The sequence below is a fragment of the Sarcophilus harrisii genome, chromosome 4, assembly GCF_902635505.1.
Source record: "Sarcophilus harrisii chromosome 4, mSarHar1.11, whole genome shotgun sequence".
Taxonomy (NCBI): domain Eukaryota; kingdom Metazoa; phylum Chordata; class Mammalia; order Dasyuromorphia; family Dasyuridae; genus Sarcophilus; species Sarcophilus harrisii.
This window is the reverse complement of record NC_045429.1, coordinates 333,697,105-333,982,859: the sequence shown is the minus strand read 5'-3', so window position 1 is coordinate 333,982,859 and position 285,755 is coordinate 333,697,105. Positions and strand designations below refer to the sequence as shown.

General features: G+C 42.4%; 10 protein-coding genes and 7 non-coding genes across 26 annotated transcripts; 12 read left to right on the top strand and 5 right to left on the bottom strand.

Annotated features, from left to right (window-relative positions):
- Positions 1-738: 738 nt before the first annotated feature.
- Positions 739-20,178, top strand: FBXO47 (F-box protein 47). Its single transcript, XM_031966168.1, has 10 exons — positions 739-1,930; positions 3,368-3,538; positions 6,498-6,574; positions 8,701-8,778; positions 9,502-9,610; positions 12,397-12,573; positions 15,233-15,379; positions 16,038-16,180; positions 19,518-19,677; positions 19,929-20,178. The coding sequence occupies exons 1-10, from the start codon at positions 1,750-1,752 to the stop codon at positions 20,039-20,041; spliced, it is 1,356 nt and encodes a 451-aa protein (XP_031822028.1). The 5' UTR covers positions 739-1,749; the 3' UTR covers positions 20,042-20,178.
- Positions 20,179-48,039: 27,861 nt separating this feature from the next.
- LASP1 (LIM and SH3 protein 1) lies at positions 48,040-107,563 on the bottom strand. The gene is made up of 7 exons (XM_031966167.1): positions 107,281-107,563; positions 97,304-97,398; positions 83,059-83,143; positions 72,882-72,989; positions 54,563-54,716; positions 53,747-53,871; positions 48,040-51,756 (listed from the first exon to the last, which is right to left on the bottom strand). The coding sequence occupies exons 1-7, from the start codon at positions 107,347-107,349 to the stop codon at positions 51,583-51,585; spliced, it is 810 nt and encodes a 269-aa protein (XP_031822027.1). The 5' UTR covers positions 107,350-107,563; the 3' UTR covers positions 48,040-51,582.
- A 429-nt stretch (positions 107,564-107,992) lies between these two features.
- Positions 107,993-108,064, top strand: TRNAC-GCA. Its single transcript has one exon. It is a non-coding gene; the product is annotated as a tRNA-Cys (tRNA).
- Positions 108,065-112,198: 4,134 nt separating this feature from the next.
- On the bottom strand, positions 112,199-112,270 carry TRNAC-GCA. Its single transcript has one exon. It is a non-coding gene; the product is annotated as a tRNA-Cys (tRNA).
- Positions 112,271-115,048: 2,778 nt separating this feature from the next.
- TRNAC-GCA lies at positions 115,049-115,120 on the top strand. The gene has a single exon. It is a non-coding gene; the product is annotated as a tRNA-Cys (tRNA).
- A 1,610-nt stretch (positions 115,121-116,730) lies between these two features.
- On the top strand, positions 116,731-120,484 carry RPL23 (ribosomal protein L23). The gene is made up of 5 exons (XM_003768275.3): positions 116,731-116,836; positions 118,098-118,181; positions 118,544-118,672; positions 120,135-120,248; positions 120,339-120,484. The coding sequence occupies exons 1-5, from the start codon at positions 116,824-116,826 to the stop codon at positions 120,419-120,421; spliced, it is 423 nt and encodes a 140-aa protein (XP_003768323.1). The 5' UTR covers positions 116,731-116,823; the 3' UTR covers positions 120,422-120,484.
- LOC111720515 lies at positions 118,284-118,417 on the top strand. The gene has a single exon (XR_002770172.1). It is a non-coding gene; the product is annotated as a small nucleolar RNA SNORA21 (small nucleolar RNA).
- On the top strand, positions 119,300-119,435 carry LOC111720516. Its single transcript, XR_002770173.1, has one exon. It is a non-coding gene; the product is annotated as a small nucleolar RNA SNORA21 (small nucleolar RNA).
- A 3,185-nt stretch (positions 120,485-123,669) lies between the features above and the next one.
- On the top strand, positions 123,670-126,466 carry C4H17orf98 (chromosome 4 C17orf98 homolog). Its single transcript, XM_003768276.4, has 3 exons — positions 123,670-123,935; positions 125,401-125,500; positions 126,223-126,466. The coding sequence occupies exons 1-3, from the start codon at positions 123,729-123,731 to the stop codon at positions 126,378-126,380; spliced, it is 465 nt and encodes a 154-aa protein (XP_003768324.1). The 5' UTR covers positions 123,670-123,728; the 3' UTR covers positions 126,381-126,466.
- A 921-nt stretch (positions 126,467-127,387) lies between these two features.
- TRNAC-GCA lies at positions 127,388-127,459 on the top strand. Its single transcript has one exon. It is a non-coding gene; the product is annotated as a tRNA-Cys (tRNA).
- A 33,169-nt stretch (positions 127,460-160,628) lies between these two features.
- CWC25 (CWC25 spliceosome associated protein homolog) lies at positions 160,629-183,777 on the top strand. Of its 5 annotated transcripts, none has more exons than XM_031966162.1 (11): positions 160,629-161,047; positions 165,882-166,054; positions 170,543-170,779; positions 171,769-171,838; positions 174,908-175,035; positions 175,795-175,858; positions 176,375-176,562; positions 177,020-177,118; positions 180,923-181,084; positions 182,880-182,990; positions 183,564-183,777. In XM_031966162.1, exons 1-10 carry the CDS (start codon positions 161,030-161,032, stop codon positions 182,974-182,976), a joined length of 1,236 nt encoding a protein of 411 aa, XP_031822022.1. In that variant the 5' UTR covers positions 160,629-161,029; the 3' UTR covers positions 182,977-182,990; positions 183,564-183,777. The 5 variants fall into 5 exon arrangements, with proteins under 5 accessions (XP_031822022.1, XP_031822021.1, XP_003768325.1 ...); XM_031966164.1 differs by lacking the exons at positions 160,629-161,047; positions 182,880-182,990; positions 183,564-183,777 and adding exons at positions 161,399-161,526; positions 168,492-168,568; positions 181,624-182,320; XM_031966161.1 differs by lacking the exon at positions 183,564-183,777 and having other exon boundaries at positions 182,880-183,504.
- A 711-nt stretch (positions 183,778-184,488) lies between these two features.
- PIP4K2B (phosphatidylinositol-5-phosphate 4-kinase type 2 beta) lies at positions 184,489-214,145 on the top strand. 2 transcript variants are annotated; one of them, XM_031966165.1, is made up of 10 exons: positions 184,489-184,797; positions 195,905-196,002; positions 197,480-197,576; positions 202,587-202,739; positions 203,407-203,553; positions 205,507-205,545; positions 206,001-206,114; positions 208,088-208,346; positions 209,092-209,195; positions 210,098-214,145. In XM_031966165.1, exons 1-10 carry the CDS (start codon positions 184,639-184,641, stop codon positions 210,176-210,178), a joined length of 1,251 nt encoding a protein of 416 aa, XP_031822025.1. In that variant the 5' UTR covers positions 184,489-184,638; the 3' UTR covers positions 210,179-214,145. The 2 variants fall into 2 exon arrangements, with proteins under 2 accessions (XP_031822025.1, XP_031822026.1); XM_031966166.1 differs by lacking the exon at positions 184,489-184,797 and adding an exon at positions 184,899-185,065.
- Positions 214,146-214,584: 439 nt separating this feature from the next.
- Positions 214,585-220,001, bottom strand: PSMB3 (proteasome 20S subunit beta 3). The gene is made up of 6 exons (XM_003768278.4): positions 219,875-220,001; positions 219,470-219,654; positions 217,758-217,865; positions 216,134-216,311; positions 215,623-215,717; positions 214,585-214,712 (listed from the first exon to the last, which is right to left on the bottom strand). The coding sequence occupies exons 1-6, from the start codon at positions 219,875-219,877 to the stop codon at positions 214,664-214,666; spliced, it is 618 nt and encodes a 205-aa protein (XP_003768326.1). The 5' UTR covers positions 219,878-220,001; the 3' UTR covers positions 214,585-214,663.
- A 9,073-nt stretch (positions 220,002-229,074) lies between these two features.
- PCGF2 (polycomb group ring finger 2) lies at positions 229,075-247,487 on the top strand. 5 transcript variants are annotated; one of them, XM_031966156.1, is made up of 10 exons: positions 229,075-229,519; positions 240,202-240,344; positions 240,973-241,069; positions 241,294-241,349; positions 241,440-241,490; positions 241,947-242,055; positions 242,313-242,367; positions 242,533-242,631; positions 245,274-245,354; positions 245,608-247,487. In XM_031966156.1, the coding sequence occupies exons 2-10, from the start codon at positions 240,233-240,235 to the stop codon at positions 245,974-245,976; spliced, it is 1,029 nt and encodes a 342-aa protein (XP_031822016.1). In that variant the 5' UTR covers positions 229,075-229,519; positions 240,202-240,232; the 3' UTR covers positions 245,977-247,487. The 5 variants fall into 5 exon arrangements, with proteins under 5 accessions (XP_031822016.1, XP_031822018.1, XP_031822017.1 ...); XM_031966158.1 differs by lacking the exon at positions 229,075-229,519 and adding an exon at positions 233,128-233,270; XM_031966157.1 differs by lacking the exon at positions 229,075-229,519 and adding an exon at positions 233,229-233,270 and having other exon boundaries at positions 242,536-242,631.
- On the top strand, positions 229,349-229,422 carry TRNAN-GUU. The gene has a single exon. It is a non-coding gene; the product is annotated as a tRNA-Asn (tRNA).
- Positions 247,488-248,392: 905 nt separating the features above from the next.
- CISD3 (CDGSH iron sulfur domain 3) lies at positions 248,393-252,889 on the bottom strand. The gene is made up of 4 exons (XM_031966160.1): positions 252,722-252,889; positions 251,390-251,437; positions 249,287-249,400; positions 248,393-248,887 (listed from the first exon to the last, which is right to left on the bottom strand). Exons 1-4 carry the CDS (start codon positions 252,767-252,769, stop codon positions 248,708-248,710), a joined length of 390 nt encoding a protein of 129 aa, XP_031822020.1. The 5' UTR covers positions 252,770-252,889; the 3' UTR covers positions 248,393-248,707.
- A 9,139-nt stretch (positions 252,890-262,028) lies between these two features.
- On the bottom strand, positions 262,029-281,480 carry MLLT6 (MLLT6, PHD finger containing). Its single transcript, XM_031966154.1, is given in 21 exon segments — positions 262,029-266,107; positions 266,517-266,843; positions 267,604-267,694; positions 268,080-268,432; positions 268,783-268,871; positions 268,983-269,183; positions 269,312-269,460; positions 269,547-269,613; positions 270,226-270,287; positions 270,289-270,332; positions 270,526-270,786; positions 271,003-271,523; positions 272,269-272,479; positions 274,755-274,853; positions 275,464-275,595; positions 276,009-276,102; positions 276,860-276,963; positions 278,079-278,188; positions 278,525-278,579; positions 279,755-279,834; positions 281,323-281,480. Coding segments are annotated over 21 exon segments (3,201 nt in total). The 5' UTR covers positions 281,432-281,480; the 3' UTR covers positions 262,029-266,065.
- Positions 281,481-285,755: the final 4,275 nt, after the last annotated feature.

The following is a 285,755-nucleotide window of genomic DNA, read 5'->3' as shown; positions in this document are numbered from 1 at the left end:
TGGTTTTTTTCCCCCTTTGATCTGATTTTTCTTGCACAACACCATGAATATGGAAATGTGTGCATGCCACTAGCATTCACTACTTTTGTGAATAGCCTTGCTATAATGCCCACTCTGCATTCTCTATTGCCAGTCTCTCCTAATTCTCATGCCCTCGGAGAAATCTTCCATCACTGTCTTTTGCAGTGCTTAAACCAATTTTACCAAGTTTACCTCTGTTGGAAGTCTTCAGAGATCTCTTGCCATTATTTCATAATGGTTTAAATACACGATGATAGAGCAGCCATGTGCAAGCTCAATGTCTTTTATTCACGTGTTCACATCCTGCCTAGCTGACCTCCTACTGACTCCCAGTGAACTCCAGGTCAAAGAGGACCTGCTTCCTCCTTCCACAGTTTAAAAAGGGTCTATGAAGTCACAATCGCAGCCAATCAGAGAAAGAAACGCCTCCTGTTAATGATGCAGATCTCAATGCGACCAGAGTTCCCACCCACAAGGCGGTCCCTACTAGTACACAGAAGCCAACTTCCAGAGGTCTCAAACTTTATTGCCTGTTTACTTTCTATTGCATTCTACGTGACTCCTTCTCCTCTGACCCTTACAGAAATATATTTAGAAGAATTGCATATGTTTAACTTATATTAGATTGTTTGCTATCAAAAACTTGGAACATACAGTTTTGCAAAATTGAATGTTGAAAATAATTTTTGCATATATTTTTTGAAAAATAAAATATTATTGAGGAAAAAATCCTATGATTTTTTCATAGATCTAAAACTGGAAGTCACCTCCCAGACCATCCAGTACAATCTCCTCATATTACAAATGAGGTATGGAGAAGTTAGGTAATTTGTTTAAGTGCATTCTTAATTAGTAAGTAGGTAGTGTAGTTAAGTTTAAAAAAACCAAAGCAACTCTTTCTAGATTAAGAAGAAATGAGTTCCAGTCCTGCCTCTGATGCTTGCTACCTGTGTAATATCGGGCAAGTCATCTTTCCTCTTGTGCTACCTGTGTAACCTTCGTGGGCCTCGGTTTCCTTATTTGCACTAGATGGTCCTCGAGATCCCTTCCATCTCTAGGTCTGTGATTGTAAGAGCTGGGATCCGATTAATATCTATGAGCATTAATCGAGACCTTGCCCTATGGGCAAGGCAATATGTAGCTTTGGGGGATATAAAGACAAAATGAAAAATCTTTATGTTTGAGAATCTTATATGGGGGGACAGAGAGGAACAATATGCACATAAATACACAAATACAAAATATATGCAAAGTAAATAGAAATGAGAAAATGTCTGTAAAAACATTTTATGAACCTTAAAAGAAATGCCAGCTACTGTTATTCTTTCTAGCCAGAGAGTTAAAGGAAATTATAATGGAAGAGAGAACCTTGGGCAAGTCACATCCCCACTCTAGGCCTCATTTTCCTCATCTGTGAAATGAGATAGAAGTCCATTCCAGCTTAAATCTTATAATGCTAAGCAAGCCCAACCAAGGAGAATGGATAGAATGTCAATTAATGTAGATTGGAAAGAAGAAGGAAGGCATTCCAGAGTTAGGGAAGGCCATATGAGCAAAGAAATAACCAGTCAGTGGAATGAAGTGGTAAAACTACTACAGTAAGGTGGTGTAGTATTCATTAATATCTTCATTTTCTTTGGATCTATTCATTGTTTCAATTTTCTTCTCTCTTTGTCCACCCCCCCCCCCTTTTTTTAAGTAGGAGAAATTTACTAGATAAGGAAAAGGATGACATCCGTTGTAAGTACCAGCTTCACCTTGATTCCCAACCAGAAATACAGACGTAGCAACCGACGATCCAACCATTCTTGCAACATTCTTGGCTCAGATTCTCAAAACTTATCAACACTTGGAGATTTTAAAGCATTACCATTAGAGCTTTTCCAAATAATTTTGGAATATCTGTCAGGTGAGGTTTTAGGAGAGGAAATATTGCTGTAAGTACAACTACAGAATTTACCATATCCATTTTCCCTAAAAAACTATGCTTTTCAATAGGTCCTGCAGCATTTTAAACATATTTTGATCTAGCTTAAATTAGTTTCTATACTTAATTTTCTGAAATTTGATAATAATAGATGCCTGTGACTGTGGTACCCAATCTTTTTTTGGTTCCTGTATCCCTTGGTTTTAGGTAATCTTCTTGTAACCCCATTTCTGGTTCAATATGAAAGGAAATGCATTCTATTGTATACCAAGCATATGCACGTGAAAATTAAAGAGATTATTTTTTCAGAAAATGATTTGAGTGGAAACAACATTTTAGTATCATAAAGTTGTTAAATGTCAGAAAATTAAATTTGTGAGATCCTTGAACCTTTTTCTTGTCAGCAAACAATTATATTCATGGTAGGTATTTTTAGCCTGGGATCAATGAACTTGTTTTTAAAAATATTTTAATGTCTAAATTTCAGTACAGTTGTTTTCCTATGTGATCTTATGTATTTTTTTAATTCATTAAAAAAATTATTCTGAGAAGAGACACTGTAGGTTTCACTTGACTGCCAGAGTGTCCATGACACAAAAAAGTTAAGATCTAATTTCTGAAAGAGATATATACATATTACATTCAACTTCCAGTTTGTTTCTTGCTTTGGATTTTAATTAAAAAAAAATACTTTTTCAAAGAGATGAATTTTTATAAACTATATATGGACCTAAACATATTTAGTAGGGTCCATCAAAAATTTTGTAGCTTTATTGATTGGAAATAAATTATTTCAGATATCAATTAACTATCTTTAATGTGATCATTGGCGCTGATTTCTTCTAGATCAGTAGAAAAAGAATTTTGTAACAAATCTCAATTAATTTTGTTTTAATCAGTAGGAATTATCATTTCACTTGTCTCAATTTTTTTTCAGATGTATTATAATGCTTTCTTCTTTTTCCACTTCAACCTTTTCTTTTCCCACCACTCTGTTCTCTTTCCAATCCATAAATTAATTGACACTACTACTTTGGTAAAATTTCAATAGGATAATATAGTTATTTATCAAATATTCCTCACAAACCCTTGAAAAACTTTTCATATCCATGGTGGATACTTTTAAGGGCTGTTAAGGGGTACCCTTAATTTGTCACATACCCCAGATTGAGAACCTTTAGCTAAGGATGTACCAGTAGCTGTACTGTAACTTCTTAAGGGAGGGCCCTAATTTTATTGAAGTAATCTTATTGTTATATGTTCCTAATATATTAAGAAAAGATAGAAAGGAATGTATACTTTTCTATTTTTTCAAGTCTGCTAATATGTTAACTTGTATGATTGATTATATAATTAAATTATAGCAATTATAGCAAGTTCTTATAGTTAAGCTAGTTGTATTGGGTTTTGTTGTTTTAGTGAAGGATATCAGCATGCTAAGCATGGTGTCGAAAACCATCAGCCACCGCCTTATTAATTACATCTCAACATCATCAGGAAGCAGAAGGCTTTTACAGCAAGATTTTCATAATTTGGAGCTGTCTGGCAGAAGACAAGGCTCCTATATGCTGGAGCACTACAGATCTCTAGGTGACCTATAAAATGAGAATTGTGACAAATAAAAAGATATATTTAATTAAGGGGATTCTGTTATTTAACTCTTTTTGCCAGTGGGAAATAGGAATATTTCCCAAATATTGCCTGGTATATGAATGATTTCATTATTTTCAATATGATAATTTCCCATTAATTATATATTCCTTCTAACTGTAATTCCAACAGTTTTTTATGTTTATCTTTAAAATTAAGTATAAATGAAAGTATATTTGAAAGAAACAAGCAAATGTGATCTCTTTTTCTCTTTCTGTTATGCGGCTTGAGTTGGAACATAAGAGTTTAGGGAACTGATATTTCTGTGCAGTAGCTTCCTGTGAAACATAATGAGCTTTATCTCTGAATCTCTTATTCCTTTCAACCATATTCTAATCTTGTAAAAAAAAGAGTCAAGATTTAAAAATAATACATTGAATAAAATCACTTATACTCTAATAGAAATCATGGTTTCCTTTTTTAAAAAAAATACTATCCACATTTACTAATAAATCATATATTCTACATTGCCCTTATCAAAGGGAGTTCTATATAATCTTTCTTCCTTTGGCCTGTAATCATTTTTTTCCTTTTTTTCGTTCCTGGCTTATTGTTTCCATTCTCTCTAAAAGGAATAATGAAATAAAAATCTAATTGGACCTCACTGATGAACATCAATTTAAACTGCTGCATATAATTAACCTTAGCATGGTAATAAAACCAGACTACATCAGGGTGAAATTCAGAGCTAAATAAAGGCAAAAGAGCAAGCTAAGCAAATGTTGCATTGTTGTAGTTCAAGGATGCCTAATTTTAAGATAATTATCAGGAAGACTCTAATCATAAAATAAGAATATTTAAATATATAAATAGATTTAACTATGACAAAATAACTATAAATTTATTGTATAATCTTACCCTATTTTTCAGTGTTAATAAGCCCAATGAATAAAAATTAACTGAATTTAGTCATTATTCTTAGTATTGTTTAAAATTATATTTTTTTTCGAGGTTGTTAAAGGTGTTAAAATGCTTATTTAAATATTTGGTTTTGGTCAAAAAAAAGAACAAATTAGTCCAGTTTTTTCCACTATGATCAAGTCTCCGCTACTTAAAACAAAACTGTCTGAATAGTAAGTGAAAATCCTTCATTAGTCTGGATTTCCTGATTTTTTTTTGAATAAATTAGTTGTATAATAATAATTTTAGATTCTATAGTACTTTTTATATTTCATCTCATTTGATAGTATACTTACATTTGATTCATATTCAAGCTTCCACTTTGTTTTGATTGTAGATACATAGTTCTTCAGATTTCTTAACGTTTAAGTGCATGGGCCATTTCTTGTTACTGCTATTCTTTCCTAATCTTTTATGGATTTCAAGTAGTAAGATAACATTTTCAGAATCTTTCTGAAGATTGTGAATTTTAATTTTCTGCCTTCACACAAGAAACAGAGCAGATGGCTAATACGGAGAAAAGCATTGCATCTAAGTCTATTTTTGTAGGAGGAAAAAGGAATTTAAAATTTGGTCTGTAACTGCTCTGAGCACCTGTGTCTAAAAAAAAGAAAGCAATGAAAAATTAGTCAGTATTGTTAACAGTCTGTGGATTTAATTAATATGCCTTGAAAGGAAGGTTTTTATATTACAAGGAAATAACTAATGTTCAATTACAGCTTCTTCACCAGAGACCAAGTGCCAAAATAGGAAGGGAAAACACTCATCACTGAAAGAGTCTATTACATGTAAAACTAAGCAAAGCCAGTTTTTAAAACTTCAGATATGATCCTAAGTTGATCAAATAATGTTCAAAAATTATATCAGTAAAATTTACAAGTCTACATGTGATTATGAATCTTTTATTTTTTATAATTACATATAAAAAGCTATTTTTAACATGTTTCTTAAAATTTTGAGTTCCAAGTTCTCTCCTACCCTCTTTCTCATCCCCCTTCATTAAGAATGCAATTTGATACATGCCCAGTCATGCAAAAAGTATTTCTATATTAGTCCTGTACAATATTTTCATTTATGAAAGAATTATTACCTCTGTTGCTGCTGCAAATTGTGTTTTCCCCTCTGAAATAATTTTTTTTTTTTAGAACAAGAATAAGTAGATGACATCTGCTATAGGACTATTAATATTTCTATTTTAGAAGTACAATCCATGGAAAGCCATGGAAAGCCCATAGCCCATTTACTAAAACTGTAGCAATAACTATTAAGGTGCAACATTCTGTGGGGAATGAAAGATTTTTAAAAATTATCCAAAAAAATACTATAAAACCTTTATATGCTCCCCCCAAAAGGATATTTTTGAAGGAAAAATTTTTAACACAATATTATCTCAAAACAGATACTTTGTGCTAACAAAGCTACTTCCAACTTCTGAAATTTTAATAGCTATAATTTTAAATTTCTACTTATTTGGGGGAAAGGTTAAAATTACTTTTGCCATTTTAGCCAGGTTCTTCATTGACAACAGTGCTTCTTGTGCTTCCCTGTACAGATATGATGTTAAAGTAAGACATATAAGTTTCCCTGATGTATCTTCAAATTTTACTCATTTTGCCTTTTTTAATCTAAATATTTTCCCAGATTTGCAACTTGAGATCCAATACTATGATTTTTACTATACTAAAATTTTTATTTTTTTTATTTATAGAACAAAACAAGCAATTCTGTAACAAAGTATAATAAAAAAAGATGATTGCATACGAAGCTGCAGGATCACATTTTTTTTTTTTTTACAGAATATGGTCCTGGGTGTCAAAAATGGACATTAAAACAACTTAGTAAACAGCATATGCTTTGTACCTTCTTGCCAAACTTTGTCTTACCAGCTCATAGTTGATTTGATATAGTATTACTTTGATACATTCAAGAGATATGTGCCTACTTGATCTGTTCAAACTATTTGTTATTTTCTTATATGTGTATCTGTTTGCTTTCTCAGGTTTATTGTTTAAAAGGTGTACCTTGCTGCTACCCACGAAAGAAAGGTTAAAGTATATTCACAAGATACTCTCAGAAGTAAGAATAAATTTATACTTCTGAATACTTATATAAATTTATTTTATAGTAAATATATTTTATAATCACCTTGCAATAATTTCTAATCTATTTCTTATAATTTTCAATTCTTGTCTTAGGATAATTAAGAATACTCAATAATTATTCATAATGATCAAGTGTTTCATGTGCTCAGATATTATAAAATATAGACATGTTTATCTTGTTTTTTAATCACCTTTTAAGTGTAATTAAGGACTTTATTCAAATTTATGGGATTTCTATGGGAGAATATAAAAAGTACTGTGCTTGGAGTAGCCTTAATCATTGAATGGTTATAGCCTCAGTTAAACTGAGATCTGTTGAAGAATTTTGCTTAAAAAGGCCAAGGTCTCCCACTGCATCCAGGGCCACCTCCAGGTATCCTGATCTAGCAGGCCACTAGACCCAGATGACTCTGGAGGAGAAAGGGAGGAAGATAGTATTGCACAGTTCTCTCTCATTTAAATCTAATTCACTTGCATGTCATGGCATCCCTCTCTGATGTCATGGTATTCTTCAACAACTAAGGACAAAACAACAACAATAACCACATCAACCCAGCTACATACTGTGCGAAAATCACTTAACCCTTAAGATTATAGTTTCCTCATCTATAAAATATGGACAACAGTACTTGTACCATCTACCTCATAAGGTTGCTACATGGACAGCACTATAAAGTGCTCCATAAATTTGAACTATTATGATTCACTCCCTTTTTTTTAGACTTATGTTGGAATTAGAATGGTTTTTTTTTTAAAGATTTTTTTTTATTTTCAAAGGAATATTCACTTTCTTTCTTTCCCCATTCCCCTTTCCCATCCGAGAGAGCAAGAAAAACAAAACCCCTGTTACAAATCAGTATAGTCAATCAAAACAAATTCTAGAATTGATTAGTTATGTCTAGAAAAAAATATGTCTTAATCTGCACTCTGAATATAATGCTTCATTATCAGGAGGTGAGTGGCTTTCCTTCTATTTAGTGTAGAACTTTCCTTCTATTTACTATATTGTAATAATCATTTTTTGGTGAAAAAACTTATTTTTTAGGCATTCAGAAAAAGAGTAAAGTTGATTTTAATCATAACAAAAACATCAACTTTAGAAGATATCAGTACTTTAAATTAATGACAACACTGTTAAAAACAGTGCTTAAAAAATTTCACTATATAGAAACAATCATCTAAATCAAACAATTTTGTCTAAGATTGTTAAGGGCAACTTATAAGGTTTCTATCTGCATTGATAGTATCTTCATGTAGAAATTCAGTATATTAATACAATCACAAATCTGATCACAGTTCCCAATTAATGAGGTATAAAATAGTTTCATATATTATTAATTGTATTAGGATGGTATTCATTTGGAATGGAGTTCTAGCCTAAATTTTAAGATCTCCAAAACTGATCTTTCTGCTTTCTGTGATTGCCTTCTCCAATATATGCTATATAGTGCCCCAAGATTTTTCTTCCTTGAATAAAATTTAAAATTCCTAAAATATTACCATTTTCTTGTTATATTCTCACATAAAACTTTCAAGAGTCTTCTATTTTTGTGATTCAATCTAATTGTTTAACTCTATCTCCTATCTAATTTGCCCCATCTAACCAATTCAACATGAATCTTCTCCAGGCATACAATTCTCCTTAGTGTTCCCTGAATATACTATATTAATTTCTGTCTCTTTACCTTTGACTATACTAATTTGCCACTTAAAATTCCTTCCCTCTGCTCCCTGTCTTTCTAAATTATATAAATCTTTCAAGGTTAAATCAAGTCCCGCCTCCTTCATAAAGGCTTTCTCATTGTTCTACCCCAAATGTATTTCTTACTTCACTGAACTCTTATAACGTTTATTGTTCTTCCAACCAATTTAGCATTTATACATAAACTTTCTTATATTATTTAACTGTGTAAAAATTATATCCCCTAAAGAAATTGTAAGTTTATTGAGAGCATAAATTCTATTTAATAGGGATTTTTTGTATCTATCATGCATAGATATGGCACATAGCCAGGCACTCAATAAATGTTATGAAAGTAAATTTGAAAATCGAACTGTTCAGTTCAGTTGATGAGGAAATAATAGCTTTTCTCTTTACAGGTTTCATGTTTTAAATTCAGTGGTTGTGGAATTCCCATGCAGTGTTTAGGATTGCCGTGTTATGGAATGTTTTTACAGGTACTGTACCTTTTTAAGCAAAGGAGAAAAGGCGGGGTTTTTTATTAGTAGTAAGTAGAACATATAAGTGTATTCTATGGCCAAGTAATGGAGATTGAAATGATTTTAAGAGAACAACATTGTGTTAAAAAAAAAAAAAAGAAGAAGAAGAAGAAAAAGAAGAAGAAGAAGAAATAATCATTGTATTAAAAAACAGTAATTAATTGAACTTTTGACAATATTATTGTTATAGATATATAGCTCACATATGCCCTAACTACATTATTCTGACCAACATTATTTTGTAATCATTTAAGTATTTTACTAAATATCTTCCTTAAAGCTGTGAAATTCTAATATCTTTGACCAATTGCCCATTTATAATATTATTCCTACAGAACACTATCTACCCTTGATAAGGTTGTTTCATCAAAAAAATTGTGATTTCCCTAAACCATAGGTGGGATTTCCCTGTATTCTAATTACCTTGAATTTTTATTGTGAATTTCTTATTATTAAAATTTGAAATGAATGGCTCAGATTTATGGAGTTGTCTCAGTGATCTCTGGATCTAGAACCTCCAGGTTCTATTATTTATAAAAACTTTTTCTGTATATGTGGAAAATCCATAATGGATAATAACAAAATATGCTGCAAATCATCTTTATAAAAAGCAAAAGTGACCTGAACTTCAACTTCATGGTCTGCATACTTACAGTGTTTCCTTTATTTTGTTATCTTTAGACCTTAACAGCAGGTTGGGATGAGTTGGAGTGCCATCGTGTTTACAATTTCCTGTGTGAGTTGACTAATCTACCCCGCAAGGTGCAGACAGTTGTTTGTAGTAAACCAGGTAAAGATGTGATATTCAAAAAGAGCATTTTAAAAGGGGGAGACAAGAAGAAATAGAGACCAAGATTCAAAAGCAGGTTCAGTAGCTTTTGATCGCTACTGAACACAACACTTTAAAAAAATTAATTCTAAATACCACTGTCATCTGCTCCAGTCAGATAGATCCTTGTTATTGTCTCCTGAACATTATTTTACATTATTACTCATTGTATTCTGCCTTGTCTTGCTAGAAATTATATACATGAGCGGAAATATAGTCAATTTAGACAATAATTTGATCACAATCTTTTTTATTTAGTTCAGTTTAACAAATACTGTTTGCTTTATGCAGGGTGCTGGATAGTATGGGGACTACAAAGACAAAAAAGAAACAATTACTATTCTCAAGTTTACATTCTGCTGAGGAACACAACATGTACACAGATTAGTGAATAAAATTTAAAGAGAGAGAGAGCACTAACAGTGGAAATATTGGGAAGGCTTTGAGTATAACTTTGAAGGAACATAATAATTAGGAAAGATAAAAATGTGATACTGCCTTTCAAGACTAGAGGAAAGGCTATATGAATGGGAAGAGATAGAAGTGTTGACTATAACAAACACCTGGTAGACCAATTTGACTGGAACATAGAGTATATAAAGTTGAAGGAGTAATAATAAAATCAGGCTAATTGTGGAGAAATTTTAATAATAAATTTAGGAGCTTATATTTAATTCTAAAGGCAAAGGAAGGATTTTCTACAGGGAAATGAGATTACAACCCAAGATTATTTTGGTAATTGGGTGGAGAATTATTAGAAAGGGGAAAGACTGGAAAAGGAGAAATTAGGAGGCTACTACATTAATCCAGGTAAGAGGTGATGGGGGTCTGAAATAATGTAGTGGATGAATAAGTGGGGTTAAAAAGTAGGGCAGGTGCAAGATATGTTGTGGAGGTAGAATTGACAAGATTTGGTAACTGAGTGAGAAAGGAAGAACCATGATTAACTCCAAAATTATGAATCTGAGTGCCTCAGAGAATGTGGTAGCATCATCAAAAATAAAGTTGAAAGTAGAAAATAGTTATCGGTGGGGAGGAAGAGATCCGTTTTCTTCATTTTGAGTTTAAGATGCCAATGAAGCACCCCGGTAGAGATATCCATCAGGTAGTAGAAACTAGAGAACTGAGATCCAAGAGAGATATTGGGATTAAGATGTTATAATTTGGGAAATATCTACATAGAGATGACAATTGAATGCATGAAAGTAGGTGAATTCTCCTAAGGGAGAATGAGAGAAAATATAGTCAAGGACTAAACTTTGAGTTATACCCATGCTTAGAGGGTAGGGAAGAGATGTGGAATCAGCAAGGAAATTGGAGTAAGAACGGTCAGACAGGAAAAGCAAGAGAGAACTATGTCATAGAATCAAACAAAGAAAGGGGAGGAAAAAGTGAACAGTGTTAAAAAGCTGCACAGAAGTCCAAGAGGGTAAAGGGCTGTGAGGTCACCAGTAATTAGAAAGAACTGTTCCAGTAGAATGATGGGAAGGGCTGGAAGTTAAATTGCCAAGGGCTGAGAAGTAAGTCGGAGTTGAGGAAGAGGAGATAATAAGTCTAGACAAGTCTAGGAATTTGGCAGGAAAAAGGAAAAAGCTAGGATGATATCTTAAGATCTAACTATAGGTCTGAGGAAAGGTTTTTGAGAATAGAGGAGACTTTGGCAAGTTTGAAGGCAATGAAAAAAAGCCAATAGATAGGAGGAGATTGAAGATAAGCGAATTATGGATGGAACAAGCCTCTAGAGGAGACAGCAGGATATGGCATTTAGGATACAAGTCACAGAGTCAGGTTTGGGGGGTTAACTTTGACAAGGAGAATGGTCTTCTGTGATAAAGAAAAGTAAGGATTTTGAAGAGTTCTGAGATGTGCATTGGGGAAGATGGAATACAAAATAGATGATTTTAATTTTCTTAGCAAAATAGGCAAGGTTATTTACTGGGGGATGGAAGAGGAGGTAAGAAATTACAGGAAATTTAAAGAAAGAATAAGGTTTGAAGCAGTCACTGAGGGAAGTAGAATAGAGGAAAAATTTTAAAAAAAGAATAAAAGATTACAATGCAGCAATGAAGGCATAATTGGGTTCAAATAACATCAGTTTACATAGTGACTGTAGTATTCACAATTATGTTACTTCCTTCTACAATGTTCAATAAAGTTAGGTATTGAGAGCGTAGAAGTAACTTCTTGCTTGATGATATAGAAAATCATTGTTATGAGATTGGTAGCATACCATTTTACTCTATATTGACTAATGATATGATATATGTCTTCCATGTTTCTCATTTTTAAAAAATTGGGAATCCCTTGAGGTTCTGACCAAATTGTTCTTTTTTTCTTTAACCATGCTCCTAATTTTAAAATATAGAATGGGGCAAAATATTTAAAAGATTAGCAAAGCTAGAAAATTAGGGCAGTTTAAGAGAAGATACCTTGATTACTTCTTATCTAGAGATTTCAACTCTTTAAAAATCTGTTATTTTATTGATAAGTTGTAGACAATTTTAGCCTAGTCTTTGTACATCTGATACACAGTCCATCATCAGGCTCATATTTGAAGCCTTTGTAATTTTGTAAAATCTGCCAAAATTTATAGCACCTCCACAATACAATGGAGTATCAAAATTGAACTTTACTGAAGATTCTGACTTGGTAGCCCATTAGAATGATTCTGTAATCACTGTGGGTATTGCCTTGCTCCTGATTTTCCAGAATTTTTTTTGAAGGTAGATTTCTCACTTCTTTCTTAGGAAGTGCCCGAAAATTGGAGTTAAGGATTAGATTATTCTGTCGGAGTGTTCTACTAGATCACTGGATGCAGCGAAGTGACTCTGCCTTTTGGTTGACTCGAATACTAAAACCATGGCCAATGGTGAATCAGGCACGGCTGCTTTATATAATCTTTGGACCTATATCATCTCAGGATGGTAAGCACATATTTTACAGTAAAACCATATTTTTGTTTAACTTAAGAGGAAAATATAGTTTTATAATACTTTTTGGTTTCCTCATTCCTAATAATCATGCGATATTTCAAAATTATACGTGTATATTTCTGGACCCTTAGTGAAGGGGAACATAGTATTCCTTGAGGAAGCCCATTTATTTTGTGTAAACCTAATTCTTAGGAAGCATTTCCTTATTTTTAAGTCTAAATCTACCTTTCTGCAGTTTTTTAATGCTTTATTTATCTTTAATTTTTTTATTTACAAGCATTTCCTTTCCATCATATTGATTTCCCCATTCCCCCAAAAACATTCAGCAGCAAAAAGAAAAGCTTTCATAATAAATATATACAGTCCAGAAAAACAAAGTCCCATATTGGCATTGTCCAAAAATGCATTTCAAGTCTATCACCTTTATGCCAGAAAGTGATTAGTGTATGTTTCATCTTTGGTCTCCTGGAATAATGGTATGTTATTGTATTGATCAGAGTTCTAGTCTTTCAAAGTTGCTTTTCTTTCTTGCCATTGCCAGCTTTATTTGCTTACTTCATTTTGTATCATTGATCGAGATCTTCCTAATTTCCTTCAGAAATTTCCATTTCATAATTTCTAATGGCATAGTAATATTCTTTTACATTCATATGCTATAATTCATTTAGATATTTCCCAATGGATAGGGACCCCTTTAGTTTCTAATTTTTTCTACCAAGTCATGTCACATATTTTGTACATATGCATCTTTTTCTTTTTCTTTTTTTTTTTTTTTGATCTCTTTGAGGTATAGACCTACTAGTTGTATTGCTAGGTTAAAGTGCGATGACTTTGGGGGCATAGTGCCAAACTGCTATCTCTACAACAATGTGTTAGGATGCCTGTTTCCCACAGGTCCTCTAACATTTTGTTATTTTCCATTTTTTGTCATTCTTGGTAATTTGATGGATGTGAAATAGAACTCAGAGTTACTTTAATTGCATTTCTTTAATTATTGATTTGGAATAATGTTCATATGATTGTTGATAGCATGGATTTTATCCTTTGAAAACTGCCAATGTGTATCTTTTGATACTTTATTTATTGGGGAATAGCTCTTATTCTTATAACATTCCTTATGTATTTTGGATATAAAACCTTTATTAGAGAAAGTTGCTGAAGATTTTTCCCTTGTTATGTTTCCTCTTTAATTTAACTAATTTTTGGTACAAAAGCATTTAATTTTATATAACAAAAAATACCTATTTTATCTTTTGTGATTCTTTTTATCCTTTGTTTGGTCATGAACTCTTCTCTTATTTACAAATCTGAAAGGTAGTTTTTTCTTAGCTTTCCTAATTTTTTATGATGTCATTATGTCTAAAGTTACATATCCATTTGAAATTTATCTTAGTATTTAATACAAGAGGTTGTCCTATATATGTATGGGTGTGGGTGTATATAAAATTTCTGTTTTCATATTTACCAAAAATTTTTACATAGGCATATTCTTGTATTAATTGGTATAAATCTTAAGTTTCAAAGATGGAAACTGTTCTGCTACAGTTAATTATCAAATATATTTTCATTATTTTCAGTGTTTAAATTAAAAAGATGCTTTACATTTTAAAATATTCAATCAATTTTTTAGATAATTAGAAGAAAATAATATAACTAGTAATCCAAAAGAACAGCCAAAATACATATTTGTTTTTTATAATGTATTGTGATATGTGTGCCCATATGTGTTCTTTCTTTCCCAGAAGCAGATATTTTTATTTTATTTTTATCCTGAGGCAATTAGGATTAAGTTACTTGCCCAGGGTCATACATCTAGGAAGTGTTAAGTGTCTGAGGTCATATTTGAACTCAGGTCCTCCTAACTTCAGGGCTGATGCTCTATCCACTGTACCACATAGCTGCCCCCAGAAGCAGATAATTTTAAAATTGACATGATTTGTATGTTCTGATTTAAAATATTTGCATAGGTGACAAGGATAAGCATATCCTAAGTATAAATCAGTGTTTAATATTTATTTGATTAAAAAATTCAACAAAGTCATGAAGTGGCACAAAAGAACTATTATAATCAAGGGGAAAGAAGGAAGGGAGATGAGTATTTTCTAAAGCTTGACCTCATCAGTTTTGGCTGTAAGAGGGAATAACTTAATCATTCAGTTGGGTATAGAAATTTATTTAACCCTATAAAGAAGTAGGAGGAGAAAGAAGAAAGAAAAGGGAGGGTCAGGATAGAAGAGAGGGCAGAAAAACTAGGGGAAAAGATAAGAAAAGGGGGAAGGAGTGATAAAAGATAAGGTAGTAAATGAGGTGTGTTAAATAATTCAATAAAATTACGAAATTCTATTTTTCTTCATCCCTGTTTGTGGTATGTCAATAGTATTATCTTTGTGCTGAAAGCATTACTTGGCTTATTGAAACAACCTTTCTTTTGGCTACTTTAAATTTTAATGTTTCCTCATTCCAATAAAGAACATTTTAAAGTTATATTGTAATCTAAATAGACCTTCCATTATGTAAGTTCAAATAAATATCATAATGTGCTTATTAAATAATGAGATTTCATTTTTTAATAATATTTATTTTTTAAACTACTGAAACCATCTGCCTCTCAAAGAAATTTTGTCACATTTCATTTGTTCCATTTATTCAGGACAGGTGGTTTGGCAAAAAATGACAGAAGGACCTACAGATGAAACCAGTCTAAAAGGCTTAGCTGATGCCATTAAATTACTGTATGACACTGACACTAAAGAATGGACAGCAGATGATGTAATCAGTCTTGTAGATGAACTATCAGGTAAAACTATATTTTTACCAATGTTGATTACTGAGAATTCTGCTTTCAGAGCATAATTATTAAATAGAAGATAGTTTCTATGCAGAATGAATTTGCTATTTTAAATAATAATTTTTTTCAAATATGTCAAATATTTTGCTGGTAATGAATTTAGGGAATGTAATTTTAAGGTTGAAGAGAATGAATATAACTAAATGCAAATACCAGCTATACAGTTATATATATGCATATGTAATTTATAGATTCTCATAGTAAATAATCAGCCCAGATCTCAAATTCCATCCCTGCAGATTTTAACAAAATAGATACATAAGGGATACATAGAGGAGAAAATTCTCCACTTTTTACTACTGTAAGGGAGTTAAGACTAGTTTCTGATCTCTGTATAATCCTAAAGGTACTGTATACAGATTCATACCATCCTACCTTTTAATATATAAATCAGAGACTTGGAATAAACATTACTAGTGTATCTGGACTACATGACATTAAAATTTTTATTCTGGTTGGATATTATAATTGAAAAACTAACATATTTTTCTGAGTTAGTGGTATTCATTTTCTCTTTTATAAAAGTATGAAACATATGTGTCTAATGGTGATTACTGCCGTCAATGAACAACTTCTCATTAAGAAATTTTTTTTTTTCCAACAAAAGTGGTTCCCCGAGAATGGCTTCTGGAGAATAATGCACGTCTCCTTATCCTAAGCGGGAACAACATTTGTTTCACCTTCATGGCTAGCAAAGCTGTGAATGGACGGGCCAATGAACTAGCACGGATGATAGTCTTTTTGGCTTTGGTAAGAACAAAACAAAGTCTCTTTTAGTATCCAGACTAATATTGTATTTACTACCACTTAAAAACTTATTGGATCACTCTTCCCATTCAACTGAAATATACTTAAAATATTGATTATTTTGAGATATTAAGAATGCAAGTATATCTTAAAATAGGTTTTTAAAATATATACAATAAACCAACATCTTTTGAAAATCCTTCATATCTCTCCCTTCTTCCTTTATCCCCTTCCCTCTTCCAATTTATATCTCTCATCACCTTAGTGGGATAGAATTAATGCTAGATCTTAGTATCATCAATCCTTTTACTTATCAGAAGAGAAAATTTAGGTGCAGAATGATTATTCACCAAAGGTCAATCAGATAATTAATAGCACAACAGAATTCAGATTCAGTTCCTCTGACTCCAAATCTAATTTTAAAAAACACCTTTTGAGGAATATTTTCCTATTTAACTTCTCTTAAATCTAAACACTCCTTTTCTCTAAAACTTCTATGTTGAGTTTGTATTCTATCTCAAATCTATGATTCTAGGAGTTTAGCTTTCTTTACAATCTTTGCTAATATTCTTGTCATTTGTGTATGTGTGTCTCATCACCACCCAAAGGACTATAAAATTTCAGAGGGAAAGGATTGTCTTTTTATTCTTTAGGACCCTAGTGTGATGTTTGTATGTAGGAGATATTCAGGAAGTACTTGCTATCTGACTGATAATAATTAGTTATCCATATTCTGATCCAGTTTTTCATGATGTATATCTGCTACACATGATGAGCTGGTCATCTGAAAGGTTAGTGAATAAAACTTTCCCCTTTCATGAGCAAATTTAGATACAAATATGCAACCAATATTTAGAAATATTATACTTAAGTTAGTATAAATAATCTTGAAAATGTAAATATTATTAGATTTTTTAAAAAGGTAATCAATAACTTTTCCTATAATGGTTCTTATGTTAAATAATAATATTTGTTAACAGCCACGGATCTGATTAACTCTTTAGCAGTGTTTCTCAAAATTAATTGAGCTGTGAAACACTTTTAGACTTACAATAAAATTAATAAAAGCCATATATGCTGGTAGGAGTTAGAGGAAGAAAGATGGGAGGATCTACTATTATGGCTATCATTGGAATAAAAAAAAGGCTTGGAGAATTTGGAGCTAATATAGAAAAGTAACTCTATTGTCATGCCAAAAATGCCAAACAGAATTTTTGATAATGCACAATTCTATAATTAACATTTCAGATGGAAAAATATCCCTAGCATCAAAATGTTCTTATATATGTAAGACATTGGGGTTCCCCAGTATACAACTTATGAAGGAGAGATTTAAAATATTTTTTTTAATTTGCACTTTTGAATGAGTTTTAGTCTTGAGAGCATTTTCCATTCTAGTGTTACATAGCTAAAACTGAACACTGAATATTTTTCAACACACATCATGATCCAACATAGTTATACAGTTTAATTTAAAAATCAACAATATTTCTTTCTTGTAAAAGATATTTGTAAAAGTCAAAGAGTAGCAATATGGAAAGTAATTGTTTACATCTAGTTTAGCATTCCCTTTACTGTTATCCCTTCTTCATTGAGATTTTTCCTATCACCTTTTTGATATACCTCAGATCAGCATAAGAAATTAAATGGGAATTTTGAGAGAGTTTTGCAGAAGCCACAGATGAGACATGAAAGCCAGCAGATAACACAGAGCCCATGACCAAATACTTAACCCATATTTTACAATAAAGTGCTGTAAACATTCCATAAATGAAAAAGAAAAAAAGTCATATTTCTTCTTTGGTATGAAGGGAGAGCCAAAAAAATTTACATCATTTTTCTAAAACACAGTGGCACCTAACCTCTACAATGTGGAAGGGATAACTGTAATTATTATTAGCAGTAATCATCCTGATAATAGCTGCTATTTAAATGGCACTTTACATATTGCTTTATATGTTACTATCTCTTTTGATTCCTCCAACAACCCTGTGAAGTGGTTCTCGTTCAGTAGTTCCAGACCTGTCTGGTTCGTTGTGATCCATTTGGATTTTCTTGGCAATGGTATTAGAATTTTTCCATTTCCTTCTCTAGCTCATTTTACCTTTGAGGAAACTGAAGCCAACAGGGTTAAATGGTTTGCTTAGGGTCACACAGCTAGTGAGTGTCTGAGGCCACATTTGAATTCAGGTCTTTCTGAGTCCAGGCCCAGAACTATATATATATATATATATATATATATATATATATATATATATATATATGGAGTTAGTACAAGTATAATGTCATCCATTTTATGATGAGGGAAGAAACTAAGGTTCAAGAATGTGATAGATGCTAGAAATGAGACCTTTGCTGGGTATGCTGTGGAGAGCCTCTATCTGGAGAGGTCCCTTTCTCAGTCCACCCTGGGTCTATGACCTGAAAGTGAATGATGGGAAATAAAGTTGTCTTTTGGCTGTAGTGCCCTAGTGCACAGGCTTGCTCTGGGCACTGGAGTGCTCCACGCGATAGGCTTCTGTCCTGACCCCAGTCCTCAGCGCCCATGGCCTCCTGGTTGTTGTCTTATGGGAAATAAAGTTGTCTTTTGGCTGTAGTGCCCTAGTGCACAGGCTTGCTCTGGGCACTGGAGTGCTCCACGCGATAGGCTTCTGTCCTGACCCCAGTCCTCAGCGCCCATGGCCTCCTGGTTGTTGTCTTACGCTGAACTTCGCCAAATAAATGAGTCACTGTGATTTTCTCATCAGGATTTGGTTGCTCCACCATACTGGTTTCTATTACTACACCATCTTAGCTCTACTTCCACATATTATTTTCCAACTTATCAAAGGCCATCTAGTTAGTAATAGCAAAGTCAAGTCCCCTGACAGCTGATCCAGGTCTCTTACCTCTGTACCAAAGCTATTATTGCTATGCCAGGCCAAGTTAGTGAGCATTTATTAAAGTGCCTACAATGTGCTAAGTAGGCACTGTGCTAAGTGTTGGGAATACAAAAGAAAATCACAGTTCCTGTTCTCCAAGAGCTCACCATCTAGTAGAGGAGACAACGTGCAAACGGCTATGTACAGACAAAATATATGCAGTAAATTTGGAAATAATGAACAGAAGGAAAATACTAACTAGCATTAAGGGGGTTTGGGAAAGGCTTCTTGAAAAAAGGTGGGATTTTAGCTGGTTCTCGAAGAAAGCCAGGAGATTGTGAAGATGAAGAGAAATCCAGGCATGGGGAAGAGCCAGTGAAAATGTATAGTATTGGGAGATAGTGTCATATTCAAGGAAAAGACAAATTCCAACTTCAGGAGCTCTCACATTTATAAAAATTTTTGTATGTTTAAATCAGGTCTGCGAGAAGGACCTGTACTGCATGGACTGGGCAGTAAAAATGATGCAAAAAGTCTGCAAAGTCTTTAGCAATCAGGTGGAAAGAAATAACTTCCTGCAGAATGTGGAAAATTCATTTGCACGTGTTATAATGGACATGCTGCAGTCAGTTATGTCTGGTGAGTACTTATATAGGCATTACGCAAGTGTGCAATAAGAATGTACAAGTCACATTACTAGGAAAGGGGAAAGTTTAGAAGTAGCACCCACATTTTTTTTACTCCTAGTCCGGTATATTTTGTTAAAAGTTTGCTGATTAAATTCTGTTAAATTATTCAGGGTTAGGATAACATTGTGTTTCAAATAAATCATATTTTTAAATTAATTCTCTTCCTCTCTCTACTCTCTCTATCCTGTTTCTGGTGTTTAGGAGACCGAGATGAAGAGGATAGCAGCTTTTTGAATTTGTTTCATCTTGTGAATGCACAGGCTAATTTCCATAAGGAAGTTTTATATATAACCATGAACAGTACCTCCACCTAAATATTTAGACGTGATTTCAAGAGTGCCTCATTGAGCCAACCGTTAGACAGCTGCTTTTTCTCCATGTTCATCTTTTCACACATGAAGGATAATGTGTGTGTGACTTTTTTTTTAATCACTTAGTTACTGTGTCCTAAGAGGAAAAAAAAAAAAAAAAAAAAAAAAAAAAAAAAAAAAAAGATGTTCTAGTTTTAGCAACAACTGATTATACCATTGAACCTAGAATATTTGGTAAAGATTTGTAAAGGAGTTTTGGATTGCTTAAAATATAAATTCACATTCTCTTCCATCTCTCTGAACATATAACCAACAATAAGAATATTATTCACATCACTGTTCACTTTTGTAAAAAGTAGCAGATCATCTAGATATAAAGAAAACATTTCACTCCCTTTCTTTACAGTGAATCATATACTTTGCTAGGAATTGAGATAAATGTTGCAAATAGAGAAAAAGTGTAAAAGGTAGGAAATTGCCTACCTTGCTGCCTGATCAGCTGCAGAAGTAATTTTGACTTTTTCTAATGTGATGTTTCTTTTATAAAGTTTCAGAAAGTGAATTACTTCAAGGGGGTCTAAAAAAGGAAACTGAAAATATCAAAGCTTAGAACAGATGAATTAGCCTCTGAGAGGTCTAGTTCAAAAGACTGTGGCTATATCTGCAACCAAATTAATTAAATCCCAGCAAGAGGAATTTGGGAAGAGCTGAGGTCTAGGATAATTTCAACATAACCAACTGTTTCTGACACATCACAGTTATAGTAAAAGTCATAGTCTTCAGCGGGGCTAAAATTGTGTTAGAATCCATCTCTCTATAGCTCTGCCATCTCTTAACTAAAGTGTTGGTGCCCTGTTGTGATCCTTTCAAGGTCTGGCACACTGGACTTGGCTTCTTTCACCAGACCTCCTGCTTCCTTCACCAAACTACTTGAAATGACTTATCTGAGAATGCAAAAAGGACCTTGAAGATAGGATAGCTCTAATAAGAGGAGCTAATACTTGGGGAAATGAAAATTGTGGGAAATTCTGCCATGTTTGCTTATGTTTGGTAAATGAATAAGACAGGAAATTGGACAAAACTGAAGAAAAGCATAAATTGTGGAAATAATATAAGAGCAAAGTTTCACTGAAGTTTCTGTTCCAACAGAATTTATCTTAGAAAATTTATGCTGTTAGAGGATCAGAAATGAACATTTCTTTACCATGATTTTTTTTGCATGGAACTTTTTAAAGAATTTAAGGGGAAAAAAAGAGTCCAGCTTTAATTCCTTTGATAGTGGGAGTTTTTGTTCCACATTTTGGTTTAGTTTTTCCACAAAAGACAAAGGTTCTTGCTTTGTTTTTTTCCTTTGGTTTCATTTTTATTCTTTTTTTCTGATAAGAATTCTCCCACAGTTGAGGTCTAAAAATTAAAAGTTGGAAGATACCAGAATATGTAATATAATTTTCATTTCAACATGATAGTGTTGTATCCATAAAAAGTCTTGTACATACTAGCATTTATTTAGTACAAATATTGTTGAATCTAAGTTGAAAATATGCCCTACTGAATAATTTTGGGGTAAAAGGGGGAAATTATTTTTTAAACAGTGATCATAATAGCTTGAAAGGTAATTATTTGCATATAAGTAGTAATGATTTTTCATATTGTTTCACTGTAAAAAGCTAAGCATCATGCATCTTAGTGCTAGAAATATGGCATATCAGGGTTTCTCTTATGTTATTATTGAAGCTATTTATTATTATCAAAGCTATTTAGTTTTTTTTTTTTTTTAGCAAGATTACAAAATTAGTATAGTAAGGTTTCTCCAACCTGGATTTTAGATCTTATATTGTTTTGATTTGTATAAACAAGTTGGCTGCTTTGAAGAAAAAAGAATATATTTTGTTATACTTTTTCACAGTGAAATGTTATATCACCCTCCAATCAGAATTAGGGAAAAACCAAAAACTACATTTATTCTTTGTTGATAGTGGCTAATTTGCCTTATTTTACTACCAACAAAAAATAAACTGACAGATTTTATAAGGCTAGTCTTTAACGACTTCAATTTTGAAACAAAATTTGCAATTTTCTCAAGCTAACTAGTCCAGTTTTTCATGAAGTGATACTTATGTATTTGTCATCAGGAATAAATTGTGGAATCAAACTTTTAAAGAAAGTTTTCTATTATTGTTTTTAAAATTACCCCTGCTAAATTAAAGGAAGGAACATATAAGTTGCTACAAACCAGAGGCATTTAGGGGAGATAAGTTGCATTAATACCCTTCTTGTAAGAAGGCTATTAATCAATTTTCACTAATTACAATAACAAAAAAATCACAACAATAATATTGAAAATACTAAAAATTACATGCATTTTCCCCACAAATTAGATTGACAGACTTTTCTATTGGTCTTTTCTTCCATTGGTTTCCTTAGTCACCTATAACTTATTGATAAGATACAGGTCACTTCCACAAGAAATTGATTTCCAAAATGTCATTAATCATCATAATAACACTTATTAAAAATGAATTCAGAGTTTTTACCTAGTGCCAAGTGCTTTGTATCTCATGAAACTATAGACCATCTCTTGTAAAAGTTGGGTTTTTTGGTACAGTTTTTATTCCCAAGTTTCATCTTACTCAGTTGGCAAGTACAAAGAGGCTAAATTGTTACCTAAAAATTGATCTAGTCAAGTTGCTGATCATCAAGGTATACTTGATGGCATGGATATTAAGTATCCATTTTTTTGCATTTTGGTTCTTATGATAATGTAGTTTGTATTCTCAGTTCCTCAATTAATAATAAAGGAGTTAATGCCAGAATTCTCATCTCCTTTTGAGGACTATAACAATCATAAGATATATACATACATGTATATGTGTGTATGTATAGTTATATATATATATGTGTGTATATATACATATATATATATATATAGTTGGAAACCATATTTGATACCAGTAAAAGTATAGGGAATAGTTTATTCTCACACAAGTGGTATACAGGTATCTCCTTTGAGATTTCTGTATTAAAAAAAGTTGTGTGAGGATAAAAAAGGAAGCATTTAGTGGGTGTCCACCTGCTTAGTTATTATATACCTTAATAACAATATGACTTCATTACCAATTCTACAAATCAGTTAGCTGTGAAGCCAAGAAGAAATCAAGATATATTCACATGCTACCTACTTATACTTAGCTGAAACAAGATTGAGAATAAAGAGATAAGAGTAAAAGATACTGCTTTATACAAGTTTCTCCAGACAGAGAAATAACTAGAAATACTGAGCACTTTTCATTTAAAAAGTAGGAAAAAAACAACTCCAGAGCATATCTCTGAAACCAAAAATAGTAATTGGAATTTTTTCTTAAAGCAAACTGTTTGTATCTTGCAAGAGTCTGGACTTTAAAAAAAGATATTTAATATAGGTAGAATTCCAAGATCACTGCTTTCTTAAATGTGTATTACACTAAAAAAATTGTACATTGTTATAAAAAGTTTTATATTTATAATAAAATGTATTTAAGTAACTAATATTTAATATTTTCTAAAATATATTTTAATTTTTTCATATTAATAAAGTGAATTTGTAAATTTGGAAGTATCGCCAACTTATTTAAAGTTTGACTTTGCCATTGGAGTTTAATTTATGTTTCTGTGGAAACTAATCTTTTCATCAGTTTTAATTACGAGATCCTATCATGGTCAAAAAGTGATATTTTGCATTTAAATAACACTTAATCATATAAACAAAAGCAGGTAACTATCAATAATTTACCATTGTTAAATCAACATTTAACTTCAATATTCCAGTGGATCTATGAGCTAATCTGTGTGATTATGTCCTCTAGTAATACAAATTGCACCCTGTCCTGCATATTTAACAAAAGTAAAGAAACATGTAATATGAGTTAAATATTACTTTAATCCATACTATTCTATTTTCACTGCAAACAAAGTTTACATTCTAGTGGTTGCCCAATTAGATATGCTACAAGTATCTGTTATTGTTTGCCAATGTGAAGGGTTTCTTTTGTTGTTGTTGTTTTGTTTTAAAATAATGTAAATAATTAAGTATTTTGGATTACTTGCAATTTCCCATTTTTCTATTTTCTTCAATCATCACTCCTTATAGAATTTCTCTAAAGAACAAAAAAGCCTTTTCTGCTCTACTATTTGAAGTGAGGGTACAGAAGGTTTTCTGTCATGAAGGTCAACTTTTCCCCAAAAAATATAAAAATTGGGTGGTGTTTATATTTAAATTAGAGGAAAGTAGAAACTTTTGAGAGGCTATTCCAGGGTTAGCAAATGTTTAAGATTTGATAAATCCACTGTTTATACTTTCCCAAGATATTTTTTCACTTCTCTTTTTAACCTAAGAGAAATGTAATCCCATTTTTCCTGAGCCATCTTACATTTCAATTACATTTGGAAAGTTTTAGAAGCCTAAGATTCTGTGAACTTTTTAAAAACGTACAATGTTCCTAATAATCAAGAAATTATCATGTCAATAGGATTCCATTGAAAACTTTTAGTCCTAGAATTCTTGGTTGGTTTGAACTTAGCAACAGGCCACTTACACATTGTAGTGTTGCTTCTCAGATTGTCCCCCACTTTGCAATCCTTCCTTATCACAAACAAATACCTTTTTTAAACAAATTTGTTATTTTAATACAATACTATATTCATTTTTATCTCATTTTTTCAGAATTATTACAATTTGAGAAAGTGTTTTCTTATCCTAATCAGCCCATCTCTGTTGAAGGGTGAATTTATCAAAAAAAAATATATATATATTACAGAATTTCTTGCTTTTCCTATTATATGTGCATTTTATATATATTGATAAAAGTCAATCAATCTGTTTTTGGTCTACATTGTAGACCATGTTATTGTAACCATATTATAATACTACATATTGCTACATTAATTCAAATATACAAGTAGCCAAATTAAATCCCTGAAATACAAATAAAATAAAAACAGTATAATAATCAGTTTGTGGAATAGGTATTAGTCCTCCCTCTAATAACACTTGTATAAATTCCACTGTGCCTAATTTTACTGATTTTTTTCTTTCACTGAATATACTAGTTGTAGTATTGCCAAGTAGTTGTTATAGTATCACTGGGGATCCTTAGCCTCAACATTTGAAAGAACGATAAGATTTATGGCTAAGATGTGACATGAAAAGTTTTAGAAGAGCTCAACTCTTCTACATATATTCCAGACAAGAGCTAAAAAAGAATACCAGAATGAAGAATGATTAAGATAACCAAAGAGAAATAATAGTATACTCCTTTTAACTCAGGACTTCAGAGAAGAAAGCTGTGTGTTTAGGGAGACATGAAACCTGTAAAAGCTTAGGTAAATAAGAATGCAAATCTCTGATTCCCAGGGATATCACTTAATGCTCTCAGCATACATGCAAGGTGGGGGAATGGGATTCCAAAAGCATATAGAGCTCAGCTGGGATGCTCCAGTGAGATCAATGGAGCCTGAAACTAGACCTGAAAGCAGATCTACTGAGGAAAAGGGAAACAAGAAGAGGGACCCAAGAAATTGGACACAGAACCAAATGGGGCCTAGCTACTCCAGCCGAGAGAGTTAAGAAGTAGCAGCCTTTGGATCTGGCACAAAATCCCAAACCAAGACTGAGATTGTAGAAATAAATAGAAAACATCAAGCACAATGAAGAAACATAATGAATCTAGAAATGCCAAAAGAAGATGATTACTACACAGCACAAAAAAAAATCTCAAGGAAGAGAAATAGTTTGATTAGATTCAAAAGAATGACTGAAAAAAGAATAAATTTTATTTCAATTTCAAAAATTAAATGATAAATGAAGTAGGAACTATAGAAGAAAAAAATGAGAAAGAACATTAATAGCTTGGATCAGAGGTAGTATTCCTTCAGTATTAAACTACCTGAAATAGTGAAGTGAGATGTGTGTAGTACCAGGCTTAGTGTCAGGATAACTCATATATTAAACTTGACCTCAGACACAAGGTGTGTTTGAATCACTTAATCCTGTTAGCCTCAGTTTCCTCATCTGTAAAATAAGCTGGAGAAGAAAATGGCAAGCCACTCTGTCAAGAAAATCTTAAATGGGGTCATAAAAATGAGGGACACAACCGAAACTACTGAATAACAACAGACCACTGAAAATTAGAATGGAGTATGCAAAATTCAGTGATTTCAGGATAAAAGAAATACTAGGACAAATTGAAAAGATGGGGGGGGGGGGAAGGGAAGAAATGGGAGAAAATGTAAGGTTTCTTCTATCAAAAGCAACAGACCTGCATCAAAACTATTTGGTCCTGGCTAAGAAATAGAGAAATTGATCAGTAGAACAAGTTAGGTTCACAGAACAAAATAATCAGTGACTATAGCAATCTGGTATTTGACAAACCTAAAGGCCTCAGCCTTAGGATAAGAATTCACTATTTGACAAAAACTGCTGCAAAAATTGGAAACTAGTAAGGCAGAAACTAGACATAGATCCATACCTAATGCCATATAACAAGATAAGGTTGAAATGAGTTCATGATCTAGACGTAAAGAATGAGATTATAAATAAATTAGAAGAACACAGGATAGTTTACCTTTCAGACCTGTGGAGGAGGAAGGAATTTATGACCAAAGAAGAACTAGAGATCATTATTGATCACAAAATAGATAATTTTGATTATACTAAGTTAAAATATTTTTGTACAAACAAAACTAATGCAGACAAGATTAGAAGGGAAACAATAAACTGGGAAAACACTTTTACATCCAAGGGATCTGATAAAGGCCTCATTTCTAAAATATATAGAGAATTGACTCAGTTTTATAATAATAGTTCAAGCCATTCTCCAATTGATAAATGGTCAGGATATGAACAGACAATTTTCAGATGAAGAAATTGAAACTATATGTAGTCACATGAAAAGGTGCTCCAAATCACTATTGATCAGAGAAATGCAAATTAAGACAACTCTGAAACACTACTACACACATCTCAGTTTGGCTAAGATGACAAGAAAATGATGAATGTTGATGGGGATGTAGGAAAACTGGGACACTAATATATTGTTAGTGGAGTTGTGAACAAACCCAACCATTCTGGAGAGCAGTTTGGAACTATACTCAAAGAGTGTGCATACCCTTTGATCCAGCAGTGTCTCTACTGGGCTTATATCCCAAAGAGATCATAAAGAAGGGAAAGGGACCTGTATGTGCAAGAATGTTTGTAGCAGCCCTTTTTGCAGTGGCCAGAAACTGGAAACTGAGTGGATGCCCATCAATTGGAGAATGGCTGAATAAATTGTGGTATATGAATGTTATGGAATATTATTGTTCTCTAAGAAACAACCAGCAGGATGATTTAAGAGAGGACTGATGCTGAGTGAAATGAGCAGAACCAGGAGATCATTATATACGACAACAAGACTATATGATCAATTCTGGACGAGACTTTTCTCAGCAATGAGATGATTCGGACCAGTTCCACCTCTGCAGTGATAAAGAGAGCCATCTGCACCCAGAGAGAGGACTGAGGCAACTGAGTGTGGACCACAACATAGCATTCTCACTCTCTCTGTTATTATTTGCTTGCATTTTGTTTTCTTTCTCAGTTTTTTCCTTCCTTCTCGATATGATTTTTCTTGTGCAGCAAAATAACTGAATAAATATGTATACATATATTGGATTTAACATATATTTCAACATATTTAAGATGTATTGGACTACTTGCCAGCTAGGAGAGGGGTTGGAAGGAGGGGAAATTTTGGAACAAAAGGTTTTGCAAGGGTCAATGTTGGAGAAATTACCCATGCATATGTTTTACAAACATATAAATAAATAAATAAATAGATAGATAAATAAATGAATGAATAAGTAAATAAATAAATAGATAAATGAATGAATGAAGAAATAAATAAATGAAGGCAATAGACCTAAAAAATAGATTCAGGTGAAATAATTCATTTTGGGGCACTCTGAAAACTATGACAAAAACTTGAATGCCATATTTCAAGAAATCATAAAACTACCCATATCTATTAAAACTATAAGGTAAAGTGAAAATAGAAATAATTTGAAATACCAAACTGAAAACATCCAGGAAGGTATCCAAAATCCAGAGCTTCCAAACTAAGGAGGAAAAATTCTGTAAGTAGGCAAAAATAAGAGTTTGAGTATCAAGAAACCATCTAAAGAAATCAAAACCCTGGATTTTTATATTCTAAAAGGTAAGAAAAAAAAGATAAAGGCTTACAATTACAAATAATTTACTCTTCAAGACAATATAATCCTATGAGGATGAGGGGATTGGGGTGGGGGGGAGGGAGAAGAGTGGATCTTTAACAGGTCTTTTAAAGCAATCCTGATGAAAAGGCCTAAAGTGGAAACTCCTATGCAAGCATAGGAGTTGAGAGGAATCTGGAGAAATAAATATATTTGAGGAACTAGAAGAGACTAACTGAGGATGATCTACTTACATTTTAATGGGGAAAGAGACAAGCACCCCTTCAGAATCACATTTTCTTCAAAGGTAACAGGAACTTATTAATAAAAGCAAATTCAAGGTCTGGCTGTGGTTTTATTCCAAATTACTAAATTTAAAAATGAAAAAGAACAATTAACAGCAATTAAAGAGGAAATAAAGAAAGTTATTAGAAATTATTTTGCTTAATTATATGCCCAAAAAGAATCTGATAACAAAAGAAATGGCTGAATATTTACAAAAATCTAAAATCCCCCTTCTGTTAATAGAAGAGAAACTAGAGAATTTAAATAACCCAATCTGAGATAGAGAAATTGAACAAATCATAAATGAAAGAAAAAAATCCTGGACTGGAGGAATTTACAATTCTTTCAAAAACTTAACAATTAATTCCAACATAATATAAAATATTTTCAAAAACAGGAAAAGAAAGAATGCTTCAAATTCCTTCTATGTAACAAATAGATCTTGCTGTCTAAAAGTAAGGCAGAGAGAAGAAAAATTATTGATTAATATCACTAATAAGTACTGCTGTAAAAAAATTTGAAATATTAACAAAGAAGCTACATAATAATCAGGTTACGATTAACAATAAGGTTTGTTCAATATTAGGGAAACCATAGACCACATTTGTAATGAAAACAATAAAAATCATGATGATATCAAGATTTATTTTTTAAAAAGCTTTTCACAAAAAATATCCATTTATGTTTTTTCCCCTTTTGGTTGGTTTTGATTTTCTCCTTTTGAGTTTGGATCTACCCAAATTATTCAATGAATTGCACTTACAGTGCCACTGCAGGGATCACTCCAGGGTTCAAATCCAATACTGATTAGCACAGAAAATTTAAACATGTTTCAATTTTTCAACTCGGGCCAATTCACCCCTCTTTAAGCAGCCTAGTGAACTCACAAAGGCTCATTATATTGGTGTCATACTTAAACCTAGTTGGAAGTAGCCTCACTGAATTTCAGAATTCCTGCCAGCCACCCACTAGCTTCAGCCTCTTCAGCAGAAGTGAATCATCATGTCCACTTTATTTATTTAAAAAATGTTTAAAGCATAAGAATAAATGGATCTTTCCTTAACATAATAAACATTCTCTCTCTAAAACGAAGAGCCCTCATTCTCTGTAAGAAAGAAACACAAGTGTTTTTTTTTTTGTTTTGTTTTTTCAATAAGATCAGAGATAAAGTGAGGAATGTCCTCATGACCATTGTTATCTGATACAGTCCTAGAAATGCTAGGTACAGCAAAAGACATGAGAAAAATATGAGGAAATAAACACAGGCAAAGAAAAAATAAAATTATTTCTTTTTGCAAATGATGATTTACCAAGAGAACTCTAAAACTTCAGCTAAAACATTAACTGAAACAATCATTTTAGTAAAGCAAGGGGCCATAAAATAAATACATATAAAAAATCAGTCTTTCTGTTTATTACCAACAAAGCCCAGTAACAAAAAATAGAAATTCCATTCAGAATAACTACAAAAATATGTATGATTTTTGGAAGTCCATATTCTAAAATGTGAATTATATGACTATAACTACAAAACACTTTACAGAAAAAAAAAACACTTAAATAATTGGAGATACATTAATTGCTTATGGGTTGAGATGTGTCAACATAATAAAAATTTTAATAGAATGTAAAGTAATTTACAGGCTCAGCATGATACCCAACTACTAAATAGTTACTTTGTAAAACTAGAAAAAAAATTGCCACATAATTCATTTCTAGAAGTAAAACATGAATAATCTCAAGGTAAGTAATTGAGAAGAGGGCCTAACAATACTAAATAACAAATTATCCTACAAAGCAGTAACCATTAAAACTATTTGGTACTGGTTTTTAAAAAGAAAAAAAATGAACAGGTTCACTGGAGAGAAAACTGAAAAGCAATCTGGCAGAAATTAAGTTTATACCTGTATCTCATATCTTATACTTGAATAAATTCCAAATAGATACATGACCTAAAAATAAAAGACTGTGTCAGAAACAAAATGGAGGCACATGAACCAAGATGCCTTTCACAATTATAAGAAGAGCTCTTGAACAAAGTACAGAAAGAATCACAAATTAAAATAGTCAATTTTTATGATATAAAATTGAAAAGTTTTTACACAAAATCAAAATCAATGACATGAGAAAGGGATGAGTTAACTGGGGAACAAATCTTTACAGCAATCTTCTCAGAAAAAGGTCTGATATTCAAGACATAAGGGGAATTAAATCAAATAAATAAGAACAAGAGCTATTCCCCAATAAATAAGTCATCTAAAGATCCGAATAGGCAAGGGAAAAAATCCAAGCTATCAATAACGATATGAAAAAATGTCCCAAATCACTAAAAACAAGAAATGCAAATCAAAAGAGCTCTGAGGTTTCACCTCACTCCCATCATATCAGCAAAGATAACAAAGAGGGAAATGATAATTATAGGAAGATAGGCACACTAATGTACTGTTATTGGTACTATAAATTGTTCAGGTCCTGTCTGGAAAACAGTCTGGAGCCATTCCCAGAAAGTCACTAAGCAGTGCTGACACACTTCAAATGCATTGATTTAACTACTAAGCCTTGGTCCCAAAGAGATCAAAGAGAGAGAAATAAGACCTATATGTATGAAAAAAAAAAAATGTATAGCACTTCTTTTTGTTATAGCAAAGAACTAGAAACAGAGGAGAAGGAAGGAAGGGAGGAAGAAAAGAAAAAAGAAAGAAGGAGAAGAGAGTGAGAGAGGAAGAGAGGGAAGGAAAAAAGGAAGGAAGCATGCATTTATCAAGCACCTACTATGTGCCAGTTACTATGCTAAGTGCTTTACAAATACCATTTCACTTCATTCTCAAAACAATCCTAGGAGGTGGGTGCTGTTATGATCTCTTTTTTACTATAGAGAAAACTGAGTCAAGAGGTTTAAGAGGTTTAAGTCAGACAGCTACTAAATATCTAAGTCACATCTGAATCCAGGTCTTCCTGACTCCACACCTGGCACTTTATCCCCTATAGGAAGTATCCATCAACTGTGAAAGGGTTGAACAAAAGAATGTAGATGAATGGAATGGAATATTATTGCACTATCAGAACAATGAAAGAAATGGATTCAGTAGTAACAGATCAAAGTGAGAAAAAGCACAACAATTTATACAATAAAATAAAGAAAACCAAGTGTAGAAGACATAAGAAATCTGATCAATACAACAATTTACCATAACTCCAGAAGATGATAAAGAATCATATTTCCTACCTACTGGTAAAGAGATGATAGATTAACGGTACAAAGTGAGACTTAACATTTTTCAAACATGGCCAATGTGTGTGTTTCTTTTATTTGTACTTATTTGTCTCAAAGGCAGGATTTTTCCTTCTCTTTCTCCCTTCACTCCCCTCTGCCAGGAAAGTTATGAAGGGAAAGGAAAGCTGGTAATAGTAATGCCCAGGGTGGGGGAAAAGGAAAGAAATGGAAATAAAGTGTGTTAATGAAACATTTTTAACATGTGCAGAAGAGAACAAAACTAAGTTCAGAGAAACACAGAAACAGGATAGTTTTAGAACAACAGTATTAAATTTATTATATACTTTAAAAAGAAACAAGCTATATATAATAGATTTGTAGTTTCTTATAGAATATTCTTTTTCTCTTCTTTGTATGTGGAAATGATCATATTTCTTCATGTTTGTCAAATTTGTAAAAATAAAAGGTTTTTTTGTTTTTTTTAAAGAAGGGTGTATGACCTGTGAATGAACTTTTTCAGTGAAGAAGAATATTAATGACATAGATAGATTTCCCCCTAAATTGCCAATTTTGTCTGCGTTATCTATAACAGCATAGACACTCTGGCCTAAAATGGAAAATTTCAGGATAGAATTTATACATGTGCATAGAGACATATGCCATAGATCTTTATTATAGAAGAATAACAAATAGGAAACAATGCACTAAAAATTACGCTGATATCCTCAAATATTCCAGAATTTAAAGAAATTGTCACTGCCAAATATCATCATACAATAAAACTTTAAAAGCCACAAGTGGTAAAATATAACGCCATCTTTTTTTCTTTATTTGACTAGTTATGCTACAATCGTTTATATTGCATCAGGGTTTTTATTACAAAACTTGATTTCTGGGAAAAGAAGAGATTATTGCTTAATTCTTAAGAGTTTGCTCCAAAGACCTAGTCTTTATACATATCACCTATTTTGTGTGTGAAGTCCAAGTCATAGAATTTTAAAACTGGAAGGCATTTTGGGGACAACTTATTTCACCTCCTTCATTTGACAAATGAGAAAACTGAGGGCTGGAGAAGAGACTTGACATGCTCAAGGTCATATAGCTAATTAGTGGACAAATTGGGTCTGGGACACAGCTCTATGTATAGAATCCTGACCTGATTTTCCTTCCTACATCAGCTTATAGAACATAAGCTTTTCCTTTTCAAAATAACTAAAAAAAAATTTGGAAACACAGCACAAGTATTTTAATTTGTGTTGAGTCCATAATAAAAGTTGTTAATTTTTTGTTGATTTCTTTTTTAAATAGATTATAGGACATGTAAAGGGTGTTCCCAAAGCTAAACCAACCAATGCTGTGGCCTTTTCAGTCACCCCAGCGTCATCTTTTAAATTCTGAGGCTAACCTGCCCCCTAGAGAAGGTGAAAGCTTTCTTCAACCCTGTTTGGATGGAACTGATGGGAGTTGATCATACAAAGACAAAGAAAATGCCTTTTTGTAGAAGGGTGCGACTATCTCTACAATATTCAAATTTGGGGTACAAATATACAGAGATTTCACAACAAACCCCCTTTTCTAGACTGAAGGTGCAGATGGTGGCCATCTTATTTGTGATTTACAATTCCATTTCCTCAATTCATCTGGCACAGAGAATGAGGATTTACATATCACAATTTTTCCATATATAATGAGGAGCTGGGGCTGGAGGAAGGGATGATAAAGCAGCATTAATAGCTGAAAGGACAAATTTCTGTGGCCTAACGAGAGCAGACTAATTCGAAAAATGAGTTCGCCAAGTTTCAAAGATGGAGTGAAAAATTCCTATTCCCTTGCAATAACATTTAGTCCATATATGGAGACATACCAATTGTCCTTGAATTTATATGGCAAAGCTTTGCATGTAGGAAATCTTAAGGAGGAACGGACACATGAGAAACTGTATAGTAAGATTCACTTGCACACAGAACCAGCAAAAGGCTGTCTCGTATCTTAACTTTTAGCAGCCCTTCATGGGGACTTGGATGATTTCACATTCCAACTCTCTTCTCCCGGCTTTTCTTCTGCCACCTGAACTCACTGTGGCCTGCAGAGCCTGCCAGCACCATCCATGAATTGTGCTGGACATGCTGAGATGCAGCTGCTTCTCAGCCTGCCTCTGGCTTCCATTTCAAAATGCCATTTGCTTGCCAAGGGTTAACAGTCTCCAGAAGGCCCAGGGAAAGATCCTGCGAGAGCAGAAATCTGTGGCTGCTGGGGAAGATAAGAAGTCTCTTGTTGAACTGGGGGACCAGGAGCTGTGGAAAATCCAGAGGGGAAGGACAGCACACATGTGAACACAAGCAGCCACCTCTGCTCAGAATCTACCTTTTCCCTCCTCACTCCACCCCATCCCCTCTTCCTGTAGCAAGGAGAAAATCAAACCCGGCTCAACCCATATGCAAGGATATATCCCTAGAGTGCCCCAGATGAGGAGAAACACAAGCCCTCCCCTCCCCCAAATAAATCTCATTTGCAGTCTCATCTCCAAGCCAGAATGAGTCACTGACAAATGCATTTATAATTGTACTGTTTCTATAAACCTGTCTGCAGAAGAGTACAAACACCCTATCTACAGCTTGTGGGAAAGGAGATTTGCCGACTGCAAACCTGACTCGAACAAGAAATGAAGAACAATAATTCCTCCAGCCCCTCCCTTCTTCCTCCCTTAAATCTTTTTTATTATGAAGAGAATGGTTATATAAAAACAAGATCCCATAATAGTTTAAATTAGGCCCAAAATATATTTTTGAACCAGAAAACATCTGCTATTTTTAAATGACTATTTACAGGATACTTAAAGAAGCATTAGAGAAATGCAGCGAGGGAAAATGAAAAGAAATGCTTTTTAGGGGAGGAAGGGATTTCTGGGCCCGTTAATACCCGAAGTGATGATCTGATGATCAGAAGCACAAGTCCACTTGGAAGTGGGCAGGCAGGTTGCTCGGCCTCTGGGTTCCATCCTTCTCCTTCACAAAGCCCTTCTCCCCACCAACAGGGCTCCTAGGATGCTAGAGCAGATAGATGATATAGGACAGGATGACCAGGCCTATAATAGCGAAGAACATCAGAATGAAAATATCCAGCATGGTGGATGCTCAGGCTTCTGGGAAGCCCGGGAGCTGGAGGCACTGATGCTGCAGCAAGGGAGGGAGGGAGAGAGGGAGGGAGGTGAGACAATGAGCAGGAAGAGCGGAAATCTCCCTCCTCCTTCCCACCCCCTCCCTGGCTGGGGAGGGGGAGGAATGGAAATGTGGCGGCTACTCCATCATCATCCTTTTCTTTTCCTATCCCGCTCCATGTCAGCCAATCAAAAAATCGAGTGTCTAATAGCCTGGGAAATGCTAGGTTTAGACAAGGTATCACAGAGGAGACATAATTCCTCTGCAAGAATGGAGTCATTCATTTGTATCCATATGTGAAACGGGCATAGCACTGAAAAGCATTAATCGCCAGGGAACTCACCCCTCACTGCATCTCCCTTTCTCTCTCCTCCCTAATCCACTGTCGTTACAATTCTGGTCCTAGAAAAATATCAGCAGGATATGACTCAATGACCAATCCTAAAGATGGTTAGTTTGATTATTTACATATATATATATATATGTATATATATATACACACACACATATATGTATATATAATATAATGTATGTATTTACACATATATATGTATATACATATATTCACATATATACATACACACACATATATATGAAATATATATATATATATATATATATAAAGGCAAATAACATATTGTGTGGGCCATCTCTGGATTAGTGATAGTTAACCCACTTTCTCCAAAAAGCCTTCCCTCCTTTGTCTTTCCCGTATTGACAGCTGTTTCCTTGGATCTCAGCATCTATGGACATTAAATGCTCAGTTTAGCAACATTTATATGCTCTCTATAGCCATTCTTCTTTCATCAGTGTGTTCTGTGTCTCCCCCTTCTTGGAGCTAGGATCACATGCCAGATTCCCAAGTGGAGATCCTAACACTAGGTAAAAGAAAGATGAGAAGCATACAGACTTCAGCCCTGGAAGAGGTACACAACTGTCCTCCACCCAGAGCATCCCCCTCCTATCCCTTCTCACCAATGGCCACTCTCCAACTGAAGCTCCCTGAAGGCACTAACCCAGCTTTGATCTGTTTTTGGTGGTACCCACATCAATTTTAGGATAATGTATGTATACACCATGATTCCTGGTTATACATTTTGGCTTCCAAAGTCCCTGAACACTTAGTTTCTCAGTCCTCTTCTTGATACCCATGTTGGTTTGAGAAAACATGATATTTCTAGCTAGAGCTAGAGTGGAATACTTTCCCCATAGCCTGCTGAGCAGCTTTCCACCATCCTGTCATTTCTTTATACCTGGCCAGGTCACTAAGGAGTGTCCAGTTTTCAGATCACTGCAGTTCACTCCCCATTTAGGAGAAAATAAAATCCTTTGTTCTGCTCTCCATCCCTAAGAAGCAGAAGCCACCAGTATCAAAGCAAAAGAGGAAAATATTCGCAGGTCAGAACACCAAGGTTTTTCACTTCCCCGCAATGATATGAAGGCAGCAATTTGGTATGAAAACTGTAAGACTTAAATGTGCATCACAGCATTTCCAAGTCAGAGAGGGCCGACAAGTGATCAACTACTGGACGTACAATTTGCCAACTGAATTTCATTCTGTTGGAAAATATGTGGAAGTAGAGCTAAGATGGTGTAGTAATAGAAACCAGTATGGTGGAGCTCCCAAATCCTGATGGAGAAATCCGAGAAAAGTCACAGTGACTCATTTATGTGGCGCAGTTTAGTGTAAGACAACAGCCAGGAGGCCATGGGTGCTGAGGCCTGGGGTCAGGACAGAAGCCTACTCCGTGGAGCACCCCAGTGCCCAGAGCAAACTGTGCACCAGGGCACTGCAGCCAAAAGACAACTTTATTTCCCATCCTTCACTTTCAGGTCATAGACCCAGGGTGGACTGAGAAAGGGACCTCTCTGGATGGGGAGGCTCTCGACAGCATAACCAGAAAAGATGAAGTTCAGAAGCTATCAAGAGCAGCAGTGTGGCTCTGGGTCTCATTTCTAGCATCTATCCCAACCTACAGAGGGATAACCAGGGAGTCCCAACTAAAGAGGAGCCCGTAATTCCACCACTATGAATCAACAGAGCAGTTCAGTTATATGATAAAGGCTGGATCTAATAGCAGTATATTTTCTTTTTTATCTTTTTTTATTAAAGCTTTTTCTTTTCAAAACATATGCATAGATAATTTTCAACATTTGCCCTTGCAAACCCTTGTGTTGCAAATGTTTTCCCTCCTTTCCCCCAAATCCCTCCCCTCAAAAGTAAGTAATCTGATATATATCAAACATAAGCAATTCTCCTATACTTATTTCCACAATTGTGCTACACAAGAAAAATCAGATCAAAAGAGAAAGAAAACAAAATGCAAACAAATAATAAAAAGAATGAAAATGCTATGTTGCGATCCACACTCAGTCCTCACAGCCCTCTCTCTGGGTGCAGATGGCTCTCTCCATCACAAAACTTTGGAATTGGCCTGAATCACCTCATGATTGACAAGAACCACGACCATCAGAATTGATCATTGTATAATCTTGCTGTTGCTGTGTATAATGATCTCCTGGTTCTACTCACTTCACTCAGCATCAGTTCATGTAAGTCTTTCCAGGCCTCTGAAATCATCCTGCTGATCGTTTCTTACAGAACAATAATATTCCATAATATTCATATAACACAGCCATTCTCCAACTGATGGGCATCCACTCAGTTCCCAGTTTCTAGCCACTACAAAAAGCGCTGCCACAAACATTTTTGCACATGTGGATCCCTTTCCCTCCTTTATGATCTTTTTGGGAGATAAACCTCAGTAGAGACACTGCTGGATCAGAGGGTATGCAGTTTTATAACCCTTTGGACAGTTCCAAATTGCTCTCCAGAATGGCTGGATCCATTCACAATTCCATCAACAATGTATCAGTGTCCCAGTTTTCCTGCATCCCCTCCAACATTCATCATTATCTTTTCCTGTCATCTTAGCCAATCTGAGAGGTAGGAAGTGGTACCTCAGAGTTGTCTTAATTTTCATTTCTCTGATCAAAAGTGATATTGAGCACCTTTTCATATGACTACAAATGGTTTCAATTTCTTCATTTGAAAATTGTCTGTTCATATCCTTTGATCATTTATCAGTTGGAAAATGACTTGAATTCTTATAAATTAGAGTCAATTCTCTATATATTTTAGATATGAGGCCTTTATCAGAACCCTTGAATGTAAAAATTTTCCCTAATTTATTGTTTCGCTTTTAATCTTGTCTGCATTGGTTTTGTTTGTACAAAAACTTTTTAGCTTAATATAATCAAAATTATCCATTTTGCATTCATAATATACTCCCGTTCTTTAACCACAAATTCCTTCCTTCTCCTCAGATCTGAGACATAGTCTATCCTTTGTTCTTCTAATTTGCTTATAGTATCACTCTTTATGTATAAATCATGAATACATTTTGACCTTATCTTGATATAAGGTGTTAGGTATGGGTCAATGCCTAGTTTCTGCCCATTCAAATGCCAAATTTTTCCTGCAATTTTTTGTCAGATAGTGAATTCTGAGGTCTTTGGGTTTGTCAAAAACTATATTGCTCTAGATATTAACTATTTTGTCCTGTGTACCTAACCTATTGCACTGATCAACTACTATATTTCTTAAGCAATACCAAATGATTTTGATGACCCCTAGCAGTATATTCTTGACCCACATTCACTCCAAAAATTTGCAGGGCTCACACCAGGTGAGCAGCAAATAGACTTTGCTTTAGACCATGCTGGGATCATTAAACTGTCACTGGAATCCTAGCATACATAACCCAATATTCAAAAGTGTAACTGAGTGGATGCCCATCAGTTGGAGAATGGCTGGATAAACTGTGGTATATGAATGTTATGGAATATTATTGTTCTGTAAGAAATGACCAGCAGGATGATTTTAGAGAGGCCTGGAGGGACTTACATGAACTGATGCTGAGTAAAATGAACAGAACTAGGAGATCGTTGTACACGGCAACAACAAGACTATATGATGATCAATTCTGATGGATTTGGCTCTCTTCAACAATGAGATGATTCAAGCCTGTTCCAATAGACTTGTGGTGGAGCAAGCCATCTGCACCCAGAGAGTGGACTGTGGGCACTGAGTGTGGATCACAACAGAGTATTTTCACCTTTGTTGTTGTTACTATTCGCTTGCTTGTTTTTTCTTGCTTATTTTTTCCCTTTTGATCTGATTTTTTTTTTTTTTTACAGCATGATAAATGTGGAAATATAGTTAGAAGAACTGCACATAATTAACTTATTTTGGATTACTTACTGTCTGGGGGAAGGGGGTGGTGAGGAGGAAGGTAGAAAAACTTGGAACACAAGGTTTACAAGAGTAAATGTTGAAAACTATCTTTGAAGGTATTTTGAAAAATAAAAAAACTGCCATAAAAAAAAAAAAAAGAAGAAGTCAAGTAATGAAGAGTCACAGCCAGGATCACACAAATATTTAGCAGATATATATACTATAACGAAGAAGAGAACTTAGCATGGAATAATCCAGAAGGCCAAAGAAATAAGCTTATTGTTAAAAAAAAAATAATTTACCCAGGAAAACTATGATGATACAGAGGGAAAAAAATGGAATAGAGGACTTCCAAGCATTTCTGATGAAAAAACAAAAGCATACAATAATGGAGAGAAATATAAAAAGATAAGCATAAATGAACAATAATAATGGACTAAATCAAAAAGGTTAAATTTATATTCGAATATGTGGAGATGATATAGAGGGAATAAATTAACAAATTAAGGCACATAAATGTTACGGAATACTATTGTGCTGATCCCTTATCAATTTAGTGACTAATCATAACTTCAAAAGATTAATGATGAAATATGTTGCCTACCTCTTGATAGAGAGGTGAAGAACTCAGAATACAGAAAAAAGACAAGATGGGGAGGAAGGGAACTAATATGGAAATTTATTCTGATTGACTATGTTTGGTTTTGTTTTTCTCACATTCTCAGTTGGGAGGGGGGAATGAGAGATTAAGAAAGTGGATTTTGGCTGATTAAAACACATAAAATATCTAAAATTAAAGGAAGAAAATATGTGTGAAAATTAGAATGTAGCCTTCACTATTTTTGAGCTGTTGGGAAAAGCAGATAAAAAGTGACAATAATCATCCTTAATTTCTACATTTTTCTATGACATTTAGTTCTGTGAAAGAACTTTGAAGAAAAAGAAGGAAGATTAAAGATAAAGTAGTTAGCAAAGAAAAAGGTAGGAAAAGATAAAGAAGAATAAATGGAATGGCTAAAGCAAAATAAAAGAATATTGGTGGGTAGGGCAAACTGGTGCAGTACCTATATAAGAGATCAGGGTAAGGGGGAGAGGCGGTGGGATTTAGCTACAGAGCTGCTGAAATTAAGGAAAGGAAGTTAGGTGCAGCTGTCAAGATCCTAAGAAGGTTGTAAAGTGCTCTGTAAAGCTTATAAAATTGTGTTTTTTCTTTTTCTATGGAATTGGGGGAGGAATGGGAAGGAAAAAAAGAACAGTTTATTAGTTGAATTTAAATTAAATTAAAGAAAAAGCAATAAAGAATGATGTGTAAATACCCATAAGAAGTGTGGAGGGGGCGGAGAGCAAAAAATCTCAGTACAAAGTCCATGTGGAATTTTGCAGTGACTTGCAGTGACTATATCTCTGCCACAGCAAGGGTCTGCTATACAGAGATAAGCAGACCTACCTCCTAGAAAAGTAGGTAAAGGGATTTTAGTAATGTCACATTCCACACTCCAGATTATTGGAGAGAATGAAGTGTCTCCCCACTTACCCACCCCGCAAAAAGGAAGCAAGATTCAATGAAGCAAAAAAAAAAAAAAAATCTGAATCGTAAGAGAAAAAACTTCCTTTAAAGGAAAAAAGAATGTTACCTAGAAGGGGAAGACAAGGAGAAAGACAATTACACATGGGGTTAAAAGAACAAATTTAAAGTTTTTCCTAAAGAGTATCAATCAATTGTTGGTCCTCCAAGGAATGAAATAACAAAGTCACCAAAGTGTCAGGTAAGACTCATCCAAGAATGTCCAGAACAATAAATGAGAATAAAGGGGTTTTGGAATACAGAAGAAGCTATTTGTCACTTGTCAACTTGATGACACTAGAGAAGTCTATTGTCCTCTCCCACACATGTATTCAACACATTACAGAGAATCTCCTATGATTTATCAAAACAGATAATGACCATGGCTTCTAGTGAATCTCCAATACAAATGAGACTGACAGAAGGAACTTAAGTATTATCTAAGATTACAAACTCTTGGGCAAGAAACTGAAAACCATAGATACAGGTTTTTTCCTCACTGCTGTCAATGGAAGACAAGATGTACAGAAGAAAAAAATAGATTTTGTCAGGCTAAGAAGGTGGTACCCGTGAATGGATTATAAAATATAGAGATCCCAGTCTCCTGACCAAGGACACATCCTGACAAAGATTGAGAATGTATTTGTCTAAAAGTGCAGTGATCAACCATGATTCCAGAAGACTGATAATGAGTCATGCTAGCTGCCTTGTGGCAGAGGTAAGGAATTCAAGATGCATTCATACATTTTTGGATATGGACAATAAGGGAATTTGTTATGCTTGATTGTGCAAAAGTTGTATTTTTCTTTTTCTTTGGAATTGGGGAAAGACTTAGAAGGAGAAAAATAAAGGATTATTAATTGAATTTAAATTAAATTAAACAAAAATAGTTGTATATTTTTGTATATGTGTATACATATACACACATATAAACATACAACTCCATACACAAAAAGAAGAAAAGTCTTATATATGCCATAATAGTCATAGTAGCATTTTTTTTCTGTCAGAAAATAACTAGAAACAAAATAGATGCCCATAGATTGAATCAATCATGGCAGATAAATGTACTAGAATATAATATACTAGAATATTACTGTACTATAAAAAATAAAAATGGTGAATACAGAGACACAAGGAGAAATACGTACAAACTGATGCAAAATGAAGTAAGCACAGCTAGGACAAGATGCAAAATGTCTACTATAATATAAATGGAAAGAACAAGAACAAAATAACCATAACTGAATGCTGTGAAATTATAATAACCAAGCTTGGCTACAAAGGAACCTCTTCTTACTTCTTTGCACAGTTGGGTATCATGGGTATGAAACACCACATATGATGTCAATGTGTTGACAATATGTTTTTCAATGTGTTGGTTAGTTTTGTTGAAGTAATTTTTTTAGAGGGCTTTCTCCCTCTTTTATAAGAGATGGCTCTCAGGTGGCAGTAGAGAAAAATACCCTTGGAAATACAAGTGGTATAAAAACTACTGATTTCAGTAAAGTTTATTTTTGAAAAAAAAAAAGTTGAGGGGAGGACAATATGTGTGGATATTCATATTATAAAAACTTTCTAGAAAAAAGGAATGAAAATAGCTGTTGAGCATTTGAAAATCCATAGAAAACAAAATCTAAGCAAGAAGTTATTGGCAAAAATCTATGACCTCCATTACCCAACAGTTAAGCGGTGAAAGGAAATAAACAAACAGTTCTCAAAAGAAGAATTTCAAACTATCAACAAGCATATAAAAGAATGTTCCAATCATTAATAAAAGCAATGTTCAAAACAACTCTAAAGTTTCACTTCACACTGCAAAATTAGCAAAGCACAAAATATGGCAATAATCAATGTTGCAAGGGTTGTGTTAATATAGACACACTGGTGCATAGTTGATGGAGCTGTGAATCTATACAACCATTTGGAAAGAAAGAAATTTGGAATTATACAAAGAAAGTAACAAAAACTTTCATATCTTTTGTGCCAGAAATCCATCGGTGGGCTTGTAATCCAAGAAGGGCACTGATAATAAGACCCCACATAAACCAAAATACAGCAACACCTTTTGTGAGAACAAAGAATTAGAAAGTAGATGCCCCTCAGTCAAACTGTGGCACATTATTAGAATGGAATATTAAGTGCTATGAGAAATGAGAAATGTAATGAATATAGAAAAGCATGGAAAAATCAATGTGAAATGATGCAGAACGAAGTAAGCAGTCAAAAAACAATTAAATGCACAAAAATATGCTGAATACGCTGAATTCTGCTACAACCTGACACATGTTCCCAAAAAGCATTCAACTATACAAAAATGAGCAATAGAAACCAAATTTTTTTTTTTTTTTTTTTTTTTTTTTTTTTTTTAAAGACTTGTCCATGGTCACACAGCTAGGAAATGTTAAGTGTCTGAGGCTGGATTTAAACTGAAGTCCTCCTGACTCCACTGTGCCATCTAGCTGCCCCCCAAATTACACATTTTATGGGAAAAATGGATTAAGGCTACAACCCTCAAAAACTTATCAGTGACACATGAAAGAAAGAGAGGAAGTTAATAAAAATAGCACATTTCTATACAAGTTAAATGGTTGTTATTCAGCTGTGTCTGACTTTATATGACTAAACATTTTTGTTCATGGGATTTGGGGGGGAGGCAAAGATACTAGTGTGGTTTCCCATTTCCTTTCCAGTGTAGTCCCATCTTCCAGATGAGGAATTGAGGCAAATAGGGATTAAGTGACTTGCTTTGGGGTCACACACTAGTGTCTGAATATACATTTGAACATGGATCTTCTTAACTCCAAGCCAGGTACTCTAGCCATTGCAGCATTTGGCTGCCTAAAAATACATAGATACTATTATAAATAGAAGTACAGTCCTTAGCCTGAGCATGCTGCAATTCTGGGCAAGAGATCATGGTGAAATTGAGTTGGGAGGGAGGGTATGAAAACCAGCCCTCCCCCGCCCCCAATTCCAATTGCACCAGAAGATACAGAATTAAGTATGACTTTTTACCGTGACAAAAACCTAAAGTGTCCTTGTAAATGGTGTCATTGGAAGGGTTACAGCTCGTGAGCTATTGTGAAGAGATACACTTTTCTGTATAATTTCTCAAATTGTGCCCAAGTAAACGGAAATTCTTTTTTATGGTCAAAAAGTGCCCTGATATATGAATTGCATTGAAACAAATTCTTGATTTTGAAATAAGCATTATTGACTATATATACAATAACTACAATAATGTAAATGGAAAGAACAACCACACATACCCAAAAGAGTAAATGTGAGTACTGTAAAATTATATTTCCAAAAGAAAAAAAAACATAGAAAATTCTTACAAATTTAATTCTGAAGACATAAAGGGAAACAATTCCAATTAAGAGAGAAAATGGGATTTGTCTGATGAAACCAATAATGGGGAACTTGTCAACCAACTTATATTTTTGAAAGCTGAATAGATTGGTGGATTGTGGTCTGTTCTTGAAGAAGACCAAAATGACATTACAGTCAGAGTCCAGGTACAGTGTGTCCGGCTGATCAGACCAATACCAGCTGGGAGGCTCTACCACAGGTGAGCCACAAATAGTCCAGATGGCTATTGGGAGTCTCTAAACCTATCACTTCATGTTTCTTTTGAAGTACAGAAAACTGAAGCAAGGAGTAAAGGGAAAGGCTTTAGGATTTCTAACACTAAGAATGAGTTGAGCTGTTCTAAGGTCATTAAAAAGATTTTTAGAAGGAGGAGGATCAAAGAAAGATTAGGACTAATGCTTGGGATGGATGAGATGATGTTAAGTGAAAACAGAGGCATCAGAAATATTCCATTTTTCGTTCCCAAAAGAATAACCTTTGCAGCGAGTGACCTTTAAAAAATAAAACAAAACGGTTAACAGAATGATGGGGGAAATAGAGAGCAGTAAAGTGTCCTGGATAACTTTCCCTAACCCAGATGGACTACATTTTCCTAAAGGAATTGCAGATGTGTTAGCTGAACTACTCTCTTAGATATCCAAAACATTGTGGAAACTGAGAGAAGTAGTCTAAAACTAGAGGACAACGGGCCCTTCCCTCCAGAAAACAAAAGAACACAGTTCACAAACCATTGACTTTGACTAGAAAATATCATTAATAATTTGAATATTTGGAAAAGGAAGCAGTGATTACCAAGAGTCCAACACAGTTTATCAAAAATAAGCAATATTGGATCAACCTTATTTTCTTTTGGTTTTTGACACAGTCACTAAATAGTAGATAAGGAGGCTATTGTGCACCTAGATTTGAACCAAGTATTTGATAAGGTACATTTTTCTTGTAGAAAAGCTGGTGAAGGGGATAATCATCCTTAGCTACTGTATCTGGCCCGTGGCCATAGTTTGAGGACTCCTGCCTTAAAGGTTCAGCATCAGTTTGACAGGAGATGTCTAGTGGAGTGTCCTGGGTGTCCGTGCTTAGAATTTTGTAACTTAACAATTTTTAAAATTGTTTGTATTATTTGTAGCTTAACATTTTATTATTTTTAACACTATTTTTATGCTTTGAATAAAAACATATAAAGGAAATGCTTATTATGTTGCAAAGAATGTGCTTAACCACTTTAAAATATTATCTCATTTGATTCTCACAATCTTGGAAGAAAGGTGTTATTATGATCCCCTATTTTACAATTAAAGAAACTGAGGGAGGCAGAAGTTATGACTTACCAAGGATCACACAATTAATAAGTGATTGAGACCAGTTCTAGTTTAGGTCTTTTTGACTTCCGGTCTGGCATTCCCTCCATTTTGCCCCCTATTTACCTCTGCTATTTACCTCTGAACTAGACGGCCTGCTCATTAACTGTACAGGTAAAGGAAAGCTGAGGATTATGATCTCTCAAAAAGAAAGAGAGGAAGAGAAACAGAAACAGAGACAGAGAGAAATCTCATCAGGCTGAAATACTGGGTGAATCTAAGAAAGTAAAACATTTAATAGGAATAACATAAATGTTTCAAAATTCAGCTTCACAGGTACAAGAGCAGGGACAGTTTGTCTGAAAAAGAGCAAACTCTGAATCAGAATGTGATAGATTAGTCTAAGTTAGGATGCTACTGAGCTGTACCGAGAACCACAACTTACAGGAACGAGGGGAAGAGGTTTTCTCTTTGACTGGAACATTATCTTTAACATGAAGCACTATGTTTTAAGGGTGTGAATAAGCTAGAGCTTCCAGAAGAGGACAATCAGGGTGGCAGGGACCTTCACCTCATGGTCTATAATAAATTAAAGAAGCTGGGCGAAGGGAAGTATCAGTGGATAGGGCACAGATCCTGAAGGAGGGAATACCTGACTGCAAATCTGGCCCCAGACACTCAACACTTGCTGTGATTCACAAAACAAGAAAATAAAAAGAACAATAAACTGACAATATTTAGCACAGAAAACACTTGGAGGAAGCTGAAAGCTGTGCAGGTTGTCAAAGGGGGATTATGTTTCCCACTTAACTCCAACAGGCAGAAACAAAAGTTTCTGCCTTGGGTGGAAGTTACAGGGATAAATTTAATATTTATATCAGGAAGTCTTAACGATTAGAGTCTCCAAAGTGAAAAGTACTGTCTTGATGAAGTGATAGGTTTCAGTTCTGGATGACATCTCCCTACTCCCCATGCTCAGAAACAGTGAGTGGGAAGCACTGTAATAGGTTTGGAGGCAGGAAGACTGGAGTTCAAAATTAGATTTTGGAAAAGTCACAACCTATTTTCCTCAGTTTCCCCAACTGTAAAATTAGGATAATAGCACTTCCCTCACAGGATTGTTGTGAGAATCAAATATTTGCACATAGTAAGCGTTCTATATAAGTGCTTGCTCCCTTCCCCCTTTATTTATTTATTTTATTATTGAGGCAATTGGGGTTAAGTGACTTGCCCAGGGTCACACAGCCAGGAAATGTTAAGTGTCTGAGGTTGGATTTCAACTCAGGTCCTTCTGACTTCAGGGATGGTGCTCTATTCACTGCCCCTTCTTTCCCCTTTATTGGTATTCTATTATTTCTACTACAATCCTTTCACCCATGATGTCACGTTAGAAAAAGCATCTTAAGCAAACAGATCTTTTCATCTCCACTGAATCTCCTTCCCACTCCAACTCCCCCTCCCAAAGCTCAGATTTTCTTGGTGAGATCTTGTTTGTGCTCAGAGTGGAGGATGAATCCAAAATCAAAGTCTTTCTAGGTACTGGAAGCCTTCTTCTTTGCTTGGGTGTTGTCCCAGAGCTCAGGCTAAGGCATAAAACAGGGAAGGCTCGCCCAGCTCTCCATCACCCCAGCCTCCATGCACCTGACTCGCTGGACAGGGCTCAGGGGAAGGGAAGCCCAGCCCAGCAGGCAGGCCATCAATGAGGGGACAATCCTGTACCTGGTGCTTTCTCCCTTTTGTGGGATGCACGGTCCCAGCCTGCCAGGTGCTGCCCCGGACTGCAAGCGCACAATTGGGTCTGTCTTTCCTGTAACCTCTGTGATATCTCCAAGTTCGTCTCATACCTTTAAGCCTTCAGCAAGGGACCATAGAGATCGCTTAGTCCAATCCCCCTTCTTAGTGACCCCAAGTGACTCGTGTAGTCACACGGAGGAGCCAGGGTCCGACCACAAATGCCTTTTTCTTTCCAGTATACCACTGCTTGTACTTGCATCCCCAGGGAAGCTTAGGCCATAATTCATCTACTTGCCTCAGGACTCTACCAGGAGTCAATGAAACTTGTGTGTGAATGAAGGGAAAAAATCAAGTCTCACCTTCTCTTGGGGTGAGGGCAGCGGTGGCAGGAGACTCTGGATACTGGCCAAGGCTACCTGGAGTAGCCGATGGGGGGGAGGGACTCGGTCAGGTCTGACTGTAACTCAATGTCCATCAAGATCATTTTAAGCAGTCATAACTAGCACATTTTGCACCTAGGGCAAATAGGCGTCAACATACCCACAATTCAGCTTGAGGGGGGGACGGACAGTAATGGAAATCCTAAGTGATTTCCCGTGATAAGGCAACTGGAGCAGACTAGTAGTTTACTATTTCAACCAATTATAATTGTTAATTAAGTACTAACATTTATTGTTTCCGTTCTGTCCTGTCTTGTTGAAGGACTGTAAGTTTTTCTAAATTTCTAAAGTTTTCTTAATTTTCCAAATTTATACTCTGGGATGAAGCCCTAGTCAACTTCCCTTAGTTTAGGGGCACTAAGTCTAAGGGAGTGTCCTTTACCCATAACCCTCTATCCCAAATACACCCCCCCCCCACACACACACACACACAGCCCACACCAAAATCTCAGAGCCAATGAATCCAAACCATGTCAGCAGGTAAAAATTATATTTTTATTTTGATTTGAGTCGCCAAGAGGATTCCCTTATGGGTCTATCAACCATTCTGAATTTAAAAGGCCAGAAAAATTTGATCCTGGGCACATGCCCACAGGGAGGGAACCAAAACAGACTACCACCACTCCTCTTAAAAAAGAGGGAATGGTGGGAGAAAAAAAGACAACCCTAAATAAAAAAGATTAATTTCCAAAGCCCAGCACTAAAAACACAACTTGAAGCTTCAAATGAACACGCCACACACATATGGAAAAAGTGTTTACACAGAGGCAAATCTAACAGGGTCATTTCTGTTTACTTTTTTTTTTTTTTAAATACAGGTTTAGGTGTTTTTCAGCTATAAACAAAGGCCCAAAAGTGCGTATGTGAGAGAAAAGGCAGAAATCAAGCAGAGAGGAAATTCTCTTCCCTGCCCCCTAGGAACACCTCTCTCCGGAGGGAAGAGGAAAGGGGTGAGGGAGAAAAGGAAAAAGAGGGAATGAGATAAGAGAACAAGTAAACCAGTGTCACAAAGAATTTACAATTCTTCACCATCTTCCTTTCTTGCAAATATTTCTGGTTTTGGTCCCATTTGAGTAGATTCACATTACAGTTACGTTGTGGTTTTGTTTTGTTTTTCCTGGATCAGAATTGGCTTTGGAAATGAGGACTTGAAGAAAAGGAGACCCCCAGGCCGTCACCCTACTGCAACAGTGCTTAACTGAGGAAGAAACTAGGCCAGAAAGCCCTTCGTTAAGCCAGGCTCAGGTATGACAGACATTTAATAAGAAACCCTCCCCCTTCCCTCTTGTCCCACCCCCCATCCCTGTATCTTGCCCCCCCCTCCCCACTATACTCCTTGGGGAGTAACTGATGGTGAGAAATCCACTACAACCCTGTATCCCACTGTATCTTAATCCCAAGATTGGGGGAAAGACTATGTAAAAGAGATTGGAGGGGTCTAGAGGCTCAAACTGGCTCTTTACAAGAGGTAAACTGAGATGTGTGAAAACGGGATATTCCTTCCTGAAAGCCTTCCCTTCTCTCTGTTCCTTCCCACCCACCAGACCCAACCCTTCAAGCACGGTCAATCGGTCTTTGGTCCCAGAGTCAACACTGTGCTTTGAGATTTTCAGGTAATAGGACAGTTCCCCGCTTAGCTTCTTGGACTACCTCTGCAGAAAAAGTCCACCAGGCGCTGACATTTCCTCTTCCTCAGGCATCTCGAGCCCCTCAGCTTGCCCACCTGAAGCTCTCCTCCCATCCCGTGACGTCTCCTCCTCTATGAAGCGGGGACAACGTCAGGGAAAGGGCCAATGCAGGAAATGCTGCTCCCCACCCAAGCTCCCTAAACACAACCATTTTAACAGAAAAATCCCTGACGATTTGGTGCTGGCCAAGTGAGCTTCTTCCTTCAGTCAGACCCTTTCCAAGACAGCTTCCACTCTTGTCCCGTGCACAAAAATATCGCTGTCCCTTGGACCACTGGTGAAGAGGCTGGGTGAGCGAGTCTGGGACCGAGTGAGAGAAAGGGCTGATGGAAGAAGATCCAATCCTAGAGAGCCGGAAGAAGCTTGACTCTCCCAAGCCAGTGATGGGAAGAAGGGAAGTTCGATATAGCACCATCTTCCCATTCCTCCCCTAGCAGCTGGAGCTCCAGCTCTGGGGGAACAGTTTCCAGTTATCAGGTTTGTCCTGGGACCTACCCCCAAGTGGAGGTGGGTGTTTGGTGTAAGAAAATGGGATTTTAGGGCAGGAGAGGCTGATAGGCCATTGCAAAGTCCTCCATACCCCTACACAGAGCGCTGAACAGCCAGTAAGGGTCAGAGGGGGCAAGAGTACTCAGTTGTACAATGATCTGTTCAGGATAAAGAACTCATCCCCATTTTCCCTCCTTTGCTCCCATTCCAAGGATGGGAGGTGGGAATAGGCCAGTTCTACAAAGCCAATAAGATGGCCCTTTTTTTGATTTGTAAAGTCATACACCAAAGGAAGGGGACCTTCCCAGTTTCTCCACCATTATGTACATTTAGGTATTTTTACCCAAAAAAACAGAGGGGCAGAGGTATGAACATGCTTCCTTGATCTGGGGGAGGAGAGGAGGAAGAACAGCCAGAAAGGGGAGGAATCCAAAGGTCTTGAACAGTCATAACTCTCAGATTTGTTTTTCCCTGCTTCCCAATCTCCACATTAGACATATATTAGAAGGCAGATAGGTACACAGAAAAAGCCACAGATCCACAGGTGCCCTTTTCTCCTTGTATGAAGAGCCATAAACACGGAGGCTCCTGCCCAGGAGTCAGCAAAGCTCAGAGCTCATTTATCAGCCGGTCTGGGGCAAAGCCACAGAATCCCAATTTACCATGTTCTCCTCTATGATGGACTAAGATGACAGCAAAAAAGCAATGAGAGGTGGGAATAGGCACTAATCAGGTCCCTGGAAAGCCCTTGGAGGAAGCTGGGCCTGGACTTGCCATAGACTTGCCCTAGAAGGTGTTCCCTTTGTTCCCCCCTGCTCCCCTGATGATGGTCACGAGGGGCTGGGACAGAGACAAGGTCCAGCCCCTGGAAGCAGATGTTCTGGAGAAGGCATCCTTGAGCCCCTGCCTTGTCCTAGCTTGGGGCACTGAAGGTGAGAGATGGACTTCTCTGAGATCTGTAGCTTCTTGTGAAGAATTAATTAAAAGACATGTTTAAACAAGGACTGTGGTCAGCTCCACTCTTTAAGCTACACGGTTTGAATCAGGATGGGCTGGTTAAATCACAGTGTGAAGAGGGAAAAAACGGGCGGGGTGGGAGAAAGAACAGGTAAACCCTGAAACTGAAGGAATGTTTGGGGACTGCTTCCCCCCCAACCTGGCCCCGGCTTTTTGCTTTTAGATAATGAAGATCACAGATCTATCCAAACATGGAAGCTAATGGAGATGAATGAGACCAAGAGGGGACTACCCCGCATGGAAAAGCCTGGGACAAACCCAAGCATTGCCTTGGAGAAACAGACAAACCTCTTCCTGGTCCCTAAGACCCTGTTAGTCCTTCTTTCCCTGCCCCAGCTCTGGAGGAAGCCGAGGGGGGAATGGGAACTTGCAGGAGCCCTGGAATGTTTATTTTGCTTGGTGGAAAGGGTGGCGAGAACAGATCCAGTGGAGACAAGGAAAAGGAAAGAGGGAGAGAAACGAGGAGCAATGAGTCACTGACCTGTTCTTCTCTCCATCCATCCCCACAAGCCCACGTTCCCCTCCTGGATAAGATTTCCCATTTGCTAAACCCAGAGAGAAGACAAAAGAAAGGAGAAAAGGAGAAATCCCTATGGGAGAGAGAGCAGGCCAACAGAAGAAGGTGGAAGGGCTCAGCGAGAGGAAAACGGTTGAAATTGGCCAAAGAAACTGAGAGTGGGAAAAATCCAACAACCTGTCTCAGATTCTAAAAAACAGAAATTACTGACGGGAGACATGTTCACGTCTCACAGGAGCGCAATGGAGGAATGCATCAAAGATGAGTGGGCGGGTGGGCAAGATGGGAGCTGGGGCGGCGCAGGCTCAGATGATCTCCACGTAGTTGGCAGGAAGCATGCCCGTTTCACCAGTGCGCTCCACGGTGCCGTACATCCAGCCGTCGTCAATCTGCTGCACGTTCACAATGGTGTCCCCATCCTGGAACGACACTTCGTCCTCATCAGCTGCGCTGTAGTCATACACAGCTCGGTACCGCTTCTGGAAGAGGAGGAAAGGGATAAATAAGAAGAAAAGGACAGATGCATATGGAAGAGGAAGAGGAAAAGGAAAGATGCATGTGGAAGAAGAGGAAGAAAAGGACAGATGCATGTGGAAGAAGAGGAAAAGGAAAAGGACAGATGCATGTGGAAGAAGAGGAAAAGGAAAAGAGCAGATGCATGTGGAAGAAGAAGGACAGATGCATGTGGAAGAAGAGGAAAAGGAAAAGGAAGGTGCATGTAGAAGAAGAAAAAAAGGAAAAGAGCAGATGCATGTGGAAGAAGAGGAAAAAGAAAAGGACAGATGCATGTGGAAGAAGAGGAAGAAAAGGACAAGTGTATGTGGAAGAGGAAGAGGAAAAGGACAGATGCATGTGGAAGAAGCGGAAAAGGAAAATGACAGATGCATGTCCACAGCAGCCAAAAGGCTGATGGTTTTCTGCTCCCTGCCCATTTCTATGGCCCCAATGGACCAAAAGACAAATTACTGTCTAAAAGCCTCATAATGGAAAGGAAAAAGCCTCAGTTTCCTAATCAATAAAACAGGAATAAAAATAGTACCTAAAATCCAGTGAATTGTAATGAGGAACAAATAAGATAACTTATAGAAGTACTTACAGTATTTTTCATACATTAAAGTTCAGAGTCATTGTAGGGGTACTTACTGATCAGAGGAGAGATTTGAAATCAGTGTTCTGTCTATTATGTCTTGCTGCCTTTCTATATACAAAGCTATATAAAGTTTGAATATCATCATCATAATGGAAAGAGTGCTAGATTTGGAGTCACAAAGGCCTGAGACTTGGGGTTTTTTTGCATTTTGCAAATTTTAAAATATGAAATTGATGTCAGTCATTATTATAATTATAATCATCATTATTATAGAGAGTTATGCAGGTCTGTTTTTGGCAGATCCTAGCAGCCTGAGAAGGCTTCGAAAAAGGGTTGGGGAACTGCTGATTTTGCTTCCAGCACACAGGAATTAATTCTAACACCCAATGGTCTGTAAGTTCCCTGAAGACAAGTAAAGTCCAAGTAATTTTTCATCTCTGCATTCCCAGCATTTATCACAGTTAAACAAGCATTTATTAATCTCCTACAACATGCCAGAGACAAGGCTAAGCACCTTACAAATATACTATTATCTCATTTGGTCCTCACAATCACTCTAGAAAGTAGGTGTTATTATTATTCCCATTTTATAGTTTGAAAACAAAGGTTAAGTAAGTGACTTGCCCTGCTAGTAAATGTCTGGGGTCAGGTATTCCAGGTTAGGTACTCTTTCCACCATAGTGTCCCCTAGTTGCCTCCATAGGTACTTTATAAATAATATACTTTATAAATATACTAATTCTATGACATAAGTAGGGCAATTTATCATTATACACATTTTACAGATGTAGGAACTAAGACTTTGAGGGATTAAATCTAGGGGTCATGGTACTGCCTGAGAATGCAAGCATTGGAATTAAAAGAAAGGTGTCTGGTGTCCCACATAAGAGTGCAGAGTATCTGGAATAATAATCTTGGTCCTAGGAAGGGACTTCAGAGGTCATAGGGAAGTGTTAGAAGGCCAGATTCATCTGAGTCACCAAAAAATAGCCTGGTCCTAGTTAACTGCTCCCATTTTCTATATTGCTCTGTGGTTATAACCCATGTTTACCTCTGTCCTTCCTATAAGACAGACAGGACAGGTATGATCAGTCCATCCCTATATTACAGATGAGGGTCACTGCAGTGTGTGAAGGGCAGACCAGGCAGGACTCAAATTCAGCTCCCATGTCTCCTAAATCTAACACTCTCCATGGTACCATACTAATCTCCGGAAGAGTATCCCCAGTGTTTAGGGCTTAATAAATACTCTTGATGGATGAACCATCCCTTTTAAATAGGTGGATGGGACAGCAATAACGATTGGGTCAGTCTAAAAATAATATGCTCCAGTTAATCTTTGCCTAGTATACTGTAATTCTGGGGGGCACCATACTTACCCCGCCTGCTCCTGGGGCATTGCGCTGTATTGAGACCGGGGCAGCTGGCTCCTTGTAGCCATAGGATTGTGATGGCTGCTGCTGTTGCTGCTGCTGCTGCTGGTGTTGCTGAGACTGCTGGTAAACTAAAAGATACCACCAATTCAGGCCACAAAACCTAATGCCCCTACCCTATATCTACCCACCACACATACGCCATAATCTTACTCATAGTACTCCATTCCTTATGCTGTCCTGTGGACTGGCTGAGGGCCTTCATTCCCCAGCCTGGGGATTCCATCTGATTTCTCCCAAGTCATGTTCTTCTTCTTCCTAATTCTAAACTCACCTCCTTCAGGAAGTCTTTCCAGACTACTGTCCAAATACCTTCTATTCCCAGGTAAGGAGACAAGCCAGAATTCATTCATCTGGCCTTGTTTCATGTTTGGGAATCCCTCAAAAAAGGGGGCAAAGGGTATTTTGTAGGATGGGGACAGTACTGATTTCCTTTTTATTTCTTTCCCTCACTGATCCAATATTGTTCCCTGCTTCTGGGTTGTAGTTAGGACCAGAAAGGATGGAGAAGAAAGGCAGATTAGTTGATTATAGTAACAGAGATAACCAATATATCTCTGCTCAAAAGGACCCTGTGGGGATGAAATCAGAAGGAAGAGAAGTTTTAATAGTCACAAGGTAGTTGGTATATATCCACTACCATGCATTAAGAGGCTCACAGACTGACTCCCTAACTGGGATTTATCTAATTTCTTCCAAAATTCTACAAGTCTCTCTTGACATCCATATTCACCACAGTCCCTTCTCCCTATCCATTCCTACCAGGGGCGCTGGCTGGGATATGATGTGGCAGCTGCTGCTGTTCTTGGGGTCGACGGTAGTTGCTACTGTCTTGGGAATTTCGGCGTTCAGGATCAGAGCACTCGCCCCCACTGGGACCCATCCGGCTCTTCTCAAACTCTTCATGATACTTTATCTGGGGGAGAAAGGAAAATAAAAGAAGCACAGGTGGGTCAGAGAAAAGAGATCAACAGGTAAAACAAGGCTGGGAGGCTATACTTCCCTCACCTCCTTGACAGTTAAAAAGAAGTGACAAGAGGGCTAGGGTATGTATCCCACACTACCCCTGTCTCTTTTTTTTCCAGTCCAGAAGGGATAGACAGAAAAGTAAAATCCTTAAACTCTTTTGTCCTAATCAAACAAGGGTTTCCAATAAGTTATGGAAAGGGTACTATCCTGGACCTAGGAAGTTAAAAGTCATCCATCCCTACCTATTTATTTTATCTTCTACCCTTCCTGGTAACAAAAATACAGTCTAGCATAAGTAACTTCTGTCTGACCTCCTCTGATCAAGAATACAACATTCTGCCTCTGTCGTCTCCCACCTCTTAGACAAGAGAGAGAAGAAATGCTCCCTTATCAGTGTGTAAGTACCCACAACTGTTATTACTGTAAGTTTGGTTTCCTTTCACCAAGTGTATGGTTCTCTTTATTGCAGATGAATCTTTTCCCATTTCTTAGACTTCCTCATATTCATCATTCCCAGCTGCAAAAGCCCATTACATTCATATAACAAAACCGTTTCAGACACCCCCCCCCCCACACCCAAAGCTTCCACTTTGCCTCTAAATCTTTCCTATCACAAAAAGGGATATGAATATTTGGGAAGGTGCTAGACTTCTCTCGTCTCTGACCCCCAGGAAATACATATTTATTTTATCCACAATGGAGAGGGCACTCTATCCTCAGGAGTAAAAAAAGATCTCCAGTAGCTTAAATCTAGCAGGAGAGACAAAGGAAACAAAATAAATATCCCAATTAAATATATGTGTACTGGATGACTGAATGAAGGGCTGATTCTCCCTGGAAGAATATACAGAAAGTTCAATTTATGTGGAATTCTGGTCCAGTTAAATCTAAAGGAGCTGAGTTCTTCCACAGCAGTACCTATCACTCCCCTAGGGTTTCAGGGACATTTTAAGAAGTTCAGAATCAGCTGAGGGTAGATTTTGCTGCTGCCTTAGTCTTGTCCAGCAGATGGCACTAGAAGATTAAGACAATAGGAAGGTGGACACAATGAACAGAGGAAAAAACCCAATGGCCAGGCCCAACTTTGGGGGAGGGAGAGGTGAGAAAAGATGGCATGGAAAAAAAAAAAGAGCATCAATGAAACAGAAGTACAATGTATAGTATATAGTAGGTGCTTCATAAATGTTTAACAACAGTTGCATGGAGGTACAGCAGGGTAGCCATGCAACCAATGTGCAGAATTTGTTATAAAAATCCAAAATTTATTGTTTCCATAAAATCCTCTTTTTTTCTTGTTCTTCCTTGTTTATTGAAATTATGTTTTATTGACATTTGTGACCTTCATAATAAAAAGGACAAACTTGGGGAACAAGGGTAGCATTTTTAGAGAAACATGGAGAACCTGCATTAGTGGAAATATAATAAGAACAAAGTCAGAGGTCCCTTAACTCTATCTCCAATATGGACATAAGCAGAACAGACAAGTCTTACTTATCTAGGAGACTTAGAAGTCATCTGAGCTAACCCTCTGCCTTTAGATCAAATAGCAACTCAATCATCCCAAGGCAGCTGAAAATCTCATTTGAGTAGGGAAGGTGGAAATTGCTAGATTTTTTTTTTTTTTGTAAATAGTTAAAAAAAAAAAGAAAAGAGAAGGAAAGAGGGTAGCCATCAACTGGGGAATAGCTGAACAAATGACAGTAATGGAGTTATCATTAGCCTATAAGAAATGACAAAAAGGCCTTTTAAACCTGGGAAGACTTGGATGAACTGATTCAGAAGGAAATGAGCAAATCAGAACAATTTACACAATAACATCGATATAATAAAGGTAAAAAAACCATAAAAGACCTAAATGGAGCATAAACAACCACAATTCCAGAGGATTCATGAAGTATGCTATCTGCCTTCTGACTAGAGAGGTAATAAACTCATCGTAGAGCCATTAGGAGCAGATGGGAGGGAGAGACATGGGCACTGTAATAATTTGTTTAGTTCAGCTATATTTCCTATAAGTTTTTTCTGCACAGGAGGAAAGGCAGAGAAGAGAAATTTTTCACTTAAAAAAAAAAAAAAAATGAAATGAAATTTTCAAAAAGAGATCACTTGACAGACCAAACTCCCTGGGTTTTAACCAAGCATTAATTAGGTAGCTTTGGTCAAGTCATCAGTCAGTTATGTTATAGTGTAGATTCCTTCAATAAATGGTTTGGATTAAATGACTTCTGAAGTCGGTTCCAACTCAACTTTTATGATTCTATATTATTGTTATTTTTCAAACGATAGCTAGGTGACACAGTAGCTAAACTAAGGAGCTTGGAAGTCACCAAGAGTTGAATTTAAATCCTGCCTCAGATGTTGACTAGCTGTGTGATCCTGGGCAAACCACTTAAACTTCCCTGTGCCTCAGTTTCCCCATTTATAACATGGGGTTGATAAATAATATTTACCTCCCAGGGTTGTATGAGTCAAAAGTAATAAATAACACATATTTTGAAATATATATATGTAAGTTTCTTAATCTGTAAGAGGCAGGGGGAGTGAATCTCAGTCCTAGTGAATAGACAATGAAAAATATTTACATTAAATGTTTGAAAAGATTGCATATTGAACCTATATCAGATTGTTTGTTGTCTTAGATAAGATGAGCAGGGAGAAAAATTTGGAACACAGTCTTACAAAAATGAATGTCGAAAACTATCTTTACATTTATTTGGAAAAATAAAAATGGGAGGAAAAAAATACCTCCATTGTGACAGGGGCTGGGGGAGTGGATAGTTTCTTGCACTGGTTTGGTTTGGTTTGGTTTGGTTTGGTTTGGTTTGCTTAACTGCTTTTCTTTGTTATATAAGAGGGCTCGCTAGAGGAGCAGGAAAGAGGAAAAAAGGATAATCTGAACTCATTCTTCTCCCCCCCAAGCCCTTTCCTGTCTTCTGCACTTCTCCATTATGGTCCAGGACACCAACTCCCCCCTTTCCGCTCACCCAGGCTCACAACTTCAGCATCTCTTCCAAACCTGTCCCTCCTCTTTCTCTCTCCCCCTTTTTCCCTCCGATCCTTTTTCTCCTTCTGTTTCTTCCTCCCTCCCCATTCATCCCATATAGTCAATCTCAACTCTCTCTCATCCATCCCACAATCCACTCCAACAGCTTTCTCAGCATCTCTTATACACAGCTCCTCCTCAGACACAGACCCTCATCACTCCAAGCCTGGACTTTTCCCCCAGCCTGGTGCTTTCCCGTGTCCCTTTTCCTCTCAGTGAACTCCAAAGACTTCCTGTTACTGCTACAATCAAATATAAACTCCTTTCCTTGGCATTTAAAGCATTTAATAGCAGGTCCCTCCCTGTCTTCCGGGCTCTTTAAAAAACAAAACAAAACACATTAATCCCCTCCCAAAGTCCTTCCTAGACCTGCCCTTCTAAAGCTTCCTCCCATCTCTTCTGCATTATCTTGTAGGAACACTTTATGTACAGTAGGAACTGATTGTTTCTGCTGGGTATCTCTAGCACTTAGTAGCCCGGAACATAGCAAGGGTTGAATAAACACCTATTGATTACTTGACTAATCTAATTAAAATGCCCCAAGCCAATGAGCCACTTGAGGAGTAGACAATGGTGGATCTAGATTCTGGAGAACCAGGTTCTGACCCTGGTTGGGCTGCTCACTGGTTAGAGGTCTGGAGGGATGATTTATATTATAGGAGGATTTCTTTTGTGTACTGACTGGGGAGAACTTGTGGCTGCTTCCTATCTGCAAACCTCTCTTGTAGCTACTGGTTCTGCTCCCATGTGGTTAACTCCCTTCGTGACCTCAATGAATCCAGGGGCCAAAACCACAAGGAAGGCACCCCGTTTTCTGCCAACATAGGCAGGTTTTTATCAAAGGGAAAGGAACAACCAATCCATCCCCCAACTCCTGGTGCAGCTGTACAGGGGAAAGGGAATATAGGAAAATTTAACCTTTTTTTTTTTAAATCAACTTGGATCAACTCTAAGTTTCAGGAGCCTTAAGAGAATTTGTTCTGGATTTTTCCCTCTACTTGCCCTCTAGGGGAGGGGGTGGGAGAAGAGGAGGGAAAATTGGAACACAAGGTTTAGCAAGGGTTAATGCTGAAAAATTATCTATGCATATGTTTTGAAAATAAAAAGCTTTAATAAAAATTTTTTTTGAAAAAAGAAAGTTCTCCTTCCCTGGTAAGAGAACTCAAGCAGGAGAAACCCAGGATTCCATGTGTGACTGTGTGCTGGTGTCAGTTTCCCCAGGATCTCTGCCTGCTCTAAATCTATTATCTATGACTTCAGAGGTTCCCCCAGCCAGGGATACCAATCCTGCTGGCAATGTGGCCCCGGTGTCAGAGTAGCCCCGAGAGGGGGCCCCGGCACCCCAACCCAGACACTTACCTGAGGGGTAGCCCTGAGGGAAGCGGTAAGCCCTGCCTGGCTGGGCTGGGTCTGAGCTCTGGACCCCCCCCCCCAGGACAGGCTGAGCAGGGCTCTACTCAAGGACCAGGTCCCTGTGAGCCAGGTATCAAGGCTAGCTAGGGCAGAGACATTCACACCTGGGAGATAACTATCACTAGCAACTTTGCTGACATTAACTGACCCGAGAACTAGAATGAGTTCTTTAGAACCAGGAAGTTTTATGAGGTGAGCAGGACAAACTCCAAATCCAGGACTAGAGGCACATTCAGCACCTGGCCCATTATAACCCACATGATCTGCTTAATAACAAACAAAGATAATAATCGGTGTCCTTCAGCTTCTCCTCCTGGGCAGTACAATGACAATACATTTCCACAATATTTCTTTTTTTGGCTGAGGCAATTGGGGGTAAGACTTGCCCAGGGTCACACAGCCAGGAAGTGTTAAGTGTCTGAGATCAGATTTGAACTCAGGTCCTCCTGACTTCAGGGCTGGGACTCTAGCCACTGCGCCACCTCGCTGGCCCTCCACAATATTTTTAGGCTCAAAAAGCACGTCACTCAAAACTGCCGTGCAAGTGTTTCTATCCCCATTTTATTGAGAAGAAACTGAGATATCCGTGAATTAAGTGCATGTAGTCACATGACCAGTAAGCGGCATGCAGATTGCCTAACCAGTGACTAAAGATCATAAATTTAGAGCTAGGAGAAGACACTAAAGGGGCACAGTGGATAGAGTGCTGGCCCTTTAGTCAGGAGGACCTGAGTTCAAATCCTGCCTCAAAAACTTAATTCTTCCTGGCTGTGTAACCCTGGGCAAGTCACTTAACCCCAATTGCCTCATCCAAAAAAAACCCAAAACCTACTAAGTTCAATTCCCTCCTTTAACAAAGAAAAAACTGAGAAAAACTGAGGCTGACTCATTCAGGACTTGCCAAGAGTCACACAGCTCTAGTGTGTCTGACTCGGATCTTCCTGCCTGGTGCTCTATTTCCTAATTCACCAAGCTGCCTCCAGGGAGTCCCAAGAAGACAACTGTTGTTAATAGAGTACCTCTCACTTTAAATCCAACATTCTTCCCATAGTTCCTCAAAGCAATAGATATATGAACCATTTTTTCATTTTCCCCCCCCATTTTTTCATAACAGAACAAACCCCTCAGAGCATGAACAATGATTTTTGTCTTTTGTCTCCCCTAGCACCTAGTGTAGTGCCTACTACATAATGGGGGGGAAGAGAGAAGAAGGAGGTCCAGACCTGTAATTTCATCAATGCAGAGTACTTCCAGTGTGGAAATTCCTCCCACATTCCAAAGCCCAAGAAGATTAATATATGCTATGTGTTATATATCTTATTATTATATTAATATATTAATTATATATTATATTAACATCATAATATTATATATATATATATATATATATATATATATATATATATCTATCTTGCTATGGTTGCTTTTCTGGATTATCTGGGACTTTGTATCTCTCTCCATTAGTCCAGAGGATCAGAGGGTGATCAGCATTGATCAAGAGACTAGAAATAACAGCCTTCCTATCTTAAGAAAGGACAGCCCTGTTTACATGAACTGATGCTGAGTGAAACAAGCAGAACCAGGAACACATTGTAAACAGGCTATGGTCACTTCTTTTTTCTGTTTTTTTTTTTTTTTTAATCTCTCCCATGGTTTTTCCCGTTTGCTCTGATTTTTCTTTCCCAACATAATTCATAAAACAATGTGTATTAAAAATAAAAGAAAAAAAATTTTTTTAAGTGATAGCCCTCCTACCTTCCCAGACAATCCCCTGCTTCCCCGAGGCATATAGGGAAGGGAAGACAGGGTTAACATTATCTCTCCAAAATTGTACTCCTACACTCACAGGGAGATAAGATCAGGGAAGAAGGAAAAGTCTTCACAGATGAAATAGAAGAATATCTGCAAAGGGTGGGGCTAGAGAGGCCCTTACAAATCATTTGATATTGCAACCCGACCCCCGATCCCCCCCTTCCCCCCGCAAATATCACCTTTTCTAGGAAGTCTCCCCTACTCCTTCCTAGTAGCAGCAATCTCCATCTCTAATCTCATCTAACGTTTTTAGTATGTTGATGTTTATTTGGAATCATAGGGTTAGAGTTGAAAACACTCCAGGCTCTTTATGGTGTGATCTGCTCAGATTGTTACTCATACTGTATATCCATTCTCATCTTGGAGTCTGGAAAACTTGAATACAAATACTGTCCTGACAAGGAATAGCTGTGTGATCCTGGATAAGTCATTTAACCCCACTCAGCCTTAGTGTCCTCAACTGTAAAATGGGAATAATAATAGTATCCACCTCAAAGGGTTGTTGTGAGGGCCAAACAAGCTAAAATAGATGTGATGTTTTACAAACTTTAAATGCTACATAAACATTAGCTATTGTTGCTATTATTAGCCTGTCTCCTTTCTTTTCTCAGCCTCCAAACTCCATAAGGAACATGTTTAATACAAATTCTCTGTCTTACCCCAGTGCTCGGCACAGTACTTGGCCAGAGCAAGCAACTTCATAAAATATAGGTAAATAAATAAATTAATGGCTCCTGGCTCCAGCCTCCTTTTCCAGACATATTACATATTATTCTCCACCATCCACACAACCTTTCTTGCTATCTATAACAGCATTCCATTTCCAGGCTCCCGAACATTTGCATAGGCTATCTCGGCCTCCTGGAATATACTTGCTCCTCTCCCCTGTGCCCGCTTTGAAATGTGTAGCTTCCTTCAAAAATCAATTTAAATATCACCCCCTGCTCCCCCCCTGCAGCTAGTTCCTCTTCATTCGCCCACCCATGAAAAAACAACCTTGTAATTTACTTTGGATAAATTTATACTTGTACGTATTATTTCCCCTGATTAATTAAAAAATACCTTGTTGATTGATTAATCAACCAATTCATAAGTACTTATTAAGAGCCTCCTATATACTGGGTTTTGGAACACAAATTCAATGAATGAAATAAACCCTATTCACAAAAGACCTTACATTCTAAAAAGCAAGTCCCTCAATAACATATCTGAGCATACAAAATAAATAAATAAAGTACCAGTAAATTAGTTATTGTTCAGTCCTATCCAACTCTTTGTGACCCCTATTTAGTAAGATTTTTTTGGCAAACATACTGGAGTGTTCTGCCAGTTCCTTCTGTAGCTCATTTTACAGATGAGAAAACCGAGGCAAATAGGATTAATTGATTTGTTCAGCATCACACAGCTGGGATGTGAAACAGGAAAATGAGTCTCTAGAGCTAGCATTCTATCCTCTACATATCCTAGCTGCCCCAGTAAGGAAAAGCCAGTTTGAGAGGGAAGGGAAGGTATTTGCAGTTGATTCCTCAACCAGGGAAAGCATAATCTAGAAGTAATTCCTGTGCTATGTTTCTTTTTATTTTAATAGTATTTTATTTTTCTAAATACTTGCAAAGATAGTTATCAATATTCACCTCTGTAAAACTTTGTATTCTAAATTTTTTTCCCTCCTTCTCCCCTCCCCAAGACAGCAAGCAATCCCACATAGGTTAAATATGTGCAATTCTTCTAAACCTATTTCCATATTTGTCATGTTGCACAAGAAAAATGAAATCAAAAGGGGTAAAAACCACAAAAAAAGAAAAAAAGGGGGGCATCTAGGTGGCACAATGGATAGAACCCCACTCCTGAAGTCAGAAGGACCTGAATTCAAATCTGCCCTCAGACACTTAACACTGCCTGGATGTGTGACCCTGGGCAAGTCACTTAACCCCAATTGCCCCAGGAAAAAAACTAAAAAAGAAACAAAAAAAGAAAAAAAGAAAACAAATAAACAACAACGACAAAAAGAGAAAATACTATGCTTCGATCCATTCAGTCTCCATAGATCTCTCTCTCTCTGGGTGTGGGATGACATTTTCCATCACAAGTCTATTGGAAATGCTTTGAATCATCTCATTGTTGGAAGAGAGTCACATTCATCAGAATTGATCATTGTATAGTATTGTTGTTGCCATGTACAATGATCTCCTGGTTCTGCTTATTTCACTCAGCATCAGTTCACATCAGCCTCTCCAGACCTCTGAAATCACCTTACTCATCATTTCTTATAGAATAATATTCCATCACATTCATTTACCATAACTTATTGAACTATGGATGGGCATCCACTCAATTTCCAGTTCCTTGCCGCTACAAAAAAGTTGTGCTATGTTTCAAAAGAACAGAGGATGTTATAGGGTGGCGTTATGGAGGGAGTGCATTCTGGGCATCAGGGACAGTCAGTGCAAAGGTCTGGCAATCGGAGATGGAAATGAAGTATATAAGGTGCCTGAGGGCAAGAAATGATTCTTTTTTTTGTCACTGTAGTCTCATCCCCTAGTATATAAGCTACTATATACTTATATAAATTTAGAGAGAGAGAGAGAGAGAGAGAGAGAGAGAGATTGATTTAAGAAAAATATGATTGGGAAAAAAAAGTTTGATTGAATCTTTATTTTTAATTTATGGTTGTTTTTGGAATTTGGGTTTTTTTTGTTTGTTTGTTTGATTGAATCTTAATCCTTACTTAACAAACCACAAACTCCTTGAGAACAGGAACTAGAGTTCTTCCTGCCAAGACCAGCCAAGGAGGACGCCCAAGCCAGCCATCTCTTCATTTCAGTTATAGTTGTCTGGGCTTTTCCAGCCTGCCCTAAGCTGGGTATCTTCCCTCTCTAGCCCCTCCTGCTTTTCAGTCTCCTTTTATATAATCTTTTCTCATTAGTAAGCTTCTTCAGAGCTGGGGCCACCTGCCATTCTGCACTGTAGTCCCAACACTTAGCCTAGTACATACAGAATGGATAGAGCACCTGGCTTGGAGTCAGGAAGACCCGAGTTGAAATCTGGCCTCAGATATTCATTAGCCATGTAAGCCTGGGCTAGTTGCCCTCAGTTTCCTCATCTGTAAAATGAACCACAGAAGGAAATGACAAGCCAGTCTAGTAATTTTGCTAAGAAAACCCCAAATGGGTTTGAAATGAAGAGTTAAACTGAACCTGCTGAACCTGAACAACAAAAGCACATAGTAGGGGCTTATTAAATGCTAATTTACTAAGTGATGTACATCTCTCCTTACACTTAGCCCAGTTTTCTGCACAAAGTAAGCACTGGCTCCTAGGATCACTGATCATGAGGATACTGAGACTCAGAAGAGGAAGGGTCTCACCATGGTCTTCACTTAATCCAAAAAAAAACATATTTGGATGATCCAGATCAACTTTTGGACAGTACTGTGAAGGAAGGTGGGCAGATTGCAAAGTCTGATCCTCTTCCTTACCCAAGAGAGATCCAGACAAGCAGAAAAATAAAGATATAGGAAAAGACCATGAACAAAGAGACCGCCAGATAACCAGCTCAGGTATACTGAGCCGAATAATAAGGGGACCACTAGCTTTTCTCTACTTACCTCCCTAAGCAATCAGCTGCCTATATACCCTTGCACTCACTGCCCGTAGCACAGACCCCCTTCTCCTGCCTTTCAGAGTCCCAAGTGACCATCAGTGGACAAGTGACCGTTCTAAGTCATTCATCATCAGTGGCTAAAGCGCTCCTTAAACTCAGTAAGGGGACAAAACAAAGAGAGGGAAGGCGGTGAGGGATATTGTGACAGAGCAAAGAAAGAGCTGTACAATGACCACAATGAAGAAGAAAAGTCGGAATTCAATCAATGCAAAAACCAATCTCGACTCCAGGGGAGTTAAGAATGAATACAGCATACTGATCTCCTTTGGATGGAGAGAGGGCGAACTACAGATGGGGAAGCAATAGGAAATAAAAATTATCGATAAAACAAGTTTGTTTGTATGTTAGCCTGGTACTTGGTATATACTCAATAGATGCTTTTATCTCAGTCTAAAAGTCTGAGAGAATATGGATATGGAAAATTGCACGGTCTGTCAATATGTTGGTAGGTTTCACTTAACTGGGCTTTCCCTCCTTCCTTCTTTAATATTTGTTTCCAGAAAAGGCTAGCTGCCCAAGGGGAAGATGTGTTCAGAAGTAGGTGATGCAATAACAAAAGACATTTTTAAAGGATTTTTTTTTAAAAGGGGAAGATGGGTAAGAAGAAGGCCTGGTTTTGCCCCTTCCCCCTTATGTGACCCACTGGACTGAGTAGAAGTCTTAAGAAGCATTGGGTTTTGATTTTGATTTGTAAATCAGTAGGAGGAAGGGATGGAAGGGGGGAGGAAATCCCCTCCCCTTTCCCCAGGGGCACTCGATTCTGTATTTGGGAAATTTGAGAGAGAAGCCTGTTAAGTTTGGGGATGGAGGCAAGAAAAGGAGCCTTCAGCCCTGCTCATGGGGATGTGCCCAGCCATTGCTACAAGCCGCCTCAGGCAGGTCTGTTTCTCTTTCTATCTATCTACCAGCAGCCTGCTGAGGAAGGAAAGGGTTAACGTCTAGCCAGCTGGGACTTAAAAATTAATAGCTAGGCTAGAGTTAATGAAGCTGCAGCCAATCGGATAACAACTGGATCTCTATGTCTCCTGGCTAAACAACAGTTATTGACCACAGTCAGGGCTAAGGAACACTGTCAGAGAGGGGGGTGGGAGAGGAGGTATGCAGTGACAAAGCCTGGGATGGAACACAGAGGGACACTTGGTCCCCCATGAGGGGCAGGAGGAGCAGGGGACCAGGAAGATGATGCTATGGTCTCTTCCTTCTCCTGGATTCCTCCTGGAGATTCAAAGCAAAAAGAGATCTTGGAGATCCCTGCACAAGGGGACCAGAGAGGAGGTTCATGTCTACAACTGATAAATCAGGAGCAATGGTTCTTCTCCTGCTCTGGATCAAGCTGGGAGTGGAGGGGCAGGCAGTTGTAGACACACTATTGTCCAGAAGCCTTCAGGAAACAGGAATTTTCTGTCTCAGTCAAAACAGAGCATCTGAGAGACCAGTTTTGCCACAAACACTATTCTTTTCTCCATGGTTTCAATAATAGAATGGAATGGATGGGGGAGGGAAGAATGAGGAGATGAATGGAATTGATACCTTGCCGTCTTCTCCTCAGATCTCTGTGACAAAAGGGTCTCTCACCTTCACTCACCTTTCCCCAGAGCTGGCTGCCTATCTGCCCTTCCGCTTTCTGGTCTGGGGGATAGGGAGACCTAGGGTGTTTCTTTTCCAAGGAAGAAAGGAGATCTGATCTCAGGGGAGATTCTGGGTTGGAAGGGGGTAAGTAGGTAGTATGAGGGCAGATGGATGCAGGGCCCTCACCTCAGGGAGGAGCCCACCTCCACAGGTAGGGCAGGAGGAGCAAGAAATGCCTGAATTACTTTCTTCTCTCTCCTACACCTCCACTGCCTGAACTGAATGAGTTTGCTCACAGCTTGTGAGAGGGGTACAGAGAGAACAAAATCTCACTGAACAGAACGAGTACATTAAGAGGCTGATAAAGAGACAAGGAGATATGAGGATCACTCCCTGTTTAAGGCTGATCTCCAAAACACAAGATGGACAACCTGTAAGTGCAGCTCCCTGGTCACTTCCAGCCCCTACTGACCCCTGCTGGGTGAGCCCATCTCATCATCAGGCTTCCTCCCCAAAGGGCCCAGGAGCTGGCCGTCCCCATACAGAAGGACTGCAGGCAGGAAGGGTCTGACTGACTCCGTGCATGGCAACGGTCCATCAGTCCATGGAAATGGCTCATTTCATGTGTAAGCACAGCTGACAGGTGTGTGTGTGTGTCTATGGGGAGCATGGAGGGGAAGAAGAGAAGAAGGAAAACAGGGAAGGGGGAGGGGGGGGGGGGCTGAAGCCCATTTCAGCCAGGGGAGATGATGTGTATAAAATGCTTTGCATTCATAATGATCAGAGGGAAGAACCAGAAAGCATCTCAGAGGCTACTGAGTCGAGCCCTCTCTTAATCCAGAAGGCAAAATATTAGCACTATTACCTCCCCAGCCCATCTCAAAGATCTATTCTTTGGAAAGTGCTAAAGTTTCCATAAAGATGAAATTGGTAATAATATATTCCATGGCAAAACCACAAAAATAATAAGTGTTCCAAAGCTACAAAGAGCTTAAACCCATATTGAGATTTTTTAATACATTTAACATAGCTTGTAGGTCAAACATACACATAGAGAAAGGGTGTATATACATGTGAGATATATAGATATAGGGAGAGGGGGAGAGACAGAACATGTTATATGCATGTATCTCCTCCCTTCTGGTGACTAAGGTTCCTCTAAGTATATCATACATACATATCTGTGTGTGTGTGAATTTACATATATGATATATATATATATATATGTGTGTGCATATGTGACTTATAGTGTGTATATATGGTACGTGTGTGTGTGTATACTGTGGATATATAAGATGTATGTGTGTGTATTGTACACATACACATGTATAAAGATATCTATGTATTTTATATAACAATAAAAATAATTTCAATGTAATAATTTTGGAAGAATAGCACAATGGATAGTGCACCAGGCCTATAGTCATAAAGCATGTTACCCAGCTTCTGAACAGAGAAAGCAATGGATTCAAGATATAGAATGAAACTTATAATTAATACACAGCCAATGTGATAATTTGTTTTATTTGACAATACACATCTGTTGCAAGACTTGATTTTTCTTCTTCTTTTTCCCAGTGGAGGAGAGGAAGTGGGTAGGAAAGAAAAATACTTTTACTTTTGAAAATGAAATTAATTTTTTTTTTAAAAAGAAAGCAAATGCTAGCCTTTTTTTGTAGTGTCAAAGAACTTGATATTGAATAGATGCCCATAAGTTGGGGGAATGGCTAAATAACTTACGATATATGTGATGATCAACTGTGATGGACTTTTTAGGTCTTTTCAACAATGAGGCAATTCAAGGAAATTCCAATAGACTTGGGATGGAAAATGCCATCACATCCAGAGAGAGAACTATGGAGACTGAATCTAGATCAAAGCACAGTATTTTCATCTATTTTGTGTTAGTCTCATTTTTTTTCCTCATGGGTTTAACCTTTTTGGTCTGATTTTTCTTGACTATAAGAAATATGGAAATAAGTTTTAAAGAATTGCACATGTTTAACCTATTATTAGATTGCTTGCTATCTTGAGGAGGGGAGAGGTGAAGAAGGGAGGGAGAAAAAATTCAAAATACAATGTCTTACAAAAATGAATGCTGAAAAATATCTTTACATGTATTTGGAAAAATAAAATACTCCTGAGAAGGAAAAAAAAATTGCTAAAAGATCAAACTTAAGATACAATGTAGAACAATTAACTAACCACAAGGTTTTGTTATTGAAACAAATTATCTATTTTAATTAAAATGTTCTGCCTTCATTTAAAGGCATTTCTATGCATGCTAAAAGATAATTATGTTAGAATTTCTATATGTAAATGGACAAATCTAGGATTCTCAAGAATTTACCAGAACAGGTTACAAAAGGATTGCAATTGGAAAGCTGGAAGAAAGGTGGGCTGCTATCTTAAGAGGCAGGTGCTTTCCACTGACATAGGTATGTAGTGGAGTAGACAGAGGGTACAGAATATAGGTCATGGGAGTAAGAAAGAAGTGAATTCAAATCCTGCCCAAAATATTTAGTAGCAGTGTCTGAATAATTCACAATCTCTCTAAGCCTCAGTTTTCTCATCTGGAAATGAGGGTGGGAGTTGGAGTGTATGGCCTTTAGGGTCCCTTACATTTCTAAATCTAGAGTCCTATAACCTATGGCCAAAATGCTTCTTTAAGCAACATTCTGCCCTTTACACTAGGAAGGCACTGGACTTGGAATCAATTAGACCTGGGTTGGATCCCACCCTCACTTACTATCTGTGTGACCCATGTTATTTTTCTTTTTTGTGGCTCAGTTTCTTCCACTGTAAAATGAAAAGACAGAACTCCATGTTCTTCCAGGTTCCTTTCAGCTCTCAACCTTTAATCCCATAACTACAGGAATGAACCAACAGAATTTGTATACCCAATAGTTCCTAATTTGGACTTCTCAGAGGATCCTTTTAAGACTACTTTTAGAACTTAGCATAAATTCTTCTGAATGGTAAATCCCAAATTTTTCAGGATTTATCTGTTTAAGAAAGTACACAGAAAAGACCTGTAAGCCTGGGAGGCTGAAGACCCAGATGCTAATCCTGGCTTTGTCATGGTACCAGCTTCATGACACAGAACAAGTTAACTGACATCAGTTTTCTCAGCTTGAAAATGAAAGGACTGGTGGCTGTCTTCAAATATTTGGAAGAATGCCATTCAGAAGAGGAATTATTGTCAGACTGGGAGGACTCAGTATGGTAGAACTAGGAGCTCTCATAAGAGGAAATGGCAGAAAATAAGATTTGGGCTTGATGTCCTAAGAGAAAATGCCTTTTAAAGCTATCCCAAGTTAGAATGACCTATCTTGGGAGGGTAGATCACCTTTCTGGATGGTCACAGGTCATGGATGTTCCTCCATAGAGGGACTTTCCAGAATGGTTTGGATCTTGCTCATACCAGTCCAAGCCATCCTGGAAAATCCCTCCCAACTTGGAAAGTCTATGACTAAGTGATTTTTTGATGTCCTTTTCAATTTTGAAATTTTGTGATTTTTTTTTTTCTTACACTTAAAAAAAAAGACATTAGAAAATGAAATCAGGTGGAAAAGGTGGGTGAATCAAGGTAGTAAAACAATTTTAATTTTTTTAAAAAAAGGTATGATAAAGAAATAAAACAGATCTTTATGTGGCCCTTTGCTGAAAAAGTTCTCAAAATCTGTGGTGGATCTTCATTTGGCTGAAGAGGTTTTATTAAAAACTTCACTTCCTAACTTCCTTATTTGTAGTCCAGCTAAATAACTTATTATCATTTAACAAGTCTAGTTAAGTCAATATCTCTCAGAGAAGGGAAACAACAAAAGAGTTTTAATACTACTTAACCGGTCCAGTTAATGGTCAATACCTCCTCAAAAAGACTTAATCAGTAAATGGCAATAGGAGTTGCAACTGATTATTATCTCTCCAAGTGTGAATGTCTCTGCTATAGTTAGCTTTGATACCTAGACTCCAAGGCTCTAGCTCCCAGGTAGGTTTTCCTTAAACATTAATATCTCTTACTATTTAGGAAGAGAGTAAGACAATTATATGGAGAAAAGAGCCAAGAGGAAGTGGGTCAGAAGACCATAGAGAATAATATAACCATTATACTTTACAAATGGGGAAACTGAGGCCCAGAGAAGTTAATAGATTTGCCCAAGATTATACATTTAACAAATAGCAGGAGGATTCAAACACAGTCATTAAATCAATAATTCAATGCCCTTCTGGTTTTTCTTCCCCCTGGGACTACAGAAAGCTTTAGGAATTTAGGGTCACCCTAACAGCTCAATATAGTAGCAATGCCAAAAAGTCAAGAGTACATAAGCATAGGCCAAATAATGAAAAGTTTTCATGATAAAAAAATATTATCTGAAAGGAAAGAGGGATATATTGGGAAACAGGAGTGATATGAAAACAAAAAATAATACTTAAAAAAAAAAAAAGAAATCTACAGGAATGCCTGTTGTGGCAGCCCTAAACTTTCTGGGCAATCCTCAACATCTATCTATCTTTCCCTTATCTCCTTTCCCCATATTAGAGGCTCTAAAAAAATATATATAATTTGAAAATCAACATAACCTTAGCCATTTAGGCTCTAGAAGCAGGTTAAAAGGCTAATTTATTGTGTAATGCAGAAATATACCATGACACTGTGAGAAAAGTCAACTTTAGAATCAGGAAGTCCTGTCTCTTATAAAAACTGGAAAAATCTCCAGCATGCCATAATAGTGAAAATTATGGGTCCAGTTCTTATCCCTAAGGCTAGATCTAAGTCACAGAGCCACAGAGGAATGTGTGGATTGTGTGGGTGTGGTGAAGGATATTAGGGGGACTGGATGGTGACCCCTCAGGGTAACCCCAGCAGAGGGAAAGGATTTAAGCACCTCCTCCCCTAGCAAACCACCCTCTTACCTAATAATGACACACCAATGCTTTGCGGGGTGAAAAGACTAATGGGTACTGTTCCAATTCCGTTTCTGTCCTTCCCACCTCCTCCTACAGGAAGGTGGATAGAAGGCTGGAGGCTGCAGCAACAGAGAGCCCACAGGCTCAGGCCCAGGACTGCAGCAGACTCGCAGTTCAGCCCCGGCCCCAGCACTAGCTCTTTTGATGACTCTAAGAAAGCAATGAAATTCTCTGGGCTTCCAGCTCCCTCCAAATAGAGAAAATAATTGTAGAAATGAGGCTTTCTTCTCAGTCACTCTCCATGCCCTCCAGGTACAGGGAGGAAATGCAAATACATAGAGTGATGAAATATAGAATTGAGGCGGCTCGGTGACAAAGTGAACAGAACAGAGCCTGGAGACAAAAACGTCTGTGTTCAAAACTGACCTCAATGTTTTACCAGCTGTGTGACCTCTTAACTCCTACCTCAGTTTCCTCATACATAAAATGGGGATAATAACAGCATCTACCAGTTCAGGGAAATTCTTGTGAGGATCAAATGAGATGGAAAGTATTTATTTAGCACAACACCTGGCACACAGGCATATATACATATATGCCTACATATAAATGAGGCAAAAATTAGTCTGTCTTCAAGGAGCTCATAATCGAATGGCATGGATAACAAGCAAACAAATAAGAGGAAATGTAGAAATAAGTGTAGAGAACTTTTCCCCTAGATGTTTAGCTGAGAAGGAAGAAAGATATAGAATGAAATGCTACATAAATGTTTTCTGTTATCATTAGTGTTGACGCTGGCAGAATACCTATCCACACTGTCTTCCAACTGAGGTCATGAAACAGGAGGTCCCAAAGACCCTTTTACACTCCTTTCCATCGCCCCATCTTCTGCCTTCTTTCTCTCTCTCTCCCCCTCGAGCCCTCCCCCCCCCCGTTTCTTTCTCTCTCTCTCTCTCTCTCTCTCTCTCTCTCTCTCGCAGTGTCAGGCAGGAAACACCAAGCCCGTTTCCTTTGCTAACAAGAATGGTCAGCATGAAACCACAGTCCAACCTGTAGCCCAGGAAGGTACCCAACCGCTCACTGCATGCTCAGAGGTACCCAAGGCTCAGGAGAGAGCTGATGGCACCCCTTTCTCTCAGCACTGCTCCCGTTCCGCCTCTCTAAAAAGGACTTGGGGAAGGTGAATTTGTCTTTGTGGGGCTGCTAGAATCTGGGGGAGGGGTGGTAGGGTGTCAGGAGGTGTTGAGGTAAGGATGTGTTGGCCAGGTTCTTTACACAGGAAGGAAGTAAGAACCCAGCATGAGGGAGGAAATGATGGCCTCCCTAGTTCCTGCTTCCTTAGCAAGCTGGAGACCAAACAGATAGAGAGACAGAGAGTCTTGCCTTCTTCACCCCCGTCCCCAAATGCAAAATGAGCCTATTAATCAAGCTGACCATCCCTCATCTCATAATCCAACCTTGGAAAATAAAAATTAAAAAACACCAAATATCAAAAATCCCTGGTTCTTGAGAAAGGAGGGAAGGGCTCAGTGTGAAGGACCCCCCACATATACACACACAGCCCCTCCCTCCGTTGCCAGGGGCTGATCAGGGACTGAGAAGGAGGTAAGAGGTCTCAGGAAGCACTGAGCCCTTAGCTTCTCCCCTATGTGCCAGGCAATGAGAGGTGGGTGAGAAGGAGGGAGGCTGGGGCAAACCTACATTACTGATTTGGTCCTGAGTCTTCTTAATCCTCTGAAGCTCAGGTGTGTCGGCCACCACGCTGAAGCCCTTGCCCTTGTTCTTTTCAAATTCTTCCTTGTAACGCACCTAGAGGAGAGAGTAAAGAAAGTGAGCTCCAAGGTGGAACTATGGGGGAGGAATGGAAGGGATCCCAAAGAAGGGCCCTTAGGAGATGAAAGAGGGAGGGGAGCAGAGATCAAAGGACATAAGGAAGATGCTCCACTATCTCAAACACCTGGGCTGATGCCAAAGTCAGAAAATGATGTCTGCAAGGTACTCACAAATCTTATTAAGTGACCACCACAACACCAAGGGTTGGGCCAATAGATAGGAAGCAGCTAGAGCCACCAGCTTCTGACTGGTACTGCCAACACTTTGGGGCTTACTTCAGAAAGGGTTATTAGAATGGGAAAAAAGAAGCGAGAAAACAGACCGTAATTCAACAGAGGTTCTTAACTGGGACCCATGGATAAATTACAGAGTCTCTGTAAACTCAGATAGAGGGGGGAAAAAAAATCTTTATTTTCAATAATCTCTAGGTAAAATCTAGCAATTCACGTGCTTTACTTTATGACTTTAAAAACATCACTGAGAAGGAGTCCCCAAATTTAACCAGACTGCCAAAGAAGTCCACAGAACCAAAGGAATGAAGAATCCCTGCCTTGGAATGATCCTTAAGTGTTTACATGGCAATCCTAAAGAAGCCAATAGTGACCATCTAGTCCTGGAGATTTAGCAGAAATCTGGGTAGTTCTACAATAAGAAAAACTGAGATTAGAAAAAAATGAAAAGAATTTCCAGATGCAGAAGGCAATTGAGGGACCAAGATTTGAGAATTCCCTGGGAATATACAGAAATAGGGCTAAACTGAGCTTAAAATGGAGGCAACTTTGTGATAGTGTTATTTACACTTGGAATTAGAAGGAGCTGAATCTGAATCCTACTTCAGTCACTTGTTAAGCTCTTTCTGCCTCATTTTCCCCATATGTAAAGCAGAATGATAAATACCATCTACCCGTCAGGGATAGTGTAAAGATCAAATATGATAATATTTGTAAAATACCATGTAAACACTTTAAAAAAACTATGTAATTTATATATATATGTATATATGCATATATATGATCATATGTGTAGTCTACATAAATCTCACCAGAAGAATAGTGAGAATTTTATCTTTTATTGGGAATCTGTCTTTGACTTGGACTCTGTGCTGGTTATCATTACAATAATGGTAAACCTGTTTGATAGACATACATCTTCCTAATTTTATTTCTCACTTGATAGTAATGATTAGTCTCAATAAAATAACTTAAAAAAACTCATTTTAAAATTTTATTATCTATTATTATTTCATTTTTATCATCATAATTAGATAACTTTATTATTTTATTTTTATCATCATCATAATCATTAGGGAAAGAAAAAAAAGGACTCTGAAAGTTCTTCCTCTTTTCTCCCACATGCATTGGGAATCAGTGGGGGTACAGGTCCCTGGGCCTTCAGCCTCCCTCTAAGCAGCTGTTCCTTTCCTGTTAGTTCCTCTCTCCTCCCACCTCCAGCCCATATTTCCTCCATGGGGGGATGGCCCAGTCCCTGAAAGGCAGGTCAGCCCAGGACATGGACCACATGACCAAGCCTCCTGAGAGTTTCCGGGATGAGATCCGGGTTGTTCCCAGGCACAGGGAGGGAGGCCAGAGGTCAGGCTGAGCCAGATGATTCCGGTCCCCCCCAATCCCCCACCCCTCACCACCTGTCGTTGGCTCCCAATCTCCAGTACTCTGAAGGCTTCCAAAGCCTGGGTCAGGACCCTGTGAATATGCCATCACAACAACACACACACAGAACGCTTTCCTCAGGACATCCCATGAGGCAGCGAGTCCAAGGACTGCATCTCTGACTCAGCCTTACTAAATGTTTGCCCAAAGGGCCAGGAAACAAGGCCTTTGGAGTGTCCCTGGTCACCAGAACTCAGGCCTAACTCCGGACCCAGCCTCCCCTGTCTGTCTTTATTGAGAAGTCATTCTCAGTCATGTAAAAATGTCAATGCTCTGCTCGCATGGAGGGTACCAAGACCCTTCCCAGTGGACAGGGGAATCCCTCTAGCTTCTGGGGTAGGACTACAGGGCCAGGTCATGGGATCCTGGGACCAGCTTGAGAGTAAGAGGCAGGATGTCATGATGGAGCAGAGAGGAAGCCTCCAGAACCCAAAAAGCCCAAATGCAAGTCTTCCCTCCGACATCCGCTGTTTTTGCACTAAAGTTGGGGGGCTAAACCCCAGTAAGACCACAAGTCTGAGCTACAGGCTATTTGGGGCTCAGCAGAAGCTAACAAATGTTAGCTCCAGGAGTGTGGCCTGGCTGCAGAATATTTAAAGGGGAGGGGAAGGCTAAGGGAGGAAGAAGGGGGGAAGGACTGTGGGCTCTTGGGATGACAAGAGCAGCTAGAGATCAGACACTGCTTACAGCAAAGCTAACATGGCAGGGCTCTGCTGTGCTGCTACATCCAAAAGGTGACAGATTTAGGACAGGAAGGGACCTGAAAGCTCATTATCTCAGGCTGACCTCACTTTACAGAGTTAAAAATGGAGATCTAGAGACTCCAGTTGACTTGCCAAACCCTCAAAAAAGAGCCATCTCTCAAGTAGGGTGTCTCTTACTACCCTACATTCAAGTGAAGGCAGTATGAATGCCAACTTGAGTCAAAGACTCCAGGTTCAAAGCTCTGACTTTGAACATACTGCTTAATTTCCCTAGATCTGTTTCCTTATCTGTAAGAAAAAAAAAAGGGGGAGGGCGGAGGGGTAACTGAAGGTTACTGGCTTTTCAGGTCCTTTCTAGCTCTAGAGATCTGATGATTCCAGAAACTACTCAATCTCCCTCCAAGCAAAGCTTTGATTCCATTTCCCACCTACTCAAAAAACCTTCACCAGCTACCCATTAAGCAATGGGTAAAATGGAAACTCTGGGGATGGGCAATGTACTAAATATAGAGTCAAAGGGACTTGGGTAAAAATCCTTCTTACCCTTCACTTTCTCATCTTTTAAATAGGAAATATGGACAAGTCCCTTGCAGCTATGGAGATCTCCATGTGGCCCAAGGATACTTCTCTGGTCCCACAGTTTCTTTACCCATTGAATTAGGTGATCTCTGAAATCCTTTCTAACTCTCCATCTATGATCTTAGGATGACCATTCTTCATTCAAGTTATATATATATATATATATTGTTTGTTTGTTTGTTTTGTTTTGGAGCAATCAGGGTTAAGTGACTGCTAAATGTTTGAGGCTGTTTGTCCATCTCCTCATCGCTCTTAACATCTCCTACCAAGTCAGTTTGGTTAAGTTCTAACCTCTTTGGGGGCAGGATTGCTGCCCCAATTGACCTGGGGCTTAGGGACAACTCATTGATGGAACCTCATTCTTCTCCCAACTCTCACTCATCTGGGTTGAATCTTTCTGCCCTTATAAGGTTTGTGGCCCTTTATACAGGGTAATGTCCACTATGGTGACATCAGCTAATTCTTAGCCTTCCTCCCCACCCCTAATCCCAACACAGCTGTGCAAAGGGGTGATTCACTTTTATGCTTGGAACAGTAGGCCAGGGAGGGTCAGGAAAAGGGCAGAAAACAGGGCTCTAAGCAAAGCCATTGCAGACATTCTTCATCCCAGTACCTGGGAAGGGACAATCACTAAAAACCAACATTTAGATAAAAACTACATATGTTACCTCATGTGATCCTCACCAGCTTGTTAGACAGATGCTATTTTTATCCCTGTTTTAGAAATAAAGAAACCAATGAGCCTTAACCCAAGTGCATAGGTGACCTGAGTCACACGGCTAGTGCCTTTCTAAGTGCAGCTCTCTACTATACCACCCAGCTAAATAAAGCCTAAGTTTCCTCTGTCTACACCTTTGCAATGCTCTCAGACCTATCCATGGGTCTTAAGGTATCAGGCAGAGGTTCTCCTCCTCAAGGAAGAGAAAGACCACACCCACCTCAGACCTGTAATCTATACCCTCCCCCGCAGACCTGGTCTCCAAGAAGGAGGAAGTGGACATCTGAGTCCGCCACAAGGAGCTAGGGATTGGAGTATGGTTATTTGCCTGTCTAAAAAAGGAAAATTCTCACTCTTGACATCCTCTAACCTTTCCCTATTTCAGGATCTAAGAGCAAAATGGAAAGGGGTACAACACTGTAAAGCACAGTCAGGAAAATAATGAACACAATGAGTTCAAGATTAAAATGGAAAAGACCTACAAAACAACCAAAAATAAATGTTGTGAAATTATAAAGAACATGCATTCCAAGAAGAGAAAGGAAGAGATACCCTCACCCCATTCTTTTGCAAGGTTGGAGGAATGTGGATATGCAACATTATACATATTTAGGGTTGCTTCTTTTTAATGTAATGGTTAGTTTTGCTGATTTTTTTCTTTTAAAATATTTTTTGTTGGATGGTTCTCTGTGAGCAAGAGAAGGGATACTAGGAGATATCTGGATGGTACAAAAAGACAAAAGTCAAATTTTATTTAAAAAGGGAAGGAAGAGAGGGAAGGGGGCGGGAAGGAAGAAAGGAAGGAAGGGAGATTGAAATTTAATATATGTTCACTTTTTCTTCTAATTTTTTTTCTTTTGTGATTTTTAATTTTTGTTCTGATTTTTCTCTCCTGATTCATAAAGAAATATGTATTTAAAAAATTAATAGGGCCAGCTAAATGGTACAGTGGATAGAGCACCAACCCTGAAGTCAAAAGGACCTAAGTTCAAATCTGGACTCAGACACTTCACACTACCTGGCTGTATGACCCTGGACAAGTCACTTAATCCCAAAGGGAAGGCAGCAGGGGAAGGGGGGTAGAAAGGCAAAAAGTAAAGGAAAGGGGAAGGGGAAGGGGAAAGAGAAGGGGAAGGAGAAGGGAAAAAAGAAAGATAAAAAATGAGACGGGATTAAAAGAAAGGGAACTTAGATTCCATTCTTCAGTCCATCCATGCCTGGTCAGTGTAGGTGTGATTAATGAGAGGAGGAGGAAGAGTTACCCCTCCTTTGCCAAGGCTCAGGGTGGAGTCCCTAAAATGGTCATTTCTGGATGGACACCCAGGCAGAGGAGTAAGCCAACCCTGTGGTTGCCAGCCCCAGTGGGGGTAGCCCAAGGTGTCCCAGACACCAAAGGTACTACTTTGAGGGAACCAGTTTAGACACAGGAAAAACAAACCAACCAAAATAGATTGGTCGATTTCCAAAATAGAACAGGTTGGGTTTCCAAAGTGATGGAGACACAGAGTTGAGAAACAGACAGATCCAGAAAAAGGAAGCACTTGCCTGAACTGCTTCTTCCTCCTCTTAGCAGCAGAGGACATGATGGGAGAAGGCTGAGGACCTCTTTATTATGCTCTAGCCTTAGCAGCCCTGTCTCCAGTCCTCAGGCACCTCAGGAAGCACAGGCTAATGTAGTCTACCTCCCCAGCACCATCCTCCCCAGCCTGAGTCAGGCAGCCTGATCTGGGGACAGCCAGACCCATTTCTCTGTTTTTAACTGGTCACCAAATATAGTTGTTGCCAGAAAGATGTCCCAACTTAAGAACAGAAACTTGACAAAGAGCTTGAGAAACTAGCTTCCAGAATAAACCAACAGCAGAGTCAGAGAAGCTGGGTTCAAATGCTCCCTGTAATGTATGCCCATGAATTTATTTAACCTTCCTAGGGGAGGGGGGAGGAAAAGAAAGGATGTAGGAAAAAAGGAAGGGAAGGAGAGAAAGGGAAAAGGAAGGAAGGAAGAAAGATAAGGAGGGAGGGAGAAAAAAAGGGAAGGAAGGAAGAGACAGAGAGAAGAAAGGAAGGAGGGAGGAAGAAGAAAGAAAAAAAGGAAGGAAGGAAAGAAAGAAGAGAGGGAAGGAGGGAGGAAGGGAAGGAAGAAGGAAGGAAAGAGGGAAGGGAAGGAGAGAGAGAGGGAAAGAGACTAACATTCCATGACTATCAGACCACTTACCACACCTCTCAAGAAAAAATATGAAATTATCTAGTTTCTTTATAAGATCTGGTTTTATCCACAACCTTCACCAAGTGCACACACTCTCTAATTACTGGCTATCACCTATACCTGGTTCCCCAATGTCCAGTATGAATCTTTTCCCTCATCCCTAAACCATACACACTTTCCCTCTCTCACACTTTCTGTCTGTCTGTCTCTCTTTCTCTATCTGACCCTGTTTCTTTCTCAGGTATTTGATGCTGTGGGGAGAAAAGAGCTACAGCTGCCTCCTTTGTGACTCAGACAAAAGAAAGGGGAATTAAGATCTCTATCATGAGGAGGTCTAGAATTTCTCTCCCCTTGAAAGGGTGTGTATAAAAGTGTGTGTACCAAGTATGTATGTCTGCGTGTGTGTGTTCTGCTTTTCTGACTGGGTTTGTCTGGGAGGGTCTCGTTAGGATCTCAGTCTGGAGACCTTTCCCAGAGTGCCCACACACCCAGCCTAAAACCCTGACCCTGACAAGAGAATCTACAGTTATAAATCAGCTCCATAAAAGTTTCCTATTTGTCTCAAGGGTGAGAATGTTAGGAGCTGGAGGAGAAGGGGCACTTAAAGCTGGGACTTTGGCCAAAATTCACATATCCCTTCAGCTGTTTGGGGGATTTAGCTGAGGGGGCAGATGTTACAGGACAGCTCTGGGAAGACCCAGCGTCCCGCCTCTCCAAGCTGACATTTGGTGAAACCTTATCCCAGTCATTGAGGCCAGCTGGTCTCCAATTTTACCCCAAAATGGGGGGGTCTGGCAGGAATCCTTACCAAAGTGGGCACTGCTGGGCCCCCATCCCCACCCCAGGAAGCCTGCCAAAGACTCCTTGTTTGGCCTGAGCCTCCCTGCTGATATGCCCCCCAGCAGCAGCCTGGCGCCACCCCTCTTGTACCAACGTGCCTGGCAAGCTCACCCACTGCCGAATAATTGCAGCTTCTCCCCTACAGCAGAGGCGGGGGTCTCTGAAGAGACAGATGTGAACTGCGGCCATGTGTAAAAATGAACTTCCTTTCTTCCCTCCTCCAGAATTTAGAAATACACACAATGTTCTAATGTGGGAGACTAAGAAAGGGTCAATGCCAGGTACAAAAACAAACAAATTCTTCTATAGGGAACTTCTCACTTAGGAAAACTGAATCTCAAAGAAAGAAGCATTTTCTCTAAGGTCATGCTAAAGCAAAAAATTTGAACTCAGGTACCTTAAATTAGTAAAAAGGTTTTGATTTTTGGGGCTGTTTCCACATTGCTAGTGTCTAGCATGAAACAGATTACATTAATTAATTAATATTTACGAAATTTAATTAACTCCCAGCTTCTTAACAGCCCTGTCCTGCAGAAGTTTCTCATAGCCCAGCTCTTAAGGTGCTCCTCATGCTATATATGAGCTCTCTGCTTTACAGAGTATTTTGAAAACGACCATTACTCAAAATACCCAGGGGTTGCCTCTATAAAATAAAGGGGACTATGTCTTGTCTAAGGTCTCTCTAGCTCTGGAGCTATGATCCCCTTGCTTTCCTCACCTATGTGCTCAGCAAAAGTCTATTTGTTTTATTATCAGCCTGGGCCAAAGAGAATGAGGAAGGAAATTTTTCCGGGGGGGGGTTGGCGAACCCATATCATGCATTCCAAAGTCAGGTATATATATATATATATATTTTATTACTAATGTTTATTGTTGTGCATTTCTTTCACTCCAGTGAAAGTAGCCCAGTGCCAGTAGCCCAGAGGGAATTGGAGGTAGCCCAAGAGCAATCACAAATGATCAGTTAGTTATAAGTCTCCCTTCCTCTTCTTGGTCAAGTTCTCTGGATGAGGTAAGGGAATTTGGGAGCCACCTCAGAAAAAGGCTCCTTGGAGGAGGCAGCCCCTCAGGAAGTCCACCAGACTTCTCCCTGGCTAGGAACTAAGACTAGAAGTTATCTGTGGTACAGAAGAAGGAATAACAGAATTAGACCGGAAACTCCAGACCGAGCTGGAACTTGTTCACTAAGCTGACATGTGCCATAGGACAAATTACTGAGGCCTTTTCCCCAGGTCTCAGTTTCTCCCAATATAAAAAAGAAAAATAAGGGGGATGAACTAAAGTAAGGGAGGTCCTGTTCCAGCTCTGACATTCCATGACCACCGTCTGGTCATTTGCTACTCTCTGAAGAGAAAACATGAGTTATGTCTGGCTTTCTCCAATTTAGGCCTGGCTTTTTATCTCGCTGCCCTAAGTCTGTATAATGGATAGCTACCGACCACCACCTGGGCCAGTTTCTGGCAAATTTTTCCCCTATCCTGAACATAATACAGCCCCAATGTGAATGATTCAAGGAGAGAAGGCAGCTATGATGGGTAGTTGAGAATTCACTCTCAATAATAAAACTTCTGAAGGAAAGAGGGAAGGAAAGAAGGGAGAGGAAGAGAGGGTAAAAGGGAAGAAATGAGGAAGGGAGGGAAGAAGGGAGGGAGGAAGGGAGGGAGGGAGGGAGGGAGGAAGGGAGGGAGGGAAAGAAGGAAAGGAAGGAAAGAAGGAAAGGAGGGAGGGAGGGAGTGAAGGAAGGAAGGGAGGAAGGAGGGAAGGGAAGAAAGAAAGAAAGGGAGGGAGAAGAGTGAGAGAGGGAGGGAGGGGAGGGAAGAAAGGAAGGGAAGGAAGGGAAGGAGTAAGCATTTATTAAGTATCTACTAAAGGGCTAAACATGTGACAAATATCTCATTTGAGCCTCACAACAAAAGCTCCAATCTCCCTTACAACATACAAAGGCTAAATGCCTGGGGGTCACACAGCTAGTTAAGTGCCTGAATCTGCATTTGAACTCAGGTTTCTCAGACCCTAAACCTTTCTACCCAGAGCCACACAACCCAAGGGCCTCCTAAGGTCATTTGGCCAAGCGTGGGGGGTGCTGGTTTAAATTGAAGCCAGTCTCCTCACTTCACAGCCCTGTCTCTCGGGTCCTGCCTGAAGAACTCTCTCATGGTCAGACCACCGTTGGAGCCCGACTACTTCCTCCGCAAGCGCTGCACTTCCCCCCTACCCCCACCTCTCCAGCAACGGAAGAAGCAGAAGAGCCCAGGCTGCCAAAGCCCATAGCACCAGCCACAGATCAGACTTTTATTCAAGAAAATAGCCCGATGAACAAGATGTCACCGGTTCTGCTGTTCCCCTAGGGCCAAGGGGCCTTTCTGATTAACTTACAGCCAGTGCTCAGTGTCATGCTTAGTGCATAGCACCAAACTGAATTAAATGGTTTCCCCCCATTCATGCCTTCCTATAGTTATTATTCTATCAGCAACAAACTACATTTCTCTAGCTTTCCTGAAGCTCTTCCTGAAGATACCCCAAGTAGGGCTTGAGTTTTATTAAGCCATCTTACAGATAATGAAACTGAGGTTGAAAAAAGCAAAAAGACTTAGATACAATCATGTGGCCAGAGAGTATCAGAACTGAGATTTAAAACACAGACCTTCACATTGAGATAAAAGGCTCAAAGAAGATGAGGCAATGGATGGCAAACGCTACATAAATATTCACTTAAAGGCCAGGAACACACCTAATGGGGGCCTTAGACCAGACCCAGACCAGGTTCCTCCCAACTGAGCCCATGACCACTCCCAGGAAATACAAAGGAACCGTGTCAGGGGCTAGTGGGGGGAAGGAGAGAGAACCGGAGACACTTCAAATTTACTCGACTTCAGGCAAGTCACAACCTCCCTCAGCTCCAGCTTCCTCAAATAAAACACAAAGATGAAAATACAGTATGTGGGCAAATAACAGGGATGACAATTACTCTATGTGGGCAAATACTTTAACTGCTTAAAGCTTCGATTGCCTCGTCTGTAAAATGGGGACGCACACTTACCCAATCTCCCTTACAAGGTATTATGAGAAAAACGCTTGTGAATCTTTTTTAAGAGCCCCACAGAAACATGAGTCACTATCAGAGTTTCAAGAACATGGAGAGCTCTCAAAGGTCACCCCATCTCCTACTGCATGGTACGAGTTTGTGGATAGAAGGCAAGGGCGGGGGAGGGGTGGAGAAAAGGGGTAGCTGCCCCAAAGCCTGTTGTGTAACTGGAAGGGGAAGGAACCCTTGCCAAAGGCCAAGGTTACACCACCAAGCAGCACCCAGGTCCCAACCCCGGCTCTTCCTTACCTGGCTCTGGAGCTCACTCTGCTGCTTAAGACGCAGGTTCTCAGGGGTGTCAGCCACCATTGTGAACGACTGCTTGGGGTAGTGTCTGGAAAACAGAAGTGGGGGGAGGCGATCATCCTCAGAGGCAGAGGAAATGGGGGCTTCCTACCCCACCCCACCTCCATCGTATTCTCCCGGCATACTCTTCTGACACTGTCACCAGCCCGGTATAATCTCAATTTGTTATTGTTCAATCCTATAGACTCTCCATGACTCCATCTGGGGTTTTCTTGGCATAGAGTGGTTTGCCATTTTCTTCTCCAGCTCTTTTCTTAGACGAGGAAACTGAGGCAAACAGGGTTAAATGACTCGCTTAGAGACCCCCAGCTAGGTAGATGAGTCTTCCCAACTCCATCCACTAACTGCCCATCACCTGCATTATTGCAATAGTCTGGAGTCTCTCTGCCTCAAGCCCTTTCTCCATCCTACTCAGCTGTCTAATTCAGTGGTCCTCAAACTTTTGTTCTCACTATCTTTATCCTATTAAAAATGATTGAGGATCTGTCCAAAGAGTTTTTGTTTATGTGGTTTATAGTTATAGATATTGATCACATTAAAAATAAAAACTAATTATGAATTTGTAGACTCTCTGAAAGGATTTCAGAGATTCCTAGAATGCTCTGGACCAGACTTTGAGAACCACTGATCTAACTGATCTTCAGCACAGTCCCGGAGCATGAAACCCCACTATATTCAATCACCATAACCTGGCCCAGCCCCCTGCTAATTCCAGATTTCTTTCTTGTATGATACTTCTGTAAACACTCCTTTCACTGCCGATTCCTTTCCCAATTTCCCCTCCAATAGTAGAGTCTTTTCCCCTTTCAAAAAGCTCCTATTGGTCCTGTGTATACTTGTTTGTACCTGGTTGGTACTTACCAGTGCCTGGTACATAGAAAGTTTTAATAAATGTTTGGTCTTCATTCCCAAGATCAACCAAAAAGCATTATTAAACTAGAGGCAGCTAAATGTCATGGTGGGGAAAAAGCTGGGCTTAGATTCAGGAAGTTCAAATTCAAATTCAAATCTGGCCTCAGACACTGGGCAAGTTATTTAAGCTGTTTGCCTCAGTTGCCTCATCTGTAAAATGAAGTGCTATTTTTTAATAGCATCCACTTCCCAAAACTGTTGCAATGAGATAATGATGATAAAGCTCTTCACACAGTACCTGGCACAGAATAGGCCACATATAAATGTTAACGACATATTGGAGGGAAGGGAGAATGGTTTCCTTCTCTCTTTATTTTTAAAACTAAATGCCAGGTACCATGATTGCTGATGGGGATGAAAAGGAAACTGTGCATGTTTATACTCTATAAAGCAGGAGCTCTGAACTTTTGTGTTGTGAACAACTTTGATAAAGTTGTCTTTTCTGAGAATTATAGTTTTCTAAATTCATAATTGAAGGAAATACTAAATTTCAATTGCATATTAGTGGAAAAAAGATATTTTCCCCATCTAAGTTTACACATACTCCTGAAATTTACTCACATAAGACCTCATTGATCCCATGTTAAATACCCCAGCAACAGGAAACTATATAGCATGCACTTATCTAAGCAAAGAATAAACACACAAAAAAAATACAAGGTAGTCTGGGGGAGAAAAGAAGGAGATCAGAAGAGGCTTCTGCAAGAGATTGTAGGTTGGAGGTCAGTCAGGAAAGAAGTAAATGATTCTCAGAGATGGTGATGAGAAAGCACATTATGTAACAACAATAAACACTAGATAGATAGCACTTTAAGGTTCACAAAGAGCTGAAACTCATTTGCTTCCAGGCACAGGATGGCCTGTGCTGAGGCACAGGGAGGAAAGATGAAAATAATATGTTCAGAGAGTAACAACGTCAGTGGGACTGGACCACAGAACTTAGAAAGAGTTGTATACAACAAAGCTGATAAAGTAGGGGGGAGAGTGATCTGGGCTTTAAAGCCAAACAGAGGCGTTTATAGAGGAGAGAATTTACTGAGGGGGAAGGGATGAACTGTAGTTAAGCAAAATCATTTCGATTAAATGTAATTAGGTGGCCATTGTAATAGTCTAGGCGAGAGGAGCTGAATGCTGGATGTGTGGCTACATAAATAGTGGGAAGGATTCAGGTGAGGGAGGTGTTATACAGCTAGAAATTCAGCAAATGCTTAGAGATTCAGGGTGGGAAAAGAGGGAGGCACCAAGAATATCTATGTATGGGGTCACAAAGAGCAGGACTCAACTGAAAATCGACTGAACCACAACTAATATTCCAGCCAGCCCTTATTCACCAAGGCCTCCGTCATGCTCACTTGTTGATCCATCAGAAAAGCTGGCCTTCCCTCATTCCTGAATCTCCTGAGGATCACCTCAATGCCCACTATGTCCCCCAAATGGGACTGGAAAAATCTAACTACCTTCACAACTAAGTCAACAATGTGTTCCTGAGCCAGAGTTTCTTTGGGGTTATGGAGAAAGGGAGACACAGAGACAAATATATGTGTATACATGAATATATGTATGTGGGTGTATATGTGTGTGTGTAGGTACACGTATTATATATCTGTATAAGAAGAATTGTGGGAGGACTGATGTTGATGCTTCCTAGGCAAACTTGGCCCCCAAACCTCTCCAAATCTGATTTTTTTATCTGTTAAATATGAATGATAAAACTGGTATCACTGACCTCACAGACAACTGTGAGGAAAGTAACAGGTAAACCCAATGTGATCCACGTAAATGTGATCTGTCACCAACATCATTCCCCAAACAGGAATTCCCCAAAGACAGTCTGACTCTCCATGCTGACCCCAGATGAAGTAGTCCTCTATTGCTGAAACCAGTGAATGACCAAACCCACCATTCTCCAGTTATTCCCATGTCACCCCATGCACACACACCTAGGACAGCCAGTTCCTAAAGCGGAGTGAGAAAAGGACAAGCAGAGAGTGCATGTAGAGGAGGCTGGCAAGAAAGTCTTAAGAGAGTTGGTAAGTTAACATGAGAGTCATTCTCTTTGCACCAGACAGCATGGTCCCTGACAACATAGTAGCTTTCTTCGATGCATTCCCTCTTTGCATCCACTGGACCACGAAAGGCAAACAAGACTATTTGAGGGGGAACTCTTAGGAAGAATTTCCTTGCATTGAGAGCCTGGAACATGATAAACTGCAATGTCTTTCTTTTCTTGGGATGGGATTATGATGGGGTCAAAATGGGGCATACTTAAATATAAAAGAGCCTCATTTGGCTGGATAGGGTCAGATTGAGAAGCAGAAGCGACCTCTTGATGACTGATTCATCTCACCTTGAAGCCTTTGTGTCCAAGACATCTGTGTATATTCAGAGAGAGAGAAGGGGGATTGGTAGCTATGGAGAGAAAACCTGTACTGCGTGTTAAATGGTGGGGGTAGTAGTGTATGTGCATGTTTGTTTGTGTGTGTAAGTATGTGTTTAAGGTTGCTAGGCTGAAAGTAGGATGGGGGGGGAAAGGGGTTAAGCAATGTTCAGTGCAGCTGACACCCATAGCTGAGAGAAGAACGAGGAGCTTTAAGCATTTCCTGTGATCCTGCCTATACATGGTTAAAACTGAGTAGCGGCTTTTTATAAGGAGAAAAATATATATTCACATACATGTAGTACACATTCATACACCTCTCCTACACCAACACACACACCCCATTCTCTTTCCATTAGCATTCTGTTCTTTCTCACTGGGGTTCTGGGGGGACCCTAGCTCCCCCGCTTGACTCACTACCATCACCCCAAAAGATTCCCAGTGAGCTATTCTCCTAGAACAACCTCTCCCTGATAGACTCTAGCTTTAGTGACAGCTGGAAAACCCAACCCACCCTGACAACTGGAGGAAGTGGGGAGTAGAGAAGGGGAGAACCAGCTTGGATTCCAACAGAGGTTAATCTAGGAGTAGGAATTTTAATCCCACATCAGATTAACTTGGTTCAACAGGAGAGAAAGCCAGAGATACCAGTCTAGCTCACTCACCATCAACACTGCTGTCTTTATCCTGCACCCCACCCTTTTAAGGGATCAGGGACAGGAAGGTGGAAGGTGGAAGAAAAGACACTCAGGACTGTTTCGAGGCAACCTGCTTTCCTCCAACACCACCAGAACCACCACTGGCGAGACATAGAGGGCTTTCCCATCTTTTCCCCTCCCCCCTCCCAGTTCTCTGCTCCTTAGGTTCCCATGGCAACCTCATCCCCAGCTCCAGGCAGAATTGAGCACCAGCAAGCATGCACAGGCAGCAAAGGAGAGTTTTCGGGTGGGGGAGGCCATTCAGGAGACAACAGAAGGGAAAAGGAAAACAGGCAGAGACAGGAAAGACATGAAGCTACAAAGCTGGAGTTCAGGGAGAGGGAGAACCCTAGAATGGAAGATGAGACAACCTAGTTCCATGTCAGCATCTGGCCCGGGCTCATATGTGTCTCTTCTGATTCCTTGCAGATACCTATTGCCTTGGTGTTAAAGCTCATACTACCTTGGGATAGAAAGCATGGGTTAGCTAAGGGAATATGTCATGGGGCAAGGAAGGAGTAGGGTTACAATTAGGGTCATGGATCCTTTTAGGAGGTGAAAGGTGAGGAGTAATGAACCTTAAGACTTTCCAGTTCCCACCCTCATTTTGCTTCTATTCAGAAGTAGGAGCTAGGAAATCCTTAGTTTCCTCCTCCCTCCTAAAGCTGCCCTTTCTCCCATATCCATCTTCTTGTGTCCTTCAGTTCTTCAGGAGACGCTTTCCTTCTGGTCACCAAACAAAAGCACCCAGATCTCCTAACTTTCAGTTTTAGGCTTGCTTGGGTGATAAGTAGGGGCAGAAATACCAGAAAAGATACTCAGAAATAGAAGCCCTAAGTAGAGTATGAGGGACCTTCTCTCTGGATTTTAGTTTTCTCATCTACAAAGACTGGGATGGATAGTTTCCAAAGTCCCTTCTAGTTCCTATAAACTTTTTCTGTTCTTATCTAAAAACCCCTGTAGAGGGGAGTTTTGACTCTCTTCTCCTAAATCTAAATCAGTTTCCAAGTATTCAGCACTTCATCATGAACTATCTCTCCAATCATACAATCATCATCAACCTCTGGTTATCCCTGGGGAAGAAGACAGACCCAGGAGGAGAGGAAAAAGCTGAGATCTTAAGGAGAGGAAAACTGGCTGAAGCTCCAATGGGAGGAAAAATCCAGCATTTATAAGGCTAAGACCAAGACAAAGTTATTCCCTGCCTGTCTGGATGAGACGAAGACACAGACAGGCAACTGGGGCCCTGTGGTGTGACAGCTGTTGCTATTAGCAACGCTAACATCCCAGGCATGGATTAAGGTGACAGAGGCAAGGACAACATTGGCATGCCAGCATTCATCAAGTGTCCCCACTTCCTACTCCTACAATTTTGTCTTACCACCATCTACCATCTTTGCCATCTAGGTCAGGATAAGGGGAAGAGGGGGTAGGGGGGGACATCCAAGGGTACTGGCCTCTGCAACCATCTCCCAGAAATGGGGGAAGGATCAATAGCACAGGCTTCCCCTAACCCAATCCACTGTCACCCGTGGCACAGCTCCAACTGCCTTGTAAAGAGGGAATAGTGCCAGCCAATCAGTCTGGAGGAAGACCTCCTTTCTCATTTTATAATCTGCCTATAGTAACAAAGGTGCTAACCTGGAAAGCTCTACTGAAAGGACTCAGAAGGACAAAAACCAGTCCACTCTCTCACCCACAGATGGGAGATGGTACAGGGAAGAGTGGATGGGAAAATTATTCTCTCTCCATTGGAGCCTGGAGCTCTCAAGGTCGTGGACTATGGGAACAACCTCCTAAAGAGTATAGCAGTTTCATTTTTCTTGCTTTCCAAAACCTAGCTTCTAAGATGGGAAAAGCAACAAGGCCAAGGGAAATTAGTGGGGATATAAGTGTAGCTCTCTCTTCCCCAATCTGCCACCCATTGTGAACTTCCCACTAAGTCTACCCCCTTCAAAAACTATAAGCTTGTTTATTTAGACCCCCCAAAAGTGGTACTGGTAACCACTTAGAATAAACAAAGGAAATAATCTGGATCTCTCAAATAATCCAAAGCCTCAACATCCTGACTCCAGAAGAAGTTGCTCATTCCTAGAAACACTCCCTGAGAAAACAGGAACTCTATTCCTGGAAGCAGTTCCTCACTTTCTGCCCCACTGGGGTAGGAGGTAGAAGAAGCGTAATGAAGCAGCAGCATGGATAATGGAGTAATGGCAAGTCCTTCCCAGACCTCAACAATGAGAAGACATAAGAAAGTGAATCAGCTATGGCAATGAAGGCAAAAAGAAGTCTAGTTAGACCTTCAGTTGGCTGGAAGAAAAATGGTTCTGATACACTTGGTTTCAATCATTTCTGTGTCACAAATTCTAGGTTTGGTAGTCTGGTGAAACCTATGAACTTCCTTTTCAGAATGTTTTTAAATACATAAAATAACATGAGAAACATAGAATTACAAAAGAAAACAATTATCATAATATTAAAAAAAAATTCACAGATGCCAGGTGAGGAACTAGTCTTCCACATCAAGACTTTCACCATTACAGTTTTGATATACATATATATATATATATATACATATACATATATATTTGCTATACATCATGGGTAATAAGAAATTAAATAGAAATTTGGGCGGAATTTTGAAGAAGCCACAGATAACATATGCAAAGGCCAGCAGATGACACAGAAGGTTTAGAAATTCAGAAATGTATACAATATGTATAGTAATATATAATATAAACAATGTCTTCTTCTCTGGGGCAAACCAAGGGTCAAAAAACCATGCATAGATTTTCCATGTCTTGGGAGTGCTAAATCCCAAACCGCCATGATGTTTAAAGGATGACTATAAGAATTGGCTGAACAAACTCTCAAAATCACTTCTAATTGGAAAAACCTGATTCTTTGGATGTGAGAAGGGGCATTTCATAAGCTATTCTACTTATTTGGGAAGTTATGCTGGTTTTTATGAGCTTGCTATCCCATGACATAAATCTCTCACTAACGCCCTCAGCTCCAAAAAGGTTAGCAGCCGAGTTATAGCTTCCATTCAAGGTCAGACAATTTCCCAGTCAAAGCTTCACCTTCTTGAACTTCCTCAGTTATATTCCCTAAAAACAGAGAAGTTTGAGGAGGGGAGAGGGAAGAACTAAGCCAAGATTTCCCACCCAAAGCCCCCAGGGAAAATATCTGAGTAAAGGGGAAGAGAGTGTCAAAGAGGGAAGGGCAAATCAGGAAGCAGCATGGGACTGCTTGTTAACTTCCAAAATCAAAGGACACAAACATGATTCTGATGCTTTCTACCTCTGTGACTTCAGACAGGTGATGACTTCCCCAGAGAGCCTCTAACTTTCATCTCTCAGTCTACATTCAGTGAGTTTCTCCCCCCCTTTCACTAATACCTTGCTCCTCTCTTCCTGGCCCCATAACAGATTCTCCCAGAACACACCATGAATTTCTTAGAAATCAGAACAAGGTGACAAAGGGGCAGGCAAGCCAGAGGATGCTCCTCCAACAGACTGGCTGCTCCAGCTAATCCTAAATGGAGCTTATCCCCCTGAACTAACATCTCTTTTCTCCCTCAGCTCTCCCTTTGGTCTGCCTTTCTCTCATGTGGGTTTCTTGGGGCCATTAAGCATCAGGTCTGGCTGGGTTGGGTTCAGGTCATTTTATAAGTGAGAAAACTGGGGTCACAGGACTAGTCAGTGGCTATGTCACAACTAGAATTAAGGCTCCTTCCTCCAATTCTCTCCCCCTGCATCTGTCCCTAGAGTTGCTTCCCCTTTTCCTAATAACATTATCAACAATTTAAAACTCAGGAGTCATAGAATCCAACCCTCCCCTCTCATTTTAGATGACAAAAATGATATGACTTGCCCAAGATGATAGAACTATTATTAGTAGCAGAATCAGAACTAATAAAAATAATGAATAGCTCACATTTATATAGTCTTAAAATGTCTGCAAAGCACTTCCCCTCATGGTCTCATTTGAGCTTCCCAACAACCTGGCAGGTGGATATTATTATTCCCATTTTACAGAGGAAGAAGCTGAAGGCCATGTGACTCTTAATCTAGCCCCTCTTCTTCTGTTCCACATTCTCCAAGTTCCTCTTGTCCCACCCACCAAGTTTTCTTGACTGAGCTATGTCCTCCAACGCAGCAAACCATCTCCTTTCCCAATTATTTATGGATCAAACAGGGGAGGGAAGCACAAGCTCATTCTATGGCTTCCCCACCCCACCATGACAGCTTGTTTCTGGGCTTGTGGCAAAGAAGAGTAAACTGATACACCATTTGCAAAGAGACTCAGAGAGGGCCTGTGTGTGTGCCTCCCTTTAAGAAAACTCAGTACACAGAATTCCTGCCAGATGAATGACTTGAGAAAAGGGAGGATTATAAAAGAGTCTCTGCTCTAGACCCATCTTCCCCCACCCTGACACCTTTAAAATACAAGCCTTCTTACCAACAATTTACATTCACACAAACTTTTCAGGGCCCTCTCTCTATAAACCTATGTATAGCCAGCCAGCTCCCTCCCCGTGTGTACAAGGATGTGTGTCTTACACCTCTGGAAGTGATAAAATCCGATGTGAGAACAAGCAGGAGGCTTCTCTTCCAATATATATACATATAGGTACGTACGGGGAAAACTTGGCGTAGGCCACACACACACACACACACACACACACACACGTATATATGTATGTAAATATACATATGGAGGAAAACTTGACATAGGCCATATTGGAATACATATATGTGTGTGTGACTGTATAATATGACCCTCATATGTATATATATGAGGGAAAACTTGGCGTAGATTATATTGGACTACATATATAAATATATATATATATATATATATACACATACATACACACACTATATATACACACACACATCTGTGTATATGTGTGTGTGCATATATATATATATATTTATTCATATTCCAACAGAGCCTCCGTCAAGTTTCCCCATACACCTCCCATCCCCCAGCTTCTCTGGGAACACACTGGGATGTGCCATCACAGACGGGAAGTCTCAGGACCCAGGGACGCTTGCTGTTGGCAGGGAGCCAATGCCGCCAGTTTGGTTTCTTCCCCCCACCCCCCAAATTTGAAGAAACTGAAGAGGCCTTTTTGTCGATTGAGACATTTTCCAGAAGCCACATCCCAAGCCTGTGAAGTCAACAGGAGGAGGAAGAAAAAGCGCCTCTCTTGCAGCTCCTTCCCACCAACCCCCACCTCCAAGGCTCCCCTCAAAGATTTGGGCTCCTCTGGGGCCTGGGAGTCTGGCCAGGGAATCCTTCTATCCATTCATCTCTCCTCCCAACACAGGAGGGTGGGACACATCCCACTCCTACCGACGGGCTGCACTAAGGAACTATGTCTGCTTGCCCTTGCTCTGGCGTAAGGCTGATTGGACGTAAGCTGTCAAGCTCGGCCCAGAATGGGAAAATCGGGTCATGGGGCTGGACCCAAAGCCTCCCAAGATGCTGAAGGTCTATGGGCTGAGCAAAGGGAAACAAAGAAGTCACTGCTATTTCTTCCCCCCAGGGAGAGGGGGTAGTAGGAAAGCAGGGGGAGAGATGACAGCCTGTACTTAGACCAAATGAACCAAAGACAGAGGCTTTCTGGAGTTAGCATCCTGGCAATTGGGCAACAGAACCCACAGGCTTCCTCCCAAAGCAGTGGCTCTGAAGCTGGAAGATCTGCCAAGGAATCCATACTCCATGTGCTACCTGTGTGACTTTAAGCAAGTAATTCACCCTATCTGCTCTCATTGCCTACTCTGTAAATGAAGGGATTGGACTCAGTCGTCCTGAAGTTCTTTCCCAGCTTTTAAATTCACAATCCCATGAAAGTGTGCAGCTCCAATTCTTGGGGAGCTCCTCCCCAAGGGCAGAAGCAAGGACAGTAGAAAAATACTCTAACAGACAACAGAGCCCAGTGAAGAACATTTCCCTGTTTGAACTTTCCTGGAAACGAGGGAACAGCATCTGGGAGACCAGCTTAGAGTTGAGGAGCCTCAGAATTAGCTAGTACTCCAACCCTATCAGAAAACAAAGCTAGATGCTAGAATCCTCTGCATCCTGGGAGAAGGGCTGATGGGGCAGGGAAAGATGGTTCATATATATATATCTCCAACCCTTGAAGAAAAAGAGTGGAGGTAAAGTATGGAAATTTTACTTTTGCCTAAAACTTACACAATGCCTCAGACATTCTGAATAAACCTAAGTCCAGAGGCTCCTGAAACAGTCAAAGAGGAGTAGTTCTTCTACTCTATTAAGTTCTGGGGAAGGTTTTTGAGGGGAATGATGGTTGAAACTCCTGGAGATATGTAGAATCAGAACTAAGAATTAGGATAATAGGACCTCCTTTCTGTGAGGGGCAGAATCAGCTGATAGGATTAAGGCTGGCAAGGTGGTTCCCTTCCTCCAGCTCAGGGCCTGGGCAAAAGGAAGAAGAAAAGAGGGAAAAAAGCTTGCTGTCTGGCCCGGAGCCAGGGGTGAGACAAGAGACCTCTGTGCTCTGTCGGGTTATAGGATTCAGCTAAGGAAATGGAATAGCTTCTTGTCCTCCTCCTCCTCCCCCTAACCAGCCAGTTGGGCCCCCATTAACATTTCAGCATCCTTCAGGTCCTGATGCTACTGTCCTAGCCCAGGGAGGAGAACGAACCACAGTATCCGCTGAGAATGAGAAATGAACAAAGCCTAAGTCACCCACCATCAATACTCATGGAGTTCTTAACTAGGGGACACTTCTCAGAAGACTGCATCAGTACAAAATAAGACATTGTCTTAGGAGAGGAGCTCAGAGGCTGTTTCAGCCAGGACCTCCATCAGACAAAAACACCCAGTCACCGAGGAGTTAACTGCTCTTTCTCCCCCCACTCCCCCACCCCCCATGCTGGGAGGAAGCTGCTGAAAACCAGAGCCTCTACTAGACTTGTGTGAGCCCTGAAGAATGTGAAGAATGTCCCATTTCCCTTTTGGGGGGTGGGGGGGTGTTGAAGAGGAGAGGCTTATTAGGAAAGAAGAGGAAGCTGGAGGGGGGAGAATAAAGGCAGTTGAGAGGGGGTGGGGGGAGACCACCCCTCTCCCTTCTAGCCTCCAATCATCAGAAAAGAATTTTTATCCCCAAAAATTAAATGGGGAAACAACTTAGAACTATGGACTTCTTATAATGCAGAAAGGGGTGCTCTCCACCCAAACAAATTTCCCAAGTCCCCACCACTTCTCCCAAGCACATTTTACCTACAATAAGCCTCTCTATTTACATCCTGTGATAGGAAAAGGTGCCCAACCCAAGCCAAGAATTAAGACTGAATGACTGGTCCTCTGCCTCAAATAACCCCATCCCCACCCCATTTCACCTCATCCCAAGAAGGGTACCATCCAAGAGAAGTAAACACCCTAGCCTAATGCCAGAGGGATCACAGCAGTTTGCTTTTAATCAGGAAAACCTAGGTATGGGTCATATCTACTATATACTAGTTATGTGACCACAGGTAAGTCAGTTAACTCTAATATAGCAATACTGGGAGGAAAAAGACGCTATTTCTTCTCCCTCCCCCCCAAATCCTAGGTAAACACAATCTCCAGACTTTAAGTGATGCTGAAAGAATATATTATACAAGAGTTAACAACCTATACTGATTGTAAAGACTTTCTCCACATCCATGAAAATACAAATCTGGTCTTCCTTCCCACCCATTATAGTGCCTTGCTGGATAAGTTCATTAAGCTGAACTGAAACTGGACTTCCTTCCCCCAAATTGGGGTGGGACAATTTCAAGTCAAGAAAAAAGGGCCAACTGTATAGCTCTCTCCTGGTGTTAATTATCCTAGGAGACCCTGAACCTCCCCTCTTTCCCCAAGCCTCTTTCTTTCTTTTTAGGGCTCTCAGCAAAGGGGAACCCTAGAATCCTAAACTACCCACTACAGAACTGGGAGTAACAGAGCTGTGGAGGGTTTTCTTAAGAATTAACTATTGATGCTCGCCATCTAGGAGAGAGGTAGGGGGAAAGAGGGAAAATCTAAAACACAAGGCTATGAAAGGGTCAATGTTGAAAAATCATCCACGCATACGTTTTAAAAATAAATTTTAAAAAATTTAAAAAGAGTTAACTATTAAGAGGCAAGCTCTACCCAACCCACTGGCCCATTAAAAAAAAGATCCACAGGCCTCTAGAGAGAAGGCTGCTAGTGCTAGCTGTGGAAATGAGAAAAAAAAAAATCTAATAGATAATAACAATTCAGATTCTATAACATGCCCCTCACCCTAGATTTACAAAGTACTTCTCTCACATTAAGTTTTTCATTATAGTGAAAAAAAATTTCACTATAATGTCCCCATTTTACAGATGAAGAAAGAGCATGAAATATGATTTGTCCAGATCACAGGGCTGGTAAATAGTGGAGCAACCATTTAAATCCAGTACCATATTTTCTCCTAAGTCATGCCCTAGATCAGTGGTGTCAAACAGAAATGAGGGCCACCAACTTGCAGGATCTCAGCAGGGCACATATTGACTGAGAAAACCACCTATTAATATTATCTATGTTTTATTGTATCTTCATTGATTTTTGCAACATATTTCCCAATTACATTTTAATCTAGTTTCTGTGGCACAGGAATGTTGCAGACTACATGCAGCTGGTACATTTGATACCTCTGCCCTAGATAACTGCTTTGTTAATAATGGGGATGGTGTGCACAGGCAGAGCAGGGCACCCCTTCATCCCCAACTAAGGGGAAAAAAGCCCAACTTTTTTTTTTTTATTCCATATTTATGTTGAGCCTGTTTTCTTCAATCTCCTCTAGGCAAGAAATACATCTGGCTACTAAGATTTAGGAAGATGGAAGCTTTAACTTGCTCCATTTTTCTGAGCTGGGCTAGTTCTCCCTCCAAAGTCTAGTGGCCTTCCATCCCTTGGGACTCACCTTACAGGTGCTGAACTTAGTGAGGACATGGAACTGGCTTTCTCCCAACTGAATTCAAAAGATCCAGTAGCCTCCGCCTCCCCAGCCGCAAAGATCATAGGGATTTACCTCCATATCTAGTTACTGTGTGTGCATATGCATGTTTGTGTACACACACCCACACACCTGTCTCTACCCATGTGTACAAATACATGCGTGTATATGTGTATAAATGCATGTGTGTATTGGGGTTTGCTGAATGAGCAGCCCTCGTCATGGAAGGAAGAATGATCACATCAGAAAGTCTGAGCTGGAAATACACTTGGAGATCATCTCCTCCTAAATCCCTGTTTTTCCAAAAAGCTGGTAAATGGGAAGTGACATGATGGAGAGGCAGATTCAGAGATGACAGACACTTCTGGTCCTCAGCCTCCAAACCCAAGCTTCTCTCTACTGCACTGCAATGATAACAGGTCAGCTAAAAGCGAAGGAAGAAGGGAGAGGATAGAAAAGGGCTCTTCCTCCACACAAGACTTGAATAGCAACAGCCAAGGAAAAACACCCACAGGAAAAACATTCTCTGTCTCTATCTCTCTCTGTCTGTCTGTCTTGTCAGCCCTCCCCAAACACAGACTTCTCTCCTGAGACATAATAGTCACTGGTTCCAGGGAGAGGGAGGGGGTCCAGTTCACCAGCACCCCACTGAAATGAGGGGCTAAGTGGGAGAAATGGTGATGGGCAGAAACACAGACTACCAGGAAGACAGGAGATTGGGGATAAGGGGTTGTTGTTAATATGGAGGATAAAGGGGCAGCAATAGAGAAGGGAGTTTTCTGAAATAGAGGAGGTTTGCATATGATGTTCCAGGCCACAGGGAATCTGTGTATCAGAGGGAAGAAAGGGGAGATAAGAAGAAACTAAGGAACAAGCCAAAGGGAAAGGGTAAATGTCCCTTGCAAACACTCAACCTGACTGCACTCAAACACATATTCCAATAAAATAGCCCAAATGTCATTTCTGTCTCTCTCATTCTTCCCTCCCTCTTTCACTTATTTTCTTCTCTCCCCTCTTCTTTTCCTTCCTCCCTCTTTCCTTTTCCTGTTTTTTCTTTCTTTTCTTTCCCCTTTTCCCCCTCCCTCTTTTCCTCCTTTTCTTCCTTCTTGTCTCTCCCCCTCTTTTCTTTCTCTCCTTTCCTTCTCCTTTTCTCTCCCTCTCCCCTCTTTTCTGCCCTTTTCCTTCCCTCTCCCTCCCCACTTCCTGGAGCCCTGTACTCACGCATTGCAATAGGGTTTCTTCTCATAGCCCTTGTAGTTCTTCATATTCAGTGTCATCTTGCAGGTCTCACAGTGGAAGCATGCTTTGTGCCAGTACTGTGGGCAAGGAGAAAGAAGACGGGCTGAAACAAAGTTCAGAATATCTCCCTAGGAGAAGGTACTCTTCTCCCTTCTCCAAAAATTACAACTAATGTCAGGGGCACAAAGACCTTGCTTCTCATTCACTGGGTGGGAACAAGTACAATGAACAGATGAGCCACTGGCATAGGTTTTTGTTGCTTTCTGGGGAAAAGAGTAACAGGTAAAAGCCTGAGGATATTTCATTTCACAGGGTCTCCTCTCAGCAGAGTAGCATACAGCATTGGGTTTATAGCCAGAGGGACCTGGGTTCAAGTTCAGTCTCTGCTGTGAAACCACAGGCAAGCTGCTTCATTTCCTCCTCTGCCAACATGAAAAGCAATGAATTAAATCTAAGAGAACTTAAGGTTTTTTTGTGCCATGGGACTTTTGGCAATCTGGTGAAGCCTTAGAGAATAACTTTCAGAATAAATTTTTGAAGTGCATAAAATAAAACATATAGGACTACAAAGAAATTATATTGCAACACAAACATCACGGTATTTAAAAAAACACGTTCCCAGACCACTGGACTAGATGGCTTTTCAATGGTTTCTCCCGGTCCTAAATCAGTCCTTCAGACAGGAAACAAGCAGCTGGCAGTAGTGATCTTCCCAGTCTCCCACACCTGAGCAGGCGGGGAGGCACAGCAGGGAATTCTACATTAGGGAGAAGATCACTGCCAAGTACATTCACACTCCCATTTATATAGCCAAAGCAATTTATACATTTACCAGTAAGAGCCAAAACGCCTTCACAAAAACTGACCCAGTGGAGCTAACAGGAGGCAGAAGAAGGGTAAAACAGACTTAGGTGATCAGCCCCCAAGGAAAGGGGAAGCTCTCTAAGAGGGTCTCAAGTACCCTTCTACTCAGAATCTTTAAGGAAAGTTGGAGCTGGAAGGGACCTACTGGTCTAATGTTTCAGAGAAGGAAGTCTAGAGTGCAAATTCAGCCTTGGATACTTATTAGCAGTGTGACAAGTCGCTTAACCCTGCCTGCCTCAGTTTCTTCATTTCTAAAATGACCTGGAGAAGGAAATGGCAAATCTCTGGAGTATCTTTGCCAAGAAAACCCCAAACGGGATCACAGAATCAGCCATGACAGAAATGACTGAACAACAACCTTGAAGAGGTTCAGTGAGATCTAACAGCAGGACCAAGGCTCACTTAATTAGGGAATGGCACTGCTTGGTCTCCTGCCTCCTACAAGTCAGAGCACAAAATAAGTGCCTGAGTATCAAGGGGACAGTGTGGGGAGAAGGGAGGACAAAGTACCATTTTCAAATGGTTGTCTAAGGCTAGATACTTCCCAGCAAGACTGGCCCCCTGTAGGAGAGAGCAATGCCCCATCAGTAGCTCCCCACCCCCAGCCTGTCCAAGTGCCACCAGCCCTTCCAGTACTAATTGTTTATGCAAAGCTAAAGGCTCAGTTGCTAAGAAGCAACTGCTAGGGAGGAAGGGGCAGCTTCTTTCTCTTGGATCAGACTCAAAAAGGGAAAGCAGTGAACAGCCCTGTCAAGAGAGCCCTATCTTCTGGTCCAGGTCACAAAGTCCAAGTTCCTGGCAGGAAAAAGTCCTCAGTGCCAGTCAGTTTTACTAAGGGGATTCTCTCTCGGGAGAGCATATAGGTGAGGGCAGGCAGGGTGGGAGCTCAGGAGCAGGACTTCAGTAGGATATGGACAAAACAACCCTGGATCCCAGCAAAGTCTACAAACACTTATTAAACACCTTTGTTTAGTTATATCCTGCTCTTCCTGCTGCCATCAGGGATTTTCTTAACAAAGTCACTGGAGTCGTTTGCCATTTCCTTTTTCATCTCATTTCACAGATGACAACACTAAGGCAAAATTAAGTGACATACCCAGCCTAGTAAATGTCTAAGGTCACATTTGAATTTAGGAAGATGGGTGTTCTTGACTCTAGTCTTGGCACTCTATATACTATGCTCCCTGCTTTTATTAAGCACCTACTATGTTCCAAGTAGGCCCAGAAGAGGGCCTGGCACTCTATACAGTATACCCTCTAACTGCCCTCATTGAGTACCAATGATGAGGGATAGATATGGGGTACCTAAATGAAATTAGGGTTGAGGTCTAGGGGCAGGTTTGGGGTACAGGGAGTCAAATAGAGTTCCCCTGCAACCCTTTTGGATTCAGCGCAAGGATATGGAGTTAAATGAGGTCTAGTAGCAGCGCGAATCCCCAATAAAAGCATTTATTGGGCCGAAAAGCTAGATTGATAAAAGAGGTTTAGTATGGGGTTTGGAAGTAAGATTAAAGTATAGTTAAAGAAATAGGCGAAGGTAGCACCGGAAATAGGCGAAGGTAGCAACGGAAACAGGGTTCCCCGAGTGGACAGAGGGGGTCCCAGCTTGGCCCCTTTTATAATGAAGATTCAGCTGGAGGGGCCTGTGGGTGTAACCCCAAGTTGGCTCAGATCCCGGTGGAGCTGGGACAGGCCGGGATCTTCTATTGGAATTCAAAGGGACCAGGATTTGTGAATCAAAAGGTCCTAGACAGATAATTACTTAACTAGGAGGGCTTGGGAATCAGAAAGAAAGGAATCTTAAAGGGACCATACCCACATCACCTACTATGTGCCAAACAGGGGCCCCGTAGATAAAGAGGACCATGCCTGAAGTCTGGAAGGCTCATCTCCCCCAAGTTCAAATCTGGCCTCAGACACTAGGTTAAGTTAGCAACTCACTTAACCTATTTGCTTTAAAGCACTGAAGAAAGAAATGGCAAACCACTCTGGTATCTTTGGCAAGAAAGCCCTATGGGCTTCTCTGATCACAAAAATGGGCCAAGAGCTAGAGATACAAAAAAAGGGCTCTCAAGAAAGTCATAATCTGATGGGGGTGGGGAAGTGGATATAACCATAAGGTAGTACATCCAAGATATAGGACGAACTGGAAATAATCTCAGGAGAAGGCACACTGAAGATAGCAAGCCTCAGCAGCTCATTTTTCTGGAGTCTCAGTGCTTCATCCGAACATAAGAGTTGGACTGAGGGGATCTCAGACCCACTTTGTCTGCTGACATACTACAGGAGTAGCAAACGTCCTCCCACTTACAGCCCTATCTCGTTCCCTCCTCCCTCTCATCTCTTTTCAATCAGTCTACTGCGTCCATCTCACCCAGCCCTGGTTCCCACATCTATTGTGGGGATCTGGATCAGGGACAGCAAGGACAAGAGTGAGAGATGGAAAAACCGGGGAAGGACTGTTGGGGAGACAGTCCAGAAATGCAGAGGCTGGAACAATGTAACTGAGTTGAAATTCCTGGCTGGGGAGAGAGTCAAACCAGATACAAAAGAGATGTAAATCCCAGCAATAGCTTTCCCTAGTTTACTGCCAACAGAGGGGCCTCCACAGGGACTGACCTTTGGGCTCCTGGCCCTCAGGCAAGTAAGGTCTTTCCCCTTCCCCCCCCTTCCATTGGGATTCAGGAGAGCTAGGCCTTTTAAATGCCTTGCTTTGAGTTTCAGTTTCTTCCTAAATAAAATTAAAAGGTTGAACTAAATTAGGAGGTTGGACTAAAACAGCATCCTCACATTTATTTTGTGGCCCTTCTTCCCTGGGACTCGGATGGGGGAGAATTCTAGCTAAAGAGGGGCTGCTACCAGAAGCCAAAGTGGGCCTAAAGCCAAATCTTCAGTTTGCCAGCTCTGGATCTGACAGCTCCCCTTCTTCCAGAACTATTCTCAAGAGAGCAATCAACTAATACCCTGAAAGTAAATGGAAACGCCCCTCAGTACCCAGAGGTATTTGTATTTTAATAGGGAGACTCCCAAAGAAGACTCTGAGATCTAAAGGAATCTCTCCAGATGCCCCTAGTCTCCTAAAAGCCCAGAGGGATAAGGGAGCACTGAAGATGCTGGCTCTAGCTGGAGTCACCACCATAACCACAAGTCATCTTTGTCAAGCCAAGGAAATTAGGATGGATTCCCAAAGCCAGGAAAGCAGCTAGTAGATAAAGCTTCATTCTTGAAGTCAAGAGGACCCAGATTTTAACAGCTGTGACCCCAACAATCCCCCCCCCAAAACTACTATGTCCTGGCTTTGACATTTAATACTTACAAGCTGTGTGACACTGCTTCCCTCCCCCTCCCCCCAAAAAGAAAAAGATTTAACCTAAGTCCTACCACCTTCTACAAGAAACTTTTCCTGATCTCCCCCCTCCCCCACCTGACTGGTAGCTAGAGCCTTCCTCTCTCTACAGAGATTAACTCCCAACCACAAAAGTTCACTCATTTATCTAGTTATTTCTATGTTATCTCCCTCATTAGAATGGGAGAGCTAGCTTTTATCTTTATCTCCTGGCACAGAGTATAGTGAAAATTTAAGGACTGAATGACTTGATTACCTTAGAGTCTCATCTCTATCTACTTCAATTCAATTTCTGCATCACTAAAACCAAGCAGAAAATACTTTGTAAGCCATAAATTCTACAAGTGTCTGGAAGTCAGGGAATGGTTTCATTCTTTTTTTTGTCTCCCCCAGGGACTAGCACAAAGCCAGTTTTATGCTAGGTGCTTAATAAATGCTAGAATTGAAATTATTCTCTATCATCTTTACCTTCTCAAGAAAAAGAAAGGAAAAAAAATAAGAAAGAAAGAAAGAGAGGAAGGAAGAAAGAAAAAAGAGAGAGGGAAAGGAGGGAGAAAGGAAGAAAAAGAGAAAATCGGGCAGGTTATAACTTGGCCCCCTGGAAAAGGGATCACCCTCTTCCTTCACAATATCCCCCACACACCCTCTAGCCCCCTTAGAGGGAGGTATTGGCCCAGTGCCCCGATTCCGACACCACCCAGTCAGAAGGTCTTTGCCAATGCCCCTGCTTGGGGCCCCTCCTCCTCTCCAAAGACAAGCCTGCCAGGAAAAACATTCTCCAAAATCCAGACCATGACCCACTTTCTCACACACATACACACAGAAACACCCAGTGACCTAGGACTTTTGGACCAGGACTCCCCCCTCCCCCCCATCCCAGGTGTTCTTTCTACCTTAGCCCTCCCTCCCCCTCAGGATGTCCAGCCACTAATTGGAGTACCCGGGAGTTGAGAAAAGCATGTTTCTAAGGAAAATAATGGGTAAGACATAAGGGAAGAAAAAACCAGATTGGGGATAGAATCACTGACATCCCATCTTTGTGACAAGGAAGACAGGGTCTCCCACAGCCAGGATGTTACTATTCAGCCCTTTCCAGGTTTAAGAACAATTTTTAACAAAATGATGATGAGCAAGGGGCTGAAATCAAAAAGATGTTGCTGAAGTTTCTGGTCTAATTCTTCCCCCTCCCATATGGGAATGTGAAAAATGTAAAGAGTCCTCAGTTCTAGTTGGCTAAAGGGGTTTCTTAGAATAGGGCTAAAAGCAGACTGAGATGCAGATCCAGGTCTCAAAACCTCCAAAAAGAACCCCAAAAAGGAAGACATGGAACGAAGAAAAATCAGCATCACCTGGATGTTGGCGTGTTTTAGATTTTTGGAGAGGAGTGTGAGTGGAGTAGAGAGTGTGCTCCCAGGGTATGTTCAAAGAATGACCCTAAGGCAGGGAACTAGAGGGGAGCCCACAAAAAGCTCCATCTCCCCTGGCCTCCAGGCACTACACTACCCAAGTGCCTTCTACAGAAAGCAGTTTCCCTCTTTAAGGGTATCAGACTTTCATGAACTTAGTCGTGTGACTCTTAGGGGGCAAAGTCCATCTAAGAATACAACAAATCCCTCCTTACTTTAAATTGAATCCATTGTTTCCTTCTGGTTCTCATGGGTAGGAACTCAGACTAAAATGAATGGTCAAGCAGGGCCCTTCATTCCACAACCTCTTCCCTTCTCAGGGCCTCACTCATGGAGGCTTCAAGGCTTCTCAAAGACTTTCTGTGTAGCTCGTTTTGGCGTTACCAAATGAGATATTTCTAAGTGCCTAGTACCGTGCCTGCCACTGAGCAATCAATTTATAAATGCCTCTTTCCCCTTCTGACAATGGCTCCACAACTCTTCTGAGTCCCATTAACATCAGCACCTCCAGAATGAACACCGTTCGTATCAAAAAAGAACTAAATTAAAGAACTAAAGAGGGAGAAAGGCTTCCTCCAGAAGACTTCTGTGGTCTTCAGTTTCCAGATGGAGGAATCCCCTTTCCACATACCTAGTACCTATTGGCTAGGCAATGACTCACAACTAGGGCATGAAGCCTGACTCTCCCCTTCCCATGCCCCTGGGAAACAAATTTTCCTTCCCCTTCCAGAGTCTAGAGTATGCATTCAATCTCAGAAGTCACCAATTTAGCTTAGTTTTCAAGGAAAACCTAGGTAAAAGAGCCTACCCAAATGGACCTTGTTAACCAACCAGTACAATGATTATTATAATGAATGATTAATGTCTCAGTCTCCCAGATCTCAGTACTTTTTCCCAGTCTAGGCTCAGGAAACAATAAGGTCTACTCAACTCAGTTTACACTAAAGAAAATGGGAAGGGACTTGGGGAGTGGGGGGAGGGGGAGGAAAGAGACTGATATTTAAAGTGACTCTAGGTCTTAGAAAAGTCAGACTTCAGCCTTGAGGCATCCCGAAAACAACTTTTGCTCTTTCTATTGAGCCACTCCCTCCCAACTATGGTCTCAAAGATAAAGAGTCCCAAACTCTAGTGGAAAAATTGAGGAGGGAGAGGGAAATCTTCCCTTTACTTTTTCATATTCTTCTTGCTTTTAAGAAACTATGCCTTTCTCTTTTAAGTTTTTCACAGTATTTGAGCCCAAAGTCAAGTAGAGAATCTGAGAAAGAACCAGCTGGGAATGGAAGAGAAAAAAGGAATGAACATTGGAGGTTCAAAGTCCCTTCCACACCAGGTATTAAAACTCTGCCACACTCGTGGTTATAATCTGAGGACTAGGCCAGAGCTTTGAAGTTCTCTTAAATATATTAAGGAAACAGGGCAGAGGAAGGCAAACCTCCTTCCTTATATCCTAAATAAGAGAGGGAGTATTATTCCTCTCTAGAGATCATCTTGTTCCTTCCTCTGCTCCTAGACTAAATTACTTTCCTCATATCTAAGGGAAAAAAATTTTCACTCCCTTTTAAAGGTGCAAGGCAAACTCCTAGGGGTTACCCTTCACCATACGGGAGGGTAGAACCAAAAATGAGCTCTCATGCCCCAAATGGGAACCTACAAAGTTTTAGACCACTCCTGCCATCCCATCCTCTCTCTACAAACAGGAGACATGGAAAGTTAGAGCCTATGTTGCAGGAACTAAAACATACACCGTGTCACAGCTTGAAGGGAGGCATTTATTTATTCCATGCCAGTTTTCAAGTCCAGCTGTTTTCAAGGACCCACTCTGGAGCAGGGAGGGGGAAATAGCTTGACCACTAGGGAAGCCAGGATCCTCTAAACTATTCATTCAACTTCTGGCTTTCTTCAAAGTCCACCTTGGTCAGAGAGGCAAAGGGATATAGTCTTTTTGCCAGCTTTGATCCGGAAGAGACAGTAATAGAGGTTGTGTGCTTTCACGTAGGGGAAAGGGAGAGGAGGAGGTATAAGGAAGAGATACAGGGTCTTCCCAAAGACAAGACTAAAGTTCACTACACTTCCTCTTCCAGCCCAGGAAAAGGAGCATCAGGAGAGGGCAAATCTATGAGCCAGGAGGAACACAGGGCACCTTCTGGAACTCTCTATTCCTGACCTTACTTTTCCTTCCTCCCACTCACTAAGCAAAAAGGGCTCTCTCAGTTCCTCCAAACTGGCCGAGTTGGGCTCGGGGAACCAAGAGCACCTTGCGACTCAGCGCTGGATTAAGTGGGCACATCTTCTCAAGAGACATGACCCGGCACTGCCTTGCTGCCTTCCCTCCCCAAAACACTCTCTAACTCCAACACACAAGGAGCAAGCTTATAGAGGCCTACTGGCCAGCTAGTTCAACTCCCTCATTTAACAGATTAAAAAAAATTGAGGCCCCAGGAAGGTTCCAGTTCTTTGTCCGAGGTCCAGTAGCATTAGAATCCAGCTCACCTGATGTAGAAGTAGGGTTCTTTTCCCTACATTCCTTTCTGCCGCCCCTTCTCAGAAGGAAGGGGCCAGAGAGAAACCCCTATAAAGTCTACTGGACACACACCCCAGATGTCAGGTGAGGAGGGTACAGTGGATCTCAATTCCCATTAGGTTTCTCCCCTCAGGGGTCCGAGCTAACCGTGAGACAGCCCCTCACCAGGGTACAGAAGCAGACCTCTCCCTTAACCCCACTTTCCCCCGGCAGCTTCCCACAGCCCCTGGCAGGGACGCCAGCCCCCAGAGCTCCAAGGGCAAGTTCTGGCGGAATGGAGAACTTCACCCCCTCACCCTCTGACTCAGGGACCAAAGGGACAGCAAGGAAGTCGGAGCAGGAAGGGGGCGGAGGGAAAGGGGAAGAAACAAAGTGTCCAACGAGCTCTCCCTGCCCTTCCAAAAGAGAAATCTGCCAAAGTCCCGGAACAAACTTGGCCTGGAAATCCCAGCCCAACCCGGCCGCCCCTCCCCTCCCCCAGTCCCCCAAAGAACAGTTCTGGGGCGAAAACGAGAAGCACGGAGCAGCGAGGCCGGAAAAAGGGAGAGGAGGGGAGGAGGAAGAGATAGGAACCCGAGGTAAGAGACTAGGACAAAGGCACATGCCCAAGGTCGTCAGGTGGACGTGGCTCCGGGGGAACTACCTGGAGGGAGGAAAGGGAAGTGTGGGGACGTGCAGCATTTCCTAAACACAACTCGCAGAAGAGCGAGGAGGACCCAGACCTGGGAACAGCCATTCCCGCTCCCCACCCGAGCCCCCAAAGAGACTGATGGGAATCAGATGAGCAAGTTAAGGTGTTGGGGGAGGGGAGATTTCCTGAAGGCCACCCCCTGGGAAGGAATTTCCAAAAGGCCCCCTCCTCTCCCAGCACCGTTCTCCCCGATTTCTCGGGTTTCCCTCGGACTCCCTCCGCGCCCGCCGCCTCCCGAACCATCAGTTCACTCTTTGTTCTACAGCCGAGCTCCCTGACCCCACCTGAGGACAGCCGCCCCCCACCCCGTTCTCGTCCCCATCTACTCCAACTGGGCATCCAAAAGGCCTCGCGCCAGTCCCTGGCTGCGGGCTGCACCTAGTTGGAGGGCTTCAGCCCTCGGGGGGCGAGAGGGAGTCGAGGGGAGCGAGTTCCGAACCCGGGGGGGGGGGCGCGGGGGGCTTCAGTCCGCCTCTCCTGAGAGGGGGCTCTTAGCTAGGGACCCCCTCTTATGCCCACAAACACACACTGGGGGAAGCCATCCCTGTGCTCTCAGTCCCCGTCGCTGGCCCCAGTTACAGCCTGGAAATTGGGGAGAGGGTCGGACACCCAGAAGGGGCAGTGTCACGGAGCCCCCCGGTCTCTGCCCCGCCCCCCTCCCCCCAGTCCGGCGCTTCCGCCTACTTGGCGCTCAGCGCGGTAGAGGGAGCGGCTCCTTCCCGGGGCCCGGGGGGGGGGCCCGGGGATGAGGGGTTCAAGCCTGACCCCCCGAAAGTCCTGCAGCCTGCTTCCCCCACCCCTCCCTTCAGCAGCTGGAGCCTCTCCTCCGCCCCAAGCCCGCGCGCCTCCCGGAGCGGCCCCCGGACAGGCACGAACGCCCCCCAAAGAGACCCCACGAACAGAAGTGTCCGGCCCCAGCCCCGGATCCCCACCCCTGGAGCACGGGGCGCCCCCGGGCAGCCCGGGGCCCTTCCCCACGGAGATCCCGCTCCCCACAACTGTCCGGGCCGGCCCAGGACCGCAGAGGAGGCTGCGCGCGGCGGCCGGGCTCGGGCAGTCCTGCCCTCGGAGCCCCGCCCGGCCGGCCGGGATGCAGCCCGGGGGGCGGCCCGGCGGCGGCGGCTAGCTCACCTTGTCCAAACAGTTCACCTTCTCCGTGGGGTACACGATCTTGCCGCACCGGGCGCAATTGGGGTTCATGGCGGCGTGCGGGGCGGGCCGGGGGCGCCCGAGCTCGCGAGTCCGGGGCTCTCCTTCCTTCCCTTCCCTCCCTCCCCGGGCGAGCTGGGTGTCGCGGCGGCGGCGGCGGCTGGAGCTGGGGAACTGGCCTCCGCCTCCGCCCTGCTTCCCCTAATAAACACGGCCGGGAGGAGGGGCTGCACCGGGGCGGGGAGCGCGCGGCCGCCGCCGCCGACCCGGGGACGCGCTCCGAGAGGGGCCCGGGAGCGAGCGAGGCGCGCCCGCGAGGCGCGCTTACGGGGAGCGCGGGGGCGAGCCCAGGAGGAGGGGGGAGACGGGCCGAAGGGGGCGGGGCGGCGACCCCAGGGACTCCGCCCCCCATAAACTGGGGTGTGCTTCGGGGGAGGGGGCCTCTCCCTGTCACGCCCCTCCGGCAGCTGCTCTACCCAACGGCAGCTGCACCTTGCGCCTTCTGAGGCCCAGACCTCTGCCGGGTCAGGAACTTGACCCCAACCTCCAAGAACTCTCCGAAAAGCCTCTTCTGCAGGGTTCAAGCGAACTTCTGGTTTTCCCCTCCCGCCCACCCCACGGGGTCTGTAGCGGGAGCAGCAACGACCGTCTCTCACGGCTGAAAGGGGTTACTTCCAAAGTGCTGAGCAGCGTTGGGGGTATAGCTCAGTGGTAGAGCATTTGACTGCAGATCAAGAGGTCCCTGGTTCAAATCCGGGTGCCCCCTTCGGTAATTTTCTTTTCCTATAGAATTTATTATACGTGGGACCCGGCCTCAAGAACCCGGTCTTAAAATGACGCCATCAGGTTCGAAGGAAAAGGGAAAGAACGCTGGACGCTTTTATTGCTTCCATAATTGTGGATGAGTGAATCTTCCTGAAAAAATTATTCTCTTTGGCTTTCTTCCTGGAGAGGGCGGTTATCAAGCATGGACCTGCCCTCCCTCCAGTTCAAAGGCTTGGGAACTACAGAGCTACCTTGCACATCTGCCGCAAGCCCTCCGTTCCGAGGGCCGGGTGGGAGACGGAGAGGTCAGGCGTGGGTGGACGAGCGGACCCAACATGTTTTTCCCGATTATCCATGGCCTGGAGACCAGGTCGCGCTTCTCCACGAAATCCCCCGAAAGAACAAACCTCTGTTCCCCTTCCACTTCTTCCCATTCTCTCTACCCGTCTCTCTCTCCCTAGTCCCTCCCTTAGAAGAGGAGACAGTGGCGGTTTGAAGTTTCACTCGCTCCCAGTTAGTCAGTCAACCTTCATTAAATGCCTACTGTGTGCTAGTCACAATGCTAAACACTGAAGGAAAGAAGGGAGGGAGAGAGGGAAGAAAGAAAGAACGAAAGGAAGAAAAAGAAAGAGAGAAAGAAGGAAAGAGAAAGAGAGAAAGAAAGAAAGAGAGAGAAAGAAAGAAAGAAAGAAGGAAAGAGAAAGAGAGAAAGAAAGAAAGAAAGAAAGAAAGAAAGAAAGAAAGAAAGAAAGAAAGAAAGAAAGAAAGAAAGAAAGAAAGAAAGAAAGAAAGAAAGAAAGAAGGAAAGAGAAAGAGAGAAAGAAAGAAAGAGAAAAAGAGAGAAAGAAAGAAAGAAAGAAGGAGAGAGAAAGAAAGAAAGAAAGGGAAAGAAAGGGAGGAAGGAAGGAAGGAAGGAAGGAAGGAAGGAAGGAAGGAAGAAAGAAAGAAAGAAAGAAAGAAGGAAAGAGAAAGAGAGAAAGAAAGAAAGAGAGAGAGAAAAAGAAAGAAAGAAAGAAAAAGAGAGAAAGAAAGAAAGAAAGAAAGAAAGAAAGAAAGAAAGAAAGAAAGAAAGAAAGAAAGAAAGAAAGAAAGAAAGAAAGAAAGAAAGAAAAGAGGAAGGGAGGGAGGGAAGGAGGAAGAGAGGGAGGGAGAGAAAAAGCCTTCACCCATAAGGAGCTTATATTCTAATTGTGAGACAATCTGAAAACCTGCAAAACGATATAAATGGTATAGATTGGAAATCACCTCAGGAGAAAGGCTACATTTGTCCTCCATTCTTGAAGAGGACCATGTCTATCTACCATTAAGAAAAACTGGGAAAGGTAGAAGATGGGATTTTAGCTGACACTTTTGAAGGAAGCTAGGAGATGGAGATGAGAAAGAAAAGAGCTCGCGTTAAATTTAACAGCCTAGGAAAAGTAAAAAATATCATGCAGACACAAAGCATTTATTGTTACTATGTTGTAATTATTTCATTTAAAATTTCAGATAAATCAAATGCAAACTCATTAAAATATTAAACTGTTTTTTAATCTCATCACTACCACCTACTGCTGGGATGGCAATTGACTGCTTATATGGTTATAATTTTTATCCAGAGGAAACACAAGTGGAGAGGGAAGCGATAAAACCTAGATTCTCAGTAATCATTATTCTTTCTCTGACTACTCTTTTTACCCCCAAAAAAGGGAAAAAATAAGGGAAGGAGTAGCGCATGTTTCCTAGGTTAGAGGTCAACCGCGTTATTTTAAATCCAGAGCAAGACTGTCATCTCTCACCCTACCCATGGGAATGTGAAGCTGCATTCTTTCCATTCTCATCACTTTCCACCCAAACGTCGGGGAAAAAAATGAAGTTCCTTCAAATACCCTCCCATTCTATTAGGAAAAACACCCTCTCTACCCTATAAGGAGAACCAATATATCCAGCAGAACCATAGGGACTGACTTCTGAAATTGAAAATCAAGAGTGGCTAATTACCTTGTAAAAACTCATTCATAATTCGTCCACGTGCTTTTGCTTTCTACTCCCCCAATTCTCCAAAGCACATAAACTCATGACCTCATCATTTAGGACGCAGAAATTGTTCCTCTGATCTCCATCCCTTAAGAGGTGTTGCTCTTTACCTACTCCCTTGATAGTATTCCTGGTGAGGTTTGAGAATTGCAGAATTACTTTACCTGGAACCGAAGTATGTTTCCCTTCTCCCTGTCTTGCCTGGTCTTTTCCCAAAGCCAAGTTCACAGAAGTATGGGAAGGACCCAGAGTTAATCAATATTATGTGCCTTTTCCTCTAACTCTTCTGATTTCAATAAAGACTAAAGGAAAAATAAGCTAGGTTACAACAATTAATGTATATTATAAAATTGTGTTAGTCTGATACAAAGACAAAGAACAGTTCCTGACCTCAAGAAACTTATTCTTTTTTTTTTTTAATTAAAGCTTTTTATTTTCAAAACATATGCAAGGATAAATTTTCACCATTAACCCTTGCAAAATCTTGTTTTCCAATTTCTCTCCCTTTTCCCCCCCAACTGCTTCCCTAGATGGTTAAAAAATATATGTGAATACAATATAGGCATGCCTATTTATACAATTATCTTACTGCACAAGAAAATCAGATCATAAAGGAAAAAAATGAGAAAAAAAAATAAAATTCAAGCAAACAACAAAAGAAGTGAAAATACTATGTTGTAATACACACTCAGTTTCCACAGTCCTCTCTCTGGGTGTATTTGGCTCTCTTAATCACAAGATCATTGGAACTGGCCTGAATCGTCTCATTGTTGAAGAGCCACACCCATCAGAATTGATCATCTTATAATCTTTCTGTTGCCATGTACAATGATCAAGGAGCTTACATTCTATAGAGGAAACAATTTTGTTCTGTCGTTTTAGTCGTGTCCAGTTCTTCCCGATTCCCCTTGGGGTTTTCTTGGCAAAGTTACTGAAGTGGTTTTCCATTTCCTTCTCATTTTACAGGTGAGGAAAGGGAGGCAAACAGCTTAAGTGACTTACCCAGGGTCAACAGCTAGTGTCTTAGGCTGGATTCAGGCCTAGTACTCTATCCACTTCACTACCTAGCTGCCCATCACACACATTTTCTTTTTTTTTAAATTTTTTTATTATTATTTAATAGCCTTTATTTACAGGATATATGCATGGGTAACTTTACAGCGTTAACAATTGCCAAGCCTCTTGTTCCAATTTTTCACCTCTTACCCCCCCACCCCCTCCCCCAGATGGCAGGATGACCAGTAGATGTTAAATACATTAAAATATAACTTAGATACACAATAAGTATACATGACCAAACCGTTATTTGCTGTACAAAAAGAATCAGACTCTGAAATATTGTACAATTAGCTTGTGAAGGAAATCAAAAAATGGGAATTCAATGTAATGTTTCTTAGTCACATCACACACATTTTCATATTATAGTTTTATATACATAGATTAATAAATCTGTGGCTTTGAAACAGGATTTATCTGCATAAAACTCTGATATGCTTATGCCATTTTATAAAATAGATTTCCATTACACATATAATAAGCATATATTGTATACACACACGCACATATTTTTATTTATTTGTGCTGGCTACAAAAGGCCACCATGTAGATAAAGTGCAGTGTCTTAGAAAAGCAGAAGAGCATCCCCACATACTTAGTTTAGGCGAAGAAGGAGGGAGGTGTGTAAGAAAAATTTAAAACTACAATGCACTCATCATTACTATTATGACTATTTGCTACAGTTGTCAAAGCATCCCCTCCCCTCCCCCTGTCCCGGTGACTTAGGTCCGGGTCCACGCGAACGTGGCTCTGATTCTGTAATTCAAGGAATCCGGTCTGCGCGACTTTGGCCCCACCTTCTCCGAACATTCCGAGAAACACCGGGGACGGAGGGGAAATCTGGTGGGCCCGGACCAGGACTGGAACAACGGCCTTGAAGACTTGTAGAATGCCGGGTTTCCCAATCCCGCTCAGCCTTATCTCAGGCCTAGGCGACCATTTGGTCAGTTTCAATGATCACGGAATTCACACTCGGTCGGTTTTGTGGTTTGCGTTGTTTTTCCGTTTCCAGAACCGATTTAGTATGTGAAATCTGCCAACGAAAACGCAAAAGGGAACTCGCAGGGGGCACCCGGATTTGAACCGGGGACCTCTTGATCTGCAGTCAAATGCTCTACCACTGAGCTATACCCCCTCTGCTGGCAAAGCTCGCACGAGCGCCTTCCTGCAGCTGTAAAAAGCCTTGTGCTAAGTTCTCTCCGTCCAGATAGATTTTCCTTCAAATACTAGTTTTCCTAATGTATGCGCTAGACCTAAAATTCCAACCCTAAACCCACAGATTTTTTAAAATATCAGTTTCATCTCCAATATGCGCAAATTAAAGATAAAAATCCCCGTTCCGTCCGACTCACAAGATCTTGTGAGAGCATCTGAGATCAGGAAGGCTTCATAAATTGCAAAGAGAATAGATAAGGTATCTTATGATTCTCTGGTTTTCTCTTCTGGAACCCAGCCATCTTTCTTCCTCTGGACACTAGGAAAATAAACCAGGACTAGACAGATGCTGTTTCTCCCCATGTCTGCCGAAGAAAACAAAATCTGAAGTTCGGAGCAAAATAATCCTATTCAATATATAGTGGCTTTTTGCCTATTTTGCAGATGAAAACATTAAGACAGGCCATCAAGTCTTAAAGAACTACAGATCACCAAACTTCATGCAGTGTCTCTTTCTTTTTAAGAAGCAACAAATACAGTGACTTAAACCAAAAGAGAGAGAAAAGACTTGAATTACTTCTCAGTCTGAGACAAAAAAAATTTTATACTGTGGTTACATAGCAAGTAAGGGAAAGGCTTTGTGCAACTCAGTCAGCTATTCACTTATTATGTACTGGGACCATTTAATCCAAAAGGAAGAATAATATAGAGAATGTGAACCAATTCAGAGAAACAGATAACTAGTAATACAGGTAATAATTACTAGAGAATGGAGACATCAAACTGAGCTAGAGAAGAGGGAGGGAAGGAGGGAAAGGAGAAAGAAAGAGAGGGAAGCAGGGAAGGAGGGAGGGAGAGAGGGAAGGAAGGAAAGAGGGAAGGAGGAAGGGAAGGACGGAGGGAGGGATGAATGGATGAGCCTTTATTACTTGCTTACAGTGTACAAAGTGCTGTGATCAAACTACCAAAGAATGAATTATTTTATAGAGCAAGAAAAAATAATAACAAAAATCATCTGGAAGAACAAAGAAAATCAAAATTGAAGGAAGTCTAATACTACCAGATTTCAAATTACACTATAAAGTGGTCATCATCAAAACATATCTGATAGAAGATAAGAAAGTGGTGATCAGTAGAATAGATTAGCTATGTAATACATTAATAAATGGTCATAATAATCTAATATTTGATTAAAGATTTAAACCTTGATGGCAAGAACTTACTTTTGAACAAAAACTGCTGGAAAAAAACAGAAAGTAATCTGGCAAGAACATCTCACACCATATACCAAGATCAGCTCGAAATGAATACAGTTAGACATAAAAGGTGATAACATAAGCAAATTAGAGGAGCAAGGGGAAAAATTCTGTCAGATCTATGGATGATGGAAAAATTTATGATCAATAGATACTTTTACTTCATAGGAAGTAAAATGGATACTTTTAACTACATTGAATTAACAATATTTTGTACAGACAAAAGCAATGTAGCCAGGGAACCAGAAGGGAAGAGAAATTAGTTTCAAGAAGGGATCAGATATTGTAAAGGAACAGAAATTGGGAAGAATGTTGGTTTTTATGAATTTTTAGTAAACTTTGGGAGAACAGTTGTACTAAAATGGAGGGGATAAGAAAAGAATAAGCAGCAAAGAAATAATTATCAAAATTCTAGAGACTTGTACATATCTGAAGCTAAGGTGAAGAGGGAAAAACTGGCAATCACAGGAGAAGAGATTTGGATTTGACCATCTAGTCCAATCTTCAACCTCCTCCTTTACTGAAGGGCTGGAGGGAGGCGATTAGGAAAGAGAGACACTGACCCAGACACAGACACAGAGGAGATAACTAAGGGAGGAGGGAGGAATAAGATCACCAGACTTATAAAGGACACGTCTTCCTCTGAGATAAAAAAGATTTATATAGAGAGAGAAAGATTTGCAAGTAGAAATGAAGCTACAACACCTGATTATTTGGATATCAGGAAAATAAAATTGTAGGCCTTGTGCCAAAAGTGAAAGATGGGGAGGGATGGGGCTAAAGCTTTGTTATTGTGAGTAAGAGGGATTCAATGAAATGAAGAAAAAGATTGTCAGTAATTAAGGAGGATGCAGTTAAAGATGGTGAGCTAGATGAAATTTTCCAATACTCTCTAGCTTGAAGTCATGCTAAGTAATGAAAACTGACAATGCCAATGAACCAGGGTCAGGACTACCATTTTAAAGTTTTTCTCAGGGAAAGTTCCGTTCTTGGATTTTCACCATTCTTGGAAATTAAATAAATTAAAGCAGTAGAATTGAATTTAGACTCAAAGAACTTCCCAGCTGCCTTAACACCTAAGGGAAATGAAATACAATGTACAAGCCAGTAAAGTGGAGATTAGAAACGAAGAACTTCCTCCACATAAAGAGAGCAACAATGGAGGTCCAGCAGTAAGAAGAAGGTGCCCACCCTCCACCCCCGTCTTTGCTTTCCATTTGACCTATTGGTCAGGGGCAGATTCCAATTCTTCAATACCATCCCCCACTAAAAACTAGATTTTGCAAAGTAAGCAGGACAAGAAAAACAAAATGCACGCTATCTATAACAAACTCAGTGGCAAGAACAACCAAAAAAAAAAAAAAAAAGCTTGAAAAATTGAATTATGGTTTCTGAGTCTGGGAAAGTGGACTTAATTTTATTACACATATCAAGAATGTTCTGTACTTAAAGTGCCTTGTTGATAATCCATTTAAGCCACAACAAGGCGTTGTGATTGTGTAGGGGGTATAGCTCAGAGGTAGAGCATTTGACTGCAGATCAAGAGGTCCCTGGTTCAATTCCGGGTGCCCCCTTAAGGAAACAGCTTTTTAATCAAAGTAGTTTGATTAAATTCAGGAGTATTCTAATCCCAAATGCTTCTGGGACTGGTAATCCAGCCGACCCAAAGGCCAGAATGACATGGCAAGAAAACTTTGTAAAAGGGAGTCAGAAGAACATAATTAGAAAAGTCAGTCTCGGGAAGACTCCTAGGTCACATATCACCTGTATTAGAGAGGTAAGCGAATGCATTGTGCAGGACAAGTCTAATTCCTTTGATGCTTTAGGCAAGTGGAGATTGACACCTCGTGTGTGAGCTAGTTACCAGTAAAGTATAATCTCGGGCAGAGTGTATGGTGGAACAGGTGTAGACATACTTACACCACTGTTAATTCATGAAAATTACGCCGCTGGAACAAACACCTGCTCTCATATTAATAAATTACCATCTTAAAATTTAGAACAGTCACTGACATTCATACAACACAATTTGCAAAGTGACACATACATTATCTCACCTTGGAAAAGGTAAAATATGCAGTGGAAAACTGGAAGGATCCAGATGACATTTGTGGGGTCTCAGTCTTCCCTCGGAAGCAGAAAGTTGGAACCCTTCTTGAGAAGGGAAAGTTTTCCGTTTTATCTTATCTTCGCTTCTGACTTTTTAAATCTTTTTATGTGTGTGGATACCTTTTGTTTTGACGCTACCTTCATTTCTGAATATATATCTCTCCTCCTGCCCAGCGAGCCAACCCTTTGTTATAATTTAGTGTAAAATAAGAGATTACAAAGACAACAGAAACAGGAAGAAGAAGAAAAAGGAGGAGGAGGAGAAGAAAATTAGAAAAAAACCAATCATCCATTAACCGGATATGTATATTGATAATATACATATAATTAATTATAACAATTTATTCATTGATATGGAAATTATATTACAGTGATATGTCAATAAATTATTTGAAATTATACCATTCATAATATATTTAATAAAATGTAGTGTAATTTCATTTACATAATTAATATATTCAGACTCTATGATTTATATTATTTTGACAGATATAAATGATAAATTATGTCAATTAAACTGTCCATGCATAATTTTTATTGTGACTAGTGAGTTATTGCCATTAACGTGTTAACGTTGCAGATACTCAAATTCGGTTGATGAGTGTTTTTCATAGAATTTTATTTCTCTTTATTGTTTCTGTTTTGTTCTTTGTAACCTCTTTTGGTTTATGCCTCACTGTAATAGAGCGTGATCGATAATAACACAGCTGGGCGCTAGGTGGCGCAGTGGTTAATGGCAGGCCCGGAGTCAGGAAACCCCCGAGCTCAAATTTTGAATCGGACACAACTAAAATCGTGACCCCGGGCTGTGCCAAAGCCATACGATAAGGCGGACAAGGAAATGGTAAGCCACTTCAGTATCTTTGCCCTAAAACGATTACGAAGAGTCATACGCGACTGAAAAGGACTGAACAACAAAAATAGATACAATATTCCACGCCCTCCAAACTGCAGTTCTTCCGCCAAGCTTCAAGGGGGCGCCAAAAGTGTATTGCGGCGCCCTCCACTCGGATGCTAGCTTGTTTTCCGAGTCACGTGACAGGGGAGCGTTCCCGGGGAAAGGAGCAGGCCCTTGGTCACGTGACGAGAGTAGCGAGGCGGAGCTTCTTAATACATATCCCGACGTCCTCCCTGTTTCCTCCCTCTTTCGTGCTTTCCGGGAGCCAAGATGTCTAAGCGAGGTGAGTTTCCTGAGCTGGGGAATCCGCCGCCATCCGTCGCCCTCGGGACCGAGGCCTGCCGGAGAGTCGCCGGATGGGAAAGCGCGAACTCTGAGCTTCTCTCGGGACCCAATTGGGGAAGGCCTAGTCCTGAGAAAGGGCAGCGGGAAAGTCCCGGAGATGGGGGAGAAAGGGGCCCGACTGGTTTTCCCGATTTCAGTGACACATGAACTGGGGCTCTGGGCCACCCGGAATCTTCTCGTGGCCTGGCTTCCGGAGGCCTAAGTTACCGGCGACCGCAGCCCGGCCCGCCTGGTGTAGCAGCTAGGGGAGCGGGGAGTCCCGAAAGGAGGCCAAGGGGGAGGCTCCGGGGAGGGAGGCTGGGAGTGTGTGGGCCTTTGCCGGGTTTGGAAGAGGGCGGTGGGGGTGGGGTAGGGCCGGACTCGTGCAGCTCTCGTCGTCGTAGCGGGCAGGATGTTGCATCCCTTCTCCGCTCGCAACCCCCGCGCCGGTGCTGTCTTAATGGAGCCTTCACCCAGCTGTCTCGCTCCCCTGCTCGAAAGGGCTGTGGTTTGCTGTTGGCCCCTTGTAAAAGTGAACACTCAAGTTTATCCCTTTTCGTTTTAATTCCAGCTTGCCTCTCGCGGCCTGGCGCAGCTTACTCCCCTAGACCAACTGCACTGTTTTATTTTAAAATTCCCTGTACTCTTCGCGCATCTTATAGGTGGTCCTCGGTGGCAGGATTCCCTGGCTTCTCAGCTGAGCCCTTACCTTCAGCGTCAGCTCCATCCTGAGGCCATTTCTGTTGCCAGTTCACATGTTTCAGTACAATGTAAACTTGAGAAATGGAACCATTCCTTTTTTTCCTTCATATCCTTAGTCCCTAGCACAGTGTGGGTTTAATAAATGCTTACTGAATAAGTTGAGTAGAACTTGTGCTTATAGGAGCCTGAAGTTTTCTCCTGGATAGCCAAACCTATGCAAGAGAAGGTGTCAATATCCCCAGAAGGAAGATCTGTTTCGTATTGCATTTATTACAAGACAGTAGTCTCCAGGACAAAGGAGACTTGTGGCATCTGGTCAACTCTCATTTACAGCCACAAATAAGGCCATACTCATGAAACTTGCGGGAAATTTGAAAGTGAGTGTAGAATACGGTGGTTTCTGCGTCCCTTTTTGACCTAAAGTCCAAAAACAAAAGCAGTTTTCTAAGGAGAAATAAAGACCTAGTTAGGAGGAGAACTTTCTGGATTGTAGGTTGATTCTTGCACATCTTTCCTAGGACGAGGTGGGTCTTCCGGAGCCAAGTTCCGAATTTCCCTGGGTCTCCCAGTGGGAGCTGTCATCAATTGTGCTGATAATACAGGTGAGTCCCTGGGAGATACACTTGGCTCTTACTCGCCCTTTGGATTTAACCATAATCTGGTAAAAACCTGAAGCATCTGACTATCTAGCTGTACTTAATTGCTCCCTTCAAAAAGCACTCAGTGGGCCTTCTTGCAATGACCCATAGAGTCGTCATGAAAGGGTAAAGAAAATGACATTACTTTTGGGTGAAGCGGCAGCTTGTGCTGTTTGGCTTCAATCGGTGGTGTGACAAAACTTCTAACCATACAGGTATTATTCAGTGTCTACTTCGCAAAGAGCAGAATGGTGAGATAATTGCTTTATGGAAGTAGTAGCAATTTATGTTTGTTTTTAAAGCATTGCTATATCTCCTTTCCTTAGGTGCCAAGAACTTGTACATCATCTCTGTGAAGGGAATTAAGGGGAGATTGAATAGGCTTCCTGCAGCTGGTGTGGGTGACATGGTAATGGCTACAGTCAAAAAGGGAAAACCAGAACTCCGAAAAAAGGGTAAGTAGAGGAAAAAGAATCTTCCCTTCATTTTCTTGATGAGAATTGAACTACAGACTTTGTTTGTGATCCCTTATCAAGAATTTTCAATTATGTCATTTACTATGGCCTTGAGCTTTGGCTCTGGAATGTTAGGTCTCAGTTATCTGCTCAACAGTGGTTTGCCTAGGTGGACTCTGCATGCCTTTGATGGGGTTTCACATTCAGGATGAGAAATTGAGCTCTGAAAGGTGACTGGCCACAGGAGAAAAGGCCTCTCACCTCCTTTGTGTTGAGAAGCATAAAGACTGCTAATAGTGATTTCTCAGCAATAATTAGTGGGCTCTGAGATTAAACTGCTTGACTGCATCAGAAAGGATTTTATTAAGTTCATCTGATGTCAGATTTGTTTAAGCTTTTTTAAAAGGCCACAAAGCACCATCATGCTATAATTTTTGCTTCTATCTTGAAATAATTATGTGTGGAATAAGGATTTCTGCAGTCCCTGCCACTGACTCTGATAATCAGGAATAAGGCGTTTGCTGCACAAATTGCAGTTTAGGTTAGTTTTGAAACCTTGTCTCCCAGGATGTTTGGCTACTTACTGTTTATTCCTAGTTGGGCCAGCGTTATAGAAAAGTAGATAGAGCCCTTTCAAAAGCACTTTATGGGTCTTTTCAGTGGCCTAGGAAGTCGTCCAGAAAGGGCAGAATATAACAACCATCACTTTTGGGTGAGGTGACAGCTCAATGTGCTGTTGGTCTCAATCAGTGGTGTGACAGGTCTACAGATTTTTAAAAATCGGGCAGGGCAAGGCTTAAACTTTTTCACTCACTCTCCTTTTTCACCAGATAAATTTTTATGTGACCTTTATTTTTGGGAAAGATTATAGACGCCTAACTGAGAACCTAGACTTTCCCCTAAATATAATGTTAGCACCTCAAAGATAGAAAGCCTATACTCTTAAGGAATTTTTTTTTTTAATTGCTTTGAAGTTTTTTCCTCAATAGAAAGAATGTTTGAGGCAGTATTCCCAAACTGAGTTCAGGTGGCTTTGAAGGAAATGTTTAAATGTTTTCAAAATTCACTAATTAGTCTTAAGTCAGAGACTTGTTCAGGTTATATGTTTTGAGAACCAATAACCTAGTAGCCTGGTGTAACAGCACTGCATGTGGAATCAAAGGGATTGGCTTCACAGTCTGCTACTCGGTACCTGGGTGACTTTGGGAGGGTAACTTCACTTTTATGGATGCTTTTCTCTGAAAAGAGGAGTGTAGTTTTAGATGATTTCTAAGATCTTTTCAAGTCTAAGTTTTTAAGCTAAAAATAAGAACATGAACTCTAATTGAGAATCCAGATATCTTTAAAGCTTGTTTTTTTAATTTGTAGTGGAGGAAGATATAGAAGACCAGTAAGGGAATGTCTATTTCCTCCCTTGTTCAGTAACATACCTAATACAGATGCACTCCGTTTTCCTCTGTAGTTCATCCAGCAGTGGTAATACGGCAACGGAAGTCATATCGAAGAAAAGATGGTGTATTCCTTTATTTTGAAGACAATGCAGGGGTGATAGTAAACAACAAAGGAGAGATGAAAGGTAAGGATTTCAGTTTATTCTGTGGGTGGGTGGTTAGTTCCTGAGAAAGATAGTACCTGTTCAGCTTTTGCTTTTCCTCTTCTTCTATAGGCTCAGCCATCACGGGTCCTGTTGCCAAGGAGTGTGCTGACTTGTGGCCCAGGATTGCATCTAATGCTGGCAGCATTGCTTGATTCTCCTAAAGCCCGTTTGTGTAAAAAAAAAAAAAAAAACTTATTAAAGTGTCTAACCATCTATTTGCTTTCTTACATTGTCTTTTTGTTTTGCCCTGGTTTTCTTTCAAAGCCATTGAAAGTTTTTCTTTTCATTGAAGTGTTTTTCTAACACTTGTTGTCCCACTGGTGGTTCTGTTACCCAAAGCTAGGGCCATCTACTTGGGACTTATTCCAGTGTGTCAGTGATATATTAAAACATTGGTATTTTATTAGCCTGATGAATAAATGTGAAGTGATTTGTAATCGTAGGGGGTAGCTGGGTTGTGTGGTGGATAGAATAACTGACTTGGAAGTTCCTGAGTTTAAAACTGACCTCAAATATTCTGTGATCCTGGGTAGGCCACTTAAACCTCTTTGCCTCAGTTTTCTCATCTGTAAAATGAGCTCGAAAAGGATAGCAAATAACTCCAGCATTTCTGCTAATTAAAAAAAGAAAGTCATTAAATGACACCAGGATAATATGATGTATACTATATGTTCCCTTCCCTGTTCATTGATTTGGTTTTCGTTGTGTTGTGCTGCAAATAATAAAATAGTAGTAGTTCCTTTAGGTTTTTGTAATTTATAGAACAGTTGGATACCAACTAGACAAACATGTGCCTTTAGATCTGATTTGTGAGAGACTGAGGGGTTTAGATAAGTGAATTGTTTAGGAATAGGATTTTCATTTCAAACCTTGGGAAATACGAGGGGAAGTGAGCAACAGGGCATAAGAGAGGAAAGAGTTGGACCTATTTTCAGTTGATCTTCTATATACTTTATTTGTACATAGTTATTTATATATTGTCTTCTCTTCCCCTCCCCCCTTATATTGTGAGATCCTAGAGGACAGAGACTATCTTAACCTTTTGTCCCTGGTGCTTAGAACAATGTGTATATAGTATGTAGGTGCCTTAATAAAAGTTTATTGACCCACTTCAGAGCATGGCCCTGTCATGGAACCTGAATATTCCCATTAGGCGATTTTTGTGAAGCTGCTCTTGGAGATGCTTGAAACACCCAAAAATCTGAAATTAATTTGAGCTTAATTTTAACATAACTACATTTAATGGGAAGATTTTGATGGGGAAAGAGCTTACAAACACAAAAGTAACAATCTTCGCTCTTTGAAAAGGAAGAGATGAAGTGTCATACTTATCGACTTTCTTTTTTTTCCCTACCTAGTTCTTAATGGGAAGTCCTAATAAGTGTTAGGTCAGTGTTTGCTATCTGCAATTAGGTGTTCAAAATAGGTATTAAGAGATTCCCATAATAGTATGTAAAATAAGTCTTGAAGGAAGCTAAGGATTTCAGAAGATACAGATCAGAAGAGTAATATGAGATAAACCAGAAGCCAGAGGTTTTGACTGCAGAGTTTTATATTACGAGCAAATGGTTAGTGAAAATATTTATCAGGACAGTGACATGGTCAATCTATGCTTAAAGATTATTTTGACAACTTAAGGTAAAGAGAATGGAAGTCGCAAGAAATAATGGATCAATCAATTCAAGATACTGAGCAAGTATGAGAAAGTCACAGAATTTGGTAATTGGGGGAAGGGGAAGGAAAGATGAATGAGATAGTAAACCATTGTTACTGGAATAACAATGAGTCCTCCCATTAAACAGAAAAGGGCTGGGAGATGTGAGGTAAGAACTTTTTAGCATGTTGCTTTTGAATCTATAGGTTATCTCTTCAGAGATGAGGAAAATGATTATTGAACCCATCAGAGGGCCATGAGATCACAAGACTCAAGTATGGAAAGGAAAAGGGGCCTAAGATTGAATGAACCTTGAGGGATTTCTGGAATTGGGGATGGCTTATAGATGACAGTCCAGCAAAGGCTACAGAGAAGTCAGCCATACACATGAGAAAAATCAGTGTCAAGAAAACGGGGGAGATGGCATTCTAGTAGAGGGTACATTGAGTTAAGTGATATAGATGGAGGAGGATAAGAACAAAACAAGCCAATAAAATCGGCCAATTAGAAACTGGTAATTCCTGGGGGCATCTAGGTGGAGCAGTGGATGGAGCACCAACTAGTCCTGGAGTCAAAAGGCCCCGAGTTCAAATTTGAAAGGTGAAGATCAGTAAACCCTAAGTGCCTATTGTGTTTGGACTCTGGGGACTTAAGAACAAACCCAAACAATCCCTATTAGAGGTTAAGGGGAAGGCAGACTGTAAAGTTGGACTTTGGGGGGAAATCCTGTGATATCTTGAAGGACTGACAATATGGTCAAGTGAAGGTTTTTAGAATGGGAGAGACCTAGGCATTTATCATCCACTCTACAACAAGGCACCCAGGAATATCTTGCTATTTCATTTCTTTCCATCTGCTCTTCCTCTCCAAAAAATCCACCCATTCTTGAGCCTGTTACCATATCACATTTTTTGAATCTTCAAAATTGAATACCCTCCCAAAGCATTTGTCCTGGTGAGAAATGTGTTACTAGAAATAATCTAAAGAAAAAGGAAATCTGCATTTGAAGAGAAAAGTTTTGCCAGGACCTTTATCCCTAGGCTTTCTTGTAATTCTCTCCGACTGGGGCTGTGCAATTTACCTTTATATTTCCTGCCCCTGGCACTTAGGAGTTTATAAATGTATATTGAAGTAACAGTGGGGGAAGAAAAGAACTAGCTATGGATTGTGAGCATCACTGATGGCAATTGGCTGGGAACATCCAGAATTTACCCCCTAGGCCCAGGACTAAAATCCATTTCATCTCTAATCCTCTTTTCAGCAAAAATGAGTAGTCTCGACAAGGTCCTTTCTTTTCCTCCTGTCTTTGATAATCTGAGTATATAAGAATGCAGGTTTATCCAAGTAACTCAACACAGAGAATGAGGGAAAAACGTTTTCCATTAGGAATATGAGATCCCTCAGAGTGAACTCTCCAACTTCCTTAGGGAGCACAGAGTTAATTGTTTAATTAGGTTTATTGTAAAGGGGGCCAAGGTTTTATTACCACCCTGGGAAAGGCAGATCCGTCGATCAAGATTGAATTGGAGCATCCCGAAAAGGTTTACCCCTTTTCCTCTCTGGCCCTTTGCAGCAAGCAAGGGGAGGTCTTATCCCCAAGCAGTGCGATCTGGACCCTGGCTGAGAACCTACTGCTCTCCCGAACCTCGGAATCTGGGTGCAAAGGCAGGGTGGGTCCAAAAAGGTTTGTGGCGCTTGGGGCTTTGGAATCACGTAACAATGTGGGCGGAGCCTGAAAGGCAAGGAACTGCTCAGGGTCCTGGCAAAAGAAATTCCACCGCAGCTTGGGTGCGTGGTGGGCTGAGATGGTGCGACTCTCGGAGCGCTCCTTGCGGCAGGAGAAGGAGTTCATCCTAGATGGGGTGGCCTTGAGCACCATGGCCAGCTCTTACCAACGCACTTTGCCCAAGCTCTGGTCCGCTATACCTCCTTATAACGCACAGCTGGACGTCCACGCGCGCTCCTACTTCCAATCTCCCGTGGTCCAATCCGTGTTGCGAAAAACAGACCAGGTGAGAAGGTCCAGAAATCGGAGAGAGGAGGATGGGTCTCCCCGGGGGGTCCTCTTTCCCTCGCTGTTACCAAGCAGATCCCACCCTCTTAGGCCCCTTAAGAAGCTTCCCAGAATGAGGTAACAGTCCTACCATCCAACTTCCCACAACTAACCGTCCACGCTCTCCTCCTCCCCCATTGTTTCCTTGAATTCCCAGGTGGGTGACAGGAGGACCCAGTCCCACCTTATAGATCTCCCCTCCTCTTTCTTCTCACCCCCGCCCCCCACCAAAAGATAAAAATAAAAACCTGTAACTGGGTAGAGAATTAGGTGACGGCAGGAAGAGGAAGAATTTGGGAAGAAATGGATTTCTAGAAATCTCTCAATGTTGGAAATTACGATTTCGGATGCTGAAGGGTTAACCAGAAGAGGTGGCACAGCACTTTTACTCTCGAATTAAGCTTTCCAATCGTTTGCGGGGTCCTTTATGACGTCACGGTCCTGACCTTCCCGAGGGCTGTCCACAGACAGCCTCCAGACAGTGGAGACCTTTAACGTCAGAAGACGGAACAAAGGGAAAGTAGTACCTGAATTCTATCTTCTCTGCCTTGTGACGTCATAATCGTAGCTCTAAACCTTGATAGCATAAGGGAAGGGGGGTGGACTTCATGAAGATGGGAAATCGGGAGATTCCCAATTATTATTATTCTGGACTATTCTAGGCACTGATGCGAGAAAGGGAAATTCTCACCCATCTCTCTTAGCTCTCATCTAACTGACTTCATCTCAAGAAGACCGTACATCCCAAGTAGCCTCACAGTTGCTAATCTTCCTAATTCCTATTCCCTGCCATTGCTTCCATAGTTATATGGCTGTGCACATTACTTTGGGGAGGAGGGCAGCTAAGGGAAATTTCTTTTTGAGCCCATGTTGTTTATTTGTGTCTAATTCTTCCTGACCTATACTGTCCACGGTGATTTCTTAGCAAAGATACTGGAATGTTATATCATTTCTTCTCCAACGAATTAAGGCAAACAGGTTAAGTGACTTGCCCAGAGTCACACAGTAAGTATATAGAGCTACATTTGAACTCAGATCCTCCTGATTTCAAGCCCAGCTTTATACTTCTATCTACTGAGTTTTAGAGTTCTATACACTGAGCCATCCAGCTGCCTCTTTTTAGCCCAGACATACATCTTTTTATATATATGTGCGTGTGATTACAGGTTGTGTGTATATACATATATACACATACACACATATATGACCCTTATTTCACAGTACTATCTGTAGTTTGAAAAATGCCATGGCTTACATTAAGCTCTTGGAAAGAAGAACCAGATCACCTGATAAATGTGCCCCTCTTGACCTCTTCCAGCCTCAAGGAGATAGGAGCAACCAGTTGTCACTGAAGAAGTGACAATTTCTGTACTTCCTTTCTACCCCTCCCTACAATCCTCTCCCCCGACTCCCTACTCCCTCAGACACATGGTGGGACAAGTCAAGATGGCTGGATAGTAGATTACTTCCACATCTTTGGGCCGGGACAGAGATATCTGAACAGGAGAAATTGGGCAGGGGCAGGTAAGAGCCTCTTCATCTTTCAAAAGGGGGTGGCGGGTGTGGGCAGAGAGAATTGAAGCCTAAAGGAAACAAATTGGGGGAAGGGAGAAATGTTATATAACAGGGCCCTCTGTTTGTAATTATTTATAATGTTATAATTTAGGCCCTCAGGTTTTTTGACATCCCGCCAGGAAAACTGCTGTTTCCTACCTATGTAGTTTCCTTCCCATTTGAAGGAGGTTCAGAAGCAGCAGCACTGGGAAAGCATCTATCCAGAGAACAGATCTTCCCTTTGGCGAGGGAAGCTCTTCCTTCTTTCAGGTGAACCTATGGGTTCCTTTCACCAGTGGTCAAACTGATCCGGTGACTCAACCAACAAAGAAATGCAGAATTACTTCCATGAAAGGAACAAGACTTGTTTGCTTGCTACTTAGGAATGCTTAAGATACCCCAGTTCCCTTGCATTTATTTGAAATTTTCCCTTCTTTCTCTCTGATCTCACCTCCAATAATCTCTGGTATTTAGAGGTTCAACTCTGTGATCCTCGGGCCTTAATGCTTTATTCCAAGAGCTTGGAACATTTTAAAATACATTTGACCCAAATTCTGAGCACTCAATCGTACTTCTCTGTGTGCTTCCCATTCTGCCCTCCTTGGGGGAGGAAGGGAGGTTGTGTGCAGGAGGGAGAGGATGAGATTCTGACTGAACTAGGAGAGTTAACTTTTCTCTCTTTGCCCCTCAAGGACATTCCCTTCAGCAGGTGACTGGACATGACAGCTTCAATGCAGATCTCAGAACTATCCGGGGTTATAATGGGCGATTTGGCTATCGCCGAAATACTCCTGCCCTTCGCCAGCGCACATCAGTTTTTGGAGAAGTCACTGCATTTCCACTATTCTAATACACACTCATCTCAGTGGTTTTCCTCCCTATTCCTTATCCTATTTCGCAGTATATACATTTAATAAATTTTGATTTTTAATTTGCTTTATTTTAGCAAACTGTGGCTCCAAACATTTTAGTGTGGATTTTTCCCCCCAGATAAGCAAGTCAAGTATAGGATAGAAAAAATTCCACACGTTTCCCTACCTCTCATCTTCTATAAAGTGATGGAGAGGGAGAGAGTAGAAGGATGAGGGAGGGCGCTCATTCCATTTTCTATGTTCTTTCTCAGTCTGAGACGGAATGGAAAAACAATTGTCCATGGAGCCACAATGTCTCCCTGCTCTTGGGGTGACAGCAACTAGTTATGCTCCCTGTTCATCCAGGAAGAAACAGGCACTAACAGAGGCCTAAAGTTGGCTCTAGAAAGGGCATCCTTAAGATAAGGGTGCCCGAGGGAGGAAATGTGGAACTTTCCTAGGAACTGTCCTTCCCATGGGCAGACTAGTCTGAAATCAAAAGATCATCAGTTTAGAGCAAGAAGGAGACTCAGCAGGCCGTCCAGTTCAGTTCTCTCCCTTTACAAATAAGGAATGAGCTAACATTGTACAGCACGTCTTCAGTAACAGATTCAAACCCAGCATTCTGTATGTATATTGGAAGGGAGATCTAAGGAGTGTCTGAATGCGTCCTCCTGATAGTTCTATTCAGTCAGAAAGTGGAAGGTGATTAACTATTCATTTTTATTAAGTGTAGGCTTTCTGCGTACAGGATGGGACTGGTTTCCTTTTCAGCATTTGGGTTGTAGTTTCCAGGGTGTGTCAAAGATGCAATCAAAGGGAAATTAGAACAAATCTTTTTTCCAAGTGACCCAAGCTATTTGTATTGCCCTGGTGTCTTTTGTTTGATGAAAAGTGAATGTAGAAAGAAAGGAGGAGCTTAGCACACAGAAACCAGTATGGGTGGAACCTATTAGGAGTGAGTCACTACAAATGGACTGGGAAGAACAGCTGACCCAAGGCGTATGGGGGTATAGCTCAGGGGTAGAGCATTTGACTGCAGATCAAGAGGTCCCTGGTTCAAATCCGGGTGCCCCCTTAGCCATGTTTTCTATTATTAAAATACTCCACTGTTTTTGAAATGTTCTTTCTCATTAAGAAGTCAGAAAGCCCTCAAACTTCTAACTAAAGCAGAGTAAATCATCCCTATCAGAATTTCCTTTGAAAATTGTTCAGGCCTATACTGCAACCCCTGTTGTTAAATCCAAGTTGGAGGTCCTTTAACAACTTCAGAGGTCCAAAACAGAACTTAATATTTTCCCAAACCCAGCTGTCTTTGAAAACTTCCCTGTTTCTATTGAAGACACCATTGTCCTTCCTGTTTAGCAGAATCATAATCTCAGTGTCATTCTCAAGTCTTCACATGGATCCCCAACAGTTCCACTCTGTCTCCATCCCCATCTCTCCTCTCGGGCCACCTCCCTAGATCAGACCCTCTTCCTCTCTCAACTGGACTATAGCAATTACCTCCTAATAGTTCTCTGCGTTTCTAGTCTCTCCCTGGGGTGATTTTCCTAAAGGGCAATTCTGTCCAAGCCTCGGCCCTCCCTCCAATCTCTCTATTATCCCCGAGTAAGGACCTTCAGTGGGTTCCACAAGCTCCTTTTCTGATGTTAAGTGGAGTTTTCTATACTCCGCAAAAGACTAAAAACTTTGGCCTCATTTGCACCAAGTGAAGAAAGAGGGGCTTAGAGTAGCTAATTTGCACATGAAAAGCTTGACAAAGAATTTGTCCCCAGGGACCTAGATTGCCTCTTTACCTTAGCCCTTGCACAAACAAGAAATTTGGCTCCTGGGGAATAGATTTGCTTCTGTGCGTTTTTCTAACATGAACCAACCCCAAATCATGAGCGTATTTAAAATTACAACTCGAATTGCTGGGTTGTTTACTGATTATTGGGCAAATGATTATTACCTAAATACGGTCTTACTTGCAAAAAGGAAAATGTGGGAAATGTCCTCGTCACCGTTAATTAGGATGTGTCTCACTGAATCTACCTTCTGAAGAGGTTCCCAAAAGGAAAGGCTTTAAAAACAAATTCCCTCTTGTCTAAGTGGTGGCAAATCTCTGAGTTAAGTCCCTGAAGGAAAAGAACTGGAAATGATTAAACCAAAATTTAAAATTCTTTGTGCTCTAAATATCCATTTAGATTATCTGCTATATAATTGGGCAAAATAGCTTCTAATAATTTCTTTATTGATTGTGAATTCACCTTTTTAATTTTGGTGCTGGTAATTTGTTTTTCTTTACTTTTAAAATAAAGTCAGCTGATGACTTATCTATTTTATTGTACTTTCCTCCCCAACCTCCCCCCCCCAAAAAAAAAAACCCAGCCCTATTTTTATTTACTGATCCAATGGGTTTTCTTTTCTTCAATTTTGTTAATATCTGTTGATTTTCAGAATTTCTATTCTGATGCTTGAGATTTTAAAATCTGTTGGTTTTCTAGGTTTTTTTAGTTGCTCAACTCATTGATCTGCTGGATCTCTCTTTTTTTTAATTGACAGAAGCAATTAAAGATACACATTTTCCCCTAAATCTTAGCTGCAAATATTGGTATAGTGTTTAATTGTGTAATCTGTAAGGAAATTATGCATTGTTTCTATTTGTTCTCTGACTCACCCATTCCACTCTTATATTATTTAGTTTCCGATCAATTATTCTTAAAAAGCCTTTGGTGAATATAATTTTTGTTGCATTATTATCATAAAAGATATGTGTTATTCTGCTTTTCTGGATTTGTGAAGTTCTTCCTTTTTTTTTTTTTTGTGCCATGCACAACGAGAAATGTCTTTATAATATTCCCTTCAATATCCTCCAGAGTTCTATTATATCTAATTTTTCTAAAACACTATTGAAAATTTTAATTTCTTATCTTTTATTAGATTTATCTAGAGCTGAAAAGACTAAATTGAGATATTCCAGTATTATATTTTTACTCCTCCTTGTATCTCATTTAATTTCTTTAAAAATTTAAATAATATGCCATTTGGTACATATATGCGTTTATATTAATTCATTGACTATGGCACCTTTTAAGTAAAATATAATTTCAGTTTCTCTCTCTTAATTAGGTCTGTGTGAAGTCTTGATTGCTACTCCCTTTTTACTTCTACTGAAAAACAATAGAGTCAGCTCTATCTCTTCACTTTAACTCTTTTGTCTTTCTGAAGAGGTCCTGAATGGTAGGTGTGTGAGCAGAGAGAAACTAAATAATTGATCAAATAGATCCTTGGGGCAGTTAGGGAAAAGACTCTGATAGAGATCAGTTTAGTCTCAAGATCCAATCATCCTCTGTCTTGTCATCCAGACAGAAATACAAATTATGTCAAACCACTGGAGTCCACTGTCTGTTAAGGTCGTGGGCAGCCCACTTTGCCATGTCCTGCCAGAAATCCTTGTCATGTCCCTGAGGTTAAATTTTCCCTATAGTTTTTTTCTTTCTAGATCTGATTTTTCTTGTGCAGTAAGATGACTATATATATATATACATATATATATATATATATATATATTGGATTTAATATATATTTTAACATTGGGGAGGGGATGTGGGGAAAGAGGGAAAAAATTGGAACAGAAGGTTTTGCAAGGGTCATTGTTGAAAAATTACCCATGCATATGTTTTGTAAATAAAAAGCTATAATAAATTTTTTTTTAAAGAGCAGATAAAAAAAAATTTCCCTATAAATCCATAAAATTTCCCTATAAATCCATGCCATGCTTGATTCATATACTCTGCCTCATAGTATCTTTCCCCTTATCCCTCCCTCACATCTTATGATGTCTCTCCTCTCCTGACCCCACTTCTCCTCCTTATAGCTAACTAACTCTTTTAGGGTGCTAAGTCCCTTTCAGGATTTAGCCTGCCAGCTCCAAATACATGCTCCGACCTTATGGTCTGCTCCCTTTCTCCTGGTAAATAGCAAGTTCCACTAGGGAAACTTGCCTTTTCCATAGAACCCATTTTTAAGCTCTCCCAACCCCTATTTCCTTTTTACCATTCCTAATGTCTATTGTATCTCTTCATTTTGTCTGTAACTTTTCCTAAATTAATCTACCTTTTGCCAAAGAGAATGGTCATTTTGAATTCTTCACACGACAGAACCCTAACATTTGATCCCTACCATCAACCATATCATTTCTATTCCAAGTATGTTTCTTTCAAGTGTGTACTGGAGACTATCTTCTTCCATTTTATGGATAAATTCATCTCATTCCCACTCACAGTAATTGTAGCTAATTGTGTATTTCCTTCTGTTCTATTTTTTCATACTTTTTAAATTTTTTTCTCCAATTTTTCTTTTGAGAGATTGTTTTGTTCCTGACTAATCTCATCCTTAAACTACCTTCTCTTGTTCTCTGACTTTCCCTTTCCCTTGGCTTCTTTCCTTCCTTTTACTTCTGGGTAAAATGCATTTCTATTCACAACTCTTTGAAAGAGAGACAGAGACAGATAGAGACAAAGAAGGAGAGAGAGAGACAGAGAGAGAGAGAGAGAGATTGAGAGAGAGAGAGAGAATTCCATTTTCGATTAGTTCAGAAGAAAATGAGTGTCACCTCCCTGGTCCCTGTAGTATAATTTCTACTTTTTTATATAAAGTTGTGTTACATACTTTTCCCCATCTTCCAGAATAGTATCCCTTTTCACCCTTTCTATATTTGTTTTAAGATCATTAAAATGTAGCAGCAGAATCTATCCCAGGCCTCCTGTCAATTTAGACTACCACTGTGACCCCTGGTGATGATGATGGCATTCTGAGGGGCTACATGTGTTCTCTCTCCATATAATAATTGCGTGGGATGGTAACGACTACTAAAACAATCAGAAGTTTGAGTATGAGTGCAGGAAAAAGTTTATTTCTTTCTCAAGAGAAAGGGTGCACATTCTCTGACACACAAAGTCTGGTTTAAGAAAGAGACACACTTAGACAAGGGGCAGTCTCTTTTTTATTCCCTAACTCCCCTCCCGGACCCCCTGAGACTATCATAATGCTTAACCGGATAGGGTATTTCCTACGCAATTCAGTCTCTGCTCCCAAGGAGCTTTCATTCTAGCAGGGGAAGATAGCAATGGAAAGCTATGGACATCACTCTGATTAAGAGACCCAGTCCCTTCTCCTAAGGAACTTATTCTTACATTCTTTGGGGAACAATAACCTCCACCCCAGACTGCCCTCAGATATCCCTGTGGATTTCAGTTTTCTAATTTAATTTTCATAACTGTGGAAATCAAAAAACTGCCCATCCATTTCTTACAGAATGTAAACAGTTTAATCTTGTTCAGTCCCTTTTGATTGCATGTCCACATTTACATTCTATACTTCTCTCAACTCCTGTGTTTCTAGGTCAAAATTTCTTTTCCTTTTTTTTTTTTTTTATTTGTTTTGTTTAATTTCTTTGGGATATTGAGCTAGTAGCTATATTGCTGGGTAAAAAAGCATACACAGTTTTATAACCCTTTGGGCGCACTTCCAAATTTAACCTACATTTTTCTGAGATTTTGTTTATAGATGTTTTTTGAGATACTCTGTTCTTCTGGGTTTGTATCTGGATCTTCCCTGTCATAGGGACAGCTTTTGTTATTGTTGTTGAGTCACGTCCAACTTCTGATCCCACTTGGAGTTTTCTTTAAAAAGATACTGGAGTGGTTTGCTATTTCCTTCTCCAGCTGATTTTACAGAAAACAGACAGACAGAGTTAAGTCACTTGTCCAGGGTTACACAGTAAGTGTCTGAAACCAGACTAGAATTCACAGAGATGAATCCTGACTCCAGATCAGGCTCTCTATCCACCGCATCATTTGGTTGTCCTTTCTCCTTGACGTCAGAAAGCATCTATCCTCAGATGCTCAGATAATAGTTATGTAAGTTTCTTTGTCCATGAAATGGGGATGATAATAGCACCTAAATCCTGAGGTTGTGAAGATCAGATGAGATAATATTTCCAAAGTGCTTAGCACAATGCCTGGCAAATAGTAGGAACTCCATCATCTCCATCATCATTATCATCATCATCATCATCATCACTCACTTTTTGGTGGTGGTGGTATCTGACTCTTTGTGACCCCTTTTGGAGTTTCCTAGGCAAAGATACTACACTGGTTTGCCATTTCCTTCTCCAGCTTATTTTACACATGAAAAACTGAGGTAAATAGGGTTAAGTGACTATCCTAGTGTAAAAGACATGCTGAATTCTAACCCTGGGCCTTAGAAGAGCTTATGAAAATTTTTAACTTAAACATTTTCTAAAATTGCTAATATTAGTATGTTTAGACTTTCTGGGCCCATAGAAAGAATTACTTGCCCAATAAATTGAACCCAGGTAATAGAATTTCTGTTTTCACAAACTGTTTTTTAACAGATCCTGTGGTTAAGCTATTTAACTGCCTGAAAAAAGATTCTGTTTTTAGCAGCCTTTGTAGCTGTAACATGGCATAGAGCCAACATTTTGGTATAAAAGCTTTCTTCTCCTTGCCCTTAATTGCCAATTAGTTACCCATGCTATTTGGCCTGCCTACTTTAGTGAAATAAAGCTTTGACTTAAAGAAAATCCTGTGCAAGTGTTTGTATTCCAGCTTCAAACCAAATGCTCTCCAAACTAAAAACTCTCCCACAGCATCAGGATCACACAGCTAGTAAGTGTCTCAAGGCAGATTTGAATTCACAAAAATGAGTCTATCTGACTCCAAGCCAGGTACTTTTATCTATTTTGCCTCCTAAGCTATCCCAATTTCTCTCTTTTTAAAAAATAAAACCTTTTTATTTTCAAAATACATGCTTATATAGTTTACAACATTCACCTTTGCAAAATCTTGTGCTCCAAAATTTTCTCCATCCCTTCTCCCATCCCTTACCCCAGACAGCAAGTAATCCACTGTTAAACATGTGAAACATGTACAATTCTTTTATACATATTTCCACATTTATCATGATGCATAAGAAAAATCAGGTCAAAAATGAAAAAAAAAAAAAAGCAAACTAACTACTACAAAAAAGATGAAAAAACTATGTTGTGAACCTCTTTCTGGATGCAGATGGCTCTCATCATCACAAGTCTATTGGAATTAGCTTGAATCACGTCATTGTTGAAAAAAAACATGCCCATCAGAATTGATTATCACATAATCTTGCTGCTGTGTAAAATGTTCTCTTAGTTCTACTCACTTAGCATCATCAGTTCATGTAAGTTTCTCCAGGACTCTCTGAAATCATCCTGCTGATCGTTTCTTATAAAATATGAATATTTTATAAACATTCATACACCATAACTTATTCAGCCATTCTCCAACTGATGGACTTCCACTCAGTTTCCAGTTTCTTGACACTTGACACAAAAAGGGCTATTTTTTTTGCACTTATGGGTCCCTTTTCTTCTTTTATGATCTCTTTGGGATATAACCCAATAGAAACCCTGCTGCATCAAAAGGTATGCAGTTTTTTTTGTTGTTGTTTTTTTAAAGATATGCAGTTTTATAGCCCTTTGGGCATAGTTCCAAATTGTTCTCCAGAATGGTTGAATCAGTTTATAATTCCATCAACAATGCATTAGTGTCCCAGTTTTCCCACATCCCCTCCATTATTTATCATTATCATTTCCTGTCATCTTAGCCAATCTGAGAAGTGTGTAGTGATACTTGGAGTTGTCTTAATTTGCATTTATCTGATCAATAGTGATTTAGATCATTTTTTCATATGACTAGAAATGATTTTAATTTCTTCATCTGAAAATTGTCTATTCAGATCTTTTAACCATTTATCAATTAGAGAATGACTTGTATTCTTATAAATTTGAGCCAGTTATTTACATATTTTAAAAATAAGACCTTTATCAGAACCCTTGGATGTAAAGATTTTTCTTAGTTTTCTGCTTCCCTTCTAATCTCATCTGCATTGATTTTGTTTGTACAAAACCTTTTTAATTTAATATAATCAAAATTATTCATTTTGCATTTCATACTATATTCTAGTTTTTCTTTGGCCATAAATTTCTTTCTTCTCCACACATCTGAGAGGTAGACAAACCTTTGTTCTTCTAATTTGCTTATAGTATCACTATTTCTAAATCACAAACCCATTCTGACTTTATTTTGGTGTAGGGTGTTAGGTTTGGATCAGTGCCTAATATCTGCTACTATTTTCTAATTTTCCCAGCAGTTTTCATCAAATGGTGAGTTTTTATCCCAGAAACTGTAGTCTTTGGGTTTATCAAACACTAGATGACTATAGTCATTGATTATTGTGTCTTGTGAACCTAACCTATTCCACTGATCAATTACTCTATTTCTTAGCCAATACCAAATTGCCCCAATATCTCTTTATGTGGGATTTTTGTTTCTGAACTATGGACTTTATGTAAATGCTATCTTCTGTACTTCTTGAGGGTGGAGTATCTGCTCTGAGCTTTTGCTATTTTCACAGTTCAACTGGGAACTTGCCATCTCTCAGTGTTTCCAAATGAGGAAAAATCTACTCATTGCCCAGCTACTTTAAGTTCTTCAAGCTCTTGATCCTGGTTTGGGTTTCTCATCTTCCTAGTCAGGAGTTTCACTAGACTGATTCTGGACTACAGTCATTTAAACCTACTAGCAGGTTCAATGACTGTCCTGTTTATTCCACAGTGCAGACTTCCACCCTAGGCTACAAACAATCCAGATTTACTTTGGGGATTTGAGCTATCTAGCTGTTATTATGTTTGCCTCTGGAGTTTGTTCCTTGCTCATTATGCTGTTAGGGACCCTCCTCCAGACTATTCCTCTGAGACCACTATGTAATGAGCTACGGAGCTGCCAGATGGCACTTATTCCTGAACCCAGGGATCCCCTTAGATATCTGTCTGCTCCAGAACTTCTTGCCCCCAGTGCCCAGTCTGGCTTCTTTCAGTTCTCATGTTAGAATGCCTGAGACTTCATGCATTCCTGGCCAGACCCATCCCGAGTCCACAGACCTCTCAGTCTGTTTAGCTCCCCAAGTCTCTCCAGAAATAACGACTCATTGTGACTTTTTCTTAGATTTACTAATTAGAATTTGGTCCGGAGTGTTTTCTAGATCTTTGTCAAAAAAGGAGCAGTAGAAGAGTCAGGCTTCCTAATTTTATCCCACCATCTTCCAGGGGTCCTCAAACTTTTTAAATAGGGGGCCAGTTCACTGTCCCTCATACTGTTGCAGGGCCCGACTATAGTAAAAACAAAAACTTTGTTTTGTGGGCCTTTAAATAAAGAAACTTCATAGCCCTGGGTGTGGGGGTTAAACATCCTCAGCTGCTGCATCTGGCCTGCGGGCCGAATTTGAGGACCCCTGATTAATTCTTGACCCTCTCTGTTTTCTGAAGGAATACAACAGCACCCCAGCTGAGGATTACAGAGCAATTAACTCTAGCACAGATAATCAGATGTTTTATTTACTTGAGAATGGCAGATGTCTGGGATATGAGATCACAACTAGTTCTTTACTATCTATCGAACTAAAGCTAGGAGTGGATTAGTACTATAATGTATAAGTGATATGGAAATCCCATTCCAAATGACTGTTAAATACATAAAATATTAAAAGACTTGTATAGAATTAATTACAAAGTGTTTTTTGAAGAAATGACTTAAATAAATAGAGGAACATTCAGTGCTCCGTGGCTAACTATGCTAATATGCTAAAAATGATAATACTACATACAGATTTCAGGAAAACCTGGAAAGACCTACATGAATTGAACCTGAATAAAGTGAGCAGAGCCAGGACAACATTATACACAGTAACAGCAACATTGACAGACTTAGTTCTCCTCACCAATACAATGATCTAAGACAGTTCCCATGACTTGTGATAGAAAATGCCATCCATACCCAGAGGGAAAAATATGGAGACTGAATGCAGATCAAAGCATACTATTCCCCCCCATCTTTTTTTTTTTTTTTTTGTGTGTGTGATTTTTCCCTTTTGTTCTGATTTTTCTTTCACAACATGACTAATATGGAATTATGTTTTACATGATTATATCTGTTTACCTATATCAGATCGCTTGCTATCTTGGGGACAGGAGGAGGGAAGGAAAGATTGGAGAAAAATTTGGAACTCAAAATCTTTTTTTTTTTTTTTTTAATTAAAGCTTTTTATTTACAATATTCATGGGTAATTTTTCCAACATTGACTTGCAAAATCTTTTGTTTCAAATTTTCCCCTCCTTCTTCCTACCCCCTCCCCTAGCTGGCAGGTAGTCCAATACATGTTAAATATATTGAAATACATTAAATCCAATATATGTATAATACATATTAATAGTTATCTTGTTGCACAAGAAAAATCAGATCAAGAAGGAAGAAAAAGAAACTGAGAAAGAAAACAAAATGCAATAACAGAAAGTGTGGAAATGCTATGTTGTGTAGAACTCAAAATATTACAAAAATGAATGTTGAAAATTATCTTTATATGAAATTTGGGGGAAAATACTATTAAATAGGGGCCTCTAGATGGCGCAAGTGGATAGAATACCAGTCCTGGAATCAGGAGGACCTGAACTCAAAAGGACATCAGATACTTAAACACTAGCTGTATTACCCTGGGCAAGTCACTTAACTCCAATTGCATCGTAAAGAGAAACAAACAAATTCTATTAAATGGGGGAAGGGGATGACAATGCTATCAAGACTAAGTTATACTTTTAATTCTATAGCAATCAAATTGCCAAGAAGATACTTTATAGAACTTGATGAAATAAGTTTTGTTTTAAAAAACAAAAGATTGGGGCAGCTAGGTGGTGCAGTGGATAGAGCACCAGCCCTGAAGTTAGGAGGACCTGAGTTCAAATTTGGACTCAGACATTTAACACATTTCCTAGTTCTGTGACACCCTGGGCAAGTCACTTAACCCCAATTGTCTTAGCAAAAAAATTTAATTAATTAAAAAAACCAAGATTTGGAATATCAAAGAAAATGATGAAAAGATATTGTATATTGTATATTGTATACAAGTATATTGTAAAGCAGCAGTCATCAAAAATATCTGGTATTGGTAAAAAAAAAATAGAGAGATAGATCAATGAACAGATTAGTTAATGGAGAATTGGAAACACTAGAACACAATAATCCAATGTTTGATAAAATGTAAAACATAAATTACCTACAGAAAAACTCCTTATTTACTAAAAACTTCTAGGAAAACTGGAAATTAAGCAGAAATTAGGCTTGAGCCAATAGTTTTCACCAACACTACCTTATAAAGGCACATATAATCTTTATATTACACTCTTGAAAAATTAGAAAAGAAACAGATCATATACCATCTTTTACTGCCACAGATATGAGATGTATTTTTAATCAAACAAGATAGAGACAATCACAAAAAATAAAATAGACAGTTTTGGTGACATCAAAATGAAAAGCTTCTGAACAGACAAAATTAATATACCTAAGATAAGAGAAGGGGTCAAATGGGAAAAAAAAAAAAAAAAAAAAACTTCAAATCAAAATTTTCTGATAAATGTTTGGTATCTAATATACATAAAGTTAAAAAAATATTTAAGACTGATAGACAATCCCCAGTAGATTAGTGGCCAAGGAGGCCAAAGATTCAAATAGTTGTCAACAGAAGAAATGCAAAATATTCACAACTGCATGAAAGAATGTTTCAAATCATTAATAAGAGAAATAGAAATCAAACTAACCTTGAGGTTTTACTTCAAATATTGTAAATTGGCAAAAATGATCAAAAATGTCAATAGTCAGTGCTGGAGGGGTTGTGGAAATTATTGGCACACTCATATATTTTTTATAAAACTTGAAATAACCATTTTGGAGAACAATTTGGAATTATATAAATAAAATGACTAAAACTTCTATATCATTTGATCCAGACACTCCATTACTGGGTTTATACTCCAAAATATTTATAGCAGCATTTTTTTTTCCTTTTTGCTGATAGACAAGAATTGGAAACAAAGTAGATGTCCATCACTTAGGATGTCACTAAATAAATTGTACATGAATGTAGTAGCATATTATGCTGTAACATTTGATGAATACAAAAAATACTGGAAAGATTTATTTAAACTGAGAGTAAAGTTAGCAAAGCCAAGAAAATAATACACATAACTACAACTATGTAAATGGCAATGGAACCACACACCAAAAAAAAAATCAAAAGTAAATGTAGCAAAGTTATAGATTCAGCACAATTCAAATGAAGAAATATGAGAGGACACCCTTAACCCACCCCTTTGTGGGAGGACCACAGTTGTTACACATTCTATGTTTTTGAACTTTTTCAATGTATTGTTTATTTTTGTTGATTTCCCACCTTCTAAAAGCAGTATACACACATACATATATGAACATATATATATGTAGGAAAGAGGGGAAGAGATACTTGGAATAATTTTGATGATTTAAGAAATAGAAGACATCAATAAAAAAAAAAAACTTCCTTAAAAAGAAATGGAACTAAAAAAATTAAATGAAAAACATTGTTTTTACATATATTAAGAAAAAATAAAATAATTTTGAAAAATTTTTAAAAGTTGGATGTCTTCAAGTTTGAGGATATTGTTTCAAGGAGATTCTCATCTTATTGTTCCAATCATTTACAAAAAAATTAATTTATTAATTGGTCATTCTGTGGACATCTTGTGTGATCAGACCAAATCATTTGTTGCAAAGATCCAAGTAAAAATTCCCTGATATTGATGGAATCTTAGCTGCTGGCCCAACTCCAAAATCCTGACTCCCTCTCTCTCATGAGCCTTACTAGATCAACACTGTTTTTCCCCAGGCATATCCTATCTGAGATATATCTAATCAAGGGATTTTTCCTCATGTCCATCTCATCTGACATTGTCCAATTTTCCTGTTTTGCCCAATTCTCCTGTTTTTTCTTACTTTCCCTTCTCTATATAAACCCTCATCTTATTCTGCTGGCTTACTGCTTCCCTTAAAGCCTACTGATTGTGCTATCCCAAATAAATCTCTATGCTTAATTTGAGTCTGAATTCTATTAGAGATACCAAGACACAGACCTGGTACTTCAACAATATTATAAAATAAAAAAGGAAGAACAACAGTTCAGAAAACAGAAATCGGACAATTAGAAAAACACCACTTATTGGTTAGTCATTATCACTTGTACCTATGAAAGAAAATTCATTGTCAAATTGAGTTTCTGTTCCAGGTCTTTAAAAAAACAAAAACAAAAACAAAAACTTGGCACATCTACCTTTAGCAGGTGGGAAAAATAAATTCACTAGCTAATCACCAATAATTAGACAGAATAGGAAGTTACCAGATGGCCACACTTCCCCATCCCAGGTGAGCTCTGCCCTGGCTCTATTTGTCTCTTCTTTAGGTGGCAGGGTCCCAGACATGTCTTTGTGATGTGACTGATATAGCCCCAAATGTTGTCATTTAGGTACCAGATGATGTGCTTTAGGGTTCAGTTGTGTGAAGAATTCACAATGGCCATTCTCTTTGGCAAAAGACAGGTTTATTTGGGGAAAAGTTACGGACAAAATGGAGGGATACAATAGACACCAAAAATGGCCAATATGAAATAGAGGGGGAAAATACACAAAAGACTAGAGGGGGAGAACACACAAAAGACAAGTTCCTCAGTGGAACTCACAAGTAGAAAGAGAGCAGCCTTGCTGCTTTGTCCTTAGCTGGCAGGCTAAATCTTGAAAGGGACTTAGTACCGTAAAAGTTATCTGTAAGGAGAAGTTGGGTTGGGAAACATTGTGTCATGGCAACTAACCCAGAGGAGGGCAGTATCTAGGCCATGGTCCATAAACTCTTTTGTAGGGAAAGTTTAGCCTCAGGGATTTGATGTAACTTTGGATTTCTGAATGGATCAACTCAAGAGGATGGGACCAAGATACTAAAATGATCTTGATTATCAGAGCCTTCTTCCTGTCTGCCCCAGGAAATAATTATTATCAATTTTTCAGTTTTTCTCTGCTAATTACATCCACCATTCAGGACCTCATCATTTGTAGTTATTTTAATTTTAGTATTATTATTAATAGTGGTATTAGTATTAATATCATTTATTAGAAACAATTAATAATAATTTGTTATTAATATACTATATTGATTCAATCTTGGCTAATGCAAAAGGTTGGTTTTTAAAAATACAAATAAGCCCCATAAAATTATAAATATTTGACTTGATTTGGATTGTAAAGTCAAGACATTTTCCCTTGTTCTCCCAGTTCTTTGCTCCTCATGTGGTCTTTTTTTTTCTTTTTTCAATAATATTTTATTTTTCCAAATACATGTAAAGATAGTTTTCAACATTCATTTTTGTAAGACATGTTCCAATTTTTATTCCTTCCTTTCCTTATCTCCTCCTTCCCCCAAGACAGCAAACAACCAAAGTTTAAACATGCAATTCTTCTAAACATATTTCCATATTTGTCATGCTGCACAAGAAAAATCAGATTAAAAGGGAAAAAATCATGAGAAAGAAAAAAAAGCAAGCAAATTAGCAACAATAACAAAAAAATGAACAGATAATGCTTTCAGTCTCCATAGTTCTCTCTGAATGCAAATGGCATTTTCCATCTCAAGTACATTCGATTTGTCTTAGATCACTGAATTTTTACAGATCTTTAGAGTCGCTTCTATCATAGAGCTTTATGTTCTCAAATCCTGGTTCTCTCCTACACAGCCCCTCAATTGTCTTCCTGCCTTCCTCTGATAAGGGCAGTTTAGAGTTGGATTTTCTTTTCCCCAACCTCCTTATTTTATATTGCATGTTTAATTTTCTTTTCAATTCATAAAAATTTATTTTCCCTCCCTCTCATCTTTCACATATACTAAAATAAAAAATAAAGAAAACCAAAATCTTTGTAACAAATATTCATGGCAATGATTAGTGCATTAATCCAAATTTTTTTCTTTTAAAGTCATGTGTTTTTATAATATTGTTGTTATACTATAAATTTACTCTTCTGGTTTTGCTCACTTTGTGTCTGTTCATACAAGATTTCCCATTTTTCAGAAACTGTCGCCTTCATTGTTTCTTATGTCACAATGGTATTCCAGTATATTTGTATACTCCAATTGTTCAGCTATTCCCCAATTGATAAGTACCCCTTAGCTACTAGTTTATCATCATCACAAAAAGAGCTACTATACTATATATACACATGGATATATGTATATGTATGGATAGATCGACCTGATCTATTGACTTATGTGTATAACTTTTTCTTCTTTCATTATCTGAGTTATAGAAAAAGGGGGCAATTTGTGGTGCTTCCAAACATCAGAACCACTAGCTATCTGAATTGCCTTCTACTTCTGGGCAGTGCTTCTATGTAGGATCTTCCTTGTGGGTTATATGTATTATTTTGTCATACATTTCGTATTTTTTTCCTTATGTATTCCCACTCTGAATTCTAAGCTCAAGTAAGCAAGGATCACATCTTTCTACATCTTTTCTTTCTCTTTTTGATACCCAGGATGGAGTTTATAACAGATTAGGGGCCCAGGGGTCCTCAAACTACGGCCCGCAGGCCAGATGCGGCAGCTGAGGACGATTATCCCCCTCACCCAGGACTATGAAGTTTCTTTATTTAAAGACCCACAAAACAAAGTTTTTGTTTTTACTATAGTCCGGCCCTCCAACAGTCTGAGGGACAGTGAACTGGCCCCCTATTTAAAAAGTTTGAGGACCCCTGGATTAGGCCTTTATATTATAGGATCAATGTAACTAATTGAAGGATTTATCTCCCTGGTTTCCAAATTGAGTCAAATAGCTTTTTCTAATTATCAAAGTTAGTACAGGTTTGCATGTGCTAAAACACATCTGAATAACTTGCAAAGCTATCATTCTGAATAATTTGTAGGAAACTTACAGACTAAAGTTCCTTATTAATGTACAGAAACGTGGGGACTTAGTAGCTCAGCAGATTTGACTGTAGATCAAGTGATTCTTGGTTCTAGGACTTGCATAACCTATAGATGCAGAAGTTTTCGATTTACCAATAGTCACAGGACTCCAATGCTTTGTGTTGCTTTTGTAATAAGTCAGTGTGCTAATTATGCATTCTGTGGGATTGAAGAACTAACGGCCTACACCTGGCTCCTCTCCCAGCTTTCTGCTACCTACAGAAAAGCAGGCTATCACTTAATTAACCAATCTTGAAGTGTAGAATATATTTTGGCCACCAGATGGTGCTGTCTTCAGGATACCTCCTCCTACAAGTGGTTTCCTCAAAGATTAGCCAGTATACAATATAATGTATTTAATATAATATGAATCTAAAACGTATATAAATACGCTGGCTTTCCCAGTCAAAGCAAGAGCTCTAGTGCTTACCAGAGTGTGCTAGACTTCAACTTCTGTTTAAAAAACTTTTTTTCCAGTAGAGTATTTTTTTTTAATTACATGTAAAGATAATTTTAGCATTCATTTTTATATAAAATTTTGAGTTCCAAATTTTCATCCTCCTCCCACCAAATATTGTAAGCAATTTTATATGTTATATATATACAATAATGTAAAACATACATCTATATTAGTCATGTTGTGAAAGAAGAAACAGAATAGAAGGAAAAAAACACAAAAAATAAAATGAAAATAGCAATCTCAATCTGTATTCAGGTTTCCTCAGTTCTTTCTCTGGATATGGATAGCATTTTCCCTCAAGAGTGTTTTGGAGTTGTCTTAGATCATTGTATTGCTCAAAGAACTAAGTCAGTCATGATTAATCATAGAATAATGTTGCTGATACGATATACAATGTTCTCCTGGTTCTCCTTCATTTTGCATCAATGCAAGTATAAAATTCAAGTTCTTATAGCCAGACCTTTCTTATGCTTCTGATGAAGCAGAATCGGGTAGTAATGGTACCTTGATTCCATCTTCATCTAAAAATATGATGAAAAAAAGACAATGGCATATCACTCTTAATTATTAATATTTTGGAAATATTGACATCTCTCTCCTTAATTCTATCCCCAGCCACAATTGGGAGATTCTTTTCAATCAGAAGTCTTGTATATATTATTTTACAAACAATCCACCCTAATGGACAAAGAAACAAAAATATGTGTTTTTTTCCTAAACTGAGAAAAAAAAAATGGGAAAATGGCCTCAGATCAGTTCTCCACAGAAAAAAATCCTCCTACTGTCCTTTCTTCTTCTCCCTAGTAATGAAAGGAGCAGAAATTTACTTAGGACTCCTTTTCAGGGCCTCAATTAACTTGATCAAAGAAACAGTGTGGGAGAAGTTTGTTCTCCTTCCATCTCACCAGTTGCTACAGCTTTCAGAAGCTGTTAGACTAGGTGGCCAGATTTTCATCTCTATTTCAAACCTGACTCATTCTCCTCCATACCAATCCCCTATAGTCCTAATAAGTAGCTTATATCTTTGTCTTGTATCTATTACCATGTTGTCCCCGTCAAAGTACAAGTAAATCGAGGCTCAAGCCATGGCTGTGTGTGTGTGTGTGTGTGTGTGTGTGTGTAAAATAACTGTACCTGAAAAATGTCTATTTGAGCAAAGAAGCCATTGTGACTAGCATGAACAAGGCAACATGCATCTCATGCTCTTCTCTCCCTTGCACCACTGAAACTAGCCAAAGAAAACCCTATTAAAGGCAAAGGAAATAAAATATGGGATTTTCAGGACTTAGCATTGCCTTTTTTATCTCCTTTCTATCATTTCTTCACAGGGAGAGAATCATTAGCCCCAGCATTTACTTTTGTAATGGGGTGAGCATTGATACGCTTTTCTAACATTAAGGAAACCACTGTTGAGACTAGAGGGACTGGATTTCTATATCAGTACAGCAGTGGGTTACATCATAACTAGAATCAAACCCAAAGTTCCCACTTGATTGACTGAAACCAGGAAGGGCAACCCTGAGTATATTCCATGAGATTACACATTTATACTTCTAAATGTATATAACATCCCCATGGAGGATATCCTGAAAAACAGTTTTGTATTTTGTGTTTTGTATGTGAAAAGAGATATTATTCCTGATGTTAGTTAGACCTACTTGAATTTATTTTTCAGATACTTCAAAAAGAGAGACAGGGATGGACAAAGAAACAGTCACAGAGATAAAGACAGTAAGATAGAGAAACAGGCACACATGGAGAGGAGGCAAGAGAAAGAGAGACAGATTTTTCAATGATGTGAACTTTCAAATGTCAGATTAGAGCCCTTGGAGCCATGGACTTGATGGAAAACTAAACTTAGTAATCTTCCTTGACCTTCAGAGCCTCCAACTTTAAAGGCTACTGTGACTGAGCTTGTCTATGATGAGATTGTTCTTTTTCTCTCAGTTTGAGCTGAAATCTTATTTCCCTCTTAACTCATTTTATCTCATGTATTTTTTGGTATATTGTAACCTGTAAAACTCTGATTCCTGTTTGTGTTTTGTTTAGATAAATGGGTTTACTTGCTTTTCACCATTTGTGATGATCTTATGTATAACCAGCATTTTTGTAGGAAGAAACTTAGTTTTGAGAGTGATCAACTTACTTCCTGGTACCATAAATTATACTCCTAGACTAGAGATATTTGAAGAATGGTAGACACATGTAATCCTGACCCAGGATTCTTTTTGAGGACTAAAGGAAAACGAATGTTTTTCCTTGGATCCTCTCTTCCTCTCTCCTTCCTACTTAAGACTGCTGGCAGTGCAGACAAGGCCTGCCTCTTGCTTCCCACATATATGAGGCCAGATCTCAGATTAAATCTGTCTATACCCTCCTCAAATCTCATGTCCTTATATAGACTGTCCCCCATATTCCACACATAAACTACATGCAGACATGCTTAATTTTGTTGGCTAAAATACCTCTATGACAGTCTTAACTAGCATATTGAGGATTTACACAGTGAAACCTCTTGTTTACTATATTTCTGTTCTCCCTTTCTGATTGTTACTCAGGATAGCACTATAGATCAGGCATTTATAGTAAGTGAATAAGGATATTAAGGTGATTGGTGTAAGTTTGAAAATTAATCAGAGGATGTAAGATATATAGCTAGTGCAAGTTCAAATAACCTATTTCCACTGTGCTGAAATTATTATTATAACTTTGCGTTATATCTATCTGCCATCTATCAAATATCTCTTAAGGGTACACTTTTCAGGTATCCGAAGGAAAACTGATCATTCTTAAAGTTCAGTTCCTTCTCATGATATTCTGGTTATAAGTTTGAATAATATGAATTTCAGGGAATTGTTTATTCATAGTAATTGGGACCTAGCTTTATAAAAATAATTGTTCCAGTAGAGAAGATGATCCAGTTATTTATGGGAATAATAGGAAATCATAGAGGCCAGAAAATTTGGGGTTGAGGAGGGTGAAAAGTATGTGACAAGTTGAGCCATAAAATAAGGTTGAAAAGGTAGATTAGATGGCCAGATTTTGGAGGGTCTTAAGACCTTTGAATGTTGTGTATTACTCTCTGGCAAAAAGAAACTATTGAAGGATTTTATATAGAGATGAGATTATGATCTTCCATATTTAAGGAAGATTATTAGCCTGGGAATATGAAGAATGGATGAAAAGGAAAGTGGAGATGAGAAGAATAGTTAGGAGGCAATAGTAATAGTTCAGGCAGTTAGAAGTGAGGGTCTGACTACTGGGCTTATATTCCAAAGAGATCATAAAGAAGGGAAAGGGACCTGTATGTGCACGAATGTTTGTGGCAGCCCTCTTTGTAGTGGCCAGAAACTGGAAACTGAGGAGATACCCATCAATTGGAGAACAGCTGAATAAATTGTGGTATATGAATATTATGGAATATTATTGTTCGGTAAAAAATGACCAGCAGGATGATTTCAGAAAGACCTGGAGAGACTTACACGAACTGATGCTGAGTGAAATGAGCAGACCAGGAGATCATTATATACTTCAACAGCAATACTATATAATGATCAATTCTGATGGACCTGGCCATCTTCAGCAATGAGATGAAACAAATCAGTTCCAATGGAGCAGTAAGGAACTGAACCAGCTACACCCAGTGAAAGAACTCTGGGAGATGACTAAGAACCATTACATTGAATTCCCAATCCCTATATTTTTGCCTGCCAGCATTTTGGATTTCCCACACAGGCTAATTGTACAATATTTCAGGGTTTGATTCTTTTTATACAGCAAAATAATGATTTGGTCATGTATACTTTTTTGTATTTAATTTATACTTTAATATATTTAACATCTACTGGTCATCCTGCCATCTAGGGGAGGGAGTGGGGGGAAGGAGGGGAAAAATTGGAACAAAAGGTTTAGCAGTTGTCAATGCTGTAAAATTACCCATGCATATAACTTGTAAATAAAAACCTATTTAAAAAAAAAAAAAAAGAAGTGAGGGTCTGTACTAGAATGGTGTTAATGGAAACAGATTACAAAGAAAGAATCAGTCAGGCTTGGTAACATTGAAATAAGGAAGAGAAATAGTCAAAGACGACCTCAATATTTTAAAAATTCAAGATGAGGTGAATGTTGCCCCCAACAGATATGGTGAAGTTATAAAAAGAGCTAGTTTCAGGATAATAGATTAAATCTAGTTTTGGAGCTATAATCTGTTTCTTTGTTGATTTAGAATTCCTAACTTCCTTCAAGAATCAATTAAAGGACAATATCCTACAGGACTTTTCTGATTCCCCCAATTAGTGGTGTTTATCCTACATCAAACATCAAATGAGTTATTATTTGCAAAGCACTTAGCACATAGAAGGTATCTCATAAACACTTACTTTCTCACTACATATCCATACACTTGCACACCCACTTCACTTTGTATGATTTTTCCTCTTCCCAAGTATAAGTGATTTTATCTCTGTAATTACATAATATCCAGAGCCTCTGTTTCCATAGATATTGCCCCAGTACAGCTCGCTTATCTTTACTTATCCAGGGCCATTTCCAAGTATCCTGATCTCTATTTGGCCATTGGACCCAGATGATTCTGGAGAAGAAAGTGACACAGGTGACCTTGTACAGTCCTTCCTCACTTAAATTCAATTTACTTGCATGTCATAGCATCACTTTCATGATGTCATGGTTCCTTCTGAGAATGAAGGACAAAAACAACAACTCATCTGTGTAAAGGATATAAAAAAGTACTTTTTTATTTTAGGAGATGAGAAGTATCTCAAACTGACTTAAAGGAAATATCAGAAAGTTAACTATTGGTTGGCTGAAGAATTGACCAGTGGTCTTTTTTTTTTGGGGGGGAGGTAAATTTTAAAATTTATTTTGAACTGAAATACAGAATGAGAAAAGGGAAAAAAAAACCTGCCATGCTCACAGAATAACATAAGAGAACTCAATATAGAATGATAAATTTTCATTTCAAGAAAATCTATATAATAAATACCATTGTTTTCAAAGCTAGCCTGGTTTTTCTTGGCTTCCTGATAGAATTTCTTTTGTTCTCTGCGGTATACTTTTTAGTTTATTTTTTTCTCCCTTCCTTCCATTCTCCACCCTAAAGAAGGCTACAATTAAATGTAGATATGTTTGAATGTTTGAATGTGTGTATGTGTATATGTGTTGTATGTATATTTATGTGCACAGATATCTATAAATATGAACATATATTCTCCTACATACATGTGTAAGATGTAATATGCTTATTTCTATTTGTCATCTGTTTCTCTGAAGGTGAATAGTATTTTCCTTTCATAAATGCAAGTCTTCCTGTAGAGATTCACAGAGAGTGGGGGAACTCTGGGTGAGATATAAAACCCTTCAGCTCAGGGGGAACCTGCTGACAATGTCTGGTTCTGCTCTCATCTCCCCTTCAGGGCATCTCAGCCTTCTTGAGAAGTCAGGGGGCATGACAACCTGTGTTCTACTTGAAGCAAAGATACTTGTAGTAAAGAGGCATCTACATAATAATAGCATGGTGCTTATAGTTAGCATATGTGCAGTATAGCTGTAGTGATGTAAATTTTTTTTTATTATAACTTTTTATTGACAGAACATATACATGGGTAATTTTTTACAACATTATCCCTTGAGCACACACTTCTGTTCCAATTTTTCCCTTCCCTCCCTCTACCCCTTCCCCAAGATGGCAAGCAGTCTTATACATGTTAAATATGTCACAGTATATCCTAGATACAATATATGTGTGCAGAACTGAATAGTTCTCTTTTTGCACAGGAAGAATTGGATTCAGAAGGTAGAAATAACCTGGGAAGAAAAACAAAAATGCAAACAGTTTACACTCATTTCCCAGTGTTCCTTCTCTGAGTATAGCTGATTCTGTCCATCATTGATTAATTGGAACTGAGTTAGATTTTCTCTTTGTTGAAGAAATCCACTTCCATCAGAATCCATCCTCAAACAGTATCGTTGTTGAAGTGTATAATGATTGCTTGGTTCTGCTCATTTTGTAGTGATGTAATTGTAGGCTACAAGAGCTTAAAATAAAGAGACTCCATGATTGACCATCCACGTGAATTCCTGCCTCTTTACTCTTCTTCTAAGACCAAGGTACTGGTCTTAGATTGGGCTGGTACAGAGATCCTCCAGAGAGCTAATCTGGATGATACATCTTCCTATGTCTTTCTAAATCAATCAGCTCATGATTTATTATACTACAGCAATATTCCAATCCAATTTCTTCAAAGAAATCTGGGGGGAAAAGATGTAAAGTGTTGAAGTCCAGCTCCAGTGAATACCAAGAGTATATATCTATAATGAATACCTAAGGCCAGGCAGAAGATATGTTTTCCAATCTTCGTTTATTAATCTGAATGCCAGGATTTTAAACTCTTTAAACTAGTCTTACATTAACAACAACCACCTTCAGGGGACGTTATATACCTTCCAGGATTAATGCATAGATCATACTTTGGCATTTCAATTCACCTTAACTAGCAATAACACGTTATCTATCGTAACAGGGTCATCAATAACGGAAATCATCAATAGTAAAGGTATTTGTCAAAACAGAGTTGTAAAGAACAGAAATTATCAATAGCAAAGGTATCTGTCAAAACAGATATTATCAATAGCAAAGGTATCAGATTTAGATTTAATAATAGTATCAAATAACAATTTTATTTTTTATTTTTGCTGAGGCAATTGGGGTTAAGTGACTTCCCCAGGGTCACACAACTGGAAGTGTTAAGTGTCTGAGGTCAAATTTGAATTCAGGTCCTCCTGACTTCAGGGCTGGTCCTCTATCCACTGCACCACCTAACTGCCCCTAGTTAACAATTTCAGACTTTTCCTTAATAATAGCCAAATAGTCTTAGTTGTAATTTTTTCTTAATTTTTCAGAGACAGTGAAAATACCTAATTCCTTAAATTATATTTACAAAATATTATAAAATTAATACTTCCTAGCTGTGTGACCCTGGGCAAGTCACTTAATCCCCTTGCCTCAGCAAAATATATATATATATAAACATATATATGGTAAAGCAGGATTAATAAGGCTAAATAAACTCTCCATCTTCTTTTAGTTGACAAATCTATTCTATCCTCAAGCTGTTGAACTAGGAAGTTCTCAGGGAAGATTTCCATTCCCTTAAATAATTTTCCTTTTTTTTTTTTTCAGAGTGAAAACAAGACAATTTTAAAAATAAAAATAGAACAGATTTTAAAATTTACCTAACTTTAGTTCATGAGCTTTCCTAAATTTCAATTAAATGTTCTAGACAAACTGAATTGCCATTTGGATATTTTCCAGTTCCTACAAATCATTTCTTTTTTATGAGACAGGAAAGAGTGTGTGTGTATGTGTGTGTGTGTGTGTGTGTGTGTGTGTGTGTGTGTGTGTGTGACTGGGCTCTGAGAAGCCTGACTCTAGGTAACTCAAAAGCAGGCTGGGTTTTGGGGGTTTTTTTGGGCAGTTTTTAAGTTGCAGAGAATTGCTTTTCTATTTTCCTAAATTTAGTGCAAATATATTACAATTTATATAACCTTTTAGTGGGCTTTGATTAGAGCTCCTTTAAAGGTGCTTTTATTATATCTCAAATAACAAATTTCACTGAATTGTGTATATTTTCTTTCTCTCTCTCTTAACTCTTCTTCCAGTTAGGGAAAGAGGGAAGGAGTAGGAAAGAGAAAGAGATTCATTCTATGCACTATCTTCTTAGGCCTGGTGAGGCCTTAATTTAGTTGAATTTGCTTAATTTAATTTACACACACCCAAAAATTATTTATCTCAACATTGGCGTTGTATGTTGATTACATCTAAAAACCTATAAAGTTATCAAATATGAAACAATTTTATCAATAAAACAGTTAACATTCATATAGCATTTGTTTTATGCTAAGCACTTTTGCAATCCTGTGATTTTCATAACAATTAGTTATCTTTACAAATTTTGATTAACTAACTTATTTTCTGCAGCCCCCAATTTGGCCAGAACTGGGATCCACAGGAAAAAGTCAGGTTATTTCCTTTTTTACAATGGGAATTAAGAACGTTAAGAAATCTTTCCAGGTAACAAAATCTAGCTCACAGAACAAACATGATAGAAACATTTTGTGCAGAAACACAGTCAACAGACACAGACAAAAATGATGTAGAAGAAAACTGTTTCAGCTTTGCTAAAAGCCATAAACTTGAAAAATAAAAATAACTACTCAGTTACTAATATTGTGCAAACACACATCATTCTTTTAAACAAAAGAAATAATTAATATTAAAGGAATCTCATTTTGCAGGCAAGGTGCCCAGGGTTGGGGCTGTTCTATGTTCTATGTTATATTATGTATTGACCACAGAAATAGCATATTTGCTTATCTGAAAAAATATTAAGAAGTTCTTGAACAGTATACAGTGCAATAATTGCATATAATTCATTCTTCTGTGATTTCAAACAGGGTGTTAAAACTGTATTTAGTAGTAAGTGGGAATATATATAAAGCAGCTGAGTGTTTATTAGTAACATCTGTAAATACCATCAATTGCTTGCAGTTGATCCTCAGACTTCTTTTGAATAAGAGCTGGAATCTCCTCTTAAAATTTTGAATATTTTTGTCAATTCATGTGTTTTGTCCTCACTAATTGTTGATAATCATCTAGAGTAACTAAATTATCCCTTCTAATTTCTATTTTAAAACTGGCCTAGAATCAGTGATATATTGCATTCAGAAATCTTCCTGTACCTCCAAAATCTTCACCACTCTGAATTTTTTTATTTTAATTTTTATGTTTATTCTTTTCCTATTTTTTGTTAAGTATTATTAATAATTGTGCTATCCTATCCCTCCTTTAAAAAATATTGTAGTGAGTTTAGCAAAGAATATATATTTTCCCAAAAAGTCAGAGTCTATTACTCCAGGAATAACTTTAAACCTTAGTAATGCCTGTGAACTGCATCCTAAAATGACTCCTAGCATACCAGAAGGAAGAGGACCCAAGTGGGTCTCCAGTGGGGAGAGAACAAATTCCCATATTGTTAGTAATCTGGTGTGACACCGAGGGGAACACATCAAAGTCAGCATTTCCCAGTTTAGCATGCATTAAATCTTGTACCATCAATAAGTAAGATTTAAGGTGATGTTTGCAGGCACAGCTTGAGGGGGAAATAAGGGAAAGTGCAGCTCCCACTGGTTTCCCAATTTCAGATTGTCTTCCCTATTATTCTGAGAGTGATATTCAGAAGCTCAATACCTGCCCCTCCTATATTTTGGACTTGAAGTCAAAAGTTTACCTGCTGAATTGCGATGAAGTGCAACCTATTGAGCAATACTATTTTTCCTCTTATGACCCAATTGTCCACAATTATAGCATCTACAAGTATTTGAAAATTTCTGAAACTGAGATTTGTTCTGATAAAGTGCAGCAATCATTACTGCAGCTTGAAAAGTAGAAGTTCCATTATTCTGACATCTTTGAATCATTTCTTCTGAAGACATTTTTTTCCCAGCTAATTCTTTCTTACAATTGGTATTAGCATTTTCAAAGGCAAGTTGTTTCTATAAAATTTAAGCTGCCTCCCCATGCTGATTGAAGGCTAGGCTGACATCATAAAATGATTGAGAAAGTCAGCAAAACCCTCATCAGGTCTTTGCCTGATTTTTTCCCCCTGAGGCAATTGGGGTTAAATGACTTGCCCAGGGTCACACAGCTAGGAAGTGTGAAGTGTTGTGTCTGAGTTCGATTTGAACTCAGATCCTCCTGACTTCAGGGCAGACACTGAGCCACCTAGCTTGACTTTTGATTAGCCACCTTGCTTGACTTTTGTGTTACATGTTGCTCTATCAGTTTTTCCTGGTACAATTAACCATGAGGTTCTAGGCTCCTCAAAAAATGCTGCCTTCCATATCAGATGGTCTCCTACTTCTAAGCTAATCTTTACCATTGAACACCAATCTACAAGGTGTCAAAGCAGTTCCACAGAATACTTTCAGATAATATTCTTTGTCCCTGCTACCTGATTGATTTTGCTCTATTCCAATTCAATATGTGTACTATATTGACATCAGCTGGACAAGGATCAATCTTATAAATTTTATCTTATATTTTATATTTGTATATTTTATAATTTATATGATATCTGATATCGTATATTCTATCCCTCATATATTTATCTGATATCTAATATCTTATTCCTCACGTCAGCCTGGTGATAAATTATTTCTGATGATAAATTACTTTCTCCTCTTGCTTACCTTAATCATTGAGCTCAACAAGAGGGCACTCTCCTGCCAGACATTCAAGTCCATCCCTGTTCAAGGTGCCATCTGTTGGAGTCCAGCTCCAGGGAATACCCAGAGGGTGGATCTGAAATGAATACCCAAGGCCAGGCCTGGGCACACTCGCCTTATTCCCTGGAGCTGGACTCCAACAGTAAAGGAAGTAGACTCAGAAATATCATACCTTAAACTACATTATAAGGTGAAACAATTGTTGAAGTGTAAAATGGATGATTTAGATTATTTTAAATTAAATTTTTCTTGTATAAATAAAACCTATGTAACTAAAAAAAGGAGGAATGCAGAAAATTGGGGGGAAACTTATATAGACAATCTCTTAGGCTATGGTCTTTAAAAAAGGCAAACTTACCAGCTCTGAAATCAGCTCTTAAGAAAGAACCGTGCTTTTTTTGTTTTTCGTTTGCTCCTTTTAGGGATGGGGACAAGAGGGAGAAGGATGGGACTTCTCTTTCTTGTAGCTTGGTGACTTGTTTACCCAATAAAAGATGTCACCCCTGGCAGACAGGGGAAGCCTAGGAATCCAAGTAGATTAACTTGCTCAGCAGGTCCAGGAGGAGACACAGAGGATATCAAGAGAAAAGAGGACATCTGGGTTCTGAGGTTTCAGTTGCCTTGGCCATATCTCTATGTGTATTCCCTCCTAGAAAGGATATATGTCAGAAGATCTACATTAGATAAGGAGTTTCTAGTGTGAGTTGTGGGAGGTCTTTTGTCTGCTGTCCCTACTGCATTGTCTTTAATAAAATGTAAGCTGCTTGAAACATGTGCCTTTTTTTGTCCTTGTCTTTGGATCTCTAGCACCTAGCAGAGTTCTTAGCACATAGCAGGTTTTAATGAATGATTATTACATAAATGAATGAAAGAATCAAGTGGCAGGGGGAGGGGAAGGGGAGAGATGAGAGCAGCGTCAGGGACTGGGGAGGGATAACAAACTGAGTCCGACTTAGGCTGGTTTCCCTTGATAATTTAGATCCAATATTGGAAGTAAATGAGACATTCATAATCCGTAAAAGTTAACAAAGGGAGGTTTACTGAACAATAGCAAAGAAAGATCCATCTGGGATAAAGTATTGATTCAACAGAACACAGTTTTCCAGTCTTTATCATTCTACTACTACTATGGTGTGAAGCTTCTGGTGTCAATGGTTAGATTCTTAGTTCCTTGAGCCAATCAAATCTTGAGCCCAGTTTCAAAATCTAGGAAATAGGGAATATTAACTTGAGGCCTTTGAACATTTAAAAAAATATTCCATAACTATATCAATATAATTGGATTTTTATATTACTATATATTGTATTCATTTTAAAACATTCTGAGAAGCAGTTCATAGACTTCCCCAGACTGAAGAAAAGGTTCAGTATTACACATATCCCAAAATTGGAAAATCTGATATAAAAATAGTTAGAAATTCACGGGTAGATATTTCAATCAAACATATTTATCAACATAGAGAATTATATGTTTGGAGCATAGTTCTTTAAAAAATTATATTAAAATTATTATTGTAGCATTTTTTCTCAATTACATATAAAAACAATTTTTATAGAAAACATTAATATTTTACTTTAATATATGTCATCTGAAAAAAAAAAAGAAAAATCCAGATAAGTTATAAAGCAAATTCTGATCTAAGAATCGTTTTAACTCCAGAATAATTCAAATTATGGGAAATTTTTTATAATTTCCCATACAGAGCTATTTCTCCAGCCATACATCACAAATATCTTAAAAAGAAAACACATATCAAACTGTGCATACCCTTTGATCCAGCAGCATTACTACTGGGCTTATATCCCAAAGAGATTTTAAAGAAAGGAAAAGGACCTGTATGTGCAAAAGAATGTTTGTGGCACCCCTCTTTGTAGTGGCTAGAAGCTGGAAAATGAATGGATGCCCATCAATTGGAGAATGGTTGAGTAAATTGTGGTATATGAATGTTATGGAATACTATTGTTCTGTAAGAAATGACCAACAGGATGATTTCAGAAAGGCCTGGAGAGACTTACACAAACTGAAGCTGAGCAAAATGAGCAGGACCAGGAGATTATCACATACTTCAACAATACTATATGATGATCAATTCAGATGGACGTAGCCCTCTTCATCAATGAGATGAGCCAAACCAGTTCCAATAGAGCAGTAATGAATTGAACCAGCTACACCCAGGGAAAGAACTCTGCGAGATGACTATGAACCACTACATAGAATTCCCAATCCCTATATTTTTGTCTGCCTGCATTTTTTATTTCCTTCACAGGCTAATTGCACACTATTTCAAAGTCCGATTCTTTTTGTACAGCAAAACAACTGTTTGGATATGTATACTTATATTGTATTTAATTTATGCTTTAACATATTTAACATGTATTGGTCAACCTGCCATCTGGGAGAGGGGTAGGGGGAAGGAGGGGAAAAATTGGAATAAAAGATTTGGCAATTGTCAGTGCTGTAAAATTACCCATGCATATAACTTGTAAATAAAAAGCTATAATAAAAAAAAAAGGAAAAAATAGGTTGGACAAATAAATTAATTGAACTATGAAAAGAAAAGAAACAGTAAATATAAAGAATTTAAAGAAAAATAAAAAAGCAAAACACAGGCACTTAATTATTATCAAGTTTATTAACTTAGTTGACATAGTTTAACTATGCAAGGCATAATGATCCTTATTGGTCATGGTATACAGAACTCCCAATAAAACAAACAAAAAAAAAATGGCATTTTCTTATCTTTCTCCCCAGCTATAAAGTCTTCAATTGAATTGTAAAAACAATTTTTAACAATGTTTTTCAAATTTTGGTTCCAAATTCTCTTACCCTCTCATTGAGAAAGCAAACATTTTAATATAGGTTCATGGAAAATTGTCCTTTTGAATACAAAAAAAAAATCAATGTACTCACAAATAGTATTTTCCAAAATCTTATATAGGACAAAACAGTTGAATTGCAAGTGAAATTTTTTTTCCTCTTTGGTGCTTTCTTATTATTATATGTTTTTAAATTCATGGACATCAAAAATTGTTAGATTTCAAAACCCTCAGGAATCACTGGAATCCCTGAAACATGATAAGATTGTTGTAGGACCTGAAAACCCTCAGGAATCATTGGATTCCTTGAGACATGATAAAATTGTTGTAGGACTTGAAAACCCTCAGGAATCATTGGATTCCCTGAGACATGATAAGATTGTTGTAGGACTTCAAGAACTTGTGGGGATCATTGGATTCCCTGACACGTGAAGCAATAGACAATAGATTGGTTTTGGACTATCTCTTGGCTGGTGAAGAAGGCATATGTATGACTGTTATTTACATACCCTCCTTCTAGGACTTCTGGAAATCTTTTACAACACCATGTTGATTCATATTGTTTGTTATACCACTACTTGCATTTACAATTCATGTTTGTTACACCACATCCAGCCTGTGCTGGCTATGGGGAGAGTCATCACTAATAGCCTGTGTGTTATTGCTATGTGCTTCTGTAATACCTCCCATGCTGATGGGTTTGTGCATACCTGTTTCTAATAAGACCCTTCAGCCCAGAAACCCGCTAACAATCCCCACTTCCCTTTGGTGCTTTTCATCTCCCTTCCTGAGATGTGTTGGGGGGGGGGAAGGGGGTATATGATCGCCTCCTTTTTGGGGTTCTCACCTCCCTGAGAAGTCAGGGATGGCGTGACCACCTATGTTCTAAAACAAAAGAAAGTAGGAGATGTAAAGGGCTGAAACTCTTTGAGTCAATGCACTGAGGTCGGACAACCGAGCACTTAAGGCTAATTACCTATTGGATAATACTCTATAAGCATATGCTTGGAAAGTGGCCCTTCCCACTGTTCTGTGCTGGCTCAATAATTGGTGTATACAGAGAATTGTAGGAGGGACTAGGGGGTGGAGGAAGACTAGCTAGGGTCACTTAGGTGGTAGATGAGGAAGAAGTAGGTTGTGGAGATTCTCCATCCATCCAATTCACTTCTTCTTCTCCTTTTTTTTTTTTTTTTTTAATAGCCTTTTATTTACAGGTTATATGCATGGGTAACTTTACAGCATTAACAATTGCCAAACCTCTTGTTCCAATTTTTCACCTCTACCCCCACCCTCCCCAGATGGCAGGATGACCAGTAGATGTTAAATATATTAAAATATAAATTAGATACACAATAAGTATACATGACCAAACCGTTATTTGCTGTACAAAAAGAATCAGACTCTGAAATATTGTACAATTAGCTTGTGAAGGAAATCAAAAATGCAGGTGGGCATAAATATAGGGATTGGGAATTCAATGTAATGGTTTTTAGTCATCTCCCAGAGTTCTTTCTCTGGGGATAGCTGGTTCAGTTCATTGCTGCTCCATTGGAAATGATTTGGTTGATCTCATTGCTGAGGATGGTCAGGTCCATCAGACTTGATCATCATATAGTATTGTTGTTGAAGTATATAATGATCTCCTGGTCCTGCTCATTTCACTCAGCATCAGTTTGTGTAAGTCTCTCCAGGCCTTTCTGAAATCATCCTGTTGGTCATTTCTTACAGAACAGTAATATTCCATAATATTCATATACCACAATTTATTCAGCCATTCTCCAACTGATGGACATCCATTCAGTTTCCAGTTTCTAGCCACTACAAAAAGGGCTGCCACATTCGTGCAAAATGCAGGTCCCTTTCCCTTCTTTATAATCTCTTTGGGATATAAGCCCAGTAGTAACACTGCTGGATCAAAGGGTATGCACAGTTTGATAACTTTTTGAGCATAGTTCCAAACTACTCTCCAAAATGGTCATCCAATTCACTTCTACCTTTAAAAAACAATAATAAAGACCAAGGATTTTTGCTTATCCTGACTCCAGCTAATTCTAAGATATCCAGGGTACTAACTTGGTCTTCACAGGGAATGAAGACAACTTCTTTCCTGGAAAGAAACATTTGAATACTAAGAGAGTGACAAAATTTTTTTGGGGGGGGACTTGATTTTAAAAATTTTTTTAAAATTAAATTATTTTCGGAACATATGCATAGATAATTTTCAACATTCACTTTGCATAACCTTGTGTTCCAATTTTTTTTCTTTCCCTTTCCCCACCCCTTCCCCTAGATGACAAATAATCCAATATATTAAACATGTGCAATTCTTCTATACATATTTTCATAATTATCAGTGGTGCACAAGACAAATCATATAAAAAAGGGAAAAATGAGAAAAAAAACAAAATGCGAGCAAATAACAATAAAAAAGGTGAAAATTCTATGTTGTGATCCACATTCAGTCCCCACAGTTCTCTCTCTGGGTGCAGATGACTCTCTTCAACACAAGACCATTGATCTGAATCACCTAGTTGTTGAAAAGAGCCACGTCCAGGTGACAAGAATTCTTGAAAATGGATTTTAATTGTGTGAATGTTCATTTTTTTGGAGCATAACATATAACTAGATAAGATATGGTATATGAATGCTATGGAATATTGTTGTTCTTTAAGAAACAATTAGCAAGATGATTTAGAAAGGCCTATAGAGACTTACAAGAACTGATGCTAAGTGAAGTGAATAGAGCCAAGAGAACATTGTACATGGCAACAAGAAGATTGTATAATGATCAATTCTGATGGACTTGGCTCTTTTCAACAATGAAGTTGATAGGGTGCAGTTTCTAGGAAAAATATAGCAGTAATCCTGAGGTCCCCTGACCTTAGAGTGCTATTGTTCTAACAATGTCTGTCAATGATCCTAAAGTTTCTTGGCCTTAGGAAAACTATAGTATAGTCCTACAAACTTTGATGACTGCCAGAGAAGATGAACTGTTGTCTCTGAGAATAGAGTTTCTGAGACAAATGGAGAGGTGCATACCAGATTACTCCTCAGTTCTACCCCTAAACTTTAAAATTACCAAATCAGTGATATGCAGAAACTTGCTCCTGATTCTTTGCTAACTCCTTTTGGAACTTAGCCTGCTTCAATTAGGATTACAATTACAATAAACTTTGCCCCTTGACTTGGAATTGGGTTTGAGCCTGCAATTTCTTTTTTTTTTTTTTTCTTAATTTAATAGCCTTTTATTTACAGGTTATATGCATGGGTAACTTTACAGCATTAACAATTGCCAAACCTCTTGTTCCAATATTTCACCTCTTACCCCCCCACCCCCTCCCCTAGATGGCAGGATGACCAGTAGATGTTAAATATATTAAAATATAACTTAGATACACAACAAGTATACATGACCAAAACGTTACTTTGCTGTACAAAAAGAATCAGACTCTGAAATATCGTACAATTAGCTTGTGAAGGAAATCAAAAATGCAGGTGGGCATAAATATAGGGATTGGAATTCAATGTAATGGTTTTTAGTCATCTCCCAGAGTTGTTTCTCTGGGCGTAGCTGGTTCCATTCATTACTGCTCCATTGGAAATGATTTGGTTGATCTCGGTGCTGAGGATGGCCTGATCCATCAGAACTGGTCATCATCTAGTATTGTTGTTGAAGTATATAATGATCTCCTGGTCCTGCTCATTTCACTCAGCATCAGTTCGTGTAAGTCTCTCCAGGCCTTTCTGAAATCATCCTGTTGGTCATTTCTTACAGAACAATAATATTCCATAATATTCATATACCACAATTTATTCAGCCATTCTCCAACTGATGGACATCCATTCAGTTTCCAGTTTCTAGCCACTACAAAAAGGGCTGCCACAAACATTCGTGCACATACAGGTCCCTTTCCCTTCTTTATAATCTCTTTGGGATATAATCCCAGTAGTAACACTGCTGGATCAAAGGGTTATGCACAGTTTGATAACTTTTTGAGCATAGTTCCAAACTACTCTCCAAAATGGTTGGATTCGTTCACAACTCCACCAACAATGCATCAATGTCCCAGTTTTCCAGCATCCCCTCCAACAATCATCATTATTTTTTCCTGTCATCTTAGCCAATCTGACAGGTGTGTAGTGGTATCTTAGAGTTGTCTTAATTTGCATTTCTCTGATTAATAATGACTTGGAGCATCTTTTCATATGACTAGAAATAGTTTCCATTTCTTCATCTGAGAATTGTCTGTTCATATCCTTTGACCATTTTTCAATTGGAGAATGGCTTGATTTTTTATAAATTAGAGTCAATTCTCTCTATATTTTGGAAATGAGAGCCTGCAAATTCTTGAGACACCGTCTGGAACCCCAATCTTTTGGGCGTCGCCTTTGACCGCAATGCATTCACCTCCCAGATTAATCTTTCCCTTCGAGGCCAGAAGAATTATTCTAACGACAATAAAGATAAAACAGAACTAAACCCAAACTTGAATAATGACCCTTTTAAGAAGCAAGTAAGTTGACATATCAAACGCTACGTGCCAGTGTCTAGGCTAAGGACAAGGATACCAAGAAAGGGAAAAGAAGCCCCGATCTCAAGCTCAGAATTTGGAATCTAAAGGAGGAGACACGCAAACGGCTTGTGGCCAAACGCGATGTAGATAGAAAAAACTGGGGATCCTCTCAGAAAGAAAGTGTGACGTCACAGAGCTGTCATTGTGGGAGTGGGCGGAGCCGAAACATTTCCTGATCACCATCGGCGAATGACAGGCTAAAGTAGCGAGTAGGGTGTGGCTTGGCTTTGATGGCAACGGCCATAAGGAGCAGAACGCCATGGCGGCGACTGCACTGGTAGCTGTGACAAAAGAAAGGGCGGGGGAAAGCAAGACGTAAAACGAGTGAGTCATGACGCCTGGGCCACGCGCGGCCTAGCGTCTGGGGATCGCCTTTCCCTCCCTGCCTCCCTCCTCCTCCGCCCCTCGCCGCCGTCGCAGCCTGATGACGCGTTCCCGGAAGTGGCGCTCCAGAGGGGGATAATAAAGACCGCGGCGACTGCGGGGGGGAAGGTGTTTGGGGCTGTCTCTCTGTCCTCAGTCTCCTCCTTCCCGCGTCCGGGAGCTGAGCCGAGCCTTTTCTGAAAGAAGAGCAGGCCATCATGGGAGGTGGAGATCTGGTGAGCGAAGGGAGCCCGAGGCAGGCTGGGCGGGGAAGGGCGTGGGGGGCTTGGTAACCATAGTAACGGAGGAATGCTGGGGCCGAGGGAAGGGCGATGACCTTGGCTTCCGCTGCCCATCATCCCCGAGGAGCTGAGGCCTAAACCCCGCTGCAGCGAGCAGAAAAGAGAGGGAAGGAAGGAAGGAAGGCAGAGAGGGCTCCCGAGGCTGCTTGGCCCTTATTATTGAGCCAGGCAGTTAATTAACCGGGGCTACAGAGAAGGGTAAAAGTCTGCCCGGCTCGCGGGGAGGACCCGGTCTAATGGGGGAGGGGCGGTTACGTGCAAACCTCTGCGGGCGCACTATGGACTACTTAGTTGAGAATGGGTAACGGTGAAGCCCTCCGTATCCGGTGAAGAAGCCAGAAAGTTAAAGGGACGGGGGAGCCCTGGGCAGGGAGGAGACAGAGTAGTCAGACCACCCTTGCCTTTGGTGGAAGGTAAGTAATCTCGGGGAGTCTGAAGTGTGACATTAAGGGGAAATGGACGGCCTGGGGCCCGGGCCCCATGGCTTCAGCCATTGTTCTCCATCCTCCTTGCCCTTTTTCCTTTTCTCTCAGGGCAAGTCTTGCCCTCTTTTTGATCCCTCCTTCACATGTGCCAAATGGACCTTCTGTAGGCAGAGATTTCTGGCCAACCGAACACAGTCTAGGCTTCTTAGCTTTAAAAGACTAGAGTCTCAATTTCCTATCCCTGGTTTGTATTCCCACTGTGCACCCTCCATTCTAGCCATACCCTACTTTTCACTCTATCTTATTACCCCCCCACACTCCCCTTTATCTCTTTTTTTTTTCTTCGCCCCAGTACTCTTTCTCAGGATTTTCCCTAAATGTTATCTACTGATTAATCTGATTAAGTTTAGGTAACAGGGCAGGCTTTATTATGGCATTTGAATTGGGCTTGAAAAGGTGGGGTTTAAGAGGTGATTGATATTTGTGGAAAGGGAAAGAAAAGAATGGAAATATAAGGGATGGTTGGTACTTGCTGGCTAATAGTCATCAGCTATGTGGTAGGAAGTATAGACAGTTCATTTCTAACCTAGAATCAGTCACCTGCTTGATCCTTATATTGTCTTGGCTTCCCTGCCAGAGACTTGAGAGATTGTGTTGCAGATACACAGAGCAGAATATAAAATGTGTGGTGTTATTAAAGAGTTAGAAAGGAAGCCTTGAAAGCTAAACTTAGCCCAGTACAAACCCAAAAAAACCCGATTTTCCTTTGTAAATTATATACATTTGTATGAAGGTCTTTTCTTGGACCTAATAGCTTTTTTATGTACTCACTGATTTGTCTTGTTTGCTTTGTAAACCCCACATAAGGTATCATACCCTTACCTACAGATGCTTATTATTATTATTATTATTAAAGCCTTTTATTTTCAAAACATATACATAGATAATTTTCAACATTCACCCTTGCAAAACCTTGTGCAATTTTTTCCCCCTCCCTTCCCTTCCCCCCTCCCCAGGAGGCAAGTAATCCAATATGTGTTAAACATGCCAAATTCTTCTATACATATTTCCACATTTATCATGCTATACAAGAAAAATCGGATCAAAAAGGAAAAAAAATGAGAAAATAAAATGCAAGCAAACAACAAAAAGAGTAAGAATGCTATGTTGTGATCAGCATTCAGTTCCCACAGTCCTCTCTCTGGGTGCAGATGGCTCTCTTCATCACAAGATCATTGGAATTGATTTGAATCATCTCATTGTTGAAGAGAGCCACATCCATCAGAATTGATCGTCATATAATCTTATTGTTGTTGTGTACAATGATCTCCTGGTTTCCTACCAATACTCTTAAAAGCATTTTTTTTCTTTTGCACCTCTGAACCCTTCCAACATATTTTGAGGTTAACTGGTTAGATTTCTTCCTTAAGGACCATGTCTTAAACCAAAACCAATCTGATTCTCTTTGGCCATCTATAGCTATTAAGCCAAACCCCTTTTGGTCATTGTTTAGATCCCTATCCACTGATGGATGTAAATAGCAATCATTTCTTCTTAGTCCTGAGGATCTTCCCCTCCCAGATTTATTTATTTATCTAGAAATTATTTTTTTGAGGGGGGAACTAGGTGAAAAAGGATATTCTTTGCTTCTATTGCTACTGAATGGGTGTGGCCTCAGTCAAACAGAGACCTGTCGAAGACCTAAAAGGCCAAAGTCTCCCGTTTCATCCAGGGCCTTCTGCAGTTTTGACCTATATTTTCCCACTGGGCCCAGAAGGCTCTGTTGGAGCTCATGGCATCACTTCTCTGATGTCGATCCTTATGGAGAAGCAAGAAGGACAACAACCACCACTTCTGTTTGCTTTGAATTTTAATTATTTTTAAAAGGTTTTAAATATGTTCCCCATGGGAAAAGATTGTCTTATTTATCTTTGTAGCATTCTGGTATTTATTGCATATAGAAGTGTTGTTGAATTGAGTTGGATTTTTAGATCTCGTGTCTTAAACCATGTAAGTTCTTGATGGCAGCCTGAGAAGGATTCTGTCTGTCCTTGAACTTTGTGTCCCTATCCAACACTCTGCAGATAAGTTGGAATGGCAATCTTTATTTTTCTAAGACTATCAGAAAGTCATCCCTTGCCTTTTTGCTATTTCCTATTGTATGAGGATGTCGAAGCAGCAGAGGACTGTTCCCGCAAGCATTATGGGCTGGGACTAGCTGAGAGCAGATCCTGTCAAGGCAAAAACAAAAAGAATCCTGAGCCTCAAGGAACATCCGTTTTAAGGGAGAAAACATCATGCAAATAAAAAATTACCTGCAGAATAGAAAATAAATTTAGAGGGGAAGATTTGACACCAAGAAAGGCTTCTTGCAGAAAATGGAGTTTGTGCTGAGTCCTGAAGAACTAGGGAGATAAGAGGATTCCAGGCTTAGGGAGCAGGAAATAGACTGTTACATGTGAGGAACAGCAAGCAGGCTTTTTATGGAAAGGGTAACTACCATATGAGAAACCTGGGAAGGCAGGGAAGTCACAGGCTCTGAAGAGCTTTAACTGGCAAATGGAAGACTATATTTGATTGCTAATGATAATGGGGAACTACTGGAAGTTACGGAAAAAGGGTTAATGGGATCATGTTCAGACATGTAGAATTCTAAGCAAAACTCACTTGAACAGCCATATGAAAGGTGGATCAAAATGGGAAAAAGACTTGAAGTAGACTTGAGATCAATTAGAAGGTCATCTCAATAGTCCAGTCACAGATAATGAGGGCCTAGACTAAGTTGGTGGCAGCTATGAAAGTGGAGAGAATTGAGATGTCCTGATAAGATTTGGCAAATGACTGGGTTTGTTGTATGAGAGAAAGTGAATCATTAGGGATAATGCTAACATATCAAACTTGAATGATTGTGATGATTGTGTATTCTTTTTTTATTATTTAAATAGCCTTTTATTTACAGGATATATGCATGGGTAACTTTACAGCATTAACAATTGCCAAACCTCTTGTTCCAATTTTTCACCTCTTACCCCCCTACCCCCTCCCCCAGATGGCAGGATGACCAGTAGATGTTAAATATATTAATATATAAATTAGATACACAATAAGTATACATGACCAAACTGTTATTTTGCTGTACAAAAAGAATCAGACTCTGAAATATTGTACAATTAGCTTGTAAAGGAAATCAAAAATGCAGGTGGGCATGAATATAGGGATTGGGAATTCAATGTAATGGTTTTTAGTCATCTCCCAGAGTTCTTTCTCTGGGCATAGCTGGTTCAGTTCATTACTGCTCCATTGGAAATGATTTGGTTGATCTCCTTGCTGAGGATGGCTAGGTCCATCAGAACTGGTCACAATAGTATTGTTGTTGAAGTATATAATGATCTCCTGGTCCTGCTCGTTTCACTCAGCATCAGTTCGTGTAAGTCTCTTCAGGCCTTTCTGAAATCATCCTGTTGGTCATTTCTTTTTTTTTTTTTTTTAAATTTTTTTTTTTTAATTTAATAGCCTTTTATTTACAGGATATATGCATGGGTAACTTTACAGCATTAAAATTGCCAAACCTCTTGTTCCATTTTCACCTCCTTTACTCCCCACTCCCCCAGATGGCAGGATGACCAGTAGATGTTAAGTACATTAAAATATAAATTAGATACACGATAAGTATACATGACCAAAACGTTATTTTGCTGTACAAAAAGAATCAGACTCTGAAATATTGTACAATTAGCTTGTGAAGGAAATCAAAAATGCATGTGGGCATAAATATAGGATTGGGAATTCAAATGTAATGGTTTTTAGTCATCTCCCAAAGTTCTTTCTCTGGGCATAGCTGGTTCAGTTCATTACTGCTCCATTGGAAATGATTTGGTTGATCTCGTTGCTGAGGATGGCCTGGTCCATCAGAACTGGTCATCATATAGTATTGTTGTTGAAGTATATGATCTCTTTGGGATATAAGCCCAGTAGTAACACTGCTGGATCAAAGGGTATGCACAGTTTGATAACTTTTTGAGCATAGTTCCAAACTACTCTCCAGAATGGTTGGATTCGTTCACAACTCCACCAACAATGCATCAATGTCCCAGTTTTCCTGCATCCCCTCCAACAAGATGATTGTGTATTCTTAATAGAAATAGGAAAGTTAAGAAAGCGGGAGAGTTTTGGGGAAAAGATAATGAATTCTGTTTTAGACATGAGACTGAGACATTTGAAAAATCTAATAGGAAGTTTGAGATTGGGGATTAAAGCTCAGATATGTAAATGTGGAAATCCTTTGCATGGAAGTAATAAATATCTGACTGTTCTTTCTGCTCTCTTCCCTTTTGACTCCATAGAATCTGAAGAAGAGCTGGCACCCACAGACCCTTCGAAATGTGGAGAAAGTGTGGAAGGCAGAGCAGAAACATGAGGCAGAACGGAAAAAGATTGAGGAGCTGCAGAGAGAGCTTCGGGAAGAGAGGGCACGGGAGGAGATGCAGCGCTATGCAGAGGATGTGGGAGCTGTCAAGTGAGTGTTGGAACTTAGCTGAGAACTTTGGACAAAGGGTCTTCTGGTAGGGGTCCAATTCCTAATATGTTATTTCCATCCCAGATTAGTTTCTTTCTTATATGTTGCATACATATGTGTACATATGCACACAATAGGTATACAACTTACATGTTCCTACTGTTAATTTGCATTTTGGGAATGTAGATTCTTTTTTAATGAGCAAAAATTCTTTCCCCCTTTAATTAAAAAACAAACAAACCAAAACCCCATTTTTAAAAATTAATTTATGTTTAATACACATTGCTTTATGAATCATGTTGGGAGAGAAAAATCAGAACCAAAGGGAAAAGACACGAGAGAGAAAAAGAAATGAATATAGTATGTATTGATTTACATTTAATCTTCATAGTTCTTTTTCTGGATGCAGATGGCATATTCTATCCAAAGTCTATTGGGATTGTCTTGGAAAAAACCGCTTGTAATAAATTTGTACAGTGTAGCCAAACAAATTCCTGAATTGGTGATGTCCAAAAAATATAGATTATATTTTGTATCTTGAATCCATCACTTCTAATATGCTTTACTACTGGTCTTCTGGAATTGTGGTTAGTCATTGTACAGATGAGAGTATTTATGTCTTTTAAAATTATTTAGTCTTTATGGTATTATTGTTACTATGTAATTTGTTCTGGTTCTTTAGGAAAGTCTTCCAAATTTCTCTGACTCTGTCTCTTTTATTATTTCTTAACAATATGATACTATTTGATTTCATTCATATACCATAACATATTTGGGCATTCCCCAAGTACCTCCTTAGTTTCCAGATCTGACCCAGTCCCCAAAAGCTGCTATTAATTATTTATTTGTTTAGCTATCTATCTATCTGTCTGTCTGTCTATTTATTTATGCTGAGGCAATTGGGGTAAGTGACTTGCCAGGGTCACACAGCTAGGAAGTGTTAAATGTCTGAGAGATCAAATTTGAACTCGGGTCCTCCTGACTTCAGGGCTAGTGTTCTATCCACTGCGCCACCTAGCTGCCCCTATTTTTATATATATATGAGTCTTTTTCCTCTTTCTTTCATCTTTTTTAAGAGTCTGGATTTGGTATGGTATTTCTCAATTAAAAGACATAGTTTAGGAACTTTTGGAGCATATTTTAAATTGCTTTCCAGAAATGTAAAACCAATTTATGGATTCACCAACAGAATGTAAGTTCATATTAAGGAATCAGTGTGATGTCATGGTATGGGAAATGGCCTGGAATTCAAAACCTTAGATTTCAGTAGTATTTCTCCTACTATCAGTACATCAATATGCATTAAAAATATTAAAAAGTTTTGCATCCTTGGATAGAGTTTTCTATTGTGTAAAATTAGGCCAATGTTATCTACTGTTATACCATATAATGTTGGAAGGATAACATGATGTATGAAAAACACAATCACTAATTTAATTTTAAAAGTAAAACCATAAGTAACTTTCTAGGTTTGTGGTAGAGAGTTTTCTGTTCTTCCATTAGAGTAAATAGTTAACAATTCATTATGTGTGTGTGAATTGTCCTCCAAATATAAATATATATATATCAGTTGCTAAAGTAAGTACCATTCTATTCTAGATTTGGGGATAATTTTTTGGGGGGTGGTGGTGAAAATTTAGATCTTTCCCGATCACAAGGGCATAGAACATGAGGAGCTCATGTTATTGTTTCCAGGCTTTACCTGAGGTAAGTCAGCAAACTGCTTATGTCATGCTTTTCCCTCATCTGCTCTACAGAAAGCTTTTCATTTTTTATTTAATACAGTAAGCATTTACCAAGTGCTTACTTACTGTGTGCTAAGTACTGAAGAGATAAGAGTAAAACAGATCCAAGCGCAAGCTGGGAATTCTAATAAGGGAAAGCATGTACCTAGATAAGTAATTTCAGGAGTAGCGGTAGAGGTCATCAGCAAAGGCCGCTTTTGGGAGCAGGCACATAGGCTGGAAGGAGGTAGAGATTTCAAGAGGTGGAGGTAAGAATAAAACATTACAGATAGATGGAATAGCCTGTTCAAAACCATGGACATAGGAAATAAGAGCATCATGTACCAAGTACAGTAAGTTAGCCAGATTGGTTGTACCTAATAATGTATGTAAGGGAGAATGATCTGAAATCAGTCTGAAAAAAGAGGTGAAGTACTTGAAATGCCATGCTGAGAATTCACATTTTAATCCTAGAGGCAATAGGGAACCACTGAAGCTTCTTGAGCAAGAGAGTGATATGGTTTCATGAAAAATATGTTTTGAGATCATAGCTATACTTGGAAGAGATCTTAGAGGCTATTTAGTCTACTATCCTCATTTTACAGACGAGAAAACTGAGTTTCATAGGAGTTTAAATGACTTGTCTATTGACAACAGACTACAGAGGTAGTAAATATTAGAGGTGTGATTTGAACTCCGGTCTTCTGACTCAGGTCCAGTGCTGCTTCTACTGCTTCGTGGAGTTGACATTTCTGAAATACAGGAAAGACACAGTAAATCAAAATGATGGGTAAGGGAGAAAAACTAAAAACTGAAATATAAATGGGTTACTGAAAACTTAAGCCCTCCAAATAAAAGTTCTTGATAGACATATTTATGTCAAAAGTGTATAGTTGAACATTAGTAGACTTTTTACATATAATAAGTACTGGATCTAGAAGTCAAAGCCACGTTTTAATAGTTCTTGATTTTCTGAACCCTTTGAAAAAGCTACTTATTTTATCTTATTTTCCTCTATCTTCTAAAACTTGCAGAAGAAAGCATTTTTAAAATATTTAGCAAACCACTTTTATCAGTATTATATTCAGTCGGAAATAATGGATGACTAATCAATGAGTTTTCTATGTAAATGAGCTTTCTGGAATTGAATGTTTTATAAGATTACTTTAAAATGCTAGTTTTTTCCCCATTTACCTTTAATCATAAAGCCATAAAATACAGTCTGTATTCTCTGTTCTTTGTGCTGACTGGGTCTTTTTTGTATCCTTTGGCTCAAGAAGTCAGAGTCCTTGTCCATCAGCTTTACTTGTATGGTATTATGGTCACTTAATAAAGTGACAATTCATTTAAAGATGGGCCGTCATCATATTCCCCCATGTATAAAATTCATCTCTCAATATAAGCAGAGTAGTTAGCATCATTATCTATCACCATCTTTATTTTGATTATAATTTTATTTTTTGGTGATGAGACAATTTTTCCTTATAGGAGGTACCATGTGTTCCTAAAGGAGCTAGGAAAAATCATTTTAAGACCATATCATGCTACAGAAAACAGCAAGGCAATGATCTGTCCCTTATTTCCCTTGACTTGCCTGTTGAATTTGATTTTCCCATAGCACACCATTAAAAAAATACCATCTCCCTTCCTTGTCTGTCAGTCATCCGTTTCCTTTTCTGACCCTTCCTTAAGCATGGATATTCCCTTAAGGTGTTTTGGACATTTTTGGCTGTTTTGTTATCACCTCAAATTCAGCATGTTTAAAATCAAATCATGAATCTACCTTCAAGACTTGCTGCTTATCAATGGCATTACCATTCTCACAATCTTGGGTTTTTTTGGTTTATCACTGTCCTTCATTCCTTTTCTCCATTTAGTTTACACATTTTGCTTTTCCTTCAAAAGATTCTATCTGTTTAAATCTTGACATTCTGAGTACCTTCCCTGGCTACTTTTGACTCTCCCGGAACTCTCCCTTCTTTGAATTCCTGAAGCACTTAAAGTCTATACCAAATCATTTAGTGTAGTTCTGTATGTGTTAATCAGAGGAGCTTCTTGATTGAGTACTGCTCTTGACAACTGCTATAGGAGTTCACTGCTGGCACTATAGAAAATGCATTACACTGAGAATCATAAGACTTGAGTTTGGACTCCAGCTTGGAGTTTAATTGAAGAAAACCATCACCAAAAAGTGGTATTTTTATTCTTTTTAGCACATTAGTTTATACATCATCTCATAAGATCCTAGATTAAGAATTGGGAAGGACCTTGGAGGCCACTGAGTCTCACTCTCATTCTACAGATGAAAAAATTGAAGCTCAGAGAGTTTGAGATCTGTAGGTCACCCACCCAGTAAAACGTTTGAGGCAGGATTTGAACTGAGGCCTTCCTGACTCCATACCTAGTGTACTACTTATCTCAACACATCACTAGCTGCTTCTGCTTAGGTCTCCTAGGCTTCAGAGAGCCTGTTATATTGACAGAAACAGTAAACCACACACCAGTGGGATTCTGAATCTTTAGAATATTATAGTATTTATCTTTCTTTGATCTGTAAGGTTATTCCGAACAACAAATGCTATAATGAATGTGAAATACCTTGTAGGCATGAAGGATTTATAGAATTTGCAAAAGCTATTATGTATTTTTACAACTTAGTAGGTATCTAAACTTTCTTTGATTACATGAAAAGTGATCTATTGAAAGGATGAATTTCTGAGAATTTTTTTGATAATTGTGGGGTTTTTTTCCCTCTTGAAATCAGAAAAAAAGAAGAAAAACTAGACTGGATGTACCAGGGCCCTGGTGGCATGGTGAACCGTGATGAATACCTGATGGGACGTCCCATTGACAAATATGTTTTTGAGAAGATGGAAGAAAAAGAAGCAGGTTGTTCATCTGAGACAGGACTTCTGCCAGGCTCCATCTTTGCCCCCTCTGGTGCCAATTCTCTACTTGACATGGCCAGCAAAATACGGGAGGACCCACTTTTCATCATTCGGTATTAGCCTGAGTTGGGAAGGGAGGCTTAATTCACTGAGAATTTAAGAAGCTCTTTGCTAAATTGAATTTAGTAGACTCTTTGTTTTGGTATCTCCTTAGCTTCTTTTCCTTTTGAATGAATTTGTTCATATCTAAGACTGGGCTAGGTGCTAGGAAAATCCAATTGAGGGATTTTCTTTGAGTTGACCAGACTTGTAGATACTGGCAAATTTCATAGTTTGACCCATATTTGTTTTCCTGATCTTAGTCAGTCTCTTTGTTGTAAATGTGGTTTCAAGCTCAGACTAAAGAAAAACTGGCAATCTCCTAAGGATCTAGGGCTTGGGGGTAAGAGGAATGGATGAGCAGAGAAGTTCACTTCTAGATTAACTATTGAAACTAAGGTGAGGAAAAGAAAGTGTTGCTCTCTTTACTAGATTATAGATTGTTCATGTCCAACAGAACTGCTGTGACCCATTGTGTGTTCTCTGAATGCTAGAATCCTCCAGCCTGCAGACAGGGGAGGAATAAACTAGACCCTGGGACTCTTGTGCTGCTCATATCTCACTCTATTGCTAGAGAAATGTAGAAAATGTGGTTCTTAGTCATCTTTACTGATAGTATAGACTTGATTTCTTTATAGGGAATTTGTTTTAAATTCCTTAAAGATTTCCCCACTTACTTTAGCCAAAGGGAAGGAAGAGCAGAGCCTTCCAATTCAGCATTAACAGTCCTTTGCCTGATTAATTTCTAAGATAATTTTAAGCATTGAGTTCTTATAGAAGGCAGGAAAATGATTGTCAGCAGGAAAGAGGAGAATCAGAACCTTCTAAAGATAATGACATCTGCAGATTTGGGAAGGTCTCTGATTTTAGCACTGCCATAAAGATTTCTATAGGGAAATTGAATGAATTTGTGTACCAAAAATATATATATATTTAGAGAATCATTTAATCCCCTTTGAAAAAAAGATATACCTGGATTTTTATTTTTAAAATTTGCTTTCAGAAAGAAGGAAGAAGAGAAGAAGAGAGAAGTCTTGAATAATCCAGTGAAAATGAAGAAAATTAAAGAATTGGTAAGTATTGCATATTATATGGATCCCAAAACTAGAATTCTCAGTCAATTAACAAATATTTATTAAGGGCCTTCTCTGTGTCAGTCATTATACAAGGCTCTATGTTTCTGTATCTTCTGTTTCTCTATCATAAATGAAATATTCTTTACTTGTTAGCAGATTATGTTCTAATTGGAAGGGCAGAGAAATAACAAGGACATATATAAGTATAGAGAGAATAAATATGAGAATACCAACAAATGGTTAAATGCAAGAATTTGGAAGGCAGCTAGGTGGTATAGTGAATGTATTGGACCTCCTGGAGTCAGGAAGTCTTGAGTTCAAATCCAGCCTCAGACACTTAATATTTTTATGATTCTGGGCAAGTCACTTAACCCTCATTTCAGGCCTTTAAAAAAAAAAAAATTACAAGGTCGTTTGTGAAGGAGAGCACCAGAATGGGCAATAATAGGAAAGGAGATGGGATGATGCTTGAGCTTAATCTTGAAGGAAGAAAGAAGTGTGCCCTGAGGCTGAGGTGAGAAGAGAGTGCACTCTGTGCATAAAGATGGGAGGTAAGTATCACATGAAGAACAATGAGAAGACCAGTCTGGCTGGGTTACAGCGTATTTTATGAAAAAATATACCCTATTCTTACTCTTGACCAAAGTAAGATTTATGATCTAGATCTGGAGAAGACCTCAGAGGCCTCTAGTTCAATCTCTTTGAATGTTTCTTTATTATAGAAAATATATATCTTTCAGTGACTATATTTTTTTTCTTTTATTTTTTTATTATAACTTTTTATTTACAAGACATATGCATGGGTAATTTTTAAGCATTGACCCTTGCAAAATCTTTGGTTCCAACTTTTCTCCTCCTTCCCCCCACCCTCTCCCCTAGACAGCAGGTAGTCCCATACATGTTAAATATGTTAAAGTATATGTTAAATCCAATATATTTTACATATTTATACAGTTATTTTGCTACACAAGAAAAATCAGATTTAGAAATAAGGTAAAAATAACCTGAGAAGGAAAACAAAAATGCAAGTGGACAATAACAGAAGGAGTGGAAGTGCTATGTTGTGGTCCACACTCATTTACCATAGTCCTCTCTGTGGGTGTAGCTGGTACTTCATTACTGAACAATTGGAACTGATTTGGATCATCTCATTGTTGAAGAGAGCCACAGAGTGACTATATTTTTAATTAGATATTTTGCATTTCACCAAAACCTACAAACTTCAACAGTCACAACAAGCCTACTATAGTACCATCCTTAAAATGGTTAAACAAAACCATCTAAGTGATCTGTACTGATACTGCATGCTGTCTTTCATTTCAGTTGTTTGCCATTTGTTAAAAGGAAGGCAGGGTGTGTGCTTTGACTTTAATAAGTTCATTGTATTTTTATGAGATTTTTTTTTTGGTGTGTGTGTGTGTGTGTGTGTGTGTGTGTGTGAGTGTGAGTACAATTTTAGTGAAACATATTTTTTTTTTGGTTGGGGGGAGGACCACACTTGTGTGGCATAATTTCCTTGGTATAAGAGGGAGCCTAGATTTTACTGTGCTTTCCAGCTTCTCATGCTGGGTTTTTTTCCCCCCAGCAGATCAAAGCCTTTAGCTGAATTTTTTGACAGAACCCTCTATCCTCTTCCACTTCCAGTGCTACCTAGCCTCAGGCAGAATCAGACAGAATTGGAAATTTGCAAGGCATTGTTGCATCTAATCTAACTTTGAAAAAATTCCTAGGTTGTCCAGTCTCTGTTGGAAACCTTCCATGGAGGGGGATCCTGTGACCTCTTAGGTTGCCTGTTCCATTATTGGGCTGCTCTCATTATTAGGGAGTTATCCTGACATCCAGCCTAAATGGCTTCTTTGTTACTTCCACCTATTGTTCCTTGTCCTGCCCTTCGGGACCAACTAAATGGAACAAGTTAGCTCCCTCCTGCATGTGATAACCTTCATTTCTTGTAGTTAGGTCCCTTTTAAGGTAGCCCAAAAATGAAATGCTTTTTTTGACTGCCACATTGCACTGCTGATTCATATTGAGCTTGCAGTCCACTAACTCTTCCATCTCCCAGCTTTATTCAGAACAGTAACATCTATCAGTGTCTCCCCCATCTTGTACTTATGAGGCAGCATTAGAAGAGCATTGAATCCTAATTCAGAAAATCTGGTTCTATTCCCATGACTCTGGGTAAGTTGCAGTCTTCCACAGACTCAGCTTCCTCATCTTGAGTTTTTGTTTGTTTGTTTGTTTTGAGGCAGTTGAGGTTAAGTGACTTGCCCAGTAAATGGGTGAGGCTGGATTTGAACTAAAGATCTCCTGATTCCATGGCTGATACTCTAGCCACTGCAGCTCCAATCTGCCCAGAGTTTCTTCATCTTATAAAATGTCATTTGCTACTATTGACTTAGGAAAGATGTATTTTGTAAAGCACTTTATAAATTGGATCTCTTTCTCCACTAATGTCCAGCTCTGATACCTCAATGTGCTATGGAGGCACACTAAAGGTTGTACAACAAAAGGAAGCTGCTGCCTGTGGCTGACCCTACTAGACTGAAAAGGCTTTGAGGATGAACTTTTAAGTCCTCCCCCTTTTTTTGAGGTCCAGTTTAGTTGAATTTCATCACCAGGTTGGCCACAGAATATGATGAATTTTTTTTGCCTCAGTATCATTTAAAGAGTACTTGGTAATTGAAGATTTACTGTTCTTAGCTGATGAGAACCCACTTTGTTGAATAGTATATTCTTAAATGAAGGTAGCATATGCTTGCTTAAAAGGGAAACTTATAGAAGGCGCATGAAACTCTGATATCCATCTTGCTAACAGTTACAAAGCTATGCATTTAATAGAATGAAAGCAAGAACATTTTTCATCCTTCTAAGAGTCTAGCATAGGCTCAGCACATAGTAGGTACTTTATAAATGTTGTATTAGTTCTGTTGATAGTTTGGTGCCTATTCCCTCACATGGCAGATTGCCTGAGCTGAGGGGGGGCAGTACTGGAAAAAGATTCCATGGGAGGGAGTCAGGAATAAAAAGGTGGAGCAAAATCATCATTGTGCTTTGCAAATTTTCTAGTTGCAAATGAGCCTGGAAAAGAAGGAGAAGAAGAAGAAGAAGGAAAAGAAAAAAAAACATAAGAAGCACAAGCATCGAAGTTCCAGCAGTGATAGCTCTGGCAGTGAGGAAGAGCGGAGTCGTGGAAGGTGCATGGAAGGGGGTGTTTGGTGCCCCATTAGGTCATATGTTACTGGGTAACATGCTGGGCCTGGAGAGGTTGATTTGGTCTTAGTGATCTTTTGTCAGAAAAAACATTTCATTATCTGACTCGAGATCTTTCAGCTTCTGATTCTTACAGGATAGAAATGGGTTTGTCAGGCTTTGTTCTTTTAAATAGACTGATCCAGTCATTAAAAAATTTTTTATTCTGACATGAGATGTCAAATAGAATGGCTGTTTGCATATGCTTAGTATAGGAAAAGAGGATTGTACATGAAACTGTACATATGCTATTTTTACTTTTAAGTATATGATACAATCCACCTGTAGCTTTCAAAGCTGTTTTACTTATCTGACCTTATTTCTGTTCTTTTTTTTCCATTTATCCACCCATTCTTGCCCACTCTGTCTCTCTCCCCCATAAGAATAGCAGCAGGCACCTCTGCCTCTGACTCACTGTCAGCCTCCAGAATAGCAGCACAAGGTTGGAAGAAAGAGCTCCAGTGGGGGTTGGGGCTGTCGAGCCAGGCCCACGATTTTTTACAGGAAAAACAAGATTGCACTGATGCATCTTCCCAGCCAAGAAAACCCAAATAGGGAAACACACTCCCAAGTAATAAAGGGGAGGTGGGAAGGCCGTGGAGGGGGCAGGAACTGTATTTGAGCACTTGAGATTAAACTGCTTTCTATATCTCCTCCCTCACACAGTTGTTTGTATTCTTTTTTGCCTTTAAATTTCTTCTTAGATCTCAAAAGAAGATGGCAAGTCCTCCTCCTGTTTTACACAAAATTCCAGGTTATGGCTTACAGGTAGGTACCTGTACTCCCCCCATAGTGGTGCCAGCATGCTGTTTTATTCAAGTGACATTGAGCATTTTTTAGCATCTGATACTTATGAAGGATAGTAAGATACTTAAATATTCAGGGCAGTTACCCTTGAGGAGCAACTGTTTCTTTCTCCATCATATACTTCTGTCTCTTGAGAGAAAAGGACAGCCCCATGAATTACATGCTAAAATGTCAAGGCTATGATTTGAGATTCCTCATTTCTCATTATTCTCTGCATCCCTTGCCCTAGATCTGGATAGGAAAGAGTTAAGAAAGGAAGTAATTTGGTTAAGTGGATAATGTTTGAGGGTTGCATTTAAGGTAATCTTATTCCTATATTCATATGGCTATACCTTCCTTGAACATAGTACTGTAAAAATAAGATGATATGCTCCTGATATCTCCTTTTGTGACATTGGTGGTCATTTCTTCCCCAGGATCACTGGACTCTTAAAATGCAGGTGTCTAAATAGCTCTTCTGCTTTATGTTCTCTGTAGATTAAAGACGGTGACCATGATCGGAGACTACCAGGACCTCTGGCTGTTGAAGTTGGGGGAACACACAGGGTCAAGAATTATTCCAGGTCACGAAGCCCCTCCCATTCACCTCCAAAACACCCCAGCAGGAAAGGCACGTGGGATGCTGAGACTCGTAGGAGGTCACGGTCCCCTAAACATAGTAGACAGTAAGTGTGTCAATTAATGGCGAAATAACTCTAGGAAGGATGCTCAAGTGACTCTCTACAGAACACTTGATTTCAGTTAGTAGTATCTATATGTCTTATTGTTTCCCCTGCAATTTCATAGATACTTGTCCCTTAGATACTATTTTTGTTACATTTAACTTTCCTTCTTGCTTATGGATGTGGAAATTGGAGAAATCATTGATTTATAGGTATATACTATGTCCCAATGTACTTTGAAGGTTGGGTTAAATGGTATCTTTTATCATCTCCTGTGTATTCCCTGTAGCTTTCTCTTTAAGACATTGTCCTTCCTTCTTCCTGTCTCTTCTCTCCCTGAGTGACTTCCCCCTCTCCCCTAGCAGCTGTCTTACTGTTATGCATTATAACTCTTCTCCCAAGGGTTTCAGACACATGAAGTTAGGCCCCTTTGCTGAAAAAACGCTTTCCTTGATTACAGGCACAATTCCAAAATAAACAGGAAAGAAAGAGGCCGAACTAAGAGCCCTTCTCCAAAAAAGGAAGGGTATCAAAGGCGACATGCTTCAGGTTATACCAGGTAAGTGGAGTGCTTAAATAGGGTAGCTCCAAAATCTTGAGGTGTGAGTCCAGGAATAGCATAGACTAGACTAGAATCTAAGATCTTATCTTATTTAATATACTTTTTTTCCTGGTAAGTTATTTTATGGATTTTTTTTCTTTCTGCTATCTCCAATAACTTATGCCCCATACTAGCCAAAAATCAATGAAACTTTGATGCCAGAAAAGTAGAGTCATAAAACGGATATCATTACTTTGTAGAAATGTGTAGATATCACCTGATGTATTATCGTGAGGAAGGATAATTGAAGATCCTGGAGGGTCCTTAGACCAAAAGAAAAAGTCTTTGCCCTGAAGGGAGAAGTAGGGTCGCAGGATATAACATAGAAACTTAAATAAATTTAAGGTAATTTTGAAATGAAGGGACAACTACTGACTAGAAGAATCAGGGAATTCTTCCTATAAAATATAGTATCTGAGACGAGAATTTAAAATTAAATTATTAAATTAAAAATTAAAAAATTAAAATTAAAAAAATTAAAAATTCTCTCTGAAGCAGAGGTAGAAGGAAGTGCATTCTGGGGGAACAGTCTGTACAAAGCACAGAGAGAGGAGCTGAATTCTGCGTATGATCTATCAAATAGCTAATGGGCAAGTGTGGCTTCAGTTAGTTGATTAAACATTTGTTAAATTTTTATGTGCCAGGCATTTAGGATATAAAGAAAAAAATTAAACAGTCCCTGCCTTCAATAAACTTGCTTTCTTTTGGGGGGAAAACATCATATACACATATCGGTATGTCCATAAATTGATAACTTGTGTGTTGTCTGAATGTAATTGGAATACTAATGGAGTTCAAGTAAGGAGGGCCTTGTGAGAGATGATATTTCATTGTAAGGATTCTAAGAGGCAGAAGTGTGGGGGAAGTTCAGCACCAGAATGGTGAACAGCACCTACAAATGGGTAAGGATGAGAGATGGAACTTAGTCCAAGAAAATGCTCAATTAGAAGAACCATAAGATATGTGAAGGGGAATAATGTAGAGGTAGCTTTGAGTCAGGTTGAGATCCTTTAAATGCCAAACAGGAATTTTAATTTGATTCTGGAAGTAATAGGAAACCCTGGGAGTTTGAGCTTGAGAAGTATCATTTTGGCAGCTTTGTGACAGATGAATTAGAAGGGCTGGAGGTAGAAGATCTCATGTTAAACTATTAGAGATTTAATCAAGAGGGGATGAGGACCCATCCTTAAGATGAGAACGCTGTAGAGGTCTTAACACCAAGGAAGTTAGGCTGAGTGGTGTATTTAAGGGAAAAATAACATTTTTTTAAGGAAAAGGAATTTAAGGGGAAAAAAACATTGAGTTTGAAAGACTTGTGCAACATTCAGTTCAGAATATTCATTAGATATTTGGTGATGCAGGATTGGAGCTCAGCAGAGAAGCTATACTAATGATATAACTTGGGGAATTATCATCTGCATGGCAATGACAAATAAACCTGTGAGAGAAGTCATGTTACAGGAGCATAAGCAGAGAACCCCATATGTAACCCAGAGATAAGAGCTACTGTTGGGGGTGGGGAGGGATAGGAGGAGGGCATGGATGAAGATCCGTCAGAGGAAACTTGAGTTTGAGGCAGAATTGAGGGAAGAGGGATTATGAAAAAATAAAACTTACTGTGTCATCTAGATAGTTAACAAGGTCACAGGAGGGACTGAGAAGAGTGTTTTGTTAAATAGGAAATCATAGGAAAACTAGGAGAGAGTGATGAGAGGTACAAAGTGTATGAGGGAGGGACTAATGGGAAATTATTTGGGAAAAATTGGTTGGTTTAGATTGTGAGATTTCTAATCCTAAAATAATGTTTGTATTCCATGCTAGAGGCAATGGGGAATCATTGAAATATTTCTTAAGCAAGGAGGTGATATACTCACATTGGTGTTTAGAAATATTATTTTGATAGCTGGATAGAGTCTAAATTGGAGGTAAGGGGGTGGGACAGTGGGAAGAAAATGGAAACAAGAAATCCAATTAGGAGGCTATTGAAGTAGTCTGTGGTTGTGGAGAAGGGCCTGAATAAAGGTCTTGGAATTCATAGCATCTGGGAGGAAATTTGAAGAATCAAGGATGACTCTGAAGTATTGAACCTGAATGACTTAGAATGATGTATTCTCTAAAATAGGACTATTTAAATAATTTATTTCCTCTTCTGTTAATCTGGGCAATCTATATTTTTGTAGGTATTCCTCCATTTCACTTAGGTTATCAAATTTATTGACATATAGTTGGGCAAAATAGCTTCTAATTATTCCTCTAATTTCCTTCATTGGTGGAAAGTTCTCCCTTTTTATTTTTGAGACTAACAATTTGATTTTCTTTCCTTTTTCTAATCAAATTAACTAAAGGTTTATTTATTTTGTTGGGTTTTTTTTTTTTCATAAAACCAACTCTTAGTTTTATTTATTAATTCAGTAATTTTCTTTCAGTTTTATTAATCTCCTTTTTTAGTTTCAGAATTTCAAATTTGATATTTAATTGGGGGTTTTTAATCTGTTCTTTTTCTAGCTTTTTTAGTGACAAGCCCAATTTATTGATCTTCACTTTCTCTATGCAAGTAAGCATCTAAAGATATAAAATTTTCCCTAATAACCGCTTTGGCTACATCCCACAAATTTGGTATATTGTCAGAATGATGTATTCTCAACAAAAAAAGGGAAGTTTGTATGAGAGGCAGGTGTAGAGAAGAAATTATTTGAATTCAACCTTTCATAACACTGTCTCTTGTATTTATATCACTCAGACCATCTTGGGAGCTGTGGAGAGTTAGAAATATTCTTGGAAGTCTTCCTAAATGTAATTGGAGTTTACACCATTGCCCTTTGTGAAATTCTAGTAAAAGACTCAGGAGGACTTGTCTGTTGGCCCTCCTTTAACTATTCTGTGGGATATGTATTTGGCATCATTAAAAAGTTAGGTGGACAGCTAGTCCTTTCAACTCTAATGATTCTGTGAGTGCATTTTTTTTCCCTCAGACAAATGAAGATTGCTTCAGTTCAAAACTTAAATTTTAATTATAGCAACTCTGAGTACTAGATAAAACAAAGATAAAAGTGATTTACCTAAGGTGTGACACAGTAGTTAAGTGATAGAACTGAAACTAGAATCCAGGACCATTGACTTTAAGCCTGGTGTTCTTTCTCTACTGTCCAAAGTATAAATAAACCTTTTCCTTGTAATACTTACTAGACTACTGAAACTCCAGACTTTATTAAATAGAGTATTTGATCTCTTGAGAATATTAGAAAGATAGTCTGTGACTTGGAATGTAGAATGACAAGGATAACTGTCATTTTCATAAGGAATTAAGTTGAAATTCTCAAGCCACTGTGGTTTCTAATCTAGTTCTAAATAGTGTCTTGTCTCCAGATTCCCAATCATTTTCAGACTTGCTTTGTGGCTAAAAAGAAAATCACTTTTGAGAAGTTCATTTATTCAGCAAATACTTATGTATTGTATGTCCAGAGTACTATGCTAACCACTACATTATGACTATGAGCATGGGATCTATTGATATTGATGTGTCTCAATGATTCTAAAAATCTTTTATTCAATTCTGGATGGTCAAGGGTGCTGTGCTTTCTAGATCTTCATCATTGGTTTTCTCACAATTGTAAAGGAGAAAAAGAAGTGTCAAACAAGCTGAGTGTAAGTGAGGTGATGACTAAGAGAACCCATTGCTTATACAGAACCTGGCTTTTTTTTCCATATATGAAATTGTTCCCAGCTGGGAAAAGGTAGATCTGGCGGGGTTTATGTTCACAGAAAACTCTCAGCAGAGGAACTAGAGCGAAAACGGCAAGAAATGATGGAGAATGCCAAGTGGCGGGAGGAAGAGAGGTTAAACATCCTCAAGAGGCACGAAAAGGAAGATGAAAGAGAACGAAAGTTGGAGAAATTGGACTCTCGGGATGGGAAATTCATCCAGTAAGTAAACTTGTTCCCAACCCTGCCCCCTGCCAGACTATTGGGGCATAGTTCTTGTAATGGGGGGAGTAGAGGGGAGCTCTGTCATGGCTCTGAAAGAAAGCTTCAGCTCCTGGTTCTCAAATTCTAAACCACAGTTGGTAAAGGTTCAGTGTCTGGCCAGATAGTGGGATGTTTTTGATTTTGTTGTGGACAGAAGATAGGTTTCCAAAAAGAGGTTTCTAAATACATTATTGACACTCTAGCCCTCCTTTTAAATTTGGGGATTTCTTGGCTTAGGAATCTTTCTAGCCCTTTCTTTGCCTTACTACAGTAGATAAATTTCTCTTACGGATACTTGTAGGAAGAAGAAAAAAAAATCTGCTTCCCCCAATTGTATGTAGTTCCAGATGGAATGTTGAAAGTTATGTGTGGGCTTTTTAAAAAGTCTGTTTAATTTATAGTAGTAGCCAGGATCTTGTTTCTTATCATGACCCAGCTGGAGAATTGGTCATTTAGAAAAGGATGTTTTTGACTTTTCTCTTTCAACTCCTTCACAGCCAGTTGAAGTTAGAAAGTACGTCCACCTCCTCCTTAGAGGATAGGGTCAAGCGCAACATCTATTCCCTGCAGAGAACTTCAGCTGCTTTGGAAAAGAACTTCATGAAGAGATGAAGCTCACGTGGTTCTTATGCTGATTATCCTGAGTTTTCCAAGGATGCTACTGGCTCCTTAAAGAATCCTCTTTAAAAGAGTTGAGAGGACTTCCAGGGATGTCAGATAGCCACTGCTCAGTCATTCTACTCTAGTCATTTTTGAGAACAGCTAATGCCCCTCACAAAATAGGGAGGAGGCCCTGTTGTATACAATATCGAGTCAGTACCTTGGCTGCCTCCTTTAGTTATATGACAGAGTTGGAGTTTTGCAATTTTTTTAAGAGGTGCCTATCTTTGTTTCAATGGTTCTAGAGATTCCTGCCAGTTTGTATCGCTATTCATGGTCCTGTAATTTACTCTGAGTCTGCCTTTTCCATCAGATCCGGAATGGATCTTTCAATAGAGACTGAACTTAAAAAAAAAAAAAAAACTCTCACCCTTTAAAAATCACTCTTGGACCTTTTCAGCTAAGTAGCAAATCAAAGGATAGAATCAGTGTTCCTGATTTCTGTTACAAAATGTCTTGAAAGTTAATTTTAGACATATCAGTGCCAAATTGGGAAGAGCCAAAGAAAGAAAAAGGGAATTCAGGGAGGAAATCCCAAAAGGTGCAGAAACAGTACTTAAAAGCACCAAATGAACTGTTATGTTAAAGTATTTGGTCTTTAATAATTTACAACAGCTTAGTGTTTATATGTACAAATGTATAATTTTTAATAGTTCTTTTAAAAGTTATTTTTGTCTAAACATCCTGTTTGAGAAATGACTTTTGATATATTATTACATATTGAACTGTGGATACCAAATAATCCTGTCACACGGCAGCTTTCTTTTCTGTGTAGTTGGGATGGTTTAACCACTTCTCATAGCGCCTTAACCCATTTATGGATGGATTATTTTGTGTCTTTGGATGTGATTTTATGGTTCCAGAGATACAACCAAACTGCCAACATGCCTCCTGGCTTTTAAAAGAAAATAAAATAGAAATTGTGGTGGTGTTGTTTTTATTTCATGTTCCCTTTATGGTTGTGTTGGCACATTGTTGGTTTTGTTTTAACATTGCTTAAACATTTCTGTCAGCTAAAAGAAAATACAGTGAAACTTAAAGATACCAAATGAATTACTTCCCCATGTCTTTTTCCCTTTTATCTTTTGACCAGTGTATTTCAAGTGTCAGTAAAGTATCATAGAATTAAGAGCTGGAAAGATTTAAATGTCATCTGGTCTGCCTGCCCCACCTCCTCATTGTACAAATGAGGCCTACAGTGGTGGTAAGTGGCAAGAATGAGCACTGGAACCTTAACCTTCTGATTCCATATCTAGTACTATTTCAGGGTCTGAAGTTTTTCCAAGGCTTTTTTCATTCAAAGCAGGAATTTACCTTTACTTTTATCCTGATGGCTGAATTAAGTTCAATTTATTTATACATTGGCTATAACAACTATCTTCTAAGAGAAAATGGATTAAGATATGTTCTTCCTTTGTATCTGAACCCAATCATAGAATTTTAATTTCATCCATTTTAGCGTCCTGGGTTTAGAAATAGAATTTCATACTGCCCTCTTATGCTAGGGACTTTAAGCATCATTATATATTTACATACAATAGTTTTAACCAGAAACTTTTAGTACAGCTTTTATAGCTTAAAAAAACTGCAAAAAGACTTTTGGGACACTATCTTAACCTGTAGCATTTAAGGGGGAACAGGGTCAGTTCTTAGAAGCCTAAGCATCTTGGTTTTGAAATAGGCAACTAATACTTCTAACCTAGCCTATACATCAATTATGTAGGTTCAGTATGGGCAGTTACCTCAGTCAAACCTGAGACCTGTTAAAAACCCTTAGCTTAAAAAGGCCAACGTGTCCCACTGCATCCAAGGCCATCACCAGTCGTCCTGATGGAGATTTGACACAACCTGTCTCAAGCAGTACCTCCTTGATGTCATGGGCCTGTTAGAGATGGAAGGACAAACAAAAGTTTCAGTAAGGAGATTCTTCCACTGAGATGAGTACACAATCCATGTCATAAACCGTGCGTTTTAGGTAAAGAGACCTGATGCAGTCAACCTAAGAATGACTTATTCTTTGAAGCTTAAGGTCCCTCCACTCACTGCTTTAGCGGGAGATGAAAGGGACGCCAGGTGGGTGGATGCTGGACCCATTCATAAAACCCATAGTTCCCGGTCTTCTCTTCTCATTGGTCCTGGGGGAAAGGGGCGTGTCCTACGGGCGGAGCACGCCCTACGTCCAGGGGAGTGGGACAATCCATGCTTGGATAGAGCAGGGGGAGATTTCCCTCAGTTTTCCACTTTCCTTCTCCTTTCTACTGCCTGCCTCCCTGGTGGTGGGGATGGTACGCCCCACCCTTCTTGCATTTCATCCCCCGCCTCCCCTCCTCAAGCCGCGGCAATTGCCGCCATCTTGGCGCGTCAAACTGAGGGAAGGAGCCAAAGCGGGCTTCGGGGGGCTGGGGCGGGGGAGCCCCCCCAGGCGGCGGATAGCTACACCGACCCAGTCCACCTCCCCTCCCCGCTCGGGCGAGGGTTTTCCGGTCCCGCGGAGGCCCCGCCGGTTCGGGCCGAGTGCTGTCAAGCAGTAGCGGGGAGGGGCCGGCGGAGCGGCCACCGCCTCCCTCGGACGGGCGGTACCACTGGGGCGGGGGCGGGCGGCTCCCTCACCTGGGGGCGGGTTAGGTAGCGGGACGTCCCGGCGCCTGGGGCGGGGGGGAGGGAGGAGCGTGGGGCGGACGGTACCACGGGGGCGGGGGCGGGGGGGAGGTAACGGGCCGGGCGGTACCATGCGGCGGTGAGGGCGCCGCCGCCGCCTGGGCTGGGGATCGGGCCGGGGAAAAGAAGCGTCGGGCCGCGGGCTCAGGAGCAGTCTCCCCCGCCGCCGCCGCCGCCGCCGCCGCCGTCCGGGCATGTCGTCCAACTGCACCAGCACCACGGCGGTGGCGGTGGCGCCGCTCAGCGCCAGCAAGACCAAGACCAAGAAGAAGCATTTCGTGTGCCAGAAAGTGAAGCTGTTTCGGGCTAGCGAGCCGATCCTGAGCGTCCTGATGTGGGGGGCCAACCACACGGTAACCACCCTCCAGGGGGCCCCATGCACCCCCACGCGCCACCGCCGTCCGCGCGTGTCACCCTGCGTGCCCCGGTGCCCCACGCCCCTTGCATGCCTGCTGCCTTCTCGCTGCCTGCAGGCTGCGCCCACCCTCCCGGGGGTTCCTCTCCAGCCCCCGCGGCCCGGCCCCTCCATCGATGCATGCACCCCACCCTTCGCATGATGCCTCCGTCGTGTGTGCCTGCCAGCCCCCCGGATGCTGCTCCCCCAGGCCTGGTGTCTCCCGGGTAATTCCCATTCCTTGTCTCTCTCCGCTTCCTGCATCTTAGAACACCCCCCATGCACACACACACACACACACAATGACTGACGTGTTGTTCTGGTCCTGACAGGACCCCCACCCCCATAGACTGGGCTCTCTTGGAAGGCCGGGCTGAAGATGTAGCTCTCGCTCTCTCTCTCTCTGCCTTTCTAATTTTTCCGTATCTTTGCTGCTGCTAGTGTTCTTCCCCCCATCACTGCTTGCTGGTCAGCCGGGGCAGGATTTGAAGGGTGGGAAATGGAGGGCGGGGAATGACGAGTGGGGAGTGGGGAGTGAGGTTGACCCGAGTCTTCTGCCCTGATGCTATGACTTCACAAAGTTTCCCATCACCCCTGCCCTTCTTAACCACCTCTGCAGAAATTCCCATTTTCCTCGTATCTCTTCCTTCCTCCAGGCAGGGTGGTAGGCATGTTGGGTAAAAGAGTAGATGTACATGTACTATTAGATGGGATCTTTATTCTCTCCTACCTTGCCAGTGTAGGAAAGAAAACTGATAAAGAAGGAATGTAACTGATTTTAGGGTGGTAAGTCCTGATTATGATGAGGATAAGAAAAAATGTGTCCTTTTTGGTGCCTTTTCACCAGGTGTCACATCAGACAACTGTGTTTTAAAATTTTACCTAGACCATAATCTAGAGTCCCAACCTCAGGTGGGAAGGGATATAATCATTGAGAATAAAAGCTTTGTGGAAAAAACACCAATGCAAAATAATACTTTGTTTTTAGATTTCTTTGTCCATCACTTCCCTTACAAGGGCTTACTAATGCAGCAGTACTTGCCCAGGAGGGAGATGGCAACAAGGTGCTGAAGCCAGCTAACCTAGTGATCTGTGGATCATTTCAATAATCAGTTCAAGAACTGATTATTTAAGGCTCTTTCTTCTTCCTCTTGCTTTAATTTCATTTAAGTACCCATTAATCTATCTTTGTTGTCAAATGATAAAACAGGAGAATTAAAGGAACCAATCTTTTCTCCCACTGTCTTTTGGCCTCTTGATAAATTTCGATTTGCCTTTGCCTCGCTACTATTGGAAAACATCAAAATCAGGTACCCAGACGTTAACTGAATAGTGCAAAAGTGAATATAAGGCCCAGTAAGGTTTTTTTCCCACCTTTCTCTGCAGAAGATTGGCTGATCGATTGATAGATCCAGTCTTTAGTCTTATTGAGAATGAAAAAAAGTATGCTTATGTTTAACACCATGTTGGAAAAGTTATTGTGTTATAGTGGTCATCCACGTAGATTTGGGGAACTGTAAGCTCACAACTACTACCTGTCCTTTAGAAGCTTCTTTAGATCAAATATCCTATTTATATGCAATTCTGAACTTTGAGTGCTATGAAATTTTGATTATACTTTTTTCAGGGGTCAGCCAGGGATAGTGGTAGGATCAAGTCGTGAAGTAGAGATCTCATCTGGACTCCTAGTCTGTTTTCTCTCTGTAATATTTTTAGACAATTCTGACCTTAGTAAGCAGCAGCTTCTTTGTATATAAAATTGGAAGATCTTGAAATATAGAAAGTTTTCAAAGATCACAATCTACTGTCTCATTTTATGGGGAAGGAAACTAAGTCTCGGGTAAAGTGATTTTTCCATGGTCACTAGAAAAAAATAAGGGGATCCCAATGTATCCAGAAGCAGTATTATCTACTGGATATGCTTATTTTGGCATATTTCATTGTCTTAAATCAGGGAATTGGAATATACTTATTTGGCCAAGGGCAAATGGAAATTGTCTTGATATTGCTGAAGAAGCATGTTAAGTTATTTTTACTTATTGGCAGAAAGTTTTACAAAGTCATGCTTGTAAATACTTACAGGATCTGAGGGAGTCAGAATGATAGACAAGTAGGTTCCAATAATTCCTTTTAACTTGTGTTTAGGAAAGGGCTACTGGTACCCATCCCCTTTGTTAATTTCTGTAGATAACTGTCTTCTGGCTCTTGGGAGCTTGAATGAAGGCCCATGTTTTTGAAGAATAATTTGCATCTCTGGGGAGCCTCACTCACTTCATGCCTTCAGCAGGAGGGATGAATCTTCCCATGTTGTATAATTGCATCTGAGATTATATGGAGACTCATGATTTCTTTGTTCCTAGCTGTGAAATGGGGAGAATAGTTCTCCCCAGATGATACTGGCAGAGTACTTTAGAATCTCTAGGAGACTAGAACTCAATTTTACTTGGTGAATTGGAGTTCTTTCTTAGAAGAAAATTTCTTTAAAAAGAAAAGTGGCTCCTTTTTGAATAAGAGCTCTTTAGCTCTTTAGCCTCCTAAATGACAAAGATTTTAGCAAAGCATTCAACAGTGTGTCTTGTGTAAGTGTTTTCTACAAGATGAAGTACAATGAGATATGCAAACTAGTATTTTTAGGTGAATTCTAAGCTGGGTAAATGATTGGACCCAAAGAGTCATTAATAACTTAGAAGGAAGTTTCTGGTAGAAATCCCCAAGGAGCTTTCTTTTCTGTGGTCCTGTGCTATTAGCATGCCATCTCTGCCTTTATTGGTCATTAATAAAAATTTTAATCAAATTTGCAAATGGCACAGAGTTGGGAGGGAAATCAAATGCAGAGAACAGCATTAGAATTCAAAAAGATTTAGAACATTAGGTCACAGGTAATAAGATGATGTGATGGGGCAAATAAAAAGTCATATACTTAAGTTTAAAAAAAAAAAAATCAGTTTTGAAGTACAAGGTAGAGGCCTAGCTAGATAGGTGGCACATTTTAGTAGCATGCAAAGTGCAATATGAATCCATGGTGGGATATGGTAGCCAAGAAAGTGAATGTAGTCTTCGTTTGCATTTTTTAAAAGATATAGTGTTCAGGGCTAGGGATGGTGATAGTCTTCCTACTGAACAGACCACATATGGATTATTATATTCAGTCCTGAGAGCCATACATTACAGAAGATATTATAAGATGGAGAACATCCAAAGGAGGACAGTTTGAATGGTAAAGGTCCTTGGGGTCATAAGGATCTACAAAGGAATCAGGGATGGTTCCTAGAAAAAGAGAAGATGCAGAGAGACTTGATAACTGTTTTCAAATGTTTAGGCTATTATGGGGAAAAAACTTTAGACTTGGTCTTCTTTAGCCACAGAGGGCTGAGCTGGGAACAGTGGGTGGAAAGGTGCAAAAAGACAGATTAGATTTATTGAAAGGAAAAAATTGCCAACAACTAGATCTATCTCAGAGTGGAGGGGGCTGCCTTAGAAGATAGGTTACCCGTAAGTACAAGTCTGTCATCAAAGCTGGAGGATCACTTGTCAGCTGGGTGATGAAGGGAAGAGGAGGTTTACGGTTTGCTTGTGGGTTGTATTTAGTGGCTTCTGAGGTTCCTTCCAGTCTCAGTTGCCTAATCTATAAAATGAAGTATTTGAATTAAAGAAATTTATAATCCGTTCTAACTCTGAGATCCTGGCACCTCTTTGATTATTAAATCTTTCATTAATTTATATTTATGATATCTTCCGAGGAAAAGGTGGCTTCAGGACTATGGTGGCGTTTAGAGCATCTGGTGTAGTAGCTATTAAGGATGGCTATGACTTTTCTCTAGGATCGTTTTGTCTTTTAACTTCATGCTCATAAAGTACCTGGTTATTTGGCCTTCAGATAGCAATGGGAAAGCAAAGTTTAAGAATTTTAGATAAATGGGCCCAGCATGCCTGATGAGGAGGTAGGGAGTGAGCTTATCATGGATGAGTACCACTGAAAGCCAACTGGCTTTTCAGAGGAAAAATGTGAAGCATATGATTGTTGAAATCTTCAGCAGCCAAAGGGTGGGAGTAGGTTGAAGAAAGCAGTGCTCATTATGGAAAATGCTTTAAAGGGACATGGATAAGGTAGACAGCAGAGCCCCTGAGAAGGTAGATTGAGGGAGGGTGTAACAGGCAATGGCAGGGGGATGAGATGGGAGAGAGAAGAGCAACATGGACAACAACGAAGACATGACCGTGTGTTTTACATATCAGAAATAGTGATCTTTTTGGTGAATCGGCATTAGAACTCGGTTCCCTGGATCCCCAGTTCAGCAGTTCTAAGGACAGCTAAGGTGATGCTCTGAGGCAGAGGAGAGGTATTTGGAAAGGTAGACCCTGATAACTGAGGTCTCCTCTTTGGGCTCATATTCAATCACTTCATGATTTATCCATGTTGATTAAAGAATAGTGATGGTATACATAGATCAAAGCAATATTCCAAGGGATCTTCAGTTTCACCAATGAAAATATTCTTTTTGCTGGCATACTCATTTTTGCCTTTATATGTGGTGATTATGAGGTTTTTTGTGACTGTGCCATTTTTATATTTGATTTTGGAATGTAATGGATTTAAATTTCTTCCTCGTGTTTTAATTGAATTTAAAAGTATTCATTACTTTTAAAAAAGGGAACTGTCCCAGAAGTGTTTGGTTAACAAAGAGAAATATCAAGAAGGGAACTGACCCAGAAGTTGTTGTTGTTGTTGTTGGTTTTAATTAATTAATTAATTAATTTTTGCTGAGGCAATTGAGGTTAAATGACTTGCCCAGGGTCGCACAGCTAGGAAGTGTTAAGTGTCTGAGACAGATTTGAACTCAGGTCCTCCTGACTTCAGGGCTGGTGCTGTCATCCACTGTGCCACTTAGCTGTCCTCCAGACATATTTTGGTTAACAGAGAGAAGATTAAAAATACTGTCTTTAGCATATTTCTTCTTACAGTGGTATCCTACTGCCTATAGAATGAATACTAGGCAGAAGATATTGAACTTTAACATCCTTAAATACCTTTAACAAAGTCTGGCCCCACCCAAGAAGATAGAGTCTTATGGAATTATTGATTTAAAGGGGGAGGGAACACAAGAAACCATCTAATCCAGCCTTCGAAGTTTACAAGTCACATAAAGTAATAAGCATCAGAGGCAGGATTTGAACCCATGTCCTCAGCCTCCAGCACTCTTTCCATTGTACTGAATTGTTATATCCTAGAGCCTGGTCCTGTTTCTGGCTCTGCCCTGGGATTTGGGAGCCATGATAAATCACTTCCCCCTTCTGAGTCTCAGGAGTCTTATTGATAGAATGTGGTTGTTGGACTAGATTATTTGTGTTTCATCTAGGTTTAATATCCTATTTATTTAATCTTATCCAATTTAGTTTTTGGTACAGAAACCTTATTTCATCCAGGTCAGCCTACTCACTGTTCACTCAGCTCTGTATGCTCCTCCCATCTTTACTCTCCCAGGTTCGAGGTTTATTTATTCCAATTCACCCTTTATGTCTTGTTTTTCCATGGATTCTTCTGTGGCCACTCTAACCCACCCTGATCTTCCCTTCCAGAACGCAGTATCTGGATGTTTTTATATTTAATCACATGGTAGTACATCTCACTTAATGTTGTTCATTACTATGAGAAACAAAGTTTGAGGGCCCAGTAGGTTTTGATAATTTGATTTATGTTTCATATGGTCAGACCAACATTTGTAAAACATAATGTTTCAATGGGGTTTGGTTTATAATGTAGTAAATATGAAAGCTAGAAGGGACCTCAAGAGGTCATCTAGTTCAGCCCAAACTTGAATAAAAACAATCAGTAAAACACTCCATTGTGGTTATCCATTCTTTTTTTGAAGATCAGTAAGAGATAAGAGAAGAGTAGAAGTGACAATATTTGGCAACTAATTTGGCCCAAGGGAGAATGAGGAATTTAGCAGATCTTGTGCCTAGCAAGATGATGCTGTCTTTTTTTCCCCCTGAGGCAGATGGAGTTAAGTGACTTGCCCAGGGTCACACAGCTAGGAAGTGTTAAGTGTCTCAGGGCAGATTTGAACTCAGATCCTCCTCACTTCAGGACTGGTGCTGTAACCACTGCACCACCTAGCTGTCCCAAGATGATGCTATTTTCAAATAGTGAGTTTGAAGGGAAAAAATGAGTTCTCTTTTGAAGCTGTTGAATTTGAGGTGTCTGTGAAGCACCTAATTTGAAAATTCCAACAGGCAAGCTGGCAGTACAGAATTAGAGCTAGACTGGATAACCATCTAAAGTTAAAAGGAATCTGAAGATTAATATTGCAATCCATGGAACTAGAAGATGATGCTGTCTTCCTAGCAAGATGGACTTAGAGTATAGTTAGCATGTGGTCAACAAGATAGAATGTAAGGAATCAGGCCAAGATGAGCAAGATCTCTCTTAGGACTAGAGAGGTAACATGACCACCTAGCTATCCAAGATGATGCTATTTGCAGAAAATAAAGTGAGGTCTTGAAGGAAAAGCCACTGAAGTTCCTAGTGTTGAACTTTGGAGGGAGCACCCAATTTGAAATCAACATCATAGTGGAGATAGTATATAGTTTAAATACTGTCTTTGACTTACTGTCTGTATGACTTAAGGATTGCATGAGATTAACTAATCTCAGCTCCCATGAACTGTAAAATGAGTCCAGCAGGGACTGAGTAGTACTCTAGATGAACTGAAAGCTCATTCAGTAATACCTAAGATGACGTTTATGAAGAGTAGTAAACAGTATATTTTGCAGAGTCTAAATAGAGATGAGGTTTGAAAACACTGAATCAGTGGTAATTGGGGAACTAGTAGGAGAGCATCATGAGTTGGAGAAGCTATAAGTTAGACATACTGTCTTTTTACTCTAGAAATGGGCAGGCATAACCACTCACTGCCTCATCTAAAATGTATCAAGCTTGTCGAAGCCTAAGAAGCTTTTCAGAACTGAGGGACTCTGATGTACAGAATTTCTAGTCTAATGGTAGTTGAATCAAACTAGGTTTAGGGAAGAGAGAAGTATGATTAAGCTAACAGATTTTCCAGGAAGGATAGAGGGATGAGATTAAGGATAATCTAAGTCAGAAGATTTTAGGAATGAGAGATCTGTATGTTCAGGCCACATTCTCACAGTATAGAAACAGTAGGAAAAGAAAGGGTAATGGATGTCTGACCAGTTTCAAGAGATGTAGAATGAGGGAGATAAGGAAATAGTAGAAATTGGCTTTTCTCAAGTAAAGGCATCAGTTCCTCCAGGATTGATGAAGCAGGGGAAGCAGGATAAAGTCGAAACAAGAGATGAGAAGAGAAAGGAACCAGAATGCTTTTCAGTAGATCAGTCCGTTGATAGCGGGAAGGTGAAGAAAAGGATCAGATGATAGAGACCGTTTCCTTCTATGACCTGAACCTAGATGTATGAATTATCTATTTGTAACACCATTTGATGGCATGAGTAATCGAGAGGGGACACCCTTTTCCTACCTAGTCATCTTATACATAGTTGCTCTCACCTTCACTCTTATCCCCCTCAACTCTCAAAAGAGATACTGTTAAATAGATACAACTAGTATTCCTGAACATGGTTTTGCGATGTTATTTTCCCTTTCCCAGGCTGATGAGAAAGTGATCTCATCTTGGTCCCATAATAAAGCCTAAATTCCACACTCTCGTGTAGCAGTTTGCTACAAGCCCTTACTTTTCAGGTCATTTATATAGTCTTCCCAAGAGTTGGGACTCGACTGAAAAAGAGATAAATTAATTGTATTAGACTTGAGGGCCTCTTTAGATGTACTTCTTGCTCCTCCTTTAGCATATCTAAGAGTCAGGTTTTATGGGAGAAGGGAAAAGGAAATAGAATTGCTTATATGCTATTTTCTTTAGTGTTTCCACACTGAAAATTAGAATGGTTTTAGCTAAAACTCAGACTTTGCAAGCAAGTTTACCAAAAGGTAACAAAAAAGAGGGCTTACAAGCCCTCTGAAAGGTTAAAATGTCTTCTCACCTTATCTCTTACTACTGTAAATACTAATGTTTTAGCTGATGGTGTTGGTGTAAAATACCTAGTCCTGACCTCTGATATGGCACATAGCTGATTGCCAGAAATATTCTGAGTCATTTGCCTCAGTTTCCACATTAGTAAAATGAAGAGTGTGCCTTTCTCATTTCTGGGAAGGCAGGATTTCCCTCCAGACTGAGTCGTAGTATATGAACTTCCTGGGACTTTTCCAAGGAAAAAGATAGGAAACATAAAAAGGGTAGTGAATTAAATGCCATTTCTAAGATTCCTAGAAGACTCTTAATGGGTCGGGTTAGGTTCTCTTCCCCCCTCCTCCCCTTGCCCACAACATGGGACCACATTGAGATAAGGATGATTGGTATAGAAATCACCTAGCAGCTACAATGCTCTGACCCTGGATCCATTAGTAATGACTTAGGTCACAGTGGTAAATCCAGAATGCATTAGTGGCAGCTGGGTTTATTACACTCAGGAGAAGTGAGGCTGGGGGAACATCTACAGCTAATAAGACTGAGCTAGTCTGCCTTATAGTGGAAAGAGGTTTCTTGGAGGTGAGACAGGTGAATTGACTCAGCCTTTTCCCCTCTGATGAACCAGTAGGAATTCCACCTTTGTTTAATATTACACTCCACTGTTTCCTGGCTCATTGCTGAACAGGACCTGTGAGTGATGGAGAAATAAGGATGAGAGCAATAGAATGATACACTTCAGTCACTGGTCAGGGTTTGAATAAGAATAGTTGAGTATGGAATATTTGATAGAACTTTCTCAATGGGAGAACTTTCTCAATTTTTCCCTTTATACAGATTTTTGCTCTTTTCTCTAGCTTGACCTTATGATGGGGTTGAATACAATACTTCCTTATCCAATTTGTAAATGATCATGTCCATCTTAATATACCGTTTCACATTTCCCCACCTCACATTTCTAATTGTTTCACCATTAATGTTAAAGAGCTATTCAGATGTTTCAAAATTTATAAAGAACAAACTTGGGCCTAAACAAGAATTTAGAAGATACCTTTGCAGAAGTAGGAATCTGCAGTTGAAATATTGCACATGAGATCTTATTTTGATGTGTTAATTAATTTTCCTGAATTTTCTTTTTCTTTAAAACTGCTTCTGGAGGAGTAAGAGGGATATAAAGAGAAATGTAAGAGATGTAAATCTTTTTAAAATTTAAAAAAAGAACTATTGTGAGATTTATTTTCATTGGTTCAAGGGATTTTGAGCTAGAGAAAAGACCACAGAGATCCTTTAGTTCAACCCCCCCCTTTTCAATATGAGGAAAATGAGATCCAGAATTATTAAGTGACTTGGCCAACAGAATCTATCAGGCATATTAACTTTTATTAAGTATTTACCATTTGCCTGGCACTGTGCTAAGCCTTGGGGATACAATCAATTAAAAACAAAAAAATTCCTTCAATAGGGCTACTCTGGCAGTGTGGTATTTCCATTTTATAGCTAAGAGGTGAAACTATTTGCCCATGGCATTCAATAATTAAGACTCAAACCCTGGTCTTATAGTCTTAATCTCTTTTCATTTTTTAATGTTTTGTTGGTGCTTTATTTTCCCCCCTCAAATATCACTGTCACTTCTCAATAGCCCCTGCCCTCAAGGTGCTTACACTCTAACAGAAAGAGGACAAGGCACAAAAAGAAAGTTCGGTGAGGGAAACCAAGGGGTCCCAGAAGCAGTTGAAACCAGGCAGGGCAGCAGATGCAAAGTTTCTGTCCTCTGTGAAGAAAGGCATTGGGAAGAATCTGGTGTTCTGCCTCTCCAATCAGAAGGGAGAAAGGCTGAGGCAGGCCGTGTCCCTCCAGGGCTTAGGTTAGCAGCCTGGTAATAAGATTAGAGGTGATGAGCTTATTACTCTTTGGGGGGGGGGGGGGGGGGGGGGGGGGGGGGGGGGGGGGGGGGGGGGGGGGGGGGGGGAATGTTGTTTTCTGGAAGTTGAAACTACCAAGCAGCAGATGCCAGGTAAAGATCCATTGGGGGGTGGGGAGGGAGGTTCCCCTACTCATTTCAAGTCTGTTTCTTGAAATTTTAATAGATGAGCTCAATTCAAATAGATGCCTAGGGCTTCCTCATCATTTTACAAATGAAGAAGCTGAGAGTCTCAGATAGATGAAGTGAGGTGCCCAAATTGTCTGGGTAGATTGGGAATCTCAACCAACAAATACTGGTCGCTTATTCTGCTTGAGGTTTTTGTTGTTAGGCACTATGAAGGATGAGGATGATTTAAGTCAGGCCTTCAAAGAGTTTGCAATCTAGTAACAACAGTGTTGCACTGGTGTAGCACTTAATAGTTACAAAGAGCTTTTCATGAATTATCTATCGCATTTTATTTTCACTTCCACCCTGGCAGTTATTTTGTTCAAATGGTGGTGTCTTCATTTTATGCCTGAAGGGTGAAAGCATTTGCCCAGGATCACACAACTCAGAACCAAAGCCAGGTCTTCTGATTTCAGTACTAATGCCTTTTGATTTTTCTGTCCTCTCTTTCTCAGATATCACTGTCACTTCCCAATGGCATTTCTCCAATCTTTGTAACAAAGAGGTACAGTTAAACAAAACAAATCAAGCCCACTTAACCATATCTGATAATGTATGCCTGATTCTTAACCTTAGTCTTTCACCTCCCTGACAAGGCACATTTCACTAGCCACCTTCCAGAGTCACAGTCCAACACCATGTGCAATATAACATCTTGCCTCTTTAATAAGGGAGATGATGTGCACAAATTAATTATTTATAAGATTAAATGTTGTAAATAGCATAAAGGGAGATACCTTAGGAATTGAGAGAGTAGAAAAATTGCTTTTCTTTTTTTGACAGCAGAATCAGCTACAAAAGAAATGGTGACATTTGATCTCATTCTTAAGGAATAAATCAAGTTTGAGAGAAAAGATGGGGGAAGCAGGATCATGTTTGGCGTTGGGCTCTTGTTATCTAGGATAGAGAATTCTTAAATTCTTCTCCCATGGCAGGTCTCATCACAATCATGAGCCTCATTGTTTTCTCTGCAGATCAATGAGCTCAGCAATGTTCCAGTCCCTGTCATGTTAATGCCAGATGACTTCAAAGCATACAGCAAGATCAAGGTGGATAATCATCTCTTCAATAAGTAAGTTCCTGGGGTCAGGTCTCTTGTTTGGAGGACAGACCTTCCCTTCAGTTGGAGAATTTTGGAGGCCAGACCTTGTACTAGTGACAGAGCCAACATCTGTTAGGGATGGGAGATAATAAAAAAGCAACAGACTAATAATTGCTGGCTCTTCCCTCCCTCCCTGTCTCTTGACCTACCCCACTTCATCAATAGTGCTGTGAGGCTCCCAGTGAACTTTCAGCTGGGCACTGAGGACTCACTGGAGACCAGCTTGGGTGGAAGTGAGCCACCTGGTAATTGAAGCATCTTGTGTGGGGCTGCCAAGCTATCTTGATCTTGAGAAGAGTCAGGAAGCTGCCTGGCATGTTTCTAGTCTGGACTGCAGTCATACTCCCTGTAGGTACAATTCTCCTCTCCTTTTTGAGTGGTACAAGTACAATAAGACTGGTAAGGAGCCCAGGGACTCCGTTCAGAGTTACTTTTCTTATTCTGGGCCTTTAAGGCATTTGGGTAGGAAGCTAAAGCCTCTGGGCTTTCTCTCTGATGACCAAATGGAGGACTTATCTCTGCTCTTTGGAGACCTCTGCTCTTTGCTCCTGCCATCTAAGTACTACCTACCCATCATCCTTTGTGCTTTTGAATTTTTATTGAGTTTTCTTGCACTCCACAGCCCTTCCTGGTTCAGCGGTCTTACTGTTTTAACCCCACCATTTACAGAGACTTTGGTTTGTGAACCTCCCTCAATATCTTTCTTCCACAAGGAGTTATAAGAACACTGTTCTAAAAGCCATCTCCACATCACAGCTGCCACCAACTAAATTGCTATTTAGCTGAGGAGAGGCAGGAAAATCTGAACAATTGTATTCATTGTCAACCTCTAGTTGAGAGTGGAGAAGGAGACTTTTGTATTCCTGGGGTTCAGGTAAGATCCAGAAGGATCCAAGGACCTTGGGCCCATTACAGTTTCAGCATCCATTGACCCTGAAAAATATTCCCATTACTCTTGGACAAAAGCAGGAAGTCCCCTACATTTAATGGGAGGAATAGGCAGGGAGGGTACTGGCAACAACATTCTGAAGCCAGTTTCTTATTTTACATCCCACAGTAGTGAGGATGATTGTATTTCCCTCCCTACTGGAAACCCCATCAAACTGTAGAGAGGAGTCATAAAAGCAGCAGTAAGCAAGGAAGCTTTCCAGGAAAAGTTGCAGTCTTTTGGTAGTAGACTTACGGCTTAAAGCACCAGAGCCAAATATATTTTCCTTCTCTGTGTTGGCAACAGGAAGACAGAGGGTTTAGATCATCATATCTCTTTCCAGGGCAGTGATCTGAGAAGTTCCATTGGCTGCAAATGATGATATAAACAAGGGTCAAGTTTGAAGACATTTGACATGATATCACTCCTCAGGGCCTTTTTATCATGGTAGTGGAGGGTAGACTGATATGTATGGATTCTATTGAAACCCAGTGGACAGAAAAAAATTTTTTTTCCTAGGGAGAACCTACCCAGCCGATTTAAATTTAAAGAGTACTGCCCGATGGTGTTCCGAAATCTCCGGGAAAGATTTGGCATTGATGATCAGGATTATCAGGTAAGAGAATCTTTTTTTAAGAGGGCCTGAGAGTGGAATTGGTGGGAATAGGTGGACAGTGGCGCAGACCTTAGAGGGGACAGGAAGCTCAAAGCAGCAATTTTCCCCAGGGAAATTCAGGTGCTAGTGCTGCTGCTAAAGGCACCACAGGCATAGCCTTAGTTGACAACAGAGACTTGGCACTTCTTGGACCCAGGAAACATGAGTCAGGGTTGTTGGGAGGCTGAACAATGGGATGGAAGAGGGGACCATGAAAACCACTTCATTTTGATCTGACATTCCTGGTCTAGGCTGAAGATCCCTTCTCCTTCTTAGTTTGACTTAAGAGAGTTATTCCCAGCAAGAGATAAGAGTCTTCTTAAAGCAGATAAGACAGATTAGGAAAGGAAGACTTCAAGGCTAGTGTAACTCCTTCCCAGGTATGAGTGTCAGGTAATAAATAAGCCCCTGATGATTGGGGGAGGGGGGCAGGCAGGGTAGATTAACTGCCCCCTCCATTTGATGCTTTTTGTGGGTTGAAGAAATCAGTCCCTTTTCATAAGTTGGGGAAACTGATCCCATTATAAGGATATTATAGTGTGATTCATACCTCATGGTTTCCCTTTCTTCTCTACCTCTTCATCTGGGCCTTTTTCCCTTACCCAACAGGCCTCCATCAAATAAGACCTGGGAAAGTGTGGGAGTTTCCACTTCACCTATATAGTAATAGGAGATACAGATGATCCTTATATTAAGAACCAGGGGAGTGTAGTTTGTTAAAGTCTGTAAAGGATGCTCAAATCTCCATTTTGCCATGGTATGGGTCTCTGTTTTCATCCAAGTAGATCTTTCACTGGAGCTTGTCTCCAGGAACAAAAAGGGTCTGGTCTGGTGCTCTCCTCTCCTTGACTTTTCTCTACACTCCTCCTCCAATCCCTGTCCTCTAGCTGAAGGCTAATAAATAGGAGAATAAAAAGGAGTGAGGTGGAAGAACCAATACCTGAATAATTAAAATTCAACTTTTATATATATATATACACATGTATGCTACAGGATGGTTATCCTAGTCCTGTATTAGAATAGAGCCCAAAGTAAAATCCAAATTTTAGGAAAGAAGCGTGAGGAGTTTTTGATCATCTCTAGTCATTGGAGTGACAGCAAGTTGTCTTTCCTCATCACCCTCTACTGTGGCTTACACCTCATTCCTTGTCTCATATCGTGCTGTGTACTGAAATTTTCAGCTGCCTTTCTGGGTAGATGGCTGTGCTGATGATTGGATGGGACTTAGAGAGGATCATATAAGTTAAGATTATTCAGAACAGGAGCTACACTCTTCATCTGTTTGTTGATTGAAAGCCTTGGAAAAGAATTTATTTGGGCTTCCTGCCACATTGGTCTTTCCAGGTAGAAGGTCAGGAATGGGGGCAATAAACATGTATGCACTGAATTTCCACTATTGAGAAAGAAAGTATGATGCATCAAAACTTTCAGGCTTCATGTCCCTTCTCTTCCTGTTAGGCCTGAAAGCCCAGTCTGAGACTCAGTTCTTTCACTTTCATTCCTTGCTTGCAGACCTAGTAATAGCAATGTACTTGGATTGTCAGGACTCCTTGAGAATTTAATTCTTCTCATAAGACCCCTCATTTCATGCCTCAGTTTTCCTTTAACAATGAAAACGATATTATTTCCTTCCCAGGAATACTGAGGCCTATGTAAATTAACCCAAAGGAGTTTGGGGCGAGAAACCTTGGGAAAAAAGTAAGGAAGGCATCAAATGAGGGAGAGGAAAAACATATTGAAATTAAGCATTTTCAGTGACCTGAGGATAAATTTTTTTCCAAATATTTAGAAACAGATAAATATAAGCCTTATGCCTAAGAATGTCATTTTTCAATATTCATTCAAAAGAAACCTTTATTAAGCACCCACTGTATTCAAGAGTTGTACTAACCACTGAAAGGAATAGAAGACATAGTTCCTGCTTTCAAGAAATTTATGATTAAGTAGGGAAAATATGACATGTACATAAATAACCATCATAACAGAATGTGCTAAGCATAAGCAAGAAATATAAAGTACTTCCCTGCCTCCCGCTTTCCTCTTGTCCTCCAAAATAACCCACTAGTTTTCTGAGAGTCTGGTAAACAGAAAATCACTTTCATTTCCCCTGACTTCCCAAAGGGTTGCTTTTCTTTTTAAAAGAAATTTGAGGATTTGACAAGAATTTTTGTCCTTTTTTTGGTCACTTTCACTTCTGAATATTTCTCCTCCCTCTTCCCAGTAAACTTTCCCTTTTAACAAATATAAAAAATAATAATTTAGCGTAACTGACATGTTTAGCGGTTTATGCATAGCTTCTTTTCTATAGTCGCTCCCCTCTGCAGTGAAATGAAAGGAGGGTGGTATTTTTTCTTAACTCTTTTCTAGGACTAAGTGTGGTCATCCTAGTAACACAATGTTTAGTTTTGTTGTTTTTTTTTTTTTTTTAAATTGGGTTGGTTTTTTTCCATTTCATTCCTTATTTTTCTAGTTTTCCTTCAGACTGCATCATTTCATAGAAGAGATTTGATGCTTCTCTGCTTATTTATCTTATGGGGCAAAATTATTACATTCATTAACCATAATTTGTTTAGTTACTCCCCAGCCAATGAGCACCTACCTACTTTATTTCCAGTTTGTTGTTATGATAAAAAAAAAAAATACTACAATGACTATTTACATATATAGAGGATTTCCTTTCTGTCTTCGACCTCTTTAAAATATATGCTTAGCAGAGAGCTCACAGAATCTAAAAACTTGTACTTTTTAGTTACTTTTTAATAATCCCAATTTACGTTCTAAAATGTTGAGAACAATTCATAGTTCCACCGTCAGTTTATTATTGTACCTTTCCAGCAATGATTATTCCTCCTTTAGACAGATCACTTTGTTTGGACCGGACAGTGTTCCATGGCCACTGCTAGTGTCTGTCCTCCAAAAGAGATGAAGTCTTAAAAAGGAATGGAAAGCTCAAAAGACCCCCACAGAATTCTGACAGCCCTGGTAAATACAAAGCCAGAGGCTGGGGAAGGGAGAGCCCTTTGCTGCTCTCAAAGAGGGCCACAGCTACAAGGAGAGTCCATGTTTCACTTGTTTCCTGGCACCCAGGCAGGGCCTCCCATGAGTTGTCTTCAGGTGGGCTACTTTACTTCCACAGCTCCAGGGACTGCCAGGGTGCCTCGACTGCTCTTCTGTAGTTCAGACCCAAGTCTCTATGTGTCTCCATTTGGGCGTTTGACCATATGTTTCTAACTCAGCATGTTCAAAATCAAGCATATCTTTCCCCTAAACTTCTTTAATGGCACTACCATTCACCTCTGCTAAAACAAATGTGTTGCTCCTTTCTTCCTTACCTGCCACAAACCCCATTGAGTCTTCTTCCACAGTGAGACATCAGTTTGTCCGAAAAAGACCAGGGGTTAAAGAGAGCAGCAAACTTAGATGAGTCAACATTGTGATTTCCTAATGTGGTCTTAGCCTGCACTAAAAGGGGCAGAGCTTCCAGGAATAAGGAAGGGAAAGTCCCTCTCTCCCCAGTCAGATGCTATCTCGAGTCAGCTGTTCAGTGTAAGGATGACATTGATTAGCTGCAGGGTCCAGAAAGGTGGAGAGCTGTGACCAGTAAGTCTATGTCACAGGAGATGAGGCTGAAAGAATTAGGAATATTTAGCCTAAAGAACACAGGATGCAGGAGGGAACCTGCCAGCTATCTTTAGTATATGAAGAATGTCACATGAAAGAGAATGAGACATGTTTTAGTTGTTCTCAGAAGGCATAACTAGGAGCAATGAGTGGAAATTGCCAAGAGGCCAGTTTAGGCTTGGAATCAGGAGACATTTCCTACCAATGAGAACTGCCCAAAGGCAGACAGCCGCCTCAGGAGGGTTGGGATCTCTCTAGGATGTCTCCTAGCAGACACCGGAGATCCACTTGTTAGGAGGGTTCTAGATAGTAAGGGTAGTACTCTTAGGTATGGGTTGAACTAGATAGCTCTTGGGGTCCCCTTCCAGCTTGAAATTTCTGTGAATCTGTTATCTCTGGTAGCCACTCCTTCCTCCAGTCCCCTTGCTGTCTACCAGGACTATTGCAATGACCCCTTTCCTGACACCTTCATTCTCCCTCTTCTAATCCATTCTGCTCATTACCAGACAGATATGCTTTATGCTTCTCTTTGGTCAAGTATTCACAGCTCCTTATGGTGCACCCATGTTTAGGCTTCTGTGCTGAGCATCCATGGCTCTGCAGCCACACCAAGTCCATAAACTTTCCCCCTTGGGATGTGGTGGGAATAGTGGTTCTCTCTTTGAAGCCCAATTCGAAAGTTGCCTTATATGGCAAGTTTTACCCCAGTTTCCCCTTTAGGGAAAACCTTTTTCTCCTGTACCTCAAATTTCACTTTGTACTTCTTTCATGAAATTATTTTGTACATCAGTATAGTCAAACTTTTACCAGATTGTTAGACCTAGCATGGGACTTTTCAGTGAGTATATATTTTGAATCGAATCGAAAAAACAATACCCAGTTCTTAGATTTGTTTTCATAGGACATAAAAGGGGAGCAGGAGTAATTGGGAATGGAATTAATCTTCCCTGGTGCAGATAAGGAAACTGAGGATAATAGGTGTGTAGTGACTTTTAGAAGGTCACACGGTATGTGTCAGGATCAGGTTGGAAGTCAAAGGACTTTGACCAGGAGGTCCTACTTTTAGCTTGGAGAGAAGCTCATTGGAGCTAGAATTGAAGGAAAGATCTTTTTCCATAACTTCTTCTCATACCAGCCCTAGGATAGAGGAGGAGAAGGGAGAAAAAGGGGCAGCACTAGCTCTATTACTCAAAACTCTTTGGGGGAAATAAAGGCGCAGCTCTAGTTTGGAGTGCCTTTGTCCTCATGCATGTTTGCGGGGGTGGGGGGGTCGAACTCCTTGTTGAAAGGGAGAAACCCAGTACCGATTGGGGTCCCATGGCCAACCTAACTTCCGTCTCAATCTATCAGAACTCAGTGACACGCAGTGCCCCCATCAACAGTGACAGTCAGGGCAGATGTGGAACACGTTTCCTCACCACCTATGATCGTCGCTTCGTCATCAAAGCTGTGTCAAGTGAGGACGTGGCCGAAATGCACAACATTCTCAAGAAGTACCACCAGGTATGGGAAGCCCCGAGTCTGAGCTGTGGAGGGGAACATGGGCGCTGTGGTCTCGGGGGACCCGGGGCACCAGAGAGCAGGCGCTTTCCAACAGCGAGCCCTGGCCCTCTCCTGACAGCGCTGCAGAAAGGATGGAGACCCTATTGACTCCTCCTTATCTGCACAGCTCTCCCAGCCTCCTCACTGACACTTGGGCACCTGCCTTGTCCCTTCCTGGAGTTCCAGCTTCCTGGGAACCATTGAAAAGAAGCCTGGCTAATGTGCTCACCACATTCTTTGTACTTGTTGGGCTTGGTAGCCCTTGTGGCTTCTGTCTCCAACAGCTAAGTCAGTGCTGCAAAAGCATGGAGAGAAGTGGCGGGAGATGGGGAAGTGGAAGGAGCAGCTCTGGTCCCAGGATGGGGATAGAACTTAAAGCTGCAGTTAACCTTTTTTTTTTTTTTTTTTTTTTTTTAGTAAGTTGCCCCTCAAGCCAGGGCCCTATAATGCTTATTTGCCAGGGATTCATTGGAAACAGAACTGAGGGGAACCCATGTCCAACTTCTTGAGGACTAGAAATCCAGAAGTGTTGTTGTGATTTGTACAGGAAGGAACCCATCTGTCCTAGCTATTACATCCAGCTGTTACTCTTCTTTTTTTCTTTTCTTCCCATCCCCTCCCATTCTAGTTCATAGTAGAGTGTCATGGAAACACTCTTTTGCCCCAATTCCTGGGCATGTACCGCCTGACTGTGGATGGTGTGGAGACCTACATGGTGGTCACTAGGAATGTGTTCAGCCACCGGCTGACTGTACACCGGAAGTACGATCTCAAGGTACTTTTGGGGCCCCTGGACTCCCATGTCCAATGAAAGCCAATGAGATAATGTATGGTAAGCCTTAAGTACCACCTATATGTGAAGTAGCTGGAGGAGCTGTGGTCTTTCTGAGAAGATGCCTGGGGGTGGGGAGGCTTTATCCTTTATGTCCAAATGGGTTCTATGTCATGTTCCTTCCCTGTGCCTCAGAGGCAGCCTAGGTTCTCAGCATGTTGGGAACAGGAGGCTAGTTGCAACCTGCTTTTAACCCCCAAATTTTTGTCCTTTATGGACAGAGAGGAAGGCCTTGAACTTCTGTTAGTGGGATATACACAGTGAGGCATGAGAATGGAGATGAGTTGGGATGAGTTGTCCACTTGGTCACTTGCTTTTAGCCTAAGGTCACCTGATTGTAAACCTGGAGAACAATTTGTGATTGCAGAACTTTTTTTTCCTTTTTTTTATTTATGAAAATTTATGAAATTTTTTTTTTTTTTTAAATTTTATTTAATAGCCTTTTATTTACAGGATATATACATGGGTAACTTTACAGCATTAACAATTGCCAAACCTCTTGTTCCAATTTTTCACCTCTCCCCCCCCACCCCCTCCCCTAAATGGCAGGATGACCAGTAGATGTTAAATATATTAAAATATAACTTAGATACATAATAAGTATACATGACCAAAACATTATTTTGCTGTACAAAAAGAATCAGACTCTGAATTATTGTACAATTAGCTTGTGAAGGAAATCAAAAATGCAGGTGTGCATAAATATAGGGATTGGGAATTCAATGTAATGGTTTTTAGTCATCTCCCAGAGTTCTTTTTCTGGGCATAGCTAGTTCAGTTCATTACTGCTCCATTAGAAATGATTTGGTTGATCTCGTTGCTGAGGATGGCCTGGTCCATCAGAACTGGTCATCATATAGTATTGTTGTTGAAGTATATAATGATCTCCTGGTCCTGCTCATTTCACTCAGCATCAGTTCGTGTAAGTCTCTCCAGGCCTTTCTGAAATCATCCTGTTGGTCATTTCTTACAGAACAGTAATATTCCATAATATTCATATACCACAATTTATTCAGCCATTCTCCAACTGATGGACATCCATTCAGTTTCCAGTTTCTAGCCACTACAAAAAGGGCTGCCACAAACATTCGTGCACATACAGGTCCCTTTCCCTTCTTTATAATCTCTTTGGGATATAATCCCAGTAGTAACACTGCTGGATCAAAGGGTATGCACAGTTTGATAACTTTTTGAGCATAGTTCCAAACTACTCTCCAAAATGGTTGGATTCGTTCACAACTCCACCAACAATGAATCAATGTCCCAGTTTTCCCACATTCCCCTCCAACAATCATCATTATTTTTTCCTGTCATCTTAGCCAATCTGACAGGTGTGTAGTGGTATCTTAGAGTTGTCTTAATTTGCATTTCTCTGATTAATAATGACTTGGAGCATCTTTTCATATGACTAGAAATAGTTTCAATTTCTTCATCTGAGAATTGTCTGTTCATATCCTTTGACCATTTTTCAATTGGAAGAATGGCTTGATTTTTTATAAATTAGAGTTAATTCTCTATATATTTTGGAAATGAGGCCTTTATCAGAACCTTTGACTGTAAAAATATTTTCCCAGTTTATTGCTTCCCTTCTAATTTTGTCTGCATTAGTTTTGTTTGTACAAAAACTTTTCAGTTTGGTATAATCGAAATTTTCTATTTTGTGATCAGCCCACTTTATGAAATTGACCTGGCCTGTCCACACATCTGACTTGTAAAGTTGACACTGATACCACAGCTCTAACAAACTCTGCCCAGTTGTTTGTTTCTCTTTTCTCCCAGCCTTCCCCACTCCCCAGCAGCCAGTCCTCTGTGGATTTGGCTTTTCCAGCATCCCATGAGATATATAATGTCTTTGCCTCTTCTCCCCACCCACTCCTCTTTTATATTCCTCCTCAGGGCTCCACTGTGTCCAGAGAAGCCAGCGACAAAGAGAAGGTAGGCTGGGGTGCTTAGTTGCTATAGTCCAGTGTTCCTCCGGAGTGGCTTCAGCAGGAAGGAATTAGACTTTCTTTCTATTGGCAAGACCCTTCAGGGAAGAGAGTGTTTATCCCCTAGCTCTAGGCCTGAGCCCAGCCTAGCAGAAGTGCCCTGGGGGATATGTCAGATCTGTTAATGTTTAAAGAATGAGATTCCCACAAGGCTTCTCTGCCTTAACAGGAAATTCTATATCACTAACCTAAGGCCCTGACCTCTGCTTTTTTTCTTGTGGCTTATCTCTAGGCCCTCCCTAGGTTCTTCAGGGCCCTCTAGAAGCTAGGACTGAGACTCGATGGAAGGGGCTGGTGACCACTCAGGCTGGGCATTTGTGTCTACCCACCTTTTACCCCTCCCTGGGAGGATGAGTCCCAGAGCTGCCCACCCTGCCTGATGTTGCCTTCCCCTTTCTACAGGCCAAGGATTTGCCGACCTTCAAAGACAACGATTTCCTCAATGAAGGACAGAAATTGCATGTAGGGGAGGAGAGTAAAAAGAATTTCCTGGAGAAATTAAAACGGGATGTAGAGGTAATTAACATGGCCATCCTTCTGTTAGGGAGAGGATGGGAGATAATCCAGGGGAACCCCTCTTTCTCTTCAGTGCTGCATCCACTTAAGTTATTAGGGCACCTCTTCTTGGATATCCCTGCTTGGATTTTAAATATTACAGATCTGTGATATATAGATTTTAGAATTGCTCCAAAGATTTTGTGTATGTGCTTTTACCTCTGTCAATAAATTATGAGTTTCCAGGGAAGGACCATACTATCTCCTCTCTCTCTCTCTCTCTCTCTCTCTCTCTCTCTCTCTCTCTCTCTCTCTCTCTCTCTCTCTCTCCCCCTTCCCCCGTGGCTATTAAGGTTAAGTGACTTGCCCAGAGTCACAGTTAGGAAGTGTTAAGTGTCTGAAGTCAAATTTGAACTCAGGTCCTCCTGACTTCAGGGCTGGTCCTCTATCCACTGCGCCACCTAGCTGCCCTCTCCTTTTCTCTCTCTCTCTTTTTAAAAACAAGTATTTATTAAGCGCCTGCTATGGACCAGGCACTGTGCTGAGAGCTTTAAAATATTATATTATTTGATCCACATAACAATCTCAAGAGAAAGGTGCTGTTATCATTCTTATTTCACAGCTGAGGAAAGGGGATAAACAGAGGTTATGTGTCTTTCTCAGAATCACACACTTAGAAAATGTCAGAGGTCACATTTAAACTCAGATCTTCCTGTCTCCGAGCCCAGCACTGTACACTGGGACCATCTCACCACAGCTCTTGGTTTTCTCTACACAAAATGTATTTTTTATATAAAAAGTATTGCCAGCACCTGCTTTTCAGTCAGTTAATTTATGAAATCATTGTGTTCTGTGAGAAACATATGTTAGTATTAAAACAGCTTAAAGAAATGTCATGGCATTTCTGAAACAGCTGTTGTAGCATGGAGAAAGTGCTGGGCCCCAAGTCAAGAAGATCTGAGTTCAAATTCAGCCTCTGACATTTATCAGAAATTAGATCTTAGGCAAATCACTTAATCTTTTTTGCCTGAGTTTCTCCACCTGTAAAATGGGTATAATAATAGACCTACCTTGAATGTTGTGAAGAGGAAATGAGATATTTGTTTTTGATTTAACAAATACCTGGCACCTAGTAAATGCTAGATAAATGCACATTTCTTTCTGTTCCTTTGTCTTTTCTTCATGGCTCTCTTGAAAAAAAAATTTTTTTTGATTCTTTTTTTTCCTTCCACATTTTAATATTGGCATAGTTTTCTACTGCTTTCTTATCTTATTATGCTAATAGTGGAATGCACGCTGGATTTGGAATCAAGAAGACCTGAGTTCAAATTCCCCTTCTGACATATACTGTGTGTTCATCTTGGAACTTGACTTTCCCCAAGAAAAAAATGGGAATGAGGAAACATCTTCTTCCTGGTGTTGTTGTGGGACCCACATTTATTTTAAACATCTTAAAAAGACTTTATAAGTGTCAATTACTTGATTAACATTAATAACAAGAATACTAAACTCGTAGGGATTTAGAACAGTGCACTAATCTTCACATATTGAGATGATACGCCTGACTCCCCGAGAGCTATGGCTTGTTCATCAGTAGTTGTAATAGATCTTCGTGGGCCCAGATGTATTCTCCCTCCTTGTTTGTAATGGATATGTCACATCGGGTAACAGTCCAGGATGAAGGCTCTTTGTGGCCACGGCCAAATTAACTGGAGTCCCAAATTAACCTAGCCTCATTAATAAAGGGCTTGTCAAGTGAAAGCTGACTAGATGATCCCTGAAGCATTTGTTTCCTAGGACCCTTCATCTGTTCCAGGAGAGCTAAGAATAAAGGGAAGAAGTGGGAAAGTTTGTTCTCTTCCCCTCATGGGGTGAAGTTTTTCTCTCACTTTTGGTGCCTTCCCCTCTTCTCTTGGCCTCCTTCCCCATCCTTTCCCTTTTACAAAACCCACTGGAACTTTCTGTATAATCCTTTTCTTTTCTTTCCTCCTTAGTTCCTGGCGCAGCTTAAAATCATGGATTACAGCCTTCTGGTAGGCATCCATGATGTGGACCGGGCAGAACAGGAGGAGATGGAAGTGGAGGAGCGGGCAGAGGATGAGGAATGTGAGAATGATGGGGTGGGCGGCAATCTGCTCTGCTCCTACGGGACACCCCCTGACAGCCCTGGGAACCTTCTCAACTTCCCCCGATTCTTTGGCCCTGGGGAATTTGACCCATCTGTGGATGTTTATGCCATGAAGAGCCATGAAAGTAAGTGGGAGCACTGCTCTATCACCCCTATTTTCTCTAGTCCCATGGCCAGAGAAAACCTTATCTTCTGTAAGAGCTGTTGCTTGTGGCAGCTACAGCATGGCAGCCAGAGTCCTGGTTTGGGAATCCATATGGGACCTCTATTATGTAGCATATGGATGACCCTCAGATAAGGCATTTTGGGATAGGTTATCTCAAAGGTTCCTTTCAGCTCTAAATTTTAGGTCTTCTCTCCTTGGCTTTTGCCATCCCCAGAAAAAGTGACATTGGCCCCTGTGTTCATGAGCTGTCTCCATGCCCTCCAAGCTCCCTGTGCTACATTTAGTAGCTTGCTTTTCCAGGAGTTCTTTCTGAGTTTTTTCTAATCTCTTTAGAATGGGAGAGGAGAAGGGGCTTCAAAGTAGAATCTGCTTTCATCTTCCTTCATTTAAATATCCTGATCATGTTCTGCAAAGTAGGGGACAATGAGGTTCCTGAGAAGAACATTTCGTGTGCTTCCTGACCTATGGGTGGGTGGTTTAGGAGGCCTTCTGAGTTACTCAAACACAAAACCCTAAAAACTCGTCAGCTGGACCAACTTGTCTGACCCCTCTGCCTCACAACTTGTGAGGATACAGGAAAATAGTATCCTCTTTTACTTTAAGAAGATGTCAAGGGAGGGTTTGAGAATCTCTGAGTTTCATGTCTGGGGTAGGTGTTTTTTGTGTCTGATCCAGCTGTGTCCTGCCCTTCATTTTCCTGCCAGATGCCCCTAAGAAGGAAGTGTATTTCATGGCCATCATTGACATCCTCACACCCTATGATGCCAAGAAAAAAGCTGCACATGCTGCCAAAACAGTGAAACATGGGGTGAGTCTGCCCTGTTCCAAACCAGGTAACAGCAAGATGGGGGACCTTGAGACAGAGCTCTGAGAGGCTCCTGTGTCTGAGTCCCTTCTGCCAGCAGTCTCCCCAAGCAGCCTCTCAAGAGGCAGCAGCCAGACTCTTTCTCAGTCTCTCTAAGAGTTGATAGGTTTTTCCTCGCCTCAAACCTAAGATTGCCTCTCTACCTTTCACCCATTGCTGCCCTTCAGCCAAGCAGAGCATCCTTCTCTTTCAGCGAGTGAAGTCAGCAGCCATTTCCCCCCCAAAGTTTCCTTTTCTCTATAATAAATGTCTGTCATTTGATCAACTAATGTTCATGCTCTCCAAACCCTGGCCTTGAGAGGTGGATGGCCTGAAGCCTGCTGCCTCTTCTCTGTCTCAGAGAGGGCTCCAGGAAAAGCTGCTCTGTTTGTCCTCTGTCCCTTCAAGCAGGTGGGCTTGCCTTGACCCTGTTTCTCGTCCTTAGAGAATGATCTCACCTGCCCCCTCTCCCATAGGGTTTCTTAAGATGTGTTGCTTCTCACTAGGCAGCTTGTAACAACTTTGTTTTTGTATTTATACTGCTCCCTAAAGGCCTCTTTCCCTCCAGATTTAAATCCGTTGTTCTGCAAAATAAAACATTGGAAGATCTGGGGCCTCCTCCTTGGCCTCCCCCCATACTTAACTAAGTGTACTATTATAGGCTTGTAGGGAGGGGAATCTGAACTTTAGTGAGACTTACCCTGAGAGGAACAGGATAAAAACAAGCCAGCTCCAGTGGGTCAGTCATAACTGAAAAACTGCTTGCAAGAACACATCCCAGCTGTGTACATTTAGCTGGGGCCCTGCCAGACTGGGCAGGCTCTGACCCCCAGACCAGTCTGTAACATGTCCTTTATGCATTGCAGGCTGGGGCGGAAATTTCAACAGTGAACCCTGAGCAGTACTCCAAGCGCTTCAATGAATTCATGTCCAACATCCTGACATAGTCGTCGTCTGCTTGCAGCCAGAACCCGAGTGCTGGGGTGGGAGCTGGGAAGGAAAGGGGGGGCAGGTGGAGAGCTGAGGGGGGAGAGGGTAAGCTTCAGAGAAGAGACTAACGTAGCCTGCAACACTGTACAAGACACTGTAGCAGCGTGTGCGAGAGTGAGTGAGTGAGTGTGTGTGTGTGTGTGTGTGTGTGTGTGTGTGAGAGAGAGAGTTTTGTGGGGATCTTCATCTTCTGTGCACCCTGGATTCCCCCACTTGACCCTGGTGGAAAAGTGGCCCTCTCTTTGTTACTGAGACACCCAGAGGCTGGGCAGGGCTCCGTCGGGTTTATTTGGGTTTTGTTTTTTTAAATCGCATTGCTTCAACATTGTTATTTATAATGTTGTGTGCAAGTCATCCTGTTCTCCTCCACCCCAACTCTGTTTTAATGAAAAAGCCCCAGTAGCCCTCCCTGCATTGGGGCCAGTTAGAGCAAAGCACTATGACATCAGAAAGGAGAATGCCAGTAACTTCCAAACCTCTTGGGGGGGATTTGGTTGGATGGATTATTTTTTTAAACTAGGGTATCGAGTGCAGCTCTCCCCACTGCCTACCATGCATAGAAATTCAAAATGAGATTGTTCTTCCATCAGTACTTACTCCCTTCCCCCAGCCCCCGACATGGCCCAGCACAGGCCATGGGGGACTGATGGCCAAAGATGTCAGAGTTTGTTGGCTTTTGGAGCCATTTGTTTTAAAAAGAGACTGCACATGCCCATGGAATCCTGGCAGGTGTTTCCTTCTCAAAGCCTGCCTCCCAGTGGATCCCAGAAGTAGAAAGTACGCTAATGGATATTATCATCATGTATTCAGTTATTTTTCCCTTCTAAAACCTCAAGAAATCAGAGCATGAAAGTCACCGAAAATCTTGTGTACTTCTTCCCTTTCAATTTAATCTCCCCCCCTCCCCAAACCCAGCAAGCCTTATTTAGTTTTGGACTTGTGTGGGTCCAAGTTCTTAATCTGAGGGAAGTTAAATTGTTCCTTCTGAGTGTCTTCTCCAGTGAGATCTTTCCTAGTTCTGTAATATAGATGTCTTATTCTTCAACTCCTGGTGTAGCATTCAAAAGCCCTCAAGGTTAATGAGTGAATGTCCCTTTTCTATTTGCAATGGCTCAGGAGTCATCTGGAGAAAACACTTCCAGTAAGTTAAAAGTCATGTACTTAGTAATATATGTGACCAAGATCAGTACCATCTGGGATGACTTTAACCCCCCCAAAATAACCCTGGATTTTTAGCTAGTTGCCCATTCATTCTTCTTTCCATTTAGAAATAATGGGCTTCTTCAACTTCATTTTGGGCTCTCCTACCTCAGGGGCCCTGATTTACTTTTGTTTCAGAAATGAGCCAGGCATAGGTCTTTCTGAGGTCAAGCAGTTTCCCCCTTTTCAGAGAGAAAACTCGGCCACAAGGGATCTAACCAAGTGAAAATACTGAGTGAGGGTGGGAAAAGGACAGACAACCAGGGCAAGTATTGGAGAAGCTTGTAAATAGTATTGTCCAAGACAGTATGGTTTGCCACACCATTTGGAATGAGGTTTGATTTTCTTTGTTGTAGTTTGGGCTTAGCTTCTAAAGCAGGAATGGGAAGCTTTTATCCTCTACCTTTTGGCCTGGATTCATTATAGGAATGGATTAGAGATGATAGATTAGTCATCCCTGCCCTGTGCTGCTTGGATGAAATTCAGAGAAGTGGTAGGTGCAAGGTACCTTGGATCAGCTATCTGCAACAAAGCTTCCAAGGTGACGGGATAGAACTTGGAACCAGATGACCCTCAGAAAGCCAGTCAGACTTAGGAAAGAATTTATGTAGGAATGATTTTTGGACTTGACCCCATCCCTAAATCAAGAATGAAAAGTTGGATATGATTCTAGACCTCTGTTGTCTGAGAAGTTTGGAAGATTGTCCTTTTAACACTTGTGCTCCCATCATTCTCTTTCCATTACATCTGTTGATCATGTTGCCATAATGTGTATAGAAAGTGCAGATGTGATTTAATCATTTAAAGATATACTACCCAGGTATCTAACTTGTTTTTAACATTATGGTTTTTAATTTTTTTTTTTTTTTGTATATTGTTTACATTTTTGAGAGGTAGCATTCTGTTTCAAATACTCATTTTGTTTCTAGTCAGTATTTTTGGTTATCTCCCAGCTGCAAGGTAAGAGTTACCAGCATTTGAGTTGTGGTTTGGTGATTTTTTTTAAAAAGGGTTTTAAAAATGGTTACTCCATTTTCTGCTATTTCTCAGAACCTTAGGTTTTGTCCTTTGGATTTAGAATATTTAAAAGCTATTCATCTTTATTCAAGTTTTCTCATTTTTTAATGGTTAGAAAATGTAGAAAAAAGAAGGGAACTGGTATTCAAAGGCTGTTTCCCCCCACATCCTTTGGGTAGGTGGAGTCTGACATTTTCCCTGTCCTCCATTTTTATGTTGATTTTGCACAGAAGATAGCTCTAAGAAGAGATGAGAAGCTGTTACAGTCTTAATGTAAAATTTAAGAGCAATTCTGGAGTCTCTGGAGGTCAAAGGTTTAAAACAGGAAAGGCAGAGTGAAGTTATAGAGAGGGTCTGTCTTCCTTTCCTCCTTTAGGGGACTAAGTAATATGTATTTCTATTAACATGAGTCCTCCTCTTCAGACCTATTTGAATGTTTGTGGCTGCAAATGAGAATCCAGTAGGCTCCTTGTCACAGTGAAGAATTACTCTTATACCTCCACGATAAAGACCACTACCTGAAGGCCCTGGCCTCTTTAAACTCAGTGACCACTAACCTTTGCATGCATTCATGTCCCACCCCTACACTTCACCACAATACACATACACACAAACTCCCCCTTTCCAATTCTGTTTGGTGGATTGGAAGATATTCCAGCAAATTATCAGCCCAGCAATCCAGGCTGAGTATGCCTAGATCCTTAAGGTTATTCTCTCAAAAGGACTGGGCAATCTATAGCCCTTCTCTGGTCTCCCACTGATTCTGTGGTGGCAACATTAGTCTGACTGTAATTGGTAAAGAGGCTGCTAACCCCTTCCTACTCTCCTGTTCTGTATCTCAGGACAGGACCTCCCCAGCTGGTGCTTCTGACATATATTTATACCCTGGGTGGAAGAAGATAGTACTTTGTTTTTGTCCTTATCCCAGGAAAAAGAGAAAATTATCTACCATTTTGCATTTAGAATGGAAGTGTTGTTTGCCTCATTCTTATGTAAAACAGCCCCCTTCATATGAAGAACAATTTTAAACTCTAAAAGGCTAGGGAATGGTTGGACTGGTTTAATTTTTTAAGTACAGAGAGTAAAGGGAAAAATTTTACATTGCACCAATATGAGGGCTGATGGATGGCTCATTTCAAAAGGTCCAGTTCCTTGTATTTGAAACATGGCAATTCTATAGATCATATCATCAGAAAATTTGTAATCAATCATTGTGCTTCTCTTCTCCCCCCCCCCCCCCCCCCTTTTTCAAGTCTTTACTTAAAGGTATTCTTTACCTAATCTCTTGATGTCATGTCCATATCTCCCAGAAAGGTTGGGGTAGCAGATCTTAAGGGGAGCTTACTTAAGGAAGAACTTTTCTCGCCCTGCTCATAGTCACTTTGCAAGAGATCTAGTGTAATGCCTCAAAGGAGATAAGTCCAGGATTGTTCCTTAACTGGTATCATGCTCTTCAGCACAGACAGATCATTGCAATTGAAACAAAATGTGAATAAAGTTTTGGGTTCAACTTTTTTGGGGAAGGGAAAAACTCCACCAATCATGACATCTAGATTTCCATTTTTTAAATAGGAATTTTCAGTCCTCTGTGCTTGTCTGTTTGCTCGGAGAAGTTTGAGACCCTATTACTGTTTTGAAATGCATGCATGTTAAAAGATGAATCTCTGACCCAAGGGAAAAAAAATAAAACTCCAAATTTTGTGTACATCTTTTTTTCACTATGGTTTTTGTGCCCACCTTGGAATAAAGTTTAAAGTAGCATTTCACCTTCCAATTTGCAAAGCCAACTTTTAACTATCACTAAGTGCCTCAGCTTGGGGAAGGGACATTACAAATGCCATTTTGACATGCTTTATTAGACTAGTCGAAAAGGGTGGTGCAGCTAGTGCCTCTTTATTGTCTCCTATCAATCGCTTCTCCCAAACTCCCTTACTCTTTGTTTGCCTTCAACAAGATACATTTGTATACATGCCAGCCCCAACCCTACCATTTGTGGGTGTGAAAGACTAGTAGTACCCCTTGAAAACTTTTACAGATAATCCTTAAAAAGGAGTCCACAAGGCAAAGAGTACCCAAGGTTCCTTCCAGGTTGGGAAGAGAAAAGGCCACCTCCCTGAAACAACTATGGAAGTTATTCAGCAAGCAAGAAGAGGTTACTTATTACTTTATTTTTTTAAGAAAAAATCAGTGGGCTCTGAGAAAGGGAAAAAATGGGTGGGGAAAGGTTAGTCCATTCGTGCTTTCAATGTCCGGGTGGTGATCTTGTCTTTCTCACTAAAGGAGGAAATAAGAGAATATTACAGTTTTTAAGTTTTAACTTTTGACTCTGATGCCTAAATGACCACACCAAGAGAGACACTTCTACCTTTTTCAAGAAACCTAGCAATACGTTTAAGGTTAAAATTTAATAAGGATGTTTAGTGACTATCCAGAAGTTTTTTCCTGGTTCAATGCTCGTTGTACTAAATATAGTTGCACTAACCCCATTTTAGGATGTGACCCACGTGGGGATTTGTTTTGCCTTGACTAGGCTTACTTGTTACAAATTTTCTTTTTTCTTGGGAGGGGGAAGATGGGAGGAAAAAAATGCATTGTAACTGGGGGGGGAGGGGGGAAGATTCCCTCCTCCCAAGTTAAATACAACTGCTATAACAAAGATGAACAGGAAAGTAATTGACTTGCCTTTTAGTTTTGCTAAACCGCATTTAGATTTAGTTTACAGTCTTGAAAATCATACTGGTGAAGAAGAAAAGGAAATAAACTTGCTGGGAATCAGAGGAGAGTCATCATGAAATTTTAAAAATTGGCTAAAGATTTACATTCCCCTTCTCAAAAAATGTGGAGCACAGGGAAAGAAAATAAATTACATCTGGTCTATGTTAAAGCCCAGGGACAAATGTCTATATTTCAAACTATTTCCCAAGAGAATGTTTCTGCCTCTCTTTAGGGAGAATGGACCCTTGCCTTGAATCTTCTGACATGTGGTCAAACCTGGAAAGTGCCATGACAAGAATGGGAAGTTCAGGACACAAGACCAGGCATTATATACCCTAGGTGTTGGGGAAAGAAAATTGGAAATGAGCGGCTTAGTTTATTCCCACTTTACCTTGCTACAAACTAAATAGTTCCCTCTCCAAAAGCCTGCCCAAGGCAGTAAGAAAAAATTACATCACCCCATACTCACATAATATGGACAATCACCCCCATTCCTGACACAGCATCCCGATCTACAGCATTCAGCATAGCTTGGGAGATGGTTTCAAAGAGGTGTTCAGGTTCCTACAAAGAAAAGGGTTTCCTATCAATTCTCAAAATCCAGCTCCTTATTCACTAATATTTCTCAACTCAAGTTTTCAGGCCTAACCCAAGGTCCCATCCCTCCCTTTTTTCTTATCTCCAATCTATAAATAGATGAGAAAAATAAACCTTTAAAATACTTGCTTTAAAAACTGTTAGTCCTACAATTCAAAACTATGACTGGGATCATACCTGAGGATTGTTCCTCTCTGGAGTCAGAGAAATAAAAATCAAAAAAGTAAGTATCTGCTAACCAAACTGGCTCTAACTCCAGCGAGAAGTGTCTCTGGCATTCATTTCTTAACACTTAATATGCAAATTCACTTTTTATTTAATGACAAAGGGGCAGAAAACCTAGGCAGGGTTTGGGATCTCCCAACACCCGCAATTCCACTTACCATATCGGGTTCCCAGAGGGATTCACACATTCCATACATCTGTTCCGAGCAGGTACCGCTGACCACAAAGTCATCAGTCACCATGGGGCAGCCAATGAGGTCCAAAGAACAAATAAAGGGTTCAAAGGTCTTGGGGTGTAAGCCAGCAATGACTGGCTCAGTGTAGTAGGGGCCAAACCTGGCAGTGGTGGGGTAAAAAAGGGATGGTCAAAAGAATTCAGTAGGTACCTCCCCACTTCTCCCAGGCTGGTTAGAACAGAAAGAAAACATCCCCCCAGTCAATGTGCCATTAGCTTGTTTCCTTACATAGATTTGTTTTTAAATTCTCCATTTCCTATTTGGTATCAGGCAGTACTTAGAAACTCTTTTCCCCTTCCTTTTTCCTGTACTTCCCTTAAGGCTTTCTTTTCTAACCATCCCTTCGACTTTGGTCCCATCCATCCTCCTTGTCCCTCTCCATTCAGTCCCTATCCTTCCAATCACGCAGATCTCTATCTGGCTACTAGACCCAGAAGCTCTGGAGAGAAAAGTGAAGCTGGTGACCTTGTCCAGCCCTCCCTCACTTAAATGCCACCGCATCACCTCCTTGATGTCATGGTCCTCATTGAGAACGGAAGGACCAACAAGTGCCTATCTCTACACTTTTCTAAGTCCACACAAAAGGTCCTTCTCTACTCAGCTGCAAGTCAAGGGAGCTTTCTCTCCCTGACCCTAAAGAATGTGCTGCAGATTTAAAGCACTTTGAAGTCTGAGCTCCTGTCTGGAAGTCACTGGTGAGATGGGGGCCTAATACAAAAAGCCAAAAGTGACATAATGCTTTCGGGTTCCCAAAGTGCATTACATTCACTAATTCAGGGGAAAGTTCAGCTGAGCTGTCATTTATGCCAGCAGAGACCCATACAAATGAAAGTATTGGAATTAACTTGAATACAGTATGTGCTACCCTACCCACTACTCACACCCTCAATCATCTTTTTGAATGGAAAAAAATACATACCCTGGAAAACTCTGCTATAGTAAGCTACATTTGAGTTTTATACAAGTTATCCTGGGAGTAAAGGGATAGTATATGACATACTTTGCAAAACAGTAATTATGAATTAAAAGATAGCCAGAAATACCAGAAAGTGTTAGATTTGAGGAGAGAAACTTGGGCTTAGATTCCATCTCAGAAATTTATGCTGTATGACCAAGGGTGGGTTGCCTCGTATCTCAACAAAAGCATTTTATAAATCTCTATAAAAATGTAAGCTGATAAAAAAAAATTCAACTTGACTCTCAAAAGTATTATTATGCCCATTTTACAGATGAGGGGTGGAGGTTAAATGATTTTGACTATGATCACCCAGCTAAGTAAATGTCAGAGGCCATTGAGACTCTAACTCAGGTCTTTTCTGACTCCTAAGGCCTTCCAAAATGTGAACTCCTCTTCCACAATAGTATATATACATATACATATATACATATATACATATATATATATATATATATATATATACACACACACACTAACTTTTGCCACTACTGCTGCGTTCCAGTGTCTCTGCTTTGCTCCCAACCATTTAATCCTGGAAGCCTGTTTTTGAAAGACCTCCCAGACCTTTAAAGCCCAGGGCCTGCTTACCGTTTCTCATAGAGAAGGTTAGCTACCATACTCATGAGGGTATTAGGTTTGATCTGTCTTCCTTCCTTCAGTTCATATAAATTCAGCCGGAATTTGAGGCGCTGAGCTCTGAGGGAAGAAATCAAGAGTCAAATATGTAAGTATTAGCTTGTGATTCTCCCATTGCCAGGATGGCAAGTGACAAAAGAGACTAAGTCAATATTATCAACCTAAAGCAAAACTTACCTTTCAAAAAGCCATCTCCAAATAACTCCATTTCATTCAAAACCCCAACAGCACATCTGTTTTTGCAAATTAGAACTTGTGAATGTGCAACTTTAAAACTATTTCCTTCAGTAGTTCTGCCTGCTATGTGTCTTAACTGTACCAACAGGAAGGTGAAGTGAGGAGAAAGTTTACTCCATTCCTTTGTCACTTTTAAAACTTTTTTCCATTTTATTTTTTTGTTCTGACATTAAACAAATTGAATGTTTTCATATATAGTTAGGAAAGGCAGAAGATTATATATGATCTTTAACTCCCTCTGCCTATTCACCCACATCCAGTTAGTCACCAAGAACTGTCAATTATTCTTACTCCTTTCTTCCATACCCTAAGCAGGCCCTTCCTTATTATATCTGAATTATACTTCTTCACTTTTATTCTGTAGTCTCTCCAATTCATTTGGTCCAGCACTACCCAGATTAATATAAAATATATCCTTTTTACCATATTACCCAATTACTTAAAAACCTTTGAGGACTTCCCATTTCCTAAAGGATAAAATGTAAACCCTTTAGTCCTTCCATATTCCATTTTCTAGACTTATTTCCATTACTTCCTCTTCTACATAGACCTTCTGCCCTTGTAACAATTATCTACATAACTTAATTCATGGTGGTTCTTTCTTTAAAGGCCCAGGTCAAATTTTTTGACAGCACAGCAAGTCTCTGATATTTTTACTAGTTATGACTGAGAAAGTAAGTCACTTAATCTCTGTGCCTCGGACAATTTCCTAAGTCTTATCCACTAATTCCTGGTTGGCAGGTAGAGATAATTAAAGAAAAAGCAATAGACAATAAGCCAGACAACCTGGTTTCTTGTTCAGAAACAAGATGTTTAACTATGCAAACATTTCCCCTTTCTGGGCCTCCCCTCTATGTAAAATGGGAGGACTGGATTAGATGTTCTCTATAGGTTCTCTCAGTTCTAACAGTCAGTTATTCCATGCTTTCAAGGCCACTTAAATCAATCCGGCACAAGACAGACCTCTTTCTTATCTTCATTCCCCCACGATTATTTTCTCTGCCACTCTTTGGATGCTCCTCGTTTGTCACGACTGTCAGCACTCTTTAAAAGAACGTATCCTGTTTTCCCAACTACCCTTCAAGCACATCGCTCCTTCCTCTCCCCCCAACCTTAAAAGGGGTAGATTCTTGATAAATGCAAGGGCACCAGTTCAGGGCCAAGTCCTTTCAGGGACGGGCATTCATGAGACCGAGATCTTTTGGGTCTGATGAAGCCAAGGGACGCTTTGACAGAAGAGTGTTTCTAGACAGTTGAAAAAAAATTCTAGTTGGAGATCAGAGAGAAAAATGGTGTCATTTTTTCCCAGCTAAGTCAGAATGCTGCAGTGTTTTTGTTTTTTTTTCCCCATTTAAATGCACGCAGTTCTTTGAGCGCTAAGCCTCAGGAACACCCGTGTCAGAGCGGGAAGGAAGGCTCACACTTACACGGTCTGTACATCGGTGGCCAGCCCCGCCAGGCCGATGTAGAGGCGGTCTCCCATGGGGAAGATCTTCTGGAAGTCGGTGGTTACCATCTGGGCCTGGATGCCAAAGCGCCTGTCCGCAGCGATGGCCACGCAGTTCTTCCCCTTCATGGCCATGACGGCCCCTCCGTTATAGGACATAATAGACTGGGGGAGGGGAAGGCGAGGGAGGTCAGTGCCGGGGCAGCCGCAGCCTCTCAAACCCCCCCCCCCCCCCCCCCCCCCCCCCCCCCCCCCCCCTCCGCGGCCTCGGGCCCAAGCTCCCTCCCCAGCCCCGTCCCAGGTCCGCTCCGCGCAGCACGGCCCCTGGCCTGTTTCCGGCCTCCAATCTTCCCCGAGGTCTCCTCCTTCTCAGCACTCCACTCACCATGGTGCCGGCGTTTGAGGGGTCCCCGAAGGATCCGCGGCTAATCCCAGGCTCCTCCGGACGGCGGCCCTCTCAGCGCGCAGCCGCAGACTCAACCCCGAACTCCCAGGGGCCCACCGTCCGACTTCCCATTGCCATCCAGTTTTTTGATTGGTCTTCTCTGCCACCGTCAAGTCACGTGGGTCCGAGGGAGCAGGGGTGCACCTATCAGAAGTGGGCGGGGAAGGAGGAGAGGGGATGGACCGAAAGTGAAAAGTCATGGTCCGGAAGTAATCTTCTAGGCGCCTAGGGGCATGCTGGGAACGCGGAGGACTCTGCGGCGGATGCTGCTGTAGTCGGTGCGCATGTGCCAAGCTGGGGGCGGTCTCCGAGCCTTTCCTAGTGGTTTTCCCGCAGGGTGGGTGGCTTCCGTTTCATCCTCTAGTACCGCACCCCCACCCTAACTCCGCTTAAGAGACTGCGGGCCCGTCACGGAGTAGGTTCCGCTCACACGAACTGCCCGACTCTCTCCTCCGTGCAGCCCCTAGTGAAAACGGATTGCACGTGCGACGCGTCCTTTCCTAAACCCCAAAGTCTGGGTCAAACCCGACGTCTTCGGGGAAAAGCGAACAATCTTGAGTCTGCTGGGCTGGCATCGGTCAGAGTGCTGGACTCGGGAGGGCCTGAGTTCAAATCCAGCCCCGGAAACGTCCCAGCGTGTGACTCTGGGCGAGCGTCCCTTAATGTTAGCTATTCATGTTCACTATTCTCAGATAATAATTGCAGCACCTGAAAGAATTGTGAATGAAATCAAATTTGTAAGGAGCTTTGCAGCGCTAAGGAGCCTCATAAAGACTAGCTTTTATTATTCGTCTCATTATTGGCAAACCTTATGCCGCAACCTCCCTTGCTGTCCCCGGGATCCATGGTTAGTCTATCCATCCACGCCCATATAACCAGCTACAAATGACCAATAATTCTGTTATCCGTCGTAGGTGGGGAGCTTCGTGGAATTCAACAAGCATTTATTGTGTACCTACTATGGGAAACTTTATAACACTGATTGCAGAGAGGGGACCTACACTCATAAGTCAAGGAAATTTCCTCATTCAGAAGATACTTACACTAATAGAATCACACCAAAAGTAAAAAAAAATGTTAAAAGATATTCAGTGAATTGATAGACTTTCAAAATTTTGTCTCAAAAAATCCAGGACATAATAGAGAAATTTGACACAGAAGATCCAGGAGAAACATAAGGTAAACATCAAAGACCAATTACAAGAGATTCAATAAGGATAAACTACTTTTTATATGGAAATGTAAACTGCATGCTTAAAATTGTCATTAGTAGAAAGATTGGGGAAGAGCTAAGTATGATGTGGTGAGTCTAAAAACTGAAATTGTGTAAGAAAAGGTAAAATGAACAATTATACAAATGAGGCTTGAGAGGAAGAAGGAATCAGGTGAGGATGAAGGGCTGGTAGTGGTGGAAGGCTACTCTCATCAGATCTGTATTAAAGAGGGAACATTTACATTTAGAAGAGCATGAAAATCTTCCAAATTTATATCGAAATAATAGGTTGAGGGAACAGGAAAAGGAGGTATAGAAGAGTATGTTGATTAAGATTTAAGAAAGTAGGAGAAGAATAAAAGAAACAGAACCTAATCAAAGTGGGTAGAACAAAGAAAAAGAGAGCAAGAGTAGATGGTAAGGGAAAGATTCTTCAAAAAGATTTGGAATAGAGAGGTAGTAGAAAGGGATTGGGTAAAAAGAGACACATAGGACAATAGTGAGGAAAAATAGGATGGAGAGAAATACACAAATGATAATTATAACTTGGAATGTGAATGGGATGAATTCACCCATAAAATGGAAATGAATACAGAATCTGACAATATGCTATATATAAGAAACACATTTTAAAATGAGAATACACAGAGTTAAAATAAATGGTTGGAGTAGAATATATTATACATCAGCCAATGCAAAAAAAGTAGAGGTAGCTAAAATTGATTAAAAGAGATAAACAGGGGAACTATTATGGTGAAAGGTACCATAGGTAGTGAAGCAATATTAATACTAAACATATATACCAAAAGCCATAGCATCTAAATTTTTAAAATTTTATTTTTCTTTTCAAAATATATGTATAGATAATATTCAACATTCATCCTTGCAAAAATTTATGTTCCATAATTTTTTCCCTTTTCCCCTAGAGAGCAAGTAATCCAATAGAGGTTAAACATGTACAATTCTTATATACATATTTCCACATTTATCACATTGCACAAGAAAAACTAGATGAAAAAGGAAAAAAATAAGAAAGAAAACAAAATACAAGCCAACAACAACAAAAGAGTGATGTGTATGATGATCTCCTGGCTCTGCTCATTTCACTCAGCATTTGTTCATGTAAGTCTCTCCAGGCCTCTCTGAAATCATCCTGCTGGTCGTTTCTTACAGTACAATAATATTCCTAATATATACCACAATTTATTCAACCATTCTCCAATTGATGGGCAGCCACTCAGTTTCCAGTTTCTTACCACTACAAAAAGGGCTACCACAACCATTTCTACACATGTGGATCGCTTTCCCTCCTTTAAGATCTCTTTGGGATATAAGCCCAGTACAAACATTGCTGGGTCAAAGGGTATGCACAGTTTGATAACTTTTTGAGCATAGTTCCAAATTGGCATCTAAATTTTAAAAGAAAAGTTGGATGAATGGCAGGTGGAATTACATAGTTGTACTATAATAATGGGGCACTGTTGGAGTCCAGCTTCTGTAGTGAGGAAGGATGTGACAACATACTGGGGCTAGGCAGGAAAGTCCTGTTTGTGGATGCTTCAAAGTTTATTGATTAGAGACACAAATATATGTACTTCAAATGCTTATAGGTTTGATACAAAATACACTCTTTTAAAATTCCTATAGCCTGACAAAATTCTGCTATGATGTAAACGATTAAACCCCTTAAGCCCCAGATCTTAGTTACTTAGACAGAGATATAAATAGTTGAGATACAGCATCAGAGTAAAGTTTATTATACCATTATCTCAGGTATCTTTCTCCCAAATACCTTTAGCCTCCTTGTGGTCATTCTTTCCTGTCCTAAATTCAAAGGTGTAGCTTTTAATCCAAAGAGTATTGTTTGAATTTTGCTTCAGTCACTAGATTATTAATTTATTATATTGACAAGCAGTTTCTGCTGTTTCAATAGGGCAATTTTGGTGAGCCATGTTACTGTAAGACTCAAAACCTGGAATGGAGTCTTACCTCCTGGCCCTCTATAGGGGACTTTAATGTTCCCATTTCAGAAGTAGACAAATCTAACCAAAATATAATTAAGAAAGAAAGAAAGCAACTGAATAGAATTTTAGATAAGGTAGATATGATATCTGGAAAAAAATTGAATGGAACTGGAGAGGGATATATCTTTTTCTCAGAAGTACATTTACAAGGATTCTTTATAAGGATCAATCATATGTTAGGACACAAATATATATATATATATATATATATATATATATATATATATATATATAAATTTAGGACACAGAAATATTAAATGCTTCCTTTAGAGACCACAATGCAATAAAATTACATTTCCTTAAACTCATAAGAAGCATTTACCTAAAATCATTGGCAACCATTTTTGATAATGGGTATAAGCTAGATGCTTTCCTGTTAAGATCAGGTGTGAAACAAAAATGCCTACTCACTCTGTCTCTCTGTCTTTCTCTCACAATTTTTTTTTATTTTCAAAATACATGCAAAGATAGTTTTCAACATTCAATCTTGCAAAACCTTGTGTTCCAAATTTTTCTCTCTCCCTTTCCCCACACCCCATCCTCTACACAGCAAGTAATCCCATATATGTTAAACGTGCAATTCTTCTACACAGTTTTCCACATTTATAATGCTACATAAGAAAAATGAGATAAAAAAGGAAAAAAAAATGAGAAAGAAAAAAACCCACAAACAAATAACAACAAAAAAGGTGAAAATACTGTATTTTGATCCACATTCAGTGCCCATAATCCTCTCTCTGCATGCCCATGGCTCTCTTCACAAGTCCATTGAAATTGGCCAGAATCACCTCATTGCTGAAAAGAATCACAAGTCCATCAGAGTTAATCATCACATAATCTTGTTGCTATGTATTATGATCTCCTGGTTCTGCTCACTTCACTTAGCATCAGTTGGATTGCTTGCTGTCTTGGGGAGAGAAAAGAGAACAGAGGGAAGAGGGAGAAAAAATTAGAACACAAGCCTTTGCAAAGATGCATGTTGAAAACTATCTTTCCATGTATTTGAAAAAATAAGATACTTTTGAAAAATAAAATATTCAAATTCAAAAAAAAAAGATTTGATACCTCAAATATATAAAGAACTTTCAAAGGATATGAATAGACCATTATTTGATAAAGAAACCAAAATAATGTATAGTTATATGAAAAAATACTCTAAATCATTATTGGTTAGAGAAATATACATTAAAACCACCTTGAGATCTGTTATATCTATCAGATTAGCTAAATGATTGAAGAAGGTGACAAATGTTGAACAGAATGTGGAGAAATTGGGACCTTAACTCATTATTGATAGATCTGTGAAGTGATAAAATTTTTGTTGTTGTTTATTTATTTTTTTATTTGGTTTTTTGGTGAGGCAATTGTGGTTAAGTGAATCTTGCCAGGGATCACATAGCTTATAAGTGGCAAGTGTCTGGGTAGGATCAAGTCGTCCTGATTCCAAGGTTGGTGGAACCACTGTACCACCTCTTTGCCCTTGACCCTACCGATCTGGTGAAACATTTGGAACTATATATTCTGCTGATATCCTTTGATCCAGTTATACCACTTTTAGGTTTATTTCCCAGAGGATTAAGGGAAAAGAAAAAAAACCACATGTTTCAAAATATTTAAAGCAGCTTTCTTTGTGGTGACAAAGGAATGAACACTGTGGAGATGCCTATCAAATGAAGAATGACTAAACAAATTGTGATATATGTTCATGATGGAATATTACTTTGCTATAAGAAATATTGAACTCAATGAATTTTTTAAAAGCATGGAAAACACCTAATACCTTATACCAAGAGAAGGTCGAAATGTATTCATGATTTAGATATAAAGAGTGATATTATAAGTAAATTAGAAAAACAAAGGAGAGTCTACCTCTTAGATCTATGGAGAAGGAAGGAATTTGTGGCCAAAGAAGAACTAGAGTACATTATGAAATGCAAAATGGATAATTTTGATTATATTAAGCTAAAAAGGTTTTGTGCAAACAAAACCAATGCAGACAAGATTAGGAGGGAAGCAATAAACTGGGAAAAAAAATTTACCTTCAAGGGTTCAGATAAACTCTCATATCTAAAATACAGAGAGAACTGACTCAAAATTAAAAGAATTCAAGCCATTCTCCAATTGATAAATGGTCAAAGGATATAAACATTTTTCAGATGAAATTGAAACCATTTCTAGTCATATGAAAAGGTATTCTAAATCACTATTGATCAGAGAAATGCAAATTAAGAGAACTCTGAGGTACCACTTCCCACCTCTCAGATTGGCTAAGATGACAGGAAAAGATAATAATGAATGTTTGAGGGAATGTGGAAAAACTGGGACACTAGTTGGTGGAGTTGTGAACTGATTCAACCCTTTTGGAGAGTAATTTGGAACTATGCTCAAAAAGTTATCAAAATGTGCATACCCTTTGACCTAGTAGTGTTTCTACTGGGCTCACATATCCCAAAGAAATATTAAAGAAGGGAAAAGGACCCACATGTGCAAACATATTCGTGGCAGTCATTTTTGTAGTGGCAAGAAACTGGGAACTGAGTGGATACCCATCAGCTGGAGAATGACTGAATAAGTTCTGGTATATGAATGCTATGGAATACTATTGTTCTATAAGAAACGATCAGGAGGGTGATTTCAGAAAAGCCTGGAGAGACTGATATGAACTGATACTAAGTGAAATGAGCAGAACCTGGAGATCATTATACATGATGACATCAATATTATATAACAATCAGTTCTGATGGACTTGGCTCTTTTCAACAGTGAGATGATTCAGGCCAGTTTCAATGATCTTGTGATGGAGGGAGCCATTTACACCCAGAGAGAGAAACGTGGGGACAGCATATCACAGCATAGTATTTCCACCTTTTTTATTGTTGTTTGCTTACTTGCATTTTGTTTTCTTTCTCATTTTTTTTCCTTTTTGATCTGATTTTTCTTGTGCAGCATGACAATTATGGAAATATGTATAGAAGAATTGCACATGTTTAACCTATATTGGATTACTTGTTGTCTAGGGGAGGAGGTTGGGGGAAGGAAGGAAAAAATTAGGAATACAAGGTTTTGCAAGTATGAATGTTAAAGATTATCTATGCATATGTTTTGAAAATAAAAAAGTTTTAATAATAAAAAAAACACGGAGAGATTTCCATGAAATAATGAAGAGTGAAATGAGCAAAACCAAGAGAACATTGTATGCAGTAACAGTATTGTTTTCAGAACAACTTTGAGGAACCAAGTCATTCTAACTATTATAAATGCCCAAATTAACTTTGAAGATCCTATGAAGAAAGATGCTATTTGAATCCAGAAAGAAATATTTCTGTGGTATAGGAAATAATATACTGGTTGGTTTAGAAAAACATGGAAGACTTGTTCTTATGAAGGTGGGAGAGGAGATAGAGGGGAAATAAAATAAAAAGTACACAGTATAGAACAATAAAAGAAAAAGAAGGAAGCAAAAAAACCTAGACAGTTTTGGATCTAAGGGATTGTCTTTTTAACAGGAAATAACTAAATAAATTATGGTATATTAATGTGATATAAAATATGGTCCATGAATACAGCAATATTCCATTATTATGCCATAAGAAATTGTGAAATGTACAGTTTCATAACCTGGGAGGACCTCTATGAACTGATACAGAGAAAAAGAGAGCAGAACTATTTGAGTGATTTATATGATGACAGTCACATTGTAGAAAAAAATTTTTTAATATATTTTCAGATCTGAAAAATGTTAGAACTCTGAACCCTGCAATGATAAACTATAAGTGCTGAAGGCTGAATATATAACAGAACACTGACCTTTAGTCAGAGAAGTAGTAAACTAAAAATTCAGAAACATATTTGGAGGTTTAACCAATGTGGAAATGTATTTTGCTTCACTATGAATATTTATAACAATAATTTTTTGTTGTCATTGTTCGATTGGGGGGAGGGGAGGAGAGACAAAAATACATGCAAAATGATATTTTTTTTTTTCCAAAAAAAGAATAAAATCTACTTGGGGAAAGAGACTTAAATTTTTATCCCCAGGCTAAACACAGTATGTGGCATATAGTAAGCAATTGATAAATGCTTTATCCAGTAATAATGATTAAAAACGAAAACTATGTTGGCTTTAAGAAATTTTCATCCAACTTGGGCAAACACCATTTTCAGAAAGAAGTAACTACAGGGTATATCACCGGGGCCCTTGTAGGAGGTCACACTTGCCTAGGGAAGTGGGGATTTCCAAAAAAAAAAAAAAAAAAAAAAAAACCCTGAAGTCAAAATACCCCAACTCTAGATCTGCTTGTGATAATCTTTCTGAGCAATAGTTTCCTCCTACAGGATAGGAACAATACTTTCATTTCCAGAATAGAGTTGTTGGGAGGAATGCCCTCTGTAAACCCTGAAACATCACAGAAATGTGATAAATGGAGCACATTTCTATGATTTCATTAGTTTAGATGATGCTGGATGAAGAAACTCCCATTACAGATGGCACCTTCACTGTATCTTCTAGTTTTAGAGAATTGCCTATTGAATTGAAAGGTTTGGCAACCTGTCCAAGATCACACAGGTAATACAGATCAGAGGTTAGAATTAAATTCACCATATAGCCAGATCTTCCTAAATATTAACTGCCAGGAATTTTTACAAAGTTTAAAAAAGCAGAGGCAGCCTAAACAAATGGGATTGGTTTCTTGTAGCCAGTATGAGGATGGAAATGTGTTTAATTTCATGTAGAATTTGAAACTAAAAAGAAGACCTAAGCCATCATTCAGACCGAGGAAAACTAAGTCATAGAGAAATTAAATGATTTATCCAATTCAAAATCAGCTCCTCTAACTTCAGATCTAGAACTCATGTATAGCCAGCACTTAATAAATGCTCTACCATTTATCCAGCCATCCATCATTTATCTATCACCTATCCATCTTTGTATCTATCATTTATCTATCCATCTGTCCAGCCATCATTTGTCTATAATCTGTCCATCCATCCATCCATCCATCTTTCATTTATCTATCCATCAATCATTTTTTCTATTATCCATCCATCCATCCATGTACCTATTGATCTATTCATCCTTCCATTCATCATTTGTCTATCGTCCATCCATTCATGAAGTTATCCATCCATCAATCATTTAGCTATCATCTATCCATCCCTCTATCATTCATCCCATCTATGTAGCTATCATCTATTTATCCATCCATCCATGTATCATTTGTCTATCATTCATCCATCCATGCATCTATTTATCCATCAATAATCTATCTATCATCTATACCATCCATTCATCTCTGCACTTCTATCTGTCCGTCCATCCATCCATCTATCTATCCCTCATTGCTAGCTACCAAGCCTCATTAAAAAAAAAGCACAGTCTGACATTTTTGAAAGACAAAATAACTCTGATTAACCGCAACGAGCAACCCCTATTCCACCTACCACTGATGAACCATGCTTGTCGCTTCCTGCCAGACAGATGATGGACGCGGATGCAAAATGAGACGTATATTTTTGTGTGTACAGCTTCTTGTGCATACAGTTGTGAACATGGTTTATAAGGGAATTTGCTCCTGTTGGTTAGTTGGGCGTATGTGATAAAGGTTTTTGTTTTTATGATAGGAAGGGATAAGGGTGAGAAGAAGAAATAAATGCTCGTTAATTGAAAACAACGACCATTTTTAAGGGTTAAGAGAGATAAAGGAACTCTTTCTCTTTCTACAACTCCCCGAGAAAAAAAGAAATCGACACCTCAATGTGTTCCAAAGCCAAAAATACATTTTGATCTTCTGCTGTTTGGGGAATTTTCCCGCCATTATTTCCTTTTTTTCCTTAGCCGCATCACAATGCCCTCTTTGGAAACCGATCCTCCCCCGCGCCCCCGGTTAAACCCGTCACGGACGCTGGCGGAATGCATAATCTTCAGAATTCCGGATCCCGCTCCGGTTGGAGCCTCCGCCCTTTCTCTCGGTCCGTGGCTTCCGGGCTTTGCCTGCTGCTTCCCTCATCCTCGGGTCTCTGCTCCCCGGGACCTGGCTCCCAAACGCCCCGCCCACACTTGTCATCCTCGCAGGTCGGCTTTCTCTCCCAACACCGCAGTTAGAACTTCGCCCCCAGCTGCCGCCAGTGGGCTCCCTTCCATTGACTCAGGACAGTGCGGAGGCACTTTGCAGCACGGTCTCTGTGGCGCAATCGGTTAGCGCGTTCGGCTGTTAACCGAAAGGTTGGTGGTTCGAGCCCACCCAGGGACGGGAGTTTTTTTCCACGGGCTTGAATAAGCTTGTAGAACTCATCAACCTGCTTTGCTTCCCCCGCATCCCTCCCACACAAGCTCCCTGGACGCCCAAGGTAGGAGATATTGGCAAACAAGTATGACGTCTGGACTGGGGAAACGTAGTTCGCTTCCGTCAGTAAATGCTTCACCCTCCCACCCTTGGAAAGGGCTGCAGCGTAAAAGGGAAAGGGGGGAAAGGAGGGAAAGGGGGGAAAGGAGGAAAGGGGGGAAAGGAGGGAAGGTAGTTACAGATTTTATAATGTGTCCCCGGTTTGGAGGATTTGAAAGAAATTTGTGCGGAAGGTGGCACAATCTTCTGTTGTCCGTAGTAGTCTATGTGTTGCATTCTTTGTGTGCTGCTGCTTTCTGAGACTGCAAAAAGAGAGGGGTGGAAAATCGAGAGAGAAAATGGGAAACATAAAGACAAAGAGACAAAGCCATAGAGAAAGGTTCAAACAAAAAGAGAAAGAAAGGGAAATTCAGAAAAATAGAAGGGGATGAGATGGATAGACATAAAATGGGATAGGAAGAGCGATGTATCATCTTGGGTATCTTCAGAAAGATGTTTCCGAAGCTCCTAATTGTTCTGGGTACTATGCCGGGGTCTAAGCAAATAACTGCACTACTCCAGTCCTTGCCCTTTGAGACTGACTCCAACGTCAGAATGTAATTTTGGAGTCCGGTACAGAATGAGTTTGTGAAGTGTTAAAATCAGATACAAATGAATGGGAGTAGAGGTGGGGAAGAGTGAGGGAGGAAGGAGGAGTGCTGCCATGTGGGGAGTTGAGGGAAAGGTGTCTTGGCAGGAGGAAGACACTTTTAGTGGGAAGGGAATGGAACAGTCTTGAAATTTCATAGGATCATAGATTTAAAATGGGAAAGAACCTCAGAAATGATCCAGTCCAGCCCTCTTATTTTACCTAGAAATTTGAGTCCCAAAGAAGATGAATAACTTCGAGTTCAGGAAAATTTTCACCCTCATAAAGCATGGGAGACTACTTGAATGCTGGAAAGAGGCTTAGTGAAGTGGGTTTAGAATGACTGGGTAACATGATGATCTCAAGGTATCTTTCTATTCCCTTTATCTTCTCAGCTGGCCCTCCTATTTCCTCCCGGCTGTCCTCCCGGATTGACGGGCGACTGTTGAGCAGAATAGCATCTGCTTTCTATAAACACAGAGGAGCCCGTTCCAGCTGTGACAATTGGCCTTGATTCTAATTGTTGATAATTCGATGGGAATTAGCAACATGAAGTCTTTTTCTTTGGTCTAAAGAAAGTATAGAAAGAATAGAGGAAAGGAAATCCTTGATAGTTAGTTGAATTCACCCAGGGAGATATCTGAATTTATCCAAACTTGGGTGAGTTGGGGGCAATTGAGGGAAAGACAGCTTTGCTCACATAATTCAAGAATATGCTGATTCTTGAAGCTCCTTGAATTCTCACCACCTTTCTATTGCACCAAAGAGATGGTTCTTAGGAGGAGGGAAATAAATGACAAGTTCTCCTGATATTCCCAATAGATTCTTCAGAGATCCCTCCAGAATGTCGGTCCTCCCTCCTTTCCTTATTCCTCGTCTCTTCTTCCTCTCTCCGTCCTCTTCTTTTTCCTTCTTCCTTTCCTCCACTTCCTCTTCAGTCTATCTTTCCTTCCCCTCCCTCACTTTCCCTTACACCTCTTCCTTTTCTTCATTTCTCTTGCCCCCCACTCACTTTTTCCTCCTCTTTGCTCCCTTTCTTCATTTTCTCCTTCAACTTTTTTTCTCTTTCTATTCTGCCTTTTTCAATTCAATCCAAAACACATTAAAAGCTTCCTACAGAAGAAGCAAAAAGATCTTCAATACAGGCCTCGCCCTCAAGGAGTCTTAAAGAAGGACAAGTATACAAAAATGAGTGAGATGCAAAGGAGAGAGTAGAAGCCAAGCACTCCGGCAGTTTCGTGATAGGAGAATTCAATTTCGCTTCTATCTCCTCCTGCTTCTTCTCCTTTTCTTCGTTCCTCCTCCACTGCCACCGCCCCGCCTTTCCCGTGGAGGGGTCACAGAGCCAACATTTGATTTAGCTAGCGTGCATCTGCGCCCAGGGCAAATCATCGGTGAAGACTGAGCCTAGATTATTTACTCCCCTGGTCAGTGGCCAGCGAATCGGGGCAGGAAGCTCGTCCTAGAAGTGATTTTATCAAAATTCGTAACTCAAGCATCCACCCACGTGCCTAATTGCACTTTTAGGCGGATAATCGAGCTCTGAGAGGGGTGTGTTCCATCCATCAGTCCGACAGATCTCATAAAGGGAAAAGCAAGCGGATCTCCCTTGTCCCCCCTCCCCTCCCCCTCGGCGTTCTCTGTAACACAGTCAGGATTTGCGGGTGCCTGCGGGCGCGGGCTCTAGGCCGCTTCTTTCGAAGATTCTCCCAGCCTTGCTCATCCTTTCCCTGCCCATCTGTTAGCATTCCCTCTTCCTTCCTGTCCCGACCAGGACGGATGGGCCGGGGGAAGGGGCTCGGCCTGGAGAACCATCTTCCCCGCACCCGGAAATGTTTCCCTCTCTAGGTCCCACTCTGCGCCCTCCTGCCCTGCACTTCTTCCTGCTGGGGAGTGGAGATGGGGCGAGGATGGAGAAGGCCTAGGGCGCAGGCTGCGCGAGAAAGAGCCGCAGGCCGCGGGGGAATCTGGGCCCACTCGGGCCACAGCTTTTTCGCTCTGGCCATTTGCCCCGATTCTGGGGGTGGTCTTGGTTTATTCTTCCCGCTTTTCCTTTTCATCCTTTCCCCTTTTCTTCCCCCCTCTCCCGAGCGCGCGCGCGCGCCCCCCAGACTGGGCGGCTCTGGGGCAGAAGGCAGGCAGGCAGGCCCGGGGGCCCGCGCCCTGCCCTCCTCCCTCGCACTCCGCGGCCTCGCACCCCTGCCTGGCTCCGCCCTCCCCGCTGTAGCGGGACACGCGGTCCTCCTCCTCGGCCTCCTCCTCCGGCAGCCGCCGCGGTCCCCGGGTTGTCTGAGGCGCGGAGCCCCCGGGGAGGGCCGGGAGGGAATCGTGTGCGCGCGTTCTGTGCGCGGACGCCCAGACACACCGCACCACGGCGCGCACACACGTACACATGCACAGCTTTGGCCCAGGGACATTATCCCGCTTGGGTTCGGCAAAAAGAGCCGAGACGGGCAGCGAGGGGCTCCCGGCCCGAGCCCCCGGCCCAGTCGGTGGCCGGCTTAGCCTGGGCGCACAATGCTCCCCTTCGAGGCTTCAGCCCCCGGCGGCCAGCCCCGAACCCAGCCTTCCGGAGGGAAAGCCGCGGAGCGGAGAGGGGCTCTGCCAGTGGGGTCACAGGACCGGGGGGCCGGACGTTTCGGGGTGAAAGGGGCCTCGGGTGGAGAAGGGAGTGATAAGCAGGGAAGGCTACTGTAGGTGGGGGAATGATGAAGGAGCGGTTTGGGGCCGGAGGAGGCGTGTCCACGCCCGAGACCGGGTAGCAATTGTGGGGGGCCCAACCTAGCCTGCCTCCCCCAACCCCCCTCTTCCCCTCTCCGCAAACACCCTGAAGGAATGAGGTCACGTGGGGTGGGGAGTGGGCGGGACCAACTCTAGTCTGAAGGAAAAAAAGCCATTTTGGTCCCCCCCCTCTCCGCCCCCCATCCCCAGTCCCTCCCCTCCCCCTTCTCGTCCCCTCCCCTCCCCTCTCTCCCTCCCACCCACCCACCCCAAGCCGTTTTCACAAACTCCTTTCTTACACCAGGTTTTCCCCTCCCGCCGCCGGAGCGGGAGACTCGGCTGGCGCCCGCCCCCCCTCCCCTCCCTCCCACCCCCTTTCCCGCGACCCATCGGACCCGGGACCCAGGTAAGCGCGCGCGGACGCCCCTGCCCCTCTTCGCTCTAGCGGCGAGCCCCGGAGGCGCGGGCTCTTTCCCCCTTTCTGAAGCTCCCGAGTGGGGGGCAGCGGGGCCCCCCATTGCTCCCTTTTTCTCGTGCTCCCAGCCCGCCCCGTCTGCCTTTCTTTCTCCCCTTTTCTCTTTTTTCCTTCCCTCTGCTTCCAAGATGGCCGAAGCGGCTTCCCTCCCCCCCTTTTTTAAGCGACTTGCCATCTCCCTTCTTCTCCCCGACCACCTTCGCCTCTTTATGCCGCAGCCCCCCCATTCCCCTGCCTTAGCGATGGAGTAGGGGAGAGGGGGGCAGGGAAGCCTGGGGGCCGGGCAGGGGTCTTCGTCCCCTCGACCCTTTCCACTGGCTTCAGAAACACCAGACCCCCGGCCGCCCATTGCTCCATCACTGGGGGAAGGGGGGGCGGGGACCCCCGGCGTCGGGGACATCCGAGGAGTGGGGGCGGTGATCCCTGGTCCTTGAGGGGCTGGGGAAGAGGGGGGGTCGCCAAGGTTCTGCGCGGGTCTCTGTATCTTTCACCGCGGGGCGGCTTCTCCTCCTCTTCCCCCCACAGAAAAAGGGCCAGTGTCCACCCCCCGCCTATAAGGCGCTCCCTCCGCGGGCCCCGCCGAAAGTTTGACTCCGGGGAGGTGGAGACGATCACCCCAAAACTGAGGCCCCACGTCCAAGGGGTGGGGGGAGGAAGAGGGCTACTTATCGCGATATTTTTCGTAGATGGTGGCAGAGGAGGGGTCTGGAGGGCCAGCCCCTCCCCCGCTCCCGAGCCGGAGCCCGGGGCTTCCTCCGGCCCCCCACCCCACCCCCAATCCCTGGCCTCGAGCCGCGGGGCCGGCGGCCTGGGCCCTTAGTCCTCCTCTCCCTCTCTTACTGCGGGTCCCAAGGCGCCCCCGGCCCCGGCCCCCCCTGGACTGCTCTGGCCGAGGGGGCAGGGGGCTGAGACCGGAGGGACGGTGTAGAAATTACCCATAAATATTGTGGGAAGTGCTGGGTCTTGCCCCCCCCCCCCATCCCCTCGCTCCCTTTGTCTTTCCCGGCTGTCTGCCAGGTCTGTGCGTGTGTATTGGGAGCTGCACCTCCCCGGGGGTCTCCCCAGGGTCTGTCTCCCGGCCGCCTCCGGTCTCGCCCCCCACGGGGGAGGGCGGGACTCTCCCCCTGGGGACCCCTCTGACCTGTGGGGGCGGGGTTAGGGCCCGTGGGCTGGGGGAGGTGAGAGAGGATGGGGGCGGAGGGGCGTGGGTGAATCCGGGCTGGGAGGAGGGCGAGAGAGTCCTGCGTCCCGGGAGCCCCTGTCCAAGGTGAAGGCTCCTTCCCCGGGAAGGAGGAGCTGTCCTGGGACTCCGGCCCGGGGGCCCTCTGCTTCCCGGGGGGAGGGGAGGGCACCAAGAGCAGCGTGGGGGGGGTTCTCACCAGGGCAGCAGGTCAGGCCGGGGGAGTGTGTGGAGCCAGAGCCCCCCTGGCAGGCTCCGGCCCCTGGGCTCCGAGTGTGGCCGCCTCTCCCGGCCGGAGAGGGAGCGTGGGCAGCCCTGGCCCGGGTCCCGCTCTCTGCGTGCGCCTTTGTCTGGGGCTGCCCGCCTGGCGTCTCTCGGGCTTGGCACCTTTGTAGGGGCTTCCCCGGACGGCTGGGACACGGCGGGGAGAGCTGGAAGGGCCGCGGGGGAGAGGGCTCCCTCCTCCCGGGCAGTGGGGCCCAGGAGCTCCCGGGAAGAGCTCCCTTCCCTGGGGGCCGGAGAAGAAACCGCGTCCCAAGGAGCGCCGGTGGAGGCCCGCTACCCAGGGGCTCCTGGGGAGAACAGGTGGATGCGGCTGCCTGCCAGTAAAGCCGACGTCTCCGCAGCCCCGGCCGCAACAGACACATGCCGGGACGAGCAACAGGAAATAGGACGCCTAGATAAGCCCCAAAGGGCCGGGCCATGGAACAGAATTGGGGGCTTCAGCTAGGTCTTGGCTGTGCCCGCCCACTTGCCCTATGACCTTGGGGATGTCCTTCTGGGGTTCGGAAACCGGGGGTCTTCCTCACCCATGACGTCAGTGTTTTAAGAGGCGTCCTTTATGACAGACACTGTATGATCTGGGCAGGTCCTTGATCTCTCATCCTCTATTTCCTCACCTGTAAAGTGGGGATGAGATTCACAACTACCTCATGGGGTTGTTGGGAGGACCAAAAAAAATGTGAACAAAGTGTTCTGGGCATCTTAAAGTGAGGCTGTAGCCCTGTAACTGCCTGGTACCTCAATGAACTCTAGGGATCCCATCCACGGGGACTTGGATCAGAGAGTTTACCTGTCTCGTCCCCTTACCTGCAGGCAGCGCTGCCCATCCCGATTCAAGGCCCGTTGGGATTAAGTTAGGAGGGGGAGGCTTGCCGGCTCTTTGAGAGCTCTGGACCAAGGGCCGAAAGATCTGGCTTGCCTCCTGCCCGATGCGCGATCTCAGCCAAGCTTTCTTTCTAAGCCCTGGCCTCCGAGGAGACGGGTCAGAATCATGGATTCTGAAACTTTTTTGAGTCACAGACTCTTTGGCAGTTTGTTAAAGCCTAGGGATCCCTTTTTGGAGCAATGTTTTTGAGCGCATAAAATACATGGGATTACAAAGAAAGCCAATGATTAGTGAAAATAAAGATGTAATTGGTTGTTTCCCCTCTTTTCTAGTTCATGGATATTCTAGGGAATCCCTTTTCAGAATGATGTTTTTGAGTGCATAAAATGAAATACCTAGGATTGCAAAAAAAGCAATGGTTAGTGAAAGTAAAGATGTGTTTCTTTCCTTTTTGATTTCATTGATACTCGGAGATTTATCCGGGGAGTACCTGGGCGTCTGTGCACTGTTAAGGTCCTGTCCACTCACAACCTTGTATGACAATTTGCATGACCTTGAGTGACCTCTGGGTCAGGGAATTAGGATTATTTTCATTAAAGAAAAGAAGCAGTGGTAAAGGAAAGGAAGAATCTAATTGGCTTCAAGCACTTGAATGGTAATTCTTTGCATGTTGATGCCCAAAGTCTCTTAGGAAAGATTGAAACCAAGAGAGACTTGAGGAGCTTCTATTCTGGTGAACTTTGGAACCAAAGAAAGACATCTGAGAGTGGAGAGGGAGAAGGGAAGTATGGGAAGACTCAGGCCTCGGACTGAAGGTTAGAGAAAGCCCCTCTTTCTCTGGGGGGGGGGGGGGGGGGTTTGAAGGAGCAAAGTTCTCCCCTGACATCCTATTTCTGAGCTAGGTCCGTTGGTTTGGCTTCCTGTGGATCCTTGCCATTTTATCCTCTCGTCATTCCATGTCACTGCTTCAGTCTCTTCCCTGACAAGATTGTCAGTGTCTAGTTTTCCCTCTCCTAGCCCCCACTCTTTCTCCTCCCCCATAGATCCATCCTAGTAGCATCAGGGGAGAGATTAGGTGTCAGGTGTGTGGGGGCCCTGAGGCCCAGAGGTGGGGAGAGGGCAGGGCCAAAGGCCCCAATACTAATAAAGGTTCCTGTTTATTGTACCTCTTGGCATCCTGCCTGCAGGGTAACCATGGAAATCAGGTGAGGGAACCAATCAGCATCCCTTCATTCCCTCCTCCCTATTGGTACATCTGAGGCCCCTCTGGATGGAGGGACAGGGGACACCATGGGAAAATGGAGAACGTTTTTTTAAGAACTGGCAAGGAGAACATGCCATAGTGGAAGCAGATTGGTTTATCTGAAGCTTCTAGGGGGATAAGAGGGGCCTGAAGTGGCCCTTGCTTTGGAGGAGAGCTTGGCTGACTCCATGATAGCCTGCTCACTTCTGAGCCCATAAATCTTGTAGTCTGGATGTTAATGTGTCTGTCTTACTGGAACTACCTTAGGTCTATGCATTTAAAGCAAGAGTCTGTTGTTTTGGAAACACAGCAAGTGTGTGAACGAGGTGGCTGCGTTGGTGTGGGGAGTCTGGATTCATGTGTAAGGGAAGGGGAACCATCGGAAGTTGGAGAGTGAGTAAGACAAGGAGGAGAACAACCCTTTGTGATGGCAGACCTCGGTCTCTTCATGGAACACGGGACCCCCTTCACCCCGATACAGGGGTAGACAGCACCACAGGCAGACAGGGAGACACTGAGTTTATTTTCTCTCTCTCTCTGAAGCCTGGAATGAAGCTTCATAATTTCTTATTTGAAGACCCAGATTTAGGTTATTATATACATATGACCTGGAACAGATTCCTTCATCTCAAAGGACCCCAGTTTCTTCATTTGTAAAACCAGAGGGTTATACTAGAATGGAGATTCTTACCCTGAGGTCTGCCAACCTGGAATGGAAGTATGTGTCAGTAGATTGCAAACTTGAATGGAAGAAAATGTGTCTTTATATTTTCACTAACCTTAAATTGAGCATTTCTCTCAATTATGAATTTAGATAAACATCATTCTGAAAAAGGGCCCATAGGTTTCACCTTGTTGCCAAAGGTATGAACCCTTTTTATTTTATTATAATAATAACAACCAAAGATAAGAACTAGCTAATAGAAGGGGTCTCCAAAGTGTTCCTTCTACCTCTAAATATTTAATTCTGTGATCTTAGAAATTAATATATTCTTATCTTGCCAGGATTGGAGTCACTATAGGAATGGTCAAACAGCTAAGGTCCCTTCTGGCTTTAAATCTATGACAGTATCCTGTGACCCAGGAAAGGAGGAAAGACTGACATCTGAGCCTGGGGCCGGGGACCACCTTTTGTTATTTTTCTTTAACCTGGATCCCTTTTTGTCTTTTTGGATCTTTTTTGTCTCTGTCCTCTCCAATTTCACTTTTTCCTCTCTGGGTCTCTCTTTGTTCCTTGGGTCTTCGCCAATCTCATCTCTAAAGTCTCTATAGAAACCCCTGCTTGTGGTTGTGAATGTCTTCTTAGAAAAACCAAATGCTATGGTTTTAGAAATCTTCCCTGGCTTGGGGAATGGCAAGAATGGGTGTGAAGGAGATGAAGGGGGGGAGAGAATGCGGTTTCTAAGGGCTACACTCAGCCCACTCTGACCCTACACACTGGAGTTTTCTTAGAATGGGGGACTTGAGGGGACTTTTTCCTGTTTACATTTGAGATGTGATTTCTAAAGGGAAAAGAAAGAAAATTAGGAAATTGAATTTGGGATTTTGATACCTGCTCCATGAATGGTTCCTAGGTTGTGCCCTTTCCTTGGTTCCTTCAGGCACCAGAATCTTAGACGTGGGAAGGATATCCTGGAGTCCAGCCCTGTGATTTTAATTCCATTTAATAGGTTATTAAGTAGCCTATATTAATTATTTTTTCTATATGGCTGTAGGTCGTTAGAATTAAGATTAGAATCCAGGTTTGTCTCCTGTATACTGTTGTTGTTCCTACCCATACTGGGCAGAGGGGGTCACTAGTGGGCTCTGGCACCTGCCATAGTGTTTGTCTGGAGAGGTGTAAGGGGGAGGGGCAGTCATTGGTGGGAAATGTGAGGGCTTTTTTAAAGGGGCTAAAGTTGGTTACTATTTGCTTATGTAGCAGGAAAGTTAGATCACACATATGTCTACCCCCTTTTTCTGCCTCCCTACCCTTTTACCTGCAGAGCCCCATATTGCTCCTTGGGAAGTGGCCCAGAGGAAGGTAAAAGCATAATTTCTGCCATCACAGAGGTGCTCTGGGGGGGAAGAAAGGCTCTTTATCCAGATGCAGACAGAAAATGGGGACAAGTGAATAAACTATGGCCCTTAGGAGGGAGGGGATGGAAAGAGCAGAATCAGGAAAAACTTCTAGACAGGAATCTGGAACAGGGCTGGGGAGGGACCCGAGGAGCAGAGCAGGAAAGGAGGGAGCAGGGCCTCTGAGAAAGTGAGGTGTGCAACGGGAACAGGTTTAGTGCAAAGATGGAAATTGGAGAGCCTCTGGTTATGGAGTAATCTGCTTATTGAATTTGATATTATCAGTATTCCATACTTATGGCACAATAAAGGGAGCACTGGATTTGGCATTAGTTTATCTAAGTTCTTGTCTTGCTTTTGCTACTAATTATGAGACCCTGGACAAATCATTTACTTCTTTAAACCTCAGTTTCCCTATTTGTAAAAGGTGGTCCCTGGTGTCTCTTCAGACTTGAGATCTATGATCCTATGGTCTCCAAGTTCCAGATAAATGTGTATACACACACACACACACACACACACACACACACTTGTTGTTATTCAGTTGTATGAGTCCTGTCCAGCTCTTCACAACCCCATTTGGGGCTTTCTTAGCCAAGATACTGGCGTGGCTTGCCATTTTCTTCTCCCACCCATTTTACAGATATAGAAACTGAGGCAGAGTTAAGTGACTTGCCCAGGGTTACACAGCTAGTAAGTGTTTTGAGTCTGGATTTGAACTCTGGAAGATGATTTTTCCTGACTCCAGGCCTGATGCTGTCCACTATGGATCATCTAGCCATCCATGCATATATACATGTACATCTCTATCTACGTCAATATGTGGATGTGTGTCTTATATACCGATTGTATACATACACACACTCTCCGGTTGTGAATGCCAGGCCGAGGCACAGGCACATCAGCCAGAAACAAATCTCACTTGTTTATGGAGAGAAACGGTGCAATCGTTCTGAGCACTGAACTCCAGGAAAGCTCTCCCAAGACTTCTGAATCCTAGTCTACTTTTTTTCCATATTTCTCCCTGCCAGCTGGAGAGCTCTTCCTGTCATCTGACCCAGATCTGTCCATCTTTAGGCCTGTTCTCAGCACAGGTGGCCCCGGAGCCTGCCTGCTCCCATTATCTTCCTGGGACTTGCAGGTGCCTGGTACCCAGGGTGGGCTCTGAGCCGGTGATGGCGAGGAGAGGCGGAAGAAGGGCCCGGGATTCCAGCTTCCCCTCTTCAAGCTTCTCCCTGGCTCACTGTTCAGGTGGTTCCCTCCTTTTTCCCAGGTCGGTGCTCCCCCTCTTTTACCCCAGCATCATGCATCGGACAACTCGGATTAAGATCACGGAGCTGAACCCCCATCTCATGTGTGCCCTCTGTGGGGGGTACTTCATCGACGCTACCACCATCGTAGAATGTCTGCATTCCTGTAAGTGGGGGAAGGGGCCGAGAGTGGTGGGCCCCATTTTCCCCAGGGAGTGGGCAGCACTCTTGGCGGGGGGGGGGGGGTCTAGCTTTACAGGAAATGCAAGGTCGTACAGTGAAGCAGGCCAGAGACTGCATTCAGAGGCCCCAGGTTTGAATGTGGGCTCTCTTCATTGCCTCTTCCCCCCTTGGTCTCAGTTCCCTCATCAGTTAATTGAGAGAAGTTGAAGTTTGCCCTGGGTGGTCTCTGAGGGAGCTTCTATCCATGATCCTATAATGGGAAAGCCTGGATTTGGCTTCAGTGTGATGCAGCAAAGTCCAAGACTGCCAAGGCAGAGACAGATACTAATAAATGAGTACGAATTATGATGGGAACAAAGTAGCGCCCAGCCCTTGATGAGAGGGAGATAATTAAGGGGAGAGTTCACGAAGGAAGCTTTCTGAAGGGTGCCTCTAACTGCAGTCTCTTTAGGGGTGTTGGACCCCATTTTAGATCGATATGTGGGCTTAGTCCTTTCCCCCAGCCCCAGTCCATCCCATGTGCGAGAAGATAATCCAGCCAGCGTGGAAGATGGCTTGGCCAGGTATATGCAGGGACCTTCCTAACCTCTCCCACTCCTCTTCTCTCTCAGTCTGCAAAACCTGCATCGTCCGATACCTGGAGACCAACAAGTACTGTCCCATGTGCGACGTACAGGTCCATAAAACACGGCCCCTGCTGAGCATCAGGTGGGGTTTCCCTTCCCTCACCCCTCACCTGGTCACTTTCTGAGGGGCTCCCCAAATGGCAGTGGGGCAAGTCGGGAAAGTTCTTGGGGTGGGGGTCGTGATTCTGGCCACAAAGGCCACGTGCCGGCGCATCTCAGAGAAGGGGCTCCCCCGGCCCTGGGAGATGGGACGGTCTGTGGCTGCCTCTGACACATTCTTGTATCCCCTTGTGGCATCTTTTCCAGGTCAGACAAAACCCTTCAAGACATCGTCTACAAACTGGTCCCTGGACTTTTCAAAGGTACTTCTGAAAGGCTGCCCTTCCTTCCGGCCCCCGCTCCCCCACCTGCCTCCTTCGTTTTCCCTGAGGGTCTGTTTTCTTCCCTTCCAGATGAGATGAAGCGCCGCCGAGATTTCTATGCGGCCTACCCTCTGACCGAAGGTGAGCACTCCCCCTCAGTCCTGGGCAGAGTCGGTTGGGGACGGGGGGAAGCAGAAGCCCGCGCGCGTGTGTGTGTCAGACTCTCTCTCTCTCCCTAATTCCCCACCAAGACCCTGCCCCCACCACGGCATGATTTGGGTTTGGTCCTTCCCCACACTGGGCTGAGTGAGTATACCTGCCAAGGAAGGAAACCTGTTGAGTATGCACGTCCAGAGCCCTGGGCCTCCAGCAGAATGTAAGCTCTCAAGGGCAGGGACTGGTCTCCGGTTTGTCTCCATACCCCTGTGCCTAGCCCTGTGTCTGGCACAGAGTCGGTGCTTTGATGGTTGCTGACCCAAAATGTGTTTGGGCAAGTGGGGAGGAGTGGCGACTGTGGGCCCCTTCCTTTCCCACCCCGAGGCGGAGGCCTGCTCCCCTGCACCCAGGCCGCCACCAACCCCAGTTCTTTCCCCTTAGTCCCCAACGGCTCCAACGAAGACCGAGGTGAGGTCCTGGAACAGGAGAAGGGGGCCCTGAGTGATGATGAAATCGTCAGCCTCTCCATTGAATTTTACGAGGGTGTCAGGCAAGTTCCTTGTTCCTGCTGCGCTCTGCTCCGGGGGGCCTGGGAGTTGGACTAGATCAGGATGCCCACCTGGGCCACGGGAGCTTTCTCCTGCTCCTTACCTGGAGTTTCTTCATTTCCCCCACATCCCGGGATTTTCAGCTCGGGGTGGGAGTGTTCCTGGTAGTTAGCCCCTCACTGGAGGGGTCAGGATGGGGTTGGGAAGGGACCCCCCTCCCTCTCCTGGGATCTCCTGGCTTCATTCCTTCCCCCAACAGGGACAGGGAAGAGAAGAAGGGCGCCCTGGAGAATGGGGACGGGGACAAGGAGAAAGTGAGTGCTAGAGGCAGAAGGGAGCCGGGGGAGTGGGGCACGGGTGGCAGTGGGCGAGCCACAAGGGAGGGAGAAGAGGGGTCCAGGTAGTCAACCGAGGAGACTGCAGTGTTGTTCCTTCCCTCCTCCTGCCTTGAACCCGTCTGTGCCCTCCCTTTCCCCCAGAAGACAGGGGTTCGGTTCCTGCGATGTCCTGCAGCCATGACGGTCATGCACCTCGCCAAGTTTCTCCGTAACAAGATGGACGTGCCCAGCAAGTATAAAGTGAGTCAGCGCCCCCAGAGCCCCCAGAGAGGAGCCCTCCTCTGTACGGCGCCCTCTGGGCTTTTCCTGTCCCTCACTTGTCCTAATGCGGCTCCCAATCTGGGGACCTTCCGCTGGGCTGCCTTGTGCCCCCCGAGGAAGGCTGTGCCCGGGGTGACTGGCCAAGGAGCTTGGGGTAGGGAGCCAGTGTTGTGATTCAGCCCTGAGCCTCTATGGGCAGCCCATTGTGAAAAGAGTAAGGTTGGTTCAGCAAGGTATTTGACAGGGCCTCTCATAATGTCCTTGTAAACATGATAAAGCCATACAGGCCCAGGGGCATGTAGTTCGCTGTAGATAACTAAGAAACCGAGTCTGTTTCTGCTTGCAGGGAATCTAGTGGAAAGGCCACAAGGCCCTGCCTTAGCTTTGTTGTAGTCAGCATTGTTCTTCTGTATCACTAGTACAGCTGATTCTACACTGGTTGTAATACAACACTGATTCGGCTCCAGGATCTGTAAAGTTACTGATGGACTAAATGAACAGATCCAGTTTAATAAGACAGAATTTAATAGGGAAATTTCCTTTTGCTTGACTATGAATATTTGTTAAAGGGCTTTTCTAATATAGGGGAGAACACAAATGCAAATTGAAAAAAGATAAAAGTTTAAATTTAAAAAAAATTTTTTTAATTTTAAAAGTTTAAATTAAAAAAATTTTTTAAATTTTAAAATCTTTAAAAAGATGAAATTTAATAGGAATAACCACAAAGTCTTGGGAGGGGATTTTAAAGGAACTCAATTGTACCAATATGGGATCCAGGAAACATGTCTATGCATATTTCAAATGATTGAAGCCTGAGAGGTTCATTCAGTGGCCTGCAAGTTCTGTATGTATGAATCTACAAATAGGTTGTTGTTTTTTAAGCTGCTTTGATTTTAATTAGTCCAATAGAATAATTAAATAATCATTATTAATCACTTGTAGAACTAGAGTATCTAGAGCAAGAAGAATAAACATCCCTGTCCTGGTGAGACCAAATCTAGAATATTCAGTTCTGGGTACCACAATCTGGGGAGGGCATGACCAGCTGGGGCCCATGTAGAAGATGGTGGCCAGGATGGTGAATGGGTGAATGAATGAAGCATTAAGAAATTACTACATGCTAAGTGCTGGGAATACAGATAGAAATAAGGTGGGCTTTGTACTTCAAGAGCTCATGTTCTACTGAATAGGATCAAAACTGATAAATAGAAATTATTTGAGGAACCTGGGGGTATTATTTAATTTAGAGAAGAGATGACTGTCTGGGACAGCTGGTGCATTTATAGGTGTTTTCAAGTATTTAAAGGGCTGTCTTTGTGGAAGAGGGATTTCATTTGCTCTTCCTGGGTCTCTAGACAGTAAAATTAGGAGTGACAGGAGAGGCAAATTTGCTTCCATTTAAGAATCATAAAAAAAAAAATCACATGTACAATATAATCCATTTCAAGTTGTGTACCTTCTTAGGAAGGAATGTGGGGAGAGAGGAAAGAATAGAATTTGGAACTAGAAGCTTTTTTTGTTTCCTTTTAAATTTTTTTTTTTTATGTTTAAAGATAGTTTTCAACATTTGATTTTGCAAGATTTTAAGTTCCAAATTTTTCTCCATTCCTTCCTTACCTCCCCAGTCTCTAATCACATGTATAATATAACCTATATCATATTGTGTATCAACTTAGCAAAGGATATAAGGAAGGAGAAAAGAATAGAATTTTGAATTAGAAATTTTTTTTTGCTTCCTTTTATCTTTTTTTTAATGTTTAAAGATAGATTTCAACACTTTTTTTTTTTTTAAAGATTTTATGTTCCAAATTTTTCTTTACCCCCTTCTTTACATCCCTAGTCATGTTAAACATATTTCCACATTAGTCATGTTGGGTAAGAAAAATCAGAAAAGGAAAAAAACATAAGAAAGGGAAAAAATTAAAAGAGTATGCTTTGATCCACGTTCAGTCTCCATAGCTCTCTCTTTGGATGCAGATGGCATTTTCCATCCCAAGTTTATTAGAATTGTCTGTGATCAATGTCTTGCTGAGAAGAGCCAAGTCTGTCATAGTTGATTATTGTGATCTTTGTGCAGTGTTGCTCTTACTGTATACAATGTTCTCCTGAGAACCAAAATTTCTTAAAAAAGAGCTTAAAATTATTATTTAAAAAATATTTATTTGTTTTGCTGAGGCAGTTGGGGTTAAGTGACTTGCCCAGGGTCACACAGCTAGGAAGGGTTAAGTGTCTGAGGTCGCATTTGAATTCAGGTCCTCCTGACTTCAGAGCTGGTGTAAAATTATTTTAACATGTGAGTGGAGGGAAAATATTATATAAAAAAATTTAAATGCTTTTTCATGAAAAAAAAATTTGTGCCTTCTTAGCAGAAAGAAATACTTTAAACATTTTAGAATGAATAACCTCAGGTTATGAGCTTCTTCATCATTGGGCTTGATGATCATTTGTCGGAAAGAGGATTCTTACAAATATTGGTTGGAGCAGATGGCCTCTGAGGTCCCTGCAAGCTCTAAAACGAGCATTTTAAGCTACCCGGTCTCTCTGTGCCATGGAGGGGAAGGCTGGCAAGCTGGCAAACCTTGGCAAAAAGCGGGTCTTGACAGCCCCCTTGGCTTCCCCAGGTGGAGGTGCTGTATGAGGACGAACCCCTGAAGGAGTACTACACGCTCATGGACATTGCCTACATTTACCCTTGGAGACGGGTGAGTGCCAGTGAGAGTGGGGGGCCGGGGCAGGCAGGGCCGGGATAGCTCCCACCACCAACCTGGGCTTTTCCTCCGGCCCTCGCCCCTCCTTCCTTTCGCTTCTTTGTCCGGGGTCGTTTCTCTCTGGCCGTTTTTGCTGGTTTCCCGCCTGTCTCGGTCACCCCCCCCTTCTCTTGGTGCTGCTGTTGTTCTGGGGGGCCTTCTGGCCCTGACCCTCCCTGTCTCTCTCCCGGCTCCCTGTCCTTTGCAGAACGGCCCTCTCCCCCTCAAGTACCGAGTCCAGCCGGCCTGCAAGCGGCTTCCTCTGCCCACTGTCCCGGCTCCCTCGGAAGGCACCAACACCAGTGGGGCATCCGAGTGCGAGTCGGTCAGCGACAAGGCCCCCAGCCCCGCCACCCTGCCCGCCACCTCCTCCTCTCTGCCCAGCCCCGCCACGCCCTCCCACGGCTCCCCCAGCTCGCACGGGCCGGCCGCCGCCCACCCCGCCTCCCCGAGCCCCACAGCGGCCCCAGGGGGCACTGCCAACGGTGGCACCTCGAACTGCCTGCAGACACCGCCATCGACCAGCAGGGGGCGCAAGATGACTGTCAATGGGACCCCAGTGCCCCCCTTGACCTGAGGACCAGGGTTTCCTCCCTCCTGTTTGTGCGGCCTCTCCTCTCTGCCCTCTCCCCCTTTTTGGCTTCCCTTCCTCCCTCCCTGGCCCAAGTTCCCTCTACCCTACCCTGAAGGGTAGAGGGGGGTTGGGCTTTATAAATAAATTTATCTATATATATATATATATATACATATATATATATGTACATAGGAAAACCAAATATACATACTTATTTTCTATGGACTAGCCAGATTAATTTAAAAGCTGCAGGAAACAGAGACCTTACATGTATGTGTGTGCAGGTACGGGTGCGGATTGTGTGTGTTTGGGTTTTTTGGTTTTTTCATTTCATCCTTTAAGGAAACTGCATGACTTACTCTGGCTCCTTCCCCTTTCGGATTAACCATTTAGCTGGGAAGGGGAAGGGAAGTAGAGTCTTGGGGGGGGCGTCAGCCCCATCTTCCTACTCTCCCCTCTCCTCGAGGAACGGGCGGAGACGTGGACCCCATCCCCTCCAAGACCCCAAAGTCCTGCAGGGGCAGCAGGAGCTGCCTTGGGCCTTGAGGCAGGTTTGGGAGATGGGCTGTGACCATAAAGGGGATGGGGGTGGGGAGGAAGGTGGGGAGAGCTGACTTCTCCATTCCTCCGGCCTTTGCTCCCACCCACCCCCATGCTTAACGTAGGGAGCATTTCTCTGACAGTGCCTTTTGCAAATGCGGTTTGTCCTTCGGTTCTGAGGGGGGAGACCCGGAGGGGTGGCTGGCAGTAGTCCCCAACCTCTCCCCTCTCCCCTTCCCCAGCCTTGTAGCTTCTGTGCATAGATTAGGTTCTTTTTTCCTTTTGTTTGTGCCCTTTTTTGGCATTAATCTTGCTGAAGGAGAGAACTTGGGGGGGGGGGAAACTGAGCTCCTGGACGCACCTAGAAGCTTTTCCAGTGTGGACACTTTTCCCCTCCCTTCCCCCCCACTCCCATACCCCTCTTGCCAGGGGGTTAACTGAGGCCGCAAGTGAAGTCCACATTTGGGACTTTGTGGGGAAGAGGGCATTTGAACCTCACGCAAGCACACTGACCCCAGACTTGGGAAAAGTCCCTGGGAGGGTCAGCAGCCCCCTCCCCTTTCTCCCACCCAGGGACCCCAAGTTCAGGACAGATGTCAAGGGGGATTCTCAAAGCACAAGACAAAGGTAGGATTCCCAGTGTTCCTCTTTCCCCAGGACTGTTGCCTGCAAACTGAACAGAGACACCTTGATTTGGGGTGGGGTGGGGACGGCCCAGGAGGCAAGGCTGAAGTACTTGATTACAGGCTAGCCCGTCCCTCCTATAGTGTAAATAGTGAGAAGGTGGGATGGGGTGAGGAGGCAGGGCGGCATCCCTGGCTCCTCCGCAGGGGTACGACCAACCAAATGGCTTTGTCTGTGTGCATCCTATCCTTGTCGGGGTTCTGTGATCTGTGTGTGTTCCTTCCCTCCCCCCTCCCCTGCCTTGGCGTTTGTACAACTAATCAGCTTTGTAATAAATGCTGCAGATTCTCCTTGGGTTTGTGCCTGGTTTTTTGGGGGGTAGCTTATGATGGGGAATCCGACGTTAAGCAGGGTCCTTACACCCTCACTTCACTTCATGACCTCCGTCTTAACACTCTTAATAGTCAAGAAATAAAGGCAGTTATCCCTACTTCCCTATGGAGAATTAACTTTAAAAAAAACTTTTAAAGTTGGCAAAAAGTTCTGTGTTCATCAATTACAGAACTGCAAGGGAGCCCATCTGATCTCGTTTTACAGTCGAGGTGCCCAGAGACATCCACAGCTAGTGGTGGCTGGGGGGGACGAGGAAGCAGGGATTCCTGACAAACCCAGGACTCCAGCGATCTTGGCTTAGCCTCACAACAGCCCTGGAAGGGGGGCCCTACTGGGACTGTCACCCCCATCTTAGAGATGAGCCAATAGGGAATGTCCTAAAGTCAGCCAAGAGCCTTTTCCCAGCCCAATAAGTATTTATGAAGTGTCTGCTGTGGGCCAGAAGTTGATAGAAGGAAGCATTCCCTATTCATCAGGTGTGTTTATGTAACTTCCAAAGCTCTGGGGAGAAAAGGAAGTGGCAAGGGGGGCTGGATTTGAATGAGGGCTAGAGAAAGGACTTTGGAAAAAGACTACTCACACCCACAGTAAAGGCAAGTCTATAAGCCTTAGTTAATGAGCTTGCTCCTCCGTGCCAGTAAGTGTGGGCAATACAAAGAAAGGCCCCCAAGAAGAATACAGTCTAATATGTCTCAGTTTCCTCAAGGGTCAAATGAGGGCTGTGGGTGAGTAGCTGACAACTAATGAGAGGAAGACCTCAAATAGGAGAGAGAAATGTGTCAGGTCAGCAGTCCTGGAACTGGATCCTCCCTCCTACTCACATTAATAGAAAAAGAATTTAAGAAAAAGCAGCACAAGAAAAACCATTTCTAAGTATATTTAATGGTGCCCGATGGGGATGAATACATTGCTCCTGGGTTCTAGACTGTGGGGGGAGGGGACCAAGAATCCTTACACTCCAACAACAGGACAAGAGATCAAATCCAGACAATGACACCAAAAGCCTCCCACCTCCAGGGAGACAAGTAGAGTCTAGGCCGGGGTGTGGAGGAATAGAAGGGTCTTGGGGGGATCTCTTGGTGGGATGGCAGGCAGGCTCCCAAGAATGGGTGAGCCCTTCAAGGTGCCTGGAAGGGAGGTCGCCAACCCAAACCTAAGGCCTCTGCTGTGGGACCACTCAGAGTGAGGAGCCCTCCTGGGCATTTTGTACCCGGTTACTCTTGTGAGTGCCGTCACAGTAGGGGGGCTTCGAGGTTGCCTTGCAGGCACAAAGAAAGGCTGAACGGTCTTCTTCAACTTTGAACCTGAGAGGGAACAGGCCTGTTGCCTGGAAGAGGTGGGAGGCGTCACAGAAGGGCTAGAGAGGAAGGAAGGCCGGAAACAGGTCACTCAGGCCCCTGCCCTGGACAGGGAGGGGAATCCCATGCAGGAACCTCTTAGGAAGCCCCAGTTTGATGAGGGAGTGAAGTTAGCGGGATTCCTTGGGAACACCGGTAGGGAATGGGAAATGAATTAATTTGAAAAAAAAAAGGGGGGGGATTAGGAAGATCAGGTCCCAACAAAAATGGACAACTTACAAGCTAGGCTTGCTCCCCCCTCCCCATGGCCCTGACTTTCAGAAAGGTTTCCCTGGGGCAGAGAAAGTGAAAAAGTCCCTTGGAAGCCCCACAGAGGGCAGCCAGGAATAACCTTGCCTGGAGAAGGGGAGGTCCTAGAGGGTACCCCCTACCCAACAATCACTCTTACAGAGTCCTACCTGGTTCTTACTTCGGCCACACACACACCATTTATATGTTTTCCCTGCCTTCAGGAACACCTTAATGGGCTTTTTTTGAGCAACCAGAGGCTTCTTCCTTGGAATCCATTTGTCCTAAGAATAAAGAAGGAAGGGATGAGTTTAATAATCTTTATACTAAAATAGTTTTTCCCCCTGATCTTTTAATTTATTACTTGTTTCTTTTTTTTTTTCTTTTTTTTTCTCTTTTCCAAGCTATTTTTCCAATGGAAAAAAAAAAGCCTTATAAAAAATATGCCTAATTAAGCAAAACAGACTCCCATACTGGCCATGTCCAAAGATGTGTAGCTCATTCTGCATATGTCAGTCCATCACCCCTCTGTCAGAAAGTAGGTAGTCAACCATTGCGTTGCTCAGAGTTAAGTCTTTTTAAATTGTTTGTTTTTACAATGTGATTACTGTAAAAATTGTTCACTTAAGTTCAAGAACTTTAAAACTTTTTTTCTAAACTGCTATATTTTATTTTTTCCAATTACATGTAAAAACAATTTTCTATCATTTCTTTTAAAATGTTTCTCTCCTTCCTTCTTCTTCCCTCACCCTTCTCTGAGAAGGCAATTTGATAAAGATTATACACAGTCATATAAAACATTTCCATATTAGTATGTTTCAAAAGAAAGCAGACCAAAAACACAAAACCAAAACAAGAAAAATGAAAATTTCAAAAAGTGCGTTTCAATCTCCATTCAGGCTCCAAAAGTTCTTTCTCTGAAGGGGGATATCATTTGTCACCAAGTCCTTTGGACCTGTTGTAGATCACTGCATTGCTGAGAATAACAAATTCATTCACAGTTGATCATTATGCAGTACTGCTGTATAATGTTCTGGTTCCGTTCATTTTTCATCAATTCATATAAGTCTTCCCAGGTTTTTCTGAAACTATCCTACTACCTATTTCTTATAGCACAATAGTATCCCATCACAATACATACCACACCTTGTTCAGCAATTCTCCAATTGATGGGTATACCCTCACATTTTTAGTTCTTTGCCAACAGAAAAAAAAAGTGGCTTCGAACATTTTTGACTGGCAGCTTTTTTTCCTTTTTGTTTTGATCTCTTTGGGATATAGACCTAGCATTGTTGAGTCAAAGGATATATACAGTTTTACAGTCTCTGAGGCATAATGAACTTGTTTTAAAAACAGTTTGATCATTATGCATTTTTTATGCATTATGCACATTTAAAAAGCAATATTCTGACTTAGGCTTCCCCAGCCTATCACAGGGATCCAAGACATCCACAAAATGGATAAGAACCCTTGGTCCAGAGCTTTAAGAAATACTTTCTCTGTGAGTATAAGTATATGTCACAAATACACCTTTCTATCATAGCAACCCTCTAGGCTAGATGCTGTTATGATCCTCATTTTTACAAATGCCGACACTGTATCTGAGATAGGAACTGCTTCCAGATTTTCCTAATTAAAAATTCAGGATTCTAGTCATAATTACAAGCTGCTTCAAGGGAAGGCATGACAAGTTCTATAATCCTGTGATCTTTCCCCTCTCTATGATTTCATGTGTCTGACCCACTATCCCAGCCTTCCCTAGGAGTTCATTTTCTTCCTGCTAATATGTATTCTCTACTTTCCCTGCATATCTGTCTCTATCTCTCCATAAATATATATGGATGTGTATTTTTGTATGTATATCTGTGTGTATATAAATATATGTATCTATATATAGACAAATTGATCTCTCATTAACCTACCATCTAAGACTCTCTCTTTCCTTTCTTTTGTCCCTCTTTCTCCTTTCCCTCTCCCTCTATATTTATATATATTTATTATTATTTATTATTTATTATATATATTTATTTATATGGATCTTGAGGGATGTTTTGGGGGCAGACCCAAGTAGCTGGGTAAAAATTTATGAGTATTAACTCTAAGGAACCTTAAAAATCACTGAGTTTTAAATGAGAGAAATGAGGAAATGAGCGGGTAATATAAATGCCAAGGCCTAGAGCCACATGGCCTTGGCCAAAGTACCTCATTCCTCTGGGCCTCCCCAGGAGGGAGAAGATGGATTCATTAAACCTTTGCTGTGAGTATTTACTTACCAGCCAAGAAGAGAACACCCTGATCTGGTTCCACCTCAGCTCTGCACCCTGGTGTGAGGGATGGGGACAGAAACAATGCAAAAAAGAGAAGAGGGAAAAAGAAAGTAAGTTTTTAAAAGTTGATCCTGAGGTTTTTAAAAGTAGTGGGCCCCTTAAATATTTCAATCCATCCTAATAGCCCGAGGCTGAGGAAAGTAAGGAAGAAACCGAGATAAGAAGAAATGAAATAAGGAGGAGAGAATTTACAGAATGGGCTAAGAAAACACCAGACTGCTAAGTGGGGGGGGAGGGAGCTCAGGCTTGGAGACTGGCGCTCAATTTGATCCCAGACATCTCTCAGCTGTGTAATCCTGGACAACTCCCTTGACCCCATATGCCTCAGTTTCCCCAACTGTCAAATGAGCTAGAAGAGGAAATGGCTCTAGTGTCTGCCAAGAAAACTCCCAAAGCGGGTCCCGTAGAAGCAGGTACGACAGGAAATGACTAACCGCTCCCACTGAGAAGACCCAAGAGAATTCGGGAATAAGAGGCAGTGGGACCAACCAGGAAATCCAGGGCTTTAAAGACCCTCTAGTTCAGCTCCCCTTCATTTTACCCAGAAAAGTCCAGGGAAGGGGGTGACTTGCCCAAGATCATTTAAGAAGAGCAGAGCCAGGATTTCAACTCCTTCCTGGTTCCCAAAGTTGCAACCTTTCTTCAGGGGGCTGGAGAGGAGGAGGGGGCTTTCAGAAACGTGGGAGGGACCTTTCAGAAACGTGGGAGGGACCTCAGTCCGACTCAATTCCCTACACGAAGAAACTGGGGCAAAGGGCAATGGGGGCAGGGTATAGGAAGGAAAGTCGGGCTTGGGAAGGCAGGGAAGCCAAAGGAAGAGAGGGTTAGTGGAGGCTGGGAGGAGGGCAGAGGAGGCGGGACCCCGTGGGGCAGGGGTTTCGGGGGGAGGGGGGAGGAAAGGTGGCTGGGGAGAGGAGAGAGCCGTAAGGGAGGAGGGAGAACAGGAGGGCGACAGCGGGGACGGGAGGTGATTCGGGAGGGGGAAGAAAACGTAATTAGGGAACGGGGAGACAAGGTGATAAGGGGAGGGGGTGAAAACCCGGTTAGGGGGCGGTAACCACGTCATGGGGGGAACGATAGAGGAGGGGGCGAAAGCCCGGTGAGGGGAGACAGGGACAAGCAGCGGGAGGGGGGGGCGGCCAGAAGGACTTGAGAACGCGGGAGGGAGAGAGGGGGGAGGGAGGCCGGGGGCAGGGGTCGGGGCAGGAAGGCAGGCAGAGGGCTCGTGGGGAGGGGGACGGAGGGGCGCAGGCGGCGCGTCCGGCGCGAGCCCCTCACCGCGGCCCGGCTGCCCACGGCGCGCAGTCCGGCCGCCGCGCTGGCCATTGTCGCGCTGCGCCGCGGCTCCGCCTGCGGCCCCGCCCCGCGTCCGGGTCACCTTCGCCGCCGGCGTCCCGGTGCGGCCTCCGGCTCTCCCGCGGGGGCGCCCGCCCCGCGCCCGCGCCCTCCGCGCGCCGCCCCCCAGCCTCGCTGGCTCTCCGCCCTCCCCTTCCTGCGGGAGGCTGGCGCGGCCGGCCGCGGTGGGAGGAGCTAGCCGGGCCCCGCGGAGCCCTCGCGGCCCTGGGCGCCCGCTGTCTCCCCCCGCGGATTGCGCCCCGCCCTAAATCCGGGAGGGAGAGAGCCGAGGTTGCTAGGGGAGCCCCGGCGGGAAAGGCTCTATGCGCGCATTTGCTGCGGCCGTCCGCAAAAGCAGGCGCAATCAAACGCGGGACGCGCCTCTGGCGGCCGGAGGAAGCCCGAACTCCTCCGATCCCTCCGCCCCGAAGCCCTTAGCGGGTCCCAGCTGCGTCCCAGGAAAGTTCTCAGAGCTCTCCGCCCTTCCAGCTCTACCTCCCAGGACGCCCGGGCGCGCCCCGGCTCGCCGAAATCTGGCCCCTCCCCCTTCTTTTCTCCGAGCCGCTTCCCGGGCCGCTCTGCTAGCTGTGGCGGCCGTGCCGGAGCCAGGGAGACTGGCTCCTTGCTTAGCCCGCCTGCCTCAGTCTCCTCATCTGTGAAACGGCGTCAATAGCAGCACCTCCCGCAGGGCCGTGAGGGTCAAAGGAAAGGGATGAAGGGATGGATGCACGGGTGGGATAAGGAAGGACACTCGTTCAGTCCTGTCAGACGGTGCAGAGACGCCGGAGCCGTTCGCCACTTCCTCGTCCGGCTCGTTTTACGGAGGAGGACGCTGGAGTGAATGGGGCTAAGTGACTGGGCCAGGATCACGAGGGCAGCGAGTACGTGAAGTTACGGCTGACCCCGGATCCCGCCGGCGGCGCCCCCGCACGGGCCCCACGAGGGCCCCCTCCATCACCCCTCCCCCCCCCGCACGGGCCCCACGAGGGCCCCCTCCATCACCCCTCCCCCCCCCCCCCCCCCCCCCCCCCCCCCCCCCCCCCCCCCCCCCCGGCACGGGCACACACGAGAGCGCGTGCGCTCCTTGGGCGCACATGTGGGTGCACGTGCGGCCGGGACGCACCGGCGCACACGCGCTTCCCGCCTCCTGCCGGGTCGCTATCGTGAGCATCGCTGAGCCCTTGGACACGCTCAAATAATCCCGCGTTAGAGACCGATCCGGTTTGATCAGCGGAAGCGACTTACCAGCCGAGCCTCGGCTGCGCGCTAAGGGCCGCCCCCACCGAGGGTGGTCTCCCCCACAGAGGGGGGCTCCCCGGCGCTGTGCGCGCGCTTCCTTCATTCCCCGCGGCCCCCCCGCCTCCGCGCTCAAGTTCAGGCCCCTGACTCGGACTGAAGCCGCCCACCACGGGGTGCCGACAGCCCCGCCCCGAGGGCCCGGGCACAAACGCCGACGCCCGTTTGGGGAGCCGGACTCTAGGCCCCGGGCCAGGCTCCTCTAGCCGGCGTCGTTTCCGCGTAGCCCGAGGCCTCCGAATTTGCCTGCGCTCCGGGTACTGACTCTCTGGTTTGCCGGAGGCAGAAAAGGCGTCTGTAGTGAGTGGGGCCCACGTGGAAGCCCCCAGAAGCCCTCGAGGCTAACAAGCCGGGGCCTTAGACTACCCAGGCTCGCAGATAGGCTCGGGATCCGGGTAGATTGGATTTGCTTTCCTTCCCGGACAAATGGCGATAAAAGGAGTCGGTGCAGTCGCGTATCGGGGCTGAGAGGCCAAGGTGCGGCGAAAACACCAAATATGTGCTTGCTAAGCTGGGGGCAGCCCGGAATAGCCACCACCACAACAATGATAGTTTTCCCACTGATCGTGACCCCTTTGGGGCAAAGCTGCCCGAGTGATTTGCTGTTTCTTTCTCCAACTCATTTTGCAGATGAGGAAACTGAGACAAACTTGTCCACATTTGGTGTTTCCTCGGCAAAAATGCTGGAGTGGTTGGCCGTTTCCTTCTCCAACTCATTGTACAGATGAGGGAACCGGGAAGAATAGGGCTAAGTGATTTGCGCAGGGTCTCACAGCTAGTAAGGGGCTGGGGCTGGATTCGGATTCAGGAGGAGCTTCCCTACTGCAGCCCCAGAATCTGTCTACAATGCTGCCTGCGGCTGCTGCTGTGGTCTTCTAAGTGTGCAGAAACACTTTTCCTTCAGCAGTCCGAATAATGCTAGAGCCGCGGATGGGTGGCTTCGAGGGTGGTCGGATTGTTTTCCTCATCCCCAGTCATCCTGATCTCGCCACTGGGCCCAGAAGGCTCCGGAGAAGAAAACCCTGCATCTAAGTCCAGCTCACTTTCCTGTCATGGCAACACCTTCCTGACGGCATGGTTCTCTTCAAGGACCGACAAGAGGAGAAAAAATGTTTTAGTAAAGAAGGGTGATATTGAGACAAGGGGAGACAAGACAGGGGAGAGAGAGAAAAAATGGAGAAGAGAAAGAGGGAGAGGGGGGAGGGAGGGAAAGGGGGAGAGAGAAAGGGAGGTGGGAGGATGAGAGATGGAGAAAATGAGAGTCACAGTGAGGAAGACAGAGAAAGCAGAGACAAACACACAGAGAGAAACAAAGTTAGACAGAGACAGAAACAGACAGAGAGAGACAGAGACAGAGAAACCAGAGAGACAGAAACAGTGACAGAAGAACAAGAGGAGGGGAGAGGGGGCAGGAGGGAAGGGGGGGAAAAAGGGGAAAAGGGGAGAAGGGAGGTGGAGGGGAAGATGGAGAAATGAGAGTCCAGGAGGAAGACAGAGAAAGCAGAGAACAAACACACACAGAGAGAAACAAAGTTAGAGACAGAAACAGACAGAGAGAGACAGAGACAGAGAAACCAGAGAGACAGAAACAGTAACAGAGCACAGAGACACAGAGGAGGGAGAGAGGGAGGCAGGGAGGGAAGGGGGGAGAGAGAAGGGAGGTGGAAGGATGAGAGAGAAAATGAGTCACAGGGAGAGAGAAACAGAGAAACAGAGATCCAGAAACAGAAAGACAGAGCACAGAGACACAGAGAAGGGAGAGATGGAGGGAGGGAAAGGGGAAAAGGAGGGAAGAGGAGAGAGAAGGGAGGTGGAAGGATGAGAGATAGAGAAAATGAGTCAGTGAGAGAGAGACAGAGAAAGCAGAGACAGAAACAGAGGGAGAGAGAGAAAGTGAGACAGAAACAGGGAGAGGGAGAGAGAGAAAGTCAGACAGAGAAAGGGAGAGAGAGAAAGTGAGAAACAGGGAGAGAGAGAAAGTCAGAGAGGGAGAGAGACAAATAGAGGAGAGAGAAAGTGAGACAAACAGGGAGAGGGAGAGAGAGAAAGTCAGACAGAGAGAAAGTGAGACAGAGAGAGGGAGAGAGAGAAAGTGAGACAGAGACAGAGGGAGAGAGAGAAAAAGAGAAGGAAAGTGAGACAGAGGCAGGGAGAGGGAGAGAGAGAAAGTGAGACAGAGGGAGAGAGAGAAAAAGAGAAGGAAAGTGAGACAGAGACAGGGAGAGGGAGAGAGAGAAAGTCAGACAGAGAGAAAGTGAGACAGGGAGAGAGACAGAGATAGAGGGAGAGAGAGAAAGTGAGACAGAAACAGGGAGAGGGAGAGAAAGTCAGACAGAGAGGGAGAGAGAGAAAGTGAGACAGAGACGGAGAGAGAGAAAAAGAGAAGGAAAGTGAGACAGAGACAGACAGACAGAGACACACACACAAAGAGACACAGAGAGAGGAGAGAGAGAGAGAGAGAGAAGGGGGAAAGAGGAGGAAATGAGAGACAGAGGGAGAGTCATAGGGAGACAGAGAGAAAGAACAAGGGAGGGAGAAACAGAGGGAGAGTGCACCATACAAACTTAAACGGGGAAGGAGAAGGCTCTTTAGTCCTGTGAGCTAGATATGTAAGAACCATTACAGTTGAAGAGCCCTTGGAGGTCCTCCAGTCTCCCCCATCCCCATTTTACAGATGAGGAAACTCATTCCAGTTCCAGACAGGAATGCCTTAATCAGCAAACATTTATTAAATACCCACCAAGTTGGTGACAGGTAGGAATAGGAACTCGGATTCCCTGACCTCAGATTCAGGCTGTTACCCATGAGCAGGTGGAGGCCCAGTACCAGCCCATCCAGACCGCCAGATCCAGGGTCCCTCCTGCTGCAGCAAGTCCAGCTCTTCCGGGCCTGGGAGAGCGCCCAGGCCCGAGCACCGCCCAGTACAAGTTGCTGACCAGGCCCCTTGTTTACATAAGAGCTCAGCCTCAAAGGAAAAAAGCCAGGAGGAGTTTGGGCAGGGCGGGGGAGTTTGCTGCAGCTGCCACAGCCTTGTTGGGTGTCCATCTCAACAACCAACTACTGTTTTTTAAAAATCGTATATTATTCATAATCTTTTGTTTTTGTATCATGTTCAGTATATTGCTCCTCCCTCTTCCCTCCCCTCCCCCCAGTCATTCCCACAAAGTTCTTTAGACTGAATTCCTCGGGGGCCTAGAACTGCCTTTTACCTTTCTATCTATCCCCAGGGCTTAGCTCAGTGTCTAGCACCAGACAGGTACCTAATCAATGCTCATTGACCGACTGACCTTCCTTGTCTCGAAGTAAGAGAAAAAGGAAATCATTTGGCGCCAGCTGGATATAGCCGTGAATGCAATATTCCACACCTGCAGCTCCCCATCTCTGCGCTGAGGGAAAGGAGATGTGTGTTCTGCAGTGAGTGGGAGCAGAGGTGTCTATCCAGGAGCAAACCTTAAATCCTGGCCCTTCTCTGTCATGGAAGAGAAGGGGCTGGGAGCCCCAAGGGAAATTGGGACACCGAAACATGGGAGAAAATCTTATGATTTGGGAGCAAAGAAGGGACCTCCTTTAGAGAAAGGGAAATCCTAAAGGAAAGATAACTTGCAAAACTGGAAAATCACTGCGAATGAAAACTGAGCTGCTAAGTAGGAGTTACAGCTCTGTAGTCTGGGATTGATTGTAGGCCGCAGAAGGTTCCACAGGGCCATTATCCAATATATAAGATACAGAACTGGAAGAGATCTTAGAAATTATCAAATCCAACCAACAAGTTACAGAGGAGGAAACTGAGGTCCTGTTAGGGGAAGTTATTTGCCCCAGGTCACATAAGCTGTGAGTAACAGAGGTGAGAGTCAAACCCAGGTCATCCACTACAAATCTAGTGTTATTTTTTTTCTACCTCACCCTGCATCCTTTCTGGTCAAAAACAAAGTCTTTGCAATTCCAATAGATTTGAGGTGGAAAATATAATTCTCAAACAGAGAGAACTATGGAGACTGAATGCAGATTGAAGCATATTATTTTCAACTTTTTGTGCTATTGTTTGCTTTTTCTTTTTCATGGGTTTACCCTTTTGTTCTGATTTTTCTTTCACAGCACGACTAATAGGAAAATATGTTTAAAATGATTGTACATGTATAACATATAGCATCAGTTTGCTTAGGGAGGAACAATAAAAATAAAATCAATTTCAAAATCTTACAAAAATAAATGTTGAAAACTATATTTACATGTAATTGGAAAAATAAAATACTATTGAGGAAAAACAAAAAAACAACAACCCAAAGACAAAAGTCTTTGGTTTTTCCAGCCACTTTCTCCATATCCCTATTAATTCTCAGTAATAACAGGTACTACTAGTGAGAAGATTTTTATTCTTTCCAACAGCTGTATGCTTTTGGGAGGAAGGAAGAAAGAAGGAAGCAAAGAAAGAAGGAAGTGGTTTCATATTAAGCTTCTATTTGTTGTCCTCACAGCAACCCTGGGATAGAGCTATTATTAGCCTTATTTGATAGTTAAAGAAACTGAGACAGAGAAAGGTCATTAAATGTCTGAAGCTAGCTATCAGCTCAGGTCTTTCTAACTCACTCATTGCTTTATCCATTTTGGCACTTAGCTTTCTCTACAAAATTTTACATATGAAAGTGTTTAGTGCTAAAAATTTTATGAGGGTTTTTACATGAGTAAATAGAAGAGCATTTGTTTTATAAGAATTAACTTTACTGGGACACATCTATTCCCAACTGTGCTGGTAGACTCAATCATGGAAGATCTCAGAAGTGCAAAATGTTTGTAGTAGTCCTTTCTGTAAGAAGTAGCAAGGAACTCAGGGGCTGCCCATCAGTTGGGGAATGGCTGAATAAATTGTGGTATATGAATGTTGTGGAATATTATTGTTCTGTGAGAAACAACCAGCAGGATGATTTCAGAGAGACCTGGAGAGAGTTACCTGGACTGATGCTGAGTGAAATGAGCAGAACCAGGAGATCATTGTACATGGCAACAAGAAGATTATGATCAACTCTGATGGACCTGGCTCTTTTCAACAATGAGATGATTCAGGCTAGTTTCAATAGACAGTGATGAAGAGAGCCATCTGCATCCAGAGAGAGGAATATGGGGACTGAATGTGGATCACAACATAGGATTTTCATCTTTTTTGGTTTGTTTGTTTGCACTATTTTTCTCATTTTTGTCCTTTTCAATTTGATTTTTCTTATGCAGCGTGATAAATGTGGATATATGTTTAGAAGAAAAATGTCCTACAGAAACTTTTGAGTCTGTAAAAATGATGGGAGAATGTACCAATATTAATGAAGTCACGTATCACACATTCTCAAAGCCAGAGCAAGAATTAATCTCAGAGAACATGAGGTCCAACTATATTGTTTTAGAGGGTAGAGCCTCACACAGTCCATGTCCCCCTTTTCTTAACAGTTGTGTACTAGGCCTATGAAAGTATCAAAACAACAACAAAAGGAATTAACCCTTGCGCTCAAAGAGCTTACCTTCTCTCTGGGATGACAAAGTGTATTTATGTAAGTATGTACAGAGTAAATACAAATTAGAAATTAGGTAGTTAAGGAGGGAAAGCCTAGCAATTGGGGGAAGGGATCAGGAAGGCTTAATGTAGAAGAAAGAGCCATGAGAGAAGCTAGGAAGGGGGGAAACAAGATAAGTTGGAAGGAAGGGGGCATTAATAAATGCTTACCTTGGATAAAGTCCTGTTTTAATAAAAAAGAGGTGGTGATCAGGTTGTGAATGGCTTTAAAAGCCAAATTGAGGATTTATTGACTCTTCTCCATCTCCAGTCTTTGCTCACAATACTTCCATACCTAAAATATTCTCCAGACCTCCCACCTTCCCCTCAAGATCATCTAATACTTCTGTTTCTTGAGTTTTCTTGGTAAACAAACTGAAATGGTTTGCTATTTTCTTCAGCTCACTTTGCAGATGAGGAAACTGAGGCAGAGTGAAGCGACTTGCCGAGGGGAACATAGCTAGTAAGTATGTGAGGCCAGATTTGAATTTAGGAAGATCTCTCGCTGACCCCAGGCTCAGTACTCCATCTGCTCTCCCACCTCGCTGCCCCCTACTCAACACCAAAGAAAGTCAGTGTTTGTTCCTGTTTAAGGACAGGATCATTCGCTGCCCCAGACTCTTTCAGAAAGTCATCTACATTCAGTTGCCACATTAAATGCCTCCATTTTTCTCACTCAATTCGAAACCCTTTGTAATGTAGGTCCTATCATGGTCATCCAATTTCTCCAAATGACCGCTGATCTTTTAATCCCCAATATAAAGTGTTCTCTGTCTTACACACACACACACACACACACACACACACACACACACACATCTGAATTAAGTGACTTGCCCAGGCTCATACAGCTAGTGTCTCTGGTCCTCCTGAGTCCAGGGCTGGAGCTCTATCCACTGAGCCATCTGCTTGCCCTGCTTTCTTCTTTCTTCCTTCTCCTTTCAGTCCTCTCCATAGCACTCTGAACCAGTTTGTTGATCACCCGCTTTTCCTGGATAAATTCTCCCTTGCAGGGTGTTGTGACAAAGCCATCTCATTCCATCTCAGTCTCCTTGGCTGGGTCTTCATGCAGATAAATCCCGCTGGATTGTCTTTCCCCTTCTGTGTTATCTTTGTCATGTCCAACTTTCCCTGACTGCACGGACCCTGTAGCTTGCTTCCTAGGTTTGCTTGAGTCCATCCTCCGCCCCCCCCCCCCCCCCCCCCCCCCCCCCCCCCCAACAGACTGCAAGCTGCTTGAGGGAAAGGTCTGTGTGTTGGCCCAGCACACAGTAAGTGCTTAAGGTTTACCGAATTGACATTTAGCCCAGTGCTTGATGCACTTTCCAACCATTTGTTCTAGCTCTAAATCAAGCCTTTATTAAGCGTTTGCCACATTTGAGACACTGTGCTCTAGACACTGGGTTTCTAAAGACAAGTGAGAAAAATCCCCCAATGGTCCCTCTAGGAAAAGACCGGAGACGCACAGAGCTTCGAGGCTTATAAAACCCTTCTTTCCCCCTACAATAACCCAGTGAGGGAAGCAGCACAAGTGTCACTCTGTTTTCCGGAGGGGGGATCGGTGACTCACTGGTGCCCACATGGCTAGTAGGGGCCAGAGCCAGCCCTGCCTTGCCCCACCTAGGAATCCATGAGTAGGCATTTGTGGCCGCAGGGGGCTGGGGTTTTGGGGGCGCAGACAGGCCCTGCTGCCGGCTGTTTCCTGAGCCCCAGCAGCCTGGCTCGCTGCCATCCACCTGCACAGCTGGAGAGGGCCTTCTGGTGCCCAGTCCAAGTGTCCTTCCTGCTCCCCAGCGGGTTCCTCCTGGGTCTGTTCCATCTCACCCGCCCTTAATAGATTCAACAAGTAAACATGTGCAGCCTCAGGCCATCTCATATAGCATGCACCCCATGAAGAAACAGAGGTTAGGGGAAATCATCTGCGCTGAAAGGGACCCAAAAGGAATCATCCCGTCGAGGGCTTCTGAAAATTCTCTCATAACTGCTTTTCACCTGAGAAATTTTTACTCAACCCCAGGTATATAAAACAGGCATACAAATCAAACATTTACTGATAAATCTTAATTTTTCGAGCCTGCCCCCCCATATTTAGTTACTCGATCTCAGGTTAAGAAGCTTTGATCTAGTCCAATTCCTCTGTTTCATAATTAAAAACTTAAAAAGTACAGCAAGTGATCATGTACTGGAATGGCCTCATTTTGCAGGTATTGAGTAGCAAGAGGAAGATTTGCACCCAGTTCCTCCCACTCCAGAAAGACTCTTTCCGCTTCACCGTGACCTTTCCAAGGCCCACCAGTTGGTGTCAGAACTTAGATTCAAAGCCAAGTTCTGTGCTATTCCCAGGCCATTGCCCTATTATATCACAGGGTCTATTCTAATCAGTATCATTAGACAGACAATGTTAGCCGTGGACAATTTTTTTGTAAAACATTCTTTTATTAAAAGAACAAGTGCTGTTTACGAACTGCCCTTTGTACAAATAACATCAGTTATACAAAGATACAAGATCTGAGTTATACACACCACAGGGTGAAGAGGGGGGTGATGGGAAGCACTACCTCTTGGGTTGAGGAAAGAAAGGGGATTCAGAAATGGGGGGAACAAACATTGGATTTTGCAGACTGCTGTTCCCTTCCATTCCAGTTCCCTTGAGTATCTGGGGGATGGGGGAAGAAGGAGGGGTGAAAAAAATCAGGATGGGATTGAGATGAAATTCATTGCCAGCCTGAGAAAAGGTGACAGAGATGTTCTTTTGGGGGCCTCTTGGAGCAGAATGAGACAGAAGGCCAGTGGTCAGCCATCCCATTGTACCCACTTCCCTTGCAGACATTTCAATAAACCAAGGGGCAAAGGTGGACCATAACTGTGCAAAGGAGGTTCCCAGGAGCATCTCATCCTGCCCCCATTTCCACTTCACCCTCATTTCCCAGAGTCGCCACCTCCCACTCCCTTCTAGCTGGTACAGTCTTGGGAGAGGGGCACTGGGGAGGGCACCATGTCTTCCCCCTTCCCTCCGTGGTTCCACAAGCTCCCCACCTCTTGCTAGACAGCAGGCTGGACAGGGTAAGGAGGGCAATGGGGTGAAGGGCACAGGGCTGGTGGAGCTTACAGTGTTTGTTTTCAGGGTTGGGAAGAGTGCTCAGGGTGAGGAAGGCCTGTCCCGGATCTCCCAGTCCTCCTCCTTCCCCTGTGGACCTGCACAAGGCCAAGCCCCAAGGACTCTTCCCAGGACTCCAGGGAGTCCTAGGTCTCTGGGGAGCTCCCCCACTACCTCCAAGTCAGGACATGGTATGTGTGTGTATGTGTGTGTGGAGGGGGAGCGGTATAGTAGGAAGCCAAGGGAAAATCTGGCCTCCCTTCCTAAAGAAGAAAACATCATGGGGGGGGGAGGGAGAGAAAGGGAACTTTCAAAAGTATAATTCTTTATGTGGCAGATTGGAGATGCTCTGATCAAAAGCAAGAGTAAGTGCTACGTATGACCCTCCCTCCCCCCAGCGCCCACCCCCGAGACACGGGTACAGACAAACTCTCACAGGCACACCCCCACGGGACGCACACAGCAGCAGACACGCGCTCCCACTCGCCCTCACAGCACTTACAGTGACACTCACCCACACAGACAGATGCACCCGGGACCCCGGACCAGGCTTGCAGACACAGGCCATGCCCTTCCCTGCCTGCCCTCCCTTCCTGCAAGCAGTCTGATGCCCCAAGCCCCCCTCCCCCTCCCCCCACCCTTACCCCATTCTCCAGGACAGATGAAATGCTGGGAGGGGTAACACATACCCCTGCCACTCTCACCAATCTCCCAACTCGACTTCCTCCCCGACTAACCACATCCTTCCCCTCCCCAAGACACAGAGACGGCTACCTTTAAACAAATCTGCCTCTCTCCCTCCCCCAGACTCCCCCCTCCCCCCACTTCAGTCTTAAGTCAGTTCTCACCAAATCTACCTGATGCGAAGGCCTGGGAGGGAGCACCTGCGAGGCTGGGCCTCCTGCAGAGCCTCCATGCCGGGTGGGCTCTCTGAATCACAGCCTGACCCCTTCCGGCTTCCTTCCCCATTGGAGGAGCTAAGCTAAGCTTGCTAGGGAGTTCCTTCCTCCCCTCCAGCCCCAAAGTCCCAGGCTCAGGCCTGCAGCTCAGAGGGGCTCTCTGGGACCCCAAGGCGCCAAGGCCCAGCAAGGGGATTTCAACCCCAGCTCACTAACCCTGCCTCACTACCTCAGCTCAGAAATAGAGTTACTTCCCTTATCGTCCTAAATACCTTAACTTCAGCTAGAATGTACCTGATAGGGCCGGGGAACCCTTCTAAGATGACACAGTATAAGTTCAGGAGATCTCTGGATGCTATTTTTGAGGGGTGGAAGGGAAGGGGCGAAAGTGTTTAAAAGTTTAGATAGATTAAGGACAAGATGATAATTTATCATTTCTCCCTAACTGCCTGCAGAACATTAATAAAAAGTGATTATTTCAGAGATTTCCAACATTGCCTCCTGAGCTCTTGGTGAGCCTCAGAGACTGCCCGGGGGGGGATGTCCCCCCCTCCCTCCTCAGGCTCCCTGTGTCTTATCAACAGGATTATTATTTTCAGTATCAGAAAAGAACCGATTGAGCAGCGTGGGCAAAAATATATCTGCGCTACGTCTTCTGTCGTTGCCAAAAATATATACATCTCCTCTTCTTTATTTAAAAAACAAAACAAAACAAAACAAAACAAAAAAAAACAACCCCAAAACAGAAACACAGAAACCACACATGCAAAAAGAATGACAAAGCACACGTATCTGGATGGGTATGAAAGGATCTCTCCCTGCCTCTGCCCTTTCCGATGACGCCCCCTACAACCCCCCCCCCCCCCAGTGCAACTGAAGCAGACCTCTTTACTGCCCCCAAACTCATCCTGTCCTTGGCTTTCTGGGAGGGGAGGGAGAGCCTCCTGGCTCCCCACCAAGAGGAAAGGCTGCTGGGCAGAGGGCTTCCTCCTGGGGAAGGCAGGCTTGCTGGTGCAGCTTGCTTCCCGCCCCCAGCCCTGATTCCTGGGGGCTCCCCAGGCCTAAGGAGAGGGCAAAGAGGCTAGAATGGGCAGACAGAACGAGCGGATTGTGGCGGACCCTCGCCTCCTGCCACTCAGCTATGTGCGTGTATGTGTGTGCGTGTATGTGCTAACATATCTATGTGCTCGTATGTGTGTGTGTATGTGTGAAGAGGGAGGGGGAGAGAGGGGAGGGGGAGGTGCTTGGAGCCCTTGGGGGAGGGCAGAGGTCCTGGGCTGGGGGGTGCCCACCCAGGAAAGAAACAGACGGCAGTTACCCTGGCTAGAGACCCCCAGTGGCCCGGGGGCCACGGTCTCCTTCGCCCTTCCCTGCTCGGCATGCGCTCTCCCCACCCTCCCTAGTCCCGGCCTCCGCTAGCGCCCACTCGCCTCTCACCCCAGCCTCCCAGGGTCCAGTGATGAACACACCCAAACACACACACACACAGATATTCACTCACAGAGCCGGCCCCCCAGCACTGTCACAGCACACCCCCACCGATAGGTTCTAATAGTGCAAAGAAGTGTGGGGTGGAGGGGAGGGGAAGGGGGGCCAGGACGCACACCCAGCCCCTCCCTCCATCTTCCCAGGAGGAACCCCAGGAGGGGTGGCTGGGGAGAAGGGAGGAAGCTGGGCTCTATGTGACTTATTAAGATGGAAAACCCCCGAGCTGACCTCCCTTCCCCCATGCCTGCAAACAGTGGGGCTGGGGAGCCCCTGCCCCTGACAGAGCTTCAGCCTCCTTTAGGCTGGAGGCCAGAGCTACATATGACCTCCCCCGCAGCCCCCACCCGGAGACCCGGGTACAGATAAATTCTCCCAGGCACTCCCCACGGGACGGGGGCAGGGAGGGAGGGGGCTGCATCGAACCCCAGCCTCACCAACCACTAAAACCACTCAAGCGCCCTCCTCCTGTGTCTGCTGGGAGCGACACGGCCATCATCCCCAGCTGCCCCCCTCGATCCACTTCCTTTCCCGGCCCGGCCCAGGCAGGGAGGGCGGATCCCTCGGCAGGGGTCAGAGTCGACTCTCCTCTCCTTGTAAATCCCCAATGGGGACGTCTCCGGAGGGACGAGAGGGCTGATGGGGAGGAGGGGGAAGAGGGGCTGGCCTCCGCAGAGGACAATCTCAAAGGATACGGATAAGTTGGAGCTGAGCCTCCTGCCTGAGGGAGGAGCGCCAGGCTCATCTCTCTGCCCCATCTCTCTGTGGGGTCCCTCCCTGACAAAACCCTGCTTAGTCCTGTGGCCAGGCCGGTGGCAGGATCTCAGCATGGGAAGGGTGAGACCCGTTTGCACCTCCTCTATGCCAGGGCTTTCCAGTGTCTGAGCACGGGTGCCTGCTTGCGGCTGGGCCCCCTCTGGGGCCAGGCTTCCCCTGAAGCCCCCCTGGGGCAGGGAGGGGGAGGGGTTGGTTTAGCCTTTTTCCTGGTTGCCTGAGGATCCTTTGTCACCGCTCTGGAAGGAGAGGAGAGGAGACAAGACTGGGGCGTTAGCAGGGGGTGACGGTCACCTCCTCTGCACCCCGGTCCCCTTTCCTGCCACAGTCCCTTTGACCCTTTTACCACCCAGCCTCTAGTCAGAGAAAGCCGGGCTGATCTGTGACTCCACAAACAACCACCCAAGGTCTCCTCCAGAGCAGGAGCAAGGGGGACTGTGACCCCAAATGTGAGCTGTGAAAAGAGGGAGGAGAAGCTCCAACCTCAGAGCCCACCTGGGCCAGGTCTAGACTGGTGACCACTGGGCGGGCACCTTGCTACCCTGCTGGCTTTTTCTTCCTGCTTCCTTCTGCTGTGGCTACAACTCGACCCTCCAGAGTGCCAGGGGGGAAAGGGTGAGAGGGGACCCCAGAGGGCACGGTACCCACCCCTCCTTTCTGCCCGCTGTTGTCCGCCCCGGGGAGGCTGAGGAAGGGGTTGGTCTGGGCGGTGAGGACAGGGGGCCCGCCTGCTGCTGCCGCCATGAGGGTGGTGCCGGTGCCCAGCGCCGGAGCCACCAGAGAGCCCGCGGGCAGCAGGGGTGGGGCGGCTGCTGAGGGCAGGAGACCAGGGGTGCTTGAGGGCAGCAGAGGGGCAGTGCCGCCTGCCAGCAGGCTGGCCATGGGGAGCTGGGAGCCTCCAGACATCTGCAGCCGCTGCAGCTCCCGCTTCTGCTGGATCTGCTGGATCATCTGGTACACGACAGTCTGGTGATCCTGCAGTAGGGAGGACAGGGTAGCTGGTGCTGGGCTGGTTCTTGAACTTTCTTTCCCTTCCCTGAAGTCCACTCTGCCCCCCCCCCCCCGCCCCTGCCACTCAAAATAAACTCCATGCAGGAAGGCACCCCATCTTATCTAAGCTCCCTGTTTTCCCAAGTTTATACAATGAAGACACTTAGGGCTGCTGAATGGACTGCCCTGGCCAGTTTCCAGACTTAAGCTCTCACTTTTCCCTGCTCTCTTCCCTCTTCCTGAAGCGGCCAATCATTGAGCCAGAGTCCCCTGCCACCCCCTAACAAGCCCTTTGGTTCCTTTTCTAGAAGAGTCTCTCTTTTCTTTCCCATTCTTACACCCTGTCATTACAGGTTAAGGATCTAGAACTGGAGGGGGAGGGACCCGAAAGGTCACAGGATCGCAGATTCAGAGCTGGAAGGGACCCAAGTGGTCACTGGATGCATTCCCCTCTCATTTAAAGGAAAAAACTGAGGGCAGAGAAGGGGATTAATATATCCAAAATCATGCTGGCTGAAGGGAGAGTAGCCAGGTCTTCTTCCAGCACAGAAGTCAGCGTCCTTCCTGCACCAGCCTCGGTGGGGGCTCTGCCCGCTGCGGGCACTGTTAGGCAGCGCTATACAGGAAGCAGAGGGGGAGGGGAAAGGGGATCCCTGAGGTGGGGGTCACTTTCCTAGGAATCCTCCGGGGAACATGGGTGGGCCCTGGGAGTTCCCGTGCGGTTGGGGGTGACTGGGCTTGTTACCGGGGTCAGCTGGGGCGAGGTCAGAAGCTGCTGAAGCTGCTGGAGCTGCTGCTCCTGCTGTTGGAGGAAGTGTCTCTGCTGTTCTGTCAGACTGCCAGAGGAGAGGAGAGAGAGGTCAGGGCCCACTCCCTCCTGGCCCCAAGAGCAGAAAGTGGGGAGGCCATTGAGGGGCAGGCCTCTGGCCTTTCCTTAGGTCAGACCAGAAAGAGCTAGTGTAGCAGGAGGGAACCCCTCCCCTGGGCAAGGGAAGGAAGCAGGAGAAGGGTGTTTCAGTGCTGAGGAGATACTTTTAAACTGGGCAGGAAGAGGAGGCCAGTGTCAGTCTCCGGCAGCACAGGAGGCCATCTCTCTGAGCTGTGTGGAGAGCAACTCTGTGGCTGCATGGGAGAGATCTTATGTGATCTGGACATGCTCGCTCTCTCTCTTTCTCATTACACTAGTTGCCCAAAACTGGGTTTCCTTCCCCACCCTCTCACCTGCTGAGTCCCCCTGGAAGTTGCATTGTCGGGGTTCCGCTGCCCTGGTTTAGGCCGGTAGGTGTTGGGGGGGCCACAGCCCCATTAAGCCCACCTAAAAGTCCATTGAGGGGCAGTGTCCCTCCCCCTGCCAGGCCTCCGAGAAGGCCATCAGCCATGGACACTGTCCCTAAGCCAACTCCTCCAGCCCCCCGGGCCAGCCCGTTTTGTGACTGTGGCTGCTGAGGGGCTGGGGGGCCAGGCAGGGCCAGGGGGAGGGTAGCTGGACTCTGCTGCAGGAGGGGCAAGGGTGGAGGTGTGCTGTGGAAGGATAGTGAGGAACTGCTTCGGCTTGGGCACCCAGAGTGAGGGTCCTGGAGGAGAAGAGATGGAGGTCAGAACCCGAGCGGAGCGCACCAGCACCAAGCCAATGCTGCCATCCCCTGCTGACACCTGTTTTCCTCCCAAGCAACAGCTTGGGCCTCAAAGAATGCTTCACCACCATTAGCTCCATTAAGCCAGCTGCCTCCCCCCAGGATGGGGGAGAGGAGAGGGGAGAACCTGTGCCAAACTGGCAGGCTATCCACAGTGGTGGAGGCCAAGCAGACTGTGGGCCCTGCCCAGGGGCCCCTGAAAGGGCACTGGGCATCAGAAGCAAGAATGCTACCTGGCACCCCTCCCCACGCCGGGAGACCTGCCTGAGGGACTCCCCTGCTGCCCATACCTCGGAAGACATGGAGAGGGAATTCTCCAGGCCAAAGCTGTTCTTGCCAGGAGGGCTTTTGCTGGTGCTTAGGGAGTCACTGCTGCCAGCTGAGGGGAGAAGGGACAAGGACAGTGGGCGTCAGGAGAGGACCGGGACCAGCCCCCCTGCCAGAACGCCAACCCCACGGGGCCTGGTAGAGCGCCGGGTCCCCCATTCACCATTGGGTGGCAGGCAGTAGGGACCCTGGGGGGTGGGTCCATTGGCAGCGGGCACCCCAGCAGGTACCACAGGGAAGGGCACGGAGAGCTGCACGTTGAGGATCTGGAGCCGCTCCTTCTTTGCTGTTAGGCTCATGATCTGCTCCTGAAGTCTCTGGTTTTCTTTCTGCAGCGAGTGCAGGGCTTTCAGCATCTCCACAACTGCAGGGGGAGAGAGGGGGCTCAGGGAGGGGCAGCGGCCGGAAGAGCTTGGGGGGTGTGGGGGCAGAGGCCCCGGGTGCCCGCGGCCCGCCCCCCTCCCCGCCCGCCCCCGGGCCAGGCCCCCTCACTGTTGACTCCGGCCTCGCCGTTGCCCTGCTTCTCCAGCAGCTGTTCCATGTTAGCGGTGCCTTGGGCTGCGGGGTCCGGCTGGCTGCCGGCGCAGGGGGCCGCGGGCGCCGTCTGGTCGAAGAGCGTGGGGAGGCTGCTGATGGGGGACCTGCGGGGTCAGAGGCGGGACGCTGGCCGCTGCGCTCCGGCTCGGGCCCCCTCCCGGCCCTCCGCCAGCCCCGCCCCCCGACTCACATGGAGGACAGGCTCTCCTGGGGGGAGGTGCCCCGGCACCCGAAGCTGCACTCCTCCAGGCTGGGCTCTGGAAAAGAGCGGCGGGGGTGGGCGCGATCCCGGCCGGCGCGCGGGTCCCTGGGGGGGCACGCGCCCCGCTGCTCCTCAGACGGGCCCTTCTCCACCGGCGCGCTGCCCTCAGCCGCCCCCGGGCTCGCTCCCAACTAGTCCCGGACCGAGCCTCCGCCACTAGTTTCCAGCAGGAAGTGGGCTCCGGGCCTTTGGATGGACCCAGGTGGGAAAGCCCCGCCTCCTGGGGGGGGGCAGGTGGTGCCTCCCCGCCAATCAGATCGCGGCCACTCCCGGGCCGGGGCTCCCTCTAGGGGGCCAGAGGCGGAGCTGCAGCCGGCAGCGCCGAAGACCATTTGTTTGTAGAATGAATGGGGCGGAGGGGCCGCGAGGGGCCGCGAGGGGCCGCGCTGCTCCCAGGGTTCCTCCAGGGCCACATGCGCGCCGGGAAGGCCGGAGGCGAGCCTGCTTGCCGCCGGCCCCGGGCCTCCGCTCCCCTGCCTGTGAGCCGGGACCGGCGGCCCGTGAGGGGCCCGGCGGCCCCCCCCCGCGGCCGCTCCCTCCCCGTCCCGCCCCGGGGCGCCGAGTCCTTTCCGGGGCGGGGCCGGCGCGGGCCGGGGCGCCCACCTACCTGCGCGGCTGCTGTCGGCCTGGGCCAGGAGGGGCGTCACGGAGCCCGCGGGGGTCCCGAAGATGGGAGGAAGGAAGGCTGAAGGTGGAGCCGGCCAACGAGAACACCTGGCGGGGGCAGCCGGGCTCACGAGGGACGGGCCGGGAAGGGGGCGGGGCTCCCCGGAGGGGACGGGCCGCGCCGGGAAGGGGGGCCCCGAGGGGACCGGCCAGCCGGGAAGGGGCGGGCCCCTCGGGGGACCGGCCGCGCCGGGAAGGGGGCGGGGCGCCGCGGGGCTCCCCGGGTCCTCGGAGGGCCTACCTGGGTGGTGGAGATGGAGGCCGAGGAGGCGGGCAGGGCGCTGGCGAAGGGGGAACGGCTCAGCTGCGGCAGAGACGGGGTGCCTGCGGGGCCCAGGAGGCCGGAGGAGAGCGGCGTGCTGCACACGGCCCGAAGGACCCCACCGCCGTGCGAGATGGGGTCCTTGTTACTGGTGTAGATCCCTACGGGGAAGGGGGTCGGACACCGGAGAAAGCTCGCCTCGCCCGTCATGCCGGCCCCAAGCCACCCGCTCCCCCTAAGCTCAGTGCCCCCGGCCCGACCCCCCTTACGGAACCCCGGGGAGGCTGAGGGACTTTGGCCCGGCTCCTGCCTTGCCCCTCCCCCAGTCCTCCCGAGAGGCTGGTTTCAGGGTCTCTTTGTCACTGGGTTATGGCAGACCCCCCCCCCAGCCCCGGGGTCTCCGTTCCCCAGGGCCGCTTGGTGTCCGAAGGCCCGGGAAGCGGAGGCACTGTTCACACCGGCACTGACCAGCGAGCCCCCGGAGAAGGGCGAGGCTGCTGTGGCTGTGAAGCCGGCCAGCTGGGCCCCAGGGAGGGGCGGTCCCAAGGGCCCTCCTCCCCCCTCCTTGTTCCTACTGCCCTTGGGCCTCCCGGGCCCGTGCCGGTTCTTCTTGCTCCCTTTGTGTTTCTTCTCCTTCAGGGCCTCCACCACCTCCTCGGAGGCGGCGCTCAGGGAGGGCATCCTCTTGTGGCTGCCAGGCCCGGCGCTTCCCCCGGGGACGTGGGGGGCCTTGTACTCTCCTGGCGATGGCACCCGGGCCCGAGCGGTGCCCGACGCGGATGTGGAGAAGCGCATGATGGAGCCGAAGCCAGAAAACACCACCTTCTGCTCAAAGACATCGGCCTTGGGGGGCTCGGAGGCAGGGGGTGAAACAGGGGCTGGCGGCCCAGGGGGCGTCGTCTTGGGGTACTTCTCTTCCTCCGGCTGCTCCAGTTTGGGGAAGGATGAGAAGTCCGGGGAGCTTTGGAGGGAGGAGACTGCAGACAAACAGAGGCGGCTTAGAGTCAGGGTGATATAGGGAGAGGAGGGAATGGAAGCTAGCCCGGGGGAAGGCAGGGACAGGTCTAGATTAGGGAGGAAGAGGCCGACACAGCTAAAACTCAGAGGAGAAAAAGGGGGGGAGAAGGAGTAGGATCCTGGTACTCATTTGGAAGAACTAGAAGTTAGGGGCACACCGAGGAAGAGAAAGGGAAGGCACTGTCAGCGTTTTTCCTCCTGAATCTATCACCATGAAATGCTACATAAATCAGCAAGGCTGAGATGGGGACAGAACAGTGATTTCACTGGTTAAAGGAAAGTCCCAGATGAGAGAAATCCCTCCATTAGTTCCGGGCAGCGCTTGTCTACAGCTTAGTTATATAGAGCAGAACTTCTTAAACTTTTCCCACCCACGACCCCTTTTTCCCCAAGGAATTGTTACGTGACCCTGGGCATAGTTACACCAAATAGATACACAAACCAAACGTTTACTGAGAATAACCCCCACATTCAGTTATGAGACCCCATGTGGGGCTGCCCCTCAGTTTAAGAGTATCAAGAGGTTAAGGGATTTACCCATGCTCACATAGTCAGTAGGTATCCGAGGCAGAATTGGAACTCAGGTTTTCCTGGCTCTGAGACTGGCTCCTTCCCTACCAGAACACTCATCTACTTGTTTTCTTTAAAAGGTGGAGCTGGGCTGGGTTCCAGTCCCTTAGGCTCCCCCTTAGCCCTTACACTCACCTGTGGGCTGGAAGGGCCCTCCAGAAGAAGAGGAGGAGGAAGAGGAAGAGGCAGAGGTGAAGCTGGCCACGCCTTTCCCACTGCTCAGCTTCTTGCCCTTGTGGCTGAGACTGTGGCTGGAAGACTTTTTCCCTTTGGCATCCCTGCTGCCCTCGGGAGGTTCCCGGGCACTGCCCTCATGATGAGAGGAAGAGGAAGAGGAAGAGGAGCCCTGAGGAGGCAAGAGAGATGTAGGACTGAGAATCAGCCCCCCCCCCCCCAAGGTAGAGGGGGGGATTCCGTCCATTGCCCCAGGGTCTGGAAGGAGAGGTCAGAGGGGAGATATGCTCCCCTGCCCCCACCTGCCACCCTTAGGGTGGGGATGATTCTCTCCTTTTCCCACTAAATCAAAGGATCAAAGATTCAGAGCTGAGTTCAAGTCCCTCATTTTACAGATAAGGAAACTGGGGCTTAGAGAAGTTCTGTGGCTTGCCCCGGTTCCCCAGCTACTAAATGTCTGAGGGAGAATGCAAACTTAGGACTTGCCCTCTGCCAGCCCAATCTTGCACCCATTCCCCAGAGGGGCACAAACCAAATTTTCTGGGAGAAAGGCTGTCCTGCTGTGCCACCCTCCCCCCACAGCTGAATTGGACCCAGGCTCAAGAGGGCTGCACCTGGCTCTGCAGTCAGACTCAGGGGGTGCCTGGAGCCTTAGGGGGCAGGCTCAGAGGGGGAGGCAGGGCCCTGCGGGGGGGGGGGCTCTGAATCAATGGAAACAAGGGGAGGCGGAAGGCCTGAGAGGGGGCCTGGTCTGGAAGCAGCATGAGGATGGCGACGGGGGCAGGATCCACAGTGTTATGGGGTGCTAGGAATTTTCAGGCCTGGGAAGCAAGAAGCTGGCAGGCTGCCAGCCAGCCCAACAGGATAATGGGGAGAAGAACGGGGGCGGGGAGAGGAAGACACCCCCTGACAGAGCCACAATCCTCCCTCTTTGTGCTACACACAGCTGGAATTGTGAGGCGGGCAGATGTGGCTCCACTCTGAGGGAAGGCAAGGAGAACCAAGGGGGAGGGAAGGGTACAGGGGGACAGCTGGCCATTTGGAACGCAGGCATCTCTGGGCATATGCTCCCGAAGCAGCACAAATGGACCTGCGCGTTTGCAGACAGACGTGTCCCACGTGTGTGGGCATAAGCGCTCGCCCTCATGCAAGCTCACACACAGACACCAAGGGGCGTGCTCCCATCTGCCCGAGGAGCGCCTGGCCCTGCCTGGCCCTGCCTCCTGGACGCCAGGCGCCCCACCAGGCTCCCCCAGGCTCCTTCACACCAAGTGGGCGCAGCCTCAGGACCTAGGAGGCGAATTCTCTGGCCAAGTTTCCCTCCCCACCCCCCCAGCAAAGAAGGGGGAGAGGGAGAAGGCTACTACGCCTGGGCAACTTGGGCAGTCACTATGGCAACATCACTGGGGCAACCTGATACCCGGTCCCTTTGCCAAAGTGCCCTGGGCGCTGCCAGCCCTGTCAGGGAGGGGCAGAGATGAAGAAGGGGGCCTCTCAGACCCCTGGGCCCCATGGAATGGGGTGGGCTGGAGGGGGCGGGGTGGGCAGGGCTCCCAGTGCCCCTCTCTTTAGGATTAGAGACTCCCAGGCAAGGAGAGAGGCGCAAGCTCTGTTTGCCAGATGTTCTATCTCCCTCTGTGGCAGGTCTGACCCACCAGGGCCCCCGCGGTGCACAGCTGGAGAGGGCAGGGTGGGGAGAGGGCCTGACCAAGGTGCTGTACTAGGGGCCAGGAGGAGGGGAGTGGGGGCACGGCCCTCCTCGAGGTGCTGGAGCGGTGAACCTTCATTCAAGGGAATAGGATTCGGGGCTGATTTCAGAAGTCCTCCGGAGGAGGGCCTGAGGAGCTTTTCATTGCTCCGGGGACACCTCACAGGCTGCCAGGAAAGAGGAGGTGGGTGCTGGGGTCTCAGCTCCCTCTGACTGACCTCTGGGGGGCCATGGCAGGTCGCCTTGTGCCTCAGGTTCCATTTCTGCAGTGAGGGAGCTAGACTAGGGGCTCTTCTGGCTCCAGTTCCACGGCCCTAAGACCCTGCAAGCTGAGGGATGTGCCCTCCCATCGCTGCTGACCACCCTCTTTCCCCCAAAGTGGGAAGAGAGTGAGACCATTCCCCATGCCCCTTCCACCTTCTCTGGGACAGGGACCCGGCGACATGACCCAGCCAGCGGCCGCAGCAAAAGCTCACAAAATCAGAGGCAGTCAGAGCTCACCTAACCAGCCCCTTCATTTTACAGACAGAGAAACTGAGTCCCAGAGAGCCAGAGCAGAGTGCCCTGAGGCCGCCCAGCTAGCCAATAGCATTTCTATTGGCCCAGGGTTCCTGACCCTCCCACATGGCCCACTGGGAAGCCCGGCTTGAGGGGTCCACCGGGGTGGGGCAAGGTCTTCCCGGGCCCCCTCGCCCCCTTTCCTTTGCCCAGGGTGGGGAGGAATGCCAGCAGCTGGTACCTTGTCCGTGACAGGGGGCACAGGAGGAGTGAGGATTCTGGGGGGAGACTCGGGCCTCTTCTTGTGCTTCTGTTTGAGCCGATCCTTGTCCTTACGACTCTGCAGAGACAAAGGTGAGCACACTGAGGTACCGAAGACAGTGGGGGGCCGAGGAGCTGGGCCGGGCATCCCCTGTCCTGGGAGAGGCAGCCGAGGGAGCAGCGCTGAGAGGGCCCTTCTCCCCCTCAGCGTCTCCCATCCTGAAACCAGGCCGGAGGCAGGGATGGGGCTCCCAGGCATGGGGAGGCACCGACAGGTTCCTCAGTGATTCCCAGCCCCTCCCCCTTCTCTCTGCTGCCTACTAAAAATAACCCGCTCCATTATCATGCCAGCGACCCAGCTCGACACACAACCCAGCAAGGACATCCACCCTGGGGACCCGTGGGGAGCGCGCCGGGCACCAACCGGCGCCCACAGACAGCGAGGGACCCCGGCTGGGGCGGGCTGCCCAGAGACAGGCAGGGCACGTGGGCCCCCTCCCTGACGGGAAGGTGACCGACCTCCCCCGGCCCCTGACGCCCATCGGGGTGGATCAGAGGGTGGGGCCCGGGCTCGGCGCTGCTGCGTCACCTCATGCGGAGGCCCCCCCGCGGAGCCCGGGAGACGCTCCCGGGGGGTCGGGGGCAGCAGGCACCCGCTGTTTCTCCTTCCTTCCCTGCAGACGACCTACCTTCTTTGGGCCTCTTTCGTGGTGGGAGCCATGCTTTTCCTGGGAAGACGGCGAGGCAGACTGGCTTCTCCGGCCGGCGATGAAGCCGCTGTTGCCTCCCCCGGAGCCCCCGCTGGAGTGCCTCGACGGCTTCTGGCGGAGGGGTGGAGGGGAATGGGCCGGCTGTGGAGGGGTCTGAGTCAAACCCTCCTCTCCCCAGCCCACCAAAAAGGCCATTAAGGTCAAGCCATCCATACTCTCCCTCTGCCCTGCAAGTCCAACCATCTCCAGGGTGTCCCCAGGGGATCTTTCCTGCTGACTTTGCCCTTCCCTCTAACCCCCGAACCTCCCTCCCAGAGCAGGAGCTCCCTTCCCCCTCAGAATTCAGAGCCAGCCCCCAGAGACCACCGAGTCATTTTTTAGGCCCAGTGCGACTGAGGAATGTAGAGTGTATCAGGAGATGGCCCTCTGACTTGAACCCGGCCCTTTCTGCCAGACTGGCAGCAAAGGTCCCCCTGAGACGCTGATGGGATGGGCAAGGGAGACAAAAAACCGTCCCAACTCACCATTTTGCTGAAGTGGTATTTGCAGTAGCCACAGTATTTGACGTTGTCCACTTCTAAGACCTCTTCCTCACACAGCAGACCAGCCATCTGGGCGCTGAGCCCCCCAACCCAACCCCAGGGAAAGTTAGGCTGATGGAAGGCTCCAGTTGCAGACCACCAACAATCCCCTTTCCCACCAGCCAGACCATCCTCTATTCCCTTTTCTGAAAGCTTATAATTATTAGAAATAATAGCTAATGGAAACATTTTCTGCTTTTTGTCCCATTCCTGAGATGTCAACAGACAAACCCCTCATTTGCACAGCGGTGTCTATGGGATGTGGTCATATATATATGAGTAACATATACATATATATAGGTATATGTGTGTAAATATGTATGCACATATGTGTGTATACACACACACAAATTAGGTAAGACATCATCTTAAAAAGGATTTAGCCAGATATATATATATAGACTATATGTATGTGTGTGTGTGTGTGTGTGTGTGTGTGTGTGTGTGTTTTGGCACATTAACCATCACTGAAGGGGCAGAACCTGGAACAAACAGACCAGTTATGCCTTTGATGAAAAACCAAGGATTTATTTTGGGATGACAAGACTACAGATTTAGGGTTGGAAAGGACCTCAGAAGTCCTTTATTGAAACATTTTACAGATGTGCAAACTGAGGCCCAGAGAGGGAAGTGATTTGCCCAAAATGTAAGCAAATAAGCATGCAAAAGAAGGGCGAAGTCACCAGAATCCAGTTCAGACTGAGTCCACTTCTACCCTTCATCTTTCCTGGGGATCATATAGCTCTGAGAGGGCATCTGGGGGCAGGGGCACACGAGGGAAGGGGATGGCTCACCAGGTGACGTGGAAGGCTTGCCGACAGCCATGTCGGTTACAGGTCATGCAGGCTCCTGAGGCTGCCTTGCTCTCCCGGCCCTGCTCCTCACAGATGTAACAAGTCTAGAGAAAGCAACGGAATGATGGGGTCTCAGGACAGAGAGCCTTGGATTTGGCAAAAGGAAGGGCTTTTTCAAATCCAGTCTCAGATGTTTACCATGTGACACTGGGGGTCACTTAACCTCTCTGAGACTTAGTTTCCTCATTTGTAAAATAAAGATAACAGCACTTGCTACACAGGCTTATGTTGAGGATCAAATAAGGTAATACTTAAAAAAAACCTTCAGGCTCTTATTTTCCTTCCTTCCTTCTGCAGCCCTCTGTGCCACCTACTCCCCTTCCTGGCTCTAAGACCCTATGGCTCCCTCTTCCCCTCCTGCCCGATCCAATCCATTGCCCCCTTCGTTTTTTCTTCCAGGGCTCCTATCCCCCAATTCCTTGATATCTTCTTGTTCCACAATACAGAGCATTCCCAAGGTACAACCTCAATCCTTCCTAATAACTCATGACTTGAGGCTTTAAAAGCTTTATTTCCTCAGCTACCCCGTGAAGTAGGCAGTGCAAGGATCATTCTCCATTATACATATGACCTAGAGGGAATCCAGGTTTTAAGTAACTGCTCCAAGAACAAACAACCACTACATTTCAGAACTGAAATTCTAACCTTGGGTCTTTGGATATTGAACCTGGGGTTACATCTTAATTAATTAATTGATTTTTGGAGAGGCAATTGAGGTTAAGTGACTTGCCCAGGATCACTCAAGAAGGAAATGTTAACTATCTGAGGCTGGAATTGAATTCAGGTCCTTCTGCCTCCAGAGCCGGTGTTCTATCCACTGTGCCATCTAGCTACCCTTCCTGTGCTACTTCTACTAAAACAAACAAAGGTGTCTTTCCCCCAGAACCCATTTTCTCTGGTTTGGGTGTTTGAGGCTTATGTATGTGTAGTAGGGATATGAGGGGAGGCAAAGAGGGAGGATTCTGGGATCTCCAGGGAGGAAGAAGGGAGGAAGCTGATCAAGACAACATGCTGACTCGGCTGAAGCGAATAAGATGGGAAGACAGATGGAAGAGTGGACACAGAGATTGATGGAAGAATGGCAGAAGCTGGAGAGACCTGACAGGGATGGATGAAGGACAGAGGGACAGACCTCGAGAAGGCTGAGTGAAGGACTCACCTTGTTGAATCGGTCGTGGGGCACATACTGTAGGACAATGGGCTCCATGGTGAGCACATTGGCAAATTGTACCTCGGGGATGTACAGGGCACACACCACATGGGCCCAGCCTAAGAGGCAAAGAGACAAGTTTCAGGAACCAGCCCTGACCTCCAGGCATTCAGCCTCTGCAGGACCCTCCTCCTCCAGCCCACTCTCTTCACTCCCAACATGAAACCCAGGCCACCAGTCCTCATTTACATTCATTTCATACAACTCCAATGTCAATTTAATTCAGGGCATCACAAAGAAAAATTCCCAGTACCTTCCTAACCCTTCCCAGGCTAGGAACCTTCAGGCCAAGTTAAGCATAAATATGTCTGGCCTGGGCAGGGGAGCCCCCAGAGAGTCAACGTGCATGGAAGGGTTAATCCTATGGTAGCAGGAGGAGGGGCTCCCTTGCTCACCTCCATTGTCCGTCCTCTTCAATGCCCCATCTTTGTGTGGGCACAGCTCACACCTCTATAAGAAAATACAGGGCAGAAACGAGGCATCAGAGAGGGCATTTAAAATATGGCCAGGGGAGAAGGGAGGGCCTGGGAGGATTTCTTTTGAGCCCTCCCTGGCTCCATTGAAAATAAGTTTAAAAGGCCCCAACTCTGGGGATTGAGGGACTAAGTGCTGGGGATGAAAAGCTCTTATGTTCAGTGTAAGGGATGAGATATGGAGGTTCGACTGGAGTGTGATATGAGTTCAGGGTCCCCTATGAGGAGGCACAATCAATGTCAGGGATGGAAAGGCTCAATGTTGGGTGTCGGGAGCTCAGTGTCAGATGGAGTCAGTGTCAGAGATGGAGGAGTCTGTCAGAGATGGGGGTCCATGTAAAGGATGAGAAGGCTCAGTGTTGGGTGTTGGGGGCTCAGTGTCAGATGGAGTCAGTGTCAAAGATGGAGGAGTGTCAGAGATGGAGTCAGTGTCAGAGATGAAGGAGTCAGTGTCAGAGATGGAGGAGTCAGTGTCAGAGATGGAGGACTCAGTATTAGAGATGGAGGAGTTAGTATCAGAGATGGAAGAGTCAGTATCATAGATGAAGGAGTCAGTGTCAGAGATGGGGGTCCATTTAAAGGATGGGAAGGCTCAATATTGGGTGCTGGGAGCTCAGTGTTAGAGGGAGTCAGTGTTAAAGATGGAGGAGTCAGTGTCAAAGATAGAGGAGTCGTCCGTGTCAGAGATGGAGGAGTCAGCATCAGAGATGGAGGAATCAGTGTCAGAGATGGGGGTCCATGTAAAGGATGGGAAGGCTCAATGTTGGGTGTTGGAAGCTCAGTGTCAGATGGAGTCAGTGTCAGAGATGGGGGAAGAGGTAAAAGATGGGAAGGCTCAATGTTGGGTGCTGGGAACTCAGTGTCAGAGATGGGAACTGAGTGTCAGGGATTTGGGTGCTCAGTGTCAGGAATGGAGGAATCTGTGTCACAGATGGGGGTCCATGTAAAGGATGGAAGGGCTCAATGTCAAATTTCTAGGTCTCAATGGGGGGAACCAAACACTCAGGACTGGGGTATCTAAGTAACAGGATTGGGGGATGGGCACTTAGGAACCCAGGCTTGACCTAAACTCAAAACTCTCCAGCCTCAGCCTTGTTGCCAGGGAAATTGGTGGAGGGTCCAGGGGAGCAGATGTGAGGGGAGCATACTCACCACCCTGGCGGCTCGCTCCTGTGACTCACATTTCCGGCAGAACCAGGGTCCGGTGGGCACCTGGACGATGCCATAGCAAGCTTGGGGGGTGGGGTAGGAAGGGTCAAGTCAGTGCCCAGAGTCCCCTTAAGGACAAGGGCCCCAGAATGGGGGGGATGGGGAGGGGGCTCTTGAGAGCTGGCTTGAAGCAATTTTCTTAATGACTCCCTTAGGAATTGTGGGTAGGATGGGGGGTGCAGAGGGAGTAGAGAGGGTGCACCTTCATAGGGATAAGCCAACCTCCTTGGCTCTCATATCTTATTCTCCACCAATTCCTTGGGAAATTCTTCGAGGGGTTACACACAACCACACAACTACATAACCAAACAACATCAAAACATGACAATCACACGTGACCACACAACAAGACAACCCCATTTCCTAAAAGCAAGGGTAGGCCCTGGGAGGTGGGAGATTTGGGTCCTCGCCTTAGCCCTTTAGACGACCTCCCTCACACACAATTTCCTCCTAGCCTTCCCTCTTCCCCGTCATCAGAAACTACATAAAAAAAGGGAATATTTATTTACACTCTCCCAGCGAGTCGTGTTAAGGTTTGCTACGTATCTATTATTCCGGAGGGGGAAATAAATAGCCAAGGCGGAAACAACGGTATCCTCTATGCCCTCACTTTAGCTAGCCGGGCAGCCCAGGTCAGAAGTCACCTACAAGGGCAGGTGCCAGAAAACTAACTCTGGGGAGGAGCTGCCAACAGCCACAGCAATTGGGCTCCTGGGCAACAGGGGCTGTTCCCGTGATACACGGGGCTGGGGGGGGGCTCCCGGAGGGGGGCTGAAGGGGATGCTAAGATCCAGGTGTCTTCTGCCTCCCCCGCCCCCCGGTTCCTCCAGGGTTGAGCCACCTCGTCATGTGCTGCTTCGGAAACTCCCAACGCCAGTATCTCCGGTCCCACACCTTTCCCCAGAAACATCTTCCCAGTCTCACCCTCTTCCCAACACCCCTGAAAGTCTCTGCCCACCCTCAGCCCCCCGGCTCTGAGTCCCTGCTCTCGCCTCCCTCATACCCCTTCTCTAATCCGGAAGCTGAGGGGGAGGGCCGGCTCCTTCTGACCTCCCTTTTTACCACGAAGCAAGAACCAAATTAACCAAATGGGGTTGGGGGGGTTGGAAAAGAAGAGTTGTATTCTGGGCACCCCAAACTCGGGACGGGGCAGGCGGGGCGAGGGCGGTGGTGAAGCCCACCGTGAATCGCCCTTTTCCTTGGGCTCCCCCTAAACTCATTCAACTTGGGGGGGTGGGGGGAGCGATATGATCCGAACAATAGGCGAGAAAACAAAGCCTCGCCGCCCCCTCCTCCTCCCGAGATGGGGGTGAGGAGGGGGGTGTCCCCTTCCACCTCCCCTTCCCCTTCAGGTGTGTGTGCGTGGGGCCGGGGCAGGTCCCCACGGACTCGGGTAGTCCCAGGAGTGGACGCCAGTCTCCGCCGGCCCGGCGATGGGGGGCGCAGACCCCCGCCCCCTCCCTCGGCCCCTTCCGCTGGGGGGGGTCTCGCCCTCCCCCTCCCCCTCTTACCTTGATGGACAGCGACGCTACACGCGTGTCCATCGCAGTAGACTAACGGATTCTCCGCCCAGCCCCGCTCGTCCGAACACACGCAACAACCTCCTACCATCTCCTTCATACTTCCATGAGCTCCCGGGGGGGTGGGGTGGGGGGGCGCTGGGGGGTCCGCAGGGTAGGGAGGGAGGGAGGGAAGGGGGCTCGCTTCCTCCTCCCCTCCTCCTCCTCCTCCTCCTCCCCCTCCTTCTTCTCCTCCTCTTCTTTTCTTTCTCTTCTTCTTCTTCTTTTTCTTCCGCTCTCTCGCCCTCTGGCCGCCCCCGCCGCTGCGCTCTTGCCCTCATGCCCCGGCGGGCGCCCCCCCACCCCAAGAAGAACCTGGCTCTCCCCTGCCCCCCCTCCCGGGCCCCCCCGCCCCAAACTAAAGAAGGCCCCTTAGCAGAGGCAGCCCGGCCAGGCCGGGGTGGCTGAGAGTGGCATAGCTCCCTCCTTCCCTCCTCCTCCTCCTCCTCCTCCTCCTCCTCCTCCGGCCCCCCCCTCCGGGCGCACACGGCCCCCCCTCCCTCACCCCGCCCCCCCTGCTCCCCCTCCCCGCCCCGTCTCAGCAGTCATGGCCGCGGAGCTCGGTAAAGTCTTAGGTTCAGAGAACAAAGCCTCGCTTGGTCGGGAGGGTTTCTTTCTTCCTTTTTTTTTTTTTTTTTTTTTTTTAAATTCGCGGTCCGCCCCACGCCCGCTGGCTCCCTCACACTTTCCGCCGCCGCCCTCGCGGGTCCCGGGCTCTGTGGCTTCCCACGTCTCTAGCTTGCGGGTGTCGGTACCGGCCCCGGAGGGGACTTGGAGCAGGGGCCCGGAGCAGCCCCGGGGAGGGGACTGTTGCGAGTCTGGGGCCCCGCTCCGGGGACTAGGACGCTGGGGACCCCCGCCCCCGCCCCCCGGACTCGCCCCCGAGTGGGGGCCCAGGCTCCCGGCTCTACAACAGCCGGCCAGCAAACAGCGTCGCTGAGCACCTGCTCTGATACTTAGGCGCAGCCGAGCTTCACACAGCCCTACTGTGTGCCGGGGGCCGTGCCGCACGCTGGGGCCTCCCTGCGCCTCGGGGCCACGCGCCGAGACCCGCGCGAGAGCCACGGGCGAGCAAGCCCCTCTCCCACAAGCGCCGGCCCCCTGCCGGGGCGCCGCGTGCGGACGCAAACTTCTCTCCGGGCTTTGATGGCGCGGACCGACGCTAGCTAGCGCCCCGGGGCACGGCGGAAGGCCCTGCCCGCAAGTCCGAGCTCAGGCTCACTCCTGGGCTGCAAGGGCTCGCTCCCGGAGCCTCGCCGCACCAGCGCGGCTGTGCGCACGGGCACGGGCACAGTCACCCGCAGGCGCGCCCGACGCGTGCCCAGGCAGAGGCCGAGAGGAACGGGCGCAGACACCAGCCCCGGGCGCGGTCCCTGACGCGCTCACGCACTCTCGCAGGTCCCCCAGCTCGCACGGAGGTGCTGGCGAGGGGGACACAGGGACCCACACGGACTCCCGGACTTCACGTGGCCCTAGGAGAGCCCCAAGGACTGGTGGTTCCCTCAAAGGGGAAGCGAAGGTGCTTATCCCCAAAGCTGGGGGGGGAGGGTACGTATAGTGTGGGGGGGTAAGCTTGTGATTGTGATCAGCACACCCCCCCCCCAGGCACTCCCAGAGGGACGGCTAAATAACTGCAGGGTCAGAGGTCACCCAGTAGGAGGTAGGGGAGTGGGGGAGGGGAGAAGCCTGGAGCAGGGGGCTGCCTGGCAATACTTCAAAGACCCTGTTGCCGGGCGCGCTTCCTGCGGGGGGAGGGGCTGGCGTGGGGCGCTGGGACGGGGGAAGGAGGAGGGGAAGATAGGGGCGGAGGACAGACGGGGAGAGGGGCGAGAGGTAGGGGGAAAAGTGGAGGCTCTCCCTCCGCCTTTTCTTTGCCTCCCACCCCTGGCGGAGTTTCCGCCGCCCTCCCCCCTTTTCTCCTGCACCTGTTCGACCGGAACGTCAAGGGGCTAAGAAACCCCTAACTCCCCAGCGCTCCCCCCACTCCCCGCTCCGGATCGCTGCCTTTCAGGGCGGGGAGGGGGGCAATTTTCTGTCCTAGGGGGTCCAGGAGCCTGAGTAAGGAGGCGTCTCCTTCCCCTTCTCCTGGTCGTCTCCCCCCTCCCCATCCCAGTCTCCCATTGGTTCCGCTGCGGCTGGGGGGTGGGTTGGGGAAGAGAACTTGTCCTTGACCTGGAATCTGGAGTTGGGGGATTTACTTTCACTAATCCATCAGATCTGGGGGAGGAAGGAGGAGGTGGGAGAAGAGGAGGAGGATTCCGGGCGTGGAGCCGGGTTGAGCTTATTCCCCTAGTTGAGGGGCCGCTCCCGTGGCATCCGCCCTGCCCCCAAATATGGGTTGGCACCCACGTTTACGTGCACGTAGCCCCTGTCTCCCTTCGCATCTAAGAGTCTTTTCCTAGGAAAGCACCGGGTAGAAAGCAGCCGCCCGGCCGGGACATGGGGATGGGGAGGTGGATCCGGAGGGAGTGCACTAAACTTTCTTCTCCTAATTAAAAACTCCGGGAAGGGTTCAACGTATACAGTAGAATAAAACTATTAATCGTTCCTGACAACAACTACCTAGGAGGTAGGTGTTATTATGATGCCTATTTTACAGATCAGGAAACTGAGGCAGATGAAGAAAGTTGGCCAGGGCTCATATATAACTAACGAGATTGATTCCAAGTCAAGTGTCCGGTTGACTAAACCAAGATTACAAACTCTCTGGGAGCAGGGATTTCTATTTATTTTGGTCTTTGCCAAGCGCAATACCTAGTACACAGTAGGTAATTTTAAAATGCTTGTTGGAATTAACTGAGATTTCTGTTTCTTGTTGCAGCTATGTTGTTTGTTAGTTGAGGGTGGGCGTTTTTCTAAGAAGATATGGATCCTCATCTTTTTTTTTTAATCAAATTAGGGGTTCCCAACTCAAAAGGTTGAGATTCAACAGCTAAACATAACTTAAAGGCCTACTATGTGCAAGATGCTGTTAGACATTGAGGAGGTTGAAAGAAGACTTAATTCATGATCTAAAAGAGCTTTCAAATAGTAGGGCAGAGAAGACAACATACAATCACCTATTTATAATATGAAAGAGAATTAGCACAAATGTGTAAGATAAGGAAGGCACCAAGTATGAAGAGGAAGTCTGGCATAGTCCTTAACTCAGTCTAGAGACCCAGGTTCAAATTCCACTCCTATCTCGTCACAGATATACCCGGAAATTTGTTTTGCTTGATTATGCAGATTTATTTGCAAAATATTTTTTTCTGCTCCCTTAAGGGGGGGAAGATGAGAAAAGAAAAAGGTTTTGTTCATTAAAAAAAAATCATTCCTAATGCTAGGTGTGCGGCTACAGACAAATAAATACCTTAGCACTTCTGAGCCACGATTGTGAAGCAAGAACTTTGTAACTCTTAAAAAGTAACATATATGTACATAGATTATTTAAAGTTCAGAAAGTCACTCTAGGTGTGAATCAAAGAAGACTTTTCAGAGGAGATACTATTTTAAAAGATCGGTACACCCTTTAATGTGGAAACGAAGGAGTGCGGAAGGGGTGAAACCCATCTCTTCCTGAAAGGCTGTTAGTCCAGTTTGGCAAAAACTGCGTTAAAAAGAAAGAAAGTTGGAAAAGCAGATTGAATTCCAAATTGGAAAGGGATTTGAACGCCAGGATAGAGTCCGGACTTTTTTTTTTTTTTTAAGCAATGGGGAGTCAAGAAACCCGATGGATGTTTTGGGAGACTGCCTAGATTAAAATTAATCTGGAGTGATGTTGAACTTGGTGTTGGGGAAGAGAAGATTTCGGGATGGCCGTCGGTTTCCAGTTTAATCTGGGGTAGGAAATCGTGGAAGCTCCCACCGACAATGCCCATAGTCCCCGGTGTGGTTCGGACAGTAGGTTTCCCACCATTATATTCTCAGCCTTTCTCTAACTTTCCTCTCTTTTTCTTTTACTTCGTTATCCATCCCCTTTCCGCCCTTGCCTCAATTTGCTGCCCCTGCCCTAGTGTCTCCTGTCTCACGGCTCAGCTCCAAAGAGACTGGGGCAGATCAGACAAACAAAAAATTATTTCCTTGGCTCAGCCCGCCCTTCCCTCTCCCCCCCTCCTCCCCGCTCTACTCCAGTCCCCGGAGCCAGAAGGGGATTGTGGGGCAGGAGCCGCCGCCGCCGCCGCCGCCGCCGCGAAGCTGAGGCGGAAACTCCACATTTTCTCTGTGCTGCTCGGGCCCGCCCGAGCCGCCTTCGGCACCCCGCCCGCCCGCCCGCCCTCCGTCCCGCCGTGCCGATGGCCCCGGGCGCAGGGCTCCTCGCTTTCAGCCCCTCGCTTTCAGCCCCTCGCTTTCAGCCCCTCGCCAGGCGCTGGGGCCGGGGGCGGGGGGCGGCCCCGAGGGACCAG

What these genes read in the sequence shown, in the direction of transcription:
- C4H17orf98 (XM_003768276.4), top strand. Translation starts at nt 123,729, where the DNA reads ATGGTGCGACTCTCGGAGCGCTCCTTGCGGCAGGAGAAGGAGTTCATC. An exon ending in TGTTGCGAAAAACAGACCAG is followed by an intron (nt 123,936 to 125,400) that starts GTGAGAAGGTCC and finishes CTACTCCCTCAG; the next exon opens with ACACATGGTGGGACAAGTCA. An exon ending in GAGAAATTGGGCAGGGGCAG is followed by an intron (nt 125,501 to 126,222) that starts GTAAGAGCCTCT and finishes TTGCCCCTCAAG; the next exon opens with GACATTCCCTTCAGCAGGTG.
- CISD3 (XM_031966160.1), bottom strand. Translation starts at nt 252,769, where the DNA reads ATGGCCAGCGCGGCGGCCGGACTGCGCGCCGTGGGCAGCCGGGCCGCG. An exon ending in CCGTGGGCAGCCGGGCCGCG is followed by an intron (nt 251,438 to 252,721) that starts GTGAGGGGCTCG and finishes CCCTCACACCAG; the next exon opens with GGTGCAGAGCTGAGGTGGAA. An exon ending in GTGGCCGAAGTAAGAACCAG is followed by an intron (nt 248,888 to 249,286) that starts GTAGGACTCTGT and finishes CTTCCTCTCTAG; the next exon opens with CCCTTCTGTGACGCCTCCCA.
- RPL23 (XM_003768275.3), top strand. An exon ending in ACCAGAACTCCGAAAAAAGG is followed by an intron (nt 118,673 to 120,134) that starts GTAAGTAGAGGA and finishes TTTCCTCTGTAG; the next exon opens with TTCATCCAGCAGTGGTAATA. An exon ending in CAACAAAGGAGAGATGAAAG is followed by an intron (nt 120,249 to 120,338) that starts GTAAGGATTTCA and finishes CTTCTTCTATAG; the next exon opens with GCTCAGCCATCACGGGTCCT.
- PCGF2 (XM_031966156.1), top strand. Translation starts at nt 240,233, where the DNA reads ATGCATCGGACAACTCGGATTAAGATCACGGAGCTGAACCCCCATCTC. An exon ending in CGGCCCCTGCTGAGCATCAG is followed by an intron (nt 241,070 to 241,293) that starts GTGGGGTTTCCC and finishes CATCTTTTCCAG; the next exon opens with GTCAGACAAAACCCTTCAAG. An exon ending in GGGACGGGGACAAGGAGAAA is followed by an intron (nt 242,368 to 242,532) that starts GTGAGTGCTAGA and finishes CCTTTCCCCCAG; the next exon opens with AAGACAGGGGTTCGGTTCCT.
- FBXO47 (XM_031966168.1), top strand. Translation starts at nt 1,750, where the DNA reads ATGACATCCGTTGTAAGTACCAGCTTCACCTTGATTCCCAACCAGAAA. An exon ending in GTTATGGAATGTTTTTACAG is followed by an intron (nt 8,779 to 9,501) that starts GTACTGTACCTT and finishes TGTTATCTTTAG; the next exon opens with ACCTTAACAGCAGGTTGGGA. An exon ending in TGATAGTCTTTTTGGCTTTG is followed by an intron (nt 16,181 to 19,517) that starts GTAAGAACAAAA and finishes TGTTTAAATCAG; the next exon opens with GTCTGCGAGAAGGACCTGTA.
- LASP1 (XM_031966167.1), bottom strand. Translation starts at nt 107,349, where the DNA reads ATGAACCCCAATTGCGCCCGGTGCGGCAAGATCGTGTACCCCACGGAG. An exon ending in AGGTGAACTGTTTGGACAAG is followed by an intron (nt 97,399 to 107,280) that starts GTGAGCTAGCCG and finishes CCTTGCCCACAG; the next exon opens with TACTGGCACAAAGCATGCTT. An exon ending in ATGCCCCAGGAGCAGGCGGG is followed by an intron (nt 51,757 to 53,746) that starts GTAAGTATGGTG and finishes CTCCTCTTCCAG; the next exon opens with AAGCGGTACCGAGCTGTGTA.
- CWC25 (XM_003768277.4), top strand. An exon ending in GACCCACTTTTCATCATTCG is followed by an intron (nt 170,780 to 171,768) that starts GTATTAGCCTGA and finishes ATTTGCTTTCAG; the next exon opens with AAAGAAGGAAGAAGAGAAGA. An exon ending in TTCCAGGTTATGGCTTACAG is followed by an intron (nt 175,859 to 176,374) that starts GTAGGTACCTGT and finishes TGTTCTCTGTAG; the next exon opens with ATTAAAGACGGTGACCATGA.
- PIP4K2B (XM_031966165.1), top strand. Translation starts at nt 184,639, where the DNA reads ATGTCGTCCAACTGCACCAGCACCACGGCGGTGGCGGTGGCGCCGCTC. An exon ending in ACCGGAAGTACGATCTCAAG is followed by an intron (nt 203,554 to 205,506) that starts GTACTTTTGGGG and finishes ATTCCTCCTCAG; the next exon opens with GGCTCCACTGTGTCCAGAGA. An exon ending in CCAAAACAGTGAAACATGGG is followed by an intron (nt 209,196 to 210,097) that starts GTGAGTCTGCCC and finishes TATGCATTGCAG; the next exon opens with GCTGGGGCGGAAATTTCAAC.
- PSMB3 (XM_003768278.4), bottom strand. An exon ending in GCCACCGATGTACAGACCGT is followed by an intron (nt 217,866 to 219,469) that starts GTAAGTGTGAGC and finishes TTCTTCCCTCAG; the next exon opens with AGCTCAGCGCCTCAAATTCC. An exon ending in CCCTCTGGGAACCCGATATG is followed by an intron (nt 215,718 to 216,133) that starts GTAAGTGGAATT and finishes TTTTCTTTGTAG; the next exon opens with GAACCTGAACACCTCTTTGA.